Source organism: Dendrobates tinctorius, unplaced genomic scaffold (assembly GCF_039654945.1).
Source record: "Dendrobates tinctorius isolate UK_male_01 unplaced genomic scaffold, ASM3965494v1 ptg000010l, whole genome shotgun sequence".
Lineage (NCBI taxonomy): Eukaryota > Metazoa > Chordata > Amphibia > Anura > Dendrobatidae > Dendrobates > Dendrobates tinctorius.
Genome location: NW_027361678.1, coordinates 866403 through 1154760, shown reverse-complemented (window position 1 = coordinate 1154760; position 288358 = coordinate 866403). Strand labels below are relative to the sequence as shown.

General features: G+C 44.7%; 1 protein-coding gene across 2 annotated transcripts; it reads right to left on the bottom strand.

Annotated features, from left to right (window-relative positions):
- Positions 1-160860: 160860 nt before the first annotated feature.
- LOC141098015 (potassium channel, subfamily K, member 16-like) lies at positions 160861-287725 on the bottom strand. 2 transcript variants are annotated; one of them, XM_073585618.1, is made up of 6 exons: positions 287676-287725; positions 170744-171206; positions 165405-165525; positions 164520-164686; positions 163434-163608; positions 160861-163263 (listed from the first exon to the last, which is right to left on the bottom strand). In XM_073585618.1, exons 2-6 carry the CDS (start codon positions 170945-170947, stop codon positions 162953-162955), a joined length of 978 nt encoding a protein of 325 aa, XP_073441719.1. In that variant the 5' UTR covers positions 170948-171206; positions 287676-287725; the 3' UTR covers positions 160861-162952. The 2 variants fall into 2 exon arrangements, with proteins under 2 accessions (XP_073441719.1, XP_073441711.1); XM_073585610.1 differs by lacking the exon at positions 287676-287725 and adding an exon at positions 219793-219834.
- Positions 287726-288358: the final 633 nt, after the last annotated feature.

The window sequence follows — 288358 nt, the reverse complement described above, 5'->3', positions numbered from 1 at the left end:
GAACCTTCTCATATCATCGACCCATCCTAGATAATTATCATGGTTCCTGTCAAGTTGACCACGTTACCTCCAGGAAGAATCTTTGTGGCTGAGAACAACCGAAAATGAGTGTTAAACTGGGGACATTCATCCAAGATTGCCGGCCACGTTGGTGTCAAGAAGACTCTTTCCCTGATTTCCCGCTACTATTGGTGGCCATCCCTTTTCCAGGATGTCAAAAACTTTGTGGCCTCTTGTCCCTCCTGCGCCCAGAACAAGATACCCAGACAACCACCTTCCAGCCTTCTGCTTCCTCTTCTGGTACCTTCGGCTCCGTGGCAGCACATAGCAATGGATTTTATCACAGATCTGCCTTGTTCCTCCGGTTGTACTGTGATTCTTGTGGTTGTAGACTGATTCTCGAAGATGGCCCACTTCATTCCTCTTCCCGGTCTACCCTCTGCTCCTGAATTGGCAAAGATTTTGATTTCTCCCATCTTCAGAATTCACAGCTTCCCTCTGCACATTGTGTCAGACCGAGGGGTACAATTCACCTCCCGGTTCTGGAGAGCTCTTTGTGGACTCATAAAGGTGACACTGGACTTTCCTTCCACCTATCTCCCCCAAACCAATGGGCAGGTGGAACGTACCAATCAATTTCTTACATCCTATCTCCGGTACTTTTCAAATGCTCATCAGTATGACTGGGTCAGTTTACTTCCTTGGGCTGAGTTTGCCTACAATAATCACACCAGTGAATCATCCACCAAGTCTCCCTTCTTCATCATCTTTGGACAGCATTCCAGTGTGCCTCTACCGGTACTTCCTGTCTCGGGGGTACCTGCAGCTGACTCTCTGTCTGTGGAGTTCTCCAGGGTATGGCAGGAGACCAAAACCGCTCTTGAGAAAGCACGTGACAGGATGAAACAACACGCTCACAAGAGGCGCCTGAATGTTCCTCCTTATCTCCCTGGTGACAAGGTGTGGCTCTCCTCCAGATACATTCACCTTAAGGTACCATCTTACAAACTGGGTCCCCATTACATTGGTCCTTTTGAGGTCCTCAAGAGTATTAATGAGGTAGCGTATAAATTGAAGTTACCTGCTTTGCTCCGTATTACCAATTCCTTCCATGTGTCCCTGCTCAAACTCGTGGTACTTAACCGGTTTCATTCTTCTCCAGGCCACACTCCCCCGCCTGTTGGCATGGGGGATGAGTTTAAGGTGAATGACATTCTGGCCATGAAGAAGGTAAGAGGGAAAACCCTTTTTTTTATTGATTGGAAGGGTTTTGGCCCTGAGGAGAGGTCATGGGAACCCAGGGAAAATATCCACGCACCCCAGATTTTGTCTAAGTTCTTCTCCAGCCTTAGAAAGAGGAGGCATAAAGGTGGGGTACTGGTACACCGACTGTCACACCGCTCTCACCTGGGGCTGGAACCCCACGCCTGGCGTCACCACCTCTGGTGCCGCGGCCTCTCCGGGTATCCCGTCGGGTGTGCATGCGCACCTCTCGCACCTAGTCCCATGGCTGCACAATGTTGCTTGTGTGTATGCGCACTCTTCTTGGCTCTGTCTACAGCCATGTCATCTTTATGGTCCTGGAGGACCTGACCCGGAAGTCCCAGCGCTCTTGCCTTCTATCAGGCTACCTCTTCCTATGGGAGGTTTATGATTATTGCTGTGCTTCCTGACTGGGTCTGTTTGATCCTTGCTTGGCTGCGTGGTGTATTCTGGTCCCCTGCCTTGTGCTCTGTTCCTGTTCTCTGCCTTGTGCTCCGTGCCTTAACTCTGCCTTGCCGTGCTTCCTAGCACATGCTCCATACCTATGCTCTGCTCTTGCACAGTGTTCTGTCGTGCTTCTTAGCACACGTCCAGCTCCTGCCTTGTGTCCTGTCATGCTTCTTGGCACACCTTTTGCCTTGCCTTGCACTCAGGCGTGCTTCCCAGCACGCGCTCTGCCTAACCCTGTACTCTGGTGTGCTTCCAGTATGCGCTCTGTTTAACATGGTGCTCTAGCATGCTCCCTTGTACGCGCCCTGATTTTCCCGCTCCTGGGCGTGCTTGTCAGTGCGTGCCATACGTGCTCCCATGTAGTCGCCTTGCACTATCCAGTATCTAGCGCACTCCCGTGTACACACCTTGTATTGTCCTGAACCCTCCCTGCTTCCGTACACTCACCCCGTACGTCCTGTACCCTGCGTGCCCCTGTGTCCACGCATTGCACACTCCTGTCTTCTGCACACTCCTAGTGGCATCCTGCAGACACACTTACTCGTGTCTCCTGTGAGCAGGCCACCTGGTTCCAGCAGTCATGGTACCTTACCACCTTGGGCTTGCCCCTGGCACTCCCTGTATAGGGGGTGGTCCTTACTAGGTCAGCTCACCCTGGGTGGGTAGATGCCATGACCCAGAGGGTCCACTCCAGGAGTCGTCACATCAATCAGCATGACATCAGTAATGAAGCCTCATCGACAGATCAGAGAGGAAGAGAAGACGTTGCTCTGTTAATGTGAGGTGAAATGGAGCAGAAGAATTGCTGGAAGTAGTGGTCCATTACCACTTTGAGGTTGCAGAGATGGCACTAGGCAGAAAAGGCAGGTAGTTAGCAACTACCTGCCTGTAAGTTCTTTGCCCTATAGAGAAAAATGAGCAAAGTCCCGGATAACTCTTTAATGCTTGCTTTCTACAAGATGTCCACAATTCTGAAGATTTTTCCTTTTGTTTATTTTTATTATTTCATTCCACATAAGAGTACTTGGGAATATAAGTGTTGCTTTATTGACTCTGAGTTAAAAGAGGATAATTGCACCAACTTCCAAAAAGGAATATCACGGTGTTAAAAATGTCTTGCTTCCCTCTCTTTCTTGGTAGTCTCAAGTTGCAAAGATCAGTTCATAGTCAGAACTACACTAGTATTGCTACACATATACAATAAGTTGCTCAGATATATAAAAAACAGTATTTTAACAAAAGATTTTGCACCATGTACTATACATAAAAATGTAGGTAGTGCACTATCAAAGTATCTAATACTCTCTATTCCAGATCTGAGCAAACTGCAGCCCATGGGCCACATCCGGCCCTATGGCTGTTCCAGTTTGGCCCACGAACCGAGATAACCGAAGCACTGAAACAGTGGCTGTTCTGCCTTCAGGAACGCTGACACGTTGTGCACTCCAGCATACAGCATAAACCACAGCTCTGTCTTCCAAAATAAGCAGACTGTTCTCTGTAGTCTAACTTGTTTATTGGTGAAGAGTATAGAACATGCGATAAAACTGTAAAGAATACAAATGACATGCATAAGTATTGGGCAGATGATCACAGCTAACACAAATACAGAAGCATTCAGTGTGATGCAACCTACATAGAAAACACAGGTGTCTAATTACATCTCTGATAAACTCTCTGCACACACTGCATTGTAAGAAAGATTAAGCTTACCAGATATGCTTTAACCGGATAAAGAACTCAAGTTGGAGAGTTAACATAGAGGACAGGTAAACACATGCATCCTATGATATTCACAGAAGCAAAATGGCCCTTCTTTGTCCCAGAATACATTGCTTCCTTCCCACAAGCATTGCTTCAATCCCAAGTGCATTGCTTCTGTTAAAGTCACAGACTGAAAATGTTATCAAAGACACTGCTATAAATTCAGCCACCACTAGATGGTGCTATAACTAACCCAGCATATAATACAAACATTCTTTGCCCTATTCAGAGGGCAGAACAGTGGCCCAGGGGCGGCACCATGCTCTCTCCTGGCTACCGTCCATTCGCCGCCTGCTGTAATCACTATCTACATCCTCAGGATGCAGTCAACAGTGAATACATTAGTAGTTCACAATGTATATATGAAGCCTATGTGGGGGGCTCATACTATATATAGTGATGCTATGTGGGGAACATGCTGTATATAAGAGGCTATGTGGGTCTCATGTTGTACAATGTGAGGCTATATGGGGGGCTTACACTATATATAAGGATGCTATGTGGTGCTCACATTGTATATAGAAGACGATGTATTTAGGGGGCGTTGTGGGACCTCATGCTGTATGTAGGAGGCTATGTGTGGCTCATGCTGCATATAAGAGGCTATGTGGGTCACCTGCTGTATATTAGAGGCTATGTGCAGCACATGTTGTATATAAGAGACTATATGCAGCACATGCTGTATATAAGAGGCTATGTGGGGCACATGCTGTATATAATAAGCTATGTGGGGCTCACTATGTACATGGGAGGCTATGTAGGTCACATGATGTACATGGGAGGCTATGTGGGGCTCATGTTGTGTATAAGAGGCTTTGGGGGCTAAAGCTGCATATATTAAGGGTATGTGGGGCTTACATTGTATATTGGAGGCTCATACTGAATTTAGGAGGCTATGTGGAGGTTCATACTGAATGTAGAAGGTTATGTGGGGGCTCATATTGTATATAGGAGGCTATGTGGGGGCTTAAACTGAATATAGGAGGCTATGTGGGGGCTCATACTGTATATAGGAGGCTATGTGGGGGCTTAAACTGAATATAGGAGGTTATGTGGCGGCTCATACTGAGTATAGGAGACTATATGGGTGCTGATACTGTATATAGGGGGCTATGTTGGGGCTCGTATTGTATATAAGTAATTATAACGAATGTTTATTCATATTGAGCAAAATTAATTTAAGCCTATTGGTTCAGAATTAATTGCCCACCCCTCCTAGTCCATTCTTACCACACAACAAGATCCTTAGGATGCAGATAGTATAGTGGCTCCTGAATAATGGTCTGATACAGACTTCCTGGAGTCATAGAATCAATTTTCTCAGCCTTTTTCACTGGACCACAAATCAAACCTCTCATTTGAAATGTTTTAATTCAGTATTTGGAGGTTACTTCTAATAGTTTCCATAATGAGCTTGAACTATGTAGAATTATGAACCTGGTCATTAGGTCAGATAAAGCGAAAAATGATAGGCCACAGAAACGAAGGATACTCTACGTGCCAACCTAAGTCCTGTGCAGAAAAATGATTATAAAATGTAATATTATTTCTAGTTTGCAAAAGAAGTCACAGCATAGAGGTTCACATAATAACTAGTGATGAGCGAGCATGCTCGCCACTATTTGGTGCTCGCCGAGTATTAAAGGGGTTGATCGACTGGAGCTCGGGTCCCCTCCCTACATGTTTGGTGCTCTTTAGAGAGCCAATGAACATGCAGGAATTGTCTGCCACACACTGTAATGACGCAGCTCACTGTGACCCACAGCGGTGAAGCAGGCTTGACCTGATGAGACTACTGCTACCATTGAGCTATCTCTGGTGTCACTGATAACAGTGACAGCAGGTGCCAATGATGGGACAGTAGTATCATCTGCCGGCACCTGTGCCCACTGTTAAAAAAAAAAAGTAAAATTCCATACATATTCATTATTCACCTAATACATACATATTGATACATAATATATATATATTCACATAGAAATAAAAAACACATTATACTCATCGCACACCAAATCCCCAATGCCCTCGTCTCCTAGAAATAGCGTAAAATAATAAATCAACATTTTGCGTTACCACACTCAGACAACCGCACAGACACAGAGACAGTCGCAGACAGACACACATATTCCCCGCTATATTTCAAAACACTTTCAAAAAAATATTGTTCACAGCAGTAACCTGGGAGTCAGAAATGCTTCCAGGGGTCTTCCCCATGCTGTTCCCATGTCATTTGAACACTATTCCCATAGATTTCTGCAGTTTTTAGACCCTCAAAAGAGGTTGCGTTAAAAAAGCTCGGGTTTCCCATAGACATTCCAATTTGTTCAACCCAAGCAACGAGCACCCAAGCATTTTAGTGCTCGCCCATCACTAATAATATCCTGCTTTTTATAGTGAGGATGGAATGCACATTTTTAACAGGTTACTTTCTTGGACTAGCAAAAATATATGTGTGGGGTGTCTGCAGTGCAGCACAAAGTGGAAAATATTCCTGAACAGATAAAACAATTACAATATTCAAAATAAACATATATAATATAACTGGATATATGTCCTTCTGTGCGAAGCCTCCGGCGCATACGCAGGAGTCAGCACATGCCGGACAATGACGTCATTATCTCCAGGAAGTTGGAGCAGCTTCACCCGTGGAGAGACAGAGAGAGAGACGCAGAGAAAGACAAATTGCCCAAATTGTGCCCCCCAACATCCCATCCCCATAACCCCGATCCTCTACCCTGTCATACTTATTTTTTATTGCTTTAGCAGCACTAATTGTACTTTGGTCCTATTTGAATTTGAGAGACAGAGAGAGAGTGGCTGAGACAAAAACAGAGAGAGACAAAAACATAGAGAGACAGAGAGAGAGACAAAAAGATAAAGCGACACAAAGATAGAAATGTACCAATAAAAATGCTCGTCATTTGGGCATAGAATGGGTTCAATAGCTAGTTGAATAATATATACAGGTGCTTCTCACAAAATTAGAATATCATAGAAAAGTTATTTTTTTCAGTTCTTCAATACAAAAAGTGAAGCGCAAATATTTTATATAGAGTCATTACAAACAGAGTGATCTATTTCAAGTGTTTATTTCTGTTAATGATGATTATTATGGCTTACAGCCATCAAAAACCATCAGTCATTATCTCAGTAAATTAGAATAAATATAAAAAACCTGCAATGGCTTCCTAAGCATTTAAAAAGGTCCCTTAGTCAGTTTCAGTAGCTCTACAATCATGGGGAAGACTGCTGACTTGACAGATGTCCAGAAGGCAGTCATTGACACACTCCTCAAGAAGGGAAAGCCACAAAATGTCATTGCTAAAGAAGCTGTATCCAAGCATATTAATGGAGTTGCTTGGAAGGAAAAAGTGTGGTAGAAAAACGTGTACAAGCAACCAAAATGACCGCAGGCTTGGAAGGATTGTTAATATAAGGCCATTCAAAAATTTGGGGGAGATTCACAAGGAGTGGACTGCTGCTGGAGTCATTGCTTCAAGAGCCACCACACACAGACGTATCCAGGACATGGGCTACAAGTGTCACATTCCTTGTGTCAAGCCACTCATGACCAATAGACAACGCCAGAAGCGTCTTACCTGGGCCAAGGAGAAAAAGAACTGGACTGTTGCTCAGTGGTCCAAAGTGTTGTTTTCAGATGAAAGTACATTTTGCATTTCATTTTGAAATCAAGTACTCAGAGTCAGGAGAAAGAGTGGAGAGGCCACAATCCAAGCTGCTTAAGATTTAGTGTGAAGTTAGCGCAGTCGTCTACTAGGAAATTATCATGCTTCCCTCTGCCGACAAGCTTTTTGGAGATGGAAATTTCATTCTCCAGCAGGACTTGACACCTGTCCACACTGCCAAAAGTACCAATACCTGGTTTAAAAACAACAGTATCACTGTGCTTGATTGACCAGCAAACTCGCCTGACTGTAACTCCATAGAGAATCTATGGGGTATTGTCAAGAGAAGATGAGAGGCACCAGACCCAACAATGCAGACCAGCTGAAGGCTGCTATCAAAACAACCTGGGCTTGCATAAAACCTCAGCAGTGCTACAGGCTGATCGCCTCCATGCCATGTTGCATTGATGCAGTAATTGATGCAAAAGGAGTCCCGACCAAGTTTTGAGTGCATTTACTTAACATGCATTTCAGTAGGCCAACATTTCAGATTTTAAAATCATTTTTCAAGCTGGTGTTATAAAGTTTTCTAATTTACTGAGATAATGACTTTTGGGTTTTCATTGGCTGTAATCCATAATCATTAACATTAACAGAAATAAACACTTGAAATAGATCACTCTGTTTGTAATGACTATATAATATAGGAGTTTCACTTTTTGTATTGAAGAACTTATGGCAAATAATTTAACTTTTTGATGATATTCTAATTTAGTGAGAAGCTCTTGTAGCTCCAGAGCCAAGATCATAACATAAAGATAATATGAGATTAAGCCTTTCTATGTTATCACAGCACCAGAACTAAGATCATACCATAAATAGAGCACCAGAACCAAACTCATAATGTAAATACAGTACTAAAATCAAGCTCATGCTATAAATACAGAGCTAGCCCTAGCCTCAATATATAAATACAGCAGCAGAACGTAGCTCATACCATAAATACAGAACCAAAACTAACCTCAGTACATCAATACAGCACCAGAACTAAGTTTGCACCACTAATGCAGTACAAGAACCAAGCTGATACCATGAATATAGCACAAAAGCAAGAATCATAAGATCAGCGCCATAACTATGCTTATACCATTAATATATTATCAGAAGCAGGCTCATTTCACAAATACAGCACATAAACCAAGTTAATAACATAAATATAGACTATGAACTAACCTCAGAGCATTAAAGGGAATTTGTCACCAGTTTTTTGGCCTATCAAAAAAAAATATAATCTAATAGAGTGTAAGCTATACATTCCCCAACTACTTGTGAAACCCCCTGACTCCCCATGAATCCCCATAGAAACCTTTTATATTGCTCCCGCGCTGTAAGTAAATATCCTCGGTCCATTCCAATGGGTGTTGTTTCTGGTCCCTCCCTCCACCCCAAATCGCCGTGCTGTACGTATTCCATTCTGTAATTAGCGTTGGTCCGAACAGGTATAAATTTGCAGTAATTTACTAGTAAGAGTATAGAGAAACTTACATGTTCATACTTTATTTGTTTGCAGTGTTTTGGCTCCCTCTAGTGGCCAGAGTCATGTTTACGGTCCTATTTTCTGTTTTTTTATTTTCTATGTCTGAATCTCCTCCCCTCTTTTTGCAATGAATTATGGCAGCTCAGCCTCCATCTCCCTCCATTTTCCTCCATTTTCCTTGAGCTTGTATCCAAGAAGGAGTTCATCCATTGCTGTCCCCTTGTGATTGCATTGCCAGTATGTACTTATGCTTTCTATAGTTAATTTCTGTCCTAATGTTAGCCTAGCATAGTCAGTTGTATCCCTGGTCAGTTCTAGCTTGTAACCTTCATGCACTATGTATAACATGTATAATGTGTATATCTGCTGTACCATGCACTGATTGTATGTATATGATTGTTTACAGATTCACCGCATCAATATACTATCACGTTCAATAAAAGCACAGACTCAACCACAGTCTCCTTATTGGACCCCCGGTATAGCTGTTTAGCTGCCTGTATAGCTACATGAGTCTGCTACATTTAGTGAGGACAGAACACTGTGTGACTGCAGATTTTCGAATCTCTCCAGGGCACGCACTGTGTGCTGCGAGGATTTGCCAGTTTCTGAGCGACTGTAGAATAAAAAAATATTCAGGATTGAGAGTCCTCAGTAGTTGATACCTTTTAATGGCTAACTGAAAAGATGGTAATACATTGCAAGCTTTCGAGACTACTCAGGTCTCTTCATCAGGCTAGACTAATACAAAATCTGAAGTCACATATTTATGCACAATACAGCCTAGAAAAAATGCAATAGATAAGACAAGTGACGTGAAGCAGAACTATCAATATGGGAGAGGGAGAAACATAAATATAAACATTGGACCAGTTCATAGATAAGGAGTGTGGATGTTTTATGGTCCTCTGATTGGGGTCTAGTTCTGTGTTGCCCCGCAAGGTTTTAAAAGGAAATTCCTTAATTGATGTAAAAAGACATAAATCCATGCGACACATTCATTCCAGCACTGAGAGTGTCAAAGCTCGTCATAAATTTGTACTCCCAAACTCGTCTCTCTCTCTGAGATGTGAAGTTACCTTTCAATACCAGTAATTTCATATCCATGCTGCTGTGATCAGGGATACAGAAATGTTTTGCCACAGGTAGATCCATTCTTTTTTCTCTTATTGTGTGACGATGAGCATTCATCCTTGTTCTAAGCTTTTTGCTCATCGTCACACAATAAGAGAAAAAAGAATGGATCTACCTGTGGCAAAACATTTCTGTATCCCTGATCACAGCAGCATGGATATGAAATTACTGGTATTGAAAGGTAACTTCACATCTCAGAGAGAGAGACGAGTTTGGGAGTACAAATTTATGACGAACTTTGACACTCTCAGTGCTGGAATGAATGTGTCGCATGGATTTATGTCTTTTTACATCAATTAAGGAATTTCCTTTTAAAACCTTGCGGGGCAACACAGAACTAGACCCCAATCAGAGGACCATAAAACATCCACACTCCTTATCTATGAACTGGTCCAATGTTTATATTTATGTTTCTCCCTCTCCCATATTGATAGTTCTGCTTCACGTCACTTGTCTTATCTATTGCATTTTTTCTAGGCTGTATTGTGCATAAATATGTGACTTCAGATTTTGTATTAGTCTAGCCTGATGAAGAGACCTGAGTAGTCTCGAAAGCTTGCAATGTATTACCATCTTTTCAGTTAGCCATTAAAAGGTATCAACTACTGAGGACTCTCAATCCTGAATATTTTTCTATCCACTGGCTAACACGGTACAAAGATATACATCTTTCATGTAGAATAAAAGGGACCCACTGAGACTCTTTCGCCCGGGGCCCAAGAAAACCTGTAGCCGATCCTGCACACAGTGCTTATTAGAAATAGTTCCATGTGCTTCTAATGAAAGTGACTTTCTTATTGGTTGCAATGAGCCCCAATTTTTGGTGACAAACATCTTATGTTAACAGTTTCACAGACCATGATGTAGTAGTTTTATTTTCATGTTGTTAGACTCCACATTCTGTGCTGACAAAAGTTCTTGATAATTCTGCTAAAATGGTCAGAGCACCATTATTTAAACAGCAATGCAAATTACTCCAACAGAATAGATTTAGCCACCAATAAAAGGTGTTTAGTAACAGGCAAAGTCTATGCAGGCGATTTGGAGCTTTGTATTAGAAAAATGGAGGTCCAGCAGCTTTTAAGATACTGTATTTTAGGAAAGTAATCAGTGCAGAAGTGTTAACCTTTTTAGATTAGAATGAAAAATGTTTTTTAACAATTACTTTGAAGATATTTCAAAACGTGGTAAGATAGTAGTAAGAAAACAAATAAAGGGAGGGTAAGCACTATCACCTGCTGCCTTCCACTTCTCTGGTGTCTGTGTTTTGGCTGCAGCACTGATGTAATGATTACACCGCTGCAAACAATTGGTAAGCTTGGCGGCTTGTGCTGTCAACAACAGCAGAGCTGCTGAGCTGAGTGATTGGCTGCAGCAGTGCAAAAAAGACAAACAGTGCTAATCATTGTTGCATACAATTGCTGAGCTGGGCGGTTTGTGCCAGCAATAAAATACAGACCCACTAAGGCCTGTTTCACACATCCGTCTTTCAGATCAGTTGTTAACCGCCAAAATGGCGGAAAACGGATCCGTCGGCGGACTGACAGGAACGTGTGGCACCGGACCGTTGTTCAGGGCTGAATTTTAAAGGAACCTGTGCCAGGAGAAAGAGAGAGAGAGTTTCTCAGCCGACAGAATTTCTCAGCCGCCAGACCGGGATTTAGAGTTACATTTCCAGCAAAGGAAATTCCCGGGCATGCGCAGTGTGCAAATGCGGATCCGGCCAGCAAAAAAACGTTTCATTGTCCGTCCTGTCATGTCAGCGGACGCCAAAATTTAGGCGGATCCGTAAAAAACGGATCCAACGGATGACCAACCGTCAAGATACGCAGATAATGCAAGTCAATGGGAAAAAAAATGGCGGATCAGTTTTTTTGCAAAACGGCGGATTTTGACTGATGGAGACAAACGGATGTGTGAAACAGGCCTAAGCAGCAGGGGGGAACCGATGCTGCATTGAGGGAGGATGCGTATTACTGTCAATTTGTTTTACTACTTTATGATCGGTTGGGGTCCACTTTTCTAAAAGTAAAAATCCCTTTAAGGCAATTCTATAACAGGAAACACTGTTTTCAGTCTGTGCTGTCCAAGTAACAATTATTCATTAATAACAGTCCATAGAGTGTGCAAAACATAAGTTTATAGGACAGCCCTTTAACACATAAGATCAACAAGCACTGCCTGAAAATGAGTACATTTCAGCAAAAAATAAGTGTTCACAAAGGTCCAAAAAATAATATATCTTTATTAAATAAATATAAAATAACAAAGCATTATAAATGTAACATAGTAACATAGTTAGCAAGGCCGAAAAAAGACATTTGTCCATCCTGTTCAGCCTATATTCAGTCAGAATAAATCCCCAGGTCCACATCCTTCTAAAGAACCTAATACCTGTAAGATACAATATTGTTATGCTCCAGGAAGACATCCAGGCCTCTTGAATCCTTCGACTGAGTTTGCCATCACCACCTCCTCAGGCAGGGAATTCCAGATTCTCACTGCCCTAATAGTAAAGAGTCCTCTTCTATGTTGGTGGAAAAACCTTTTCTCCTCCAGACGCAGAGAATGCCCCCTTGTGACCGTCACCTTCCTCGGTATAAACAGATCCTTGGAGAGATATTTGCATTGTCCCCTTATATACATATACATGGCTATTAGATCGCCCCTCAATCATCTTTTTTCTAAATTAAATAATCCTAATTTTGCTAATCTCTCTGGGTATTATAGTTCCCCTATCCCCTTTATTAATTTAGTTGCCCTCCTTTGTACTCGCTCTAGTTCCATTATATCCTTGCTGAGCACCAGTACCCAAAACTGTACACAATACTCCATGTGCGGTCTAACCAGAGATTTGTACAGAGGCAGTATAATGCTCTCATCATGTGTATCCAGACCTCTTTGAATGCACCCCATGATACTGTTTGCCTTAGCAGCCACTGACTGGCACTGGCTGCCACTTGTAAGTTTATTATTAACTAGGATCCCCAAGTCCTTTTCCATGTCAGATTTATCCAGTGGTTTCCCGTTCAGTGTGTAATGGTGATATTGATTCCTTCTTCCCATGTGTATAACCTTACATTTATCATTGTTAAACTGCATCTGCCACCTTTCGGCTCTTATCAAGATCCATCTGTAGCAGAATACCATCTTCTTTTGTATTGACTGCTTTACATAGTTTTGTATCTTCTGCAAATATCAATATTTTACTGTGTAAACCTTCTACGAGAGCGTTAATAAATATGCATCCGTCTCCAGGTGAAAAATTCTGTAGCTTTATTTTGCCATCATCAGATACAACGTTTCAACCTCTATGAGGCCTTTATCACCACCACTACCACTCTTCTTCGCTTCTTGGCTATACTTTTTATTGTCACTTCTGGGTGTTGCTGTGTGCCCTTTTCCTCTTTGCTTACTGGTAGTGCCTCATCCTTAGGTGTGCTACCTTCGTCCTCCACAAGGCCTTGGTATCGGTTTCTCAGTTGTGTGGTTGGTGACGTCTCCATGGTCTTCTTGCTTCTTTGGTCACATGCTTCCACTCGTCTGCTTTTGGAGGTTCTCTGACACTTTCTTCACCTTCTGTGACCAGTAGAGATGCTTCTGTTCTGTGTAGGAAGGCTTCATTTTCTTTGATGAGCTGCAAAGTTGCAATTCTTTCTTCCAGACCCCGCACCTTTTCTTCTAAAAGGGCCAATAATCTACACTTCTGGCAGGTGAAGTTGTATTCATCTTCTGGTCGATCTGTGGACATGTAGCACATGTTGCAGCTCACCATGTAGGTTGTCACATCTCCCATTTTGCTCTTCTTGCTGAGGGAGACTCTTCGCTTTTCTCAGAAGGCACCTAGAATATGCAAATTGTCCTCTGTAAAAAGGTGCCTCACAGAGGGGACACGGTAATCAGTCTTCTGAACTATATAATAGTAAATACAATCGAAGTAGGAACCATGTCAGCCATACGATAGATAATACAGGCCAGTTTCCCAAATTCTAGTCCTCACGGCCACCAAAACACGTCATGATTTCAGGATTTCCTTAGTATTACACAGGTGATGGAAATTTTATTAAGGCATCAGAAACTGCCATAGTTTCTCTCACCTGTGCAATACTAATAAAATCCTAAAAATATGATGTGTTGGGGGAACATGAGGGCAGGGTTTGGGAAACACTGATCCAGACTAAATGAGTCACTGTACTGCATACGATAGTAGGTTTATGGCAGGCTAAAGTGGCTAGTTAAGATAGAAGGTATTATCTTTAAAAATATGATAGCAGCCACAATAAGATCAGGTACCACATCCCTTCACCCGGACGTGCGTTTCGCCCAGCTTCGTCTGAGGGTGCTGTGCACACTTCTTTTTTTTCCTTAGATTTACTCATTCTCAGGCAGTGGTTGTTACAAGTAGATTTTATTTCTATGTATTCCCTGTGTTGGCCCAAATATTCCTAATATTTTTTTGTCTAATCCATATTTTAATTTATAATTTTTAATTGGTAAAGAAAAGACTCTTCTATCAGCTTTACACACTGTTATTATTACCATATTCCCTTACAGAGAGTTTAATAGGTCTCATGTTACATCTGTTACTCAATTTTAAATTGGAGAGCAATGTAAAGAAAAAAATGAAACAAAAGAAAAGTCTGAATATCCAGGATGTGAATCAGACAACAAACATTCTTCTTCAAATATGTGTTGCTTAAATGTTCCATCTGATTCTTATGTGTGGTTTACAAATCATTGGGATGGCTTTATGGCAGCTTTAATAAAGTGAGGAAGTGAAGATTGATGAAGGTCTTATCATCCAGACCAGGCAAAGTTGCCTCCTGCTACTTTGTCCATAATCAATCTTAAACTTGTGCTCCTCAAGCTTTCTGAAGACACCGTTATAATCTTTGCAGTGTCATGAATCCTGGGTGTTCCACAATGGAATCCAGCTGTGGATTCCTGGGGTTTACCAGGGAGGATCCAACACATGATCTGTTAGTGTTAAAAAAAAGATTAACCCATCCACAGGTTAAGGCTTCCTATGTTACACTTACTGCCAAAATCAAAGACAAGGTGAGGAATGTGATGAAGAATTCAAAGGCAGATCTAGGCCACACACCGGAGATATCTCGTTAAGCACACCTATAATTCTATATATACATTTACATTGACATTAGGCTACTTGTAATTACATTCCTTTCCAACATGAATTTTTTAGATGGTGTTTTTTCACTTCCAAACTCCTACACATGCATTGCTGACTTTTCTAACATAAAATAAAGGCAAGAAAGAAAGTGAAAGGTTCTCAAAGGTTAAAGCTATGTCAGTGACCTGAAACCTCCAGCTGTTCCGAAATTTCAAATATAATTGTCACTGCAGGCAACCGTTTAGATTTGTGACCCATAATTCCTTTTCTATGCAAAGAGCACAACGTATAAAATGGAATAATACTAAAAACCCACTGACCCTCGTTCCCCTTTTTCAACAAAAAACACATTCATACTCAGCATTTTTGTCTATTTTGGAGGACTAGCTGTCGACCAATTAACTGCTGCTACAAGCCTATGCTCAACTTAATACTATGATCGGATATTATCTGAGGGTCTCTGATGTAGGATCTTTAAAAGTTTCAGACAGTATTGACTATTCTTTTGGCCAAAGTGATGGAAATACCATTATAAGTCAACTCCATTATAAGTCAATGGGATTCATCAGTCACAACTTAGATGCATTACAGCATCAAGACTCTCATTTACAGTGGAAGCCATAATGCTTGTGTGACACCCCAGAGTCCGGTTGTCACAGTGACATTGCCTCCCTCTAAGAGGTGAAGTCATGCTTGGAGGCAGAAAGGGGACCCCCATGCCAGGTAACATAGATTAAATCACAATTCCTGCTGCAGGTCAGAAAAGGGAGCTGCCTTATAAATTCTGGCCAGCAGAGGGAGTTGGTGAGTCAGCTCGAAGTGAGCTGAGGGAGTTGTCATGGAAACGAGAGCAGCTGTGAGCAAATGACAAGACAGTTGAACGTGAGGTAAAGATATCTTTCTGGAAGATCCAGTCAGTTCAAGACAGGAAGCTGATCTGTGAGGAGCTGGTGAGGGGAAGCTGATCTGTGAAGGGGGAAAGGACAAGAGCAGAGACAGAGAGGCTCTGGGGAAGCTAAAAGCTGCATGTAGCAGACCCCAGAGCAAAGCGCTAATAGAGAGAAAGAGGACGCCAGAGTCCTTGGTGGCCAGGAGCTGTATGTCCTGATCGCCGAATCTGAAAGTACAGGGGACTGTAAGTTCCTGTGCGACATTGAACACCTGAGGGCACGGCAGCGGATAAGGAGCCCGGGGCTGATGGTGAAAAGGACGGTACCCGTGGAATAGGCTCACGCTGACAGCTGTACAGGTTAGTGAAATCATCACGCAATTGAGGGTCGCAGTTTAGTTATAAACAGCAGAGACCCAAACACAAAGCGCAGAAGGAAGGTCCTAAACCCCCACCTGGCAGGGTGGATCCCCTGAATGCCTTCAGGCAAGCCGGACTCAAGCCATCACCTGTATGTGGTACTCCGGATTGCAACCAATTGCCAGTAAAAGGTAAAGAAACTGCACCTCTCTGGGTCCTCCTCTTATTTCTCTGCACCCCACCGTTCACAGCCGTCTTAACTATTAATCAAACATCTTTGCTCTGGGACTATTGCTCTACCTGTGGAGAGCTATTTTCACCTCAGCTGCGACACTGTTGTGAGTTCATTTTTCCCTTCACCATTGAGGTCTGATGAACTCCCTCCTCTAGTGAAGGAAGGTAGTGAGACTGATTACCAAACACCTGGGCAGCTAGATGATGACTGGGTGGCTGGAATTGAGGACTGGATATAAGGCTGCCGACGCCCTTCTTCCTGGCTGGTGATTTTCCTGCTGGATTCTTGGAGACCAGTCTGATTCCTACATCTCAAAGCTAAGTTTTTCTGCTCTGCTTTGTACTCTTCAGTTTTGTTTTTGTTTTGCCTTGTTTTTTGGAGTTCTGCCATCCCCGGCCGGGGGTGAGCTGAATTCCATTTTTGTCTCTGATCTGTTGATATTTTGCTCTGTCTTCAGAATATACCTGAGTGCTGATATAGTCTTTTGAAGCCTAGCGACTTCAGGGCCTGTTTTTCCTATCAGTCGGTTGGCTCATTTTGATAGGGTTTTGCGGATGGCAGACAGCAGCTTTCTTATCCTGTCCTATGCAGTTAGCTTGGGCCCCATCATTTGCTCAACCTATCTTTCTATCTGTGTTAGTGTTTTCATCTTGCTTCACCGTCATTATATGTTGGGGGCTGCCTATTGCTTTGGGGTCTGCTCTGGGGCAGTTTAGTTTTTTCCCCTTTCTGTCTTTAGGCTATATAGTTCTCTGGCTGTGTTCGAGGGGTCTAGGGCACCGTAGGAACCCCCCACGGCTACTGCTAGTTGTTGTGGATAGGTTCAGGGGTCTGCAATCCGATAGCTGCCAACCTCTCTGGTTTTTCTGGACTTAGGTGGTATTTTGTTTTTTCTTCCTTCGGTGACTCATCATAACAGAATCACCAGCCATACCGCAGATCCTAGGGTACTCAATAGCAGGAGAGAATTGTAAAAAAAAAAAAAAAGTTTCAAAATTTTTTTTTTTGTGTGCATATTTTTTCCTCTATATCTCTGAGGCCGTAGGGGGAATTTTTCTCTCAATGGAGATGAAGCAATTGTCTGATTGTGTGGAGCAGCTCGCTGCTGAAGTGCGGGGAATTTCCGCCTATCTTGCTTATTCACATGCTGCTGAACCAAAGATTCCTACTCCTGATGTATTTTTGGGGGATCGGTCTAGATTCTTGAATTTCAAGAATAATTGTAAATTATTTTTTGCCTTGAAGCCTAACTCATCGGGGAACTCCACGCAGCAGGTTAAAATTGTCATCTCTATATATTTAGCTCTGGCTGGGATAGCACGCGTGCGGGCTTACGCGTGCAACAGATTAAGTGCAACAGGATAAAGTGTTTTGCAGTTAGACAATGCATTGAAGCTGATGTTCCTCTCTTCTCTTCTTCACACAGGTATTTCATTCCATCATCCATGTGTGCTGTCTGACAAGTGTGAACTGCATCATATAGTGCCAGATATTTTTATGGTATTTCATTCCATCATCCATGTGTGCTGTCTGACAAGTGTGAACTGCATCATATAGTGCCAGATATTTTTATGGTATTTCATTCCATCATCCATGTGTGCTGTCTGACAAGTGTGAACTGCATCATATAGTGCCAGATATTTTTATGGTATTTCATTCCATCATCCATGTGTGCTGTCTGACAAGTGTGAACTGCATCATATAGTGCCAGATATTTTTATGGTATTTCATTCCATCATCCATGTGTGCTGTCTGACAAGTGTGAACTGCATCATATAGTGCCAGATATTTTTATGGTATTTCATTCCATCATCCATGTGTGCTGTCTGACAAGTGTGAACTGCATCATATAGTGCCAGATATTTTTATGGTATTTCATTCCATCATCCATGTGTGCTGTCTGACAAGTGTGAACTGCATCATATAGTGCCAGATATTTTTATGGTATTTCATTCCATCATCCATGTGTGCTGTCTGACAAGTGTGAACTGCATCATATAGTGCCAGATATTTTTATGGTATTTCATTCCATCATCCATGTATGCTGTCTGACAAGTGTGAACTGCATCATATAGTGCCAGATATTTTTATGGTATTTCATTCCATCACTCCTGTGGTGGGTCTTTATTTTTTATCTATTTGGTTTCTGCTTTGAAGTGTAGAAAGGTGTGTTGTTTTTTTTTTTTTTTTTTGTTTTTTTTTTTTTCCCTTTCTCAGTTTGATGGCCTTGTCCAGCGTTAGTTATTTACCCTGCATAGTAATGCCTGCTCTGGCCTTGTGCTAATTGGTTAATTACTGATTGTGGCCTTTTGGTGGCTGAAGCTAGCAGACATTTCATTTCATATATATTTAGCTCTGGCTGGGATAGCACGCGTGCGGGCTTACGCGTGCAACAGATTAAGTGCAACAGGATAAAGTGTTTTGCAGTTAGACAATGCAGTTGGACAGGGCAGGAGACGGGTAAGGTGCATAAGTTTTTCATGCACGCTTGCTTCTTGGTCAGTTGTACTAAATATGCATTGATCATATCAACCTGCTGCTTATTTGTCTTCACTTCTGCTTTTTAACAACTCGCCTGCCCTTTTACACATTCTGTGCACTCTCTGCATATCCACCCCTCCCTTTTCCCCTCTCCCATGTTTAACTCTGAGGCTCTATTGACATTTCTTACCCACACCAAACCATCCAAAACCTCCATGCAGCACTCAAAACGTTCATACAAATCATCCCACCACCTGCTTTTTCTGTTTTTTCTCCTTTTAATAGTTGCAGGTGACATCTCCCCCAACCCTGGGCCTCCCTCCACCAGCATACATTACTCTCCTCCAGCTGCATATAGAAACCCTGCTAATCTTATTAACATTCAGTGCATGCCTTCTCCTCTCACTTTCCAATGTGCTCTCTGGAATGCACGGTCTGTGTGTAACAAACTGACTTACATTCACGATCTTTTTCTCTCTAATTCCCTTAACCTTCTGGCTATTACAGAAACCTGGATCCAGCATTCAGACACCACCGCTGCTGCCGCTCTCTCGTTTGGTGGGCTGAAATTTTCACATACCCCCAGACCTGAGAACAGACAGGGTGGAGGTGTTGGTTTGCTCCTTTCATCACAATGTGCTTTCCAGGTCATCCCCCCGGTTCCATCACTTACATTTCCTTCCTTTGAAGTCCACGCCGTCAGACTCTTTAAGCCCTTCTCCTTACGAGTGGCGGTCGTTTATCGCCCTCCAGGCTCCTCCCGCCAGTTTCTAGACCACTTCACCACCTGGCTTACTCACTTTCTGTCCTGTGACATCCCCACCCTCATCATGGGAGACTTTAACATCCCCATCAATGATCCGCTCTCCCAGTCTGCCTCTCATCTTCTTTCTCTAACTTCTTCATTCGGCCTCTCACAGTTTACTAATTCTCCTACACATGAGGACGGGAATACTCTGGACCTGGTTTTCTCCCGTCCCGGCTCGCTGCACAACTTTACTAATTCACCTCTCCCGCTCTCGGACCACAACCTTCTTTCCTTCTCTGTCAAGAATTGTCTCCTCACCCGGGACACCCCCACTTACCACACTTATCGGAATACACGTACCATTAATACCCAACAGCTTAGGGACAATCTCCACACATCTTTAGCCCCCATCTCCACCCTCTCCTGTCCAGACATAGCATTGTCACACTTCAATAATACACTGAAGAATGCCCTAGATGAAGCAGCACCTTCTATACGCAGAAAGACCCGACACAGACAAAAGCAGCCCTGGCACACAACGCAAACACGCTCTCTTCAGCGCTGCTCGAGGTGTGCAGAGCGGCAGTGGAGAAAATCTCTCTTAGCAGAAGACTTCATCCACTATAAGTTCATGCTCAAAACCTATAACTCTGCCCTTCATCTGGCCAAACAATCCTACTTCACCACCCTCATCACCTCACTATCCAACAACCCAAGACGACTTTTTGAAACCTTAAACTCCCTCCTGAAACCTAAAGTACAGGCCCCCATCACCAACCTCAGCGGTGAGGATCTGGCCACTTATTTCCTAGAAAAAATCAACCACATCCATCAGGATATCTCAGCCCTATCTCCTCAGTGCCTGGATCCCCTTCCCTGCCGCACCTCAAGCTCACTAGACATCTTTGAGCCTGTTTCAGAAGAAGAAGTTTCCAAGCTCCTCGCTTCTGCTCGGCCTACAACCTGCAACAGTGACCCTATTCCTTCACAGCTCCTGCAGTCTCTCTCACCAGTGGTCACCACTCACCTGACTAAAATATTTAACCTCTCTCTTTCTTCAGGTATATTTCCCTCCTCATTTAAACATGCCATCATAACCCCTTTACTTAAAAAGCCATCCCTGGACCAGAACTGCACTGCTAACTACAGACCTGTCTCTAACCTTCCCTTCATCTCTAAACTCCTGGAACGCCTGGTCCACTCCCGTCTAATCCGCTATCTCTCGGATAACTCTCTTCTCGACCCCTTACAATCTGGTTTCCGCTCTTTACACTCTACTGAAACTGCCCTCACTAAAGTCTCTAATGATTTAATAACAGCTAAATCGAAAGGTCATTGCTCCCTGCTGATTCTCCTGGATCTCTCTGCCGCATTTGACACTGTGGATCACCAGTTCCTCCTCACTATGCTCCGCTCTATAGGCCTCAAGGACACAGCCCTCTCCTGGTTCTCCTCCTACCTCTCTGACCGCTCCTTCACTGTATCTTTTTCTGGCTCCTCTTCCTCTTCTCGTCCCCTTACTATCGGGGTCCCGCAGGGCTCAGTCCTAGGCCCCCTCCTCTTCTCTTTATACACTGCCCCTATTGGACAAACAATCAGCAGATTTGGGTTCCAGTATCATCTCTATGCTGATGACACCCAATTATACACTTCTTCCCCTGACATCACCCCTACCCTAATTCAAAATACCAAGGATTGTCTGTCTGCTGTCTCTAGCATCATGTCCTCCCTCTATCTGAAACTAAATCTCTCTAAAACTGAACTTCTTGTGTTTCTCCCCTCTACTAACCTCACACTACCTAACATCGAAATAACCCTGGAGGGTTCAACCATAACTCCCAAGCAGCATGCCCGCTGTCTTGGGGTCATATTCGACACTGAACTTTCCTTTACTCCGTACATCCGATCACTCAGTCGCTCTTGTCACCTGCATCTTAAAAACATCTCCAGAATCCGACCTTTTCTCACCTTTGAAACTGCTAAGACTCTTACTGTCGCTCTTATTCATTCTCGTCTGGACTACTGCAACTCTCTTCTGATCGGTCTCCCTCTTACCAAACTTTCTCCTCTCCAATCCATCTTGAATGCGGCAGCCAGGGTCATATTTCTGTCCAGCCGCTTCACCGATGCCTCCATCTTGTGCCAGTCATTACACTGGCTACCTATTCGCTACAGGGTCCAGTATAAACTCATCTCTCTCACCCACAAAGCTCTCCACTGTTCTGCACCGCCTTATATCTCCTCTCTCATCTCTGTCTATCGCCCTACACGTGCCCTCCGTTCTACAAATGACCTAAGACTAACATCCCCCGTAATCCGAACCTCGCACCTCCGTCTCCAAGACTTCTCTCGTGCTGCTCCAGCTCTCTGGAATGCACTTCCCCAGACGATCAGACTGATACCTAGCCCTGACCTATTCAAGCGCGCTTTGAAAACCCATCTCTTCAAAGAAGCCTATCACATCAACTACTCAGCAAGCTAACTTTGCCCTGTTCCCTCCTTCCAAATATTATTCTGAATCTGCACCCTACTATTCATCTGTCTCCACACCCTTCATGCACATGATAACTGCACTTGATACTTGTCTATTGCGCTTAAACACACGGGCTGATGACCGGATCATGCAGCTTTATATGAAAATCCCTATTATAATTGCCAGACCTGAATTAACAAGCATTTCTCACCTACTGTGTCCCCCCATTTCCTTGTAGATTGTAAGCTTGCGAGCAGGGACCTCACTCCTAATGTCATTGTTTGAATTGTCTTAACTTGTATTGAATTTATTGTCTGTACATGTCCCCGCTTAATTGTAAAGTGCTGCGGAATATGTTGGCGCTATATAAATAAAAATTATTATTTATTATTATCTCTTTGAAACCTGATGATCCTATTCTGAATAATGTGAACGCATTTTTTCAAGCCTTGGGGTTGTTGTATGATGAACCTAATGCTATTGATCAGGCTGAAAAGACCCTGTTGGCATTAAGCCAGGGTCGGGATTCTGCAGAGTTGTACTGTCAAAAATTCCGAAAGTGGGCGGTCCTTACTATCTGGAATGATGGTGCCTTGGCAGCCCTCTTTCGGAAGGGTTTGTCAGAAACTGTAAAAGATACTATGGTGGGATTTCCTGTTCCCTCTGGTTTTGACGATTCTATGTCATTAGCCATTCAGGTGGATCGGAGTTTACGTGAACGCAAAACTACACGAGAGATGTTACCACCTGTTGAACAAATGTCTGAACCTATGCAATGTGATATAGTTTTGTCTAGGGCGCAACGTCAGGAGTTCAGAAGGCGTAATAAGCTGTGTTTTTTTTGTGGAGATGCCTCGCATATTATTTCTGTCTGCCCTAAACGAGAGAAACGTTGTGCACACACGTTTTCTGTGGGTGGTGTTCAACCTAAGTTTCTTCTGGCAATTACTCTGATCTGCTCCCTGTCCACATTTTCCGCCAAGGCTTTTGTGGATTCAGAAGCAGCTCTGAACCTGATGGACTTGGATTTTGCTAGACGTTGTGGATTTCCTATGACACCTCTGCGGACGCCTATCCCTTTGAGGGGTATTGATGCTACTCCTTTGGCGAAGAATAAACCTCAGTTTTGGACCCAGGTGGTAATGCGGGTCGCCCCAGACCATCAAGAAAATTGCAGATTTTTGGTGTTGCATAATTTGCATGATACCATTGTTCTGGGGTTTCCCTGGTTGCAAATCCATAGTCCAGTTCTTGATTGGAAATCTTTGTCTGTGGTGAGTTGGGGTTGTCGGTGTGCCCTTAGTGATGCTCCTGTTTTCTCCACCTCTCCCCAGTCACATGATGTTCCTGACTATTTGGCTGACTTTTATGATGTATTTAGTGAGAATGAGTCTGCGTCTTTGCATCCTCATAGGAGTTATGACTGTGCTATTGAGCTGAACCCGGGGTGTAAATTCCCCAAGGGTCGGCTTTTCAATTTATCTGTACCCGAGCACGAGGCTATGCGATCCTATATTAAGGAGGCATTGGAGAAGGGTCATATTAGACCATCCTCTTCACCCTTAGGTGCTGGGTTTTTTTTCGTGGCTAAAAAGGATGGTTCATTAAGGCCTTGCATTGACTATCGTGCCCTCAACAAAATTACTGTTAAATATCAGTATCCGTTACCCCTGATTTCTGATATATTCTACAGAGTTAAATGTGCTTGCTGGTTTACCAAGCTTGACCTCAGGGGGCGTATAATCTTATTCGCATTAAGCATGGGGATGAATGGAAGACGGCGTTTAATACTCCGGAGGGACATTTTGAGTACCTGGTGATGCCTTTTGGGCTCACTAATGCCCCTTCTGTCTTCCAGTGCTTCATGAACGATATATTCCAAGACTTTGTGGATAAATTTTTGATTATCTATCTGGATGATATTTTGATCTTCTCCAAGAATTGGGACTCTCATGTGGAACATGTTCGGACTGTGTTCCAGATTTTGAGGGAGAATTCCCTGTATGTCAAGGGATCGAAATGCCTTTTTGGGGTACAGAGGATTTCATTTTTGGGATTTATTTTGTCTCCGTCAACTATTGAAATGGACCCGGCTAAGGTACAGGCCATTTATGATTGGGTTCAGCCCACTTCTTTGAAGGCCCTCCAGAAGTTTTTGGGTTTTGCTAATTTTTATCGGAAATTTATAGTTAATTTTTCTGGTATTGCCAAGCCATTGACGGATTTGACTAGGAAGGGTGCTGATGTGCTGAATTGGTCTCCGGAGGCTGTTTCTTCCTTTCAGGAGCTGAAGCGAAGATTCACTTCTGCTCCGGTTTTGCGGCAACCTGATGTCTCACTCCCGTTTCAGGTGGAGGTGGACGCTTCTGAGATTGGTGCAGGAGCGGTGTTGTCCCAAAAAGATCCTGTGACATCTAAAATGAATCCTTGTGCTTTCTTTTTCCCGAAAGTTCTCCCCATCCGAACGTAACTATGATGTGGGGAATCGGGAACTGTTGGCCATGAAATGGGCATTTGAGGAGTGGAGACATTGGTTGGAGGGAGCCAAACACCAAGTCGTGGTCCTTACTGACCACAAGAATTTGATTTACCTGGAGTCGGCCAAGTGCTTGAATCCTAGACAGGCTAGGTGGGCCTTGTTTTTCACACGTTTTGATTTTGTGGTCTCTTTTCTTCCGGGCACTAAGAATGTCAAGGCAGACGCCCTCTCTAGGAGTTTCCTTGCTGATTCTCCTGTTGTGACTAAGCCTGCTACCATCTTAGGCGAGGGGGTAGTTCTTTCTGCCATCTCGCCCGATTTGAGACGGGCTCTGGAAGAGTTTCAGGAGGACAAACGTGAGCGTTGTCCCAGTGGAAAGTTGTATGTTCCTGACCAGTGGAGGAAGAGAGTGATGTCTGAAGTTCATTGCTCTGCATTGGCTGGTCATCCAGGTATTTTTGGTACTAGAGATCTGGTGAGTCGATCTTTTTGGTGGCCTGTCTTATCTCAGCTAAGACAAAGCTAGATCCTCAGGCTACATTCACACCATGGGCGTAGCCAGGATCAAACCTGGGGGGAGAACCTCATACTGTTCTGCAGAACCTCATACTGCACACCTCAGCTGCTGCAAAACCTCATACTGCACACCCCTACACTTGAAAATAAAGCCTGCACATTAAGAAGATGTGGTAAATGCAGTCTATTTATTCCAACTATCAATTGATGTTGATGTGTTACTGAAGACGAGCAATGCCTGTCCTGGGCGTCCTTTTGGGCAGCTATGAGGTGTACCTGACTGGTGCTAAAAAAAAAGGAGTGTTAGTCTGTGTGCTACCCGGCTTTCATTCTTTTTGGTGCAGATAAGATATGGATAGACAGATATGGATAAATGGATGGATAGATAGAACAGATTTCTAATCTGCTTTTGCTATTGAAAACATCATCTATGAATTCAAAAACCTTTCAGGTGATGCGGTTTTTTAAAAAGCTGATCTGCTTTTGCAGCTGAAAACCGTATCCTCAAAAAACGCAGCAAAAATGCTGTGTGTGAATGTAACATTAGATCAGGAATAGAACAGCCATTTATAGGACATTTCATAACTTTCCCAAATTCCTATGAAAAAATATTCAGCACATTCTGCATTGAACTACTGTACCCAATTTATTATATATTTTAGGAGTCGAAGTCAGTCCATTTTTATACTTTTTACTTCGACTCCGACTCCACCAAAATGAGCACCGACTCATGACTCTGACTCTGACTCTACAGCCCTGGTACCTGTCCTGGAACCTGTCCTCCTGTGCTCTCCAGTGTGCCAAGTCCTTGATCCACACGTTCCTTCCTGTCTGTTGCACCAACACCTGAAGCCCATCTGCCCACCCGGACATGGGGTATAGTGGCTTGATCTCACCAAGCGAGCCTAGCAAAAGCACTGTGGAATTGATGGCACTATATAAGGGCGCAGTAAGACAACTGTATAAAATGGACCGAGATTGGAACGCACCGCACAGACTGGTTGGCGGCCATCCTGATCTGACCATGACATCTGCATAGAAATACATGTAGCTGTTACGCTCGGGTCAGGAGATCCGCCGGCCAGTCGGTGCACTGCGTTGCGATCTCGGTCCGATTTATAGGGCCATCTAACTGCACCTTAGTATAAGAAAATATAAATTAAATTACCACATATCATAAACTACATATTTGGGCCTATTAAGACTATTCAATTATATATACCTTGTGTATTTCCTACTCCTCGATGCATCGGTGGTTAGTAACTTATTAAGCATTTTGTCTTTGTCGTCAGCCTGCCACATTGTTTTGATGCGTATAATAATCAGGGCTGATCGTGATAATTTAAATGCAAACTAAATGCATACATAGACGGCAATTTGCATTTTTTCTCTATTTAGTGAACAGATGCCATGCAAGGAGACTGTCAAATACCAGACAAGAAGCGTAGCTCCCTGACAGACGTATGAATGCTAGCAATGGTCGAGCATTTTCTGCAGGAAGAACCATCTCTCAAGGTCAAACAAGACAGGGCTGTGTTCTATCAAGAATTCTTCACCTGATTAGAAGTGACCTGGACGGCTCATTACAACTCATCACTTAATGACATTATTTTGACTATTCCATTTAAGAACATGGAGGAGAGCACCAGTAATCTGAGCCTTTGGCCCGTATTTACAATTTACTGAATGCTTCATCCGTCTTTTCCCCACATATTATTAAGATTCTGCTGTCTGGTCAAAATCTCAAGGAAATTCTTTTCGGTTCCCATACATTTCCCTTCCTGAATTATTTCTTATTATTATTCATTCTTCATGTGTCTGAATCTGTTAAAATGAATTTATAATCAGGAAATACATACTATTTTAAATCAGGTTTTGTTCTAAACATAATAAAACTATGTTTTTATGTCAATTCTTGAAAATACAGCTTTCATAGAGTATACTACGTAGGCTGATATTTCCTTCTATTAGCAGATCACTTTTCAGCTTTGCCCTGTAGACTGGGACAGTATCTGCAGAGTTTTATCAATATCATCAAAGGGCAGTAGATGAATATTATTTGTCTTGAACTACTAGAAAAGGCAGAAAAATAATATTATTTCACACTGTGTATGCAGACGAGATTCTGTAGCTCCATGAGCACTATCTTTGGAAAATGGGCATAACGCTTTCTTTTCCTATATTAATTTATGGATACTTTTGTTCCATTTACTCCGTACACCTTTCTATTCTGTCTAAACAGATAATGTAAGACTATAAACCTACTTCCAATATGGTCATCCCCTGCCAAGTTCTTTTCAATAAATAAATACCGTGTTTCCCCGAAAGTAGGACCCCCCTGAAAGTAAGACAGGGTGGGGGTTACGGGGGGGTCCTTCAATGTAAGGCCTCCCCCGAATGTAAGGCAGGGTTGGGGGACGCTGTGAAATGTAAGGCCCTTACCTTTGGGCCGCCGCTGTCCCCCATTGGGTCCCCAGGCTCCAGAGGTGTCCTCAGGTGCAGCTGGGCGGGTCCAGCGCTCATGGGGTTAACTCACCGTGTTAACCCCGCAATCCGCCCAGCTCAACAGCTCATTGGCTGCCCCTGTTCCCCACGTCACCGCCGGCCCCCGGCTCGAGCACTGATTGGTCCAGCAGCTTGGGCTGTAATTGGCCGCCCCAGCCCCACGTCACCGCTGTTTCCCTGCTGATTGGCACAGCGTTCCCTGCAGCACAGGCCTTCCGCACCCACAGCCGCACCGCAGAGGAAAACGTCCAGCATTTAAAAACCAAGTAGGGAAACATGTACTGTATAGGGTATGGGGCTGTGTGCAGTGGGATACGGCACTGTTATGGGGTGTGGGGCTGTGTGCAGTGGGATACGGCACTGTTATGGGGTATAACAGCATGTTAATAAATGTTAATTTATTGGTTAAAAAGAAATTGTCATTTTTTTTCGGCTAATGTAAGACCTCCCCCGAAAGTAAGACAGGGTGGGACTTTTTGGGGTAAAATTAATGTAAGACAGGGTCTTACTTTCGGGGAAACACGGTAGCTATGTGGTTAAAAAAATAGCAATAAAAACATATTTTTGCTTCTACAGACTTGCATCAAATTTTAACTTTTTTAAATTATTTTTTGCATGATGTACCTTTTAGGGAAAGAAAAATACAAGACTAGGGAACACACATTACAACAATGTGGTAATCCCCTAATTCATCTTTCTCCAACTCCTTCGCGTCCCAAAAAAGTATAAAAACGGCGTCTGACGGTCCCATAGCAATTAAGTAGATTATGTTTTTAATTTTAAAATAAGATGTGTTGAGATGAAAATTAAAATCTGATTTCTTTTTCTGTTCATTTTATTTATTTTTTTTTTACTTTTAGGGAAAATAAGTATGAGATCTTCCATGGTGACATTTTTGTATCTAAACAAGGTAAACACACAAGAAAATAAATTAGTAAATCTGTATACATTTTTATGCGTCTAGCTTCCCTATTGGTGGCTGCATGTAGCCAGAATTTTAAAATTTATCTGAAAAACTTATAGTGGGAGTTGAGTTCTCAGTCTGGCTTGGGGCCCATTCAGAATTGTTTTTATAGGACCCTATGATTTTAATTATAATTTTATTTAGGACACCTAATTTTTGTAAAAATCGTATCCTAGACATATCATCAAAATTTCCTACACAAATAAAAAAACAAATCAATGCACGTTGGACAGTGTTTAGAAGATGGCGGCATTTGAAAGAATAACTACAAGTAGGACAAAAAATATACAAATCTCTCAATGTGTCTGAAATCAAAGCCAGAACGAGATTGATGGTGCCTGAATTACAGTGGAATCTTTTATGTAACCAGCTGAGGAGGAAATGTATTTTATACAAATCTACGCTCTTCAGTATTACCGAGAGAAAGCTGGAGATTATCAAGACGTCTTCCCTCTGTGTTTATAGAGCAGCATCTTTGGGGTTGGGATTAAGTGCTTTTACAGTAACAAGAATAGGATACAAATGTAGGATAGAATGTCCGGTAACAGCCATGTATATGGCTAGCGCTAAGCTTGGAAATAATTTTTCATCTCTTGGGTGGGTTTTTTTTTCCATGTGAAGCGTGCCAAAGTCAAGATGATCTGTTTGTCCATGGTTGCAGGTGTTGTTTTTTTATTTAGGAGGAATGAATTCTGCAGCCACCCAGACCGTGAAGAGCTTCTACTAAGATAAACAGCGAACATTGAGCAGTCAGGTGGCAGGTCTCCAGAGAATTCGTCACACCGAGGTTGGAGGTTTTGGTCCCTCATCATACAGAACTTGCCATGAAATGGTATGCATATGTAATAATTCATCATAATGACGAGTGCCGATATGCCATGCTTAGTATATGTGCGTGGTTATATAATGAGTGTCACTGTGGCAATCCTGCCCATATGGATAGGACAGGAGATACAGTAAATGTCAACTTTTCCAGGCATAACAGAAAGATAATAATAATAATAATAATAATAATAATAATAATAAATTTTATTTCTATAGCGCCAACATATTCCGCAGCACTTTACATTTCAGAGGGGACTTGTACAGACAATATACATTACAGCATAACAATAAGCACATAGATCATAACAGATACCAAGAGGAATGAGGGCCCTGCTCGCAAGCTTACAATCTATGAGGAAAAAAGGGAAGACACGAAAGGTAGGTGGTAACAGTTGCCCTGATTGTATGGACCAGCAATAATGTTAAGTGTGTAACAGTACAGATGCAGAGGGCTAATGGATGCATAAAGCATGTGGGAACATGATGCGGGGAACCTGGTTATGGTAAAAAACTTTTGGCTGTGCCACATAGGGATAGATTAGGTTAATGTGTTGAGGCGGTAGGCCAGTCTGAATAAATGCGTTTTCAGGGCACACTTAAAATTGGGGGGATTGGGGACTAATCGTATTGACCTGGGAAGTGCATTCCAAAGAATTGGCGCAGCACGTGTATAGTCTTGAAGACGGGAGTGGGAGGTTCTGATTATTGAGGATGCTAACCTCAGGTCATCAGCAGAACGGAGGGCGCGGGTAGGATGGTATACTGAAACAAGGGAGGAGATGTAGAGTGGTGCTGAGCCATGAAGAGCTTTGTGGGTGAGGGTAATAAGTTTGTACTGGATTCTGGAGTGGATGGGTAGCCAGTGTAATGACTGGCACAAGGTAGAGGCATCGGTGTAACAATTGGCGAGGAATATGATCCAGACAGCAGCATTCAAGACAGATTGGAGGGGGGAGAGTTTGGTAAGAGGGAGACCGATTAGAAGGGAGTTACAATAGTTGAGACGAGAATGAATAAGAGAAACAGTCAGAGTTTTTGCAGAGTCAAAAGTAAGTAAAGGTCGAATTCTAGAAATGTTTTTGAGGTACAGATAACAAGAGCGAGCCAGTGATCGGATGTGGGGGACAAAGGAAAGCTCGGAGTCAAGTATGACCCCAAGACAGTGGGCATGTTGCTGGGGAGTAATAGTAGAACCACACACGGAAATGGCAATGTCGGGTATAGGTACATTAGTAGCGGGAGGAAACACAAGGAGTTCAGTCTTTGACAGGTTCAGTTTCAGATATAGTGAGGACATGATGTTAGACACAGCATTTAGACAATTGCCGGTGTTTTCTGGAAAGGCTGGCGTGATGTCAGGAGAAGAAGCGTATAATTGGGTGTCGTCAGCATAGAGATGGTACTGGAAACCAAATCTACTGATTGTTTGACCAATAGGGGCAGTATACAAAGAGAAGAGGAGGGGGCCTAGGACTGAACCTTGAGGAACCCCAACAGTAAGGGGAAGATGAGAGGAGGAGGAGCCAGAAAAAGATACAGTAAAGGAGCGGTCAGAGAGATAGGAGGAGAACCAGGAGAGAACGGTGTCCTTGAGGCCAATGGAACGGAGCATAGTGAGGAGGAGCTGATGATCCACAGTGTTGAATGCTGCAGAGAGATCAAAGAGAATTAGCATGGAGTAATGACCATTTGATTTAGCTGTTAGTAGATCATTAGAGACTTTAGTGAGGGCAGTTTCAGTAGAATGTAAAGAGCGGAAACCGGATTGAAGAGGGTCGAGAAGAGAGTTTTCTGAGAGACAGCGGATAAGACGGGAGTGGACCAGGCGTTCCAGGAGTTTAGAGATGAAGGGAAGATTAGAAACAGGTCTATAGTTAGCGGCACAATTTTGGTCGAGGGATGGTTTTTTAAGTAGTGGATGTATGATGGCATGCTTAAATGAGGAGGGAAAGATACCAGAAGAGAGAGAGAGGTTAAATATTTTAGTTAGGTGAGGGGTGACAGCAGGGGAAAGGGGCTGGAGTAGATGTGACGGAAATGGGTCACTGGTGCAAGTGGTTGGGCGAGAAGATGCAAGGAGCCTGCTTACTTCCTCTTCTGTGACTGGTTCAAAATCAGAGAGTGAGCTAGATGCAGTGGGGGAGGGAGGACAGTGCATGGTATGAGGTGATTGGGAGATAATTTCCTGTCGGATCTGGTCAATTTTTTCTTTGAAGCAATTGGCCAGATCGTCAGCTCGAAGCTCCATGGTTGGGGCCTGTACTCTTGGGTTGAGTAGAGAATGAAAAGTGTCAAAGAGACGTTTAGGGTTATTGGACAATGAAGTGATGAGGGTGTTGAAATAGGTTTGTTTTGAGAGGTGAAGGGCAGTGTTGTATGTTCAAAGCATAAACTTATAATGGATGAAATCTTCGGGTAGGTTGGATTTTCTCCACAGACGTTCGGCGCACCGGGAGCAGCCCTGCAGGAAACATGTTTGCAAGGTGTGCCAGGGTTGTCGCCATCTGCATTTTGGTGTTCTATGTATAGGAGGAGCAAATTCATCCAGGGCACTTTGAAGTGTTTCATTGTAATGCTTCAATACAGAATCAGGACATGAAAGGGAGGAGATAGGGGCCAATGAAGACTGCAAGTTCTTCATAAGTTTCTGGGTGTTAATGGCCTGTATGTTTCTATAAATATGGACAGTGGGGGTGACCTGAGCAGCCTGGCAGTTCTTGATAGAGAATGAAAGAAGGTAGTGGTCAGAGAGCGGGAGAGGGGAGTTTGCAAAATCATCCACTGCACAAAGCCGAGAAAAGACCAAGTTGAGGGAGCTTCCATCTTCATGCGTTGGAGAATTAGTAAGCTGCAAAAGGCCAAATGAGGAGGTTAGAGATAAAAGGTGAGTAGCAGATGGGGAGAGGGGAAGAGCAATGGGGATGTTGAAATCGCCCATGATGAGGGTAGGGATGTCACAGGAGAGAAAATGTGGAAGCCAAGTGGCAAAATGATCCAGGAACTGATGGGAGGGGCCGGGAGGACGATATACCACCGCCACTCGCATGGAGAAGGGGGTGTAGAGTCTGACGGCATGGACCTCTAACGAAGGAAAGACAAGTGAGGGTACTTGAGGGATAACCTGAAAGGTACATTTTGATGATAGGAGCAGACTTTTCTGTCTGTGGCCGCCATCGAGCAGCAACCCGGAGCCGGCGGTCAGCATGGCCTGCACTCGTCCTTTGATATCGGTGCACTCCAAAAAAGGAGAAGTATCTGGCATGTGACTATGCCCGCTGTGTTCAAGGCTCCTATACGCCCAGATATTGTCAACTTTGTCCACACCAACGTGCGCAAGAACAGCAGGCAGCCATATGCAGTCAGTGAACGTGCCGGTCACCAGACCAGTGCCGAATCATGGGGAACAGGTAGGGCCATCGCCCGTATTCCCCGTGTCCGTGATGGTGGAACACACCGCTCCGGTCAGGGTGCATTTGGAAACATGTGCCATGGAGGGCATATGTTTGCCCCTACCAAGACCTGGAGGCGCTGGCATCGAAGATTCAATGTAACTCAGAAGAGATATGCAGTGTGCTCTGCATTGGCTGCTTCAGCCCTCCCTGCACTTGTCATGTCTAAAGGCCATCGTATTGAGGAAATCCCAGAAGTCCCACTGGTTGTAGAAGGCCACCATGCTGCCCAATATGTGACGAACGGGGGTCCCGCTGCCACCAAAACATGACGAACAGTGGACCCTGTTATGATTGAGTCACCGTAGGAGGCAGACACAAAAATAGAAGCTACGTCCAGAAAACCAGAGAAGTTGGCAACTATCAGATTGCAGACCCCTGAACCTATCAACACAACTAGCAGTAGCCGTGGGGGTTCCTACGATGCCATAGACCCCTCAATCACAGCCGGAGAGATAAATAGCCTAAAGACAGAAAAGGAAATCTAAACTGCCCCAGAGCAGACCCCAAAGTAAAAGGCAGCCCCCAACATATAATGACGGTGAAGCAAGATGAAAAAACACTCACACAGATAGAAAGATAGGCAGAGCAAACGATGGGGCCCAAGCTAACTAAACAGAACAGGAAAGGAAGGTTGCTGTCTGCAATCTGCCAAAACCCTATCAAAGACATAAGCCAACAAGCTGTTATGGAAAAAGACCCTGAAGCAGCTAGGCTTCAAAAACTAAATCAGCACTCAGGTATTTTCAGAAGACAGAGCTAAAGGAATTCAGCACACCCCAGCAGGGAATGGCAGAAATCCAGAAAAACAAAGCAAAACAAAGTCAAAGCACAAATGCAAAAAGCCGAGCAGAAAACTTAGCTTTAGAAGAGCAGGAATTCAGATTGGTCTCCAAGGATCCCACAGAGAAATCACCCGCAGGGCAGAAGGGCGTCGGCAGCCTTATATCCAGTCAGTAACTCCACTCAGCCAGTCATCATCATCAGGTTCAGGTGTTTGATAATCAGGCTCACTACCTTTCTTTACCAAAAGAGGGAGTTCCTCGGGCCTCAGTAGTGAAGGGGAAAATGAACTCACAACAGGACCCTGTGTCACCAATATGTCACAATCCCACCACTGACACGGGTGTATGAGCGGACGGAGGGACGCGACACACTGCCGTCACATGGCTATCACAGGCACAGTGGGGGCTTATCTTAGTTATCCCACCACTGGCATCATGTGACAAAAATGCAGCAAGCTAACCTTGCTCTAACAATTTACCGCAGGGGGGTTATTTTGGATGCCCCACCACTGCTAACAACCTTCCAAGAACTGCGGGGATTTATGTATATCCCAATTTCTCAGTTCCACTTTGGAACTCGCAGCTCTCCGGCGCCCCCTTACCCTCAGGTCAGTCAGGGAACTGCACCTAGGATAGTTAGTCGCCGGACGGGCTGCTTGTTGTGCACGGACAATTAGGCTACTGCAGTAAGGGAATTATCAATGCCGTGGCCGCAGCCCCCCTTTTGCAATATAAGACCCTTCTGTCCTGCCAACTAGCCTAATCAATCGCACACACCACGCTGCCACCATCCACGCTTTTCTTAATTCACAGAGTTAAATTAAGAGGGTCCGTGGCAAACCCCTTAAATCAGTAGCGATTATCTAAAAGAGGCGCATAGTTCATTTCTTAGAGCATGGAGACAAATTGATAATTTTACGATTTATTCCCAAAAGGGCAGTGATTATACAGATAAAAGTTGCTATAAAGTTGAGACATTAAATATGTACAATAACAAATATAAAACAAAGGGGATGAAAGAGCATAAAGTAACACTCACATGTGTGTAGTTGGTATCAGGCAAAGATCCAATAACTTATAAGGTGGTCTGGTGCTATATGATTCATTTGTTGGCATGGCTGTAACTGCCAAGGAAGCAGCTGCAGAGGAGTTCAGATTTAGTAGTCACACTTGGGCACTAGTTCTTAAAAATGCACTCTTCTCATTAAAGATTTTATCCTCTTCATATATTGCAGTCATCATATTATACATCATTGTGTGCTTACAATTGCTCATTTGGCCTTTCTACCTAGTTGATGTTTCTTTTTTACCATTAGGTCTATGACCTCAGTTGATTAAAAATAGACTAGCTGAATCCTTCTAAACTCTATGTAGAAACAGGACGTCGCTTTTTCCTGCATGAGTCATCATCAGAACTACAATTCTACATCACTGCAAAGTCCCTGGCAGCCCAGCTACACCTTCTCTCTATCTCCTGCCCTACCTGCTCCGCTCTCCCCTCGCCAAGCAATTTGTAGAACTGTAGTTCTAATGATGACTCATGCAGGGAAAAGAGACTTCCTGTTTCTACATAGAGCTTAAAAGCATTCATCTGGTCTGTTTTTAACCACGTGATGTCATAGACCTAAAGAAAATTAGAAGAATTAACTCCCGGCCACGGATAGAAAGGCAAAATGAGTAGCTATGTAATATGATAATTGAAATATATTAGGAGGATAAAAACTTTATTTGCAGTGCTTCTTTAAAGGTGTCCATAAATCATAAATAACTGGCGTCCAGGAAACCATTATCAACTTTACCATACACATAAACACTTAGCTTAGCCGAGCGTCTATGTGTTTTCTATCGGATAGTGTAGAAAGTCAAATATCTCTGGTTCTCAGAGGTTTATCTACCTGTGGAACAAAAGGATCAAGTTTAAATTTAAACTCAACTTTAATATAGCTGACATATCTGTTGGGGGAGAGTCTGAAAGTCCAATGGTCGGTTGGTACATCTGGTTCAGTCAGCTTTTATGTAATATGTATGGTGGCCGTTCGAATGCTCAAATAACCCTTTGCCACATACGAAGACACTAGTAGATTAAATTACATATAATAAGTGGGAACCCTATTAGATATTGTGACCTGGGGCCCAGGAGCTTTAAAGAGTAATCAAACTTCTGTCTTTTTAATTATCATCCAGGAAGTGCAAAGTTATGATTTTTATAACATACTTTATTACATTAAATTACCTACTTCTCTCTCAAACATTATGCTGCAGTGCTGCTTCATGTGCTCAATTCATGCTCCTTTAGAATCTGCTTTCAGTTGCTGCTCATCCAAGATCTGTACCCTATTTACAAATAAATAGAGCAGTGGAATTATCCTCTCCAAGCCTCTTTGCTCTCTACTCCTGTACTCAGACAGAGGAATTCTGCTGTAAATAGAGCATGGATCTTGGCTAAGGAGCAGGTGAAAGCAACTTCTAAAGGAGCATGAGCTGGGTACTGTAGCATCACTGCAGCATGGTATTTAAGAAAGAAGAAATAAATATAAGATAACTGAGTTTAGTACAAAAAATATATTTTTTTTATAAAGCCTGCAGGATAATTAAATGGAATCTGTCAATATGATAACCCTCCCAACCCAAACTGCATATATAGGTATGCAAGTGTTTGAAATGTAAAGCAATCAACACCTTTACATCTTTTATCTGTTGCTGCATTCTGCAGAAATAAGCCTTTAATTCACATGCCCATCAGGCGTTAAGTGCTCTATGTGTAATAGAGTACTTCCCGAACCTTTGCCTCCCGAGACTGTTTCCCTGCCCAGCATCATCCTCAAGCTTGATTGATAGCTCACTATCTGATATCCTTGCCTGCTATCACACAGACAAATATTTGGGGAGGATATGAGGGGGAGAGTTGATCTTAATGATTCTCTTTAAATTAAAAAAGGTTTTGTTACTCTTTAAGAGATGCCTCTGGAGTTCCATTAATAAAGGAGACTTTAAGGGGAACAGCATGAGAGGGAGAGTAGGAGAAGTGAGTAGGGAAATAATAAAGGGGTTGTCAGGGACTTAAACACTGATGACCTATCTGTAAGATAGGTCATGAAATATCTAATTGGTGGGGGTGCAAATAGTGTACACAGCCAGTACCGCACATTGATTTAAATAGGGGAGACTGTGCAGTACCCGGCCATGGCCTCTATACAGTCGACAGAACTGTGCTGTACAGCTCCGTAACTGAGCAATTCTGGCTGCTGTCGACACTGGGAATAGCTGATCGGTAGGGATGCCAGGTGCCACACTCCTACCGATCAAATATTTCATGACCTTTCCTAAAGATAGGCCATTGATGTTAAAGTCCCGGACAAGCCCTTTAAAGGGCCACAGAAGAAAGAAAGAAATGCCAGGACAGATTAAGGACTACACACGTGGTCAAAATTGTTGGTACCCCCCGTTTAGTGAGAGAAGAACCCACAATGGTCACAAAAATAACGAAAGTAATAATAAATAAAAATCTGTGAAAATGAACAAATGAAAGTCAGACATTGCTATTCAACCATGCTTCCACAGAATTAAAAAAAAAAAAAAAACTCATGAAATAGGCCTGGACAGAAATGATGGTACCCCTAACTTAATATTTTGTTGCACAACCTTTTGAGGCAATCACTGCAATCAAACAATTCCTGTAACTGTCAATGAGACGTCTGCACCTCTCGACAGATATTTTGGCCCACTCCTCAAGAACAAACTGCTCCAGTTGTCTCGTGTTTGAAGGTTGCCTTTTTCAGATGGCATGTTTCAGCTCTTTCCAAAGATGCTCAATAGGATTTAGGTCAGGGCTCATAGAAGGCCAGTTCAGAATAGTCCAATGTTTTCCTCTTAGCCATTCTTGGGTGGTTTTAGCTGTGTGTTTTAGGTCATTATATTGTTGCAAGGCCCATGAACTGCGACTGAGACCAAGCTTTCTGACACTGGGCAGCGCATTTCTCTCAAGAATCCCTTGATAGTCTTGAGATTTCATTGTACCCTGTACAGATTGTAGATACCCTGTGCCACATGCAGCAAAGCAGCCTCAGAACATAACAAAGCCTCCTCCATGTTTCACAGTAGGGTCAGTGTTCTTTTCTTGATATGATTCATTTTTCCATCTGTGAACATAGAGCTGATGTGCCTTGCCAAAAAGTTTGATTTTTGTCTCATCTGTCCCTAGGACATTCTCCCAGAAGCTTGTGGCTTGTCAACATGTAGTTTGCGAAATTCCGGTCTGGCTTTTTTATGATTTTTTTTCAACAATGGTGTCCTCCTTGGTCGTCTCCCATGAATTCACCTTTAATGAGTTAGCAAGTTTTTCTGGGCTCTTTTGTTACCATTCGTATTATCCATCTCTTTGATTTGTCATCAATTTTCTTCCTGCGGCCACGTCCAGGGAGGTTGGCTACAGTCCCATGGAGCTTAAATTTCTGAATAATATGTGCAACTGTAGTCACAGGAACATCAAGATGCTTGGAGATGGTCTTATAACTTTTACCTTTAACATGTTTGTGTATATTCTTTCTAATCTGAGACAACTCTTTCCTTCGCTTCCTCTGGTCCATGTTGAGTGTGATACACACCATGTCACCAAACAGTACAGTGAGTATCTGTATCCCTCTATACAGGCTCACTCACTGATTCCAAGATTGTAGACACCTGTGATACTAATTAGTGGACACACTTTGATTTAACATGTCCCTTTTGTCACATTATTTTCAGGGGTACCATTATTTCTGTCCAGGCTTAGTTCATGAGTTATTTTTTTTTTAATTCTGTAGAAGCATGGTTGAAAAGCAATGTCTGACATTCATTTGTTCATTTTCATAGATTTTATAATTATTATAACTTTTGTCAGATTCAAGTTATTACTGTGACCATTATGGGTTTTTCTGTCATTAAACAAATGGTACCAACAATTTTGACCATGTGTTTATGGTCACCAATTTGTGTCCCCATCCAAATTTTGCCATACGGCCGTAGGACTCCATGGACATCACCTATCATACAACTTTAATATCATTTGACATAATTTATTAATCAACTTCCTGGAATACAATAAATGAGTATATATGCAAGTTTGGAGCATAGGAACATGGCATGGGTGCACATGGGGTAGGAAAATGGGGGACAATGGGCAATTATTCTGTCATGTGATTAATGTAGTTTTGTTTGTGTGGTCTCATGCTTTACAGCAGCCATCTAACAATGCCTTACAACCTATTAGTATTCTCTCATAATGATATCAGTCTAAGAAGACTTATCGCCTGCATATATAGCCACCAGGGATCTACTTAGTGCATCTATCACAGTACTGGGTGCTTGTATAGCCAGCCCTGCAGGGACTTGTGGGGGTCTATTTTATTTTGCTATATTACAACTAAACAAATTGCCCCAACAGAAACATTCAGAGTCTTTGTCACTGTAATTAGCAGATAACTGTATTATTTTTGTCTATTTATTACCTTGTATAAGCTTTTATAATACTACAACCATTTTTTCTTTTATGTATATCCACCGTAGACCTTGGAGCTTGTATTTCAAATTGTGAATCGATTGTAGGGAATATTTGTATTTTTATTATATATTTTCTTATTATTATTTATAGGCTTATATGAGCTTTTATAATGTTATTCATTTTTGTTTGCGGCATTTAGTGTCATCACTGGGATAAACGTGTTTAAATAAAAGTGATTGTGACCTATTACATAATACCGCTGTGCCATATCCCAAGACAAAGAAATACACAACTCCTATACCTACAGGACGTGACAGCTGGAAAATAGACTAAAAGCCCCTTAGGTCAAAGCTACATACATAGGTAGGCAATCTCTTCTAGTCACTACACATATCATGTGAGGCATTGGTCTCCAACCTGTTGCAAAACTACAATGTCCAGCAAGTCCGAACAGCCTTCAGGTGACTCCCTAAAGGGGTTATCAAGGACTGTTTAATTTTTTTTTTAGTACCAACCTAAGAACTAATAGGCAGGTTGTTGCTAAGCTGCTGCCGATCTTTGCTCGCGCAGAGTGGTCACAGACCGCACCTGCCAGCAATTCTGCGGCTTCTTCTGACATCATATCAACAGAGCAGCGGTTTCTCTTCCTCTCTGCTGTGATGATGAGGCGTAGCTGTCAATGTAAGCTGATTGACAGCTAGCTCCCCACTGCCTAACTGCGGGGAGCCGACTGTCAATCAACATGAAGTCAGGAGTGACACCCTGTCAACAGTGAAGCCTGGAAGAAGAGCTTCTTTGTTGATGTGTAGCAGCTGAATTGCAGGCAAGAGCGGTCGGTGACCGATCTAAGCCAGCGCCGAGTAGAACAGGCAGATAGTTCCCTCTGTTACCAACTATGTGCCTGTTAGTTTTTAGACCCATAGTAAAAAAAAAATAGTCCTGGATAAACCTTTAATAATAATGACAAAAGCTTGAAAAATGTGGTCTGGACAACTTGGTGACGTCAATGCAATTTTTTCTGGACCTGCATCAGCAATGTCATTACAAATGTGCCAGACATTATTTCAGTATGTAATAAAGTACCATTAAAGATTATTTCTATACTCTTTCACACAGATTATTTTATTTGTATTGCTCATCTGCATCTTAAATCTAAAGTAAGGCAACTTTCTAAATAATTTTCATTAGAAATTTTCTACAATTTTGCTCCTGCTGCAGTGTGATCTGCAAAAATGTTCCAAATCCACCAGCACTTATGTTCCTGCGCCTGGTGGCTCTTTCTTCTCTCTTCCCCCTTCTCTCAGTGTTAGAGATAGCAGCTAGGAGAGTTTTGTACTTGAATTTTCACAGCTTGGATGGGAGAAAGTATCTCAAGGGTGACAAAAATTAGTGTGCAGAGAAGGACACTAAACAGGAGATTGCAGTGATGACATTTTAGTTACTAAAATCCTCAGCACCCTGGAAACAAACAGAGCTCACATCCAACCTGTATTACTAGGAGAGACACTCCCACGAGAGGAAGATCTGAAACGTGGATCAGAATGCAAACTGTATATGAGTTGATCTGAACCTGACTGAAAGAAATTAATTTTGCAGACTAAAACTTACTGCAATTATGTTAACCAAAGATAACGCACTAACATATGTAAAAATAATCTTTTCTATGTCATGGCGTCCATAGTCTTGCATAGTAACATATTCAACAAGGCTGAAAAAAGACATATGTCCAACAAATTCAACCGTGGGATGGAAAACAATAAAAGGAAATAGGGTATACAGTGCTTTGAAAAAGTATTCATATACAGTGAACTTTTCCATTTTTCCATTTTTTTCAAGCTACACCCACAAACTTAAATGTATTTTATTGGGATTTTATCTGATATACCAACACAAAATAGCAAGGATTTGGTAGGTGTAAAGGAAATGATACATGGTTTTTTAAATATTTTAAAAATATAAATTTGAAAATTGTGACAGAAGAATATTTAGAATTGAGAGTCCTCAGTGGTTGATACCTTTTAATGGCTAACTGAAAAGATGGTAACACATTGCAAGCTTTCTGTCACGCGGCGGCTGCCGCGCACTCCTTCCCTTACCTCCCTCCGGCCCCGGCTCACCCGCTCTCCGGTGGTCTCCTCGCTTCCGCACCGGCTGCTGCGGGCCTCGGCGCGGTCCCCCCTGGTCTTCCTTCCTCGGCCGGCGACCGCCTCTGTTCGGCCCCCTGGATCGCGCCTGGTGCGCGCCCCCGCTCCTCCTCCTCGGCGGGCGCGTCTCCACGCTATGGCCGGGCGCGCGCTCTCCTCCACCTGAGGACGCGCGCCTCCTCCTCCAGCTGGAGGTCATGACCCGGAAGCCCTTCTCTCTTCCAATATCAGGCCGCCTCCTCCTGAAGGCGATGCCTGACTATCACTAGATCCTGCTAGTGACTCTGGCCGCTCTCCTTGTGCTCCCCAGCTCTCTTTCCGTGCATTTACTCATTCCCTCTTGTGCGCTCTCCTAGGTTCTGTGTCTTCAGTCCTTGTCCGTCTCCCCTGTGTCTCCAGTCCTTGCACATCACTCCTGTGCCGCCAAGCCGTGCCGTCACTCCTGTGTCTCCAAGCCGTGCCGTCTCTCCTGTGTCTCCGAGCCATGTCGTCTGTCCAGTGCCTCCTATCCGGATCTACCTGTCTGTCCGCTTATACGTTCCCGGGTACCAGCTGCCGTGGTGATAGTTACCCGCGGGCTTGCCCCATACACTCCCTGTATAGGGGGTGGTCCACCTGGTCAGCTCGCCCTTGGGAGGTTCGTTGCCACGGTCTAGTGGGTCCACCCCAGGAGTACCTTACAGGATAGTCAGGCCATGGATCCCGCTGGTACCTCGACCCCGACCCAAAAGGAACTTTTGTTCCTTCGTGAGAACCAGGCGAGGATCATGTCGTTCCTCAAATCGATGGAGTCCCGACTTTCGTCTTTGCAGACCTCCGATCCGGGAATTGCCTCCCAAATCTCCGGCTTGCAGCAGGAACTGGTTCAGCAGCGCGACACCCAGGCCCATATTTTGAATTATATTGCCTCTGTAGATAACCGCTTACTAGCTCTACAGACGGCAGCCGCTGTCCCGGCGCCTGTGGCTGTTCCACACTCCTCCCCCCCCGGTTGGCCAAACCCCCACGCTATAGCGGAGATCCCAAACTCTGTCGGGGGTTCATTAACCAGTGCCAGTTGCATTTTGAGTTGGCACCCCTACAGTATCCCTCCGACCGGGCCAAGGTGGCCTTTATGATTTCCCACTTTGAGGGTGAGGCACTGGCCTGGGTGAATCCCTTGTGGGAACGCGATGACCCGATAGTCTCCCAGCTCGCGACCTTCTTGGAGACCTTTCGTAAGGTCTTCGATGAGCCCGGTCGCCTGGTCTCCGCCACCTAGTCTTTATTTTGCCTTCGCCAGGGTACTCTCTCGGTGGGACAGTACGCCATCCAGTTCCGTACGTTATCCTCTGAGCTGGGGTGGAACAATGAGGCCCTGGTAGGGGCTTTTTGGCGTGGCTTGTCGTCCCGAATCAAGGACGAGCTGGCAGGCAGGGATACACCCACGTCTTTGGAGGATCTCATCTCGCTGGCAACACGAGTTGATCTACGTTTCCGGGAGCGTTCCCGCGAGGTCGCCAGGGAGAGAAGGCCCAATCGTTTTTCTCCTCCGACACACAGCCCACCACGCCGCGGTCCTCTGCCTCGGCCGCAGCTCCCGAACCCATGCAAGTGGACCGACTCAGGCCCGCGGAGCTACGCCGCCAGGACAGACTCGCTCATGGCCTTTGTCTTTATTGTGGCAGCGCCTCCCATCTCCTGCGTTCCTGTCCTGTGAGGCCGGGAAACTCCTCCGCCTAGGACAGGTAAGAGAGGCCTCCCTAGGTGTCGTTGACACCTCTCTACCCTTGACCCTTTCTGTTGTGTTTCTCCTGGGCTCCAAACGTTTTTCGGAGATAGCCTATATTGACTCAGGGGCTGCAGGAAACTTCATCCAACTCGAGGCGGTGAAGAGATTAGGGATACCTGTCAGGTCCTTGGAGGTTCCCCGGCAGTTAGCCTCTGTCGACGGCGCTCCCTTGCGCGAGGCCATTACACTGGTCACTGAAGAGCTGGAGTTACAGATCGGGGTTCGGCACCGTGAAAGGATAACCTTCTTCGTGCTGCCGTCTTTGTCCCACACCGTGCTCCTGGGCCTTCCGTGGTTGCGGATGCATGAACCTGTCCTGGATTGGCGGTCCGGAGACATTCTTCGCTGGGGCCGCTTCTGCCAAACTAGATGTCTCCGCCCAGTACGACCCCTCAAATGCTCTTCTCCTGTCTCGGGCCCTGCGGAGTTGCCTTCGGCTTACTGGGCCTTTGCGGACGTCTTCGATAAAAAGGAAGCGGAGGTCCTTCCACCGCACCGGCAATATGATTGTCCTATCGAGCTTGTTCCTGGCTCGACTCTGCCCCGGGGGCGGATCTATCCGTTGAGTCCACTCGAGTCCCAGGCCATGACCGAATATGTACAGGAGAATTTGGCCAGGGGCTTCATCCGAAAGTCTTCTTCCCCTGCTGGAGCTGGCTTCTTTTTTGTCAAGAAGAAAGACGGGTCTCTGCGCCCCTGTATTGACTATCGTGGTCTCAACGAGATTACCGTTAAGAATAGATATCCTCTACCTCTCATCCCCGAGTTGTTCGACCGGCTACGTGGGGCACGAATCTTTTCTAAATTGGATCTCCGTGGAGCCTACAATCTCATCCGTATTCGCTCCGGAGATGAGTGGAAGACCGCCTTCAACACCAGGGATTGACAGTATGAGTATCTCGTCATGCCCTTTGGGTTATGCAACGCTCCCGCAGTCTTTCAGGAATTTGTGAACGACGTTTTCCGAGACCTTCTGTATTCCTGTGTGGTTGTGTACCTCGACGATATCCTTGTCTTCTCTCCTGATCTGTCCACCCATAGAAGAGATGTCCGCCGAGTACTGTTCCGTTTGAGGGAGAATCGTCTGTACGCCAAATTGGAGAAGTGCGCCTTTGAACAGTCCTCTCTTCCATTTCTGGGCTATATCATCTCCGACTCTGGCCTGCGTATGGATCCTGAGAAGGTTTCGGCCGTGCTTAACTGGCCACGTCCTCAAGGGGTGAAAGCCATTCAGCGCTTTCTTGGCTTCGCAAACTACTACCGGCAGTTCATCCCCCATTTCTCCTCTTTGACTGGCGCTATCTCGTCTTTGATCCGTAAAGGAGCCAACCCACACGTCTGGACCCCTGAAGCAGAGGTAGCCTTTCTATCTCTGAAACGTGCATTTGCCACGGCTCCCGTACTCCATCGCCCTGAGGTCAACAAACCATTCGTCCTCGAGTTAGATGCATCCGCAACTGGAGCTGGAGCTGTTTTGTCTCAGAAGTCTTCCTCTGGTAGGCTCGTTACGTGCGGTTTCTTTTCCAAATCATTCTACACCCCAGAGCGGAATTATTCCATCGGAGACTGAGAACTGCTTGCCATCAAGTTAGCCCTAGAGGAGTGGAGGTACTTATTGGAGGGCGCCGCACATCCCTTCACAATCTTCACAGACCATAAGAATCTAGCTTACCTGCGGTCTGCACAAAGACTCAACCCTCGGCAGGCCAGGTGGTCTCTGTTCTTCGGCCGATTCGATTTTGACCTGCATTTTCGTCCAGGTAACAAGAACCTCAAAGCCGACGCCTTGTCCAGGTCCTCTCTTTCCACGAATGTCGAGGAGGAACCCGCGCATATCTTGGACCCGTCCAGGTTCATCACCGTGGCACCGCTTTCTCTCCTCGCAACCCCACCTGGCAAGACTTTTGTTTCAGAGAAGGACCGAAGACGAATCCTCCACTGGGGCCATGCTTCTAAGCTGGCTGGTCATCTCGGCCATAAAAAGACACTTCTCCTGGTGTCCCGCTATTACTGGTGGCCGACTCTTTCCCAGGATGTCCGGGATTTCGTCGCCTCCTGTCTCTCGTGTGCCAAGATCAAGGTGCCTAGGCAGCTGCCTTCTGGTCTTCTACATCCGCTTCCAGTACCCTCGTCTCCTTGGCAACACATTGCCATGGACTTTATTAAGGACCTAGCCTCCTCTGCCAATTGTACTGTCGTCTTAGTGGTAGTAGATACAGTCATGGCCAAAAGTATTGACACCCCTGCAATTCTGTCAGATAATACTCAGTTTCTTCCTGAAAATGATTGCAAACACAAATTCTTTGGTATTATTATCTTCATTTAATTTGTCTTAAATGAAAAAACACAAAAAGAATTGTCCTAAAGCCAAATTGGATATAATTCCACACCAAACATAACAAAGAGGGTGGACAAAAGTATTGGCACTGTTCGAAAAATCATGTGATGCTTCTCTAATTTGTGTAATTAACAGCACCTGTAACTTACCTGTGGCACCTAACAGGTGTTGGCAATAACTAAATCACACTTGCAGCCAGTTGACATGGATTAAAGTTGACTCAACCTCTGTCCTGTGTCCTTGTGTGTACCACATTGAGCATGGAGAAAAGAAAGAAGACCAAAGAACTGTCTGAGGACTTGAGAAACCAAATTGTGAGGAAGCATGAGAAATATCAAGGCTACAAGTCCATCTCCAAAGACCTGAATGTTCCTGTGTCTACCGTGCGCAGTGTCATCAAGAAGTTTGAAGCCCATGGCACTGTGGCTAACCTCTCTAGATGTGGCCGGAAAAGAAAAATTGACAAGAGATTTCAATGCAAGATTGTGCGGATGTTGGATAAAGAACCTCCACTAACATCCAAACAAGTTCAAGCTGCCCTGCAGTCCAAGGGTACAACGGTGTCAACCCGTACTATCCGTCGGCATCTGAATGAAAAGGGACTGTATGGTAGGAGACCCAGGAAGACTCCACTTCTTACCCCGAGACATAAAAAAGCCAGGCTGGAGTTTGCTAAAACTTACCTGAAAAAGCCTAAAACATTTTGGAAGAATGTTCTCTGGTCAGATGAGACAAAAGTAGAGCTTTTAGGGCAAAAGCATCAACATAGAGTTTACAGGAGAAAAGAGAGGCATTCAAAGAAAAGTACATGGTCCCTAGAGTCAAACATGGCGGAGGTTCCCTGATGTTTTGGGGTTGCTTTGCTGCCTCTGGCACTGGACTGCTTGACCGTGTGCTTAGCATTATGAAGTCAGAAGACTACCAACAAATTTTGCAGCATAATATAGGGCCCAGTGTGAGAAAGCTGGGTCTACCTCAGAGGTCATGGGTCTTCCAGCAGGACAATAACCCAAAACACACTTCAAAAAGCACTAGAAAATGGTTTGAGAGAAAGCACTGGAGACTTCTAAGGTGGCCAGCAATGAGTCCAGACCTGAATCCCATAGAACACCTGTGGAGAGATCTAAAAATGGCAGTTTGGAGAAGGCACCCTTCAAATATCAGGGACCTGGAGTAGTTTGCCAAAGAAGAATGGTCTAAAATTCCAGCAGAGCATTGTAAGAAGCTCATTGATGGTTACCGGAAGTGGTTGGTCGCAGTTATTTTGGATAAAGGTTGTGCAACCAAGTATTAGGCTGAGGGTGCCAATACTTTTGTCCGGCCCATTTTTGAAGTTTTGTGTGAAATGATCAATGTTTTGCTTTTTGCTTCATTCTCTTTTGTGTTTTTTCATTTAAGACAAATTAAATGAAGATAATAATACCAAAGAATTTGTGTTTGCAATCATTTTCAGGAAGAAACTGAATATTATCTGACAGAATTGCAGGGGTGTCAATACTTTTGGCCATGACTGTAGGTTCTCTAAAATGGCACACTTCATCCCTTTACCCGGCTTGCCATCGGCCCCCGCCTTGGCGAAGATTTTCGTCCAGCACATCTTTCGTCTCCATGGACTGCCCCAACATATTGTTTCGGACAGAGGAGTCCAATTCACCTCTCGCTTCTGGAGAGCCCTATGCAAATCGATGGATGTCACTCTTGACTTCTCCTCATCTTACCATCCACAGTCCAACGGTCAGGCAGAACGGACGAATCAGAGTTTGGTGAACTACCTCCGGCACTTTTCTAATATCCACCAGAACGACTGGTCTGAATTACTCCCATGGGCTGAGTTTGCCTATAATAACCACGTCAGTGAATCTTCTGGCAAATCCCCATTCTTTGTCGTCTACGGTCAACATCCTGGTGTACCTCTACCGGTTCCTCCCGCCTCGGGTGTACCGGCGGCTGATCTTCTGTCCGGTGAATTCTCCAGGATCTGGCAGGAGACCAAGACCGCTCTCGAGTTGGTACGTAACAGGGTTAAGAGATACGCAGACAAGAGGCGCCTGGATGTCCCGCCATATCACCCAGGTGATAAAGTTTGGCTAGCCTCCAAGTTTATTCGCCTCAAAGTCCCGTCCCACAAGCTGGGTCCCCGCTATATTGGACCTTTTGAGGTCTTGTCCCGTATTAATGATGTCTCCTACAAATTGCGGCTTCCCGCCTCTCTCCGCATCCCTAATGCTTTTCATGTGTCTTTGCTTAAGCCAGTCATTTTCAATCGTTTCCTTTCTAAAGCTCCTCACTCACCTCCGCCTGCTGCCGCAGACGATGTATTTGAGGTTAGAGATATTTTGGCCATGAGAAAGCAAAAAGGGAAAACCTTTTTTTTGGTTGATTGGAAGGGCTTTGGCCCTGAGGAGAGATCCTGGGAGCCCCAGGAGAATATCCAAGCTCCTCGAATCTTGGCTAAATTTTTGTCCGGTCTGCGGAGGGGGGCGCGTAAGGGGGGGGGTACTGTCACGCGGCGGCTGCCGCGCACTCCTTCCCTTACCTCCCTCCGGCCCCGGCTCACCCGCTCTCCGGTGGTCTCCTCGCTTCCGCACCGGCTGCTGCGGGCCTCGGCGCGGTCCCCCCTGGTCTTCCTTCCTCGGCCGGCGACCGCCTCTGTTCGGCCCCCTGGATCGTGCCTGGTGCGCGCCCCCGCTCCTCCTCCTCGGCGGGCGCATCTCCATGCTATTGCCGGGCGCGCGCTCTCCTCCACCTGAGGACGCGCGCCTCCTCCTCCAGCTGGAGGTCATGACCCGGAAGCCCTTCTCTCTTCCTATATCAGGCCGCCTCCTCCTGAAGGCGATGCCTGACTATCACTAGATCCTGCTAGTGACTCTGGCCGCTCTCCTTGTGCTCCCCAGCTCTCTTCCCGTGCATTTACTCATTCCCTCTTGTGCTCTCTCCTAGGTTCTGTGTCTTCAGTCCTCGTCCGTCTCCCCTGTGTCTCCAGTCCTTGCACATCACTCCTGTGCCGCCAAGCCGTGCCGTCACTCCTGTGTCTCCAAGCCGTGCCATCTCTCCTGTGTCTCCGAGCCGTGTCGTCTGTCCAGTGCCTCCTATCCGGATCTACCTGTCTGTCCGCTTATACGTTCCCGGGTACCAGCTGCCGTGGTGATAGTTACCCGCGGGCTTGCCCCATACACTCCCTGTATAGGGGGTGGTCCACCTGGTCAGCTCGCCCTCGGGAGGTTCGTTGCCACGGTCTAGTGGGTCCACCCCAGGAGTACCTTACACTTTCAAGACTACTCAGTTCTCTTCATCAGGCAAAGACTAATACAAAATCTGAAGAATCACATATTTATACACAATAACCAATCACATGCTATGCATAAGTGTGATTCTTCAGATGTTGTATTAGTCTTTGCCTGATGAAGAGACTTGCGTAGTCTCGAAAGCTTGCAATGTGTTACCATCTTTTCAGCTAGCCATTAAAAGGTATCAACTACTGAGGACTCTCAATTCTAAATATTCTTCTATCTACTGGCTAACACGGTACAAAGATATATATCTTTCCTGTATCAAAATTGTGACATGCATTTGCATTCAGCCCCCTCAGTCAATACTTTGTAGGACCACTTCTCTATTCAATTACTGCTGGAAGTATGTTGGGGCCTGACTCTACCAGCTTTGCACATCTAGAGGCTGAAATTTTTTGCCCATTCTTCCTTGCAAACTAGCTCCAGCTCAGTGAGATTGGACGGAGGTGTCTGTGAACAGAAATTTTCAAGTTTTCTTGCAGATTCTCAATGGGATTTAGGTCTGGACTGTTACTGGGCTGTTCACACACACAAATATATTTTGCTCTAAATCATCCCATTGTAGCTCTTGAAGTATCTGGATGCTCCCACCACCATGTTTGACAGTTGGGATGGTGTTTTCAGGGTGATGTGCTGTGTTAATTTTCCACAACACATAGTGTTTTGTCTTTTGTTTAGCAAAAAAGTTCTACTTTGGTCTCATCTGACCAGAGCACCTTCTTCCACATGCTAACTGTGTCTTCTACATAGCATGTGAAAAAAGGAGATCTAGTCAGATAATACCAAAAGTAGAACTTTTTGACTAAATGCAAAACACTATGTGTGGCACAAAACTAACATTGCACAAAATCAGAGTTGTGTTCCTTTGTCTTCATGATGCTCTCTGTGCATCAACCAGAACCCTGAGACTATCACAGAGCAGGTGCATTTATACGGAGACTAGATTACACACAGGTGGATTATATTTATCATCATTAATCATTTAGGACAACATTGGATCATTCAGAGATCCACAATGAACTTCTGGAGAGAGTTTGCTGCACTTAAAGTAAAGGGGCTGAATAATATTGCACGCCCCACTTTTCGAATTTCCACAAAAATGTTAAATAACCAATAAATTTTGTTCAACTTCACAATTGTGTCCCACTTGTTGTTGATTCTTCAAAAATTTACATTTGGTATCTTAATGTTTGAAGCATGATATGTGGGAAAAAGTTGAAAAGTTCCATGGGGCCGAAAACTTTCGCAAGGTACTGTATCTGCCGTATTATATTTACTTCGGAGACATGAAAATAATTATACTTTATTATTTGCAGAAGTAACCAGCTGCAAGACAGAAATCCCAAAATAAAATGCTAATACATAGTATATTACATCGCTGAATCAGAGGTGTCTCCTCTAATTGGTTCTCTCTGATTGATTATTTGCCAATAAATGGTACTGTTAAAAGTGCACCATACCTTGCAGCACTTCTATGCATACACTGTATGACAGCTACTGCACAGGGGACCGTTCATGTACAATACTTATGGGTCCAGTAATTTTTTTCCATGACCTGCTTTTCTTTTTCAATAAAGTTCGAGATAAGTAAAGGTGTCAGCACATCTTATTTCTGGTTTTCATCAGACAGACTGTATGTGTAATATATAGCACAGAGGGGAGATTAAAGGTGCAGCGATCCTTATAGTATCACCATGCGGGGATCCACTGAAATGCAGAGACTTTCTAGGGCGAGCGTTGTATGTAAAAATCATCTGAAGGTAATTGGACTTCTTTTTCCTCTCGCTTAAACACAAACACTGGGGATTTGACCAAAGAATAAAGCAATTATACAATCGCGTAATTAAACGTCTTCAGTTTTCTCCTGGGTACTTATCAGACAAAATGCAGCTTTCGCCAGCAAGATAGCTTGGCATGAAGAAAGAACACAGATGCTCCATGCTTCCTACATCAATGCCCCATAGAGCTAAAGGTTGTCACATAGTCTATGGCAAATGTTTACTTGACGTTTTTTGTCTTTTTTTTTGCCTGTGGTTCTTCAACACACAAATATTTAGGATATAATAAATGAGAAAGTATATAGTGTATAAAGCTGAATACAAATAATCGGTGCAATTATAATGAAGGGGATTCAGGCATTGTACACTAGCACTGATCTGCTGCTGCAAATGCAGTCTAGAGCGAAGACCAGAACAGTGCTAAAATATATAAATATATATATTTATAATATATATGCATCCATTACTTGTATTAATTGCACCTGTTTGAACTCATTACCTGTAAAAAAAAAACCTGTCCTCACAATCAATCACATTCCAACCTCTCCACCATGGCCAAGACCAAAGAGCTATCTAAGGACACCATGGTCATTTTTGCGACCCACACATAAAATTAAAAAAAAAATGGCCAAAAGGTTGTATAAACCATAAAATGTTACCAATAAAAAATACAACTTGTTTCACAAATAAAGAAGCCCTCATAAAGCACTGTACTCAAAGAAATGAAAAAGTTAAGCAAAAAATAAATTTTTAAAAAAACTAATTTTCTTGTAAAACATTTAAAAAGAATGTTAAAAATTGGGGGAAAAACAATGCCAGAATTGCTGTTTTTTTCATCTCTATCTTACCAAAAATGGAATCAAAAGTGATCATGTACTGAAAAATTGTCTGTAAAAACTATAGCTTATCCCACTAACATGCTCTAATACAGCTCATTTGACAGAAAAATGTTGAACTTCTAACTCTCAGAATATGGCGACACAAAATAAATATTTTTCCAACTGTGTATTTTTTTCTACAGAAATAATACAACAGAAATAAAACTACACAAATTCATAGCCTCCTAAGATGACAATGGAGGCAGCCTGTATACCTTGTTATGATGCCCAATATGTGCTAGTAGGTCCCCTGAAGAGTCAACAAGTGATGCGTCGGGATGCACAGGGATTTTGTAGGGCTATTATTGCGAGGGTTAGATGTGGACTGCCCTTGTTAGGGCGGGAGTCATGGGTGTTAGAATTATTAGCTCCTTTAGGGCTTGAAAAGGGCGAATGCCTTTTTTCCTGACCTGACATGACTCAGATGGGACATCTGACTTTGGACATCCTCCATCTGCATGTGGTGAGATCTTTCCTTTTCACATAATGTTTATGGATTTTATTTTGATGTCTTCTCTATACGCATGAATAGGCATATTCCTTGATAACCTGAACAAGGTAGAGGTTTTTCTTGTTTATTCCTCTGATAAGGAAACTGTTCATTGTTTGTACTTGGTCTTTATTCACATTGATTTAGACCAAGTATTTTTTAGTCCAATCTTTTCAAAATTTTGGACTTGGAATAGCCACATGTATAGTATATACTGTGGGTGACCAGTTGTTGAGATTTATACAGACACTCTCTGTTATAGTCTGTGGTATTTGATTCAGTGTGTTTTTATCTGCACTTTAATCTTCAGTAGCTTTAATTATTCTCATACAGTTAATAAAATTTAGGTAATATATTATATATAGCGTGAAGAATAAGTATTTGATACACTGCCGATTTTGCAAGTTTTCTCACCTCCAAAAATGGAGAGGTCTGTAATTTTTATCATAGGTATATTTCAACTGTGAGGCCGGGGTCACACTAATCGACGCAAAATACGGTTCGTATTTTACATGCGTAATACGGATGAATGACCCCTAAATAGTGCTCCGTATGTCATCTGTAAGCAAGGTGTGGTCGCGTATTTTGCGCATGTAAGCATCCGTATGTGATCCGTATGTAATCCGTATGTAATCTGTATGGCGAGATTTTCTCGCAGGCTTGCAAAATGGACATTTAACGGTTTTGAGGCCTGCAAACTATTTAAATCATTAGCCTGCACCCTATTTATTGGCTCAGGAACAGGTGGCTGCCTCCATGTGTGATCTTGCCTTGACTAGTTGTGTTTTTTGCTGTATGTGCAACATGGCAGACAGTCTGAGTTTCAACACAACTGAGCAGATTCTCTACAACTGGCTTTTGTCACGCCTCTTTGGTCAACCATACCCAGTGACAGTGGATCCGCGGAGGGAGAGACACATGTGGGTCCATCCACTTTTGAGGCAACGACTCACAAGAGGTCATTTTCACCGCCTCTCTTCTTCTCTGCGGGAGCATCCGGAAAAATTTTACCAATACTGTCGCATGAGCATTGCAACATTTGATCTACTCTTGGAGACAGTGCGCCCTGGGATAACCTTTCAGGACACAAGGATGCGCAAAGCTATATCTGCAGAGGAGCGACTTCTCACATTACGGTGTGTATTACAAAACCACATTCTCTATGTTCATGATTTGTTGCCCAAAAGTATGTATTTTTTGCTTTTTGGATTAAGTTTAATGCCCTCATCTTATTCCAGATATGTTTAAACTTACAGACCAGAATGTTATGTGCAATATGTACTGAATATCACTTAGTCATTGTGCGACCCAATATATGTGTGTTAGTAGATCTGAATCACTAACAAGTTTGGCATGTATGTACCTGGTCTTTTGTTAATTTGTGCATTCTAAAATGTTCCATTTCTGTTGTTCTTCAGCTTCCTGTCCACTGGCCTGTCTTATGCCGCCCTCCACCATGAGTTTCTCATTGGAAGATCTACCATTTCTGGCATAGTCAGGTCGACATGTAGTGAAATATGGTCAAGACTACATCAACTCCTCATGCCCGAGCCCAGGATGGAAGACTGGTTGAGGATATCAAGGGACATTGAGGAGGAATGCCAGTTTCCTAATTATATTGGGGCCATTGATGGCAAACATATCCGGGTGCGTAAGCCGCCAAACTCTGGCTCCCAATTCTTCATTTATAAACAATACTTTTCTGTTGTATTGTTGGCTCTGGCCGACCCTCAATACAAGTTTATAATTGCTGACATTGGGGCCTATGGAAGGACGGGAGACTCTAGTGTCTTCAATGCTTCCATTATGTGTCGGCGGCTACGCACCAACCAGTTGGATCTACCACCACCACGCCAGCTACCAGGCTCCACTCAAGAATCAGTCCCTTATGTCCTTGTGGCAGATGAGGTGTTTCAGTTAACGCGCAATGAGGCCATATCCCCGGCGCAACCTGAACCACCGTTGCCGAATTTTTAACATGCGCCTATCACGTGCTCGGCGACTGGTGGAGTGTTCCTTTGGCATTCTTTGTGCCAAATGGTGGGTACTCCAGTCTGCCATTCAGCTGAAAAAATGTTAATGAAGTTGTTAAAGCCTGTGGTTCTTCATAACTTCACCAGGATACATGATTGTTCCTCCTCTGCTGGTGTTGTGCGTGGGTCGGACAATATGCGTAGGGCGAGACCACCTATCAACCCTCAACGTAGACCGCTCTCTGGGCTCAAAGTGTGTGATATTTTACAAATTACTTTATGTCACCTGAGGGGGAAACTTCTTGGCAAGAGCATGCTGTGTCTATGTTATAATTTTTTGGTTTATGCCTGTCTAAATATATATATTTAAATCCCTTATGATTCTATGACTGTTTAATTGCATTGGTACTCGTATGTTAGTATGCTGACACCTTTTTTTTTAGAATTGAGACAGAAATGTAAAATGTAGTAGACAAATGTTTACTTTTGCCTTATTTGTTTTTTTTAGAAAAACATATTATTGCCGTATGATCAATGTGGCAATGGGCCAAATTGGCCTTTGTGCAGATGTGAAAATTGGGAAACAAATAACATTTTCTCACAAACAAAACAACCACAAAACCATTAGCCAATACCAAAATGGCAACATTATAAATTTTGGGAGGTCGGGGGAGGAGAAGGCAGAAGACCAGCCTGTGTTTGCTGCTGGCTACTTTGCCCAACTTGGCCATCACCCTGTGTGGGGGCATACTGTTGCCGACGATGTAGGTAGTGTACTGCCTCCTGGGATTGTGGTTGGTACTGGCCAGACTGATACTGGAGAGGGGTCACCAAAATAGCCATGTCGTCCTCAACCAGGTTGGGACCAGCCTCCAACACTGGGTGGCAACAAGTGGCCATATTGGTGAGGTTGGCTGGAGCCAGACATATGTGGTTGCTGTAGTAAAGGTTGGGTAGGGGGAGGAAGGGGGTGAGGTGTAGGCCCACGTATTTGAGGATCCTCAGAGCCTGCTTGAGCAAGCAGGTGTGTGGGGTGTCTAAGGCGCATCAGATTCCTGGGGAAAGCTGCCACCTCTCCAGATATTCAAATAACTCATATGGGGTATTGGGGTGTGTGCTTGCATCAAGCAGGATCTGAAAACATCCTCAAATACGTAGCTTCACCTCACGGGAAAGGGCACGAAGATAAAGGGCCAGGCTGCGTGAGTATGCCTCCTCGTCATCATCATTATTGACTCTGAACAGATAGTTCAGTACCCCAGTGTCAACATTGGTTACATTGGTACGGGTATCTTGGGCAGGGATCTGGCGCCTTCTTCTTCCGCGCCGGGATGGTCCAGCAGGCTTTGGAGAGCCCCAGATCTGGGCAGTTGGGCTGCTGCTGATGTTGCCCTGCTCCTCCTACATGGCTGATGGTGCAGCAGCAGACGGTCCTGCTTGTGGATGTGGTCCTGGTGGTGGGGTATGTGGTGCAGGCACTGGGTTTTCCTGAGAGGAATCTTCACCCATGCTTCTTGGAGGGGGAGAAGATGGGCCAGCCACCTCTTCCCCTATAGACCCAGGATCTATGATGGGCTCGGTATCTGAGCCAGTTTCTCTCTCCGTAAGGCTAGACTGAGTTCTGTTATGAAATAGAACAGAGTCAAAAATAAATCCATTTTTTGGCCCTGTAAAGTATCTGTGTAATGTGATGTGAGGTATTTACTTGCGGTCTCAGATCCAGAATTGGAGCGAGGAAGGAGAGGCGGTCATAATAGATATATTTCCTCTTTATGTGTCCCGCATCACCACTCCTGGACCGCTGCTGACGTTTCCGCCTGTATTGGTCGCGGATGCTGCGCCAGCGTCTCATCACATCTTCCACTGCAATGTGACAGGAAATATTCTCAATTTCACATATTTGCTACGTCAAATTTGCTACCAGTAGCCTAGGCATGTGGCTTTCTAGGGTGTGCTTTCTACCCAGGGTGGCATGTATAATTGGGGCAACCAGGCCAGATACACAGGGTCACAATAGTTCAGGTATCAAGTAACTACACTTAATAACTTGGTTGGCTAGGAGGATGAGGGGCTTGTGGCCTGGGCCAAATTATGGCAGTGTAAAACCATGGGTCACATAAAAATCTACCCGCCTCATGAGGCAAAAAGTCCAAGCACAGGAAGGGGGGGCCTGATTCTAAATGCCTTTTTTGATGTGAGGTAATTTTAAACAGTTTTTGGGTTGTACTTACTCAGTTGCTGCTGCTCCTCACGTGGCCGATCAGCAAAATTGTGGAACATCTGGCAACATATGCGCCTCCATGAGGCCTCCTTTCTTTCCCGGTTGGCATAATGGGCATCACGTTGGTCCCAGATTTCCTGGCGCTCCTGCACTAGTACAATCAGCATCTCCACATTGAGGAAATATGGCACCATGACGCTGCAGTACTCCGTGGAGGCGTACTTCCTGGATGTCTGGAGCGCTTTTTGAGCTAATTAGCATGTCTAAGCTTCCTGATGATGGATTGGCCCATTTCCTGTCACCTGCCAAAAGACCTGGGTATTTCTCGCAAGTCACACCTGTGGTTCGTGTGTAATCCTTATCTTTTGCGCATCCATAGACTTGCATTGGCGTACTACGGGAATAGTACGCTGACAATCGCAGCATGCTGCGATTGGCACAGACCGTAGAATACGGACGAGAATTATGCGGCTGTTGGGAGCTGCCCCATAGAGAATCATTTGTCCGTGTGTAATGCGTGCTTTTAACACCTCTCACTCGTCCGTATTCCTCTCTAGTGTGACCCCGGCCTCAGAGATATAATCTTAACCCCATCGCGACATGTGCCGTACTAGTACGGCGCACCCAAATTGAGTACTTGGGACATGTTGTTTCAGCTAAAGGGGTGAGACCGTTCCAAGAAAAAATGGCTGCAGTACAGGACTGGCCTACTCTGAAGACCGTGAAGGATGTCTGGACTTTCTTAGGGCTTACCGGATATTATCGGCGATTCGTGAAGTACTTTACCCGCATAGTAAATCCGCTGTTAGAACTTTTGAAGAGGGTTGGCATTAGTGTGGGCCACAACAGAGAAGTTTGCCAAATACTTCTCTGGCTCTGAATTTCTGGTACGCACTGACAATAACCCTTTAGCCCATCTGGAAAATGCGAAGCTAGGGGCCCTGGAGCAGCGCTGGGTGGCTCGGATGGCAAAATATCAATATAAAATCGTCTATAATAGAGGAGCTGAGAACACTCACTCCGACACCTTATCCAGAGTGACACATGGGAAACCTGGGCCCAACCGAAATGAAGATCTGTAAGCTGAAGAGGTCCCTGAGTTCCAGGATTCTGTCAGGACGTTGGCAGCTACGCAGGAGCAAGTGCATGTAGTGTTCCGAGAATGCATACTGGGACGGTCCAGTGATGACTGGGTCAGGTTACAGGAAGGAGATGGGGAACGCACTCAAATGAGACAGTGGGTGACGTTAAAGCAACTTCCCAGTCAGAGAGAGAGAGACGCCCTGTCCCCGCGGACTCTGCAGATCCTTCGGCAGTGCGAAAGGCTTCAACTAAGAAATGGATTGCTGTATCGGAAGATCCAACTTCAGCGAGAGCTGGGTGTCACCTTGCAGGTGTTAATACCTGAGGCATTGCTGTTCAAAGTGGCCACCGAAGCACACGAGAGAGGAGCTCACTTTGGTCAGGAGAATACCTTTCAGTGGCTACAATGATTAGTTTATCATCACCGGCTGAAGGCGGTGGTGGGAAAGACCTGTCGGCTATGTAGAAGCTGTAAATTAGCGAAACCTCCAGAGCAGAGAGCTCCCACACAGACCATCGTGACCTCAGCTCCTCTGCAAGTACTGATGATAGACTATCTGACAATAGGCCCAATAACGGTATGAACTTTGTCTAGTGATGACGGTGACGGATCACTTCACGACACGTGATCAGACTGCTGTATCCACTGTATATGCCATCAGCAAGAATTTCATTCAGGTGTACAGCTGCCCGAAGTGCATCCACTGCTGCTGGTTCCTGCATCTGAAAATGCCAGACTGGGCTGGTTTTTGCTGCGTGCGTGCCGCCTGAGACAGACCAGGTGACTTGCACAGAACTGTGTCCTATGTCACCCACAGTTTTCTGCCACGCTGAATTACTCTTGCGCAGTGTCACAGACTACTCTTCATTTCATTCAATGAATCCAGACCCAGGACACCGCACAAGACAGCGAGGACTCGTCGCCACTGTTGGGAACCGGATCTTCAACTTCTTCAGAACGACCCCAGGATCATCACGTGTCAGTTGCGAAAGCACCACCATTGAAACTTAGATAAAAGGGGCTTCTTCAGCTTCTTCAGGACGACTCCAGGATCATCATGCGCCGGTTGCGAAGGCCCCACCATTGAAACTTAATAAAAGGGGCTGTGCGCGGGAAGGGAAGAGGGAAGGTGGAAGAGGCTGTGCTTGGGCAGCGTCACAGACTACTCTTCACTTCTCTCGACGAATCCAGATCCAAGACCCTTCACAAGACAGAGACTGTGAGCAGAGACCTGCTGTGTACCCGCTGGTTCCTGCATCCGAAAGCGCAAGACACTCTGGGCCGGTATTTGCTGCGCACGTGCCACCTGAGACAGACCGGGTGACTTGCATAGAACTGTGTCCTATGACACCCGCAGTTTTCTGCCAAGCTGAATTACGCTCGTGCAGCATCACAGACTACTCTTCACTCCACTCGACAAATCCAGACCTAGAACCCCACACAAGACAGCGAGGACTCATTGCCACCATTGGGAACCGGATCTTCAACTTCTTCAGGACCACCCCAGGATCATCATGCGCTGGTTGCGAAGGCACCATCATTGAAACTTAGGACTCTGCAGTTAAGAAGTAGTTGGACTGATAAGTTTAACCCCTCATGAACAGTAGCTTTATCTATTGCCATTGTGACATTGTTACCTTATCTCACCCTAATACTGGGCCTTTTCCTCTTGCCATGCCCCTGTTTATCCATCACCTCCCTGCGTGGAGTAACCCCTTTGTTAATAAACCTGTTAACTCTTGTTCTGCCTCCTGTTGGTCACTGCATCCCACAACCTGCTCACATATATGCTGATAACTTCCACTGTATGGTCATTATATGGAGGTAAACACTGTGATTTTTGTTAATGATCAGATGATATACTTATTCGATTACTATCTGGTGATAATCTGTAGTCTGGTCATAGTGTGGCGGCATTATTTGTTTCTTGTATGTGACATTGATCTTGGAATAGTGGGTTTGGCTCAGCAGCAGCATGGTGGTTATATTCATACTATGTGGTGTAGTGCACCGGTAGCACTGTATGCAGTGATGAGGCAGTGACCCACAAAGTTCAAACACAAAGTCTCTTTAATGTGTTTCTTCACAGAATTAAAGCCCAATTCATAAAATTGCATATAAACTCAGTGTCCACTTCACACAAGTGCATAGAATATTGGTGGAGAGTATCAGTGTCCATTTCACCGCACTACATGAGGCCATGAGAGGGCATTGCGTATCCTGGGGAGAACACACAGTGACCACTACCTGTGACATCGGTATGTAGGGAAGGTGACCTGACGGACGGACGGACTAGTCAGAGTGAAGAAAGATAGGTTTGCACAGTGTAGGTAGGAGTCAGTGATTACAGTGGGGAAACAACTAGGAAAGTGTAGTGGACGTGCAGTACCTTGGGATGACCATTAGATGGCAGGGTGGAGTGTGAGCAAAGGACTTTACAGCAGCTTAGGGCTTTAGAAACCATTGGTCATGGGGGGCGTGGTGACAGTTAGTGACAGTTTCAAGGAACCGGGGGAGTTATAAATACTGAGGGAGGGTTCCAGAAGGTTCCAGTCCCCAGGGGGAGCCCAGGTGACAGGAGGACTACGCCAGTCTGTGTGCCCTGAGGAGAATCCGACCAAGGGGACTGAGGAGAGGAAACGTCAGGGGGTGGTCCTGACAGGGAAGGACCGCAGCAGAGACAAGGCTCTGGGTGGAAGACACCGTATGTATAACGACGAAACTGACCAGTAAAGTGCTGTTGGTGTACGGGCCTAAGGCGGCCACAGTAACCGAGCTGTCAGGATTGTCACAGTGTGAGACGGGACGTTGCGTATAAATACGTCCCTAGTGTGACATACGGTGTTGAAGCGGCCCTGGACACGGAGGGTAGAGCGAGAGATATCGCGGTGTACCGCGAGGACCGTCAGTCGGACGGTGAGCAATAAACTTGGACCTGTTGCACCCAGAATCTGCCTCATCGTGTCTCTGTTATCATCTCTGCGCGGTATAAAAGTAGGACCACCCCCCCAGCTCGGCACCCCACCACCGACACTACATTTGGCGTAGTCGGCAGGATCACCGCCGCTAATACATCATCTTCTGCAGCAGACCTGCCTCAAAGAATGGAAAAGGACTCAGTCTACTCAGTTTGGATTACAATTACCGGTGGATTGCAATTGGCTTACCAGTGGATTACAAATGAGGAGCGCAGTGATGAATCTGTGTGGCCAGTAGAGGATCCGGGGCGGTACCAGAGACAGTGCAGTATGGCAGCGCTCCTTCAACGCAGAGGCGAGGTCCGGGTGTTCGCAGTAGTTCAGAATGGACTGGGACCCCCTCCAACGTTCCCCCGTGGACAGCAGTATGTGCCCGGAGGCCGACGTTTCCAAAAATTGGACCCTGACAGGTGGGTGGAGAGGCCTGCCAACGCCCCACCCCACAGAGGGAGTGACGCCGAAGAAAAGCCTGGGAGCGACTGTTTGGCGCCATTCGATTGCTGCCCACCGGACGGTATGAGACGCTGCGGAAGTCGGGGTATTGGCCGCCTAGAATGGCAGTGGCGGCAGGAGAACGAACTGAGACAGAAGACGTCATCTTCGGGTCCATGGGCAAGAAGAGAAATCTGTGCGGAGCCCCTGCGGAACCAGAAGGAGCGGCCGCCATTGATACCGGCGGAGAGTCTCCCCGCGGAGCCCCTGAGCTTGGAAGCTGGGCCCGCTGTGCAGCGAGTTGGAGAGCGGAGGCTGCGGGATGAGCCGTGCGGTGGTGTGACGGAGGCCGTGGCGCCGGGGAAGGTGAGAGTTCCCCCGGCCCTGCCGGCGGCTTCACAAGCGGCCCCTATCATTTTGCCACAACACGCAGTCTCCAGTGTACCGGAAGGCCCGGCTGCGGAGGGCCCTATGCTATACGTAGAATTGAGCAAGGCCCTAGCTTCCGTTCCCGAATCTCCCCGCCCGGAGTCACCAGGGCGGAGCTTATTTACAGAAGGCGCGGTTGCGCTCCCTCGGCCGGTGTCAGTCTCATCACCCGAACCGGCCGTTACTCCGGCTTTGCTGGGAGTTGTGGATGCGGCCTACCCTGTGGCCGCGGTGAAGCCAGTATTGGAACCGGCTGGGGTCTGTTTATCGGTCCCTGTGGACCAGCCCTCCGGAGTCACGGCTGCTCTCATCCGCTACCCGGCCCCAGCGGCTGCTGGGCCACAGATATCATCGGCCGCCTCTACCCCACGCCCTTTCTCGGCAAGGTCCCGCCCACCGGACTCTGGGACTGGCGCGGTACCCTCTGTTTGGGTTGCGGAGGTGGTAAAACAAAAGAAGGTTCGAGAGAAGGAGGTATGGAGCCTGCTTCATTCAAAAGGGGAGGCTGGCATGGCGGTGGAAAGATCCCGGGGGCGGCTGGTGTACACTAATGTGGCCCGGGGGTATGGCTTCATACGTGATCAGACTGGCCAGAAGGTATACGTGAACGTAGCCTCCATACGCCACGGCCGTGCCCTGGAAATAGGGGACTATGTCTCTTATTATAATGAATACTGCCCCCGCGGGTATTATGCGGTGGCGGTACTGGCGGTACCCGAGGAACGTGAACCCCCGTAAAGAGGACTGTATTGGACACTCCCTTCACCCCAGGAGTTCCACGGCTGTGGGCCCCTTGCTACCGGCCATCAGGAGATGGCCTGGACTGTCAGAATTTCGGTGCACCGTTGTGCAGGTTAAAAAGGACAGTTGTGTTTAAAAAAAAAATGTGTTTTGTAGTTATCTGATGCAATTATTTTCTGTTTCTCTCTTTTCTTATGTTCCATGTATGGAAAGCAAACGTAAAGTTGATTGCCTGACAGAGCAGGGATATGTAGAAGAGAGGGAGTGTCCATGTCCAAGGAAGGGGGAGGGAAAAGGAGTACCGGTGATGTTTACTGTGGGATGTTGAGTTTTAAAGCAAAAGAAAATGAAAAAAAATAATATAAAAATGGGTATTTGTGCTATTATAAAGTTGTTTATTGTATAATATGCCAAAGTAAAATGCAACAGGTCCGGGTAAGGGAAGGTCTGCGGGACCAAAGGAAAGTGTGAGATCCGGTAGGGATCTAAGAGTTGAGGTCTGGGAGACCGGGACGCCGACTATGACATGTAATTGAAAGAAGGAAAATGAATGGGAAGACGTGAGAAAGACAGCCGTCCTAGGTCAGGTCCCCAACACCACGGACACCCCTGAAGAAGGAAAGGCGGGCGCCGGCAATGATCTGGTAGGTGAGTGGCCTCGATCATGGCGTACCAGATAGTGAAAGGTAACAGTAGGGGAGAGTAGGGGAAAGATACACGCCGTAGAGAGAATACGGGTGTACCTTGCCCAATTTGAAAGACGTTGTCATGTGGCGTGCGCGCTGGTGAGTAGCAGTAGGCTGCTCAGAGCATAGTGCTCCCAGTATAGTTCGGCCCCCGCAGATAGTGGGCTTGGCTCAACTTCTGGTCCGACAACAGAATGTAGGTGTAGATTCAGAACGACGAAGGCAGGGATGACGATTGTCGAGGACGACAATGGACAAAGGAAGGGAGAGTGTAGGGAAGGTGACCTGACGGACGGACGGACTAGTCAGAGTGAAGAAAGATAGGTATGCACAGTGTAGGTAGGAGTCAGTGATTACAGTGGGGAAACAACTAGGAAAGTGTAGTGGACGTGCAGTACCTTGGGATGACCATTAGATGGCAGGGTGGAGTGTGAGCAAAGGACTTTACAGCAGCTTAGGGCTTTAGAAACCATTGGTCATGGGGGGCGTGGTGACAGTTAGTGACAGTTTCAAGGAACCGGGGGAGTTATAAATACTGAGGGAGGGTTCCAGAAGGTTCCAGTCCCCAGGGGGAGCCCAGGTGACAGGAGGACTACGCCAGTCTGTGTGCCCTGAGGAGAATCCGACCAAGGGGACTGAGGAGAGGAAACGTCAGGGGGTGGTCCTGACAGGGAAGGACCGCAGCAGAGACAAGGCTCTGGGTGGAAGACACCGTATGTATAACGACGAAACTGACCAGTAAAGTGCTGTTGGTGTACGGGCCTAAGGCGGCCACAGTAACCGAGCTGTCAGGATTGTCACAGTGTGAGACGGGACGTTGCGTATAAATACGTCCCTAGTGTGACATACGGTGTTGAAGCGGCCCTGGACACGGAGGGTAGAGCGAGAGATATCGCGGTGTACCGCGAGGACCGTCAGTCGGACGGTGAGCAATAAACTTGGACCTGTTGCACCCAGAATCTGCCTCATCGTGTCTCTGTTATCATCTCTGCGCGGTATAAAAGTAGGACCACCCCCCCCAGCTCGGCACCCCACCACCGACACTACAGGTACCTGCTTCACCATTACAATCATAGCCAGGCCTGCGACTGCAATGCCCCCTCATGGCCTCAATATGCCTCCATGCGTATCCTGGGGAGAACACACAGGTACCCCTACCTGTGACATGGCTCATTGCCTCACAGTGGTAGTATTTTATGGTCATGATGTGGCGGCATTATTTGCTTCTTGCATGTGTTATATTGGTCTTGGAATAGTGGGTTTGGCTCAGTAGCAGGAATGTGGTTATATTCAGACACTATGTTGTAGTAATATGGGTGAATGATGTGGCAGCATTATTTGTTTCTTGTGTTATATTGGTCTTAGACTAGTAGGTTTAACTCAGTAACAAGGTGGTGGTTATATTCAGACACTTTGTGGTAGTAATATATGGTTGTGGTGTGGCGGCATTATTTTTTTTTGCGTTTTGGTATTATTGGTACATTGATTTTGATATAGTGGGTTATGTGTGGATCATATTCATAATTTAATAACTATATGACAGTACTACTTAGAAAATTATCTTATTGTGTTTTTCTGTTACTTTTATATATTATATTATTATCAATGCTACTTGGGTCCATGCAACTGAGTGTTTGTGTGTGGATGATCCCTGGTCCATATTTTGCCATGGGGCCAATAATACAGTACTGTAGTTACGCCACTGGACAGAAGGTCACCTCACTGCAAAGCTCATGAAGTGCTGACCATGAAATTCTCCATTTATAGATACAGTATATGAAGACTAAAATATCCTCTCTCCCTCTGATAGTTTTTAAAGCTGCAATAAATCTGTTGTGTTTCCCTTGGCCCTGCTCACTGCTGATAAGGCCGCCATGCATTTCTAATATCTGATAAGCAGCCACTGTAAGCTTTTAGAGATGACAGGGTTGCATTCAGGTCATGGGTAATGCACAAAATATATATTATTTCTCCAGCTTTAGAATGTTTGGAGAACCTTTTATTTCTATAAAGAAAACATAGGGACGGGAAGATATTAAAAACAAACACAAGATATTCTTTGATTTTGTCAAACCCAATTGTGCCTCGTTACAAAAGCTCCACTTCATTCTAGACTTCATTACTGGGCATACTGAGTCTCTACACTGTCAAAGGAAAGCCCCAACGAAATCGTATAAGGGGTTATCCAGGATTAAGAGAAAGAGTCTGCTTCTTTTCCAGAAATGGCGCCACTCTTGTCCATGGGCACAGTCAGAGCCCTGTTCACTTGAGCCTATAGACTAAAGGGGCACTGTTTGTGGAAGGTAGGCAGACCCATTTATTTTATCATGCCAGAAGACCCCTTTAAATAATGTTTATGAAATAGTTCTGATCTATTTAAAGAACACCTGTTATTTGCCCAAAATATGCGTTGTTTGGTTTGGCCTAAATCCCATTTGTCCTCCTGAATCTGGTGCTGTTTTTCTTTTGTTCCTGCGCCTTTCCGTTCCTGAGATATGGCCCATTTCTCCCTACATGTTAATAGTCTTGCTAGCATGTGGGCGTGGTCCTAAACTCTTCTCTATGGGCGTCCTCTTGAGGACAATGCCCAGTTGGCTAGGAAGATTAAATGTACCTACAGAGAAGAGGAGGCCATATCTTCGGAACGGAGAGACACAGGAACAAAATAAAAATAATGCCAGATTCATGAGAACAGCGGCTACAAAACTACAAATATATGGCAAATGACAGGTCCTCTTTAATATATTTATTAGATATGAATGATTTCAGATGCAAACCAGTGAGACTGGACTTACAAGGGCCTGTCCATCACCATTAATGCCCAAAATGGGCACATGAGCATCAGCACTATACCATAGAACAATGGGAAAAGCAGACCTGGTTTGATCAACCTCCTTGTGTAGACAGCTATGTTTGTACCACCTACCTAAATATTATTCCTGACCAAGTACATCCTTTCATTGCAACTGCATTTCCAAATGTCCATGGCCTCTTTCAGTCACGGTGTTGACTTGATCACCAAATTCTCCATTTACCAATCCCATTAAGCCTTGTGAGATGTTCTGGAAAAGACCTAAAGCTAAGTTCTTTGTGCCAGATTCTCCAGGACATTACCTATGGTAAAATGTAATTATGGCAATGTTCTCTTAGTGTGTGGCATAGTAACAGTGTTGGCTCAGGAGTTGCCCTAGCACCATCATCCGTATCTGTCCAACACGCCACGTCAACAGCCATGATCAGAAATAACTCTGATAGAAATCATTTAGGTCCTTGATAGAACACCAAACAATCTTGGCATTAAAGGTTTTGGAAAAGGTAGAAGACTTACCTGTGCAGACATTTCCTGACTGCTTATGTGAAGATTCTCTTGAGTTTCCCAATTGGTAGAAAGCAGGAAAGAATAACACTGGTCAACAGCATTTTTGGTGCCAAAGATATTTCATCGAATTTAGGGTATTTTTGGGGTGCTGATTCTGAATATGTCATCAGTTTTGCCAGATTGGCTCAAGTTTTTGAGATTTTTGGTATCTTATTTATAGCACTTGTTGGTAAATGCGACGCATCATCTCATTAATTTCTTTGGATTAGTACTTGAACTGAGCAGTTCTCAATATAGTTTTGTGTTAATTAGTGTTCTAAAAGTTTGTTCATAGCTTGATTTTTGCACTAACTTTATGTTGTTGTCTGTTTTCCAGTGAAAAGCATGAACTCATCATGAAGAAGTTGTCTTAACGATCCAGACTCATTCTGTTACATTTGTGGTGAATACACACTGCCAAAACATAGAAGAAACATAACAGACTTCGTAAAAAAAGTGTATTTTGCCTATTTTGGGGTTATGCTTGGGGACCAAGACAAGTTTTGGGCACCACACATAGTGTGCAAAGCATGTATCGAATTATTACGAAAATGGAGCAAAGGACAAAGAAAAAGCTTCAAATTTGGTGTTCCAATGGTGTGGAGAGAGCCAAAAAATCATCATGATGACTGTTATTTATGGTAAACACAGGTACAGGCACATCTTCACAATGAGGGACAGGCCTTCTTGCAGATTCCATGTTACTCCCATTTTCGTTTCTTATGCTTATTGAATCCTTGCACTTGCACTGCACAGAAATAACAGTCATCATGATGATTTTTTGGCTCTCTCCACACCATTGGAACACCAAATTTGAAGCTTTTTCTTTGTCCTTTGCTCCATTTTCGTAATAATTCGATACATGCTTTGCACACTATGTGTGGTGCCCAAAACTTGTCTTGGTCCCCAAGCATAACCCCAAAATAGGCAAAATACACTTTTTTTACGAAGTGTGTTATGTTTCTTCTATGTTTTGGCAGTGTATATTCACCACAAATGTAACAGAATGAGTCTGGATCGTTAAGACAACTTCTTCATGATGAGTTCATGCTTTTCACTGGAAAACAGACAACAACATAAAGTTAGTGCAAAAATCAAGCTATGAACAAACTTTTAGAACACTAATTAACACAAAACTATATTGAGAACTGCTCAGTTCAAGTACTAATCCAAAGAAATTAATGAGATGATGCGTCGCATTTACCAACAAGTGCTATAAATAAGATACCAAAAATCTCAAAAACTTGAGCCAATCTGGCAAAACTGATGACATATTCAGAATCAGCACCCCAAAAATACCCCAAATTCATTAAAATATTTTGGACACCAGAAAAAAAAATTTTTTTCGTTGACCTGTGTAATAAGTGGGCCTGGCGCAGTTCCAATTTTTTTTCCAGAGTCACTTGAGTGCTTTTCATGAGGTCCTCTGGTCAAGGGAGCACAGTCTTAGCTAATCCTGTCCCCTTTTCTAATAGTTGATAAGAACCTGGGGAAAATCGTTATTTTACTCTTTGAGTGGGTTAGGAAATGGGCATAACATGGGGCAGAGGGGAAAACAAATGCAAGGCTCTTATTTAGGAGTGTAATTGCACTGAGTGCTGTAGTTGCTGGTCCCTTTAGCCACATGAGAAGACCAATACTATTAAGGACCTGTGATTGTTGGGGTAGCAGTTGGACATTTTGCTTTAGGACCCATGAGATTGAAGTTATGCCAATGCCCTTTTGCACAAAACCCAGCACCATAATTGGGGGCTCTGTTTGATTCATCTTTGCACAAATGTCATCTATATTTTCGTTAGTATTATAGAGACATCCATTAAATTTTTAAGAGCCATTGGCTGGAATCAGAGATATTATTGAATTCATGATGAAAGCAAAGGAACTTAATGGAAGAGCGTACAGTGATCACGCATGATGCCCCCATATATTGCTTTATATCTAGAGATGAACAAAGGTAGCGCTGTTATGGTATAAATAATGAGGGTATCATGGAGGACGCCAATATTCTTCTCACCTGATACTGTCGGCCTTCCAAAATTTCATTATGGGCTGAGGATGGGAAGAGTGATATCAGGGAAGGATGACAAAAGTTAAAATTAACTCGACAGAAAATATTAATGGCTTTCATAGATTCTTCTTCCAGACCCCATCTTAGGGTGGGTGCGTAGCTGCTGTTGAGGACGAAATGCCAAAGATCAGACGTCGCTGTGCCCGCTTTTATGCTGACACCTAACAGCTTAGAACTCTGCATTAAAGAGCCATAAAATTATATATCCCTAAATAAGGAAAATGACGGCCCCATCCGATTCATCCAGTTGTGTTTCCTCATAAAAGACGACTGTGGCAACCTTGGGGATCCAATAAATGCAATAAATGTACAATGTACACAGCGTCGTGTATAAACAAACTGCTGCTTTGCATTGCCAAAAAGCTCTATTTTTGTTTCATCTGTCCACAGAACATTTTTCCAGAAGGATTGTGGCTTGTCATGGCACCTTTTGGCAGAGATCAGTTGTTCCTTTTTAGGTCTTTTCTTCAGGAATGGTTTCTTCCTTGGCCTTCACCCATATAGCTCTGCTTACTTTAGCGTGTGGCATATGGTACTAGTGGAAACCATAAGTTTTACAGGTTGGTCTACTCTGGTCTTATTCTTTTATGTGCAGCCTTTTCACGTTCAATTAGAGACTCAAAATGATATTGCGCCTGGACCAACTGTACATATAGTATTTATAGATTTAAAGGGATATTGCACATAGCCCTTAGTCATATTGAAAAGGGATAATCCCCCATAGATTTCTTATGATGTTAAAAAGATACTACGCATACCCGTTAGTCAAAAGGAAAAATTCACCTACTGCTGCATACATTGCCATCATATTCACCAATCAACCAATCATTAACTAAATAAGGTAGGTATATTTTAATGATTGTGCCCTCATATCTCGGTGTAAGTCCTTGAGCTCTAAAAGGGGATCACTCAGGATATTCTATATATTGGTGGATATGGTAAAACTCAACGTTGCTTTAGGTGGGGCCCAACACCAAAGTAGTGATTCAGATAATGCGAATCTACAGTGGGAAAAACAGAATGAACAAAGTAGCTGCTATCTAAAATATATCTCTCTATCTTTCTCATATCCTGGAGGTCCTAAAGACTAAACCCCCATTGATCTTAGAGCAATGGTATATCATAACTAAATATCATCACTTTAAAAAAAAGGACATAATTCAGCCTTTAATGTTATACCTAAAATTGACATGAGGATACAGACAGACAAGAGTTAATGAGCCCCTTTTGCTTTAGTAATCTTTTTATTGGCTGGCCCCTGCATGGCAATCTGTGCTGTTTTCTATCAGTGTCCCCCTTTCTCTCCTTCAGTCTTACTTCCCCATCCCTCCCGCCATTCTACTTGATAAAAGAATTCACATGAGAATAGTGTAATGTACATTCCTTTAAATCTAACGTAAAAAGCTTATGTTTTCCATTAACTAAAAAGCCCCCCAACCCCCTATGTGACTTGTGATATGCTGCATTTCCCTGGCTGGCAATCTTGTTGTACCTCCATGTTAAGTGTGTTTAGCTGAACATATGTCATCTGGATATGCAAAATAAACAAAACTTCTCATCAGGGGCTTCCAGATGAATGGACACATACAAGGTTCTCACAAACGTATTTATATACTGTAGAATCATGAATATAAGTTATTCACGTGTATGAAGCCAACATACTACCAAGAGGAGAGACTCAATTCTGTTATGTGTTATCTAGATATCCTAAACAAAGATAGTGTTTTTATAGAGGCCATTCAGTTTTTTTTTTATAGAAGTACTTCTTTGAATAGGCTGCCTTTTTACAAAGGTTCTTGTGCATCAGGTTCTGATGAGAGACCAAAAGAAGTTAGTCTCCAATTATTTCACCTTTAAGATGCTTCAGAGGGAAAATATACCTCAACTCCATCTCTCCCTTGCAAAAAAATCTTCATTATTTTAAATTGATTAAAAAAAATTCAGGAGCCGACTGGGGGGTGATCCTTCTACCGCCGCAAACAGTCTCAAGACAGACACCGATGTGCGTTCAACAGGTCCTCTTTATTGGCCATCCTCTCGACGACCCGCAGCACCACACAGCAGCTGCTCGACTCCGCACACAAGTCCGGGTACCTTCACTTCCTTCCTTTTCCTAATTGACGTCCCTCTCGGCTCTTTCACTGTGGCTGACCTAGGCCTACCACCACAGCGCTTCACCCGTCCGAGTCCATTCGTCTGGTATCCCCGGCCTTCTCTGTCCTGCGGCTCTCCTGTCAGGGCCACCCCCCTGACTGTCTTCCTCCTCAGTCCCTTCTGGAGCTTCTTCTCTGTCTGTCTCTCCCTTCAGTTTTCTCCTCTCCTGAGCTCCTCTCCCTGGACTGGCTCCTTCTGGAAATCTCTACTCCTTCTTATATTCCCTCTCTCTCGGAATTCCCCTCTAGAGCTCCTGTATCTCCGCCCCCATGACTTTGCAGTTTCATAGCCTTAAGCTGATGTAAAGCCCTTTTCTCACTGCTCTCTGCTGCCATCTTGTGGCCAAATTACAGTATTACACCTCCTGTTTCTGCTGTCTTTTGTCTCTCCCTAGTGGCCAAACCCAGTACCTCACCATCCTTCTCCTATTTCTAGCTGTCTCCCACCTTCGAACCCAGCAGTCCACGTCAAGCACACTGTACATTACCCTCCTGCTGCAGACAGGTCCACTTCCCCTACACCCACACCTGCTTACATTTGGCATAGTCAGCAGGATGCAGTCTATGAGCGTAGAGGCAGCAGAACAATCTGCCATGGGTGCCCCCGCAGTCCAGCTTGCCGCTGGGGGCCATGCAATCTCCCTAAATTTATGGGGGATAATCTATTGTTGTGGGACAGGAACGAGCGGGTTGAAAGCATGTTGAGGATGTATCCTATGACTCCTGCTATGCAAGTGGAGATTGCTCTGATGACCATGGACGGTGAAGCTAGATGTTTTGTAATGTTTCGCTCATGAACAGGACACTTTGACCAAGGTGTTACAGATTCTGGAAGAGATGCATGAAGACCCCACCAATGTTGTGGGATTGTGGATGTGCTTGTTCAGCCATGTCCAAATACTTTAATGCGCTACAAGAGGTGCATGTGCATATCGCCCGATGGGATGATGTGGGGATAATATGAGTGGGGCCCCCTGACGTGATATTGAGGGACCAGTTTGTGGCGGGCCTCAGGGACGCGTCGCATAAACAAGCTCTGCGGAAGCGCCTGCGTGCCAAACCACGTATGACCCTCCTTGAAATTGGGGCAGAAGTGCGCATAAGAGAGCAGGAGCAGGGGACAGCAGGCTTGGCAGGGATGGTCCGAAGCAATGAGGTACCGCCTCGCCTGAGGCTGAACCAGAGTGGGCCCGAGAAATCCGGAAGGAAATACGGGAAATGCGGGAAGAGTGGTCCAGCCTCAGAAGAGCCCCCACTGCAGCTTCAAATATATCGAGAGACAGGAGTGTCTCCGAGTCCCGCTTGCCCATTGAACATTGCCAAGGAATGAGACAACCCCATGCGGATTGGGATCCGACTTGTTTCAAGTATGGAAATGCTGGACTCTTTGCCCAAGGGTGTGGGAGAAGGGGGCGGTCCCAACCTCGGCAGCCGTTAAAACTAGTGGGCTCCGTGGATAGATGTCATGATCTGCTGAGTTCGTGGGATCAGGTAGTTTAGAGGTTAATCTGACAGCCTCACTCTGAGATTCTGGGAGGTTTTTTAAAGCCTCATTGTGGGCTCACTCCTTGTCGCTTATACTCAGACCCTTGGCCGAGTGTGTGACCCTGGTGTGCTTTGTGACTGTGATACTTTATGCTTACTTGGTTTTGATCCGGTTCTGTCCCTGTTACGAGTTCTGTCTGTTCCTTTTGTACTGCTCTGCTATTCCCGTGTATGCCTTGGACCTGACTACTCTCTGACTGCCTCCCTTGTACTGCGTTGCTATCTCTGTGTATGATTCATTGCTTACGTTTTAACTATTCTCTGCTTGTCCCTCTGGTACCGCACCGTCCTCCCCGTGTATGACCCCCGCTTGTCTGACCTGAGTTTCCCTAGCCTTTGCTCCAGGATTCCTGTAATAGAACCCTATCCTGCAGCAGGACGCTAAGCCACGCCCCCTGTGGTCACATGATCGTAGGTCCTTGTACTGCTAACTACTTTCAGTGTCGCAGGTCCTGTTGTCTGAACTTTCCCTGCAGTATAGGACCCTGGGTCCTCCCGTAGTCTGGGTGAGTTACCCTGTTCAGCCGCGGCAGCCCGCCGACGCAGACAGGATCCTGATAAGAGAGGGCCGCACTGAGCCTGAGAGGCCAAGGAGGAGAGAAGGGAGTCCCGAAAGCTTAATTTCTATGAGTCCCCTCGTATGGGCTGAGAAGAATGGGCAAGCTGTTTGTATCTAGTAGATACCGGATCACAGGTAACCACCATGCCGGAAGCATATTTCAGATGTTATTTTCCTGAGGTGATGCGGCTAGAATGGGGCCCAGTAATCAAGCTGATGGCAGCCAATCAGTCGCCCATCCCGGTCGCAGGGGTGGTCTGGATGCAAATCCAGTGTGTGGCAAGGATGTGGGCTGGAAAAGAGTCGTGTTGACAGCTGGAGACCCTGGCAATGACCCTGCAGTGACTTTTGGGATGAATGTGCTGAAAGAACTCGGGACTCTCTTGATCATCGAGTCACCAGACGCTTTTCTGGACCAATGGAGCCCATGAACCCCCCAGAGGAAGGTGTTTCAACAATTGATATGGGTTGCCCAGGCCCAAGAAACGTCGAGTGAGGGGAAAGTTTTAGGAAAGGTGATAGTTCCTGCCGCTACTAAACTCGTTCTGCGACCTGGTCAGACTGTGCTCACGCTGCCCGTACGAGCTTGTACACCCCTCGAAGGGGTGGAAGTCCAGATAGAGCCAACCTTAATGGATAAAATACCCTCGGGACTCCTCATTGCTCAGACATTAGCCATCGTCCATGACAGTAACATAGTGGCGCGGTGTGTCAACCTGGGGAAGGACAATCTTATGCTCTCGCCCAAGAGTGAAGTCGCACAGGTGCTGGGCATGGCGGAAGAAGTGATGCAACCGGAGTCCGTCCAGCTAGCCGTAAAACAAGGAGACCCTTGGACTGTAGCTGTTACCTTGTCCCCAGAGCATCCATCTGGAAGCATTAAGGAAGGGTGATGAATCTTGGAGCAGATGCGGACTGAAATGATGGGACTCTCCCCGCAACAGGTGGAGGCTGTGCTGGAGCATTATCAGGATGTCTTTGCCCATCATGAAGATGACTTCGGGTGCACAACAGCCATAACCCACGAGATACCCACAGGAAATGCCGCACCGATCCGGGAGAGATACCGGCAGATCCTGCCGCAGATGTACAAGGAAGTGAAAGAAATGTTAGCACACATGCTGCAGAGTGGAGTCAGAGCCCGTGGGCAGCTCCCATCATTCTAGTTCGGAAGAAGGACAGGACCTTGTGTTTCTGTGTTGACTATAGGCAACTGAACACCTGTACAGTGCAGGACTCTTACCCCCTACCTAGAATTGAGGAGTCGTTGTCCGCATTGGGGAAGGCAAAGTATTTTTTGTGTCTAGATCTGGCCAGTGGATATTGGCAGGTGCCCATGGCTGAGCAAGATCAGACGAAGACAGCGTTCATACTGCACATGGGATTATTTGAATTCAATTGGATGTGCTTCGGCCTTACTAACACTCCTGGGACATTTCAGCGATTGATGGTGAGATGTTTGGGAGGTCTGAACTTTGAGGCTACCCTCATCTACCTGGATGATATCATCGTCTATGCAGCCACCTTTAAAGAACATCTCTGGCGGTTGGAGCAAGTGTTGAGTCGACTACAGAAGCACGGCCTGAAAGTGAAGCCCCAAAAATGTCACCTTTTCCGCCAGCAAATTGAGTACCTGGGACACACTGAGAAGGTGAGAGCAGAATACTGCAGGATACGGCGCCTGCGCACTGCAGGACTCTGTTGTGCACCAAAACTTCGGACCCTGACAAGTATTCAGCGTATTTCTCTGTCATCGCCCACACTAACGCCTGCAATTCCAGGTTGAAGGAACTGTAATTGTCTGTGTTCCTTTCCGAGTCGTGGAGGGACTGGCTCACGTAGGCAATCACTCATTCCTTCCATCCTGCATTTGGGACAGCACAGCCCCAGACCATGTAGGCTTCCATCGGTGTGAAGGATGAAGGGCTGGGAGAAGTCTGCATAGGTGAGTATTTGGGGTTTCAATCAAGGCCATCTTTAAGGCTCCGAAGGTTTCTTCCAGGCTATTTCCCCACTGAATGGTCTGGTTCTTTGCACCAGATGGCACTCCTTTTAATTGTTCCAGCAGCGGATTAGCGATGCGAGTGAAATACTTCACGAACCTTCGGTAGTACCTAGTAAGCCCCAGAAAGGCCCAAACGTCCTTCACTGTCTTCGGGGTGGGCCAGTCCTGCACTGCTGCTATCTTCTCATGGACAGGTCTCACGGCAGCTGATACTCAAAAAATGGGGTGACAGATTCCCTTCAAACAACCTTGTTATACAGCCTTGTTCTGCAATCCCTGCGTTACTGCATTCCTGCATCTGCTTACACCATAATCAAAACAACTCAGAGATTAATGATAACACACAGCAAGCAATGAACAATAGTTCAAAAATAATTGCAAGATTCCTATTGTTTTCTTTAACTTCTCAAACTCTAAAAAAGTACATTCATATATATTTAAACAGTATATAAAATATATATATTCCTCAACATTGAAACTGGAAAACCAAGAAGGAATAGTCATGGAATTATGGTAAGATCAGGATCGTTAAAAATATTAGTGATATGCAAATGATGACAAAAAAAAATGGAAAAAAAAATATAAAAAACATCTTGATTTATTCAGTATCAAATATGAGCGCCACACACAACCGTTGCTACTGTGACTGAGGGTATTACTGGTCGTCTGAGGACGGTTCTGCCATGCTGAATGCACTTGGGCAAATCTTCAAGATCCGCTGCTGACAGCTCTCTGTATAATTGCCAAACAATGATGTCACAGATGTGCTCTATGCTAGATAAATCCGGAGATGCTGCAGGCCAAATTAATAGGTTTAGGCCATGTAGGCTGCTCACAGTACTACAAGCAACATGCACCTTTGCACTATCGTCTTAAAAAATGGTTAATGGGACACTTTGGAGAAATGGCCACACCACTAGTTTCACCACTGATCCATTCTGTACTGCAAGTGAAGTTCAACTTCACATACTAATCCTAAGCCTAATTGCATTCACGCAAACCTTCAGAAGGCCTTTGTACGACATTGGTCTACAAGCCAGATATCAAGCTACACGTGTTCCTTTGACTTCACACCACCGTTCTCAAAAGCTATTTTGGTGGAGAACAGTAGTGGAGGCTGAGTTCTGCTTTTGACTTGGATGCAATGATAGTCAGAGACTGGTCTAGACTAGAGACCACAAGGGCAACATCATGATAAGGCCTTCGCAAGGGGACCACAGCACAGACCAGAAGCAAAGATGGAGTGGAGCTGGACTTGCTGGATGACCAGCACGGTTGGATATATAGAACACCAGAACACCAGGTGGATGAGAACAGCTGGAAGCACTAGATACAGCAAACTCAAATGTACGGACAGTACAGAACAGAAAAAATTTGTAGGCAATCTGGTACATTGTTGTACGATTGTGGTAGCAGACAGAAAAAGCAGTGTTGTGGCGATAACATGATATATCAGACTGAGCTAACGGTGTGGCAGCACTAAGAATAGCAGAGAAGAGTTTGTTATTAAGTACCTTGATTCAGAAAAGTTGAGTATGTGTTAGCACAAAGAATAGCAGATATGACTTCATTATCAAGTACTTTGATTCGGCAGAGTTGGGATTGCAACAGCACTAAGAATAGCAGAGAGGAGTTCATTACCAAGTACCTTGATTGAGTAAAGTTGAGGATGTGGCAGCACAAAGAATAGCAGAGATGAGTACATTATTAAGTACACTGATTCAAATGAGATGAGGATGCGGCAGGACAAGGAGTAACAATATTATATATGGAAATGGTAGCTGGTTGCTGGATAGGAGCAGTACAATAGTCATATGCTTGCCTTGAGCAGAATCCAGTGGGACAAGTGGCTGGACTCCAGTAAAGCACGTCATAGCAGAGTGCACTATTACCTGAATACTCAGGCAGTGTACAACGACCTGAGCCAAACTTAAAAGCCCTTCAATAATGACATCGGAGATGCTTTCTGTGTAACCAGTGGACGATTCCCTATTACTACAGACCCTTTCATCGCCTGGCATCACAGACTTGGCCCTATCTTGGATCTCATCATACCTAATAGACCGAATATTCAGCGTCTCCCACTCGCACACCACCTCCTCACCTCGTCCCCCTATCTGTCGGGGTCCCGCAAGGTTCAGTCCGAGAGCCCCTGCTACACCTTTGGCCTGGGACAGCTCATAGAAACTCACGCCTTTCAGTATCACCTCTACGCTGATGACACACAGATCTACATCTCTGGACCAGATATCACCTCTCTACTAACCAGAATCCCACAATGTCTGTCCGCTATTTCATCCTTCTTCTCCGCTAGATTTCTAAAACTTAATATGGACAAAACGGAATTCCCCATCTCACTCGACCCCCCTAATGGACCTATCCATTAAAATAAATGGCTGCTCACTCTCCCCAGTCCCACAAGCTCGCTGCCTTGAGGCGATCCTTCACACTGATCTCTCGTTCAAAACACATATCCAAGCCCTTTCCACTTCCTGCCAACTTCAACTCAGAAATATTTCACGAATCTGTACATTCCTCAACCAAAAATCTTCAAAAATCCTAGTTCATGTGTGGCGCCCCTGATTCTCAGTCACCACAGAGGTATTGCACCTTCTCCTAAGGTGTGGTGCTCCACCATCCAGGTAAGTTGGGAGCTCCTGACCACGCTCCAACACTCGCACCCCACACAATAGAGTAGTTCAGCATAACCACATTGCGGCTCCTTGCTTAGAGAGAAGCAGAGCACCTTTGGTGGTTCCCTGCTTGGAACACTAGACGTGCTGGGAGGTGGGTGGAGTTTGGACTAGATATAAAAGAACGGGACAGTTCCAGGATTGAGGTTCAGTCGGGATTCAGTCTGACAGGAGGTTCAGAGGCCACTCGGGAGGAGTGGGGATCCCTGGAAGAAGGTATGGAGGAAGGAGTGCTGCAGCTGCCTCAGTGACCTGAGCCAGCTGGCACGGGAAAGGAAAGGAAAAGAAGGAGAAGGACATTGAACCGGACATTGAACCGAAGCCTGAGCTTCCATAGAAGGGAAAAGACAAGTACGGAACGTAGGAGTAAAAGGGAACACAGAGGACGTGGGTTAGAGGAAGAACCCTGCCTAGAAGTTCTAAGCACAAGGCCGGGGCCCAGTCCCCGAGGTTGTATGAACGCTAATGGTTCTGCAGCAGACACCGGTGGAGTAGTGGGCTGTAAATGCACTGCTCCCATCTAAGACTTGAGGGCACAACAGCAACACAGATAGAGAGCCGGGATTCAGGAGTAGAGAGTCCCCGAAGCAGGCTACAGCTGTCTGCCGTGCAAGTAGAGTTCTTGGGAACATCTGTCAGGAGGAACGCCAGTGTAACACAGTACTAGGAGATCTTCACACTTAAAGGCGCTATAGAGGAGACGTTCAGAAAAGGCACATAAGTTGGCGGAGTGTGGAGGGGAGCTTTCCATCTTGCCTGGAGGTTGACTGAGTCCCTGACCCGGAGGACACGGCACAGAAGCGGGCACTTCAGACTGTGAGTAAAGCTTTGGAACTACATGCCCTGGTGTCCTCCATTCCTTCCTGCGTCCGTCCGCCTAACACTGCTACATCCCCTGCGCCGGACACTACACCCTCTAAGTGTCTCCACATCTACACTGCCCTGGGACAACAGTCCTTCCTGTGGAGGGCTATACCATCACTGCTGCACCACACCATCTGTCCCAGAGGATCTGTCTGCAGCGTTGGTTTAACACCTCCCTTGCCGAACACCACAGGTGGCGTCACAAACTATTCATCTAACTACATTCCACCATTCACAACATCTCCCGCCATTGCTTGAGTGCCCAGGGCCATGGTCCGGGTCACCGCTGCTGTGACACGTCCCCCTGATACCAGCCCGGTACCGAGTACCCCGCAGCCCTGGGAGGGCGACCTACATGCCCTCATCATCTCCTGCCTTGACTACTGCAACCTCCTGCTCTGTAGGCTCTCCTCTAAAACTCTCGCACCCACCAATCTATTCTAAACTCTGCTGCCCAACTAATCCACCTGTCCCCCCACTATTCCCCGGCCTCTCCCCTCTGTCAATCCCTGCACTGGCTCCCCATTACCCAAAGACTCCAGTTCAAAACCCTAACCATGACATACAAAGCCATCCACAACCTGTGTCCTCCATACATCTGTGACCTCGTCTCCCGGTACATACCTGCATGCAACCTCCGATCCTCACAAGTTCTCCTTATCTCCTCTTCTCACAATCGCATACAAGATTTCTCCCTCTCATCAACCCTACTCTGGAACTCTCTACCCCAACATATCAGACTCTCGCCTACTATGGAAACTTCCAAAAAAGAACCTGAAGACCTACCTTTTCTGACAAGCCTACAACCTGCAGTAACCATCGATCGACCAAGCCACTGCACGACCACCTCCTCCTTCGCCTACTGTATCCTCATCCATACCTTGTAGATTGTGAGCCCTCGAGGGCAGGGTCCTCTCTTCTCCAGTTGTGACTTGTATTGTTTAAGATTACAGTACTTGTTTTTATTATGTATACCCCTCCTCACATGTAAAGCGTCATGAAATAAATGGCGCTATAATGAGAAATAATAATAATAATAATAATAATAATAATAATAATAACCACAGTAATTTTCCTGGGTCCAGCACAGATTCATAGGGGGAGGGAGCAAGGCCCGGCATTCGAGTCGGGACAGGTGAATAATACCATGATTTATTAGAGCTCTATAAGTGTGTTATTCATACAGTGGGTACAGAAAGTATTCAGACTCCTTTAAATTTTTCACTCTTTGTTTCATTGCAGCCATTTGGTAAATTTAAAAAAGTTAATTTTTTTTCTCATTAATGTACACTGTTCACCCCATCTTGACTGAAAAAAAACAGAAATGTAGAAATTTTTGCAAATGTATTAAAAAAGAATAGCTGAAATATCACATGATAATACGTATTCAGACCCTTTGCTCAGTATTGAGTAGAAGCATCCTTTTGAGCTAGTACAGCCATGAGTCTTCTTGGGAATGATGCAACTGGCCCAGCCAGAGCCCTGACCTAAACCTAATTGAGCAGCTCTGGAGAGATCTGAAAATGGCTGTCCACCAACGTTCACCATCCAACCTGACGGAACTGGAGAGGATCTGCAAGGAAGATTGGCAGAGGATCCCCAAATCCAGGTGTGAAAAACTTGTTGCATCATTCCCAAGAAGACTCATGGCTGTACTAGCGCAAAAGGGTGTTTCTACTCAAAATTGAGCAAAGGGTCTGAATACTTATGACCATGTGATGTTTCAGTTTTTCTTTTTTAATAAATTTGCAAAAATGTCTACATTTTTGTTTTTTTCAGTCAAGATTGTGAGTGTACATTAATTAGAAAAAAATGAACTTTTTTGAATTTACCCAATGGCTGCAATGAAACAAAGAGTGAAAAATTTAAAGGGGTCTGAATACTTTCCATACCCACTATATATTACAAATGAAAAATATATGGCTCACTACAGAGAAATTGCCCCTTAACTGATTAACGCTCACAGGCTCTGTACATGCAGGTGTCAAATATGTTATACAGGTTACACCTGGCTGCATCTACTGCCATAGGATCAAATTCTAATCAGTATGGTTTAACAGGTCAACAGCATTTAAGTAGTTAGAGAGATGGAGACACGCCAATGTCTTTCCTTTCTGCAATGCAATCACGGGAAGCTAATGGGCTGTCAAGCATCCTTGTGCCGAATGAATGAAGGCCTCACTGAGGTTGGCCATACATGTATGTACACTTATTTATCCCTGCAACAGGCAAAGCTTAAGGAAACCAATGGCAGAACAATCCATTGAAAGTATCAACTATTGTAGTGTATTACATCAGTGATTAAACAGTCACTGTGTCATGTCCCTTAGTAGAACTAAAAAAACCTCAAAAGAAATTAAAAAAAAATATACAATGCCCTTTTTGCTCTGAAATACAAGTACTTGCAAAGGTATATTGATATCAGAAAAATTTCATAAGCTGGTAGTACATCTCACATGAATCCAGAAAACCAAATAAATGGGTCGTAGCATAACTTGGTATATGTGCAATGTGTTGGAGCACGTTCATACTTTGTCCATTTCACAGACAAAATCTAAGAAAAAAATAAAATGATCATACACAATGTAGTAAGTTTTGGGGTCATACTTGATTCCGAGCTTTCATTCACCCCCCCCCCCCCCCCACATAAGATCACTGGCTCGATCTTGTTATCTGCACCTCAAAAGCATTTCTAGAATTCAACCCTTTCTTACTTTCGACTCTGCAAAAACTCTTACTGTTTCTCTTATTCATTCTTATCTGGACTATTGTAACTCTCTACTAATCGGTTTCCCTCTTAGGCCTGTTTCACACATCCGTTTTTTGGCGTCAGTCAAAATCCGCCAATTTCCGAAAAAAACGGATCCGCCAAAAAAGGGGCAGATCCGTTTTTTTCCCCCATAGACTTACATTAGTGCCGGCCGTCCGTCACACCAGTTTTTTGACGGATCCGCCAAAATTTTTCGGTCTCCCGGGCAGATGGGACGGACACTGCAGCGATTTTTTTACTTGACGGTCCGCTATTTTTAACTGCACCTGCGTGGAAGCTTTGCTCCAGGAACACTTTTAACCCTCAAATGCCGTTCTGGGACCAGAAAAAAAATATCTCTCTCTCTCTCTTTTCCAGGCAGCGGTTCCTTTAAAGTTCAGCCGTCACCGGATCCATCAAAACAACGGTCCGGTGGCACACGTTGGTGTGATAACGGAGACGGATCCGTTTTCCTCCATTTTAACGGATTGCAACTGACATCAAAAACGGATGTGTGAAACAGGCCTTACCAAACTCTCCCCTCTCCAATCTGCCTTGAATGTTTTAGCCAGGATCATATTCCTCACCAATACCTATGCCTCTACCTTGTGTCAGTCATTACACTGGTTACCCATCCACTCCAGGATTGAGTACAAACCTATTACCCTCACCCACAAAGCTTTCCATGGCTCAGCACCACCCTACATATCCTCCCTCGTCTCAGTCTACCACCCTTCCCATGCCCTCCATTCTGCTAATGACCTGATGTTAACATACTCAATAATCAGATCCTCCCACTCCCGTCTCCAAGACTTTTCACGTGCAGCACCAATCCTTTGGAATACACTACTCAGGTTAATACGATTAATCCCCAATCCCCACAGTTTTAAGTGTGCCCTGAAATCACATTTGTTCAAACTGGCCTACCGCCTCAACACATTAACCTAACTATCCCTGTGTTGCCCATTCAAAATTTTTACCATAACCAAATTCCTTGTATCATGTTCTCAAAAGCTTTATGCATTTAATAGCCCTCTGTGTCTGTACTGTTACATATTTAGGCTGATAACTGGTTCATGCAGCATTACAGGAACACCCGATTCTTACACTGTGGCTACTCTGAACAACGAAAGCAATTGTTACCACCCACCTTTCGTGTCTCCCCTTTTTTCCTCATAGACTGTAAGGTTGCGAGCAGGGCCCTCATTCCTCTTGGTATCTGTTTTGAGCTACGTGTTATTGTTATGCTGTAATGTCTATTGTCTGTACAAGTCCCCTCTAAAATGTAAAGTGCTGTGGAACATGCTGGCGCTATAGAAATAAAATAATTATTATTAGTAGTAGCAGTAGTAAGTAAATAGTAATAGTGTGTGTAAATAACATAGGGGACTTAGTTAACATTATCTTGATCAAAAAAGCGTAAAAGCCGTCCCACCACGACAAGGTGTCCCATCGGGACAATCCTGTCTCCAGTATTAAAATCTCATCTTGTGTCAGACAATCTAAATGTAGATAAGGACACTTACTACAGGGCATATGCTCACTTAGTTTATTTTCTTGGAGGTTTCAAAACAATAGAAGTTTCATTGCTCTTACTGTTTAACAGGAACAGCGCTGTGTAAACAGTTCTGGTTCTGTCTGGTTTTGCACATCCATCCCATTAACTTGAATAAGTCTAAGGCTGGGATCACACATGCTAATACCCGGCACTGCCGCCGGCACTCAGGAGCAGAGCGTGCGGCTGCATGTATTGCACGATGAGAGACTACTGTAATCGTGTTTATCACATGTGTGAGCCTAAGGCCGGGGTCACACTTGCGAGTGTGTTGCGAGTCTATCGCTTCAATACCTGGGACTGCTGCCGCCACTCAGGACTAGAGTGTGCGGCTGCATAGAAATATATGCAGCCGCACACTCCTGTCTGAGTGCCGGCGGCAGTGCTGTGTATTGATGCGCGAGTCTCGTAAGTGTGACCCCGGACAAAATTGTAAGGTCTTGCCGTAGCAGTCACAAGATACACCTGTAAGTATAGCATCAAGTAAGTAATAAGCAACTTAGACCCCTATTAATTAAAAGCTCATTCAGACGCCCGCGCCAGTCGATCAGAGTACAGACTGCAACAGAATGGACTGACAGAGGCAGCTTCATATATTTCTATAAAGGTCTGACGCTAGGGTTGGGAGACCAGTGGCCAGTAAGTGCTTTGCTGTCCGAAATAAGACCAAAAATCCAGGGATGTCTGAATGACTGTAGGTATTTTCGGGTTTGCGTTTTTGCTTTTTGCTCCCCTTCTTCCCAGAGCCGTAACTTTTTTATTTTTCCATCAATTTGGTCATGTGAGTGCTTTGTTTTTGTGGGACGAGTTGTACTTTTGACCAACACCATTGGTTTTACCATGTCGGGTACTAGAAAACAGAAAAAAAAAATTCCAAGTGCAGTGAAATTGCAAAAAAGTGAAATCCCACACTGTTTTTTTGTTTTGATTTTTTACTAGGTTCACTAAATGCTAAAACTGACCTGCCACTATGATACTCCAGGTCATTACAAGTTCATAGACAAGAAACATGTATAGGTTCTTTTTATCTAAATGGTGGAAAAAAAATTCAAACTTTGTTAAGAAAAAAAAAAAAAGTGCCATTTTCCGTGATCTCGTAGCATCTCCATTTTTTGTGATCTCAGGTTGGGTGAGGGCTTATTTTTTCCAAGCTGAGCTGATACCATTTTGGTGCAGATATGATCTTTTAATCGCCCTTTATTGCATTTTAATGCAGTCGCGGCAACCAAAAAAACGTAATTCTGGCTTTTTATCGCTACGCCATTTAGCAATCAGGTTAATCCTTTTTTTTATTAATACATCGGGCGATTCTGAATGCAGCGATACCAAATATTGTGTATGTTTGATTTTTTTATTGTTTTATTTTGAATGGGGCGAAAGGGGGGTGATTTGAACTTTTATATATTTTTTTTATAGTTTAAAAGCATTTTTTTTAACTTTTGGCATGCTTCAATAGTCTCCATGGTAGACTAGAAGCTGTCATATCCCAATCGGCTCTGCTACATACAGGCGATGATCAGATCGCCTCTATGAAGCAGAATTACTCACTTGCTGTGAGCGCCGACCACTGGGTGGCGTTCACAGCAAGCCAGCAGTGACAACCATAGAGGTCTCCAGGAGACCTCTGGTTGTCATGCCAACCCACCAGTGACCCACGATTACATGACTGGGGTCACCAGTGGGCAGATTTCCGGCACAATTGCCGGAAGCGCATGTTAAATGCCGCTGTTATAGTTTGACAGCGGCATTTAACGGATTAATAGCCGTGGGTGAATCACGATTCCACCTCCAGCTATTCCGGGCACATGTCAGCTGTTCATAACAGTTGATATGTGCCGTTGTAACATGCCAGATTAACCCCCCGCCCAGAATATACCCAGAGCTAAAGTGGCCTAGGCCAGATTATACCCCGGGTATATTCTGGCCTAGGCCAAACTATACAAGGGGTATAAATTGGCCTAGGTCAGTTTATACCCCTCTGGGCCAGAATATACCCTGGGTATATTATGGCCAAGGCCAAACTATACCCCGTGGTATAGTTTACCTTGGCCAGATTATACCCCTCTGGGTCTGTGTGCTGTCTGGGGCCCCGTGCGCTGTCTCTGCCCCCCTGTGCACTGCCTGGGGCCCATGTTTGCTGCCTGGAGCCCCTGTGCACTGACTGGGACCCTGTTATTAAGTATATCACTCAATGGATCTCAAAAACCAGAAAAATCTGATCTACAGCAGCTGGGGTATGTTCTGTCCCAGAGGGGTATAAACTGGCCTAGACCAATTTTTACCCCAGGTATAATCTGGCCTAGGCCACTTTATCCCCAGGTATATTCTGGGCGGGGGGTTAATCTGGACTGTTACACCGGGAAAGATGTGGGCTCACCTCCGGAGTCCGACATCAGCGTATATGTACGCCCGATGTCGGAAAGGGGTTAAAGGGGGTTTCCCACAAGCAAAGATAATTGTAATCATTATTTTAATTAATAGAGATTTGAATAATAATAATTTCCAGACTTGGATGTGTTTAAAAAAATGTTCCTGTGCTGAGATAATCTTACAAATCTGCCCCTGCTGTGTACTGTGTAATGGCTGTGTCTGACCGTACAGGAGCATGGTCTGATCATACCACATCTCCCGGGGAGGAGAGGAAGCAAAAGAGTTTTTAAACATAACATTACAGCGCAGGATTGCAAATGATTCTTTCTTTGAGGTAAAATATTGCTTAAAAACAGGCAGGGAAATGTTTTTCCTCACCACTTTACACACACATCCTCAGTGTTTTGAAGAATAAAATAAAAATGGCCCATTTGTCAAGAAGACACTATTCATCTAGTCAGGAGGGACCTCCAGCAAGGCACCCTAAAACTCAGGTAACACTTACAGCAATCAATCCCATATGGACTCCACCCCCCGAAAATTATCAGCTCGTCATTCCTGAATCCATGGGCAGCTCAGGGATCCAATATGATGTGACAGGCCTCACTGAAATTGACGTTTTCTAATTCTTTTTCAGCAAGGAAATAATAAATGCTATTGTGGCCCAGACAAATTTGTATACACATCAATTTTTCAACCAAAATCCCACATCATCATACGCCAGATAAACCCCTGTAAATGCAGCAGAAAATATGACATTTTGGGGCATTATGCTGTACGTGGGTATTTTCATAAAACCAGAGATTCGGCAATACTGGAGTACTGACATGCTCTTCAGCACACCAGTATTCTGTATGGCCATGAAAAGGACACAATTTTTGCATTATAGTGATAATGCGTAGAGTCCTCCCCGAGACGATCCTAACTTTGATTGTCTATATAAAATTCGTCCAGTAATTGCAGAAAATTTGCTGAGGCATACAAACTCCAAATGGACATCTGCTGAATCTCTGGTTCATTTCAAGGGAAGGCTAAAATTCCGACAATACCTGCCGAGCAAGGGGGCCAGGTACAGAATTCATGCTGCCTCAGGATACACTCACAAATTTAGGGTCTACGAAGGGAAATACACCCAGATAGGTCCACCTGTGTGCCCCCCTGTCCTGGGGGGCGGTGAGAAAATTGTGTGTGATTTGCTCGACCCACTGCTGGATAAGGGTTATCACCTCTACATAGATAACTTTTACCCCATCATCCCCCACTTCAAGACCCTCTGTTAGAAGTACAGTTGCATGCGGCACCATGTGAAAAAATCAAAGAGGCCTCCCTACGCCGCTAATTAGAAACTGCTGAGAAAGGGCGACAACAGAGCCTAATGCAGTGACAACATGCTGGTAGTCAAGTATAAGGCCAAAATGGATGACCTTATCTTGACTACCATCTCGCTTGTCACTGTCTGAAGCACCACAACACAAGTCCCAAAGCCAGATTGCATCTTGGGTTATAATAAGTACATAGGGGGTGTTCTGCCCTCTGAATATAGGGCAAATATGTTTGCATCATGTGCTGGTTTTGTTAGCACCATCTAGTGGTGGCTGAATTTATAGCTGTGTCTTAAATAGCTTTACAGCCTGTGTCTTTAACAGAGTGATGCATTGTGAGATTGAAGCAATGCATTCTGGGATGAGGGAGATGCCATTTTCTTCTGTGTATATCATGGGACGCACGTTGTTTACTTGTCCTCCTGTAACTCCCCTACTTGAGTTCGTTATCCAGGTAAAGCATATCTGGTAAGATTAATGTCTTTTCTTATAATGCAGTATTATACAGAGATGTTATTAACTGCATGGCAGCCAGTGCACAGCAGATGTAATTAAACACCTGTGTGTTTCTATGTAAAGTTTGTATCACACTGTATACTTCCTGTAATTGTGTTAGCTGTGTGATCATCTGCCCAATACTTACCCATGTCGTTTGTATTCTTTATAGTTTTACCACATGTTCTATACTCTTCACCAATAAACAAGTTAGACTACAGAGAACAGTCTGCTTATTTTGGAAGATAGAAGGTGGTTTATGCTGTATGCTAGAGTGCACACCGTGTCAACGTGTATGAAGGCAGAACAGGGGGTGTACAGGTGCATCTCACAAAATTAGAATATCATCAAAAAGTTAATTTATTTCAGTTCTTCAATGCAAAAAGTGAAACTCATATTATATAGAGTTATTACACCCAGAGTGATCTATTTCAAGTGTTTATTTCTGTTAATTGGATACTTCACACTAGACCTTGGAAATCAAGGTCCCAGGGTCTGGAGGAAGAGTGGAGAGACAGACAATCCAAGCTGCTTGAGGTCTAGTGTGAAGTATCCACAATCAATGATGGTTTTTGGAGCCATGTCATCTGCTGGTATAGGTCCACTGTGTTTTATCAAGACCAAAGTCAGCGCAGCTGTCTACCAGGAAATTTTAGAGCACTTCATGCTTCCCTCTGCCGACAAGCTTTTTGAAGATGTAAATTTCATTCTCCAGCAGGACTTGGCACCTGTCCACACTGCCAAAAGTACCAATTCCTGGTTTAAAAACAACAGTATTGCTGTGCTTGATTGGCCAGCAAACTTGCCTGACCTTAACCCCATAGACTCTATGGGGTATTTGGAGCACCCCGCGGGGCCTGGGGATACTCGGTACCAGGCCCGTCAACTTCCATGGGGGACGGTCTCACGGCGGCGGTGACCCGGTCCGTGGCCCAGAGGCATCCAGTAATAAAATAGGGGAAAGTTGTGTGGTATTTATGTGGTAAAAATGAAAATAAAGTTATTAGATGGTGAAATACGTGACGCCACCTGTGGTATTCTAGTCAGAGGTGACCAGCGCTGCGGTGTTATTTCTCTGGGATGGATGTTGGGCGCAGCTATGATGTTGTAGTCCCAGGTAGGGCTGTAGTCCCAGGGCAAAGATGTTAAATAAATAGTAAAAATGGCTGTGAACGTTGGGGTGCAGAGAAATGAGAGAAAGACACAGAGAGGTGCAGTTTCTTTACCTTTTACTTGAAAGTGGTTGTAATCCAGAGTACCACACACAGGTGATGGAATGAGTCCGGCTCGCCTGCAGGCATTCAGGGGATCCACCATGCCAGGTGGGGATTTAGGACCTTCCTTCTGCGTTTTTTGTGTTTGGTCTCCACTGTTTATAACTATGCTGTGACCCTCTATTCGTGATGATTTCACTAACCTGTACGGCTGTCAGCGTGAGCCTATTCCACGGGTACCGTTCTCTTCACCGTCGGCACCCGGCTCCTTATCCGCTGCCGTGCCCTCAGGTGATCAATGTGCACAGGAATTTACAATCCCCTGTACTTTCAGATTCGGCTATCAGGGCGTACAGCTCCTGTCAGCCTAGGACTCTGATGTCCCATTTCTCTTTATTAGTGTCATGATCCAGGTTGGATCTGACAGATTAAATGCACAAAGTAACCTTTTTTTTTCCTTTGGCTTTGTGCCAAAGGTGGTTTTGCCCCCGGTGGCCATTAGGGTCATTGCACTCTGGTCATCTTAGTTTGTGCACGTGATTATGTAACAGGTGTGGTTGCTCTATAAAAGAGTGTCAGGTGTGTCAATCACTGTTGGTGATAAGTTCCTCATTTGCAAGCAAGCCTGGGTGAAGAATGGAGCTGAAGGAGAGTCACGGGCAGCTCAGTGAGAGTCCTGGAGTAGCAGCTATGGTGTCTGCAAGGAGGGCTGGCATGGCTTGGTGGAGTGTTAGCTATGGTGTCTGCAAGGAGGGCTGGCATTGCTTGGTTGAGTGGCGGCTATGGTGTAGAGCTGCACTCAGGATGCTGGACTCGGTTGCTGGAAATCTGGACTCAAAATGTTGGACTGTTTGGCAGAAAAGCTGGACTCATTTGCTGGACTCTGTTTCTGGACAGCTGCACGCAGGTGGTGGACTCTGTTTGCTCCAATGCTGCACTATGGTGTTGGATCCGGTCGGAGGAAAAGATGCACGCAGGTGGTGGGCTCTGTTGCTGGGAGCGTAAGCAACAGAGCAAAACTAAGTGGTGTTCCCCTGTTTTGTCATTTTTCCTTATGTGTGTTTAGTGCAGTGGTGGGATTAGTTTTCACACCGACCATTTCCCTAGTGAGGGTTTAGGTGCAGGGCGAGCTAGGGATATTAGGTATCCTGATCAGCGCCCGGTGCGGAACCGGCCTAGGGAACGTTAGGAGTGTAGAGACACTGACTCAGGGGTGTGCAGGAGGTCTCCACTTCCCCATTCCCTATCGCAGGGCCACCATTGTTATTGCTACCCAGGTTTTCTCTATCCCCTTTGTCTGGTTGTATTAGTTACCGCAAGCTTATATCTGGTAACCAGCTTTTCCAATCTCTGCTCTGAATCCACTCCTGTGTCTCCATTCAATGTCAGCAAGCAGTTAATCCTGAATGCTATCTATGTGTTTTCAACTCTGCAAGCTTATATCTGGTAACCAGCTTTTCCAATCTCTGCTCTGAATCCACTCCTGTGTCTCCATTCAATGTCAGCAAGCAGTTAATCCTGAATGCTATCTATGTGTTTTCAACTCTGCAAGCTTATATCTGGTAACCAGCTTTTCCAATCTCTGCTCTGAATCCACTCCTGTGTCTCCATTCAATGTCAGCAAGCAGTTAATCCTGAATGCTATCTATGTGTTTTCAACTCTGCAAGCTTATATCTGGTATATAGTTTTTTTCAACTTACTCTGCTTGTCCCCTTATGTTGTGAGGTCAAGAAACTTTTCAAAGTGCTTTATGATCCATGTAGTGCTGGACATGTGTTTATTTGACCACAACATTTTATTGGGTCCTGGTGTCTCAATTTAGTGTGATTGATTAACGAGAAGAGAGAGCCAAAAAAAAAAAACTTAGCCTTAACCTCCTATATATTCAGACCTAGCTAGGGGGAGCATTTATGCAGGGGTGGCATTTATGCACATGTAATCTAAGTACATGTATCAAAGTACTTCTGGCAGTTATAACATGGCATGTATCAAAGTACTTCTGGCAGTTATAACATGGCAGTTAGACAGGGCAGGAGACAGGTAAGACATTTATATACATCTACTCCCTGTACATTTGGAGTACAACAAATATATACCATATGCATTTGTGTAATTTATATCCTGGCCGCTGCATTCACACACATCCACCGCCCTGGCATTAACTCTCCACACTCCATCCATATTGGCCCCTCGCTTCTTTCCTCTCCTATGTATAGCACTCATGCTCTTTTCACATTGTTAAATTGCACAGATCCAGGCAGTCCCACCATTCAACACCAGAGACGCTCTCACAAATCACTTAACCATCTGCTCACTCTTTCTATCCTCCTTCTCCTAGTTGCAGGAGACATTGCTCCCAACCCTGGTCCCCCATGTTATAGAAAGTCAAACCCCCCCCACTGCTACACTCAGAAACCCCTCTAATCTTATTAATATTCCCTGCATGCTATCTGTCTCTCTTAATTGTGCACTTTGGAATTCTCGCTCAGTGTGTAACAAACTCTCCTTCATTCATGACTTCTTCCTTTCTAATTCTCTTAACCTCCTGGCTCTTACTGAAACCTGGATCCAGCAGTCAGATACTACCGCTGCTGCTGCTCTTTCATACGGGGGGCTACACTTCTCTCATACCCCAAGATCAGACAATAGAGCTGGTGGAGGCGTTGGTCTGCTCCTATCACCAAAATGTACCTTTCAGGTTATCCCTCAAGTACCCTCACTTGTCTTCACTTCTTTTGAGGTCCATGCCGTCAGACTCTACACCCCCTTCTCCATGCGAGTGGCGGTGGTGTATCGTCCTCCCGGCCCCTCCCATCAGTTCCTGGATCATTTTGCCACTTGGCTTCCACATTTTCTCTCCTGTGACATCCCTACCCTCATCATGGGAGATTTCAACATCCCCATTGCTCTTCCCCTCTCCCCATCTGCTACTCACCTTTTATCTCTAACTTCCTCATTTGGCCTTTCGCAGCTTACTAATTCTCCAACGCATGAAGACGGAAACTCCCTCGACTTGGTCTTCTCTCGGCTTTGTGCAGTGGATGATTTTGCAAACTCCCCTCTCCCGCTCTCTGACCACAATCTTCTTTCATTCTCTATAAAGAACTGCCAGGCTGCTCAGGTCACCCCCACTGTCCAGACTTATAGAAACATACAGGCCATTAACACCCAGAAACTTCTGAAGAACTTGCAGTCTTCATTGGCCCCTATCTCCTCCCTCTCATGTCCTGATTCTGCATTGAACAAAAAAAACGACCAAAAAGTCCCAGAAAGATAATATATTTATTGAGTCATTATAAAAAATATTTAAAAAACATACAGTTAAAATGTATAATACATATACTGAACAAAAAAGAGGGGTTATGCTACCCAGATATGAGGCATAAAGTATATACGACAAAATTGTGTGAACAAAAATAGTGATTAAACAAAATAGGTATTGATATTTATAAAAAATAATAATAGATAGTAAACAATATAAAGTGCACAGACACCAAAGAGTATATACTAGAAACCATAAACATAAGTGTAAACCACTACCACCGTAAACCTATATATATCAATATACCAATATAGTGCATCTGTGTGGTAGGCTGAAAAAGGACACAATGTGTGTCACAATACTACAATGTCTGCCGACCAGGAAAGGGAAAAATGGTGTAAAAATAATAAAAATATGTGAAAATACATACAACCTCTCCTGGTCTCCTGGGAAAGCAACCCGGTCCCGACGCGCGTTTCGGCGCTAAGCCTTCACCCCCTGATGAAGGCTTAGCGCCGAAATGCGCGTCGGGACCGGGTTGCTTTCCCAGGAGACCAGGAGAGGTTGTATGTATTTTCACATATTTTTATTATTTTTACACCATTTTTCCCTTTCCTGGTCGGCAGACATTGTAGTATTGTGACACACATTGTGTCCTTTTTCAGCCTACCACACAGATGCACTATATTGGTATATTGATATATATAGGTTTACGGTGGTAGTGGTTTACACTTATGCTTATGGTTTCTAGTATATACTCTTTGGTGTCTGTGCACTTTATATTGTTTACTATCTATTATTATTTTTTATAAATATCAATACCTATTTTGTTTAATCACTATTTTTGTTCACACAATTTTGTCGTATATACTTTATGCCTCATATCTGGGTAGCATAACCCCTCTTTTTTGTTCAGTATATGTATTATACATTTTAACTGTATGTTTTTTAAATATTTTTTATAATGACTCAATAAATATATTATCTTTCTGGGACTTTTTGGTCGTTTTTTTCTGTAAGTTTGGTGTTTGTAACACGACTGTCCTACTAACTGTCCAACACTTTCCAGCGATATATTATTGTTTATTCACATTACTATTTTAATATAGTGTAATTTCGCTGTTTCTCCTTACTTTGTTCTTTTTCTTATATCTGATTCTGCATTGAAGCATTACAATGAAACACTTCAAAGTGCCCTGGATGAATTTGCACCCCCTATAAATAGAACACCACAACACAGACGGTGACAACCCTGGCACACGGTGCAAACACGTTTCCTGCAGCGGTGCTCCAGGTGCGCCGAACGTCTGTGGAGAAAATCCAATCTACGCGAAGATTTCATCCATTTTAAGTTTATGCTTAGAACATACAACACTGCCCTTCACCTCTCCAAACAAACCTATTTCAACACCCTCATCACCTCACTGTCCAATAACCCGAAACGTCTCTTTGACACTTTTCATTCTCTACTCAATCCAAGAGTACAGGCCCCAACCACGGAGCTCCGAGCTGACGATCTGGCCAATTACTTCAAAGAAAAAATTGACCAGATCCGACAGGAAATTATCTCCAAATCCCCTCATACCATGCACTGTCCTCCCTCCCCCACTGCATCTAACTCACTCTCTGATTTTGAACCAGTCACAGAAGAAGAAGTAAGCAGGCTCCTTGCATCTTCTCGCCCAACTACTTGCACCAGTGACCCATTTCCGTCACATCTCCTCCAGTCCCTTTCCCCTGCTGTCACCCCTCACCTAACTAAAATATTTAACCTCTCTCTCTCTTCTGGTATTTTTCCCTCCTCATTTAAGCATGCCATCATACATCCACTACTTAAAAAACCATCCCTCGACCAAAACTGTGCCGCTAACTATAGACCTGTCTCTAATCTTCCCTTCATCTCTAAACTCCTGGAACGCCTGGTCCACTCCCGTCTTATCCGCTATCTCTCAGAAAACTCTGTTCTCGACCCTCTCCAATCCGGTTTCCGCTCTTTACACTCCACTGAAACTGCCCTCACTAAAGTCTCTAATGATCTGCTAACAGCTAAATCAAATGGTCATTACTCCATGCTAATTCTCTTGGATCTCTCTGCAGCATTCGACACTGTGGATCATCAGCTCCTCCTCACTATGCTCCATTCCATTGGCCTCAAGGACACCGTTCTCTCCTGGTTCTCCTCCTATCTCTCCGACCGCTCCTTTACTGTTTCTTTTGCCGGTTCCTCCTCCTCTCACCTTCCCCTTACTGTTGGGGTTCCTCAAGGATCGGTTCTAGGCCCCCTCCTCTTCTCCTTGTACACTGCCCCTATTGGTCAAACAATCAGTAGATTTGGTTTCCAGTACCATCTCTATGCTGATGACACCCAATTATACGCTTCTTCTCCTGACATCACGCCAGCCTTTCTAGAAAACACTGGCGATTGTCTAAACGCTGTGTCTAATATCATGTCCTCACTATATCTGAAACTGAACCTGTCAAAGACTGAACTCCTGGTGTTTCCTCCCGCTACTAATGTACCTACACCCGACATTGCCATTTCCGTGTGTGGTTCCACTATTACTCCCCAGCAACATGCCCGCTGTCTTGGGGTCATACTTGATTCCGAGCTTTCCTTTGCCCCCCACATTCGATCACTGGCTCGCTCTTGTCATCTGCACCTCAAAAACATTTCTAGAATTCGACCTTTTCTTACTTTTGACTCTGCAAAAACTCTTACTGTTTCTCTTATTCATTCTCGTCTCGACTATTGTAACTCTCTTCTAATCGGTCTCCCTCTTACCAAACTCTCCCCTCTCCAATCTGTCTTGAATGCTGCAGCCAGGATCATATTCCTCACCAATCGTTACACCGATGCCTCTACCTTGTGCCAGTCATTACACTGGCTACCCATCCACTCCAGAATTCAGTATAAACTTATTACCCTCACTCACAAAGCCCTCCATGGCTCAGCACCACCCTACATCTCCTCCCTTGTTTCAGTATACCACCCTACCTGCGCCCTCCGTTCTGCTGATGACCTGAGGTTAGTATCCTCAATAGTCAGAACCTCCCACTCCCGTCTCCAAGACTTTACACGTGCCGCGCCAATTCTTTGGAATGCACTTCCTAGGTCAATACGATTAGTCCCCAATCCCCACAATTTTAAGCGTGTCCTGAAAACGCATTTATTCAGACTGGCCTATCGCCTCAACACATTAACCTAACCTATCCCTGTGTGGCAGAGCCAAAAGTTTTACCATAACCAGGTTCCCAGCATCATGTTCCCACATGCTTTATGCATCCATTAGCCCTCTGTGTCTGTACTGTTACACACTTAACATTATGGCTGGTCCATACAATCAGAGCAACTATTACCACCCACCTTTCGTGTCTCCCTCTTTCCTCATAGACTGTAAGCTTGCGAGCAGGGCCCTCACTCCTCTTGGTATTTGTTATAATCTACTGTATGTGATTATTGTTATGCTGTAATGTCTATTGTCTGTACAAATCCCCTCTGAAATGTAAAGTGCTGCGGAATATGTCGGCGCTATAAAAATAAAATTTATTATTATTATTATTACCGGCCTGCGGGCCGCGTCCTGTTGTATCAGTTACCGGCCTGCTGGCCGTGTCACTCAGGACGGGGCTTGTGACAATTAGCGCTTCACTCAGGGGTCTGCTATATGCAGTATTTTAGCTTCCCTAGAGTCTCTCAGTCTCTGCTCTTGTCCTTTCCCTCTTCACAGATCAGCTGCCTGTCTTCATCTGACAGAATCTTCCAGAAAGATCTCTTTACCTCACGTCCTCACGTTTAACTGGCAGAATTTTTCCTCACAGCTCACAGCTGTTTTGTTTCCATGACAACTCCCTCAGCTGATTTCTAGCTGACTCACCAAACCCTCTGCTGGCCAGAATTTATAAGGCATCTCCCTTTTCTGACTTGCAGCAGGAAATTGTGATTAAATCTATGCTGCCTGGAATGGGGGGCCCTTTCTGCCTCCAAGCATGACTTTACCCATTAGAGGGAGGCGATGTCACTGTGACAACCGGACTCTGGGGTGTCACATATTGTCAAAAGGAAGATGAGAGACACCAGACCCAACAATGCAGACGAGCTGATGGCTTCTACCAAAACAACATGGGCTTCCATAACACCTCAGCAGTGCCACAGGCTGATCGCCTCCATTCCATGCCGCATTGATGCAGTTATTGATGCCAAAGGAGTTCCTGACCTAGTATTGAGTGCACTTACTGAATATACATTTCAGTAGGCCAACATTTCAGATTTTAAAATCATTTTTTCAAGCTGGTGTTATAAAGTATTCTAATTTACTGAGATGTCTTTGTGGTTTTTATTGGCTGTAAGCCATAATCATCAAAATTAACAGAAATACACACTTGAAATAGATCACTCTGTTTGTAATGACTCTATATAATATATGAGTTTCACTTTTTGTATTGAAGAACTGAAATAAATTAATTTTTGATGATATTCTAATTTTGTGAGATGCACCTGTATATATCTCAGATCAGGTGCTCAAACCATAGAGTGCCATGTGAAAAAGCTAAAGTATGGTACAAAAAATTGGCTGTGCACATTGTACAGATGGCACTGTACAATGCTTTTGTACTGTTTCGATCTGCAGGTAATATGGGGACCTTCCTTCAGTTTCAGGAGGTAGTCAAGGCCCTAATGTTTGGCACTCAGGAAATTGAGGGTTCCAATACTTCTGAAACTGATAGTGCCTCTATTGTCCCAGGTCAACATTTTCCAGCATAGGTTCCCCAAACAGCAAAGAAGGGAAGATCACAAAAAAGGTGCAGAGTATGCTCCAAGACGGGAATCCGAAAAGTCACAATTTACCATTGTGAAACCTTCCATGAGAAACCTAAGTTAGGATTGGCGGATTGCACCAAATAAAAATTAATAATAAAGTGCAATCACAACCCGGGGTCCACCATGCAGAGATGTTAAACTGCTGCTAGAAAGCAATGACGGAACAAACAGCGAGCGATTGCTTGTTCACACAGAATTAACGCCACTCAGTGTGAACAGGGAGCGGAGTTCCAAGCTCTGTTACTCTACAGAGCGGAACTACAAACAGTAAGCAAGTACTAAACCCTATTAAACATCACAAGGGTAAAAGCTAACAGGATACTTGGTGTGGAACCCTTTCGCTCTCCCAGGGAAGTCTAGGCTGAAGGTTGGGCTTGCTTTGTAACTCAGTTGTGCTAACAGCACACACGACGGAAACAAATGCTAAGCCAAGCGGGGTTTCCCATCCCACACTACCTGCTTAGACACACAGTCCATGGTATGAGAGCACCACACACACTAGTAAACAGAGTGGTAGCGTATCCGCTCACACTAACGATCACAAAATGATACTAGCGCACCCACAGGCATCGCTGGGAGCCTTTAATACCCAAAGCTCCACCCCAAGCACTCACACTGACATCACCCACGGGCCAATCCGGAGCTGCCACATCACCAGAGCAGCTGACGTCCGACCACCATTAGGAAGACACCATATCACGGACATGCCCAGTACGGTGATCTCAGGACTTAGCCTCCAGAGTGCCAATATGCACCTGACTATCACTGGTTACTAAGGACTTGACTGGAGAGCCAGCAGTAACCAACTGCATAGCACGGGCCTAAGCAAGATGTTGGGACTGACATCTATGTTGAGCAGCACCCGAACCAGAATGAGAGACCACAGAGGCAGACAAGGCTTGTGATCTATCCTGTGCAGCTGAAGAATCCCGACGCCTAACAACCTGGTCTTTGCATTAAAGATTGCTTCAAAGAATACCACACGTCCACAAATTCATAAACTTTGTTTTTATCCTGTTGACACAACACACTTTAATAATCTAATGCACTCTGCACAACTTACACATAACATCACGTTATAAATTTATACACCAGTAAAACCAAAGCTTTATTATCATTACTATAACTTAGCCTCTAGATAAATTTCATGAAGTGTGTAGTTTCCAAAATGCTGTCACTCTTGGAGGATTTCTACTGTTTAGGGCTCTCCAAATGCAATATGTCGCTCCAAGACTAGTCCATCAAAGTCTTCATTCCAAATCATCACTCCTTTCCTTCCGTGACCTGCCATGCACTCAAACAGTAGTTTTCCCCCACATATGGGGTATTGGCGTACTAAGGAGAAATTGCGCAACAAATTTTGGGGTCCATTTTTTCTGTTATTCTTGTGAAAATAAAAAATTTGGGCTAAAACACATTTTGTGGAAAACATTTGATTTTCTTTTTTAATTTCACGTCTCAACATTATACATTTCTGTGAAGCACCTGGAGGTTCAAGGTGCTCACCACACATAGATAATTTACTTAGGGAGTCTAGTTTTCAAAATAGGGTCATATGTATGGGGATTCCACTGTTTAAGCACAGCAGGGACTCTCCAAACGCGATATTGACTGAGCACACAATTCTATCAAAGTCTGCGCTCCAAACTGTCAGTCCTATCCTTCCGATATCTGCTGTGTGCTCAAACAGTAGTTTTTCCCAACATATGGGATATCGGTGTACTCAGGAGAAATTGCTCAACAAATTTATGGCTCCATTTTTCCTGTTATCATTGTGAAAATAAAAAAATGTGGCTAAAAGATCATTTTTGTGGAAAAAAATGTGTTTTTTTTTCTTTTTCTTTTTACGTCTCAACATTTTACATTTCTGTGAAGCACTTGGGCGTTCAAGGTGCTCATCACACATAGATAAGTTCCTTGTGGGGTCTAGTTTCCAAAATGGGGTTACTTGAGGGGGTTTCCACTGTTTAGGCACATCAGGGGCTCTCCAAACGCGACATGGCGTTCACTCTCGATTCCAGTCAATTTTGTGCTCAATAAGTCAAACTGTGCTCCTTTCCTTCTGAGTCCTGCCGTGTGCCCAAACAGTGGTTTTACCCCACATGTGGGGTATCAGCATACTCAGGAGAAATTGCAAAACAAATTTTGGGGTGTATTTTTTCTTGTTACCCTTGTGAAAATAAAAAAAATTGGAGCTAAAAGAATGTTTTTGTGGAAAAAAATGTTTTTTTATTTTTACCACTCAACGTTATATATTTCTGTGAGGCACCTGGGGGATCAAAGTGCTCATCACACATCTAGATAAGTTCATTGAGGGTGTAGTTTCTAAAATAGGGTCACTTGTGGGGGTTTTCACTTTTTAGACACATCAGGGACTCTCCAAATGCAACAAGGCGTCCGCTATTGATTCCAGCCAATGGGGTATGTGAACTAAAATAGGGTCACTTGTGGGGGTTTTCACTTTTTAGACACATCAGGGACTCTCCAAACGCAACATGGTGTCCGCTCTTGATTCCAGCCAATTTAGTGTTCAAGAAGTCAAATAGTGCTCCTTCCATTCTGAGCCCTGCCATGTGCCCAAAAAGTGGTTATCCCTTGCATATGGGGAATATGCATACTCAGGAGACATTGCACAACATATTTTGAGGGCCATTTTCTCCTGATAGCTTTATGAAAATAAAAAAAATTGGGTCTAAAGTAATATTTTTGTGAAAAAAAGTTAAATGTTCATTTTTTCCTTCCACATTGCTTCAATTCCTGTGAAGCACCTGAAAGGTTAATAAACTTTTTTGAATGTGGTTTTGTCAGCTTGAGTGGTGCAGGTTTTAGAATGGTGTAACTTTTGGGTGTTTTATTTCATATACAGTTGTGCTCAAAAGTTTACATACCCCAGCAGAATTTTGGCTTTCTTGGCCTTTTTTCAGAGAATATAAATGATAACACCAAAACTTTTTCTCCACTCATGGTTAGTGGTTGGGTGAAGCCATTTACTGTCAAACTACTGTGTTTTCTCTTTTTAAATCATAATGACAACCCAAAACATCCAAATGACCCTTATCAAAAGTTCACATACCCCATTTCTCAATTCCGTGTATTGCCCCCTCTAACATCAATGACAGCTTGAAGTCTTTTGTGGTAGTTGTGGATGAAGCTCTTTATTTTTTCAGATGGCAAAGCTGCCCACTCTTCTCGGCAAAAAGCATCCAGTTCCTGTAAATCCCTGGACTGTCTAGCATGAACTGCATTCCTGAGATCTTCCCAGAGTGGCTCAATGATATTGAGGTCAGGGGACTGAGATTGCCACTCCAGAACCTTCACTTTGTTCTGCTGTAGCCAATGACAGATCGACTTGGCCTTGTGTTTTGGATCGTTGTCATGTTGGAAGGTCCAAGTACGTCCCATGCGCAGCTTCCAGGCTGATGATTGCAAATTTGCCTCCATTATTTGCTGATAATGCGCTGCATTCATCTTTCCTTCAACTTTGACCAAGTTTCCTGTGCTTTTGAAGCTCACACATCCCCAATAAATCAGCGATCCACCTCCATGCTTTACAGTAGGAATGGTGTTCCTTTCATCATAGGCCTTGTTGACCTCTCTCCAAATGTAACGTTTACGGTTGTGGCTAAAAAGTTCAATTTTGGTCTCATCACTCCAAATTACCTTGTTCCAGATGTTTTGAGGCTTGTCTCTGTGCTGTTTTGCGCATTGAAGGCAAGATATTTTGTGGCGTTTGCGTAGTAATGGCTTTCTTCTGGTGACTCGGCCATGCAGCCTATTTTTCTTCAAGTGTTTCCTTTTTGTGCATCTTGACACAGCCACACCCCTAGTTTTCAGAGAGTCCAGTAATTCAGCTGATGTTGTTTGTGGTTTTTCTTTGCATCCCGAACAATTTTCCTGGCAGTTGTGAGCAAAATTTTTGGTGGTCTACCTGACCATGGTTTTTTTTTTTACATAGCACCTGATTTTCCATATGTTAATCACAGTTTGAAAGCTGCTGACGGGCATTATCAACTCCTTGGATATCTTTTTGTATCCCTTTCCTGTTTTATACAGTTCAACTACCTTTTCCCGCAGATCCATTGACAATTATTTTGCTTTCCCCATGACTCACAATTCAGAAACTTCATTGGCTTAATGTAAGATGCAAGAGTCTGTCTGGATCCCCGAAACTCGCTCAGATTTTATACACACACACTAATTACAAACAAACAGGTCACAGATGAGGATGTTACCTTTAGTAGCCATTCGAGCCCATTTGTGTCCACTTCTGTGCATGTTATCATGCCAAAATCACCAGGGAATGTGAACTTTTGATCAGGGTCATTTGGATGTTTTGGGCTTTCATTATGATTTAAAAAGAGAAAATACAGTAGTTTGACAATAAATGGCTTCACCCAACCATTAACCTTGATGGAGAAAAAGTTTTTGTGTTATCATTCATATTCTTTCCAAGAAAGCAAAAATTCTGCCAGGGTATGTAAACTTTTGAGCACAAGCGTAGGCCCCTAAAAGTCACTTCATATATGAGATGGTCCCTAAAAAATGGTTTTGTAAATTTTGTTGGACAAATTAGAAATTACTGGTCAACTTTTAACCCTTATAAGTTCCTAATAAAAAAGAATTATGTTTCAAAAATTGTGCTGATGTAAAGTAGACATGTGGGAAATGTTATTGATTAACTATTTTGTGTTACATAACTCTCTGATTTAAGGGTATAACAATTAAAGTTTGAAAATTGCTAAATTTTCACCAAATCTCCAGTTTTTTCACAAATAAAGGCAAGTCATATAGAATAAATTTTACCACTATCCTGAAGTACAATATGTCAGGAAAAAATATGCTTGGAATCAGTGGGTTCCATTGAAGCATTGCAGAGTTATGAACTCATAAAGCGACACTGGTCAAAATTGAAAAAAATTGGTCAGGAAGGTGAAAACAGGCTTCTGGGTGAAGAGGTTAAAAGTGTGATATAAAATATTAAACAAGTTACATGGCTGACGTATATATTCTTAAACATACCATGGTGCTGAAAAGTCATAAATATGAGAAAATGTAGCACATAGTCAGTTTTCTATAAAAATATTTCATGGAGCCAATGTCAAGCGGGAACCTGAAGTGCATTACCTTTAATTAAGTGTTACAATAAATGTTATTAATACAAAATCCCCCTTCTAGCAGCGACCTTTTACCCTATGTTAGGGCAGTTTCACACGTCAGTGTCTCCGGTACGTGTAGTGACAGTTTTCTCACGTACCGGAGACACTGACACACGTAGACACATTCTCATGAATGTGTCTATGCAGATGTCAGCGTGTTTTCACAGACCGTGTGTCCGTGTGCAAAACACGCTGACATGTCCATTTTTGTGCAACAGCACGGATCACACGGACCCATACAAGTCAATGGGTCCGTGTAAACGCGTACCGCACACGGATGCTGTCTGTGTGCTGAACGTGTGCGATCCGTGTGCGTTTTTAAAAGTCAAAGGGTTAACATTAAAAATAATTTTTGAAAAACACGGACACACGGACAGAATACGGACAGCACACGGATGGTACACACAGACATACGGATAGCACACGGATGTCACACGGATGACCTCCGTATGCACACGGACACGGATAGCTCCGGTACTGGTTTTTCCGGTACCGGAATTATCTGGACGTGTGAAACTGCCCTTACACGCAGCTATTGGTGAGAAAAGTAATTTTTTGCTACAATTTTATTTTCCCAAATGACTTTCCCAAATTGCAAAAAAAAAAAATTTGGAGACACAAAGATCACACATATTTCTGGAACATTTCACTGCATCTTTCTAATCTGAAGAAGTCATTAAGCGGAGCTATAATATGTAATTTGTAGATTCATAATCCAAATATTAGTGAAGCCTGATTTCGCGACTTAATACTTCCAAATTGTGTCTGAAGAGTTTAGCTAAATATGCAGAAACATTCAACACCAAATAAAACCCAGGGATATAGAAGGAGTGAGAGCCGCTCGGTGCCATTTCTACAAATGGAAAAAAATCTTAACCTGGGATAACATTTCCTGGACCCTCTGCCGGAAAACAAGGCCCCTATTGAGCTGCGCGGTTTTATAAATAAAGAGTCAGAGCGGCAGCATTGGCTGTTCAGGAACGTGAAATGAAACTGTGAATATTTTTTTTTATATATATTTCCTCCAGAGACACTTTATGGAAAAAGCAATTTTTGTTTCGCTTGGGCCAAAAACTTTTTTTTTTTCGTGGCTGCAAAACAAAGATGTATTTCTTACTTGCCAGTCAGACGTAAGAATTTATGTACCCACAGTGGTCTGTGTTCATGTGCCCAGACGTGTGCTGGATGAAATCAAAGGCTTGCTTTGATAAGATTTTGTAATATTTGATATGCCTGATTTGCACTGTTTTCACCGAAGTCTTAATATCTAGCATGAAAGTTGAAGATAAAATAACTTCTTGTTCATTCCTTTTACTCAAGCTTTGCTTGATAAAGTGTTTTTTTTTTAATGTAGATAAAGCCACTTGGTTTCTGCAGACAAATACGAATGCAAAATACTGACCGATAGACTGCGAAAGGTGCAAATTTGCTTCTTTTCTGAGGGCTCGTTTGGACTTCAGTGATTTTTCTTGTAAGCAAAATATTGAGTGATTTTCTTCAGTATTTTGGATCGGATTTTCATCAGTGTGCTCACTTTTATTATCAGAGGTTCATCAAATTACTCGATGAATAGGCAGCATTTTGTTTGTTTGGTATAATACACTCCATAGTCCTCCACATAGTATAATGCACCACATAGTCCTCCATATTGTATAATGCACCTCAAGGTCCTCCATATAGTAATGTATAATGTGCCCCATAGCTCTCCATATAGTATAATAGCCTCCTCATATTCCCACATATAGTATACTACACTCTCCATAGCCCTCAGTATAGTATAATGCATGAAATAGTCCCCATATTGTATAATAATAATAATAAATTTTATTTTTATAGCGCCGACATATTCCGCAGCACTTTACATTTCAGAGGGGATTTGTACAGACAATAGACATTACAGCATAACAATAATCACATACAGTAGATTATAGCAAATACCAAGAGGAAAGAGGGCCCTGCTCGCAAGCTTACAGTCTATGAGGAAAGAGGTAGACACGAAAGGTGGGTGGTAACAGTTGCCCTGATTGTATGGACCAGCCATAATGTTAGGTGTGTGACAGTACGGACACAGAGGGCTAATGGATGCATAAAGCATGTGGGAGAATGATGCGGGGAACCTGGTTATGGTAAGACTTTTGGCTCTGCCACACAGGGATAGATTAGGTTAATGTGTTGAGGCGATAGGCCAGTCTGAATAAATGCGTTTTCAGGACACGCTTAAAATTGTGGGGATTGGGGACTAATCGTATTGACCTGGGAAGTGCATTCCAAAGAATTGGCGCGGCACGTGTAAAGTCTTGGAGACGGGAGTGGGAGGTTCTGACTATTGAGGATACTAACCTCAGGTCATCAGCAGAACGGAGGGCGCGGGTAGGGTGGTATGCTGAAACAAGGGAGGAGATGTAGGGTGGTGCTGAGCCATGGAGGGCTTTGTGAGTGAGGGTAATAAGTTTATACTGAATTCTGGAGTGGATGGGTAGCCAGTGTAATGACTGGCACAAGGTAGAGGCATCGGTGTAACGATTGGTGAGGAATATGATCCTGGCTGCAGCATTCAAGACAGATTGGAGAGGGGAGAGTTTGGTAAGAGGGAGACCGATTAGAAGAGAGTTACAATAGTCGAGACGAGAATGAATAAGAGAAACAGTAAGAGTTTTTGCAGAGTCAAAGGTAAGAAAAGGTCGAATTCTAGAAATGTTTTTGAGGTGCAGATGACAAGAGCGAGCCAGTGATCGAATGTGGGGGGCAAAGGAAAGCTCGGAATCAAGTATGACCCCAAGACAGCGGGCCTGTTGCTGGGGAGTAATAGTGGAACCACACACAGAAATGGCAATGTCGGGTATAGGTACATTAGTAGAGGGAGGAAACACCAGGAGTTCAGTCTTTGACAGGTTCAGTTTCAGATATAGTGAGGACATGATATTAGACACAGCGTTTAGACAATCGCCGGTGTTTTCTAGAAAGGCTGGCGTGATGTCAGGAGAAGAAGCGTATAATTGGGTGTCATCAGCATAGAGATGGTACTGGAAACCAAATCTACTGATTGTTTGACCAATAGGGGCAGTGTACAAGGAGAAGAGGAGGGGGCCTAGAACCGATCCTTGGGGGACCCCAACAGTAAGGGGAAGATGAGAGGAGGAGGAACTGGCAAAAGATACAGTAAAGGAGCGGTCGGAGAGATAGGAGGAGAACCAGGAGAGAACGGTATCCTTGAGGCCAATGGAACGGAGCATAGTGAGGAGGAGCTGATGATCCACAGTGTCGAATGCTGCAGAGAGATCCAAGAGAATTAGCATGGAGTAGTGACCATTTGATTTAGCTGTTAGCAGATCATTAGAGACTTTAGTGAGGGCAGTTTCAGTGGAGTGTAAAGAGCGGAAACCGGATTGGAGAGGGTCGAGAAGAGAGTTTTCTGAGAGATAGCGGATAAGACGGGAGTGGACCAGGCGTTCCAGGAGTTTAGAGATGAAGGGAAGATTAGAGACAGGTCTATAGTTAGCGGCACAGTTTTGGTCGAGGGATGGTTTTTTAAGTAGTGGATGTATGATGGCATGCTTAAATGAGGAGGGAAAAATACCAGAAGAGAGAGAGAGGTTAAATATTTTAGTTAGGTGAGGGGTGACAGCAGGGGAAAGGGACTGGAGGAGCTGTGACGGAAATGGGTCACTGGTGCAAGTAGTTGGGCGAGAAGATGCAAGGAGCCTGCTTACTTCTTCTTCTGTGACTGGTTCAAAATCAGAGAGTGAGTTAGATGCAGTGGGGGAGGGAGGACAGTGCATGGTATGAGGTGATTGGGAGATAATTTCTTGTCGGATCTGGTCAATTTTTTCTTTGAAGTAATTGGCCAGATCGTCAGCTCGGAGCTCCGTGGTTGGGGCCTGTACTCTTGGATTGAGTAGAGAATGAAAAGTGTCAAAGAGACGTTTCGGGTTATTGGACAGTGAGGTGATGAGGGTGTTGAAATAGGTTTGTTTGGAGAGGTGAAGGGCAGTGTTGTATGTTCTAAGCATAAACTTAAAATGGATGAAATCTTCGGGTAGATTGGATTTTCTCCACAGACGTTCGGCGCACCTGGAGCACCGCTGCAGGAAACGTGTTTGCACCGTGTGCCAGGGTTGTCGCCGTCTGCGTTGTGGTGTTCTATTTATAGGGGGTGCAAATTCATCCAGGGCAGTTTGAAGTGTTTCATTGTAATGCTTCAATGCAGAATCAGGACCCTCCAAAGTTCTCCATATAGTAAAATGCACTCCCCATAGTATAATGAACCCCATATTCCTTAATATGGTGTAATGCATTCCCCATAGTCCTCGATACAGTAAAATGCAGCCCCCCTCATAGAGTATAATCCAGCCACCCCAGAGGAGTATAATGCAGCCCCACAGTCCTGCACTATTATGGCCACCACGTACTCACAGATATTAAAAAAATAATACAATATTTGCCTCTCCCCGTTTCCCCACTGATCCGGTGTCTGCACTGCATCTGAGCAGCTCCACCGACCTGCACAACATGGTGTGTGATGATATGAGGTCATCGCACGCCCGCTGTGTTAGAGGCAGAGGAAAAATGATGGGAGAAGGAGCGTCATCTGACATTCTCTTCTCCATAATTTGTTTCAACTGTATCGGCATCTATGATGCTCATGCAATTGAATATGGGTGAAGGGGGGCGGCGCTGGCGCCTGGCACCCCTCACTCTCATGACCCATAGCAGCAGTGTGGTGTGCCACTATTAGCAGCATGCCAATGGAATGGGCAACTGAGGGAGCAGGGAGGCCTAGGCAAATGCCTAGTCTGCCTTCCCCTAATGCCATTGCTGCTCAATATGTGCCCCCAAATTAAGAAATGCTCCATAGTAAAAGTAAGTGCAACAATGGCCTCCTAAATACAAATATGCCCCCACTATACCCCATACAATTGTTCCCCACACTATGCCTCCTAGTTAAAAAAAAAATGTCCACACTATGCCATCACATTATATATAGCAAAAAGCCCACACTTTGCATCCCTGGGTAAAAATAGTATACACACTTTGACCCCTAATTAAAAAACTACAAATAGTCCCCACAGTACTGAAGAATAGGATTATGTCCCAAACTGTGCTCCCAGATTGAGGAAGTGTCTAGTAGAAAGGGATACGCTAGATCAGCAGAGAATAAGATACTACAGACAGGCACCTTGGAATAGCAGAGCAGAGTGTGCAGAGAGCACCTTAGAACAGGAAAGATGTATATAGACAGGAACAATGGTGCAGCAGAACTGAGTGTGCGATAGCACCTTGGAAAAGTAGAGTACAGTTGGCAGTCATGCACATAAATGCGACACAGCTGAATTTGTGGACAGGAATTTGTAAAAGTAGAAATGAGATGGTTATCAGGCAGAGTCAAATGTGTGGACAGCACCTTGGATGAGCATAGCTGGGTATTTGTTAGGTATCATAATTGGTATAACTGTAGCAGAGCCCAGTGATAGCAGAGATAGGCTAGACAAGTGGTGAAATACTATGACAGCATGCCATAGCAGCATGCATAAATACTAAGGCTGCATGCAATTACCTGAGTCAAAGGATGACATCAGGGGTGTATGCTGAGTTACCATAGTAAGCTGTGCATGTTAGTACAGAGGAAACCTGCCACTGTGAAAGGAGAAAGCAGAGCCCGGTTCTGGAGCCAGGACAGGTAACAACCACACTGATCCCAAATGCAACAGTCCGCCACAATTTAACAATTCAATAAGCACCAAACTATGCCCCATGAATAAATGTGTAAACTGTGCTTTCACCCTACCTCGCCAACTAGGGGACTAAATTTGTCTGTTCAAGTAAATTGGTCTGCAAAATAAAAATGGACAGCATAGGGATGCCATCTGTGTTGCATCCATGTGCTGTCCGTTCTTCAATGACTAGTTGATAGGAGAAACTTAGGAAACCTCCATCAATTTTTTTCCTCTTCCAAGAATAATAAATTAAATTACACACAGATCAATAATGTCTTAAAACCGGAACAAGCTCATTGATGGAAATCTTACATGCAAGAAAAAAAACTGATGTCTTCCTCCTCCTGGACCTGTCCTCTGTCTTTGACACAGTGGTCCATTCCCTCTTACTACAGATTCTGTTATCTATTGGCATCACAGACTTGGCCCTGTCTTGGATCTCATCTTACTTAAAAAACATACATTCAGCATCTCCCACTCACACCATCTCCTCACCTCGCCTCCTATCTGTTGGTGTCCCCGAAGTTTTCGTTCTATGATCCCTGCTCTTCTCCATCTACACCTTCGGCTTGGAGCAGCTCATAGAGTCCAATGGCTTTCAGTATCACCTCTATGCTGATGACACATAGGTCTACCTCTCTGGACCTGATATCACCATCCTACTTACCAGAATCCCACAATGTCTGTCCACTAGTTCATCCTTCTTCTCTGCTGGATTTCTAAAACTTAACATGGACAAAACAGAATTCATCATCTTTTCCCCATCTCACTTGACCCCCATTCATCAAAGACAATGGATGCTCACTCTCCTCAGTCTCACAAGCTCGCTGCCTCGGGATAATCCTTGACTCTGATCTCTCTTTCAAACCACATAGAGGTGCATCTCACAAAATTAGAATATCATCAAAAGGTTAATTTATTTCAATTCTTCAATTCAAAAAGTGAAACTCATATATTACATAGAGTCATTACAGAGTGATCTATTTCAAGCGTTTATTTCTGTTAATGCTGATGATTATGACTTACAGCCAATGAAAACCCAAAAGTTATTATCTCAGTAAATTATAATAATTAGCAAAAAACACCTGCAAAGGCTTCCTAAGCATTTAAAAAGGTCCCTTAGTAGGCTCCACAATCATGGAGAAGACTGCTGACTTGACAGATGTACAGAAGGCCATCACTAACACACTCCACAAGGAGAGTAAGCCACAAAAGGTGATTGCTAAAGAAGCTGGCTGTTCGCATATTAATAGAAAGTTGAGTGGAAGGAAAAAATGTGGAAGAAAAAGGTGCACAAGCACTCTGTTTGTAATGACTCTATATAATATAGGAGCTTCACTTTTTGTATTGAAGAACTGAAAAAAATTAACTTTTTTGATATTCTAAGTTTGTGAGAAGCACCTGTATCCAAGCCCTCTCCACTTCCTGCTGACTTCAACTCAAAAATATTTCCCGGTTCCATACATTCCTTAATCAAGAATCTGCAAAAACACTAGTGCATTCCCTCATCATCTCCTGCCTTGACTACTGCAACTTCCTACTTTATGGCCTCCCCTCTAACACTCTCGCACCACTCCAATCTATTCTAAACTCTTGCTGCCCAACCTTCCACTTATCCCCCCCGCTATTCCTATGCCTCTCCTCTCTGTCAATCCCATCACTGGCTCCCCATTACCCAGAGACTCCAGAGCAAAGCCCTAACCATGGCATACATAGCCATCCACAACCTGTCTCCTCCATAAACCTGTGACCTATTCTCCCGGTTCTTACCTGCACACATCCTCCAATCCTCACAAGATCTCCTTCTCTACTCCCCTCTTATTTCCTCTTCCCACAATCGCATACAAGATTTTTCTCGTACATCCCCTCTACACTGGAACTCTCTACCCAACATATCAGACTCTCTCCTACCATGGAAACCTTCAAAAGTAACCTGAAGACCTACCTCCTACAACCTGCAGTAACCCTCGATCCACCAAACAGCTGCATGACCAGCTCTACCCTCGCCTACTGTATCCTCAACCATCCCTTGTAGATTGTGAGCCCTCACGGGCAGGGTCCTCTCTCCTCCTGTACCAGTCAGTGATTCATTTTGTTCAAGATTATTGTATTTGTTTTTATTATGTACACCCCTTTTCACATGTAAAGCGCCATATTATAAATGGTGCTATAATAAAAAACAATAAAAATAATAATAATAAAAATGTGTGAATTCGGCCTAGTATTGTATATTGAAAAAACATAAAAATTGAGCTTGGTTTGAGTTGGTACACATGCAGCATATAAATGCATGTTAACATGGCCAAAAAGCCTTTAAATACAATGGCTGGAAATTGTATTTAAAGGCTTCACCTGACTGGTGTCCAGTGGTTGGGACTCGGTCCTTGTCTGCCCTTATTCACATAGAAGTCAACTTTGACACATGATATGGTTTTTAATATTAGACAGTGTAGGACCGCCCCAACCACAGAGTCACCTTGTCGATGGTGGGACGGCTTTTATGCTATGCTTGATCAAATACAGTATTACTAAGAACTCTGTATGATTTAAATGCACTTTTGCTTTTTACTTTTTTAATTACAGCAGGGGTTTTTTCATTTTGTCTTTTGTAGGTTTTGTACTAGTATTGTATATTGTAGGCTGCTTTTCCAATCTATTTAAAAAAATATTAATTCTGATTCTGGAGATCCAGCTCATAGTGAATCATCAGAGCAAAGCTCCATGGTAAAAAAGAAAGCATTCAAAATACCTGGCTTTCTAGCGTCCCTTTTAGGGGGTTATCCTTTCCACATCTTTAATAACTGTAAAATATTAATTAACAATATACTTAGTTGAGATTTCACTGGAGGTGAAAAAAAATCTTCAAAACCTTACGTGCATTTATAACGTATAAAGACTAAACCCTGCATCACTGAAACTGTTAAAATGCTAATGGAAATCTGCAATATGGGAAATGATTGACACTTAGAGGTCGCACACCCATCTGCTCCTCCTGCTCTGATAATGAACATATTTCTCATCGTATCTACAACCCCTGAAGGGCTTACAGGATTTTTCATTTTTCCGATCACATTTTCTCATGCTGCAGGTGTGATCGTATGATGTCTATTATGTGAGTCGACAACATGAGCACTGGGTTATTCTTAACCCCTTTACCCCCAAGGGTGGTTTGCACGTTAATGATCGGGCCAATTTTTACAATTCTGACCACTGTCCTTTTATGAGGTAATAACTCTGGAACTCTTCCATGGATCCCAGTGATTCTGACATTGTTTTCTTGTGACATAATGTACTTCATGATAGTGGTAAAATTTCTTTGATATGACTTGCGTTTATTTGTGAAAAAAATGAAAATTTGGTGAAAATTTTGCAATTTTCCAACTTTGAATTTTCATGCCCTTAAATCACTGAGATATGTCACACAAAATATTTAATAAGTAACATTTCCCACATGTTTACTTTACATCAGCACAATTTTGGAACCAAAATTTTTTTTGTTAGGAAGTTATAAGGAAAAGTTAACCAGCGATTTCTCATTTTCACACCATTTTGTTTTTAGGGACCACATCACATTTGAAGTCACTTTAAGGGGTCTATGTGACAAAAAATACCCAAAAGTGACACCATTATAAAAACTGCACCCCTCAAGGTGCTCAAAAGTATATTAACCCTTCAGGTGCTCCACAGGAATTTTTTGAATGTTTAAAAAAAAATGAACATTTAACTTTTTTTCACAAAAAAATTACTTCAGGTCCAATTTTTTTTTATTTTGCCAAGGGTAACAGGAGAAATTAGACCCCAAAAGTTATGTATTGTGCAATTTGTACTGAGTACGTTGATACCCCATATGAGGGGGAAAACCACTGTTTGGACGCAGAGTTTGGAAGGGAAAGAGCGCCTCCCCTCAGAAAACACCACAAGTGACCCCATTTTGGAAACTACACCCCCCAAGGAACTTATCTAGAAGTGTGGTGAGAACTTTAAACCCCCAAGGGATTCACAGAAGTTTATAACGTACAGCCGTAAAACTTAAAAAATCATATTTTTCTACAAAAATAATCTTTTCACCCCCAATTTTTATTTTCCCAAAGATAATAAGACCCAAAAAGTTATTGTGCAATTTGTCTTGAGTACGCTGATACCCATATGTGGGGGTAAACCGCTGTTTGGGCGCATGGCAGAGCTTGGAAGGGAAGGAGCGCCGTTTGACTTTTTCAGCGCAAAATTGGCTGGAATTGAGATCAAACGCCATGTCGCGTTTGGAGAGCCCCTGATGTGCCTAAACAGTGGAAACCAACCAATTCTAACTCCAACCCTAACCCTTTCCCAACCCTAACCATAACCCTAACCAAAAACCTAACCCTAACACATCCCTAACTCTAATCCTAACCCTAACCCTAACTTTAGCCCCAACCCCAACCATAACTTTAGCCCCAACCCTATCCCAAACTTTAGCCCTAACTCTAATGGGAAAATGGAAATGAATACATTTTTTATTTTATTATTTTTCCCTAACTAAGGTGATAAAGGGGGGTATGATTTACTATTTATAGCGGGTTTTTATGTTTGTCAGCTGTCACACGCTAAAAGACGCTTTTTATTGCAAAAAATAGTTTTGCATCATCACATTTTGAGAGCTATAATTTTTTCCATATTTTGCTGAACAGAGTCATGTGAGGTCTTATTTTTTGCGGGACAAGTTGACGTTTTTATTGGTACCATTTTCGAGCACATGACATTTTCTGATTGCTTTTCATTACGATTTTTTGGGAGGCAGAATGAACAAAAAACAATAATTCATTTTTTTTTTTTTGGGGGGGGGGGCGTTTATACCGTTCCGATTGTGGTAAAATTGATAAGACTGTTTTATTCTTTGGGTTAGTATGATGACAGCGATACCTCATTTATATTTTTTTATGTTTTGGCTCTTTTATACAATGAAACCAATTTAATATAAAAAATAATTATTTTTGCATCGGTTTATTCTGTGAGCTATAACTTTTTTATTTTTTTGTTGATGATACTGTATGGTGGCTCTTTTTTTGCAGGACAAGATGAAGTTTTCAGCAGTACCATGTTTATTTATATCTGTCTTTTTTATTGCGTGTTATTCCACTTTTTGTTCGGCGGTATGATGATAAAGCATTTTTTTGCCTTTTTTTTAAGGGGTTCACTAAAGGGGTTAACTTGTGGGACAGTTTTATAGGGCGGGTTGTTACGGACACAGCGATACTAAATATGTGTACAGGCTGTTTCCTGTCGATGTTATGAAGCTATTTCTAACATATAAAACTCTGCCTTACTGAATTAGTCTTGAGTTTGCGCAATGCTTGTGACATGCATGCTGCTGCATAGGCACAGTCTCTAGTCTCTCATGTGCCTTTTCCTCAAACTACACATACAAATTACATAAAAGTAAAAAATCCATCAATTTTGCTGAGATCCCTTGATCATCCAATGTGTATGGAGGCCTCCTGACTCTCTCCTGACCGATTATGTCAGAAGACAGAAGGATCACACTGTTGGAGTTCCTCCGCCTAATCCTTTTGTTCTGCAGTGAGCTAATTCGCTGTTCTCTCCCCATAGAGAATACAGGAATCTCCAGCAATATATAGGTCATAAATGTGGAAAATCTGTAATCTAATATTTGTGATGTCTATGATATAGTTATTCTGTGTGATTTAAATTTTCATGTGTAAAATCCATTAAAAATCTTGCTTTATTAAATGCTAAGGATATAATGGAATCAGGTTTCATCAATTAGCGGAACACAGGTATTTTCTTGTAGCCTGTTATTTACTGCCATCTAGTGGTAGAAAAATATATAAAGTGCTCTCAGTGAGAGAAACAAAATAGGAATCTTGTGGGTATGATACCTTTTAATGGCTAACAAATAATAGTGAATGTTGTAAATCATACCCACAAGATTCCTATTTTGTTTCTCTCACTGAGAGCACTTTATATATTTTTTTCTACTGGCTAACACGGTACCAAACCACTTTTTTCGTTTTACTAGTGGTAGAAGTGATGATGTGCTACTGGTTCAGCTCAAAGTATTTTACTATACAGTGTCAGACAACGCATCTTTCATAACATAGTTTCTGTATTCTTGTTGTCCTGAACTGATGATATCACACTAAATGCTAACCATACAACTTTGGCTTGGCGCAACTTAAAGCTTAGGGGCCACAACGCATAATATTCTACAGAGCTTCCAACTTTATTGTCTCACCATTACAACTTGCTGTCCTTGTGTCTATTTCTACTGTTAGTGCGGCATGCATTTTTCTTGTTTTTAAAAAGAAAATTCAGGCTTTTCTTACCTATTAAACAGTAAAAAACAATAACAGTTAATAGGTTTGTGAATAAACAATGAAAATTTGTCATGTATATCAATTCAAAAATGTGCACGTTACTTCCAGGACTTCTTGGTGAGAGTGCGACAGCTGGGACCCCTGCCATTAAGCTGTTCACAGTGCAAATCACAGCTCTAGGCTCCGCCCACACACATAGTCTCCGCCCACACACTCTTCCTCCTCCCTACTGCAGCGTTTTCCGCACGTGCATATGCAGCAAAACCGCAAATCTTTTTACACCTGCATTTTTGCTGCGGATTTGACTGACTCAATGGAAGTCAATGGGTGCAAAAAGGATTGACATGCTGCGGAAAATAATACGCTGTTGTCTGCCAGGCACCGGCAATGGTAATTGTATGCGCCATGTGATGTCTTGGACTAAGCTCACATTTCTGTTTGATAGCTGCGCGTTTTTCAGATGATCGGTATGTAGCTCTTCATAGCACTATGTGGCAGCATTATGGGCGGTCTTTAGCACACATGTGAGGCAATTGGTGAGGAGGCTTGGGGCTACTTAAGGACACAAGCTCTTGATAACCACATACTTTACCCCCTTGGATGAAGCTGTGGCGAAACGCGCATCAGGGATAAGGCCTGACAAGGTTGTATACTTCTTTTCGCATTGTGCATGTCTGCTGCTATAGATGTAAGCTCCCATTTATTTGTGCATTTATTAGATGCCTTGTGTACACTCACATGATTGGCTTTGTCATTTCATGCATTAGATCAGCCCATATATAGGGATACTTTGGGTGTGGATGCCACACTCGATAGTTTGCACTATACACTGTGCACTTTTGTCATGGGGTCAGGTTTCTACCTATAACATACACAGGGGTAGATGACTCCATATGTATGCGTGTTACCATGATTGCATTTGGCATAATTATTATGGATTTAATATATATACATGGGGACAATTTGGGTGGACATTAGTTATATGACAGCTTTTATATGAAGACAGTGTGTGGGCTACTCATATGCATTTTACATATGTAGCAATGCTTGACTTTATTTTTTTGTGATACAGGGGAGACCATATATTTAGTATAACAACATTATACAATCTTTATTTGTACTGATGTACCACTTGGGTGATACTGCAGGATGATCAATATGCTGGGTGGTAACTTAGCATGCTCTACTTTCTTTTCAGTACATCATAATCTATGTAACAAGAGTATAACTACTGTGTAGGGAGACATTTACTAGCTTATGATGCTATATGAGACATAATGTGATTCCCCATTGGCACAATATGGTTGTCATATACTTTGTTTCCTATATTAACTGTGATTGATTTGTATACTCACCTTGCCTGGCCGTTTTTTATTGTGTTTTTAACGTTTGGCCAATGTGCCTTAATAAAATTTCATACTTTTATGGCATTACTTCTTTCTCTGTTTTGATATTTATGTCTTGAAGTGCCATTTTTGGTAGACCTATTATTTAGGATACATTGCTATTACATAAAGACATGCTTCCTGGTAGGAAGTGTTATTCTGTGGAGTTTCATTATTCAATTTTCTCCTAAAATACTAAAAATGGTCAAAAAGTAAATGAGGTTCTATAGTTCTTGTCAGGAACTATAACTTATAAGTTCTTAACAAAAAAAAAATATGTTTCAAAAATTGTGTTGATGTAAAGTAGACATGTGGGAAAAGTTATTTATTAACTATTTTGTGTGACATATCTCTCTGCTTTAAGGGCACAAAAATTAAAAGTTTGAAAATTGCAAAATTTAAACATAAGTCATATCAAACAAATTTTGCCACTATCATAAAGTACAATATGTCACAAAAAACAATCTCAGAATCAGTGGGATCCACTGAAGCATTCCAGAGTTACCGTATATACTCGTGTATAAGCTGACCCCCCCCCCCTAATTTTGCCACAAAAAAATGGGAAAACTTATGGACTCAAGTATAAGCCGAGAGTGGTGCTGCACAAGGGTTAATGGTGGTCCAAGAAGATGCTCCAGAGATAAAAAAAAAAAACATATATTGCTGCACAAGGGTTAATGGTGGCCCAACAAGATGCTCCATAGATAAACCCCCCCATATGCTGCTGCACAAGGGTTAATGGTGGCCCAAGAAGATGCTTCATAAATACCCCCCATATGCTGCTGCCGCTGCTGCAAATAAAAAAAAAAATGACATACTCACCTCTCGTCGCTGGGGGCCAGATGCCGGTGTCCAGAGCAGGCGGTGACACTGGCGTACTATGTGGGCCAGGTGCCAATGTCACCACTTGCTCAGGCCCCCGGCACTGGTGATATTTAATGGTCCCCGCTCCATCGCCACTCTGTCTCCTGGGTCTCTGCAGTGATGTCCAGCAGAGGGTGCGCACTGACTACGTCATCGCACCCTCTGCTGAACGTCACAGCCAGAGGACCCGGGAGACACAGCGATGCACGGCGATGGAATGGGGACAGGTGAATATTGCTCTGCCCCCCGTGATACTCACCCCCTCCTGACGCACGGTCTTCTCTGCAGCCCCTGCTTCTACCTCGGTTGTCTTCCTGCGTTCACCAGTCACGTGGTACCGTTCATTAAAGTCATGAATATGCGGATATTCATGGATTTAATGAGCGGTACCACGTAACCCTGAACACAGGCGCAGGAGACCTACGGAAAAGCAGGGGCTGCAGAGACGGACCAGGAGGGGGTGAGTATGGTCTCTGACACCCCCGCTCCCCCTCCCCCGCTGACCCCCGGTATATGACTCATGTATAAGCCAAGAGGGGGACTTTCAGCCTTAAAAAATGGGCTGAAAATCTCGGCTTATACACAAGTATATATGTTAAGTACCAGGCGGCAGGCAGTGGCAGCACATAGTCACTTCATGTAAGTGTTACGTTACTCTATTTCTTAATTGTTATCCGGTTCAACTTGCATTAATAGGTCTTTTTCTCTGCCTAGTAGAGAATACTTTGCTTTGGCCTTAGTTTGGTCATTTGTATGGGCTTATCTGCGCCAATATTTGCTGAGGTTATTATTTGCATTTTCTTTTCAATTTGCGCCCAGTTTTATTCACATTAATATGTGGTTTATTCTGCTGAGCAACTAATTGTTTATTTATGTTGCTTTTCGTGAATAGGCCGGCTCACATTGTGGCAATTACTTGTATTTATTTGTAACTTTTGCCACTTTATGTGAGCTCATATGTTTGGTGCAGCTTTTTGTAACCTATTTAATCTATTCTCCGTGTGGTGGTTACTGCTCACGGCGTCATGTACATTACACTATATTAGTCCTATTTTTTTCTCAGCTGAGAATTAACATTCTAGTGAATTTATTAAAATAAATTCTTTGGCAAAAGATATACTCTCTATTACCTCTACTATATAAAATATGGCAGATTCATGAATAAGGCACTCTAGATTATATTTACACTACATGGATGTGATTTATCATTGAGTACTTTGAGGGAGTAATGCCCTTTCCACTTGGATTCTTTTCTAGATATCATCTACCATTTATGTCTACCACTGCCTGTTTTAGCATTGTTGCTCTGCTGTTGTTTTTAATTATTATGCAATAAAATTTATATTTTTTTATGCTAAAACTCTTTTGGTCCCTAATTTTCACTTAATAGTTGAGATATGGCTCTTCGTTGATATACAAGTATATATGGTATGTACTCTTAAAGTGACAGTGGTCAGAATTGAAAAAATTGGTTTGATTAGGAAGGTGAAAACAGGCTCGGGGTGAAGGGGTTAATTAAATTAAGCAATTAATAAAATACTTAAAAAGATGCCAGGGTGTCTTTCTGGCATTTTTTTGCATTTCCATTGATTTCTATTGTAAAGTATATAGTGTGTTCGAAGTGGAAAACACCTGAAGAATGGTCATGTCACTTGGTGATTTTGGTCTAAGAGGTAAGGTTTCTCCTTGCGGAGAGTGACATGCCAGCTGTGGCTTGTCAAGGTAAGGAGGCTTATTCGCCGTGCAATGCTCCTCTGGGAAAATAATATGCAAATTGCCTCTTCAGAAAGAAAGAGGACTTTTACTCTACAGCGCCACCTATTGGTAGTAGCGATCCTACAAGTCTTGGTGATTTTGGAAACCTGAAGAGGTTAACGATGCTCAAAAACTGAATATATAAACAACATCTTCATAGAGGTTAATAGGATCATTCTTTAGAGAATTTTAGAGTGCTTTTCCTGGTGCTTTTTGAGACAGACCTCTTATCTCTGAAAACTGACACCAGTACGCCTCACACAATTTGAGAGGTAATCAGTCAGCTATAGATTTCCCATAATTTTAGAAAAGTCCTGACAAGCAGCAGTGGATGTTGCCAAGTGCAAATTGCAAACTGCAGTTGTAGTGATCAGTACGTTATGGCCAGCTCATGCTTCAGGAGACATGTACCCGTAAACTAGGCAAGCTCTCATCACTACAGAAATGCCAAACATATGGGTGCTATATGTGGTTTAGACACACTGAAGCTCAGAAGGGAGAGGGGCATTTGAATTTGGCAGCTCAGAATTTGCTGAATTTCTTTTGAGGGGCAAGGAGCCATTTTGCTTTTCCAGTGCCTTTGTACTACCAGTAACATGGAAGCCCCCTATATTTCCATTAACAGATCATGGGCCTGGTGGGGACTTGCTTTTTTGTGGACTGAATTGGAGCTTTTATTGGGAACATTTTACATAACATTTGGGATCACATTTATCCTGCGGTCTACCCTGTGTACTTACTTTGGGGTTTCCATCTAAATCTCCGAGTGACATGATTGGGATGAAACCCCCATGTAATCCGCTCACTATGATGAGGCAGTTGTCATGATCCAGGTTGGATTTGACAGATAAATGCACAAAGTAACCTATTTTTCCTTTGGCTGTTGTGCCAAGGTTTGGTTTTTGCACCCGGTGGCCATTAGGATTATTGCACTGTGGCGTCTTTTGTTCTAAATTTGCCCCCCGGTGGTGGTGAGCGTCATTGCACTTGGTTACTTTAGTTTGTGCACGTAATTATGTAACAGGTGTGATTGCTCTATAAGAGAGTGTCAGGTGTGTCAATCAGTGTGTGTGATTAGTCCTCAGTTACATGCAATCCTGGGTGAAGGATGGAGCTGAAGGAGAGTCCTGGGCAGCTCAGTGAGAGTCCTGGAGAGTCCTATGGTGTCTGCGAGGAGGGCTGGCATGGCTTGGTGGAGTTGCAGCTATGGTGTCAGCAAGGAGTTCTTGCATGGCTTGGTGGAGTGGCTGCTATGGTGTAGAGCTGCACTCATGATGCTGGATTCGGTTGCTGAAAAGCTGGACTCAACATGCTGGACTCTTGTGCGGGAAAGATGGACTCATATGCTGGACTCTGTTTTCTGGACAGCTGCACGCAGGTGGTGGGCTCTGTTTGCTCCAAGGCTGCACTATGGTGTTGGACCCGGTCGGAGGAAAAGATGCATGCAGGTGGTGGGCTCTGTTGCTGGGAGCGTAAGCAACAGAGCAAAGCTAAGTGGTGTTCCCCTGTTTTGTCTCTTTTCCTTGTGTGTGTTTAGTGCAGTGGTGGGATTAGTTTCCGCACCGGCCATTTCACTAGAAAAGGTGAGGTGGAGGGCGAGCTAGGGTTTAAAGGTATTCTGAGCGGCGCCCGGTGCGGAACCGGCCTAGGGAACGTTAGGAGTGTAGAGACACTGACTCAGGGGAGTGCAGGAGGTCTCCATTTCCAGGTTTCCCTATCACAGGGCCACAATTGTTATTCTTACCCAGGTTTCCCCTTTATTGTTTAAATTTGCCTTACTGGAGGCGGGGTTTCCAGACTTACGTGTATTTCCAAAATTCGCCTGTTGGAGGCGGCGTATCCAGCTGCACGTTTTATTATTATTTAAATTCGCCCCACTGGAGGTGGTGTATCCAGGGTCACGCGTGTCATCTAAATCCGCCCTGCTGGAGGCGCTGTGTCCAGCCACGTGTGACCGTGACAGCAGTAGAGTTACTGTGGACTCCGCCTGGCCTCTGTTCAGCGGTCTCCTTTTCAGAAGTACATAAAACTGTGGTCGACCTAAGCAGTCATAAAAAGATGGACACTGCCGGATCACAGATCACACAGTGTCCACAATGCCTCCATCTGCCTCATAATAGGGAAACTTCTGCCAGAGGTTCCAACTGAAATACGTATTTCAGAGATTTACACGGAAACCCTGGTGTAAGCGCTCAGTGCGGAGCGCAGGATATATGTGCGCCGAGCCTTACTGCGATTTTTGGGAGGCAGAATGGAAAAATCAACAGCAGGTGAAGAATTGGTTTTATTTATTTTTAACGTCATTCCTCATGCATTTATGTGATTAGATGGCTTTATTCTTCGGGTCAATACGATTACAGCGATACCAGATTTATATAGGTTTTTTTTATGTTTGGCTGCTGTCACACACTAAAATACAATTTTTATTGCAAAAACTAGTTTTCGCTTCCCCATATTTAGAGAGCTATAATTTCTCCATATGTCATTAGACAGAGTCATGTGATAACTTGTTTTTTGCAGGACGAGTTGACATTTTTATTGGTAGCATTTTCAGACACATTACATTTTTTGATCGCTTTCTACTCCGATTTTTGGGAGGTACATTGCTGTGCAAATTAACTGGGACAAAGCATTTTTTTAAGTAAAATCGTAAGTTGGTTACCAGTCAGTGATTCAAACCAGTTTTAACTGCTTTGAACAGGTGTGAGTGCCTGTTCAAAGCAGTTAAAACTGGTTTGAATCACTGACTGGAAACCAACTTACGATTTTACTTAAAAAATTGCTTTGTCCCAATTAATTTGCACAGCACTGTAGAATGAACAAAAACCAGCAATTCAGGAACTGTTTTTTGTTTATTTATACCGTTCTGGTTGTGGCAAAATTGATAAGGCAGCTTTATTCTTTGGGTCAGTACAATTACAGTGATACCCCATTTATATTTTTTTTAATGTTTTGGCGCTTTATCATAATAAAGACTATTTTATAGAAAAAAATATTATTTTTATCTTTACTCTGAGAGCTATAACTTTTTTATTTTTCTGCTGGTGGAGCTGTATGTCAGCTTGTTTTTTTGTGGAACAAGATGATGTTTTCAGCTGTACAATTTTTATTAACATTCGTCTATTTGATCGCAGTTATTGCACTTTTTGTTTGGTGGTATGATGATAAAGCATTGTTTTTTGCCTCGTTTTTTTACGGTGTTCACAGAGGGGGTTAATTAGTGGGACAGTTTTATAGAACGGGTAGCTATGGACGTGGTGATACCAAATATGTGTACTTTTTTTATTTACATAAATGTATTTATTGGAATTTTATTTGCTTATATTTTGCTCTTTATTTGAGGATTTTTTTAAAATATTTTTTAACTTTATTATTACTTTTTTTAACTTTTTTAAATTGTTTAAGGATGAGACATCAATGTACAGTTTCAGATCGCCGGGAAGGAGACATGTTAGCATTGCATTGTTCTGATGGGAGCACACAGGGAGCCCCCTCCCTGCACAATGCTCCTCAATGTCGCTGTCACTAGCACCGATTGTGGGCGTTGCTGCATGGTGTCAGCTCTCACCTATAGCTGACACCCATACCTGATCATCAAGGCGCTCAGGGTGAGGACACATGATCACTGTGGTGTACATATACTGCTGTTTGCGGGAATGCAGCTACCGCAGAGCAGTATATGTGTCACATGTCAGGAAGTGGTTAATAAAGCATAAGAACAATTCTGTCCCATAGAATGGATAAAAATGTGCAAAAATACACAGGTGAAACAAGACATTGGCAAAAAACATTCCAGGAGCAGTGTCTCTAATGTATACTATGTGATGTATACTAAAGTCTCAGAGTATCCTATGCGATCTATAGACAGCAGCCTGTGTCTCCTATGTTATGTAAATACAGCAGTCTCAGTGTCTCCTATGTGATGTAAACACAGCAGTCTCAGTGTCTCTTATGTGATGTATACAGCAGTCTTAGGGTCTCCTATGTGAAGTATACAGCAATCTCAGTGTTTCCTATGTGAAGTATACCGCAATCTCAGTGTCTCCTATGTGATGTATATACAACAGTCTTAATGTATTCTATGTGAAGTCTATGCAGGAGTCTCAGAGTATTCTATATCATCATATAAACAGCAGTTTCAGTGTTTCCTATGTGATGTCTAAACAGCAGTCTCAGTATATCCTATGTTATTTTATGCAGCAGTTTCAAAGTATTCTATGTGATGTATATGTGGCGCCCCCAGGAGTATGGTCGCCACAGTGGCATTACCTTCCTCCTAGGAAGGGTGATGTCATTCTTGGAAGCAATGAAGGGTCTCTCTATCAGGTAAATGCAACAGACAGCAAAGTTCCCATTCCAGGCCAGCAGAGGGAGCTCTGAACCAAACTAGGGGAGGAGCTACTCTCTGGGGGCCAGGAAGGGGAAGTTAGTCAGTTCTGTGAGGAGGGCAAAGTGAGTGGATGTGGAAAAGAGGAGCTGGAGGATTGAGGGGAATTCAGGCCCACTTTTGGCTTCAAGCGCATGGTTCAGAGTCCGGTATCCGAAGTTGTATGGATGCTGATGGTCCTGCAGCAGAAACCGGAGGAACAGAAGGCCGTAAATGCTCTGTTTCCAACTAAGACTCAGAGGCACAGCGGTAACGTGTGTGAGCCAGAAGAGATAGAAGGCTACGGCTGCCTGCCATACGAGGGGCGTTCTAAAGAGAGCAAGCAAGGGGGACTTCAGTGTAACTCAGTACTGCAAGTACCTCAGATAAGCGCTAGGAAGGAGACTACACAACCCATCTGCATAGAGAGATTTCTAAGTTGCTTCCAGGCTAATCAACTCCTGTTCCATCTGTGATCTGGATCCTGGACTGCACTGACAAAGCACAGTAAAGGTAAAGGAAACTGGACCCTGTTGTGTCATTGCCTTCTGTCAAGATCCATGCTGGATCATGTCAGATGAGAGCACTGGTAACCTTTTCTTTTTCTCTCTCTAAGCTTTGAGCTTAGAGATAGTTTTGCCCCCGGTGGCCAGTATGGTCATTGCACTGGTGTTTTTAGAGATAGTTTTGCCCCCGGTGGTGGTTAGTGTAATTGCACGGGAATCACTAACAGGTGTGTTTACTCAATAAAGGTGTGTCAGTTGTGCTCACTCACGTTGATGATATTGTTGGTCTTTTTCAACCATCCTGGGTGAAGGAAGGAGCTGAGTCCTGGAGTGGCAGCTATGGTGTCAGCGAGGAGTTCGTGTAAAGCATGGTGGAGTGGCAGCTATGGTGTCAGTGAAGAATTCTTGAAAAGCTTGGTGGAGTGGCAGCTATGGTGTAGAGCTGCACTCAGTTGCTGGACTCTATTGCTGGAAGCTGCACTCAGGTGCTGGACTCCATTGCTGGACAGTTGCACTCAGGTGCTGGACACTGTTGCTGGACAGCTGCACTCAGGTGCTAGACTCTGTTGCTCCAAGGCGGCACTCGGGTGCTGGACGCTGTTGCTGTAAAGCTGCACCCAGGTGTTGGACACAGTGGGAGGAAGATGCACTCAGGTGTTGGACTCTTTTGCCAGGAGCAAGTGCATCAGAGCAAAGCTAAGTGTTTCCCTGTCTGTCACTTTTCCTCATGTTGGTGTTAGTACAGCGGTGGGGCCAGTGCCTGCACCACCCAGCTCCCTAGAAAGGAATAGGTGTAGGGTGTGCTAGGGTGACAGGTATCCTGATCGGCGACAGGTGAGGAGCCTGTATAGGGAACGTTAGGAGTGTTAGGGACACTGACTCAGGGGAGTGCAGCAGGTCTCCACGTCCCCCGTTCCATATCGCAGGGCCCACCATTGTAAAAGTTTCCCTATCCCCTGTGTCTTGTTGTATTAGTTACCGGCCTGCGGGCTGTGTCACACTGGACAATTACACGTGCCGTGTCCTGTTGTATTAGTTACCGGCCTGCTGGCCGCGTCACACAGGACGGGGCACGTGACACATTCTTCCTGCAACCCCTTCAGTACTGCTACATCTCTGTGCCTAACACTGCACCGTCTCCCTCAACATCTATTACTACTACCCTGGGACTAGAGCTCCACCTGTGGGGAGCTCCAACATCATTGCTGCAGCACACCATCTGTCCTAGAGAAGCTACCCTGCAGCGCTGGTCAGACTGACCAGAAACCACAGGTGGCGTCATGAATCATCTCAATAACTTTATCCCCTTCACTCTACCCCTTTTACATTGACTGCCTGAGGCCACGGACCGGGTCACTGCCACTGTGACATCTCCCATTGAAATCAACGGGCCCGGCATCGAGTACCTACTGCCTCCGGGGCGGGTCATATATACAGCTGTCTTAATGTCTCCTATGTGATGCATATACAACAGTCTCAGTGTATTTTATGTGATGTCTATGCAGCAGTCTCATAGTATTCTATGTCATGAGTACACAGCAGTTTCAGTGTTTCCTATGTGATGTCTAAACAGATGTCTCAGTGTATCTAATGTTATGCATTCTGCCACCTTAGTGTATCTTAGGCAGCAGTTTCAGAGTCTCCTTTGTGATGTATATACAGCAGTCATGGAATCTCCATTGTGATGTTATACAGTAGTCTCGATGTCTCCTTTGTGATGAATAAACAGAAGTCTGTGTCTACTATGTAATATATACAACAGTCCCAATGTCTCCTTTGTAATGTTTATACAGCAGTCGGTGTCTCCTATTTAATGAATACAGCAGACGTCCCACTGGTTAAAGGGAATCTGTCACCTATTTTTTCGAGTATCAGCTGACGGCACCGCCATCAGGGGCTTATCTACAGCATTCTGTAATGCTGTAGATAAGCCCCCGATGTAGCCTGAAAAATGAATTATATTATACTCACCCAGGGGCGGTCCGGGTCCGGTTTTGGTCCGATGGGTGTCTCGGTCTGGTCCGGTGCCTCCCATCTTCTAATGGTGATGTCCTCTTCTTTGCTTCCCATCGCGGCTCCTGCGCAGGTGTACTGCTCTGCCCTGTTGAAGAGGGGCCATGCAGATGGTGGGTGGGAAATAAACTGACAGGCTTTGCAAATGCTGAGGGGTTGTGCAGATGGGGGATAAAATTAGGGGCTGTGCAGATGGAAGGAATAAGCTAAGGAGCTGGGTAGAGATGGGATAAAAAGAGGGGCTGTGCAGATAGAGGGGTATAAGCTGAGGGGAGGTACAGATAGGGTAATAAACAGAGGGGCTGTGCAGATGGGGATTAAGCTGAGAGGCAGTGCAGAGGGGAAAATAAGATGAGGGGCTGTGCAGATCAAAGGAATAAAATGGGGCTGTGCAGATGGGGTAAATAAACAGAGTGGCTGTGCAGATGGGGAATAAGCTGACGGGCTTTGCAGAAGAGAGGAAATAAACTGACGGACTGTGCAGATGGGTGAATAAAATGACAGGCTGTGCAGATGGGGGAAATAAAATGAGCGGCTGTGCAGATGGGGGAATAAGCTGAGGGGCAATGAAGAGGGAGGGGTAAAAAGGGGTTGTGCAGATGGGGGAATAAACAGGGGCTGTGCAGATGGGGGAATAAACAAGGGATGTACAGATGGGTGAATAAACAGGGGATGTACAGATGGGGAGAATAAACCGAGGGGCTGTGCAGATGGGGGAATAAATTGAAGTGCTGTGAAGGGGGGACAGCAAAGTAAGTGAGGGAGCTGTGGTGACCATACTGTACATGGCACAGTGGAGGTCATTATACTGGGGGCTGTGGTGGCCAGGGTCACCATCAGAGCATTATTGCCCTTACTGGCGTATGGGGCCCTCTCTGTTCTGCTCACCGGATCCTGCCGCTTCAGTAACTGACCTGACCGCGCGTCCTCCGACGCATGATCAGTTAAAATCTGTTGCCGTGCAGGAGATTCCTCCCACACGGTAACAGTTAACAGCCACCAGCCCAGGGGCGGACATACCGCCTGTGTAGCTGCACAGGGGCCCAGGAGGATTGGGGGCCCGATCAGCTCCTGAATTAAAAGGAGAGGAAGGGGGTCCGTACCTGAGTCTTTTGCTGTCAGAGAGGGGCGTGCACTCCGCAGAATATGTTAGAAGGGGCCCCTTCCTCTCCTCTGAGTGGATGCTGCCGCTCGCTCTATGATGCAGCAGCCTGGGATTCCTGTACACGCCCCCTGGGATTCCTGTATACGCCCCCTGGGATTCCTGTACACGCCCCTGACTTCTCTGCGTTGTGCAGGCAGGAACAGCCCTGGTAAGTATGGCTGATCTTAGTCAATCCTGTTTCCTGCCTCCTCATTGCCTCTGACTGCTGCTGGGAACAGCCTCTAAACAGTCAGTACATCTGACACCTCTCCTGCCTCCTGAGCAGTTCTGACAACTGAATTGTCAGATCAATGTTCACATGAGCTATCACATAAATCCCCACTGCCCCTGTAGCTACCTTCATCCCCTGTACTGAGGGGGCTTTATTGGAAAACCACTGCACTGGCCCATTCAGAAGCAGTAGCTGCAGTGTGAATGCTGCCTGAGTGGACAAGTGCAGCCATTCCCCAATAAAGACTCAGTACAGGTGGTGGTAAGTGGCTACAGGGGGGGAGGTGAGGTTGATGTGATGGCCGATGTTCACATGGGTCAGGCAGCTGCCAGAACTTCTCAGAAGGAGAAATGTCAGAATCACTGACTGCTCAGAGGCTGTTCTCTACAGCTGTCAGAGGTAGTGAAGAGGCAGGAGACAGGGACAGCTGAAGATCTGACCAGTAAGTGCTGATGGATCAACTGAAGACCCCCAGGATGCAGCTGCTGGAGATGGAAGAATGCACCTGCCAGAGGGACATCATATGTAAGTAGTAAAATGTGTACATGCGATATATATATAATATATATACTTTATAGTGAGGTAGCGCTGTCATTCGGGTAGGGGATACTCGCTTGGCAGCCAATAAATCACATCCGGCACAGGTTTTCCATAAAACAATCACGGTCCAAGCGTTTTTTTTACGCATCATAAACCATGACCAGCAACATATAGTTCATATCAAACAGCATAGCGTCCATGACAGAGCTCCACTCTGATTATCCTGTACTCACACAGGTTATGCAATGTCCATTGTGCAGGCTTTCTAGCCTCACCGTTCTCACCCCGTCAGGGTTTTACCTCATGGCTGCTTCTCCATGCTGCAGACGTCCATTCCCTCCTCTGGGAATTCTCAGACACGTGCAGCCATTACACACAGGCACTTTAGGGAGGCAGGCACATCTCCCAGTGAGACCATCCAAACGGACCAACCGGGTCCCTGCATTCACCCATGTGACCTACCCTGGCCACCTTATATGGCCCGTAGCCACGCCCACCGGGTCACATGGCTATGACCTCATCACAGGTCCTTAAACCATTCTCACACTCTTTACACTATCATTCTTAACCACACCCCTGGGTGGATATGTAGGTAACTAGTCGCGCATGTCTCCCCAGCTACCTGGAGACTTCTCCTGGACACATTGAAACAGCACCTCAGCAGTATCACTGCTGATCAACACACACATAAATCTCCATCTCAAGGCCACCCACCTTGAGATACACAAGTCATTCAGTACTCTGCCATTCATTCTCTCTCCTAGGACATCCACACAGCGCCCCCTAGCAGACACAGTAGTCACTACACCACAATATATATACCGTACATACTCAAGTATGAGTGACCCGAAAACTGGGTAAGCTTATTGACTCGAGTATAAGCCGGCTATGCATTGTCCCCTCATCCCTGTCCTGGTATGTGTGGCTCCCCCTGCTGTATGTGTAAGGGGTTGAGAGTCTTACCCTTTAATACCTCCATGTTGTTATTGTGTATGTATATATGTATTTGTATATATTTAATTCTGTTGTTGCATATTATCATATATCTTATGATGTATTATCTATATTTCATATGCTGCTATGTTTCTGCACAATGTAGATAATAGGGACAGTGCAGTGTACAGTATGCCCACCCGATGGGGCACAGAGCTCAGTAGGTTAAGTCACACTGTAAATAGTTAACTATTGGAGAGGTCAGCTGGGGAGTAAGATAGCAGGACTTCCTAGTTTGAGTCAGTCGGGCTAGGGAGCTGAGAGAGCCCAGTAAGGGGCCTGACCCCGTAGTGCTTGGGTGGGCTATATGCCGGAGCTGCCTATCTACCCCGTAACGTTTAAGGGTATTCCCAGCCATCAACTGGGGGGACTTAGAGAAGAGCCAGATACAGCAGAACCAACAGTAGAGATGAAAAGAAGGAAGTAGAGAAAGATGGAAGGTCAACGTAAAAGTGTATGGGCTGGTCACTCCAGTATGTGGTGGATAGCCTCGTGGGCTGGATCTCTGTTGTCTGAGGCGGAGCGGATGGGAGAATGCTCTACCGTGGTGACGTTCCACCGAGAGGACACTGAGGGGTTGTCTGAGACACCCCATCCCATGGAAGCACTTCGTGACGCAAAGAACAGTGAAGGGAAAGATGAAGTAATGTGCCGTCTTTACTGTGATGGAAACTCTGGATACTATGTGGATGTGCTGTGCTCTGAAGTAAATAAATATTGTTGTGAGTTCATTTTCCCCTTCACTACTGAGGCCCGAGGAACTCCCTCTTCTGGTGAAGAAAGGTAGTGAGCCTGATTGTCAAACACCTGGGGCTGAGGATGATGATTGGCTGAGTGGAGTTAATGACTGGATATAAGGCTGCCGACGCCCTTCTGGCCTGCGGGTGATTTCTCTGTGGACTTCTAGGAGACCAGTCTGATTCCTGCTCATCTAAAGCTAAGATTTCTGCTTTGCCTTTTTGCATTAGTGTTTTGTTTTCCTTGCTTTTCTGGATTCTGCCATTCCCTGCTGGGGTGAGCTGAATCTCCTTTTGCCTGTTGCTCTGTCTTCAAAATATTCCTGAGTACTGACATAGCTTTTTTGAAGCCTAGCGTCTTCAGGGCCTTTTTTCTGTCAGTTTGTTGGCTCTTATTTTCATAGGGTTTTTCACGGATTGCAGACAGCAGCCTTACTGTCCTTTCCTATCTAAGCTAGCGTGGGCCCCATCTTTGCTCAGTCTATCTTTCTGTCTGTGTTTTGTTCTTTCTTCTTGCTTCACCGTCATTATATGTGGGGGGCTGCCTTTTACTTTGGGGTCTGCTCTGGGGCAGTTTAGATTTCCCTTTCTGTCTTTAGGCTATGTAGTCCTCCGGCTGTGATCGAGGGGCCTAGGGCATCGTAGGAGCCCCCCACGGCTACTGCTAGTTGTGTTGATAGGTTCAGGGGTCTGCAATCCGATAGCTGCCAACTTCTCTGGTTTTCTGGACTTAGCTAGCATTTCTATTTTTGCCTCCTACGGTGACTCAATCATAACAAAATATGTTCAGTTAAGAGTTGCCCTGGACTGTGTCTCTATTCTTTGGGATTCAGGACCAACTTCAAGTCAGCGCAGCCAAGAAGACGCTGACAGCCCTGTGAGTACCGATTGTAACATGCAAGAGAAAAGGTACCATTTTCCTGTAGAGGGAGGCCAGGGTGTACACTGCCCAACAACCTCAGCCAAAACTACCACCCTGGCCGACCTTTACATATGCATGGCTCCCCTGTCCTCCCCCTGCTGTATACATGGTTTCTCCATCCTCCCCCTGCTGTATGCATGACTCCTCCATCCTCCCCTGCTGTATGCATGGCTCCTCCATCCTCCCCCTGCTGTATGCATGGCTCCCCCGTCCTCCCCCATGTATGCATGGCTCTCCTGTCCTCCCCCTGTATGCATGGCTCCCCCGTCCTCCCCCAGTATGCATGGCTCCTCTGTCCTCCCCCTGCTGTATGCATGGTTCCTCCATCCTCCCCCTGCTGTATGCATGGCACGGTGTCCTCCCCTGTGTATGCATGGCTCCCCAGTCCTCCCCCTGTATGCATGGCTCCTCCGTCCTCCCCCTGCTGTATGCATGGCTCGGCGTCCACCCCATCCTCCCTCATGTATACATGATTATGCCGTCCTCCCCGTCATACTCACCCCCTCCTGGCGTGATCTCTGCACTCCCCTGCTTCTCCAATGGTCTCCGGCGCAAGCAGCTTCTTCCTGTGTTCAGCGGTTACCTGGTACTGCTCATTAAAGTAATGAATATGCACTCCACGCCTATGGGAGTGGAGACACGTGCATATTAATTACCTTAATGAGCGGAACCATGTGACCGCTGAACACAGGATGAAGCTGCTGGTGCCGGAGACCATCGGAGAGGCAGGGAAGTACAGAGACCGTGCCAGGAGGGGGTGAGTATGATGTGACAGCCGCAGGCTCCTGTCGCTCCCCCTCCCCCACTGACCCCCTGGGACAATGACTCGAGTGTAAAGGCCCTTTTACATTTAGCGATGCACCAGCGATCCGACCCGGTCAGGACCTTCGGGGGCCTTCGGGGGCCTGTAGGGAGCTGACTTCCTCACTGCTTGCAAAGCGCAGGCGTGAGGAAGTCTACAGCACTGCCTGTGACAAATCGCTGATCTGTCACAGTGATCCGTGGTGTGACAGATCAGCGATCTGTCACAGGACAGTGATGTCCCACCTGGGACAATATAACAAAGTTAAAAAAAAAAAAAAAAAAAAGTGTAAAAATAATTTTTAAAAAATCGCTAAATAAATTAGTAAAAAAAAAAATATATATTCTCCAATAAATTCATTTTTTGAAAAAAAAACAATAAAAGTACACATATTTGGTATTGCCGCGTCCATAACGACCCGCCCTATAAAACTGTCCCATTAGTTAACCCCTTTAGCGAACTCCTTAAAAAATAAAAAACGAAGCAGAAAATAATGATTTATTATCATACTGCCGAACAAAAAGTGCAGTAACGCGCGATCAAAAAGATGCATATAAATATCCAAGGTACCACTGAAAACGTCAGCTTGTCCCGCAAAAACGAGCCGCCATACAGCATCATCCGCAAAAAAATAAAAAAGTTATAGCTCGCAGAATAAAGCGATGCAAAATAATTATTTTTTATATAAAATAGTTTTCATTGCAGAAAACCGACAAAACATTAAAAAAAATGACCTAAATGAGGTATCGCTGTAACCATACTGACCCGAAGAATAAAACCGCTTTATCAATTTTACCGCACGGGGAACGGTGTAAACGCACCCCCCAAAAGAAATTCATGAAACGCTGGTTATTGTTCATTCTGCGTCCCAAAAATCGGCATAAAAAGCGATCAAAAAATGTCACGTGCCCGAAAATGGTACCAATAAAAACGTCAACTCGTCCCGCAAAGAATAAGACCTCATATGACTCGGTGGGTCAAAATACGGAAAAATTATAGCTCTCAATATGTGGTGATGCAAAAACTATTTTACAATAAAAAGCGTCTTTTAGCATGTGACAGCTGCCAAACATAAAAACCGCCATAAATAGTAAATCAAACCTCCCGTTATCACCCCCTTAGTTAGGGAAAAATAATAAAACTAAAAGAAAATGTATTTATTTCCATTTTCCCATTAGGGTTAGGGCTGAGATTAGGGTTAGGGGTGTGTTGGGGTTAGGGTTGGAGATAGAATTGGGGGTTTCCACTGTTTGGGCACATCAGGTGCTCTCCAAATGCAACATGGTGTCTGATCTCAATTCCAGCCAATTCTGCGTTGAAAAAGTCAAATGGTGCTCCTTCCCTTCCAAGCTCTGCCATGCGCCCAAACAGTGTTTTACCCCCACATATAGGGTATCATCCTACTCAGGACAAATTGCAAAACAACTTTTGGGGTCCAATTTCTCATGTTAACCTTAGGAAAATAAAAAATTGGGGAAAAAATATCATTTTTGTGGAAAAAAATGATTTTTTTTATTTTCACGCCCAGGCGTTATAAACTTCTGTGAAGCACTTGGGGGTTCAAAGTGCTCACCACACATCTAGATAAGTTCCATGGGGGGTCTAGTTTCCAAAATGGGGTCACTTGTGGGGAGTTTCAATAGTTTAGGTACATTGGGGGCTCTCCAAATGCACATGACACCCGCAGACCATTCCATCAAAGTCTGCATTCCAAAACGTCACTACTTCCTGTCATGATCCAGGACGGGGTTTCGCTTTGGCCCGTCCTGGTCTGATTGGGGGTTAATTGTTCCGTCTCTCCCTGGCAGAGGGCGGCTATTTAATGCTCACTGGACCTAGGTCAGGTGTCAGTTATACTCCTGCCCTCGGCTGAGTTAGTTGACCATGTGCGTATGTGTGCCTTGTGCCTGATATCTAGCTTGCTTGTTTGCTTTTGATTCGGTTCTGTCTCTGTTATGAGTTCTGCCTGTCCCTCTTGTACTGCGCTACCTCTCGTGTATGACTCTCTGCTTGTGACCCGACTTCTCTCTGCTCGTCCCCTTGGTACCGCGTCGCCCTCTTGTGTATGACCTTTAGCTTTGTCTGATCTCCCGTCTGTTTACCCCTCCTGTACCTCGCTGTCCGTACTGTGAATGACCTCCGTTTTGCCTGACTCTGAGATTGCTGTCTTCTCTGAAAGCAGGACGCTAAGCCCCGCCCCCTTGCAGTCACATGACCGTAGGTCCCGTGCCGGCTTGCTAAACTTCATCACTAAGGTCCTGTGCACCTATAATTTCCGGCTATTCTGGTTCCCAGGGGTCCCTACAGTGCGGGTGAGTCCCTGCTCAGCGGAGGCTGTACGCCGGCGCTGTCAGGATCCTGATACTTCCCTTCCGAGCCCCGACGTGTTCCCATACAGTAGTTTTCTCCCACATATGAGGTATCAGCGTACTCAGGACAAATTGGACAACTTTTGGGGTCCAATTTCTCCTTGTACCCTTGGGAAAATAAAAAAATTGGTGACTAAATGATCATGTTTGTGGAAAAAATATGATTTTTTTATTTTCACGCCCGGGCGTTATAAACTTCTGTGAAGCACTGGGGGGTTCAAAGTGCTCACCACACATCTAAATAAGTTCCTTGGGGGGTCTAGTTTCCAAAATGGTGTCATTTGTGGGGGGTTTCTACTGTTTTGGTACATCAGGGGCTTTCCAAACGCGACATGGTGTCCGATCTCAATTCCAGCCAAAAACGTCAAATGGCGCTACTTCCCTTTCGAGCTCTGCCATGCGCCCAAATAGTGGTTTACCCCCACATATGGGGTATCAGCGCACTCAGGACAAATTGCACAATAACTTTTAGGGTCCTGTTACCCTTGGAAAAATAAGAATTGAGGGTGAAAAGATCATTTTTTTGGAAAAAAATATGATTTTTTAATTGTACGGCTGTATATCATAAACTTCTGTGAAGCCCTTGTGGGTTCAAAGTTCTCACCACATATCTAGATAAGTTCCTTGGGGGGTCTAGTTTCCAAAATGGGGTCACTTGTGTGGGGTTTCCACTGTTTAGGTACAATAGGGGCTCTCCAAACGCGACATGGCGTCCGATCTGAGTTCCAGCCAATTTTGCATTGAAAAAGTCAAACGGCGCTCCTTCCCTTCTGAGGTCTGCCATGCCCCGAAACAGTGGTTCCCCCCCACATATCAGGTATCAGCGTACTCAGGACAAATTGCACAATAACTTTTGCAGTCCAATTTCTCCTGTTACCCTTGGTAAAATAAAAAAAATTGAACCTGAAGTATTTTTTTTGTGAAAAAAAGTTAAATGTTCATTTTTTTTTAAAATATTCAAAAAATTCCTGTGACGCACCTAAAGGGTTACTAAACTTCTTGAATGTGGTTTTGAGCACCTTAAGGGGTGCAGTTTTTAGAATGGTGTCACTTTTGGGTATTTTCTATCATATAGACCCCGCAAAGTGGCTTCAAATGTGATGTGGTCCGTAAAAATAAAATAGTGTTCAATTTTTAACCCTTATAACTTCCTAAGAAAAAAAAAGTTTGGTTCCAAAATTGTGCTGATGTAAAGTAAACATGTGGGAAATGTTACTTATCAAGTTTTTTGTGTGCCGTATCTCTGTGATTTAAGGGCATAAAAATTCATAGTTGGAAAATTGCAAAATTTTCAAAATTTTTGCCAAATTTCCGTTTTTTTCACAAATAAACTCAAGTTATATGAATGAAATTATACCACTAACATAAAGTACAATATGTCACGAGAAAACGTTGTCAGAATCACCGGGATCCATGGAAGCGTTTCAGAGTTATTACCTCATAAAGGGACAGTGGTCAGAATTGTAAAAATTGGCCCGGTCATGAGCGTGCAAACCACCCTTGGGACTTAAGGAGTTAATATTGATATCCTATCCTTATAATAGGCTATCAATATTGACACCAGCACTGATCAGTTGACTGAAGGAGTTGTAGCGTTTCATGGAATGATGACTATTTTACCATACTTATACACTATGTTCCAATGGTCATTTGTTGATTTTGCAGCATTAAGGCTGGAAACACGGACCGAGAGGCGTACGAGATACTCACATGACTCACCCGGGACAGCGGCAGGCTCGCTGGACGTGAGTGCATCAGCTGCATAGAAACATACAGCTGACATCATGCTCCCTCCTGCCACCGTCCCAGGTGAGTCATGTAAGACTCGTACAAGTATCTCGCATGCATCTCACAGCTTGTGTATCCAGTCTAAGGCCTCTTTCACACATCAGGTTTTCGCCGTCAGGCGCGATCCGGCGCTTTTGACAGAAACCGGATCCGGCGAAATGCAATGCCGGATCCGGTTTCCCCCCCATTGACTTGCATTTGCGCCGGATCGCGCCGGATGGCCATGCGTTTCATCCGGTTTTCGCCGGATCCGGCAATGTGTCGCAATGTGTCGCGATCCGGCGTCTGGAAAAACGTCTACTGTAACGTTTTTTGTCTCCGGCGAAAAAGCCGGACACGCCGGATCCGGCGCGTCCGGCTTTTTCACACAATGAAAGCCTATGAGCGCCGCAATGCGCCGGATCCGGTTTTTTGGTCTGAGCATGCTCAGTAGCTCTGCCCACAAGACATATATAAAAGCAAGACAGTGGGACCCACAGCCACACCCAACATGCCACCCAAGAAAGCAACCAAGCGAAGCAGGAGAAGGCAGGAGACCACTGCAGCACCATCAGCACCACCACCACCCCAAATGGAGCAGCAAATAGAACATGCTGAGGAGGGGAGGCCAGCAGCAGATGAGAGACGGTAATTATCAAATCCCCCATTCCTCCAAACTAGGGCCATGGAATATCAAGATATTCATTGGCCCTTTGTTTCTCTTTATTCAACAGCCGCCAAAGAGATGCAGCAGCAGCAGCAGAAATGGCATCACTGGCAGCAGCAATACCCACAGCCATGGAGTCTGGCCATCAACAGGACAGCACATCTTCTTCTGGGAGCCCTCCCTCGCATCGTCAGCGTTTGACGGTAAGTTTTTATTTCCAAAATCCATCATCTCTGTAATATATGTCTATTCATTGCCTTTTATTTCAAAACAGGAATCACAAGATGAAGAGGAGCTCCCAGAAGAAGAAGGAAGGGGTGGACAGACACCTGGAGTGGGCTCACAATTGGTAAGTTTTTTGCATCAAACGCAGAAACACAACATCACACTACACACAACACATAGAAAACAATGTTCTGCAGACTACACACAGCAAACAAATGCCTACATCCAAAGACATAACATTTTTTGTTTTCTTCTCTAGTCTTCCCAATCTGGTGCTCGGCCAAGAGGTCCTCGCAGTGCCTCCCAGGGTCGTCGGCGACAGCAACGCGGCGGTCACCAGCGTGTAAGTATAAATATTTTTGCTTTGTTTTTTTTGCACTTTTTATTTCATTTCTTTTGTGGAGGCTAATTATGTTATTTTTGTCTTTTTCTTTAACAGCCTTCACAGCGTGCTCCCGACTCTGACGGTGAGGATGGAGGACTCGATGTGGACCACCTCATCGATCTCGTCAGAGAAAGGGAGCCGCTCTGGAATATGGCTGACCGCCGCCACGCTGACCTTATCGTTACCCGACGACTCTGGGAGGAAATCTGTTCTCTCCTTGTGGGCCGCTGGGAGGACCTCGAAGCTCGGGCCCAGATTAAAGAGCGTAAGTATATACAGTACCGGTTGCTTGATGTAAACCAGTGTTTCCCGAACTCCAGTCCTCGTGGTCCCCACGGATCATGTGTTCAGGATTTCTATTTACTATGGAAATCCTGAAAACATGACCCCTGGGGACCATGAGGACTGGAGTTTGTGAGACACTGATGTTGTATACTAACCACTCCTTTCTCGTTTCAGGGAACAGAATTGTGAATCGGTGGCGGTCTGTGAGGGATCGTTTCAAGAAGGAGTTCAATAAAGAGATGCGGGCCCCGAGTGGATCTGGAGGACGCAGGAGCAAGTACAAGTACGCAGAAGCCCTGTCGTTCCTCCGGGAAACAATGCTCACCAGAAGGTAAATATTACACACCACATGTGAAAAAAATGTTAGATGTAACTTTTTTTTTTCAGCCAGGGCCATACCATGTCAGTATTTTAATTGTTTTTTTTTCTCTTTATTCCACAGCACGGTGAGCAGCACTCGGGAGCCTGCACGATTGGACCCTTCTGAGGCGATCCCTGAGGAGACCGGCACCGAGGGACACTTCAACCGCCCCGGTACATCTGCACCTTCCCAGCCTTCCCACACATTCGACCCATCTGTCCCATCCACCAGCACAGGAGCATCGTGGCCGCCTACATTACATGAAGCTGCTGGTGAGGAGATCGATTTCCCTTTACCCCACCCTTCTGCCCCTGCCACCTCTAGTACACCTGCGGGTACTAGGCGGCAGCGGCAGAGGGGTCAGGAAAAGAGTTATGCGCAAGAGTTCTTGCATCTGAATGCATCTTTCCAGAACTGTCTCAAAGTCTTGTCAGAGCAAATCTCCGCAGGCTTTCAGCAGATCAACTCCAGCATTCTGGAGGTGAAGACACTTCTGCAAACCATGCATTCAGAAGCAAGATCTTCGCCAAACCACACCTTTTTCAGGTCTGTTGTGGAGCGCATGGCAACACTATCTCCTACCCAGCAGATGCATGTAATGCATTCGTGCCACGGTGCTCTACAGCAGGTTACCTCCCAACCTCCACCTCCCACCACTGTAGTTCCTCCACCTGCACCCCCTCCAGCCACTTTCCATCCTCCCCCTCCTATTACATCTGCACCCCCTCCAGCCACTTTCCATCCTCCCCTCCTATTACATCTGCACCCCCTCCAGCCACTTTCCATCCTCCCCCTCCTATTACATACCAGCAACCTCACCAGTACCAGACATCTCCCCACTTCCAGCAACCTGCCCCGTACCAAACTCCTTCCCCGTACCAAACTCCTTCCCCATACAACTTTCCATCAACATCATCTGCTCCTACAGTCCCTGCCCAACCCTCCACTCCACCGCCCACCACCTCTTCTGCCTCCCACATGTCCACCCATTCTGTAGCTTTTTCCACACCTTCACCTCTAACTGTTCCTTCCCCACCACGATCCCAGTCCTCTCTCCACACACCCAGTGTCGAAGTGTCCCGCAGCCCCTCCAGCAGTATTTCCACCCCACAGTACACAGAGTTGTAATGTTTTTTTTTTGTAATAAAAATGCCCATTGGGTTTAAAACCTTTATTAAAAAAGTTTTTTGCACTTTAAAAACATAAAAAAAAAAAAATTTAAATAAAAGTTAAATTATCGTTTCACAATGGTTGTCTGTCATTTCTTTCTGCGGCGAACTATGTTTTAAAAAAAGGTTAAATACAGGGTATTTCAAAGGTAAAAAGGTATTCAAAACCAGGTATATAACTGTGGGTAAATTTTAGCTTTGTGCCACAGTTGTGTTCCTGGTTGTGTTTGAAGCAAAGTATTTCACCTAAAAAGTTGTGTTTATTGTTGGTGATTTCCTACCAATGTACACAACTTTTGTTAAAAGGTGAAATACTTTGCATAAAACACAACCAGGTACACACCTGTGGCCTAAAGGTAAAAATAGTAAGACCATGACAAGATAGCCAACTTTGGTTGGCAAAGGTATATACTGTTGGTCCAGAAGGTACACAAGTTTAGGGCACAAATCTTTCACACTCTGTCATCCCAGTGTACTCTGCCTTGAGGTGACATAAAGTATAGTGGAAAATTGTCCCTGAAACCGTCACAGAACTTCTAGTGGTAATATTTCCAATGACAACATCCATCTTCGCCAGTAACTTGCTCTTCTCTCCAACCTGCACTTTCTTCTCTACAACCTGTCAAAGAAGGGCTGTAGGAACATGCTATATCTAGTTTTCCAGTAGCCAATCCCGTTCGGAAGGCCACAAGGGTCAATTTTAAAAACCGGATCCGGCGTAATCCGTCGAAAAACGGATAGAAAAACGGATAGAAAAACGGATGAACCGGATGAGACGGATCCGGTTTTGTCTGTCAAGAACAAGACGGATCCGGCAGAAAACCGGATCCGGCACTTCAGGTTTTACAAAACATTTGCCGGATCCAGCATTCCGGCACGACGCCGGATCGCGCCTGACGCCGAAAGCCTGATGTGTGAAAGTAGCCTAAGAGGCCACATTTACTGAATTCAAATGCTTTTTCAATCAAAAACTTCTTAGGTGCTTTCACACTGCTACATTTCGGATCTATATCTATTCGTTGTTATTCGTTTTATTCTATTCGTTTTGTCACTGATCCATTTGTGTCAGTTTTTTTCATGCACTCAGAATCGGAGACTGCTCTGGTTTTGGGCTGCCTTGAAAACCGCCGACACAAATGGACAGACGTGGATCCGTAGCTTTCTGAGTCAAATAACATGGATGTCTATGGAGACGGATCTGTACAGATCCGTGGAAAAAAAACAGATCTTTGAAACAGATCCATTTTGCTGTACTGAGAAATCAGCATTTCAATTGATATATAAATAATGCCTAACGACTATGGTGGATCTTAACCCTCTATCACTCCAGCTCTATTTCTCACAGAGTGCCACCAGCTTTTGCTTCACTGACAGCCTCTATGATGTGTTTCCTTCTGGAAAAAAGGGCTGTAAGTCGATCAGGAAGAGGTGGCACCGAGCGGGTATAGAGCTGGAGTATAATAATAAGAAGAAGTCTACTTTGCACTATTTTCTGTGATACCTGAAAGCTGCCTTAGGCTGTAGTTTATTGATTTTGTGACTTCTGTCCCCCCTTTTTTCCCAACAGCAAATTACAATTGATTAATTTTGTTGATGGAATTCAACCTTCTTTGTTAGGCTAGTTTCACATTAGCGCTTTTGAGCGCAGCGACGGCCTGCGCACGGCCGCTGCTAAGCCCCGCCCCCTGCCGCGCCTCCGCCGGTAGCTCCGCCTACCGGCGCATGACGCTGCATGCATCCTGCGTCCCCTATCTTTATCACTGGGGGCGCAGGCCGTGCGCAGTATGCGTTTGGCGGCGCATGCGCCTTTTTGACGGTGCGCCGAGCGCAACCAAACTGCAGCAGGTTGCATTTGGCGCAGGTCGGCGCACCGTCAAAAGGACGCATGAGCCGCCAAACGCATACTGCACACGGCCTGCGCCCCCAGTGATAAAGATAGGGGACGCAGGATGCATGCAGCGTCATGCGCCGGTAGGCGGAGCTACCGGCAGAGGCGCGGCAGGGGGCGGGGCTTAGCGGTGGCCGTGCGCAGGCCATCGCTGCGCTCAAAACCGCTAATGTGAAACTAGCCTTACATCTGAATTTGTGATTTACATTGATTTGATGTCTTTCTACATATATTTTTTATATTAATTTGCTGTCTTTTGTATGATATGTCAGTCATTGACTCTATGGTTTTTTTGTGTATTTAGTTTGACTCCTAGTGAGAATTTCTAAATTTGATATTATTGTTATGTTTTGTTTAGATAACACCCTCGATAAAGGCCTGCTCGGCCGAAACATTGGGCATTGTGTGAGTGAGTATATAAAAATAAACTTGCAGATACTAAAATATTTTCTGTAGCCTCAGGTTTAATGTTACTATAGAGCTGGAGTAACAGATCTACTCCCCCATCTGAATATGCATGCAAACCGATTTCAGATGAATGGACTGAACATGTAAAAATATTGCTGGAATTGTCTTTGAAAGAGCTACATGGGCATACACATAGATTCGGACCCCTTACCCATTCTCTATAGAACTTGCAAACATGTTCGGCACTTGTGGTTTTGCACTTGCGGTGAGACCAAAAAAACACAGCTAGCAACGTTTTTTTCCATTGCTGCAAGTACCGCATTTGCGGGATCGCGGCACATGTCCACAAGTGCCATAGGGAATGATTGAGGCCGAATGTAGTGTTGCCATAAGTGATACATTACATGGCAGATGCGGAAAAACTGTCGGATCTGCCGCGAATGGCAAAAATCGCTGATGTGAAAGTAGCCCAAGTCACTGCCGACAGTGTCTGCATTAGTCATACTCGCCAATGGGCGGCAGCACGAAAAGTGCCTAGGGCAGCACAAACTCTAAATACGGCCCCGAGCATATATACTGTGTGTGTGTATGTATATATATATATATATATATATATATATATACTGTATATATATAAATACTTGACTATACACTGTGTATATATATATATATATATATATATATATATATATATATATATATATTAGTACCTGAGACACAGTAGACAGTATGTGTAAAGGTAAATATCACTTAACGTGGGTTTCTCCTTGGGGTCAGACAAATTGTCAGCTGCATCGGACCAAGAGGTGGAGTGAGGCTGCTGACACCAGCTAATATTTCAGCTAGATCTGCATCCTCAGACGCACATTCAGCTGAAATATATTGCAATGCATGGGATCCGCCAGCTCCCTGCACTTGAATACACGCCACTGACCACTTTGCTTGCATCCAGCAGGTGACCTCTGTGTGTCCATGACTGGGGGGCATATGGCAGTGACATCATGTGCGATGGTGGGGACGCCGAAGTCAGCTGGCGGCTCCTGCATCGGTTGCAGAAGAGGACCCTGCGTGGCGTGGGAGCGGAGAAAGGTGAGTAAAATTGGGATTTTTCCTGTGTTTCAGAAAAACAAGACAAATTATTAGAGAAAGGGGCATGTAGCGCTATGCCTGACATGGTGTCCCCTCCTCCCTCCATGCAGGGATGCCAGCTTGCTCACCAGCCCATGGGCGCTGTCCCCAGCATGCTCCTGCCTTCTCCCTCCACTAAGAACACTGCACTGTGTTCTGACTGCATGCATAGGGTGCATGTGCGCATGCTCCCCTGTTCTAAAAGGGGCAGCACATGCACATGGTACAGCTGTTACACAGTATCATCTTTTGTCATCTACAGCACCATCCGTTACATTGAGTATTCTCATTATTTTTTTTTATTCACAGCGCCCTCGCTTTATTACATAGTGTCCTCTCCTGTAAATTGTAAAATGACAGCTGACCAGAAGACTAGTCCATCAGCCGAATCCATCACAAAAGAAGCTTTCCCATGCTCCAATAGCTGTCATTTCAGTTTATATCTAACAAGAGCGGACAATATGTAAAAAAGAACAGGGAGCTGTAAATACCAAAAATAATGAGAATCTGATATGTAAGGGATGGTACTGTATATAACAAGAGATAACTATGTGATAAGGGACAGTGCTATACATAAAGAGAGAGCACTGTGTAATAAGGGGCTGTAATATATATAATGAGAGGAGACAGTAAAAAAATATGTATATCTGTGGCTTGGTCGCCATAAAAAGGAGTGGAGCCCAGATACATTTCTTGCACAGGGGCTCCAAACTGTCTGTGTCTGCCCCTTCGCCAGCCAATCACAGGCCGACAGCTGACGTCAGCACACATGTCGCCGATGTATGACATCACTGTCATATGCCGTAATGATGCTACGCGCCGCCTCAGCCGAATCTTAGGTGAGGACGTCGCTGGGGCTCGGCCAGGTAAGGAAAAACTTTTTTTTTGTAAAGCCGCGGTATGGGGCATATTATACCAGTATGGGGGTGCATTATGATACTATGGGAGGGAAGGGAAAGGTGATGCATTATACTATGGGGCTGCTGCATTATACTACTATGGGGGTGCATTATACTATGGGGTGCATTATACTGCTATGGGGCTGCATTATTCTGTGGGGTGCATTATACTATGGGGTGCATTATACTGCTATGGGGGTGCATTATACTGTGGGGTGCATTATACTGCTATGGGGCTGCTGCATTATTCTCTGGGGTGAATTATACTATGGGGTGCATTATACTGCTATGGGGCTGCGGAGAATGACATAGACTTTTAGGATTGCTACTTCTTCCTCTCTGAAGAGACAATTTGCATAATTAGCATATTTCCCAGAGGAGCATTGTGGCTTTAAGTCTCCTCATCTCAACATGCTTAGCATGTCATTCTCTGCAAGGAGAATGATACTTCTTGGATATCGGTCAGACGCCTCTCTCACAGCCAAACCAGATCTCACACTTTGCACTGACGAGGGGCAGTACCACGAAACACAGTGTCTGCAAATTGAGATTCTGGCTTGGCTTTTATCCTAAGTCATGTAACAAGGCTCGTTAAAGGGTCGACATTGACTTTTAGGATTGCTACTTCCAATAGGTGGCACTAGAGTTCTAGTCCTCTTCCTCTCTGAAGAGACAATTTGCATAACTAGATAATTGTGTTATTTTCAGCAGAGATGAGTCCTGGCTGGAAGAAGTGATGGTGGTGTGTGCTGGATGATGATGAAAAGCGAAGATGAAGGACTTCAACTAGCAAAGTCACTGGTGAGTCAGTGTGTTACCTGTACACTGACACTATACACTATATACAGAGCTTCTGTGTATAATGTCACTGGTGATCATTGTATTACCTGTACACTGACACTATAGACAGATCTACTGTGTATAATGTCACTGGTGATCACTGTATTACCTGTACACTGACACTATATACAGAGCTCTTGTATATAATGTCACCGGTGATTACTGTTTTACCTGGACACGTACACTGTATACAAAGTACAGATCTCCTGTGTATAATGAAACTTATGGTGATATTAGTATTGTGGTTTTTTATTAATGATCAGCATTGTTGTATTCGGTCACTATATTGTGGTAATATGTGGTCTGGTCATGGTGTGGCGGTATTTGTTTCTTGTATGTGCTATTATTTGGTCACTGTGGTGGTAATATGTGGTCTGGACATGGTGTGGTGGTATTTGTTCCTTGTATGTAGAAGTATTTTTCAGTCACCATGTGTTTGTTAGGGTTGCGGATCGCACTAAATATAAAATGTAAGAAAGTGCGATCGCAACCCAGGGTCCACCATGCAGATATGGTAACCTGCTGCTCGGTAATGGTGGAGCACTACCTGAACACCGGTGCGTTACCAACTGACCCGGTGTGTACAGGAGCGAATTCTGTTACTTCACAGAGCCGCTGGAACAAATGCCAGAGTCTGTTAACCTTCACAGGACTCAGCAGGGGAAGCGTTACTAAAAGGTCACAGGACCCAGCCCCAGACATGAAGGATAGGGTCCCTCTAGACCATCAGTGCTCTGTGCCGCGGCTGCGGTGCCAGCAGAAAAGAAATACAAAGATACAGATAGTGCACAAGTATGCACAGCGCCACTCAAGCATGCGCCACTAATCGCCCAGGGTTGGGCTAAACAAGGCACAACTTGCGTGTGGCACTGCACTGGCAGGTGCTACGTCTTGGCGCAGTACGGTAGTGCCACGTACAGGAGGACGCCACCAGACGCTAGTGTATGCTGATACTAGAAGCATGATGGCGAGAGCATGGCCACCCGTTGGCGCTGACTCTAACTCTAAACCCTACGACAAGCACAACTAGAGGGAGGGAGTCATAAGGAGTCAGTCACCAGTCTCATGCATCCATCATCACATATACCACTGACAATATAGGTCTATATTAGTGCATGGCTGAGCGGCCATGCAAGTCTTTTATAGTGGCGACCTTCCGGGACCTTCCCCGTGGTCCAATCGGAACAGGCACAGGACCTGAGCATGTGACCTTCAAATAAAAAAAAAGGCCACATGACCAGGGAAGAAATATCAAAAGTGCAATCCTATAATTCCTTTAAAAATATGAAACTTCAATAAATTGAGGTAAAAAAACACCCCCCTAGTGCAATAACACAATTAACAAACTCTATACCATAATAACCTACGATAGTCCTACACTAGCCTGCTATCCCTTCCTGACAGTGGAGGTTGGCACCCTAAAAGATACGATTTGGCGCCCCCACTCCGCTGTGACTGTCCCAGACTCGCCCTAAATGACCCTTATAAACTACAGGTGGGAAAACAATAAGCAAATAAAAGAGATGAAAGAGAGTGCTTAATACAATACACAGACTATTAATGTACAATATATAAAAGACAGGCTATTACATGTAAACACAAAGAAACCTCTTGTATAACCAATAGATAGTAACAAGTCTTGTCCTTTTGGGTATTAATAGACCACAGAAAATATAGCTTCCATAAGCTACCAGTAGATAGTGGCAGTCTTGTCTTTTTGGGTATTAATAGACTACAGAAAACATAGATTCCATATGCATTATCAAATAAAGCCAAAAAAACTCTCTGCAGTAAAATCAGACAAGCACAGACAAGAGGTAAAAAATAGCGTGGTTCAATAAAGGAACATCAGAATTATATCCATATTGGTTCCCATAGAAGGCAATGGATGATACCTATTGCCCAAACTTAGCTTCCAGCCTCGATGCATTTCCCCGTCCACACGGTTCATCAGGAGGCACAATAAGGAACCAGGAAGTTTTGCCTCTCTATCTGGACACCTCACATCCATGAATTGGCTGGTTTTCTGTAGTCTATTAATACACAAAAAGACAAGACTGCCACTCTCTACTGGTAGCTTATGGAATCTATATTTTCTGTGGTCTTTTTGTGGCGCCCCTGAGGCTCAGTCACCACAGAGGTACTGCATCTTCTCCTAAGGTATAGCGCCCCACCAACTAGGTAAGTTGGGAACTCCTTTCCACACTCCAACACCTGCATCCCTCACACAGGATAGTTCAGTAGGTTCGCCTAGCAGCATCAGGCTGGGGGTAGCAGAGCACCCTTTGTGGAACCCTGCTTCATAACACGAGATGTGCTGGGAGGTGGGTGGAGTTAATATAAAGGAGGGGGAAAGGTTAGATTTGGAGTTCAGTTCAGTCAGTCTGACAGAAGGTCAGTCTGGGGTGAGTCCCAGAGAAGTTCAGTTCTGAAGTTCAGTTTTGAGTTCAGTTTAGAAAGAGAGTGCTGCAGCTGCCTCAGTGATCTGAGCCAGCTGGCACAGGAAAGAGAAGAGAAAGAGAAAGACGTAGACCTGCAACCTAAGCTTCTATAAGAGAGAGAAGGAACAGCGCAGAACGAAGGAGTAAGAGAACAGAGAGGAGTTGTGGGTCGGAAGAGGAACCTGTTATGAATGGGTCACCGAGGAGGAAAAAATAAACAACAAGCTAAGTCTCAGAAAACCAGAGAAGTTGGTAACTATGCAGATTGCAGATCCCTGAACTTAACCGCACAACTAGCAGCAGTCATGGAGTGTTCCTACGTTGGTCCTAGACGCCTCGTTACAACCGGAGAACTACATAAGCCTAAAGCAGGAAAAGAGGAAAACTAACTGCCCCAGAGCAGACCCTAAAGGAAAGACAGCCCCCCACATGTATTGACGGTGAAACAAGATGAAATTACAAACAAAGGCAGGGAAATAGGCTGAACAAACGATGGGGCCCGGCTAACTAAAAAGGACAGGAAAGAAAAGACACTGTCTGCAATCTGCCCAAAAAACCTACAAAAATATTGTCCAACACTTCTGATAGCAAAATTAACCCTGAAGTTACTAGACTTCTAAACCTATATCAGCACTCTGAAATATTCTGAGACAGAGCAAAAAAGAGGCCAATCTAATAAGGAACAAAAAGCAGATTGGCAAATACTGATTAATAGGAGTGGAAATTCAGCATAGCCCCAGCAGGGGCAAGCTGATTACACAAAAAGCTGAATTGACCAACAAGCGCAAGTGTGAACATTAGCAAAAAACAAACTTAACTTGAGAAGACTGGAAGAGAGCTGAAGTCCAGGACCTGAGAAGCAGACTGAATCACCAGCACCCGGATAGGGCGTCGGCTGTCTTATATCCAGTCTGATACTCCAGAGATCCAATCGTTATCTTCCTCATCTGGTGGCAGATCATTACCACTTAAACCAACAGCACTACCTCCTGTCACCACCAGAGGGAGAACGGAAGGGGAACTCTCAACTGGTGGAGCAGAAAATGAGTTCATGACAGTACCCCCCCCTTGAGGAGGGGTCACCGAACCCTCATCCATGCCACCAGGCCGATCAGGATGGGCCCGATGAAAAGCACGAACCAATTTATTGGCATGATTATCAGAGGCAGAGACCCAAGAATTACCCTCCTGGCCATAACCCTTCCATTTGACCAAATACTGGAGTCTCCGTCTAACCAAACGAGAATCCAATATTTTCTCTACCTCATATTCCACATTGCCTTTAACCAATACAGGATCAGGAGGTGCCGCCACAGGAACTGCTGGCTCAACAAACCTCTTCAACAGTGACTTGTGAAATACGTTATGGATTTTGAACGTAACTGGAAGAGCCAATCGAAAAGAAACAGGATTAAGAATCTCCAAAATCTTATAAGGTCCAATAAATCTTGGCTTAAGTTTTGGAGATGCAACCTTCATAGGAATATTCTTAGACGACAACCAAACCATATCACCCACTTTAAACCGGGGACCAATGGTCCTACGCTGGTTGGAAAAACGCTGGGACTTTTCCTGAGAGAGTGACAACTTATCCACCACTTGGTCCCATATGTGCTGCATTCTCACAACCATAGTGTCAACACCTGGGCAGGATGAAGATTCTACTTGCCCTGAAGAGAATCGAGGATGAAACCCAAAATTACAGAAAAAGGGTGACATCAGAGTGGCAGAACTAGCTCTATTGTTCAGCGCAAATTCGGCCAAGGGCAAAAATGAGACCCAATCATCTTGATCAGCAGATAGAAAACATCTTAAATAAGACTCCAGGGTCTGGTTTGTTCTCTCAGTCTGCCCATTGGTCTGGGGATGAAACGCGGAGGAGAAGGATAACTGAATTCCCAGATTGGAACAAAAGGCTTTCCAGAATCTGGAAACAAACTGGACCCCTCTATTGGACACAATGTTCTCAGGAATCCCGTGTAACCGAACCACCTGTTGTAAAAACAAAGGCACCAACTCAGCGGAAGATGGCAACTTTGGGAGTGGTACAAGATGGACCATCTTCGAAAATCTATCACAAATCACCCAGATAACAGTCATTCTCTGAGAGACAGGAAGATCAGAAATAAAATCCATTGAGATATGGGTCCATGGCCTCTTGGGCACCGGCAGGGGCATCAGCAACCCACTAGAGCGAGAACAGGGTTTAAACCGAGAACAAGTCACACAGGACTGTACAAAATTCCTGACATCACGAGATAAGGCAGGCCACCAAAACGACCGACTCACCAAATCTCTGGTACCAAAAATACCCAGATGACCAGCCAATGCGGAGCAATGGACTTCAGACATCACTCTCTTTCTCCACTGGTTAGGAACATACAATCTTCCCATAGGGCAACGCTCAGGTTTATCCTCCTGAAATTCCTCCAGGGCGCGTCTCAAATCGGGCGAAATGGTAGAAAGAACTACCCCCTCACCTAGGATAGTAGTAGGCTCGGTCACATTAAGAGAATCAGCAAAGAAACTCCTAGAAAGGGCGTCTGTCTTAACATTCTTAGTGCCCGGAAGAAAGGAGACCACAGAATTAAAACGCGTGAAAAACAAGGCCCATCTAGCCTGTCTAGGATTCAAGCGTTTGGCCAACTCCAGATAAATCAAATTCTTGTGATCGGTGAGGACCACAACTTGATGTCTAGCTCCCTCCAACCAATGTCTCCACTCTTCAAATGCCCATTTCATGGCCAACAATTCCCGATTCCCCACGTCATAGTTGCGTTCAGATGGGGAGAACTTTAGAGAAAAGAAGGCACGGGGATTCATCTTAGAAGTCATAGGGTCTTTTTCGGACAACACAGCTCCTGCACCAATCTCAGAAGCATCTACCTCCACCTGAAATGGAAGTGATACATCAGGTTGCCGTAAAACTGGAGCTTAAGTAAATCTCCGCTTAAGCTCCTGAAATGCTGAGACAGCCTCAGGAGACCAATTCAGCACATCAGCTCCCTTCTTGGACAGATCAGTCAGTGGTTTGACAATACTAGAAAAATTACCTATAAATTTACGATAGAAATTAGAAAAACCCAAAAATTTCTGGAGAGCCTTCAAAGAAGTAGGCTGAACCCAATCATAAATGGCCTGTACCTTGGCCGGGTCCATTTCAATAGTCGATGGAGACAAGATAAATCCCAAAAATGAAATCCTCTGTACACCAAAGAGGCACTTCGATCCCTTAACAAACAGGGAATTCTCCCTCAAAATCCGGAGCACAGTCCGGACATGTTCCACATGGGAATCCCAATCACTAGGAAAGATCAAAATATCATCCAGATAGATGATCAAAAACTTATCCACAAAGTCTCTGTAAATATCATTCATAAAGGACTGGAAGACAGAAGGGGCATTAGGAGAGCCCAAAGGGCATCACCAGGTGCTCAAAATGTCCCTCCGGAGTATTAAACGCCATCTTCCATTCATCCCCGTGCTTGATGCGAATAAGATTATACGCCACCCTGAGGTCAAGCTTAGTAAACCACAGACACAGATTTCCAATCCAAAACTGGGTTATGAGTTTGCAGCCAGGGGAACCCCAGAACAATAGTATCATGCAAATTATGCAGCACCAAAAATTTACACTTTTCTTGGTGGGCTGGGGCAACTCGCATTATCACCTGGGTCCAAAACTGAGGTTTATTCTCCGCCAAATGAGTGGCATGAATACCCCTCAATGGAATAGGCATCTGCAGAGGCGTCATGGACAGACCACAACGTTTAGCAAAGTCCAAATCCACCAGATTCAGAGCTGCTCCTGAATCCACAAAAGCCTTAGTGGAAAATGTGGACAAGGAGCAGATCAGAGTAATTGCCAAAAGGAACTTAGGTTGTATACTGCCCACAGCAAATGTATTTGCAAGACGTTTCTCTCGTTTAGGGCAGACAGAAATAGTATGAGAGGCGTCTCCACAGAAAAAACACAGCTTATTACGCCTTCTAAACTCCCGACGCTGCGCCCTAGACAAAACCCCATCACATTGCATAGGTTCAGACATTTGTTCAAAAGGTGGCAGTGCCTCCCATGTAGTTTTACGTTCACGTAAATGCCAATCAACTTAATGGCTAATGACATAGAGCCATCCAGACCAGAGGGAACAGGAAATCCCACCATAACATCTTTTACGGTCTCTGACAAACCTTTCCAAAAGAGAGCTGCCAATGCACTATCATTCCATGTAGTAAGGACCGCCCACTTTCAGAATTTTTGACAGTACAACTCTGCCGGATCTTGACCCTGGTTTAATACCAACAGGGTTCTCTCAGCTTCATTAACGGCATTAGGTTTATCATACAACAACCCCAAGGCCTGAAAAAATGCATCCACATTAGTCAGAATAGGATTTTCAGGTGTCAGAGAAAAAGCCCAATCTTGGGGCTCGCCGCACAGCAAGGAGATGACAATTTTAACCTGCTGCACAGAGCTCCCCGATGAGTTAGGCTTCAAAGCAAGAAATAATTTACAATTATTCTTAAAATTCAGAAATTTAGACCGATCCCCAGAAAACACATCAGGAGTAGGAATCTTGGGTTTAGCAGCATGTGACTGAATAAGGTAGGTGGAAATTCCCTGTACTTCAGCAGCAAGCTGCTCCACACGATCAGACAGTTGCTTAATCTCCATTAGGAAAAAAATCCTCCTACGGCCCCAGAGAAAAAGAGGAAAAAATGCGTAATAATAAAAAAAAAAAATTCTGACATTTTTTTTTCTCTTTTTTTTTCTCTAACAATTCTTTCCTGCTTTTGAGTACCCTAGAATCTGCGGTATGGCTTGTGATTCTGTTATGAATGGGTCACCGAGGAGGAAAAAATAAACAACAAGCTAAGTCTCAGAAAACCAGAGAAGTTGGTAACTATGCAGATTGCAGATCCCTGAACTTAACCGCAAAACTAGCAGCAGTCGTGGAGCGTTCCTACGTTGGTCCTAGATGCCTCGTCACAACCAGAGAACTACATAAGCCTAAAGCAGGAAAAGAGGAAAACTAACTGCCCCAGAGCAGACCCTAAAGGAAAGACAGCCCCCCACATGTATTGACGGTACAAGATGAAATTACAAACAAAGGCAGGGAAATAGGCTGAGCAAACGATGGGGCCCGGCTAACTAAAAAGGACAGGAAAGAAAAGACACTGTCTGCAATCTGCCCAAAAAAACCTACAAAAATATTGTCCAACACTTCTGATAGCAAAATTAACCCTGAAGTCGCTAGACTTCTAAACCTATATCAGCACTCTGAAATATTCTGAGACAGAGCAAAAAAGAGGCCAATCTAATAAGGAACAAAAAGCAGATTGGCAAATACTGATTAATAGGAGTGGAAATTCAGCATAGCCCCAGCAGGGGCAAGCTGATTACACAAAAAACTGAATTGACCAACAAGCGCAAGTGTGAACATTAGCAAAAAAACAAACTTAACTTGAGAAGACTGGAAGAGAGCTGAAGTCCAGGACCTGAGAAGCAGACTGAATCACCAGCACCCGGATAGGGCGTCGGCTGTCTTATATCCAGTCTGATATTCCAGAGATCCAATCGTTATTTTCCTCATCAGGTGGCAGATCACTACCACTTAAACCAACAGCACTACCTCCTGTCACCACCAGAGGGAGAACGGAAGGGGAACTCTCAACTGGTGGAGCAGAAAATGAGTTCATGACAGGAACCCTGCCTATAGGTTCTCAGCACAAGGCCGGGGCCCGGTCCCCGAGGTTGTATGGACACTTATGGTTCTTCAGCAGACACCGGTGGAGTAGTTGGCTGTAAATGCCCTACTCCCATCTAAGACTTGGGACACAACAGCAACCGATTTGCAAGCCAGGACTCTGAGAGGAGTCCCCGATAGAGGCTACAGCTGTCTGTCATACAAGTGAGGTTCTAGGAACATCTGACAGGAGGAATTACAGAGAACTACGGTACTGGAGCTCTTCACATTAAAAGGCGCAATAGAGGAGTCGTTCAAGCAAGGCACATGTTGGCGGAGTGTTGGAGAGGAGAACCCTGACTTGCCCGGGAGGTTGATTGAGTCTCTACCCCGGAGGACACAGCACGGAGGCAGGCACCAGTGGGTACCACAAACTGTGAGTAAAGCTTTGAAACTGCAAGCCCTGGTGTCCTCCATTCATTCGCCACTAACACCTTCAGCACCGCTACATCTTGGTACTAGCATCTGTACCATTCCGCGCCTCTCCTCATCCATTACACCTACACTGCCCTGGGACTACAGCTCCACCTGTGGGGAGCTACACCATCTTTGCTGCACCACACCATCAGTCCCAGCGGATCTGCATGCAGCGTTGGCTTACCATCTCCCTTGCCAAACACCACGGGTGGCGTCACGAACTATTCAAATAAACTTTAACACCATTAACATCACCGCCATTGATATTGGGTGCCCAGGGCCACGGACCGGGTCACTGCTGCTGTGACACATTCCCCCTTGACACCGGGCCAGTACCGAGTACCCCGCTGCCCTGGGTGTGAGGGGCGACCCATATTAATACCCAAAAAGACAAGACTTGTTACTATTTATTGGTTATACAAGAGGTTTCTCTATGTTTACATGTAATAGCCTGTCTTTTATATATTGTACATTAATAGCTGTGTATTATATTAAGCACTCTCTTTCATCTCTTTTATTTGCTTATTGTTTTCCCACTTGTAGTTTATAAGGGTCATTTACGGCGAGTGTGGGACAGCCGCCGCGGAGTGGGGGAGCCAAATCGTATCTTTTAGGGTGCAAACCTCCACTGTCAGGAAGGGATAGCAGGCTAGGGTAGGGCTATCATAGGTTATTATGGTATAGAGTTTGTTAATTGTGTTACTGCACTAGGGGGGTGTTTTTTACCTCAATTTATTGAAGTTTCATATTTTTAAAGGGATTATATGATTGCACATGTGACCTCCGAACTCCAATGGGAGGTTGAGCCACGGGCATGCTCAGTGGAACGAAAAAGGGACTTAGTCCCAGGAGCCGCTCGCCGCTGACTAGTGCAGGCTGCTATAGCTGAACCAGGGATGGCAGCAGCAACCAACCTGACAACACTAGCTTGAGCAAGGCACCGAGAATGACGTCTTTGCTGAGCAGCCTCCTCTGCAGCCGGGACTGAATGGGAGACCGCAGAAGGCAAGGCTCGGGATTCCTCCTGTGCAGAGGGAGAAACCCAATGCCTAACAGTGTTGGTAATATGTGGTCTGGTCATGGTGTGATGGTATTTGTATCTTGTTTGTGATATTATTGGTCATTTTAAAAATTGAAAAATAAATAAAAATATACCGAAATTGTATTGGATATTTTGACAAATGTTTAGTAAGCTACAGTAGAGTACAACCCAGCCAAAAAAGTCTACCTTGTTATGGTAGATTAAAACATCTTTTGGCCAAAACAAAAACTGCTGGCTATGTATGTGGTGATGGGAACTGTAAATGTGAGATTGGTAAGGAATTGATGTGGTGCAGAATTGGAGTTTTTCCAAGAGAGGGCGGTGGGACTGTGCACGGTTCGAAGGGTGGAAGCAGAGTTGGGGTGGGGCCTTGGCGTACTCTGAAGAGGACCCCGAAAATGTTGCCAGTATGGGGCCCCGAAATACTAGTGGCAGCCGTGGTGGTGGCCATACTGGACAGGAGGCTGTGATGCATATCATACTGTTTGGGGTGTTGTTTGTCGGCCATAATACTATATAGGGTGTTGTGTGGATCATCATACTATACATGGAGGCTGTTTTGAACATCATACTATTTATAGGGAACTGTGGTGAACATCATACTATATATGGGGGGCTGTGGTGGTGACCATACTATATATTGGGAGGTTGCTGTGGATATCATACCGGGAGGCGGTGGTGACCCTCATACTGTGTAGGTGAGCAGTGTGAGGAGTGGTTACAATTTGAAGAGGGCAGGGTGGTGGGGGGCACAATGGATGAGGGCATAGTGTGAAAAGGGGCACAATGGATATGGAGAGGAGACCGTTTTTAAATAGAGACACAATATGGAGAGGGGTTAGTATGGTGGGGGACAGTGTGAAGATATGGAAAGTGTAATTGAAATTTAGAGAGGGTACAGCCATGGAATAGGCTGTGGTTCATAAGGGCAGATGGTTTGATGGTTAGAGCTGATAATGGTACACAGTGTGGAGGCCATATACCATAGGAGGATTATTTGGGACATAGTATGGACAGATATTTTTATGCAGAGGGTATATTAATAACACTCTTATTTTTAAGGGTACTGTGTCAGGATGTGCTGCAAAAGACCAGAGAACAACTGTATCTGTGAAAAGTCATCATGGCATCTAGACAAGATGGAGATGAAAAGAATTATTATTATTATAGAGCCATTTATTTCATGGCACTTTACATGTGAGGAGGGGTATACATAATAAAAAACAAGTACAGTAATCTTAAACAATACAAGTTATGACTGGTAGAGGAGGAGAGAGGACTCTGCCCGCGAGGGCTCACAATCTACAAGAATAAGACAATGTAATCTATAAGGTAACTGGATGTAATTGTTTGTGATACTGACTAATTCTCATCAGAACTGTGGTTCCTGATGAGCAGCCTCTGATGGGCCAGGATTGGGGGGATACATAGAGGTCCAGGATAGTTGGGATATGTAGATGCCCCAGATGGAGGGGATATATAGAGGTCCAGGATGGAGAGAATACATAGAGGCCCAGGATGGGAGCAAATACATAAAGGCCCAGGATGGGGAGGGAATACTGTACATAGTGGACCAGGATTGGGGGGATACATATAGTCCCGGGATAGGGGGTACATATGGACCCAGGATGGGGGTGATGCATAGGGGCCCAGGACAGGGCAACAGAGGGGCCTAGGATGGGAGACATTAAAGGGGGCAAGGATGAGTGACAATTACTGTATGAGGGCCAGAATAAGGAATGTACATTGTTTATGGTGGGAACTGGGGACATAATAACTGAAGAGACCTATTAGGGGACATTACTGCTGGTATTTGTCCCTTGTATGTGGTATTATTTAGTCACTAAGTGGTGATAATATGTGATCTAGTCATGGTGTAGCGATATTTGTTTCTTGTAGGTGGTATTATTCGGTCACTACGTGTTGATAATATGTGGTCTGACCATTGTGTAACGGTATTTATCCCTTGTATGTGGTATTATTTGGTCACTGTTTGGTGATAATATGTGGTCTGGTCAAGATGTGGAGGTTTTTCTCCCTTGTATGTGGTATTACTCAGTCACTATGTGATGGTAATATGTGGTCTGGTCATGGTGTGACGGTATTTTTTCCCTGTATGTGGTATTACTCAGTCACTATGTGGTGGTAATATGTCATCTGGTCATGGTGTGGATGCATTTGTCCCTTGTATGTGGTATTATTTGGTCACTATGTGGTGGTAATATGTGGTCTGGTGATGGTGTGGCAGTTTTTGTCCCTTGTAGGTACTATTATTTGTCTTGGTATAGGGGATTATGTTGTGTTTGGAGGTCACATGTTCTCTCTGATACCAATAAGGGAAAGATTCTTTATTTCCAATAGAGATTAATTACTTGGACGCTTAACCCCTGCCTGTCATGTGTCTATTACACAGTAGTAAATATGCATTTAGAGAGATTCTCTAACGAAAACAAGTAATTGTCTATCCTAAGGCCACGTTCACACGTTCAGTTTTTGCTCAGTAATTTACATACGGTATTTGTAAGCCAAAATCAGTATTGTGTGGAAAGAGGGAGACACAAGCGCAATATAGGGTCTTATCCCACAAATAAATTAAGTGGTTTGACAAAAAACTGCTCACCTGGTAGTAGGTATTCAAAGCATGTATAGATAAGGGCTGCTGCAGATCCACAAGTCGGTCACTGACTATCTGAAACAGAACTCTGCAAAGGAATACATGGATTTCGTCCGCGCTGCCCAAATGATGAAATTCCAGAAGGTTAATAAAGTTTGACAGTGGTTTATTCTACACGTTTCAAGGTTCTTTGCAACCTATTCTTCAGGAAATACCACATGAAGCATACATAGGTGGTGCTAATACTAGAGAAGAGAGAGAGAGGATTCAAAAAGATTTAAATAAACTGGAGAAGTGGGCAGCAACTAACAAAATGGTTTTTAACAGGGAGAAATGCAAAGTACTACATCTGGGCAATAAAAATGAAAAAAGCATATATAGAATGGGAGGAATAGGGCTAAGTGACAGCACATGTGAAAAAGACTTGGGTATATTAATAGATCACAGACTGAATATGAGTCAACAGTGTGATGCAGCAGCAAAAAAGGCAAATGCAATTCTAGGATGTATTAACAGAAGCATACAGTCTAGATCACGTGAAGTCATTATTTCCCTCTACTCCTCTTTGGTCAGACCTCATCTGGAATATTGTGTCCAGTTTTGGGCACCACATTTTAAAAAAGACATCAACAAACTGGAGCAAGTTCAGAAAAGAGCGACCAGAATGGTGACCGGTCTGCAAACCCTGTCTTATGAGGAAAGGTTGCAGGATTTGGGAATGTTTAGTTTGCAAAAGAGAAGACTGAGAGGAGACTTAATAGCTGTCTACAAATATCTAAAGGGCTGTCACATTGTAGAAGGATCAACTTTATTCTCATTTGCACATGGAAAGACTAGAAGCAATGGGATGAAACTGAATGGGAGGAGACACAGATTAGATATTAGAAAAAACTTTTTGACAGTTAGAGTGATCAATGAGTGGAACAGGCTGCCACAAGAAGTGGTGAGTTCTCCTTCAGTGGAAGTCTTCAAACAGAGGCTGGACAGACATCTGACTGGGATGATTTAGCGAATCCTGCTTTGAGCAGGGGGTTGGACCAGATGGCCCAGGAGGTCCCTTCCAACTCTACGATTCTATGATTCTATGATTCTATGATTCATTAAGTACACACAGACTTCAAAAAAATGAGCTCCAAACAGTCAGATGACACATGTCAAAGTTCATAGTTAGCAGACAGTATAAAAATTCATAGTAATAGTTAGAAGCTGTTCTTATATTGACATGTCTATTTTAATTTCACAGGTTGTTGAACAAAAGGAAAAAAAAAATATAAGGAAAATTAAAAAACACATACAGTATATACTGAGCAAGAAAAGCAAATCTCGGACACAAACTCCTTATATTTTTTTTCTTTTTTCCTTTTGTTCAACAACCTGTGAAATTTAAATAGACATGTCAATATAAGAACAGCTTCTAACTATTACTATGAATTTTTATACTGTCTGCTAACTATGAACTTTGACATGTGTCATCTGACTTTCATCTGACTGTTTGGAGCTCATTTTTTTTAAATCTGTGTGTACAATTAATGCACCACCTAAGTATGCTTCATGTGGTATTTCCTGAAGAAGAGGTTGCAAAAAACCTTGAAACACGTAGAATAAACCACTGTCAAACTTTATTAACCTTCTGGAATTTCATCATTTTGGGCAGCGCGGACGAAATCCACGTATTCCTTTGCAGAGTTCTAAGTCAAAATCAGGAATGGGTAAATAATGCAGAAGTGGTGACGTGTTTCTATTATACTTCTCCTCTAATTGTTCCTCTCCTGATTTTGACATACAAATAAGTGATGTAAAATACTGATCGTGGCCTAAGGTACTGATAAGTTATTGATTGGAGGGGGTCTGACTGCTGGTCAGAATGTGGAACTTTTATTCCCATTAGAATAGAGCGGCATGTGCGACTTAACCACTGATCCATTCATTCATTCACTAGCTGTGAGTACTGCACTTAGCTTTTTCTGGAAGCCCCAAAGAGAATGAATGGAGGTGTGGTCAGACATCCCATCTTCCGATCCTTTTTAAAATGGGTATAAAAGTTCCTCTTTCTTCCAATCGGTGCGAATTTCAATGGTCGGATGCCATCGATCAATAAGTTATCACCTACCTAACCTGTGGATTATTGATAACTTTTTTGCACCAAAGAATTCCTTTAATGTAAATTACCATAAATGTAGATTCCAGTTATGGTGGTGCACAGTAGATGTGCAGGAGCCACCTGTGTTTTACAGTCGACGCTCTACTATATCGAGGATACTATATCGGGGATAACGGCTAAGTTATTTACACATAGCTGTAGGGTGGGCCCTAGGGTCAATTCCTTCTGTGGCCCTCAGACACCCCAGTCCAACCATGATAGCACCTACCATCAAGCAACTCTCCAAAGAGAAGCATTTCCGGCCATCACATTAGGGGTGAGTTATTTAAACGTTTGACCAAATATAGCAAGATAATTTTTAAATTGATAATTTTGTATTGTCCACGAATGAAGTTATAAATATCTAAATGGCCCCTGGCACAAAAAAAAGGTTCCCCATCCGTTTAGACAAATTCATGAAATGCAACTTTTCAGAGAACTACTTTTGGTCAATATATGATGATGTGATTCTAGAACCTCACCAATTGGCCTCTGTGACCATGCAAGATTTCTTGGGAAAAAAAAAGGTCCAGAGTGGCATTGGCATTGTATATATAAACCTTTTATAAATAGCTAAAAAGGGATGCTCTCATAAGCACTTTAGTTTTGTAAATGCTAGAGATGAACAAATCAATTTGAGGCAAATCAAATTTATCATAAATTTTCTAAACAAAAAAAAATGTGGATTCGACAATTTTAATTATTTGTGATTTACTCCAAAAATCCAGAAAGATGGAGGCCAAAAAGCTGCCATTTTGCTGGATTTTAGAAGACTGGTACATTGTTAAAAAAAATCTCATACTCACCTTTCCTCGGCCCTCCCTGCCACCACCGGTCTTCCAATTTGCTCTTCTGTCTTCAATCCTCACTCCGAGCCTCTGGCCGTTTTCAGCAAGATCTTTCATTCACTAGGCCCCACGTCATCACGAGGGGCACGATTTGAATCGCACCCCACTGGATGACTTGCCTAATGAAATAAATGCCCACTTGGAAGTGGCCAAGCGAAGATAGAGAAAAGAGAATAGAAGAAAGAAAAGCCAATCAGAAGATTAGCGGTGGCGAAGGGGACGGTTGAGGAAAGTTGAGCATGAAGGGGGGTAGGGACTAAATGTGCAAATCATATTTCCCCATGAGTCGAGCAAATCTTGTTAGATTCACTCAACTCTAGCAAGTGCTTCTTGAGGAAGATTGGAGACATTTTTCAGGAAATCTAGCATGTGAACATGTCACCTGTCAGTAGGTACATGAAAAATATAAAAAAAAAAAAAAGTTGGACTCTGATGTAACTTTTTTAACATATAAGTTATCCTGATAGTCTTTTCCAATCATTATGTCTCTTAAAAGACCAAATGTCCAAAGAACAAACTGTATCTTGACTATTTTTACCATTGTATTTTAATCCAAACACAGCTTGCATTTCCTTTGGACAAATATATACAGGATAGAATGACCATGACATAATGTTTAAACAGTGAATAATGAAAGAAACAAGGACTTCACCAAAACCAAAACATTGGCCTTTGATACCCACATAAAAGAACATGTATTATTATCCTCGCCTTTGTAAATAGTTCTGAAAGAGAAGCCTTGCTTATATTTCAGATTAAATTGGCTGTCCAGCCCTTTCAATTATTTTTTTTTTCAAAAGCTTTGGTTGGGTTTCCATAGATCAGTTGTGTTCAATTAGTTATTCTTATTCTCAGCCAGACGCAGCGGATGTAAAAGGGGTTTAACAGTAGTGCGTCCAAAGCAGAATCAAAAAACACTGCTAGATGAATTAGATACAACGAATAACGCTTTGGATGACTGGGAACACTCATTTTTACCAACCTCACTCTGAAGAGAAATGCAGAAAACCAGCTTTGTTTCTGATACTTCCCAATATGGAAAGAGTAAAAGGTGATGTCCAGCTCGTCGATTTGTTTCCAAAAACTTAGCATTGTAGAAAATAACAAAATACTTGCCTTAAAACCTTCCAGGACCCAAACCGGTCTCTGCATTGTGACCTCCAGCAAAGACGTTTCCATCCAAACATGCTACTTGTGACCTCACTGGTGTCTACTACACACAGAGATTGGCTGCAGTGGTCTTGATTCTGCATCAAAACATCACTTGAAGCCAAGACTCAAAGACCGGTGGGTGTCTTAGAAGCTCTTAAAAAAGCACTCCTCCTCCCATCCAAATTTTTTATATTCTTAATATAGTCCAGTTATCATATTATATAGAACTGTGTACTTACACTTGCTCATTTTACCTTTCTACCCAGTTAATTCTTCTCTTTTCCATTGATGTCACATGATTAATAACAGACTAGCTGAATCCTTCTAAGCTCTATGTAGAAAGAGGAGGTCAATTTTCCCTGCATGAGTCATCACTACAAAAGTTCCTGGCAGAGGGAAGGAGGGAGGGGCTGGGTCAGGAGTTGCAGAGGGAGATGACTCACACAGGGACCAGAGACTTCCTGTTTCTATTTAGAGCAGAGGAAAGAGAAGAATGAACTGGGTAGAAAGGCAAAATGAGCAATTGTAAGTACAGCGTACTATATGATATGACTGCACTATATTAAGAGGATAAAAACTTTGATGAGAGGAGTGCTTCTTTAAGGTAAGTAGTAATCAGTTTCTGCTAGTGTTTTGAAGAAAAAAAAAAAACAAATAAATGGACAACACCTTTAACACCTTCACATAGTTGGAAGCATCACATCCAAAGCTAGGTTACTGTGGCTTCTTACAGCTACTATCTCATATATTTTCTCCAGTATTAAAAGAATTAAAAAAAATCTAAAGATGCACTTTACATGTATTTCTATTACACAGTGAAAAAGCACCTATAAGACAATTGATGAGAGCCCACCGACTTCTTCCTTTTTTATCTTTCCTGAGCCACTCGTACACAGTGACCCCATAGCATTTTTCACATAACCTCCCAAAAGTATTTTTTCTCTATTTAAGTCCATGGGGAAAAAAGACTACAAAACTAGCTAAAATCACAAACACAAAACATCTGGCCACTGTAAAAAAAAAAAAAAATACATGCAGCCAAACTGCTCAGATGCAAAGTCTGAGGATATATACAAACGATGTGGAAGTCTGTGAAAAAGTCATATCCTCATGTGTCTGCATTTACATGTGGATCGAGATGGAGATTTTCCATTGCAATGGCTGAAATTTGCAAACTATTCTCACAAAATCAATAATGGATAAGTGTATATGCTGTAGACATCTTAAACAGATTTTTTTTTCCAGTAAAGTCCAATTTAGTTAAAGGAGTTTTCACCAAATCCATAGTATAAGGGATAACTTGGTGATTACTGGGACACTTAGCAATCTCGTGTACAGGCAGTCCAGGTCCCATCTTGAATCAAGTGGTGGCGGACACTCTCTCGAGATCTGCTCCATTTTTTGCCAGATTGGCAGACATATTGGAGCTTTGTTCTTGACTTTCTCTGCCAGTCCTGTAGACCATAAATGAAGCTGAGGTCAAGCATGTACACCTCTGCACCATTCAAGACGGGGCTCCACAGTCCCTGTACACAAGATTTCTAAGGGTCTCTGTGGCGCCCCCAGGAGTATGGTCGCCACAGTGGCATTACCTTCCTCCTAGGGAGTGTGATGTCTTGCTTGGAAGCAACGAAGGATCTCTCTGTCAGTTAAATCAACACACAGCATGGTTCCCACTCCAGGCCAGCAGAGGGAGCTCTGAACCAAAACTGGGGGAGGAGCTGCTGTCTGGGGGCCAGGAAGGGGAAGTTTAGTTAGTTCGTGTGAGGAGGGCGAAGTGTGTGGACAAGAGAAGAAGAGCTGGAGGATTGAGCAGAGTTCTGGCTCACTTCTAGCTTGGTGCATGGTTCCGGGGTCCGGTCCCCGAGGCTGTTTGTGAAACTAATGTTCCTGCAGCAGAAATCGGAGGAATAGGAAGCTGTAAATGCTCTGTTCCCACATAAGATTCGGAGGCACAACAGCAACGTGTGAGCCAGAAGAAGGAGGCTACAGCTGTCTGCCATACAAGGGGGTTCTAAAGGAGAGCAAGCAAGAGGAACTTCAGTGTAACTCAGTACTGCATGTAGCTCAGATAAGCGCTAGAAAGGAGACTACACAACCCATCAGCATAGAGAGATTCCAGAGTTGCTTCCAGGCTGGCCAACTCCTGTTCCATCTGTAATCTGGAACCTGGACTGCACTTGCAAAGCAAGGTAAAGGTAAAGGAAACTGCACCCTGTTGTGTCATTGCTTCTTCCTGCAATCCCTTCAGCACAGCTACATCTCTGTGCCTAACACTGCACCCTCTTCCTCAACACCTATTCTCACCGGCCTGGGACTACAGCTCTACCTGTGGTGAGCTATTACATCTTGCTGCCTTATACCATCTGTCCCAGAGGATCTGCCTGCAGCGTCGGCTTAACCCTTCATTGCTGAGCACCACAGGTGGCGTCACGTATCATCCACTTATAAACTTTAACTAGCCATGCTTAACCCCCCTTTTACATGGACGCCCAGGGCCACGGACCGGGTCACTGCTACTGTGACACTTCCCTCTGAGATACCGGCCCGGTACCGAGTACCCCACTGCCCTGGTGAGCGATCCATCTCCGCATCCCTTGTCCTATGGATGGGGGTAACTTGCAATTTTTAGAAAACTCTTTTACATAAAAGGTATTATCAGTGTGGATATTTTACACAGCTATCCCACAATGTGCTAATTCTACTTTAAAAATGACCTGTGGCCAGATGAAAAGTGGCAGTCTTTACTTCTATTTTTATTCCTGCAGCTCTCTGAGTATTCTAAGCTTTTTTTTTATTGTTGTTTGCTTGTTTTTTTAAATCCATCATATGGTTCTAGAAATATGGGCTTTAATTTAGTGTTTATTTTTGTGGTCTTTACTAGGGCAGAATAACTTATAGGCTCCTCAGGGGCGTGTCTTTAGGATGCTCTGCATTATTACTCTGTGAGTCACGCCCCCGTGGAAAATACCAAAAAAATTAGCATCACATAAAATGGTCCTTATCTCTGGAGATGTATGATAAAAAATGACAAAAACCTGAATCGGGAGCAGCAAGAAAAACGATCACTTTTGAGCAGATGACCGGTCCTCTTTATGGAGATACTCATTGGTAACCATGTTGGTTCTCTTTCACTTACTATTACTAACATCAGAAAGTAAAATATGAGATATTTAATTAGGACTATTTTTTCATTTTTCATTTTGGATGAACTGGAACAATAAAAATGACACTACCTCCAGTCACAATGAAATATGACATTCTAAATGAAGTGAATATATTCTTTTATTTCTTTTTTCTATTTATAAAAAAGTAGTAATTGAGAAGTCACACTGACATGTTGCACTATATGTAAAGAAAAGATTTCATTATTAATGGATTTTTCCCATCTCATAAAGTGATGTCATATTTTGCATGTATGGGCTATTACGTTCTGATCGTGCAGGTATGCATGTCAAAAATCCCGCCTCTACGTTCTCAGAATGAATTCTCCAAACAGTATGGCATCCCTTTCTGTAGTAGAAAACCCCTTCAAAAAATATGGAAACTTTGAAGAAATATTTTTAATTGAAATACAAGCATATTTGGCTATAAAGCATTTTGCAAACAGGTTAGATTAAAAATTCAGCACTTTTTGGTTTCTACAGCCTCTATGTATCAGAGTCCATATAAGTACAGACTACAGAATGAGGTAGCAATCATCTCTGAGCTTGTCTGATGACAGGGTTTGTAACCAATATTCTCCAGAACCATCATTTCAGCTGCTCATAAATCAGCTTAGAAGATTATTCATAAGAGAGATAAATGTTACCAATCCAGCCATTAGATGAGTTTACTGATGTGTTTGACAATTATAATTAGTCTGTTATGTACTATGATACACTGTGGCTGTAGAAACAAAATAATCCAGACTTTTTAATTAAGCCCTACTGCAAAAATGCTTTTAAACCTAAACTACGTGCATTTAAGTTAAAAAAAAGTCTCCGAAGTTGATTATATCCTTTAAAACAAGGACACAGTCCAGAGGATCACTTATACTGAAGGCTTTATTATTATTACTGAAAGGGAACCTGTCAGTAACACTAACCAATGCAAACAGAAATGGTGCAGAATACAGAAGTGTAAAACATTTTAAAAGATACCTAATATGGCACTATCCACTTTGCCATTGCACCGAAATTCAGCTTTTACTGATATGCAAGTTATGTGGGCATATCGGTGCACTTGCAGGCTATGGCTCCTCTTTCCTTCTCCTCGCTGCCACTGCTCTGATTCTTGATTGACAGTGGAGAGCAGAAGAGACGTTATGCATCAGATCCGTTTACTTCATTGTTAATCATGAAAAGGTGTTGGTGGGGAGAAGCGAAGAAGACCCATAGACTGCAAGTGCACAAATGTGCACAGTAGTGCATTTGAAGACCTAATTTGCATATCCTTCATCGTGTCTTACGCTCCCCTATCCTGCACTGTCTCTGTTTGCACAGGGTTAGGGTTACTCACAGGATCCCTTTAACATATAGCAATAATCACATTTAAAAATACTATGACCACAAGTACATGCAAATTAGCAAGCAAGTATAAAAAAATCCATAAAAAATATAAAAAATATTGATGATGTACTTTCATTTAAATAAATTAGAAAAGCATAATAACATTCAGCTGCTATTTAGAATGGAGAAATGTAAACTCAGTCTATAAATATTTTGGGGAGTTTTCTGGAGTGCTGATTCTTTTTGTTTTCTGGTTGTCAAGATTCCCCAATAGACATAGATACAAAGGAGGAAATGCTGAGTTTTAGGCTCTGATCACTTTATCATCCTTGCTCCACTTATGGCTGTTATGATGGATCCATAATGTAATGGATCCAGATGGATCTCATACACTTACCACGTTATAAGGGTTCTATTTTTTGGTGCTTTTTGAGCAAGAGAATATTTTTGGTCATTGAGTTATTTTGGTAGTCAAAAGGAAACCAAAAAATCCAAGGTATAGATGCATTAAAAATTGATTGTTGGGGGGACTCGGGTTGCGCTGTAGATGATGACTGTTTTGCGTTGCACCAATGCTTCAACGGGTCCTGATCAAGTGTTGGTGGAATGCGAAACCACAGTGCAACCCAAGTCCCCCTACAATCAGGCTTTAATGCATCTATTAAAAAAAACTGTTTTGCGGAATGGTGAGTGCCACTTTTTCCTATTTCATCGAAGACCTCTACACTTACTCTCTTTTTGAAGTTGAGCACCACGATATCCCAATGGTCACAAGGTGCGTTCAGACTATTTGATAGTGAGGTTTTTTGATAGTGCCGAATCAGTCCTGCCTTATTTATTTAAAAAAAAAAAAACAAATTGGGATTTTTCTATTGATCACTTTTCCCTACCGCAGCCAATGAGTTTCTAACATTAGAAGGAGCCAAGGAGTTAACATTAGAAGGAGGTTTCTCTGTACTTGTTCCTTCTTCATGGGAGGTCAATGGTTTCATGGCCATTTCTTGCTTATATTGTTCTTTTTTCTGTTTTCTTTTCTGAAAATCTTTTTCTATTTTTTTTTCTGTATCTTTCAGAAGTGAAGTCAATAGGTTTAACAGTAGTGAAAGCCATGCAAGGCCAAAAATGATCCAAAAGTACACCAAAGCCCGGTATCCTTCAAATGGGTGAGTGCCTTTGGGTCCTAAAATAAAAATATTGACTTGGTAAATAATTTGCTACAGTAAATTGTGTCTATAACTCAGCGCACTTGTAATGTAAGCTAAGAATCTGTTTTCTCAAAATGTATCAACATGTAAGGTAATAAAAATCATGTATAAAAAAAAAGCAAACAAAGACATTCATAACACATACCGGATCCTACTACATAATCACCAAAGCCAATAGTGCTCAGTGAGATGAAAGCGTAGTACACTCCTTCTCTGTACGTCCATTTTTCAGTCGCTGTAAAAACCAATGGTGGTATTCCCAAAAACACAAGCACTCCAGCCAGCATGAAAAATATTATTGTTAGGATTTTTGCTTTTTTCTAAAAAAAAAAAAAAATATACATATATACATTTATATGAGCTGAACTGCTGATAGAGTTACAAAAAGTGGTCAGCGCACACTGTCAAATAGATTACAAGGAAATTAATTTATTACCTATTGTTAATGATTGTGATAAAAAAGCAGCAACATCGTCAATAAGTAATTAATTTACACACTTTGCTCATTAGTCATTTGATAGTCACCTCGATGTATGATAGCTGACCGCTAAGTGTGACTTTACACGTAGCAAAACTAAAGTATTTTAAAGAAGTTGTCGTTTCACCTTAAAGAAGCACTCCAACCAAGATTTGTATCCTCTTAATATATTGCAGTCATCCTATTACAATTGCTCATTTTGCCTTTCCACCCAATTAATTCTTCTCTTTAGGTCTATGACATCACATGATTAAAACTGACTAGTTGAATCCTTCTAAGCTCTATGTAGAAACAGGAGGTCAATTTTCCCTGCATGAGTCATCATTGCAAAAGCCTCTGACAGGGGCAAGGGTTAATGAGGGGGATGACTCACGCAGGTAAAAGAGACTTCCTGTTTCTACATCGAGCTTAGAAGGAATCAGCTAGTCTGTTTTTAATCACATGATGTCATAAACCTAAAGAGAAGAATTAATTGGGTAGAAAGGCAAAATGAGAAATTGTAATTACACAGTGCTATATATTATGATGACTGCAATATATTAAGAGAATTTGATTACCTAAAGAAGGCTTCACAGCCGAAACATGTTGTGTATATAGTTTTAATTGTTTTATATTAGTGTGAATAAATTTTACTTCCAAGCAATCTGAAGTTCCTAAACCTTGATCTCACTTGGTGGCAAAGACAGCGCCATCCCTGGATCTCCTTTCTGGCAAATTAACTAGGCTGAAAGCTAAAGGGATTGTTAGTTTTACCTTTTTCATTCCTTTTCTAAGCAGACATTTTCCAAGTCTAATACACCAGTGGGATAGAGCATTGCCAACACGACCAAGAATAATGACATTCAGAGGGATTCCAAATAAAGCATAAATTACACAGAAGATCTGGCCACCTGCTGTTTTTGGTGCAATTGTTCCATATCCTAAAATTATAAAACAGGATTATTGAGAAAAATTATGAATATCGTATATAAACTTATATAACCTTAGAAACAGTTTCACACAGCGGTATATCTGACCCATTTTTTCATCTGCATTACTGTAACAATTATTCTGACTCCATAACTAGTGTAGGACGCTCTTGAGACACCATCTCTTGTCTGTCTCTGTGTACTAGTACTCACACAAAGAGATTTCATCAGAGAGCTTGACTTGATTGCAGAGGCACGTATGAAGATTCCAGTAGAAGGTTTATTTTCCAGCTGAATTCTTGTAGTTATGCCCAATTACATTAGCAGTAGGTGTGACAGCTGCAGTTGGTAAAAAAGACTATTCTGAACCAGAGCTGCAAGACATGTGGTTCTTAAGATGGCTGCTATACTCACAATGAGGAAGAAGAAGGGAGGAGCTAGGGAGGAAGCCATGAAGAGAGAGAGAGAGGACAAACTTCTAGAATGCAAACCTTATTGCATGGCAACAATAAAGTACAATACTGTATGATTCCCAAGTCGAGGGACATGACAACAACACAGACATGTAATGGCAGACAGCCACACATCTAGTACTTTCCAGGAACTTTTAATGTCCGTTTTCAATCAAAGCCCTTTGGGGGGGAGGCAGAATTGCCTCCATAAGTTTAGAAAATGAATAAAACATTACAATGGCGATAGCAAATAAATACTGTATAGGAACTGTACTTACCAATGGTGGTTACAACAGTGCCAGCAAAAAAGAAGGAGCTGCTGAAGTCCCAGTTCGTTTGCTTCTCTGAAGTGTTATTTAGTAAAGGATTCACTCCGTGCTTAACTGCATCTGTGATAGCCTGTTCTTAAAATAAAGCTCCATTTTAGCAAAAAATGGAACCAGTTATTTGTTCCTTTCATAGTAGGGAAGGCAAAGTCGCAATAATGCCCCCAAAAGGAGTGGCCATGCTACGAACTCGAAGGGGACCTGTCAAGATGATTTTCTACCCCTAAATAATGACCTGTTTGTACATGCGTATTGGGGCTGATTAAATACATACCTTCATTTTAGAAATCTGCTTTGGCGTTTCTCAGCAATCCAGCTTTAAAATCTATTGCAAATGAGCCGCCAGTGATTAGTGGGGGGGACAGTACACTCGTAGCTCTCCTGTCCTCCTTCCATTTTCCCCATCTGCCTCCAGTATCTGACTGACAGATCACTCTTGTTTCAGTGACCTGTATCATCTGATTGAGATCTCTCACAAGTGCTATCAGTGGCTGATGCAGCTGTAGGAGGAAGAGTCCCCACTGTGTAACCGGACAGGAACAAAGGAGACTGTCACCAAAGACATATTTAGACATAATTAAGACATAATTAGAGGACAGACCAGAGACAGTTCTAGAAGAAGTGGGGGCGAAGCAGGAATAAAAGGAGCTGAGAATGCCAGCAGGGGATACTCGACAGAATGGGAGAGAAGGAGCAGGAAGCCTAGGTGGCCCAAGTGAGACAGAGCCAGAAGGAGTGAGCGACAGCCCCGAGCAGCCCAACAGAGGGACGCCGACCGCATGACTGCGCTCCCACTCCCGTCACTTCAGCCCGTGGTTGCGGCCTGCCCACTGCCACCCGCGGCGGCCGCTGCCCGACTACAGCCCGCGACTGCGGCCTGCCCGCTGTTGCCCACGGCCACCACTGCCCGAGTCCAGTCCGCGGCTGTGGCCGGCCCGCTGCCACCCGCGGCCGCCACCGCCCAACTTCAGCCCGTGGTGGCGGCCTGCCCACTGCCACCCGCGGCTGCCACTGCCCGAGTCCAGCCCATGGCTGTGGCCTGTTCCCTGCCACCCGCGGCCACCTCTGCCTGACTTCAACCCACGGTCGCGGCCTGTCTGCCGCCGTCTGCAGCCGTCACTGCCCGACTTTAGCCTGCAGTTGCGGCCTGCCTGCTGCCACCCACGGCCTCCACCGCCCAACTTCAGCCCGTGGTTGCAGCCTGCCGCCACCCGCTGCCGCCGCTGCCCGACTCCAGCCCGCGGCTGCGGCCTGCCTGCCACCACCCGCGGCCACCGCTGCCTGACTCCAGCCTGCGACTGCAGCCTACACGTCCAAGGCCCCAGCCACCGCCATCCCATCTCCGCCGGGAGGCGCAACGCAGAGGAACTCTTCAGGGGCCTGTTGTGCCCTCGCTCCACCTGGGCATAAGAACGCCAGAAGCTTACGTCAACTCCTCACCGGCTGGGCCCAGCGGCTGAGACACTGAACAGACACCGACCACCACGCTGCCGGACGTCAGAGAAGGATAAGTGACACGTAGTCGATCAATCGTAGTTCCTGGACCCGTAATTGGCTATACCGCGGCCTCATAGTTACTGGTTCTCACCGGGTAGTCATTATTATGTTATCTGTGTATTATTGTTCTGATCCCTGCAAGGATAACTGTTGTTAACTTGTTGGTTACTCGAGATAGCCCCTATAGATATATATATATATGTTACATTCTAAGTTCTGTCCGGCTCCCATATCGTCACTGCATCCAGCGTACCTGCGATTACTACACGGCACATGTGCAGATGGACGCAGTGGATCTAGCAATGTCATGAGAACCTTACTGCCCATGTGCTGCCCCATGTACTAATGGCGCTTGAGATCAGGTCCCTGAAACAAGAGTAACTTGTTAGTCAGACACATGAGGCAGGCGGGCAGTGATGAGGAAGGGCAGGAGAGCTGCAAGTTCAATGTCCAGCTCCGGGATCAATACCTTCACCCACCCCAGTCAATGTCAACACTGGATTGCTGAGAAACTCCAAATCGGATTTCTAAATTCAAGGTATGGATTTAATCAGCCTGAAAATACCTGTACATACTGTACATGTCATTTAATTCTCATGACCATTCTCATGACCACTTTTTGCTGCAGTAACTGCTGCTGTCTTCTGGGGTGTGTCTCTACCAGCTTTGCACATCTAGAGGCTGAGATTGGATGGAGGCGTCTGTGAACAGCAATTTTCAAGTTTTGGAATACATTCTCAATGGGATTTAGGTCTGGACTGTGACTGCTCCATTCACACACATGAATATGTTTTGATCTGAACCCATTCACTGTAGCTCTGGCAGGATGTTTAGGGTCATTGTCCTGCTGGATAGTGAACCTACGCCCCAGTCTCAAGGCTCTAACAAGTTTTGCAGCCGCTAGCAAGTTTTTCCCCAGGATTGTCTTGTATTTAGCTCTATCCATCTTTCCATCAACTCTGACCAGCTTCCCAATCTCTGCTGAAGAAAAGCATCCCCACAGGATGATGATCCCACCACCATGTTTGCCCCAGTCTCATGTCTTTTGCAGCCACTAGCAGGTTTTCCCACAGGATTTCCCTGTATTTAGCTCCATCCTTCTTCCCATGAACCCTGACTAGTTACCCTGTTCCTGCTGAAGAAAAGCCTCCCCACAGCATAATGCCGCAACCACCATGTATGATGGTGGGGATGGTGTTTCCAAGGTGATGTGCAGTGTTTTCCGCCACGCATAGCACTTTGCGTTTAGCCGAAAAAGTCTAACCAGAGCACTTTGTTCTACATGCTAGCTGTGTCTCCTATATGGCATGTGAAAGAGGGTGCTCTGGTCAGATAAGACCAAAGGAGAACTTTTTTGGCTAAATGCAAAACGTGTGGGACAGAAAATGAATACTGCACATCACCCTGAAAACACCATCCTCATCATCAAACATGGTGAGGACAGCATCATGTTGTGGGGAGACTTTTCTTCAGCAATGACAGGGAAGCTGGTCAGAGTTGATGGGAAGAACAATGGAGCTAAATACAGGCAATCCTGGAGGAAAACCAGTCAGAGGCTGCAGAAGATATGAGACTAAGGCAAAGGTTAATCTTCCAGCAGGATAGCTACCCTAAACATACTGCCATAACTAAAGCTAGTTTGCAAAGAAGAATGGTCACAAATTTCAGCCTCTAGATGTACAATTCAGGTAGGGACATCCAATTTTCTTCTATTAGATCATTTCTGTAAACTGACACATTAGTTGTAGCAATAAAATCTGTTCTAGGAGGTTGAATTAAAGAAAATAAAAACATGAGTTTTTGTATCCAACCCCAACCAGTGCCCAACTTATTTTTAGTTATTTTATGCCTGAGCCGGACACATATGCTGATATATCTGAATCCAAGGTTATGTGAAACTTTATCTGCCTTTTACTATTTTGTAGATATATCATATTTAAAAAAAATACTACAATCCCTTGTTCTTCATTTACTAAGTTCCAACTATTGGTAATCCTCTCTTTTTTAGAAAGTTGATCACCAACCATCAGCATCAGTCTTATGTAGACTTAATTGTCAATGTCTGCTAAAGCCATAGTTCGCAATTACTCCAATTATATTCCATAATTAAAGTTAGAAGAATATAGTTACTGGACATTTAGCAATCAGCTGTAAGAAATCTACGAAAGTGTAAATGGTGAAGATACTAAAGGTAACCTGCAACTTATGGTAATGGAAATACATGACCATCGTTTCACTTCTACAGCGGACGCTTCTCATATGAGTGCAACATCCAACTGCGGAGACGTTTCTAAAAAGTTACACTTCCCACTGTGCTGGAAGGAGATGGAGTGAAAAATAGAAAAACATCTATATATAGAAGTGTTGTATGTAAAAATAAATCAAATTTCACAAATTTTGATAAATTTGATGCAAATAAAGGCAACCCAGCCACAAGCAAAAGTGACTTTAAAAATTGCCCTCATGATAAATTTCCTCCCATCCTGTCTGGGGGAAATACCATAATACTGTAGCTCCAAAGTAAGAAAAGGACCTCACAGATCAAAAATACTAGTGGTGCATCCAACGAAAGTTAGTATTCCAAGTCACTACGCCAAGGAGGCGTAATAGAGGTCAGAGCAGGTCATGCTTCAGAATTAGAAGCTAAGCTTGAACGGTTCCCCTAATATGGCTGACAATAAGGTACCTTATGAGGCTGGTTTCGTATTAGCGTTTGATCCGCATAGATCCGCATGCGTCATGCATACATATATTTAACATGGTGTACGCAGGGACATGCGTTCACATGCTTTTGCTTGTGCATGCTTTTGCGTACGCATGCGTCGTTTTGCAGTGTCCGGCGAAAGCAACATATTGCTTTTCTTGAGGCGTAAAAAATCTGTCACATATGCGCAGGCATGCGCATGCGGATGAGTGCTTAAAAAAATGCATTACTGTCTATGGGAACGCATTGGTACGCAAGGACATGCATACGCATGCGTTCGATACGCATGCATTCTTCAAAATATATATAGAAATCCCATGAGACACGCCCATTTTAGTCTGGTGTTATATGGAATGCATGCGCATAAACAATGCAAACGCAAGCAAAAACGCATACAAACGCATGATACGCTGCGGACTCAAACGCTAATGTGAACCTAGCATTAGTTTTTGGTGGGAGAGCATCCCCATGTATACAAGCCAGTAGATACAAGATTGTTATCTTAGTGGAGGACATATCCAGGGCCGGCCCGAACATATAGGCGAACTAGGCGGCCGCCTAGGGCGCCGACCCAAATGGGGCGCCAGAGAAAAGATAGAAAAAATGATAAAAAATCTTTTCAAAAGGCAAAAAGTTTTAGGGATGGAAAGAAAAGTGTACATATTTAAGGGCAAATATGACGCAAGAGAGGTTGGTTGGGTTGGCAACAATTTCGATAGAATCTGAAGTTGCTAAACAAATTAATCTCGGTGACTTAGTGTCATCCTTTTAAAAAAAAAAAGCCAAGGAAACAAAAATTTTAATTACCTATGGTCGTTTTTGTTTTGTGTTATTGATTACTTTGTATATATTTGCCCTATACAACTTCTCAGAAGATTAAAGAGTTAAGAGAGAGTTAATTAATCATTGTTGTTGTGGTTTATTTTGCTCCTAAATTTATATCCCAAGTTTTCATCTACTGCCAAGAATAGTAGGGGCGCAACAAAATAGTTTCGCCTAGGGCGCCGTAATCTCTCGGGCCAGCCCTGGACATATCCTAAACGAGGCAGAACTTGGCATCGAAATAATGTCTACTGTAAAATGTACTTACATTAATGAGACGTTCCAGGGCATCCTGTGTAAGACAAGTATGGTTCTTCAAGAAGTCCAACCTGTGTTGCTCTGTCTTTATCTTTACGTCTGTCTCCGCATCTTGTTCCAAAATCTGAAACACCATGGCACCAGCCAACAGGTAGAGGAAAAATCCACCAGCTAACATGACACTTTTAACATGCTCAGAAAGCATGGTGGTCATATGCCGTTTCTTAGTTTTCTTCTCATCAGTTCAGTTCACTTCTGTCTTCACTTCACATCTGACTGTGAAAAACAGGAAATCCAGTTCTTATTTCTGTACTGCAGTCTTGGGAGTTCGAGTATATATATATGAAGGAATCTGCAAATCACAAGGGATGTCCAAGGGACGAGCATAACGACTTGCCATCAGTCAGGGTGGAGTTACATACGGCTCGTCCCTCAACCTTTGTACTTTGGTTTCTGACACAGTTTGCATTTTTCTGTAAGCAAATATACAGGACAGACGATCATTACATAATATGAATAAACAGCGTCTGATAAAGGAAACAAGGGACTTATCTGTAATCATATGAATCACTTCCATTGTCCTTAGAAATGGACATGGTGACATTTAATTAGTATAGCATTTGTGTACTTCTATGATGCACTAGAAAAGGCACCATTCACTATATTAAAGATTACCTATTATAGGAACCGTCCAGGCTTGTGTAAATAAAATAGTGACATCTAGTACCAGAAAATGCCCTATTGTTACTCCCCTGTGGTGGCTCCAAAGCTAGTCCTCACATCTTCCTTCCCTGGTGGCCAAGTCTCTCTGTTGCCCTACACATCGTCTTACTATAGTAACCTTGTGCGCACTTCTCATATCATGACCCTTAGGGTCCCGTTTCACTTAGCGACGCATCAGCGATCCCGACAGCGATATGACCTGGTAAGGATCTCTGGTGTGTTGCTAAATGGTCGCTAGTAAGCTGCCAAATGGGCAGATCTCTTCAGCGATGCAGCAACGATCCGGCGACCCTTGTAACGACCTCGTTGGTACCTTGTCACACAGCAGCTTTTCATACGATTCCCGCCTGCATCCCTCTTTGGCGTCAAACGCAGCAATGCGCGTTGGCCAGAGGGACGCCGAAGACAAAAAAATGGCCCAGGACATTCCAGCACGATCAGCGATATCCAGTGGGGGGCCGGTCGCTGCTGCGTGTCACATGTAGCGAGATCGCTTTTGAGATTACTGTTGCGTCACAAAATCGGGGATCAAGTGCCTTCACTTCAACTTATCTTAAAAGTATTCAAGTAATAGCCAACGCTGCTACCTTGTGCAGCCTAGCCACAAGACTAACCCAGCCCTGCTGCAATCTGCTCTAAGGGTGCCTCCTGACAAACCCAAGTCTGATGTTCTAAGGTTCTGCTTGCACTCTCAGCTCTGCTGCAATCTGCTCTAAGGATGCCTCCTGACAAGTCCATCTCTGATGTTCCAAGGTTCTGCTTGCACTCTCAGATCTGCTACATCAAGATTACCTTTTTTCCAATCTAATTCTGCTGTTTATAATTGCTGTGTCATGCGTACCTCAACAGAGATGGGCCAGAAGATTGCAGAGTCTGGTCACGTGAAATTCTGCACTAATTAGAACTGCTTCACCATCCTATTAAAAAGTGCAGGCTTTTCCTTTGCTCTGTCATGGAAAGGGTTGATCAGTTCAGTTGATCTCCTGGATTCTGAATTGCCTCAACTGTTCTGTGTTTTTCACTCCACTCTGGTATATACAGTTAGGTCCATATATATTTGGACAGAGACAACATTTTTCTAATTTTGGTTCTAGACATTACCACAATTAATTTTAAACAAAACAATTCAGATGCAGTTGAAGTTCAGACTTTCAGCTTTCACTTGAGGGTATCCACATTAAAATTGGATGAAGGGTTTAGGAGTTTCAGATCCTTAACATGTGCCACCCTGTTTTAAAGGGAGCAAAAGTAATTGGACAATTAACTCTAAGGCTATTTCATGGACAGGTGTGGGCAATCCCTTCCTTATGTCATTCTCAATTAAGCAGATAAAAGGCCTGCAGTTGATTTCAGGTGTGGTACTTGCATTTGGATGGTTTTGCTGTGAAGGAAACATGCGGTCAAAGGAGCTCTCCATGCAGGTGAAACAAGCCATCCTTAAGCTGCAAAAACAGAAAAAACCCATCCGAGAAATTGCTACAACATTAGGAGTGGCAAAATCTACAGTTTGGTACATCCTGAGAAAGAAAGCACTGGTGAACTCATCAATGCAAAAAGACCTGGGCGCCCACGGAAGACAACAGTGGTGGATGATCGCAGAATAATCTCCATGGTGAAGAGAAACCCCTTCACAACAGGCAACCAAGTGAACAACACTCTCCAGGAGGTAGGCGTATCAATATCGAAATCTACCATAAAGAGAAGACTGCATACAGAGGGTTCACTGCACGGTGCAAGCCACTCATAAGCATCAAGAATAAAAAGGCTAGACTGGACTTTGCTAAAAAAACATCTAAAAAAACCAGCACAGTTCTGGAAGAATATTTTTTGGACAGATGAAACCAAGATCAACCTCTACCAGAATGATGGAAAGAGAAAAGTATGGCGAAGGCGTGGTACAGATCATGATCCAAAGCATACCACCATCATCTGTAAAACACGGCAGAGGCAGTGTGATGGCTTGGGCATGCATGGCTGCCAGTGGCACTGGGTCACTAGTGTTTATTGATGATGTGACACAGGACAGAAGCAGCCGAATGAATTCTGAGGTATTCAGAGCCATACTGTGTGCTCAGATCCAGCCAAATGCAGCCAAACTGATTGGTCGTCGTTTCATACTACAGATGAACAATGACCCAAAACATAAAGCCAAAGCAACCCAGGAGTTTATTAAAGCAAAGAAGTGGAATATTCTTGAATGGCCAAGTCAGTCACCTGATCTCAACCCAATTGAGCATGCATTTCACTTGTTAAAGACTAAACTTCAGGCAGAAAGACCCACAAACAAACAGCAACTGAAAACCACTGCAGTGAAGGCCTGGAGAGCATCAAAAAAGGAGGAAACACAGTGTCTGGTGATGTCCATGAGTTCAAGACTTCATGCAGTCATTGCCAACAAAGGGTTTTCAACCAAGTACTAGAAATGAACATTTTATTTACAATTATTTAATCTGTCCAATTACTTATGGTCCCTTTAAAAACAGTGTGGCACATGTTAAGGAGCTGAAACTCCTAAACCCTTCATCCAATTTTAATGTGGATACCCTCAAATGAAAGCTGAAAGTCTGAACGTCAACTGCATCTGAATTGTTTTCTTTAAAATTCCATGTGGTAATGTCTAGAACCAAAATTAGAAAAATGTTGTCTCTGTCTAAATATATATGGTCCTAACTGTATGCTCACCACTGGCACTTGGGAGTAGCCCGTGATAGTTCTACTTCTTAGTTAGGTGTTGGAGTAGATATTCTGTGTTTGGAGTAGGCAGTTGGAGATATTTCTGCGTGGAGTTGGTTTGCATGCTCATCCTCGTCCTTTCATATTTGGTTTCTCCTACCTACACCTCCCCTGTGTTACACTCTGTTGATTTGTGAGTGTATTTGTATGATAGTAGTTTTCTTTTATCCCTGTCTGTCTATCCTTGTCTGTCTGGTTAGTGTAATCCTATATACTTCAGCCTCACACCTCCCTGGGAAGGAACAGATAAGGGTTACGGTAAGAGCATAACAATGTATATGACCCCAGCGTCTTCACCTTCTGAGGTATTTCGGGGGAAAAGGATAGATTAGGGTGCCCCCTAGTTCAAGGGATCAGGAAGGTGCCCGCCATTCCTAGTCACTACGTTACATGCTATCTGCACGCTTGGCTTTGCTACATCAAGGTGCCTGTTTGCCAATCCGATTCTGCTTTCTGCAAACTGGGCTCTGCTACACTAAAGTTCCTGTCTGACAACTCTGCCGTGCTGTGGGTGCTGTCCCACATTCAGCTATGCTGCATGAAAGTATCTTTCTGTCTAGAAGGCTCTGCTGTATCAAGGTGCCTGACTAGATACACTGCTCAAATGCGTTAAGGTGCTGTCCACACATTCACATTTGCTATAGCAAGGTTAATGTTTGCCAATCCTTATCTGATATTCCAAGGTGCTCTCTGCACACTTGGCTCTTCTACACTAAAATGCCCATTTGACAACTCTATTCTGCTATTCCAGTGTGCTGTCTCACATTCAGCTTTCTGCATCAAGGCCATGCTTGTCTTCTTGGCTCTACTGAGACAAGGGGCTTTCATTCATTTTGATTCCTCTGTATCAAATATGATTGACTACGTATGCTACCAAGCTGCTCCAATGTGCTGTCTACACTCAGCGGATATTTTTCCTGTATGCGTCTTCACTATACATCATGCAACCTGCAAACATTCTTGTGGCTTTTCTATTTATTGATATTGTGCACTTACGCATATTAAATATATGATTTGAGTGAGAGGGCGCAAGTGTATGTCATGATGGATTACTAGTATTTATGCGCTGCACGTGTAAGAAAGAGAGCCCCGGCTGTGTAACCGGGCCGGAACCAAGGGGGCTGTCACCAAGGTTCCCAGGGGGTCTGTTTCCGGGGGACATGATTAGAGGACGACTAGAGACTCTTCTAGAAAGTGTGGGGGCGGAACGGTTATAAAAGGAGCACAGGGTACCAGCAGGGGGCACTCGACGGAGAGAGAGAAGGAGCAGGAAGCAGGAACCTAGGTGGCGCTGGAGAGCTGGAGCAAGTCAGCGCCTTCCAGCGAGACAGAACGGGGGCTCACCTGATCCAAGGAGAGGAAGGCACCGAGCAGCGTGAGGGAGTGACACAGACCTGACACCCGCGGCTGTTCCCCAGACAGAGAGACCCGCGACCGCCATAGCCCCGCTCCATCCCACGGCTGCAGCCTGTACGTTGCCACCCGCGGCCGGCACTGCCCGACTCCAGCCCGCGGCTGCGGCCTGCATGCTGCCACCCGTGGCCACCACTGCCCGACTCCAGCCCGCGGCTGCGGCCCGCCCGCTGCCACCCGCGGATGCCACTGCCCCACGGCTGCGGCCTGTATGCTGCCACCCACGACCACCACTGCTTCACTCCATCCCGCGGCTGCGGCCTGTATGCTGACACCTGTGGCCGCCACTGTACCGATCCACACTGCCGCTGCGGCCTATACGTCCAGGCCCACGGCTGCTTCAACCTTGCCTCCACGAGGAACCCCAACGCTGAGGTACCCTCCTGGGGCCTGTTGTGCCCCTTCTACACCTGGGCGTCATAACGCCAGAAGCCTGCGACAACTCCTTGTCGGTTGGGCCCAGCGGCTGAGGCGCCGAACGGACACCTCCCAGACAACAACTCTGCAAGACGTCAGAGAAGGATAAGCGACACTCCGTTGGTAGTTAATAGTAATTCTGGGACTCGTAGTTGGCCTTATCGCGGTCATATAGATTCTGGCTCCGACCGGGTAGTTGATATTGGGTTGTATGTGTATTATTGTCTAACTCCTTGTGTGGCACCCCCAGGAGTATGGTCGCCACACTGGCTTTGCCTTCCTCCAGGGGAGGGTAATGCCAGGCTTGGAAGCAGTGATGGGTCTCTTCAGCAGTTAACCTAATGCATGCAACACAGTTCCACTCCGGGCCAGCAGGGGGAACTCTGAACCAGGATTCTGGAGAGGAGTGTCCTCTGAGGGCCAGGAGGAAGAAGGATGAGATAGTCTGCGGAGGGTGAAGTGTGCGGACGGGAGGTGCGAAGCTGAGAGGTTGAGCTGCAGAAGGCGAGCTCCCTCAGCTTGAGAGCGCACAGAACTGGAGCCTGGTCTCCACGGTGGTACGGATACTGACGGTCCTGCCACAGATACCAGAGGAGTAGGAGGCTGTAAATGCCCTGCTCCCAGCAAAGACTTGGGACACAACAGCAATTGACTAGTGAGCCAGGACTCAGGAGAGGAGTCCCCGAGAGAGGCTGCAGCTGTCTGTCGTACAAGTAAAGTTCTAGGAACATCTGAAGAGAGGCATTTCAGAGTAACTAAGTACTGGAGTGCTTCACACTACAAAGCGCTAGGAAGGAGACTGCGCAGCCCTTCTGCTGAGAGAGAATCCTGATCTGCTTCCAGGCTAACCTGCTCCAATACCATCTGTAATCAGGACTCTGGACTGCATATACTCAGTAAAGGTGCAGAAACTACAACCGCTGTGTCTTGTCTGTTCCCTACGCTTTCGGCACTGCTACATCCCCGTGCCAGCTACATCTACACTGCCCTGGGACTACAGCTCCACCTGTGGGGAGCTTTACCATCTAAGCTGCACATACCATCAGTCCCAGCGGATCTGTATGCAGCGTTGGCCTAACACCATATTTGCCAAACACCACGGGTGGCGTCACGAACTATCCTACCATTAACTACATCTCCCCATTACTTGGGCGCCCAGGGCCACGGACCGGGTCACCGCTGCTGTGACACATCCCCCTGACACCGGCCCGGTACCGAGTACCCCGCTGCCCTGGGTGTGCGAGGGCGTCCCACTTGCGAGGAAAACTATTGTCAGCTTGCCAGTTATTCCTATAACTGATATGTAAAGGTTGAATTTAAGCTTGCTCCGCCTCTGTCTCCTCACTGCATCCTGCGTACCTGCGAGTACCACACACGTTGTTGATTTTTTACACCAGTGCACTGCAAACTATTTAGCCTTCATGTGTCTTTTTATGTTTTTTTGTATGATTGACATATATCCGTCTCACTTATTGTGATTACATATTGACGACTCTATTCTTTTGATCACCTTTGTGTGTCTAAAATTTAAATGACAAGGTCCAGTGCGAAGTGATATGATCTCCCTGGTTCATTATTATTGTGCACTTCTATGTCTACAATGTATGCATACCTTGCCCACATATTGTGGGTTAATGGCGCATGCGCCGCCTTTCTTGTACCTAAAGCGCCTTGTTTTACCTTTGACGCATGACTGTTTTTGCCTTGATACTTTGGTACCTCGATGCATGTGCCGTTTATTCTTATTGTGTTGCCTAAGCGTTTTTTTTCACCATGGCTACCTTCGCACCGGCGCATTGTGTACTTTGCGGTGCTGTCTCGGTGGCCCTGTCTGAATAATACACGCACATGCGTATGACAAGCATGGGGTATACCGGAATCGGAAGTTTTGACTTACACACGCGCCGTAGAGACCTTACACGCCGTTCTAACCTCACAACTGGTAATTATTTTTCTTATTATGTTGGTATAAATAGGGCATGGTTTGACCGTGATCAAGACTCTTTTCTAGTGTCGATACGTGTGGGGCCTCAATCTCCCCATGGACTGCACTTAGCACTTTATCACCTCATTATTTCATGACCACCTGGACATCTTTGGCTCTTATTGCCTGATTAATTCTTATGAGTAACAAACCTAGATCTCTCTAGCATTCAGTGGCTTTATATTGTGGTGCATCTTTATTCTTGTGCATCTCTTTTCTCTTATGCTATACTAGATGGAGGCCCGATGTCATCGCATCGGGAGGGCACAGTGCTCTGCACGCAGGATTTCCGTTACAAACAGAGAGATATACTCACCTTCCGACGGCCCCCGATCTCCTCTCCACGCTCCCGGCATCGTCCGGTCCCAGTAATGCTTAGCGTAAAGGACCGGAGATGACGTCCCTCTCGCGAGGGCGCGACGTCATCAGCAGTCTTTCGCGCAAAGCATTACTGGGACCGGAAGATGCTGGGAGCGTAGTGAGAGGAGGAAAAGAGTCCGGGTAACGTCGGAAGGTGATTACTGTATATCACTATTTTTTATTTTAATGCTATTTTTTACAGATTTATGGTACCCAGGGCTCGCAGGAGAGTCTACTCCAGACCCTGGGTACCATCCACACATTGAGCGCTGCGCCGTTCATCTCCCAGCTACGTCGCCACTGACCTCCGTGTGGCAGGAGATGACCCGCGGCAACCGTCGGGAGATCAGCAGCTAGCGCCGCAGATCTCCCGGCGGTAGCGGTGGCGTGAGTCGTTCGAATGCCGCACCAATTCACGGCCGGATTGCGCCTGTCGCTGATTGGTTGTGCCCGGCCGGCCGTGACCAATCAGCAACGCGGGATTTCCGTTACAGACAGACAGACAGAATTAGACGATTATATAATAGATTGAACAGCGAACCTGATGTATTTTGTGTCTGCCTTATTGGTCTCGTGCATTTTCCACATCCTTAGGCATAGCTAGCAGTATACCCTATTCTAAATCACTATCTATATAAAGCCGACTTTGCTTTTGAGTGTTATATTGCACTTTATTATTGAGATTAGTACATTTTATGTCTGTACCCATTACTTTGGTCACCTGTGTGCTGTAAGGTGCAAGATTTATTTTCATTTATTCATGTCCTGGGGAGGACCATGTTTGGTCCGTTTTTCTTCTTGCCATGTGGGCTTTTTTAGATGTTTTTAAATATAGTGTTCTTCTATGCCTTTTTGTATCTATCTATTTAATAAAGATTATTTGTCAAGGTTGAGCCTGTGTTATGCATATCTTTTTCCTTGTTTTCTTTTGCGAGTTCGTAGACACCCAACATGTCTAGGTTCTTTTATATTTAAGTTGTGAAAAAAATGTTTCAAAATTTGTAAAAAAAAAAAAAAATGGCAACATTTTCCGAGACCTGTAGCGTCTCCATTTTTCATGATCTGGGTTTGGGTGAGGACTTATTTATTGTGCGCAGAGCTGTCATTTTCATGTTGGTGTAGATACGATCTTTTGATCGTCCGTTATTGCATTTTATAGTAATGTAGCATCGACCAAAAAAACGTAATTCTGGCGTATTGAATTTTTTTCTTGTTACACTATTGAGCGATCTGGTTAATTATTTTTTTTATATTGATAGATCAAGTGATTCTGAACACGGCGATACCAAATATGTATATATTTGCTTTTTTTATTGTTTTATCCTTCAATATTTTTAAAAATGTTTTTTTTTACCTTTTTGCATGCTTCAATAGTCTCCATGGGAGACTAGAAGCTGCAATACTTTGATCGCCTCTGCTACACACAGGTGATGATCAGATCGCCTGTATGTAGCAGAAATCCTCACTTCCTATGAACGCCAATCACGGGGCGGCGCTCCTAGCAATCTGGCAATTACAACCATAGAGGTCTGCTGCAGACCTCTGGTTGTCATGCCAACCCATGGGCAGGATTAGCGGCATGCTTCCTGTAAGTGCGAGTTAAATGCCTCTGTCCGAGATTGACAACGGCATTTAACTAGTTAACAGCTGTGGGTGGATCGCGATTCCACCCACGGCTGTTGCGGGCACATGTCAGCTCTATAGATTAGCTGTCATGTGCCCAGAAAGGTGTGGGCTCCGATGCAGGGGGAATCTGACATTGGTGTACTGTTACACCACATGTCGTAAAAGAGGTTAAAGGAGTTGTTCCATTTTGGACATTTATAAGATATTTTGGCTCCCATTCATATCCATAGGCATACCAAAAATTGCAGTTTCCATAGAAATGAACACAGCCACCCAACCATTCATGAACCTAAATTTATTAGACATGTATGTCATATCTTGTCTTTATACCATAAATGCCAAGATGGTAATACTCCTTTAAGAGATAAAGAGAGATAATATACTATAGTATCTATATAGTCTTCAGCTCCCAAGTACAGCAAAGAGAAGCTAGTTTCAAAGCCCGGACTCCTAATCAAGTCTCCATGAAATATCAGAAGTTTTCTGTAATTAGACATTTGATTAAATTAACGTCTTAAAGTTAGGAAATTTCCGAATATACTTTGTGGTTCAATTATTAACCGTTCTCACAAGACCTTTACCCAGTGACAGTGAATAGATACATTCCATCATAGGACGAGAATGAAATTATCGGCAGTGTCAAATTCTTCACATGACAGACACCAACAACACCCGGCAGACCCCCTATTGGCTATAATAGGGTCTGTAATTTTACCAGATTCAGCATGCTGCCACTTTCCCATGTGAATATGCTGGTCTGTATTTTGAATCAGTGTATGTAAGAATAAGTTCACACTTGTGTTTGGGATCCATCTGTAAGGGGGAAAGATTTGATGTCTTTCTTGCTTCCCTTCCCTGAAGCATCGCTTGGAAAGTGATTGACAGGTTGGTCACACTCGTCAAACATAGTGTTTGACAAGTGTGACCAGCTTTTTACTATTGAGGCCGCCTATGCGGCATCATTAGTAAAAGATAAAATGTTAAAAATTATAAAAAAATAAAAAATCGGGGTATATTTACCTTCCGACATCCCGCGCAGTCTCAGCAACGCTCCCGTTCCCAGCAATGCCTTGCGAGACCTGTGATGACGTTGGTCTCGCGTTGCTATAGTGATCTCACGAGACCGCTAGAGCAACGTGAGACTACGTCATCATAGGTCCTTGCCGCAAGGCATTACTGGGAACGCTGAGACCGGGAATGCAGCGCTTGACGCCGGAAGGTAAATATACCCCGATTTTTTATTTTTTATTCTTTTTTTTACAGAGGTATGGAACCCAGGGCCTGGAGGACAGTCTCCTCTCCTCCACACCGTGGGTACCAACCGCACATAGAATCATAGAATCGTAGAGTTGGAAGGGACCTCCTGGGCCATCCCACATGCGGGAAGTAAGCGGTTCTCATTCAATTCTTTGAGATTCCGCAAAAAGAATGAGCATGCTGCATTTTTTTCCGCGATACGATTCCGCCGCGGAAAAAAGCGCAGCATTAGCACAGCATGTGTGGAATGCATGGGGTGCGTTCTGTACAAGTTTTTTAAACGTTTTCGCAGTGTTTTCGCACTGAAAATCGCGGCAAAATGCTTAAAAATCGCATTGTGGGCACACAGCCTTAGACAAGCGATTCTGCTGCAGAAACGCTTAAGAAAAGCATCCAATTGATTTTTAATGAAAAACGCACATCTTGTGAAAATGGTGCGTTTTTAACCGCTGCGGAAACGCTTAGCGATTAAAAACGCAGCATGTTCATTAATTTTGCGGAATCACACGCAATTCCGCATACCATCAATTCCATCAGTTATACTGGCAAAAACGCTTAGGCAAACGCATGCAAAAACGCTTGACAAACGCTTACAAAAGCACGTCAAAAAACGCATGCATTTTCCCGGGAGCAGGGTGTGCGATTCTGCTCAGGTTTATTCTGCTTCAGAAATCGTTACGTGGGCACTTGGCCTCAATGTTTACAAATATGTCTGATAAATGCCTGCGGTACTGCTACATATAAAATATGTATTATCGCTCATCTTTAATGGTCTTGCAACATGTATGTGTTACCATTTTGTAGAAAGCTGTAATATATTGTCTTGTGTCCTTGTATTATAGTACTGCATAATATAATGTGTCTGTTGTGCATGTACAGTTAGGGTAAGTTAGTGCATCTTTTTGGGGACATTAACCCCTTCATGAACCAGCCTATTTTGACCTTAATGACCAGGCCATTTTTTGCAATTCTGACCAGTGTCCCTTTATGAGGTAATAACTCAGGAACGCTTCAACGCATCCTAGCGATTCTGAGACTGTTTTTTCGTGACATATTGGGCTTCACGTTAGTGGTAAATTTAGGTCGATAATTTTTGCGTTTATTTGTGAAAAAATCTGAAAATTTTGAAAATTTCGCAATTTTCAAATTTGGAATTTTTATTCTGTTAAACCAGAGAGTTATGTGACACAAAATAGTTACTAAATAACATTTCCTACATGTCTACTTTACATCAACACAATTTTGGAAACAATTTTTTTTTTGCTAGGAAGTTATACGGGTTAAAAGTTGACCAGTGATTTCTCATTTTTACAACAAAATTTACAAAACCATTTTTTTAGGGACCACCTGACATTTGAAGTCACTTTGAGGGGTCTATATGGCAGAAAATACCCAAAAGTGACACCATTCTAAAAACTGCACCCCTCAAGCTACTCAGAACTACATTCCAGAAGATTATTAACCCTTCAGGTGTTTCACAGGAACTAAAGCAACGTGGAAGGAAAAAATGGACATTTTAATTTTTCCAACAAAAATTTTCTTTTAGCATTAATTTTTTTCATTTTCACATGGGCAACAGGATAAAATGGATCCTAAAATTTGTTGGGCAATTTCTCCTGAGTACACCGATACATCATCTGTGGTCATAAACCACTGTTTGGGCGCACGGCAGGGCCTGGAAGGGAAGGAGCACCATTTGACTTCTTGAATGAAAAATTAGCTCCAATCGTTATCGGACACCATGTTGCGTTTGGAGAGCCCCTGTGTGCCTAAATAGTGAAAACCCCCTACAAGTGACACCATTTTGGAAATTAGACCCCTTATGGAACTTATATAGATGTGTAGTGAGCACTTTGAACCCCCAAGTGCTTCACAAAAGTTTATAACGCAGAGCAGTATAATTTTAAAAATTATAATAATAATTATAATAATAAAAAATATTTTTTTTCCTCAAAAATGATTTTTTAGCACGCTATTTTTTATTTTCACATGGCTAACAGGAGAAATTGGACCACAAAAGTTGTTGTCCAGTTTGTCCTGAGTACGCTGGTACACCATATGTGGGGGGAACCACTGTTTGGGCACACGGCAGGGCTCAGAAGGGAAGGAGTGCCATTTGACTTTTTGAAATGAAAAGTAGCTCTAATCGTTAGCGGACACCATGTCGTGTTTTGAGAGCCCCTGTGTGCCTAAACTTTGGAGCTCCCCCACAAATGACCCCATTTTGGAAACTAGACCCCCTAAGAAACTTATCTAGATGCATAGTGAGCACTTTGAACCCCCAAGTGATTCACAGAAGTTTATAACGCATAGCCTTGAAAATAAAAAATATTTTTTTTCCTAACTAAAATATTTTTTAGTCCGCAGTTTTTTATTTTCACAAGGGTACCAGGAGAAATTGGACCCCAAAAGTTGTTGTACAGTTTGTCCTGAGTACGCTGGTACCCCATATGTGAGGGGGAAACCACTGTATGGGCACACGTCGGGGCTCAGAAGGGAAGTAGTGACATTTTGAAATGCTGACTTTGATGGCATGGTCTGCGGGCGTCATGTTACATTTGCAGAGCCTCTGGTGTGCCTAAACAGTAGAAACCCCCCACATGTGACCTCATTTTGGAAACTAGACCCTCCAAAGAACTTATCTAGATGTGTGGTGAGCACCTTGAACCCCCAAGTGCTTCACAGAAGTTTATAACGCAGAGCCGTGAAAATAAAAAATATTTTTTTTCCTCAAAAAATGATTTTTAGCCCGCAATTTTTTTTTCACAAGGGTAACAGGACAAATTGGACCCCAAAAGTTGTTGTCCAGTTTGTCCTGAGTACTCTGGTACCCCATATGTGGGGGGGAACCATTGTTTGGGCACACGTCAGGACTCGGAATGGAAGTAGTGACATTTTGAAATGCAGACTTTGATGGAATGGTCTGCGGTCGTCGTTACATTTGCAGAGCCCCTGATGTGCCTAAACAGTAGAAATCCCCCACAAGTGACCCCATTTTGGAAACTAGACCTTCCAAGGAAATCATCTAGATGTCTGGTGAGCACTTTGAACCCCCAAGTGCTTCACAGAAGTTTAGAATGCAGAGACGTGAAAATGAAAAAATCATTTTTAAGCCCCCATTTTTTGTTTTCCCAAGGGTAACTGGAGAAATTAGTCCCCAAAAGTTGTTGTGCAATTTTTCCTGAGTACACTGATACCCCATATGTTGGGGTAAATCACTGTTTGGGCACATGTCGGGGCTTGGAAGGGAGGGAGCACCGTTTGACTTTTTGAAAGCAAAATTGGCTGGAATCAATGGTGGCACCATGTCGCGTTTGGAGACCCCCTGATGTGCCTAAACAGTGGAAACCCCTCAATTCTATCTCCAACCCTAACCCCAACACACCCCTAACCACAACTCTAACCCCAACACATCCCTAACCCTAATCCCAACCCTAACCATAACCCTAACCCCAACACACCCCTAACCGTAATCCCAACCCTAACTACAAGCCTAACCCTAATCCCAACTCTAACCCCAACACACCCCTAACCCTAATCTTAACCCTAATCCCAACCCTAACCCTAATTCCAACCCTAACCCTAATTCCAACCCTAACCCTTATCCTAACCCTAACCCTATATGTAACCCTAACCCTAATTCCAACCCTAACCCTAATTCTAACCCAAACCCTAATTCCACCCTAAGTCTAATTCCAACCCTAACTCTAATTCCACCCTAACCCTAATTGCAACCCTAACCCTAATTCCAACCCTATCCCTAATTCTAACCCTAACCCTAATTCTAACCCTAATGGAAAAATAAAAATATTTTCTTTATTTTATTAGTTGTGCCTACCTATGGGGTGATAAACGGGGGGTTTATTTACTTTTTATTTCATTTTAATCACTGTGAGAGTGATCAAAATGAATGAATTGAATATGCAGCTGCAGATTCAAGTGGGCGCTCTGCGCATGCGCCCGCCATTTTCCAAGATGGCGGCACCCATGATCCGGGACCGCAGGACCTCGGGAGCGACAGCGGCACTCGGAAGGTCCTGGGGGGGTGAGGGGGATCAGAAGCTGGCTGAGGGAAGGAGAAGCTGGCTGAGGGAAGGGGAGGGGGGCAGATGATGACAGCGGTGGCACATCGCTGCTGTCACTCAGTGGCGGGGAGGCAGATCGCCGATGGGGGGGTCAGATAACTGTCTCCAGCCATGTCTGACGCTACTGCAGCATCGACCATGGCTGGTTTGTAATATTTCATCAAATTTCATTGATGAAATATTACTATCGCTCTGATTGGCTGTTTCATTTTTAACAGCCAATCAGAGCGATCGTAGCCACGTGGGGGTGAAGCCACACCCCCTGTGGTGACGTACAAAGCCCCCTGTATCTGCGGGTCGGGTGACCTTTCATTGACCCCGGTCACCCGACCCGCAGGAGGGCTTTGAAGTCATGACACAGCATATGCGTCATGGGTCGGATTGGCACCAACTTTTATGACGCATATGTGGCGCCAGTGAGGCTCAGTCACCACAGAGGTGATAAGTTGGAGGCTCCTGACCACGCTCCAACACTCGCACCCCACACAAAAGAGTAGTTCAGCAAAGCCACATTGCGGCTCTTTGCCTAGAGAGAGGCAGAGCACCTTTGGTGGTTCCCTGCTTGGAACACTAAACGTGCTGGGAGGTGGGTGGAGTTCAGAATATATATATAAGAGCGGGACAGTTCCAGGATAGAGTTCAGTCGAGTTCAGAGGTGGAGTTGGAGAGAGGAAGCAACTCGGGAGGAGTTGGGATCCCTGGAAGAAGGATGGAGGAAGGAGTGCTGCAGCTGCCTCAGTGATCTGAGCCAGCTGGCATGGGTAAGGAAAGAAGGAGAAGGACATTGAACTGAAGCCTGAGCTTCCATACAAGGGAAAAGACAAGTACGGAACGTAGGAGTAAAAGGGAACACAGAGGACGTGGGTTAGAGGAAGAACCCTGCCTAGAAGTTCTAAGCGCAAGGCCGGGGCCCGGTCCCCGAGATTGTATGGACACTAATGGTTCTGCAGCAGACACCGGTGGAGTAGTGGGCTGTAAATGCACTACTCCCATCTAAGACTTGAGGGCACAACAGCAACACGGATAGAGAGCCGGGACTTAGGAGTAGAGAGTCCCCGAAGCAGGCTACAGCTGTCTGCCGTGCAAGTGAGGTTCTTGGGAACATCTGTCAGGAGGAACTCCAGTGTAATACAGTACTAGGAGATCTTCACACTTAAGGCGCTATAGAGGAGACGTTCAGGAAAGGCACATAACTTGGCGGAGTGTGGAAGGGAGCATTCCATCTTGCCTGGAGGTTGACTGAGTCCCTGACCCGGAGGACACGGCAAAGAAGCGGGCACTACAGACTGTGAGTAAAGCTTTGGAACTACATGCCCTGGGGTCCTCCATTCCTTCCAGCGTCCGTCCGCCTGGCACTGCTACATCCCCTGCACCGGACACTACACCACCAAAGTGTCTCCACATCTACACTGCCTTGGGACAACAGCCCTGCCTGTGGAGGGCTACACCATCTTTGCTGCACCACACCATCTGTCCCAGAGGATCTGTCTGCAGCGTTGGCTTAACACCTCCCTTGCCGAACACCACAGGTGGCGTCACGAACTATTCATCTAACTACATTCCATCATACATCTTCCTATTACTTGGGCGCCCAGGGTCACGGTCTGGGTCACCGCTGCTGTGACACATCCCACTGATACCGGCCCAGTACCGAGTACCCCACGGCCCTGGGAGGGCGACCCAACTACGCTGTGTCATAGGTCGGGAAGGGGTTAGAGGAGGGCAATTTTAGTAGATAGTTCCTATAGACACAGGTAGGTATAGTTCTGTTGAGGACTACTAGATGGGGGCATACTAGTGGGCCTGTTAGGTATAGCTAATAGGATGGTTATAGAGGGTTAATTGTAGGAGGGGCTGCCGGTTAGGAAGTTAGGTCAGACAGGGCCAGGGTGCCCTAGCATTCACTTGGGCTACAGGCCCAGACAGCTTGGCAGTCCCGTAACGTTTAAGAGCTGCAACCCACGTTACCCACAGCCACTGTGTGTCATAGCAGTGGGCCAGTGCAGGAAAGGAAGAATGTGGTGACTTATCGCCTGGGTCGATGCTTTTAGGGCAGGAATCGGTTGGACAACTGAGATTAAAAAAGTTGGTGCTTTGACGAGATCGGTACAGACGGGCCGGATGCTTTACCAGAGGCAACCAAATTTGATGACTGATGATTTTGAGTCTGGGGTGAAGCAGGCAGAAGGAATTGTCATGATGGTGAGGTTAGGCCAGGAAGGGACTGGGGAGTGGTCTAGGACAGTTCTGTCCGGGCGTTTACTGCACAGAAGCGACAGCCAGAAAGGGAAAGATGAGGAAACAGGTAAATGCTTTGATGTACCAACTGTGGATGTAACGTGTGAAGTACTCTGTAAAGAAAGTGTTAAAGTTAACTGGGACTGTGTCTCCATTGCTGGGGGTCGCCTGGAAGAGGGACCGTTATCACCAGGGAAGGGCCCAAAGGAAGCTGAATCTGGAGATACAGGTATGCAGAAGAGAAGAGTGCATTTTTCTGTAAGGGAAGGATTGGACATGGATATAGCAGTTATTCAGGCCACGACTACAGTCCTGTCCCTCCCTTACACTTCTCTAACAGATACAGTAAAGAATACTAACAGAAAGTAATTGAAGCCAAAGTCTTCGTATTTAAAAGAAAGCGTTGCATTCATTCGGCAATCATTTGCATCCGTTCTGCTTTTATCTGTGTCTCTGAATACCGCTAGTCTTCTGCACATGATTAAAAACAAATACTTTAAAACACTACCCTAGTGGTACTTCCAATGTAAGGTCCCTGACCCTGGTCTTATACTCACCCTCTGGCATCTTCACCTTTTTACAGCGCTGCTCCGGTTCCGCGGTGCCATTTTGTGACTGCAACTTCTGACTGGTCATAAGTAACTGTCATAAGCTCTCAATGGAAGTGTATGAGAACCAGAAATACAGTAAACTCTCATCGACTTGCATTGAAAAGTGACCTCCTGCTCGCTCCATGAAACACTCCAGGTCATAAACTGTGGGAGATCGACAGGAGTAGTGGTGATAAAAGGTGAAGAGATGGCTGGTGAGTATAAGAGTAAGGTCAGGTACCTAAAAAAATGCTGGAGTGGTGCTTTAAACTAAACAAAAATGGTAGTAAAAAAACAGATTTGATTGCACAAATACAAAGTAAAATTCTGATGATACAGGGAGGTGCTGTTTTGTGAATTCACTTTCTGGCCTACCTCTGGTTACTGGTGAAGGTAGTGGAGATGGTTATATTGACAGAGAGGTCGCGAGTTCTCTTTCCGGGCTCCCTCTGAATGGTTACAGAAGGTAATGGAGCTGATCTAATTAACAGAGGTCTGCCACCTGATAATGAGGAGGACGATTGGACATTGGGAGTTTCTGACTGGATTTAAGACAGCCGACTCCCTCTATCCCTGCTGGTGATTTTTTCCTGCCTCCTGAGGTCTTAGTTTCCAGCTCAGTCCCTGCATGCTCAAGCTAAGTGTTCTTTTGCTATTGTTCACATTTGATTTGGTTTTGTCTATTTCAGTTTTGTATGGTCAGCCAGCTCCGGCTGGGGCTGTGCTGAATTTCCATCCTTATGTTACTGTTTGTGCCAGTTTGTTTTTGCCCCTTATTAGATTGGCCTCTTTTTGCTCTACTTTCAGAATATACCAGTGTGCTGATATAGTGGGCAAAGTCTAGTGACTTCAGTATTTTTTCTATCAGACGTGTTGGGCATTTTTTGCAGGGTTTTTTGCGTGATTGCAGACATTGTCTTTCCTTTCCTGTCCTGTCTAGTTAGTGTGGGTCCCATCGTTTGCTCAGCCTATTTTCCTATCTGTGTTTGTGTTTTCATCTTGTCTCACCGACAATATATGTTTGGGGGCTATCTATTCCTTTGGGGTCTGCTCTGGGGCAGTTTAGATTTCCCCTTTCTTGCTTTAGGCTTATTTAGTTCTCCGGCTGTGTCAAGGCATCTAGAATCATCGTAGGTACGCTCCACGGCTACTGCTAGTTGTGTGGTTAGGATCAGGGGTCTGCAATCCGCGTAGTTACCAACCTCTCTGGTTTTCTGTGGCTTAGCTTGGTCTTGCTTTCCTCCACGGTGACCCAATCATAACAGTGCTGAAGCTTCGGAAAGTCCAAACTAGTTCTGAATGCCGGAAGGTTCACATAAACCGTGCACATTGAAGCCTGCTTGGAACTCTGGCTAGATAAGAATGTGTGTTAGGCTGTGTGCACACGATGCGTTTTTTTAAGCGTTTCCGCAGCGTTTGAGCCGGCTCAGACGCTGCAGAAACGCTTAAAAGATGCATCAAATTAATTAGCATGCGTTTTTGGCTTTCTGTGCTAATCCATGCGTTTTTAACCGCTCAGGAATCGCTTAGCGGCTAAAAACGCAGCATGCTCATTAATTTCCGCATTGCTGAGCGTTTTTAGCCATCCCCAATGATCCCAGAAATCGCGTGTCAAAAAACGCGTCAAAAACGCGTCAAAATCGCGTCAAAAATCGCGCACAAAACGCGCTGAAAAAGACGCGCGATTTCTGGGAAGGGGATCCTTTTCCTGAGCGTTTAAAAACGCTAGCGTGTGCACATAGCCTTAAATTGTATCATTTCCATAAATGTATTCATCAGATTGATATGTAATTGCCAGTAAGTTGCAGTATGAAGTTCTATTACTTTTTATGACTTTATTACAGTTGTGCATGGTTTCTTATCTAGGTCTACATCGTGTTTTATATAGTCAGCCAGCAATAAAAACAATATCGTTGCTAAAGGAAAATCTTCAAATGACTAAAAAAGTTTCTCAAGTTTTGAGGCCAGAGTTTCCAAAGGAGGAAGTCTCCTATGTGTTTAACAATGGCTAGGAGTAGACATTTGGGAGGTGCCCAGATTTTTGATAAGACACCCAACCACTACTTTTATGCCGTGAGGACATTAAAGGAAGTTTCTTGCTATTGAATGGATGGTGAATGATTGTTTATATACTTCCAGAATAAGAACACAACAAGTATTAATTATATTCTGTATGGTCCCCAAGTGAAAACAACCCTGTCCTGTTATTCACTGTACAGAAACAGTACCTTAAAATAGAAAAAGCAGGTGTGAATGTGGGTTATAGCCTGAGAATGCTTCATGCAGAGCTGTTCAGTCTTACAGTAAATATATATTTTTTATTTTCTATTGTTTCTTTTTAATAAGATGATTTAATTTAAACTTCTGTACCAATAATTCTTCATCGCTCCAGAAAAAGTGTAATAATTGATCTTGAACACTAGATGGCAACATTACATTAGATGACAATTCACACTAGAGAACACAAAAAAAATGTAAATTATAAGTATTCATTATTCTTTTTGTGCCTTTTTTAAAATCTAAATTTTTCGGCATCCTTATTTCTATACCTAATTCAGTGTGGTTTTTACACCATTTTTCCGTCACATTTTTTCAGTCCTCGTCATTTTTGAGGGATAATATGGGTTTTTAATTATCTATATTTGGTTAATTCATTTGCTACTTTTAAAATGGAGCAAATTTTTACACAATTCTAGTGGAGTATAAAATCAATACAATTTTGTTTATTGGAAATTTGAAGATTAAGGCTGGTTTCACATTTTCGACTGTGTGCGCAGCGTTTGATCCGCATAGATCCGTATGCGTCATGCGTACATATATTTAACATTGTGTACGCAGGGACATACGTTTGCATGTGTTTGCATGCTTTTGCGTACACGTCTCGTGGTGTGCGGCGGGCCGCGGTGAACACATGTTGCATTTTTTATGGCGTCAAAAATCTGTCAAATATGCGCAGGCATGCGGATGATTGCGTAAAAAATGCATTACTGTCTATGGTAACGGATTGGCACATGCGTACGCATGCACTCGATATGCATGCGTACTTTAGAATGAGCAGGTCCAAGAAATGGTATCATTCACCCCCAAAACAAAGCTATATATAAAAGGAAGTGTGAAAACTGCAAAGCCATTACTTTCAAGACTCTGGATCTGACAACAACACTGGCTATGTAAGTATAGAACCTTTGAAAATGTCTCTCACTGCAGTCTGTACTTTGTACTATTTTTTTTCTGTTCCTTTTAGACTGGTTGTCTCCTGGTGCTGCCGTCTGTCCTGGTGCTGCCGTCTGTCCCTGTCCTGTGCTGACTGCTGTGTTGTTGGACTACTGCCTGTAATGTAAGTATTGGTGTCCTTTTTTTTCTTTGCTACATTGTTTTTGGCTCTTAACAAGTTTAATTTATGTCCTCAAGTGAAGAACTGACTGCTTCCCAGGGTGGACATAACAACGATTATATAATCACATTTGCTATACTGATAGGTATAGTATTGCCAGTCAATACATACCAATGTTAAATCATATAATTTCTTTACAGGTACAGTACCTTCCACTGATGAAGAGCAGAAGCAGTCAAGTGGAAATTATTCTTCCCAGGGTCGTCTGGCTCATGTGTCTCAGGAGGAAAGACGGGGTGTAAGTATTCTTTTTATCAGAGTTGTAATTCATTTTTTTTTCAGTTTTAGTTAAAATTGTTTTATTTGATCTATAGGTTCCACAATGGGAAGAAGCCAAACAGGACAATGACAACGATCAACTAATTAACCTTGTGCAAGAGCGAGTACCGTTGTGGGACACCCATGATTGTCAGCACTCCGACATTGTTGTGAATCGACGACTCTGGGAAGAAGTGGCCAGATTGCTGTTGCATGATTGGGAACATGCCACGCCACGTACCAGAAATGATTTGGTAAGTATTGCAATGTGGTGTGACGAGCCAGTGAAAATGTAAATGTAGATGCATTGTTTTACAATTAATATTTTACTTTTTTTCACTCTTCACAGTGAAGAGAATAAGAGTCCGTTGGCGCTCGATGAAGGATCGCTTCAACAAGGACATGAGACAGGAGAAACAGGTTAAAAGTGGTGCTGCTCAAAGGATAAGAAAATACAAATACCACCGTAACCTTGCTTTTCTGAGGCCTGCGCTTGCTCAGCAAACGTGAGTATCTTTTGTGTTGTCTTACTATTACTTAACCTTTTTTTTTTACTAATGTCTTTCATTTATTTTCACCACAGATCCTGGTGCAGCACAACACAACCTGGATCATCCTCTGTTGACGCTGCCCCTCATCAACCAGACAACGAACAGACGCAGTCCCATTCATCTACCAGTGATGTAGCAACCTGTCAGGCGTCACAGGCTGAGGAACAGGCAGCCGCTGGTCCATCAGGTTTTTCCCTTTCCCAGCCCTCTGCCGCTGCTTTTGTTGGGTCTTCTTGTCAGCGGCAGGGGGCCTGGGAGAGGTCTCTCATGCCCAAGTTTATGCAATTAAGTTTGGTCTTCCAGGATGGGATTAAGGTGCTTGGTGACAGACAGAAGAGTGGGTTCAACCATGTGAACACACTTATACAGGATGTCAACAAACGCCTTGTCCGCCTGGAAGCCGACCTTGAGTGACCGACGCAACATTTTTTTTCAGCAATAGAGCAGGAAGTGTCAGAAAACCTTACACCTCAATTCCAGCTCAATGTCATGCAGGCCTGTCAGGCTGCTTACAGGCATGCATTGCAGCAGCAATCCTAAAGCTACAATCCACAGGCTGGAGTATATTACCAGCAGCCGAACATATACTATACAACTCCCACAGCACCGAATTATCCTCCTCCACCACGGCCTCCAGTTCACAGATCCACCACGCTGCCGACTTCATCATCCCTTCAGCCAGCAGCATCCACCATGCTCCCAAGTTCATCATCCCTGCAGCCAGCAGCATCCACCACACTCCCAGGTTCAGCACCCTTGCATTCAGCAGCATCCACCATGCTCCCAAGTTCAGCACGCCTGCAGCCAGCAGCATCCACTATGCTTCCCAGTCCAGCACCATGCCAGAAGACTGCTACAAAGGCCACCACTCCCACTTGGCCAACAAAACAAAGGACAAAAAAAAAACAGATTCCCACCAGGACGAAGACTCGGAGGCAAAAAACCCTGCCAAAATTGGACCCACCACTTCCACCCTCACCTACCAATGTGTCTCTGTTGTCAAATGTGTCACTACCTTCCCTTGTGTCTGTCCCTTCCAGTTTGTCTATCCATTCCCATGATTCCATCCATGATCCAATCCTTCATTTTGTTGCCCCTTCCCCTGCAACCCCTTCCTCATCAACTACCACCCAATCCTCACAGCTGCACACCCCCAAGGTCCACCCCATTTCACCCTCACATAGACCCCGACCCTAAATCCAATTATTTTTTTGTTAATTAAAATTATTATTTTCTTTGCACAATATCTGTGTTTTCTTTGTCTCTTTAAGCGCCGCCGGCGCAAACACACACGTGTGTGTATTGTTGAGAGAACTTGTAACGGGTGTTTTACAACAGGTATTTTATTTTTTAATTCAGCAAACATTACAGGTACATTTTAACATTACAGGTACATTTTACTTAGCGGCTTAAACCATTCCATCTTGCCATGCCACACGTCCATTATCAGAAACAAAGTATGCAGCAAACTTATCCCTCATCTGAGCAACTTCCACTGTAGTTCTCAGAGGGTGATCTTCGTAATCATGAAATGTAACCATTTCCTCAGGTTCTAAGTTGGGTAGCTCTTTTGCCAGGATAAAATTGTGCATAAGAACACATGCTTTCACAACCTCATCAATTGTCTCAATTTTTAGATTTATGGCTGTTCCCAAAATGCGCCATTTAGATACCAGCAAGCCAAAGGCACACTCCATAGTTCTTCATGCCCTTGTCAGACGGTAGTTCAAAATCCATTTGGTGTGATTCAAGGCCCTACTTCAGTAATGTTTTATGAGGTTGGCACACATTTGAAAGACCTCATCCACAACCACAACAAACAGCATTGATGGTCCTTCAGTGTTGGGAAGAGATCGTGGCTGTGGAAAATTGAAATTATTATGATACAAACGTTGGCCCATGTCAGATTTCTTGAAATTCTCAGAGTCATTTCCTCATCCAAATGAGGAAAATGTCCTCAGTGACAAATCGACATTCAGTATCTGCAATTGCCATGAGAACAATCGAAAAGTATTTTTTGTAATTAAAATACTCGGTTCCACTTCCAGCAGGTTTCATAATCCGAATGTGTTTGCTGTCCACAGCTCCCACATAGTTAGGAAAATTACAAATGTCCTGGAATTTTTCAGCATTTTCCAGCCAGAGTTCAGTTGGGGGGAGGAATTCTTGACACAGAACGTCATATAAAGCCCTGCAGGTGTCTCCAACAATCCCAGAAAGGGTGGACACTCCAATCCGGAACTGGAAATGGAGAGATAATAAGGTCTCTCCGGTAGCCAGGAATTTGATGAACAGAAAATGGAAAAAAAAATTAATACATGGGTTTTCTAACAATAATACTATGAACATTGGTTTGTTTTTCACAATTACGTACCTCATGGTCTCCAACAGACGTTTCTTAGCAGGAATTGCTCGACTGAGTTGTGTGTCCTGCCTTGGATCCTGGGACACATTGCAACAAGTCATCGAAACTCCGTTTAGACATCCTCGTGTAGTCAAAAAACTTCTGAGGGTTTGCACGCAGCTCGGTGTACAACGAGTGGTAGGCTCCACGGCTCTCTCGGAGTTCAAGGATGGGGTGTTGCCAGTAGCAACGATAACGTCTTCTCAATCTTTGCTTCTTCTTGACAAGCAAAAGCAAAGGCAACAGCCAGTTTCAATTGTAAATATAGATTATCATAGAAGCTCTCCATGTCGAGATCCATCTTGCAGCTAGATACAGCAGCCAAAGACGAGGATTTCCTCAGTGCAGTGTGTCTATATAATATATATATATATATATATATATATATATATATATACAGTCATATGTTAAAGTTTGGGCACCCCTATTAATGTTAACCTTTTTTCTTTATAACAATTTTGGTTTTTGCAACAGCTATTTCAGTTTCATATATCTAATAACTGATGGACTCAGTTATATTTCTGGATTCAAATGAGGTTTAATTGTACTAACAGAAAATGTGCAATCTGCATTTTAACAAAATTTGACCGGTGCAAAAGTATGGGCACCTCAACATAAAAGTGACATTAATATTTCGTAGATCCTCCTTTTGCAAAAATAACAGCCTCTAGTCGCTTCCTGTAGCTATTAATGAGTTCCTGGATCCTGGATGAAGGTATTTGTGACCATTCCTGTTTACAAAACAATTCCAGTTTAGTTAAGTTTGATGGTCGCCGAGCATGGACAGCCCGCTTCAAATCATCCCACAGATGTTCAATGATATTCAGGTCTGGGGACTGGGATGGCCATTCCAGAACATTGTAATTGTTCCTCTGCATGAGTGCCTGAGTAGATTTGGAGCGGTGTTTTGGATCATTGTCTTGCTGAAATATCCATCCCCTGCGTAACTTCAACTTCGTCACTGAGTCTTGCACATTATTGTCAAGAATCTGCTGATACTGAGTTGAATCCATGCGACCCTCAACTTTAACAAGATTCCAGGTGCCGGCATTGGCCACACAGCCCCAAAGCATGATGGAACCTCCACCTAATTTTACTGTGGGTAGCAAGTGTTTTTCTTGGAATGCTGTGTTTTTTAGCCTCCATGCATAACGCCTTTTTGTATGACCAAACAACTCAATCTTTGTTTCATCAGTCCACAGGACCTTCTTCCAAAATGTAACTGGATTGTCCAAATGTGCTTTTGCATACCTCAGGCGACTATGTTTGTGGCGTGCTTGCAGAAACGGCTTCTTTCGCATCACTCTCCCATACAGCTTCTCCTTGTGCAAAGTGCGCTGTATTGTTGACCGATCCACAGTGACACCATCTGCAGCAAGATGATGCTGCAGGTCTTTGGAGGTGGTCTGTGGATTGTCCTTGACTGTTCTCACCATTCTTCTCTGCCTTTCTGATATTTTTCTTGGCCTGCCACTTCTGGGCTTAACAAGAACAGTACCTGTGTTCTTCCATTTCCTTACTATGTTCCTCACAGTGGAAACTGACTGGTTAAATCTCTGAGACAACTTTTTGTATCCTTCCCCTGAAAAGCTATGTTGAATAATCTTTGTTTTCAGATCATTTGAGAGTTGTTTTGAGGAGCCCATGATGCCACTCTTCATAGGAGAATCAAATAGGAGAACTACTTGCAAGTGGCCACCTTAAATACCTTTTCTCATGATTTGATACACCTGGCTATGAAGTTCAAAGCTCAATGAGGTTACAAAACCAATTTAGTGCTTCAGGAAGTCAGTAAAAAGTAGTAGGGGGGGTTCAAATCAAGAAAATGATAAGGGTGCCCATACTTTTGCACCGGTCAAATTTTGCTTAAATGCAGATTGCACATTTTCTGTTAGTACAATAAACCTCATTTGAATCCAGAAATATATCTGAGTCCATCAGTTATTAGATATATGAAACTGAAATAGCTGTTGCAAAAACCTAAATTGTTATAAAGAAAAAAGGTTAACATTAATAGGGGGTGCCCAAACTTTAACATATGACTGTATATATATATATATATATATATATATATATATATATATATATACACTCACTGGCCACTTTATTAGGTACACCTGTCCAACTGTGTGTTAAGACTTAATTTCTAATCAGCCAATCACATGGCGGCAACTCAGTGCATTTAGGCATGTAGACATGGTCAAGACAATCTCCTGCAGTTCAAACTGAGCATCAGTATGGGGAAGAAAGGTGATTTGAGTGCCTTTGAACGTGGCATGATTGTTGGTGCCAGAAGGGCTGGTCTGAGTATTTCAGAAACTGCTGATCTACTGGGATTTTCACGCACAACCATCTCTAGGGTTTACAGAGAATGGTCCGAAAAAGAAAAAAAATCCAGTGAGCGGCAGTTCTGTGGCCGGAAATGCCTTGTTGATGCCAGAGGTCAGAGGAGAATGGGCAGACTGGTTCGAGCTGATAGAAAGGCAACAGTGACTCAAATTGCCACCCGTTACAACCAAGGTAGGCAGAAGAGCATCTCTGAACGCACAGTGCGTCGAACTTTGAGGCAGATGGGCTACAGCAGCAGAAGACCACACCGGGTACCACTCCTCTCAGCTAAGAACAGGAAACTGAGGCTACAATTTGCACAAGCTCATCGAAATTGGACAGTAGAAGATTGGAAAAACGTTGCCTGGTCTGATGAGTCTCGATTTCTGCTGCGACATTCGGATGGTAGGGTCAGAATTTGGCGTAAACAACATGAAAGCATGGATCCATCCTGCCTTGTATCAACGGTTCAGGCTGGTGGTGGTGGTGTCATGGTGTGGGGAATTTTTTCTTGGCACTCTTTGGGCCCCTTGGTACCAATTGAGCATCGTTGCAACGCCACAGCCTACCTGAGTATTGTTGCTGACCATGTCCATCCCTTTATGACCACAATGTACCCAACATCTGATGGCTACTTTCAGCAGGATAATGCGCCATGTCATAAAGCTCGAATCATCTCAGATTGGTTTCTTGAACATGACAATGAGTTCACTGTACTCAAATGGCCTCCTCAGTCACCAGATCTCAATCCAATAGAGCATCTTTGGGATGTGGTGGAACGGGAGATTCGCATCAGGGATGTGCAGCCGACAAATCTGCGCCAACTGTGTGATGCCATCATGTCAATATGGTCCAAAATCTCTGAGGAATGCTTCCAGCACCTTGTTGAATCTCTGCCACGAAGAATTGAGGCAGTTCTGAAGGCAAAAGGGGGTCCAACCCGTTACTAGCATGGTGTACCTAATAAAGTGGCCAGTGAGTGTATATATATATATATAAATAAATCCCATGAGACACGCCCTTTGGGTGTCTGATGTCAAGGAAACGCTACTGGAAAACATTGGAAATATTGAACGCATGCGCATAAACAACGTTAGCTCATGGCAAAATGCATGCAAATGCAGCTTTTTTTGCCGTCATTCGTTAGATGATGCAGATAAAAAATGCTGCGTTTGCATGCGTTTGCGCATGCAAATGATACACTGCAGACTCAAACGCAAATGTGAACCTAGCCTAACTACAATAGCGGAGAGCAGTGGTGCTGCTAACCACTGAGCCACTAAAGGAAGAGCTTAATCGTGAGGATTGGGACAATCTCATAGTAACTGGGGTTACCGACCACAAATGGGGCATGTTTAAGGATACACTACAAAAATCCTGTAGAAAACTTATACCGTTTATAAATAAACCATACCCTTTCCACAAAGAAACCATTATGAATAAATAAGACAGTACAAACTTTAATAAGACAAAAACAAAGGGCATTCAAAATCCTCAAGGCCAAGAATACAGAAATAGCATTTCAGGAGTAGAAAGACCTAAGTAAGAAATGTAAAAAAGAAATCAAGCTAGCAAAGTTATCTACAGAAAAACAAACTGCCAGTGACATTAAAATAATCCACCAAAAAATGTATAAATGTATCAGTGTCAAAAAGGAAAAACAAAAAAGATGGTATCGGCCCCTTGAGGCTGTGTGCCCACGTTGCGTTTTTTTAAGCGTTTCCGCAGCGTTTGTGCCGGCTCAGACGCTGCAGAAACACTTAAAAGAAGCTTCAAATTAAATTGCATGCGTTTTTGGCTTTTTGTGCCAGTGCATGCGTTTTTAAACGCTCAGGAATCACTTAGCGGCTAAAAATGCAGCATGCTCATTAATTTCCGCATAGCTGAGCGTTTTTAGCCATTTCCAATGTTCCCAGAAAACGCGCGGAAAAAAATGCGTCAAAAACGCGCAAGAAACAGTTGGACCTACCACCACCATGTCAGCTTCCAGGCTCAAATCAAGAAGGGGTGCCTTATGTCCTAGTGGGGGATGAAGCCTTCCAATTGACCAGGCATGAAATGAGCCTATACCCGCGCAGAAACCTTGACCACGGGCGCAGGATTTTTAGTTTGCGCCTTTCACGTGCCCGAAGACTGGTGGAGTTTGCCTTCGGCATTCTTTGTGCCAAATGGCGTGTCCTCTAGTCTGTCATTCAGCTGAGTGAAGCCAACGTCAATGAGGTCATCAAAGCTTGTCTGGTCCTACATAACTTCACTAGACTGCATGATTGCCCCTCATCTGATGTGGCTGAAGGTGTGTTGGACAATGGGGATAGGCCTAGCCCACATGTGCTCCCTTTACGTCGTCCTCTCTCAGGAATCAAAGTACATGATGTGTTGACCTGATATTTTGTTTCACCTCAGGGTGCTACTACCTGGCAAGATCAGGCTGTATCTATGTTGTGATGTTCTTATGTGTGTGTATATAAATATGATTTTTTACTGTCCTATGATTTGTGTGTTCTGTTTATATGGCCTAAAGTTGTCTTACTTATTAGAATGCTTAAAATAATGAAAGAAGAGGCTCAAAGTTGCATTTTCACATTTTTTATAAATGCAAAAAATAACTTTTGATACTGTTTACCATATTTTTGTTATATGGCAGATATTGCCCTGCCCATTGGGGCTTTTCTGTTTTGCACATTATTATTTGGACACCCAAATAGGTAACAAGAAAGAAACATTTGCTAACGCAAAAACATAAACAACTTTTTTTTTTATAACTGCTGGTAGCTTGGCAGAGGTGATGGCGGGAAGCCTTCATCTCTTTGTTGGGGGTTGGGGTGCCCAGCTTGACCATCACTCTGTTGGGGTGGATGTTCTTGGCCCTGTGGTAATATATAACCATGGTCATGTAGCTGCGCGCCAAAGAGACCATAAGTATAATTGCGATTATACTCCTGTGGCTGATTGTAGCCACGTCCATCATACTCCCCAATATGACCATGTCGTCCAAACCCAGATTGGGGCCAGCCTCCAACACCGGGTTTGTACAAGTGGCCATATAGGGCAGGTTGGTTATAGGCTGCCATTTGGCCCTGTTGTGGCCAAGGTTGGTTTGGGGGGGAATGGGTGGAGGTGTAGGCACACGTGCAGGCAGAACTTCAGATCCTAATTGAGCATGCACATCTGGTTGTCGGGCAAGGCGGAGACGGTTACGGGGTGAGAGCTGCCACCTCTCAAGATAATCAAACAGCATCTATTAGGATCTGAATGGATCCTCGCACACGTAGCCTCACCTCACGGGGTAGGGGATAGAGGTACCGGGCCAGGCTTCGGGAATATACCTCTTCACCATCATCCTGGGCAGCCCTGGACAGGTAATTGAGGACACCTGTGTCTACATGCCTCCAGTATCAGAGGCAGTGTTGTCTCTTCTCCGTCTCCAATGGCGGCCTACGGCTGCAGGCTGAGGGGACCCCTCGAGATGGCCAGTAGGGCTGCTGCTGTTGCCGGGGTCTTCGACGATGCTGGGTGCTGGTGGCTCTGCTGGTTCTGGATCAGGTCCAGAACCTGATGCTGTATATATCAAACACTGGGCACACTCATAAAGTTGTGATGTGGGAAAATAATTTTAATACATACAGTAGCCACTAGTAACAAACGTTTCGGTCAACTTAGACCTACATCAGTGTATTAGGGTACAATGGAAGTTCATGTGAAATCTCACATATGGCATCACAGTAGAGGCTAGTATTGACCACCATTGCGGTCACTGACCTACAATACCTCTATTAAATCAAGCACTAAGATTACTAGCCTCTACTTTGATACCATATGTGAGATTTCACATGAACTTCCATTGTACCCTAGTATACTGATGTAGGTCTAAGTTGACCGAAACGTTTGTTACTAGTGGCTACAGTATAAACCAGACAGGCCTAAATGCATCTGCACTTGTGGCCTCTGTTCACACGGGATGCATTCTAGTTGGCACTGGGCAGCCCCCCTATATGGTGTTACTAAGTGGTTGTGAACCAGAAGCCCTGCATTCCCTGTGTGAACACTGCCACATGCGGATTATTTCTTCTGCACTGGAGTACCACACGGCCAATCCCTGATTGTAGGCTGGCTGTTTCATTTGGTATTTATGCACCTGTGCAGCTGCCATTTTACTTGGGTCTGCTGCACCTTGTATTAGTGCAGATGCATTTAGGCCTGTCTGGTTTGTATCTGAATTTTTTGGAGGATTTTTTCCTCTTTTTGAGGTTTTCATAGTGGCTACAGTATGTATTAAAATTATTTTCTCACATCCTTGTCCTGAGTACGCTGGTACCCCATATATGGGGGGGAACCATTGCTTGGGCACACGTAAGGGCTCGGAATGGAAGTAGTGACGTTTTGAAATGCAGACTTTGATGGAATGGTCTGCGGTCGTCGTTACGTTTGCAGAGCCCCTGATGTGCCTAAACAATAGAAACCCCCACACGTGACCCCATTTTGGAAACTAGACCCCCCAAGGAACTTATCTAGATGCCTGGTGAGCACTTTGAACCCCCAAGTGCTTCACAGAAGTTTATAACGCAGAGACGTGAAAATTTAGTAAAAAAAAAATTTTCCACAAAAATAATATTTTAGCCCCCAATTTTTTATTTTCCCAAGGGTACCAGGAGAAATTAGACCCCCAGGGTTGTTGTGCAATTTTTCCTGAGTACGCGGATACCCCATATGTTGGGGTAAACCACTGTTTGGGCACACGTCAGGGCTTGGAAGGGAGGAAGCACCGTTTGACTTTTTGAACGCAAAATTGGCTGGAATCAATGGTTGCACCATGTCGCGTCTGGAGACCCCCGTGATGTGCCTAAACAGTGGAAACCCTCAATTCTAACTTCAACCCTAACCCCAACACATCCCTAACCACAGCCCTAACCCCAACACATCCCTAACCCTAATCCCAACCCTAACCATAACCCTAACCCCAACACACCCCTAACCCTAATCCCATCCCTAACCATAACCCTAACCACAAGCCTAACCCTAATTCCAACCCTAACCCTAATTTTAACTCTAATTCTAATGCTAACCCTATTTCCAACCCTAACCCTATTTCCAACCCTAACCCTATTTCCTACCCTAACCCTATTTCCCACCCTAACCCTAACCCTCTTTCCAACCCTAACCCTCATTCCAACCCTAACCCTAACCCACTTTCCAACCCTAACCCTAACCCTAATGGAAATATAAAAATAATTTCTTTATTTTATTAGTTGATCCTGCCTATGGGGGTGATAATCGGGGGGGTTTATTTACTTTTCATTCTATTTTGATCACTGTGAGAGTTTCACAGTGATCAAAATGAATGAAAGGAAATTGCAGCAGGCGGGCGCACTGCGCATGCGCCCGCCATTTTCCAATATGGCGGCGCCCATGGTCCGGGACCGCGGGACACCGGGAGCCATAGTGGCACTCAGTGAGTACCGGGGGGCGATCGGAAGGCAGGGGAGTGGAGGGAAGGCGGGAGGGGGCAGATGATGACAGCGGCAGCACATTGCCGCTGTCATTCAGTGGCGGGTGGCAGATCGCCCCCGTTAACCGGTGGGGGGGTCGGATTGGTGTCACCAGCCATGTCCGATGCTACAGCAGTGTCGGACATGGCTGGATTGTAATATTTCATCAATTTTCATTGATGAAATATTACTATCGCTCTGATTGGCTGTTTCACTTTTAACAGCCAATCAGAGCGATCGTAGCCACGTGGGGGCGAAGCCACGCCCCCCGTGGTGAAATACAAAGCCCCTGTATCTGCGGGTCGGGTGACCTTTCCGTGACCTAGGTCACCCGACCCGCAGGGGGGCTTTGAAGTCATGACACAGAGTATGCGTCATTGGTCGGAATGGCACCGACTTTCATGACACATACGCTGTGTCACTGGTCGTGAAGGGGTTAAAATTCTTCCTTCAACGGATCCGTTAAAACACCGGTCCGGTGCCAAACGCTGTGTTCAGTTCAAGAACGGATCCGTTGTCCGCCATTTTAGCGGATTGTAACTGACGACAAAAACTGATGTGTGAAACAGGCCTTAGCGTATGACAGCTGCCAAAAATAAAAACCCGCTATAAATAGTAAATCAACCCCCCCCCGTTATCACCCCCTTAGTTAGGGAAAAATAATAAAATTTTACAAAATGTATTTATTTCCATTTTCCCGTTAGGGCTAGGGTTAGGGGTGTGTTGGGGTTAGGGTTGGAGTTAGAATTGGGCGGTTTCCACTGTTTAGGCACATAAGGTGCTCTCCAAACGCAGCATAGCGTCTGATCTCAATTCCAGCCAATTCTGTGTTGAAAAAGTCAAATGGTGCTCCTTCCCTTCCAAGCTCTGCCATGCACCCAAACAGTGTTTTACCCCCACATATGGGGTATCAGCCTACTCAGGACAAATTGCAGAACAACTTTTGGGGTCCAATTTCTCCTGTTACCCTTAGGAAAATAAAAAATTGGGGGCAAAAATATCATTTTTGTGGAAAAAAAATATGATTTTTTTATTTTCACACCTGGGGGTTATTAACTTCTGTGAAGCACTTTGGGGTTCAAAATGCTCACCACTCATCTAGATAAGTTCCTTGGGGGGTCTAGTTTCCAAAATGGGGTCACTTGTGGGGAGTTTCAACAGCTTAGGCACATCAGAGGCTCTCCAAACGCGACATGACACCTGCAGACCATTCCATCAAAATCTGCATTCCAAGACGTCACTACTTCCCTTCCAAGCCCCGACATGTGCCCATACAGTAGTTTTCTCCCACATATGGGGTATCAGTGTACTCAGGATAAATTGGACAACAACTTTTGGGGTACAATTTCTTGTGTTACCATTGGCAAAAAAAAAAATTGGGGACTAAAAGATCATGTTTGTGGAAAAAATATGATTTTTTTCATTTCATGCCTGGGCGTTATAAACTGCTGTGAAGCACTGGGGGGTTCAAAGTGCGCACCACACATCTAGATAAGTTCCTTGGGGGGTCTAGTTTCCAGAATGGGGTCACTTGGGGGGGGTTTCCACAGTTTAGGTACATCAGGGGCTCTTCAAAGGCAACATGACACCCGCAGACCATTCCATCAGAGTCTGCATTCCAAAACCTCACTACTTCCCTTCTGAGCCCCGACGTGTACCCATACAGTAGTTTTCTCCCACATATGGGGTACCGTGTACTCAGGACAAATTGGACAACAACTTTTGTGGTCCATTTTCTCCTGTTACCCTTGGCAAAATAAAAAAATTGGGGACTAAAAGATCATGTTTGCGGAAAAAATATGATTTTTTTATTTTCACGCCCGGGCGTTATAAACTTCTGTGAAGCACTGGGGGGTTCAAAGTGCTCACCACACATCTAGATAAGTTCCTTGGGGGGTCTAGTTTCCACTGTTTAGGCACATCAGGGGCTTTCCAAACATGACATGGCGTCCGATCTCAATTGCAGCCATAAAAGTCAAATGGCGCTGCTTCCCTTCCGTGCTCCGCCATGCACCCAAATAGTGGTTTACCCCCACATATAGGGTATCAGCGTACTCAGGACAAATTACACAATAACTTTTGGTGTCATGTTACCCTTGGAAAAATAAAAATTGAGGGTGAAAAGATCATTTTTGTGGAAAAAATATGATTTTTTAATTGTACGGCTATACGTTATAAACTTCTGTGAAGCCCTTGGGGGATCAAAGTTCTCACCACATATCTAGATAAGTTCCTTGGGGGATCTAGTTTCCAAAATGGAGTCACTTGTGGGGAGTTACCACTGTTTAGGCACATCAGGAGCTCTCCAAATGTGACATGGTGTCCGATCTCAATTCCAGCCTTTTGCACTGAAAAAGTCAAACGGCGCTCCTTCCTTTCTGAGCTCTGCCATGCGCCGAAACAGTGGTTCCCCCCCACATATCAGGTATCAGCGTACTCAGGACAAATTGCACAATAACTTTTGCAGTCCAATTTCTCCTGTTACCCTTGGTAAAATAAAAAAAATTGGACCTGAAATAATTTTTGTGTGAAAAAAAGTTAAATGATCTTATTTTTTTTTTTAAACATTCAAAAAATTCCTGTGATGTACCTGAAGGGTTAATAAATTTCTTGAATGTGGTTTTGAGCACCTTGAGGGGTGCAGTTTTTAGAATGGTATCACTTTTGGATATTTTCTATCATATAGACCCCCTCAAAGTCACTTCAAATGTGATGTGGTCCCTAAAAATAAAATGGTGTTGTAAAAATGAGAAATCGCTGGTCAAATTTTTAACAAATTTTAATATTGGTTCCAAAATTGTGCTGATGTAAAGTAAACATATGGGAAATGTTATTTATTAAGTTTTTTTGTGTGCCATATCTCTGTGATTTAAGGGCATAAAAGTTCAAAGTTGGAAAATACATGTAGATTATATTGCATTATATATATATTATATTGCATATATATATTGCTAAATAAATATAAAGCTTCACAGGAGCACAAAGATGGCAGCGGTGAGGCCTTCAGCAAGCGACACATCAGCACTCCATGATCCACCAGGACTGCACTGATTAAATGCCATCATAGATTGACAGCAGTATTCAGGCAGTTACAATGCATTGATAGGAAGCAGGTGCTGGCTGTACAACACAGCCGACATAAGCTTTCCCAAGCTACGTACACCTGCATCGTCCCAATGGCTTGGTATTATGTCCTTGAGAGGGAAAGTGTTAAACTATACGCAAGCATACCATGGTATAATCCAAACTTCCCAATAGCACCGCTATTTCCATCTATCCACTATGATATTAATCAGGGAACATTTGGCATTCAATTTATAATTAACTATCAGCAGTGAAAGATTTATCTTCATGGAGCCGTTGGGGCCGTGGCTGCATTTTTTCCTTAGTAATCACTCAGACGTCTGACTAATAGATCTGTATTTATGGATCTACATCATGTATTACTATGACAGAGGAGTCCGGGAAATCTGCAGGAAACTGCAATGCACATTCAGCTGAGCCATCTCAATAAAAGAAATAGACATTCTAATTACAATCAAGGGAAATGGACTCAACAACAGATTAAAGAGTAAAAATATCTGACACACAGACAGTTATTATAGTAGTCAGTGCCATCATGGAGAATAAAAGGTTGTCCACAAAGTTCAAGCAGTGAAATACATTTTCTGAATGAAAAATCTTTAAAAATCAGACCAATAATGTACTACTGTAATATAAAGCATAGCTCCCAACAGTCCCGGACTCAGCAAGACTTTCCCAATTTGAGGGCCTAGTCCCGCAACCCAGCACATCAAAGCTTTTGTTCTGGCTTCTATACTCCTCTCTCTTCTCACTGACATCTTCATCATTCCGTAGCTCCTCCTCATTGACGGGGCAGCTTTCTGAATAAATTAAGTTATATATTCAATGCTTCTCCCTCCTGTGTTTGGGTATCATCAGGACTCACACTCACATCTCTATGTTTGCAGGCTTTTGCTCTATCTAGGAGAAAAAGTCCAAAATTATGTAGATAGGAGAATTTTATCATCTTGACGTCTATTGCTTGTAGTGAACCCAGAAACAGGTTATTCATGTCCATAGAGATACATTGTGTTATAACAGTGTATTTCTATGTTCCCTGTATACTGTGGTGAAGGAACCGATTTTATTTGTTTCTATAAAAGTAGTAAAAATAATAATAAGTAATCACACAAAAATACCATTTTTTCTCTTGTGAGTCACCCCAGTATTTGAACCCACAACCGCAACATTACTGGCTGGAGCTTAGGCTACTGAGTCACAAGCTCTGGAGATGTAATAGGGAGAATTTTGTGTACTCAATCTTTATTGCAGGCTCTGACTCAACAGGCAGAATACATCTTTAGGCCTCATTCACAAGTCAGTATTTAGTCAGTATTTTTCATCAGTGTTTGTATGCCAAAACCAGGAATGTCTCCAAAACATAAAACAGGTGTCTGTCTTTCAATTATAGTTTGTCTCTGTAAGGTCCACTCCTGGTTTTGGAATACAAATACTGATAAACTGCTGATCAGAAATACTGATGTGTGAATGAGGTCTTAGAGGATATTTCACGGAATCACATCCACCTTGCTTGGAAATGTAGACCTTGTTCACATGTAGGATAAATACTGCTTATTTTCTGCTGTTTAAAATTTGCATTTCATTTGGAAATCAAGGTCCCAGAGTCTGAAGGAAGAGTGGAGAGGCCACAATCCGAGCTGCTTGAGGTCTAGTGTGAAGTTTCCACAATCAGTGATTATTTGGGGAGCCATGCCGTCTGCTGGTGTAGGTTCCCGGCGTTTTATCAAGACCAAAGTCAGTGCAGCCGTCTACCAGGAAATTTTAGAGCAAATCATGCTTCCCTCTGCCGACAAGCTTTTTGGAGATGGAAATTTCATTCTCCAGCAGGACTTGGCACCTGTCCACACTGCCAAAAGTACGATTACCTGGTTTAAAAACAACAGTATCACTGTGTTCAATTGGCCTGCAAACTCACCTGACCTTAACCCCATAGAGAATCTATGGGGTTTTGTCAAGAGGAAGATGAGAGACATTAGACCCAACAACGCAGACGAGCTGAAGGCTGCTATCAAAGCAACCTGGGCTTCCATTGCTGCTCAGCAGTGCCACAGGCTGATCGCCTCCATGCCACGTCGCATTGATGCAGTAATTAATGTAAAAGAAGCCCCGACCAAGTATTGAGTGCATTTACTGAACATACATTTCAGTAGGCCAACATTTCGGATTTTAAAATAATTTTGGGTTTTCATTGGCTGTAAGCCATAATCATCAACATTAACAGAAATATACACTTGAAATAGATCACTCTGTTTGTAATGACGCTATATAATATATGAGTTTCACTTTTTGTATTGAAGAACTGAAATACATTAACTTTTTGATGATATTTTAATTTTGTGAGAAGCACCTGTATGTGCAGCCTAAAAACACATGTAAAAACTACAGATACTTTTTTGAAAGGGAATTTGTCACCCTTTTTTTGGCCTTTCAGCTGCCGGCATAGACATTGGGGGCTTATCTACAGCATTCTGTAATGCTGTAGATAAGCCTCCGATGTAACCTGAAAGAGAAGATAAACACATTATATTATACTTACGGAGGTGGGCGGTCCGTCCCGCTCGGCGCCTCCCTTCTTCATGTGATGACGTCCTCTTCTCCCGTCCTGTAATGGCTCCGTCGCAAGCGCACTGCTCTTCCCTATTGAGGGCAGAGCAGAGTCCTGCAGTGCGCAGGCGTCAGGAGAGGTCTGGCTCCTGCGCACTGCAGAATTCTGCTCTGCCCTCAACAGGGCAGAGCAATGCGCCGGAGCCATTTCAGGATGGGAGAAGAGGACGTCATCGCATGAAGAAGGGAGGCGTCGGACTGGACTGCAACACCCATTGGACCGGACCGCCCACCTCGGTGAGTATAATATAACGTGTTTTTCTTCTCTTTCAGGTTACATCGGGGGCTTATCTCCAGCATTACAGAATGCTGTAGATAAGCCCCTGATGTCTATGCCGGCAGCTAATAGGGCAAAAAAAGGGTGACAGATTCCCTTTAAGTGCAGGTGTAGGTACAGCAGGTACGCGGGATCCAGTGACGAGACACGAGACGGATGCAAGTTTTGGTGGTGGCTTTTATATACTTTATATGGATGCCAACGGGGCTATCCTGAGCAACCGAACAAGATAACAACAATTGTCCTCGCAAACACAAGGAAACACGAGTAATGAGAACACGACTAACCCGGCGAAGGCCGGTCACTATAGGGCTGCGGTATGGCCGACTACGGGTCCTTAGTTACTATGCTGAGGATCTGGCAAAGGCTTCGGGCGTTCCTACGCCCAGGCAAGGCAGGGGCACAACAGGCCCTAGGAGAGTCCTTTGGCGGGGTAACCCTCCGCGGAGACAGCGGAATACTGCCTGTTAGCGGGAGGATGAAGGCCGCAGCTCCCGGGCAGGGACGAGCCGCAGTGATGCAGATTGGCGGCTGGTAGGCCACTAGCACAGCCTGGGGCTGTGCCGGGAGTCCCACAAATGGCAAGGGGCAGGCCCCAGCTGCGGGCTGGAGTGGGGCGGTGGCGGCTGTGGACAGCAACGGGCAGGCCGCAGCCGCGAGCTGGGATGAGGCGACCACGGGCGGCAGCGAGCAGGCTGCAGCCGCGGGCTGGAGTGAAGCGGCAATGGCCGCGGGAGGCAGCGGGCAGGCCGCAGCCGTGAGCTGGAGTGGAGCGGCAATGGCCGCGGGCGGCAGCGGACTGGCCACAGCCGCGGACTGGAATGAAGTGGAGTTCCTTGGTCGGCTGCTGGAGGCTCTTGCTCTCTGGCGCGCTTGAGGTTTCCTGCTCCTACTCTGCCGATCTGCTGACTCACCCTCTCTAGCGTCCTCCGCCCCTTTTATATTAGCTCCTCCCCCAACCATTCTGGAAGTCTCTGCCGTCCGTCCTCTAATTCTGTCCCCCAGAAACAGACCCCCTAGGAACCTTAGTGACGGTCCCCTTGGTTCCGGCCCGAACACGCGGTGGGGGCCTTTCCTCCTACACAGGATCAAAGTTTTTCTGTACTATAAAAAACTTTAAAAACACAGCTTCACATCTGCACCAGAAATGCGTGAAATAAGGGGAGTAAGATTGTTATTGTGTAATCTGGTGCAAATCCTGCACAAAAAACACAGTATTTTTGCAATTGCGTGAACATAGCCTTACAGACACAAAAAAGCCAGATGTCATGTAGCGAAGCTACATAAAGATCAGAAAGTTCTGGCGGCTCCAACTGTGAATGAAGGAGCAAAAATAACGTCAATCCACCCTTGACTAATCAAAAGCTGAGCCAGGAAAGTCAGAAGGTTAGAGATTTGTGGCCTCCGGTTCAGCTGCCAGGTAGCACTGACCTGTACTCCGGACCAGAGACCCCCATTAATCCATCCGCTCATATGTAGTCCTAACTGTCCCAGATACAGCAGACAGTCCTGGACTTGGGTCTACGTCCTGTATTCTAGGGCATCTGCTGAATGTTCCTCACTACCCCCACCCTTCTGACATCTCCTACTACCAGGGAAGAAATAAATGGTAAATGGGCATGGATTTGGGTGTGGCCAGTGGTGTGGCTGTGCATAATCATGAGCTGTCCCTCTTTCTGTTCTTCAAAAGTTGAGTGGCATCTATAAAAGTCTGGGCTTTGGAGTTCAGTGGGCGGTCCAAATCATTTATTGACATCACATTTCTACAGGAAAGCCTGTCAATCACTGACAAAACCGCCTACTGAACTCTTAACTCGCTCTTTCTGTCTAACAACCCTGATGCTGTGGTCACTATCGTCCGCAATTGGGAAAGCTCTGATCCCGACCATTATACCAATGTGTATGTGTGTACATATATATATTGTACTATATATTATATATATTATACTCAGTTGCGGTTGAGGTAGGTGTAAAAAAGCGACCGGGTTGTAATCTTGTCAGCACAATCCATACTCCAAAGCAACTTTAAACATAACAAATTTATTCTCTTCAGGATACAGCACATCCATAACACTTCTAGCACACTTGTCACAGTACCAGCAATGCATATTCTTCATCTTTCCCTAACTTCTTCTGCTTCACAGGATTAGGCCACAAAGATATAAAGGGATGAGGAGCCCGGTGAAAACTCCACTTGTATTTATCTCCCTGGAAACGACTTCAGCCCAGACACAGAAATAATATCTACTGGGTCGTCCACCCCCTTATGTTTATCCTGCCCGCGCACTTTCATGGTGGCCCACTCTACTTCTTCTGTACCCAAACGTCTTCTGTACCCAAACATCTTCTGTACCCAATCTTCTTCTGTAACTACTTCAATACGTTGCTGTGGGTACCGTGCTCTTAACACTTCCCTTCTTCCTTAATACTTACACTCTTCCCTTGGATGGCTGGGCTTCTACTTCAGAACGTTGCATGGTAGCTAAGCAGCTCAGACCAGAGGCCACCTGAGCTGCACCGAGGGGTCTGCCCCGACTGACTATAACAAGGAAATTTGTCAAATTATTCCCCAGCTATCCCTCCTAGAATTAATGTCTAAGTGTCCTACAACTAACCTTCCTATGCAGTGTACTCAGTACCCACATTTAGTGGCCCTTTTCCTAACTGCACTGTCCCTAGCTTACATATAGTACAAAAATACGAAAATACGGCACAATTAAACATATAGCAATTATATACACAACTCATACAAATATGGCAATTATGTTATAGAATCATAGAATCATAGAATCATAGAATTGTAGAGTTGGAAGGGACCTCCTGGGCCATCTGGTCCAACCCCCTGCTCAAAGCAGGATTCGCTAAATCATCCCAGTCAGATGTCTGTCCAGCCTCTGTTTGAAGACTTCCATTGAAGGAGAACTCACCACTTCTCGTGGCAGCCTGTTCCACTCATTGATCACTCTAACTGTCAAAAAGTTTTTTCTAATATCTAATCTGTGTCTCCTCCCATTCAGTTTCATCCCATTGCTTCTAGTCTTTCCTTGTGCAAATGAGAATAAAGTTGATCCTTCTACAATGTGACAGCCCTTTAGATATTTGTAGACAGCTATTAAGTCTCCTCTCAGTCTTCTCATTTGCAAACTAAACATTCCCAAATCCTGCAACCTTTCCTTATAAGACAGGGTTTGCAGACCGGTCACCATTCTGGTCGCTCTTTTCTGAACTTGCTCCAGTTTGTTGATGTCTTTTTTAAAATGTGGTGCCCAAAACTGGACACAATATTCCAGATGAGGTCTGACCAAAGAGGAGTAGAGGGAAATAATGACTTCACGTGATCTAGACTGTATGCTTCTGTTAATACATCCTAGAATTGCATTTGCCTTTTTTGCTGCTGCATCACACTGTTGACTCATATTCAGTTTGTGATCTACTAGTATACCCAAGTCTTTTTCACATGTGCTGTCACTTAGCCCTATTCCTCCCATTCTGTATATGCTTTTTTCATTTTTATTGCCCAGATGTAGTACTTTGCATTTCTCCCTGTTAAAAACCATTTTGTTAGTTGCTGCCCACTTCTCCAGTTTATTTATATCTTTTTGAATCCTCTCTCTCTCTTCTCTAGTATTAGCTATCCCTCCTAGCTTTGTATCATCAGCAAATTTAATCAGTTTACCCTCAATTCCTTCATCTAAATCGTTGATAAAGATGTTGAACAATACAGGGCCCAGGACAGAGCCCTGTGGTACCCCACTTGAGACATTCTTCCAACTGGATGTGCAGCCATTTACGACCACTCTTTGGGTCCGATCACTAAGCCAGTTATGAATCCACCTAACAGTTGCCTTGTCCATTCCATACTTAGTCATTTTTTCAATAAGGATTGTATGAGATACTTTGTCAAATGCTTTGCTGAAGTCAAGATATACTATATCTACAGCATTTCCTTGATCCACCCAATCAGTGATTCCGTCATAGCAGGAAATTAAGTTAGTCTGACATGACTTATTAGTTACAAACCCATGCTGACTCTGTTTAATCACTTCATTCTTATCCAGGTACTGACATACATGTTGTTTAATAATTTGTTCAAAGATCTTTCCTGGTATAGAAGTCAGACTCACCGGCCTATAGTTGCCTGGGTCCACCTTCTTCCCCTTTTTGAAGATAGGAACAACATTTGCTCTTCTCCAGTCTTCTGGCACTTCTCCTGTTCTCCAAGAATTTTCAAAGATTATGGAGAGGGGTTCAAAAATTTCTTCTGCTATCTCCTTCAGTACTCTGGGGTGTAATTCATCTGGACCTGGAGACTTGAATTCATTCATGTTCATGTAAACAGTAGCATCAACATTTAAAGGGGCTAAGCCCTGACCCCCTTACATAGGCACAGGAAGCACTATTGATTAAATGTCTGAGCACGTTTATTAAAACGGCATGAACTGCTCTGGACAGGAAAAAAACAAATGAACAGCCTTTTCTGGCACAAAGTACGGTAACAGAAAAATAACCAGTCTATATAGTAATGCTGGTCCGCCCGCTCAGGTCAGTTTCTTCAGCAACACACACATGGAGGTCTCCACACCTCCTGCCACAGACATTGAATGAGGTAACTAGCCTTCATTTTATAAGCCAATGAACACCCCTGGGGTGGGGATATGTGAGTGGTCATTCCCACCCATCTTTTATGACCGCTTGTTAGTCTGTGCACCCACGTAAGCAGTTTTTTCGCATTTTTTAAGCGTTTTTCCCAGCAAAGACGCTTCAAAAACGCATACAAGAAGCATCCTATTCTTTTTAATGAATTCCACAACTTTTGTCCACATGATGCGTTTTTTTAGTGAAAAAAACGCAACGCAGAAAAAAACGCAGCATGTTCATTAACGTTGCGGAAAAAACGCATTTGCAACTATACTCTATGAGCATGTGGATGGTCTGTAAAAAAAGGCAAAAAAAACCGCGAAAAAAATGCGCAAAAACGCATGTTTTTCCTGGAAAGGAGTCTGTTTTTTCTGCATACGTGGGTACATAGCCTAAAACCCGGCCCTATAATTGCCACATAACCCTCAGCACTATATATGCTGGAGCATGCTTCTGAGTTCACATCACCACAGCTATTAACCGTGATGACACATGTTTCCCCTCAAGGACTTGTACGGTGGCATATTATATATATGTATATATATATATATATAACTTGTGATAAAACACTCCGGGATCGCCTTTTCTGGGGTCAAGGTGACATTGGTTTTGCATAAAACTCAGGTGCACATTCGGACATAACTGACGCTGGGTCCGGTTTATTTTAGGTGAAAGCAAAACATAAAACAAATCCTTGCCTGTCCGGCACTAACTAAACAGTGGTCGATAGTCGGGTCGGTATTCCAAAACAGATACTTACCGATCAGGGGACTTCCTTCATGTCAGGGGTAATGAGGGAGCTCTGCAGGTTGCTACAAATCGAACCGTTACGCACGTCCGTGCATCACCCTCAAATAGACGGGCTGGTCGAACAGTTCAATAAAACTTTGAAGCAGATGCTGAGAAAGGCGATAGACAAGGATGGGAAAAACTGGGATTATGTACTTCCATATTTTCTTTTTGCCATCAGGCAAGTGCCCCAGTCTTCCACTGGGTTCTCGCCTTTCGAGTTATTGTACGCCCGACGTCCCCGCGGACTGTTAGACGTCGCAAAAGAAACCTGGTAGGGTCAGGTCACTCCATTTAAAACGGTGATAGATCATGTAACACAAATGCAGGACCATATTGCAGCCATTATGCCCATCATCAAGGAGCACATGATGCAGGCTCAGGGAGCCCAGAAAAGAATCTATGACAGGGGCGCCAAGGTCCGTACGTTTGCACCCGGAGATAGGGTGTTGATCCTGGTCCCCACGGCTGACAGTAAGTTCCTGGCAAAGTGGCAGGGCCCCTTTGAGATTAAGGAAAGAGTTGGTGAAGTAAACTACAAAGTGTATCAGGCAGGTAAAAGGAAACCTGAACAGATCTATCATGTGAATCTGATAAAACCCTGGAAAGATCGGTCTGCCTTATCAGCGGATCTGGCCCGGCCCGTCTGCTCGCACACCGTACCGGCGGTACGGATTGCAGAGACTCTCTCGGAGTGGCAAAAGACTGAGGTCAGGCAGTTTCTACTTCATAACCAACAGTTTTTCTCGGAAAAACCCGGGCAGACTAGGCTAATGAAACATGATATCATAACGGAACCTGGGGTCACTGTCCAAAAAGCAGATGCAAGCCTTTCTGGGGATCGCCGGCTATTATCGCCGGTTCATCCCCAATTTTGCGGCCATCGCTACCCCCCTGACGGATCTTACCAAAGGGAAAGATTCCGTCATGGTTAAATGGAATTTAGCGGCTGAAGAAGCCTTCCATAGCCTAAAACGAGCACTTTACTCTCAACCCGTTCTGGTGACTCCAGATTTCCACAGCGAGTTTGTGGTACAAACTGATGCCTCTGAGACCGGTATCGGGGCCGTGTTGTCACAAGCGAGGGACGGAGTGGAACACCCGGTCCTCTATCTCAGCAGGAAGCTGAATAAGCATGAGCAAAAGTATGCGGTAGTGGAAAAAGAGTGCCTAGCCATTAAGTGGGCTATAGAGTCCCTCAAATATTACCTGGTGGGCAGAAAGTTCAGGCTGATCACTGACCATGCCCCTCTCAAGTGGATGCACTTGCACAAGGAACGGAATAGCCGAGTGACCCGGTGGTTCCTTGCCCTGCAGGCCTACACTTTTATGGTGGCGCACAATCCAGGGGTGCAGATGGGGAGTGCAGATGCCCTGTCCCGAGTGCACTGTTTGGCGGGTGTCATTGCTCGACCGGAGTGGTCTAAGCAGAAGGTGGGGATATGTGAGAAGCATGGGGGAATCGTGGATGAGGGCAGGTATATCTCACCCAGATACCTTTCCTATGTGCAGGGGCTGGCTGGCACTTTTCAGCCTGGGGGGCAATCACAAGGCAGTGGCCCTCGAATTGTGGTGGCCCACCTCTGCCCTGCTTATCTCTGGCCGCTGCATTAAAGCAGCAGCAATGACAAGCTTTAAAGACAGGCTGGTACATAGATATGCGAACAGAACAAAGCTTGCTGCATAGATATGGGAGTAGAACCAAGCTTACTGCCTACATAGATACAGTAACAGAAGCAAGCTAACTACATAGACACAAGAACGGAGCCAAGAATACTACTTAGATAAGGGAACTGAAACAAGCTTACTACAGCGATAAGGGAGCAGAGCCAAGCTTACTACAGAGATATGGGAGCAGAACCGAGCATACTACAGAGATAAGCGAGTAGAACTGAGCTTACTACAGAGCTATGGGAGCAGATCCGAGCTTACTAGAGAGATATGGGAGCAGAAATGAGCTTACTACAGAGATATGGGAGCAGAACAGAGTTTACTACAGAGATATGGGAGCAGAACAGAGCTTACTCCAGAGATATGGGAGCTGAACCGAGATTACTAAGTCTACTACATAAATACGGGAACAATACCAAGCTTATGGCATACATATGGTACCAGAATCTAGATTACTACATCGATACAGTACCAGAACCAAGCTTACTGCTTGGTCCATTCTCCTACTGCGAGCCCTAGGTCCTTGCTTGACATATCTTTTGCCATGATGCAGGTATGGCCATTGTAGGAATGTCTTGCAAACTAGTAAATCTGCCTTCAACGAATGAGTGAGCCTAATTCTATAAAAAGGGAGAAGCCAGTGCTGCCTATGGTCAGAACGCAATACACAAAGTGCATATGCACATATTGATTTCTAACTGTACTTTAAAATGAGACATTTAGCAAACAATTGATCAAATCTTTGAGCCACCCCGCCACACCAAGGCATTCTCATATGGGGCAGTCCTACTCTATGTTTTTTATATTTGCTGTGCCATTACGGCCTCCTAAATGTATTAAAAGCAAGACTATACTAAATGCAAAATGTACCTGAAACGTTTCTGAATTACTCCCATGGTGCAAGAAAGGGCGAGCGCAGATAAAGGCTGACCAGGTCCAGACATGGACATTTCAGATCTAACCTCCACACTGCCAAACCAGCAACCACAGATGAAGGGTGAAACAGGCCCAGACACAGGTGCATAATTAAATAGAGCCTGGGGCAGGGTAGGGCTGCTGTATGTGTGTACAGCAGCCTAGATCAATCACAATAAAGACAGAAAGAATGGCGTGCATAACTCAGTGTGCATGGCAAACAGTGGTGGTCAGCCACAAACCAATATCAAATAAAAAAGGGGAGAAACCAGTGCTGCCTATGGTCAGAACGCAATACATAAAGTGCATATGCACATATTGATTTCTAACTGTACTTTAAAATGAGACATTTAGCAAACAATTGATCAGTTCTTTGAGCCACCCTGCCATGCCAAGGCATTCTCATATGGTGCAGTCCTACGCTATTTTTTTTATATTCGCTGTGCAATTTACTAAATGTATTAAAAGCAAGACTATATTAAATGTAAAATGTACCTGAAACGTTTCTGAATCACTCCCATGGCGCCAGAAAGGTTGAGCGCAGATAACGGTTGACCAGGTCCGGACATGGACATTTCAGATCTAACCTCCACAATGATGGGGGTGAGGGGAGGCAATGATGCAGGTGATGAAATGGGCAATGATGGGTTTGGGGGAGGCAATGATGGAGGTGTTGAACTGGGCAATGATGGGGGTGGTGTGGGAGAAAGTAATGATGGTTGTGGTGTAAAGGACAATGATATCAGGGCATAATATAAGGTAATAAAAGAATAAACAATAAATGTCTCAGCCACAGCGCTAGCGCTATAGTCTACTCAGCTGCAAAATATTAGGATAATACCACGAAATTCCTCCAGATAAATAAATGATTAAAAATTTTAATATTTGCGCTCAGAGATAGACCTTTAAATACACTGAACTCACTCTTCAAAAAAAGAAGTAGAAGACTAAATGGACAACCTAAGTTGCAACCTCCAAGTAGCGATGAGGGTCAGGCACCGCCTACTTGACTCTTTAAGAAGGACTAATAATAAAAAAGGAAAAAAAGATTTTACACTTCAGATTATGCCACATGTACATCGTTCACCATGGGACTAAGAAGAAAAAATTGTCTATAGAAAGAGGAAAAAATTACCTTGAGGTTTCTTTGAGCTGATAGTGCTTAGCGATCCAGGTCCTGTGTATAAGAGGTCCAGATGAAACGACAACGATGATATTGATAAAATCCAAAGTGCTGGCACCATGTGAGGAGAAGGGTTTTGATGCTGTCAATTGCGGACGCTTGTCCCGGCCGGAGACATTCGTCCTCTCTGCAGTGCGTGCTCCTAGGCTTGAAGCGGTAGCGGCGCACGCCGAGAAAAGCTAACAAGGTCCGCAGGACCTTGTGTGACGTCACAGTCACGTGATCACTCACGTGACTAGCTATGGAGAGCGGTGAAGCTCAAAAACATCCGACGCGTTTCTGAATCAGCGGATTCCTTCCTCAGGGATTCCCTGAGGAAGGAATCCGCTGATTCAGAAACGCGTCGGATGTTTTTGAGCTTCACCGCTCTCCATAGCTAGTCACGTGAGTGATCACGTGACTGTGACGTCACACAAGGTCCTGCGGACCTTGTTAGCTTTTCTCGGCGTGCGCCGCTACCGCTTCAAGCCTAGGAGCACGCACTGCAGAGAGGACGCATGTCTCCGGCCGGGACAAGCGTCCGCAATTGACAGCATCAAAACCCTTCTCCTCACATGGTGCCAGCACTTTGGATTTTATCAATATCATCGTTGTCGTTTCATCTGGACCTCTTATACACAGGACCTGGATCGCTAAGCACTATCAGCTCAAAGAAACCTCAAGGTAATTTTTTCCTCTTTCTATAGACAATTTTTTCTTCTTAGTCCCATGGTGAACGATGTACATGTGGCATAATCTGAAGTGTAAAATCTTTTTTTCCTTTTTTATTATTAGTCCTTCTTAAAGAGTCAAGTAGGCGGTGCCTGACCCTCATCGCTACTTGGAGGTTGCAACTTAGGTTGTCCATTTAGTCTTCTACTTCTTTTTTTGAAGAGTGAGTTCAGTGTATTTAAAGGTCTATCTCTGAGCGCAAATATTAAAATTTTTAATCATAATATAAGGTAGTATAGGTCTTAATTATGTAGCAGAGGTTGGGGTAGCCCCCTCATAGAATATAATGTAGCCTCCCTCATAAAATATAATGTAGCCCCTCAAAGAATACATTGTAGCCTCCCTCATAGAATAATGTAACCCCCCTCATAGAATATAATGCAGCCCCCTCTCTTAGAATATAATGCGGCCCCCTCTCATAGAATAGAATACAGCCCACCTCATAGAATATACTGCAGCACCCCACAAAACATAATGCACCCCCATCATAAGGTATAATGTAGTCCCCACCATAGAATGTAGTGCAGCCCCCCTAATATAGTATAATGCAGCCCCACCACAGAATACAACGCAGCTCCACCATAGAGTATACTGTAGCCCCCTCATAGGGCATAATTTTGCCCTCATCATATAGAATACAATGTAGTCCCCTGAGAGAATAATGCAGCCCCCATACAGTATACTGTAGCCCCCAGAATGTAATGTAGTCCCCTGAGAGAAAAATCCCGTCCTCCCACAGAATATAATGTAGCCCCCTCATAAAGTATAATGCAGCCCCCCTCATAGGGTATAATGCAACCTTTCTCCACCCCCATCATTGTTCTCCCCCTCCACCCCATCATTGTCCTCATCACCACCTCCATCATTGCTTTCTCCCCCACCACCCCATCATTGCCCACTCCACCACCTCAATCATTGCCTCCTCTCCCACCACTATCATTGTCCTTTACACCACAACCATCACTACTTTCTCCCACACCACCCCCATCATTGCCCAGTTCAACACCTCCATCATTGCCTCCCCCAACCCCATCATTGCCCATTTCATCACCTGCATCATTGCCTCCCCCCACCCCATCATTATCCATTTCATCACCTCCATCATTGCCTCCCCCACCACCATCATTGCCCATTTCATCACCTCCATCATTGCCTCCCCCACCACCATCATTGTCCATTTCATTACCTCCATCATTGTCTCCCGTCACCACCATCACTGTCCTTCCACACCACCCCATCACTGCAAACACACACACAGCACTGCACCTCTGTCACACTCACACACAAAGCAATACACCACACACACACACTTACGCACACAGACACACAGCACCACTCACCTCTCGGCAAGTTCCCCACAGCACATCCCAGCAGCCTCTTCCTCGTCGGCAGCTTTCTGTCTGAAACAGCAAGCTGGATGATGATGTCATCCAGCTGGGCTGTCTCAGGCAGGAAGCTGGCATGTGCAGCAGGGAACTTGCGAAGAGGTGAGTGTGCTGTGTGTCTGTATGCATGTGTGTGTGTGATGCAGTGGTGGGGCTTTACATGCTGGCAGTGCTAACTACAGCCTGCGGCTAATGCTGCCCGCTATTAAAGAGAAATCATATTCGCTTCTCTCCATGCCCTTGGGAGTGTGGGGAAACATGAATATTCATTTCTCTTTAGCAGCTGGGACAGGCGTGGCTTCCTGTCACCAGCTGCTACTCCGCTGGCACAGGGCAGGCCCCCTTGACTCATGGGCCCCATAGCCACTGGCTGGGGGCCCCTGTAGCAGTGGGGGCCCTAGGCAGCTGCTGGCCAGTATGCCAACAGGTGTCAGTGCCTGGGCTATCGGAGAATCCTCCTGGTCTCCGGTCGGCCAGTCCGACCCTGGGTTAAATATCTTTACACTTACATCTATACTAATTAGACCATCTAGATGTATTTAAACATTCATAGATCTGCATTTTTTTCGGTTTGGTTGTTCAGACTTGGGAGGATGTCCCATTTGGCCATGTGGACAATTTTATAGGTTTACAAACTAATGAACCTGGCCTGGACAAAAATGATGGTACCCCTAGAAAAGATTGAAAATAATTTGATCATAGAGACTTGTTAAACTATGACGTGTCCTATAATTAGCATCACAAGTGTCTAGAAACTTGTAATCAGCCAGTTTGCCTATTTATAAGATGAAAAGTTGTCACTATGCTGTTTAATATAATGCTGTGTACCTTATTTACAAGGTGAAAAGTAGTCAATGTGCTGTTTGGTATCAAGCTATGTACCACATTGAACATGAACCAAATAAAGCTAAGGAGAGAGTTGTCTCAGGAGATTAAAAAGGAAATTATAGACAAACAAGTAAAAGTTAAAAGCTAAAAACATTTCTCCATCTTGTCGATTCTGTGAGTACATGTTTTCCTGCACTCATTGACTTGCATGGCCGCGTGCATACTGAATTTCAGATTAAACTTGGACTTAGGGCCCCGTCACACAGTGCTGAGTCACTAGTTTTGTGACGCAACAGCGATCTCACCAGCGAGATCGCTGTGTGTGACAGCAATCAGCGACCGGCCCCCCTGCCGGTATCGCTGATGGTTGATGGAAAGCCCTGGACATTTTTGGGGTCGCTGGTCTCCTGCTGGCCAGCACGCATCGCTGCGTGTGACAGGCGGGAGACCATCGACCAGCGAGCAGAAGCTGGTAATTAAGGGTTTCTAACGCACGCCCCTTAGAAAACCGATGTGTACATTAGTTACCAGCTCCCTGCATCAGCGCGCTGGTAGCTAAACTACACAGCGACGCCGCGCGCTCGGTGTCGCTGTGCTGATCACTGGTGAAGCTGCCTGTTTGACAGCTCACCAGCGATCATGTAGCGACTCACTAGCGATCCTGACACTTTGATATCATTGTCGGGATCGCTGGTGAGTCGTTATGTGTGACGGGGCCCTTACAGAGATTTTGTACATGTCCCAGGAACAAATCGGGCGCTTGCTCGGTCCCATTGACTAACAACGGTTTATGTGTGATTTGATACTGTGTCAGATCGCTCTCAGACCCTCAGATGCACACTTGCACCTGACGATTTTACTAAGGAACAATCACATCACATTAATAAATTAATGTCAATCTTTGTACCTGCTGTATGTGCAGTTTACGATCTAGGGATTCACCAAAGTTCAGAAGATGTTAGACATAACCTGGCTGATTAAGTTAATGCTTTACATTTGTTTTACAGCTTTGAGTTAGTCTGGAATATCCTGCTTAACTACTTGAGCCATTTTCCCAGCATGCATGAAAGGATGTGTTTGTGCTACTGAAAAGTGGAGAATAAGGTGCGTCCTAAATAAACTGCAAACTACACCTTGCCTACTAAATGCAACGTTAGCAAAACATACTTCAAAACTTAGATCGTGTTTTTCCATCATCAGACGCCCCACAAAACCTTTTAGGCTGGACTCTTCCTTAAAAGGTCTTTTTCGAACAAAGCTAAGTCAGCATGTAATGGTGTATCATTCATTACAGTATGTCTGTTTATGCTAGGTTATTGAATACTCCTCAGTATGGCTGCCTGCCCGGGATGGTTCTGCAGAATAAGATGGCATACTCCCCCACAAAACCACCAGGGAGAGGTGCTGAGCTCCGAGATATGTAATGCCGGTATGTGTTTGATAAGCAGAATTAATAAACCCGGCGAAACAAAATCCAAGTGAGCGCAAAATGATTAGTCAGCACTGAGAAACAGTAGAGACTTAATAAAATCATGTCTCCATTAGGTGATCAATCATTCCTGGTTGGGTAATCTGTGTAAGGAAATGTGCACGCAGAGTTTTTGAATAGTTATTTTTTTTCTGGGGAGCATATCGTCTCAAAAATCCTCCTCAAAAACTGCTTAAAAATTGTTAGAAAATTCTTCTAATTTATTTCTATATCAAATCCAATTCGCTGTTCATAGGAGGAATTTTTTTAGCTTCATTTTTTTAATCACTGAAGAAGTTTTGAAAAATACACAAAAATTGAGCTTGGTTTGAGTTGGCATCCATGCAGCATATAAACGCATGTTCACATTGGCCATAAGGGCAGACAAAAAGACCAGGTCCCAACCAGTGGACACCAGTTAGGGGAAGGCTTTAAATACAATTTCCAGCTCAGGACAGGGAGGCCACACCCCAGCTTGCACAGAATACAAAAATATAAAGAAACAAACACAAAAATTGAGTTTGCTTGAGTTGGTATACATGCAGCATATAAACGCTTGTTCACATTGGCCATAAAGCATGGTCCACTGGTTGGGACCCGGTCCTTGTCTGCCCTTATTCACACACTGACGTCAACTTTGACACATGATAAGGTTTTAATATTAGACAGTGTAGGACCGCCCCGATCACAGAGTCACCTTGTCGGTGGGACGGCTTTTATGCTATATTTGATCAAATACAGTATTACTAAGAACTCTGAATTATTTAAATGCACTTTTGCTTTTTATTTATTTAATTACAGCAGGGTTTTCCTCATTTTGTCTTTTTTTAGGTTTTGTAAGTTTTGAAAAATGGCATATCACTTCTTTCTAAAGGACATCTCTCCAAAGTAGGCACTGTCCAATCAAAAGACAGCAAAGAAAGCTTCAGGGGGACAAGAAAAAAACTCTTTCAAAAGTCTTTCAAATCCCTTCAAGAAAAGAAAGGCTAAACCAAAACTTCCCAAAAAAGAAGTTTTCTGATGCATTTTTTGCTTGAAAAAAACCTAGAGTTTTTGAATGCCTAAAAAAATGGTGTGCACAGTCCCTTGGACAGTTTTCCATCAGTGTGCCGGTTATGATTTTCATCCGTTTCAGGTCCGTGTGCTTATTTGCAGAATTCATCAGTTTTTCTAGTATGCAAAAAAAAAAAAATGATGGAGGTTTTCCAAGCTTCTCCTAGCAAGCAAGCAGAGAAAATGACAGCGTAAGGCCGGTTTCACATTAGCGCTTTTTAAGCGCACGCACGGCCGGGGGTAGCTCCGCCCCCGAGCCGGCTCTCTGCCCGGCGTGCCCGCCCCTTGCTTGTAGCGCCGCCTACTAGCGGACAGCGGCGCCTGCGATCGGCGCACCCTATCTTTAGCATAGGGTGCGCAGATCGTGCGCAGGCCGTGCGCTAGTTGCGCTTTGACCTGCGCTGCGCACTTTTGACGGTGCGCCGTGCGCGCCAAAATTGAACTTTTCGGATTTTGGCGCGCACGGCGCACCGTCAAAAGTGCGCAGCGCAGGTCAAAGCGCAACTAGCGCACGGCCTGCGCACGATCTGCGCACCCTATGCTAAAGATAGGGTGCGCCGATAGCAGGCGCCGCTGTCCGCTAGTAGGCGGCGCTACAAGCAAGGGGCGGGCACGCCGGGCAGAGAGCCGGCTCGGGGGCGGAGCTACCCCCGGCCGTGCGTGCGCTTAAAAATCGCTAATGTGAAACCGGCCTAAGTACGCCGACCATGTGCCATCGGTTTTTACTTCAACGGGTGTGTTCTGTCTGCAAAACAGACCTGAGTAGGACATTTCCCTTTTTTTTTTAATAAGTAAAAAATAAGTGTCAAGGCAAAAGTTCCATGCAATATAGTGTTAGTTAGAGATGAGAGCTTTTGAAATTCAAATTCACCAATTTCACAAAATTTTACCCTTAAAATGGATTAACTGCGAATATATTCACAAGAATCTCAATGCTCGAAAGCTTGTAATTGCTCATAAAATGCACATAGGGAAGAGTAAAGAGCAATAGAGGACCCTGCTGACCATAAGAGCTTACACTTGTGGGGAGGAGGACCCCCATATAGTGATTGGGCCGGAACCAAGGGGACCGCCATCAGAGTTATTGAAGGAATCACATCAGGAGGATTACAAAGGGAGACATGTGACTGGGGTTGTCAGGGCAACAGGGGGCGGGGCTAGGGTAAAAGGAGCAGGGGACGCGCTGAAGTGGCAGTTGGAGAGGAGCCAGAATGAAGGCAGGGAGGAGAGTGACTTGCAGGGACACCGACAAGAGCCTGTGAGGAGAAAGATGCGCATTTATCGACGAGAGAGACTGTTACCGGAGACTGCTACCCACCCCCGTTCTCAGAGAATCGTCCCCACTGTCCCCTGCCTTGGCGAGAGAGGAACTTTACCTCAGGTTGTGGCCGTGAGTACCTGTAACCAGGCCACAGAGGCCTGGGCACTTCCCCCCAGCCTTCCCCCATCACGCCGACCCGGCCGTCACCAGCCTGAAGGTACGCCACCTCATCACAGGCGAGATTAAAGGCTCGCTACCCTAGCTTTGGGAGAGACTCCTTGATAAAGGACGGCTACAGGTCATATGGGGAACTGCGTCATCACCGCGCGCCACCTCCACCATTTTCTTCAGGGCCTGTTGCACCCCAACGGCATCGCTTCCTTCAGGGCCTGTTGCGCCCCAGCGGCAGCGCTTTCTTCAGGGCCTGTTGCGCCCCAGCGGCAGTGTTTTCTTCAGGGCCTGTTGCGCCCCAGCGGCAGCGTTTTCTTCAGGGCCTGTTGTGCCCCAGCGGCAGCGCTTTCTTCAGGGCCTGTTGCGCCCCAGCGGCAGCGATTCCTTCAGGGCCTGTTGCGCCCCAGCAGCAGCGCTTTCTTCAGGGCCTGTTGCGCCCCAACGGTATTGCTTTCTTCAGGGCCTGTTGCGCCCCACCGTCATCACTTTCTTCAGGACCTGTTGAGCCCCATCCCTCCCAGGAGTAACGAGGCATCAGGACAGCCGCCTCAGCGACCTCTACGCGGCCACGTTCACGAACCTGTCAGCCCCTGGAAGGCTAAGTACCGCAATAGTGTTGTTAAGATTGTTGAGTCCCTGCGTGGACTGTTTGTCCCAGTATATCTTGTTTGTTCAGTTAAGCCCCAGCGGCTAGTTTGATAAAAAGTTATTTCACCAACCACCATCCGTCTAGTGTCTCGTCACTGCATCCTGCGAACCTGCAGAACCCTACACTTGGCGTAGTCGGCAGGATGCAGTCTCCGAGCGTAGACGGTGGTGGCGCAGGTCAGGGGGAAGCTGTAGACTCTGTAAATAATGAGGGCCCCCGTACTAGCATTTCATTGGGGGCCATGCTGAACAACCTGCCTAGATTCTCCGGCTCCAATACTATGCTATGGAGCTGGACAGAGCGAATGCGGGGGCTCTTTTGGATGCACCCAATGACCCCTGACCTGGAAGCTGAAGTGGCACTCATGGCCCTAGATGGGGAGGTGCGGAGGTCAGTGATGTTGAAACCTCCGGGGCACCGCAACACTTTTGAAAAGGTGTTGCAGATAGTGGAACAGACCAACGGGGATCCCACTAATGTGGGAGAGTTAAGGACCCGTCTGTTTAGCCGGATGCAGGCAGAGGGGGAGACGATTACTCAGTATATGAATGTACTCCAAGAGTTGCATACGGCTATTGAAAGAAAAGACTGGGTAGGGGTAGGATCTGTTGACATTACCCTACGTGACCTACTGGTGACTGGACTGCGAGATCCACTGATAAAGCAGGCATTACGGGAACAGATCAGAATGAATCCCCAAATAGACTTTTCAGAAGTGGGAAGTCAGGCACGGGTTCGGGAGCAAGAGCAGGGGATGGCGGTCCCCGTGGGGAAGGTCCGAGGTGTGGAGGCCTCCTCAAACACAGTTGAGGAACCTCAGTGGGTGGAGGAGATGAAGTGAGAATTGAAAAATATTAAGAGCGAGTTGGCTGAAGTAAAGAGAAGAACCGAACCGGAGACTGGGAGACCCAGTGTTAATCCCGGTCCCTGGGGGTCACGCTCTCCGCGGGGTGGTCAATCTCTACCGGCCCGGTATTATGAGTGTGGAGAACCAGGCCACTTCGTCAGAGAGTGTCCGCGGCGTGGGAGATACCCACCCTGGCGGCCATTAAACTAAAGGGCTCCGGGATGGGGGGACGCCGCTCGGAGCCGAAAACCACAACTAGGGGTGGTGGAAGTCCCGAAGATTTGGTAGCAAAGTGTCCGGTAGTTTGGGCAGAAGTAGAGGGCCGGGCCATCCGGTGTCTGGTGGACACGAGGTCACAAGTAACCACTATGCCCGCAGCGTACTTTCAACGAAACTTTCTGGAGGCAGCAAGGCCTCAGTGGGGGCCCATGATTAGACTAGTAGCCGCCAACCAACTGCCGCTCCCAGTTGCCGGGGTAGTGTGGGTGCAGGTGACGTTGTGCGGTAAACCCCTCGGCCGCAGAGGGGTGGTGCTGACTCAAGGAGAAGCTGATCAACGACACCCCATCACCCTAGGCATGAATATTTTAAAAGAGTTTGGTAACCTGTTGCTTAATGATCCCACACAAAGGACACTGAAGCAGTGGGGTTCTCGCACAGCTCAGGGACAGGTATTCCAGCAGCTGGTGCGAGGTGCGCGGGTGCATCGGGACTGCCAGGAGGGTGAGGCTCTGGGCAAGGTCATCGCGTCAGCGGCACCCCTGCTTGTGCTGCCTCCTGGACAGACAGTGGTGGCCCTGCCAATTCGGGCCCCGATACCTTTGGAAGGCGTAGAGGTGCAGGTGGAGCCGTGTCACTTAGAGCACTTACCTCCTGGCATACTGGTGACCCGTTCCCTCGCTACGGTGCGAAAAGGAACCGTCCTGGTCCGCTGCGTTAACCTTGTAGACCGAGATACCATTCTGAAAGCACGGACTGTACTGGCCAAACTAATAAAGCCTTTAGAAGAAGTGCTGCCCGCTCCTGCGGTTCAATTACGAGTACACCCCGAGGATCCTTGGGAGGTAACAATACGAACCTTACAGGCCCACGAAGTCTCGACACAAGAGAAGGGCCGAAATATTTTGGAGCAGATGCGGGCCGAGCTTTCTGGACTAACTGCGGCCCAACTTTCACAAGTAAAAGCATTGCTGGGACAGTACCATGAAGTATTTGCTAGTCATGAGGACGACTTTGGGTGTACCACCGCCATCACTCATGAGATCCCCACAGCAGGAGCGGCCCCTATCCGAGAACGATATCGACAGATTCCGCCACAACTCTATCAAGAGGAGAAAACTTTGCTGGCTCAGATGCTACAAAAAGGGGTGATACGGGAAAGTCAAAGCCCTTGGGCGGCCCCCATCGTGTTGGTCCGGAAGAAAGATGGTACACTACGATTCTGTGTGGATTATCGTAAATTGAATGCTTGCACTATTAAAGACTCATACCCACTGCCCCGCATAGAAGAATCTCTGTCTGCATTGGGCAAAGCAACATATTTTTCGACCCTGGACTTGGCCAGTGGGTACTGGCAGGTGCCCATGTCAGAAGAGGACAGAGCTAAGACGGCTTTCATAATGCCCATGCGACTGTTTGAGTTTAATCGAATGCCATTCGGGCTGGCCAACGCCCCCGGGACATTTCAGCGATTGATGGAGCGATGTCTAGGGGATCTCAATTTTGAGGCCACGCTGATCTACCTGGACGACATCATTGTCTATGCCGCCTCCTTCGAGGACCACCTGAAGAGGTTGGGACAGGTACTCAGCCGGCTGCAAAAGTACGGGTTGAAGGTGAAGCCTCAGAAATGCCACCTATTTCGCTCTCAGATTGAGTATCTGGGTCATGTCATTTCAGCAGAGGGTGTGAGGCCATCCCGGGAGAAGATTGCTGCTATCCAGGAATGGCCTACCCCCGAGACGGTGAAAGACGTGCGGGCTTTTCTGGGGTTAGCTGGATATTACCGTCGTTTCGTAAAGAATTTTGCATGTCGAGCTCGAGCCCTGCATGACCTGCTGAAGGGGGCTCCCGCTGGGGCCAATGGGGCCAATCCAGTGGCAACACCCTCAGGAAGAGGCCTTCCGAGATCTCAAGGCTGCACTCTCGGATGCCCCAGTGTTGGCTTATGCGGATTTCTCTCAGTCATTCATCCTGCACACTGACGGGAGTCTTCACGGGCTAGGGGCTGTGTTGTCACAGGTTCAGGATGGCCGGGAGAGGGTGATCGCATATGGAAGCCGTTCACTCCATGACTCCGAGCGTAACCCTGACAATTACAGCTCTTTTAAGCTCGAGCTCCTCGCAGTGGTGTGGGCTATGACGGAGAGATTCGCAGAGTACCTAGCGGGCTCTGAGGTGATAGTGCGAACTGACAACAACCCACTGGCTCATTTGGAAAACGCCAAGTTGGGGGCTTTGGAGCAGCGATGGGTGGCCCGAATGGCGAAGTACAATTACAAGATTATTTACAAAAGAGGGGCCGAGAATGTTCATGCAGATGCTCTCTCTAGGATTCGACATACAACTCCCGGACAGAATCGAGACAAAGAATTAGAAGGAGAGGAAATACCATTCACTCTTACCGCTGCCGTGCTCACCAATGTTAATGCAAAAGTATCTTCCCCAGAGGCCCACAGGGGCATCCTGGAACAATCTCGTGATAAGTGGATACAACAGCAACAAGAAGATGAAGAAGTTGGACTTCTCCGGACATGGGTCGCCGCTGGTCAATTACCCACTGATACTCAACGACAAGCTTTGACCCAAGACCTGTCGCTGATGCTGCGACAATGGGAGAGACTGATTATCCGAAAGGGACTACTGTACCGTAAAATCACTTCGCAAACAACCTCAACGACTGTTTGGCAGGTGGTTACGCCCGGAGCTCAACTACACGAACTGGCTCGAGAGGCTCACGAAAAAGGGGCCCACTTTGGAGTCAAAAAGACTTTGCAATGGTTACAACAGAAAGTTTATCACCCACGCTTGTCGGCTGTTGTGGACGAAGTTTGCCGTACCTGCCGCTTATGTGAATTGGCCAAACCGCCTGCTCAGAGGGCCGCAGCACAGACGATTGTGACTTCAGAACCCTTTGAGCTCCTGACGGTGGATTATCTGCACATTGGTCCCGCATTCCAGGGATACGAACACTGCCTCGTCATGGTGGATCATTTCACCAAGTTCGCTGTGGTCACCCCTACTTGAGACCAGACCGCGGAGTCAGCCGCCTCCGCAATTTGCAGAAACTTTATACAAGTGTACGGCTGTCCTCAACGTATACATTCCGACCAGGGAGCATGTTTTTTGGGGAAAGTTATGGAGGAACTACATCATCTTTATAGGATTGATAAATCCCGGACCACACCATATCACCCGCAAGGGAATTGGGCTTGTGAGCGATTTAATCGGACATTGATTCAAATGCTACGCACTCTGGAGAGTGACAAGAAAGCTCGTTGGCCTGAATATGTTTCTGAATTAGTGTGGGTTTATAATAATCGGGTACATCGAGTAACGGGCTATACTCCTTATTTCCTGCTGTTCAGACGAGAGGGTAAAGGGATCACGGAGGTAGAGTTGGACCCCGAAGAGCCTCGGCCCTGGACCAGAGTGTCGTCTTGGGTCCGAAATCATCGCCACAGGTTGCAAACTCTTCACCGAATTGTACATACAGTACCAAACTTCAAGACTGGGAACACCCAGGGATGAATACAACCTCCCCTCCCCATCTCCAAAGCGGGGACCGTGTGCTTGTACTAGATCAACGCCCCCAGAATAGACTGGAGTCACGTTGGGAAGAGAGTCCTTATCGGGTACTACGCCGTATCCATCCAGAAGGACCTGTGTACGAAATACGGCCTGAGCAGGATGAAACACTGCCCACCCGCATTGTGCATCGTAATATGTTACGCCCGTGTATTTCCACCGACCCGAAGCAACTGGAACCCGTCCCGAAGACATCCGAACCGGAGTACATATGCTGGGACTCGGACGACGAGGATTTCCCTCCAGTTCCCAAGGGCCCTCCACCCAATAATGAGCCAGTTGACACAATTAACCCACCGGCATCTTGCAGCCCACCGACGTCCACCACCCCAGAAGATTCCACCCCAGTCGAACTTAGACGCTCCGAGCGGTCAACAGCCGGCAAACCCCCCGAACGGTATGAACAAGACCAGTTCGTATGGCAACGAATATTGACACCTTTACAGAGGAACTTTACCTCAGGTTGAGGCCGTGAGTACCCGTAACCAGGCCACAGAGGCCTGGGCATTTCCCCCCAGCCTTCTCCCATCATGCCGACCCGGCCGTCACCAGCCTGAAGGTACGCCACCTCGTCACAGGCGAGATTAAAGGCTCGCTACCCTAGCTTTGGGAGAGACTCCTTGATAAAGGACGGCTACAGGTCATCTGGGTAACTGCGTCATCACCGAGCGCCACCTCCAACATTTTCTTCAGGGCCTGTTACGTCCCAATGGCATCGCTTCCTTCAGGGCCTGTTGCGCCCCAGTGGCAGCGCTTTCTTCAGGGCCTGTTGCACCCCAGCGGCAGCGTTTTCTTCAGGGCCTGTTGCGCCCCAGCTGCAGCGTTTTCTTCAGGGCCTGTTGCGACCCCAGTGGCAGCGCTTTCTTCATGGCCTGTTGCGCCCCAGCGGCAGCGTTTCCTTCAGGGCCTGTTGCGCCCCAGCGGCAGTGCTTTCTACAGGGCCTGTTGCGCCCCAACGGCCTCGTTTTCTTCAGGGCCTGTTGCGCCCCAATGGTATTGCTTTCTTCAGGGCCTGTTGCGCCCCACCGTCATCACTTTCTTCAGGGCCTGTTGAGCCCCATCCCTCCCAGGAGTAACGAGGCTTCAGGACAGCCGCCTCAGCGACCTCTACGCGGCCACGTTCACGAACCTGTCAGCCCCTGGAAGGCTAAGTACCGCAATAGTGTTGTTAAGATTGTTGAGTCCCTGCGTGGACTGTTTGTCCCAGTATATCTTGTTTGTTCAGTTGAGCCCCAGCGGCTAGTTTGATAAAAAGTTATTTCACCAACCACCATCCGTCTAGTGTCGCGTCACTGCATCCTGCGAACCTGCAGAACCCTACACACTCTACAGGTGAGAGAGAGGACCCCACTGAACATTTGAGCTTACACTCAACAGGAGAGAGGACCCCACTAACCCTAAGAGCTTACACTCTACAGGAGAGAGAGACGACCCTGCTGAACATAACAGCTTATACTCTACAGGAGAGAGAGAAGACCCTGCTGAACATAAGAACTTATACTCTACAGAAGAGCGAGAGGACCCCGCTAACCATAAGAGATTATACTCTGCAGGACAGAGAGGATCCCACTGATCATAAGAGCTTACATGCTACAGGAGAGAGAGAACCTTGCTGACCATAAGAGCTTAAGGCCCCGTCTCACTAAGCAATCTCGGTAGCAAGATCGCTGCTGAGTCACAACTTTTGTGACGTAACAGCGATCTCACCAGCGAGATCGCTGTGTGTGACAGCGATCAGCGAGCGGCCCCCCTGCCGGTATCGCTGATCGCTGCAAGAAACCTCTGGACATTTCTTTGGTCGCTGGTCTCCCGCTGGCCAGCATGCATCGCTGTGTGTGACAGCGGGAGACCAGCGATCAGGTGTAAAAAAATAATAAAAAAAAATAAAAAATATAGTTATTCTCACCTTCCGATGTCCCGTTCAGCCATCCCGCCTCTCTCCACGCTCCGGTCCCAGTGATCCTTTGCATGAATGACCGCGAGACTTTGTTATCCCGCGAGACCGTGACATCTCGCGGTCATTCGTGCAAAGGATCACTGGGACCGGAGCGTGGAGAGAGGCGGGATGGCTAAACGGGACGTCGGAAGGTGAGAATAACTATATTTTTTATTTTGATACTATTTTCTACAGCGATAGCCAGCGATGCCGGGCGCTCGGCATCGCTGTGCTGATCGCTGGTGAAGCTGTCTGTGTTACAGCTCACCAGCGATCACATAGCGACTTACCAGCGATCCTGACACCTTCATATCGGTGTCGGGATCGCTGGTGAGTCGCTTAGTGTGACGGGGCCTTTACACTCTACAGAAAAGAGAGAGAGAGGAACCCGATGTCGATAAGAGATTACACTCTACAGGAGAGAGAGAGGACCTCTTTGATGATAAGAGCTTACACTCTACAGGAGAGAGAGAGGACCCCACTGACAATAAGAGATTACACTCTACAGTAGAGAGAGAGGATCTTGCTGATCATAAAAGCTTACACTCTACAGGAGAGAGAGACTTAGGGCTCAGTCACACGGCATTGATTATCTCATACGAGAGAATTGGGACGATTATGCAAATGACACTCGGCTCAAACTGTGTCAGAGCTTGATCCGAGTGTCAGTGCACTGTGCTCTGATCTTCTCTCATAAGAGGATTGCAGCACAGGTGTGGAGGAGACAGAGAAATAAATGTCTCCATCTCCTCCACTGCCAGCGCCCAAGGTAATGACATCCGAGTGCAGTGTGATTTTTCACATGCACCCATAAAGTTGTATGGGTCCGTAATCTGATCATTGAAGCCACTCGCAGCATGCTGTGATTTGTTTTCTAATGCCAAGTCGGCATGAGAAAGTAATTGCTGCTCTGCACTGCCCCATAGTATAACATTGGGCCGAGAACTATCCGATAAAACATTGTATAGCGCTCGGCATATGGCAGAGGGGGGAACCCTTACTCAGTGAGATGGAAAACGACTCTGACTAACACCATACAAACTGTGCTCTACTGGGAATGACTGATCTGTGATGACCACTGACCACCACGACTGTACAAGGTAATCCATAATGTCATAGCTGCAGTGCTTTATGGGGAGGCCACACGGCCATGTAAAAAGACATTCTCCTACTCACTGACGCTTCTGCAGTGTGAGAAATGTTTTTTTGCAACTGGGAATAGAATTTCAAAATGTTTGAATTCACGTGAAAGTGTGAATTTCAGTATATTTGCCTTGAACTCAATCCTCTGTGGATTGATCCACTCATCTCTAGTGCTAGTGTGCTGGCAGTGAAAAAAAACGACAGCTCATGAACAACAGCCCTTGTGTGAATGGAGCCTTATTATTCCACGTGTTCCTGCACCCACTGCACTGATTATATTATTATTATTATTATTATTATTATTATTATTATTATTATTATTATGCATTTATATAGCGCCATTTATTCCATGGCGCTTTACATGTGAAAAGTGGAAATATAGACAAGTATAATAAACATGTGTAAGACAAGGGACACACAAGTACATAATCAATAATCATAATGCCGTGTGACTGAGCCCTAAGTCTCTCTCTCCTGTAGAGTGTAAGCTTGCCCGCGAGGGCTCACAGTCTACAGGGATGGGTGAGGATACAGTAGGAGAGGGTAGAGCAGGTCGTGCGGTGGTTCAGTAGACTGAGGATCATTGCAGGCTGTTGGCTTGTCAGAACCGGTGGGTCTTCTTGAAGGTTTCCGTTGATGGTGAGAGTCTGATGTGTTGCGGCAGAGAGTTCCAGAGTATGGGGGAAGCATGGGAGAAGTCTTGTATGTGGTTGTGGGAAGAAGAGATAAGGGGGGAGTAGAGAAGGAGATCTTGAGATGATCGAAGGTTGCGTGCGGGTAGGTACCTAGAGACCATGTCACAGATGTATGGAGGAGACAGGTTGTGGATGGCTTTGTATGTCATGGTTAGGGTTTTGAATTGGAGCCTCTGGGCCATAGGAAGCCAGTGAAGGGCCTGGCATAGGGGGGAGGCTAGGGAATAGCCGGGAGACAGGTGGATTAGTCGGGCAGCAGAGTGTAGGATGGACTGGAGCGGAGCCAGAGTGCTAGAGGGGAGACCAGAGATTAGTTAGAGCGCCCTCACTCACCAGGGCCGTGGGGTACTCGGTACCGGGCCGGTTGATCTTCTCAACGGGGGGGTTGTCACGAAAGCAGTGACCCAGTCCGTGGCCCTGGGGCTCCATTACAAAGGGGGTTGTTTCAGTGTGCTTATGGTGGTGAAAGTTTATAAGTGATTCGTGACGCCACCTGTGGTTTTCGGCAATAGAGATGTAAGCCGACGCTGCAGACAGATCCTCTGGGACAGATGGTGTGGTGCAGCAGTGATGTTATAGCCCTCCACAGGCAGGGCTGTAGTCCCAGGGCAGTGTAGGTGAAGTGACACTTAGATGGTGTAGTGTCAGGCGCAAGGGATGTGGCAGTGCTGGGCAGGTTGGCGCAGGAATAATTGGAGGACACCAGGGCATGTAGTTCCAAAGTTTTACTCACAGTCTGTTGCAGGTACAGGTGCCCGCATCCGTGCCATGTCCTCCGGGTCAGGAGCTCAGCCAACTTCCAGGCAAGATGAAGTACTCCTTTCCAACACTCCGCCAACATATGTGCCTTTTCTGAACGTCTCCTCTTATAGCGCCTTTGAATGAAGTACTCTTGGTACTGAGTTACACTGGAGTTCCTCCTGTCAGATGTTCCTATGAACTCTACTTGTACGGCAGACAGCTGTAGCCTGCTTCAGGGACTCCTTGCTACTAAGTCCCGGCTCACTAAAATGTTGCTGTTGTGCCCCCAAGTCTTGTGTGGGAATAAAGTGGTCACTACTTCTATTCCTCTGGTGTATGCTGCAGGACCATTAGTATCCATACAACCTCAGGGACCGGACCCCAGCCTTGCGCTTAAAATTTGAAAAGGGTTCTCCTCTAACCCTGGTCCTTGTTCTCTTATTCTCCTCACTTTCCGTGCTAATCCTTCTTCCCAATGGAGAATCAAGCTTCCTTTCTCTGTCTCTTTCCTGTGCCAGCAGACCCAGATCACTGTGGCCTGCTGCAGCACTTCCTTCTTCCATCCCTCTCCCGGGGATCTTCTTTCTCACACTCTGTCCTTCTACATCGTCACTCATTGACTGAATGAAAGACTGACTGACTGACTGAACTCTTCCCGCTCTTTTGTGCAAACTAAACTCCACCCACCTGCCAGCACCTTTCGTGTTCCAAGCAGGGAGCCACCAAGGGGTGCTATGCTACACTCCAAGCAGGGAGCCGCCAAAGGTGCTTTGCTACACTACTTTGTGGTGTGGGGTGCAGGTGTTGTAGCGTGGTCAGGTGTCTCCATCTTACCTGGATGGTGGGGTACCACACCTCAGGAGGAGGTGCAGTACCTCTGTGTCGACTGAATCCTCAGAGGTGCCACATAGGAGGTTGCAGTAGTCGAGGCAGGAGATAAGAGCATGCACTAGTGTTTTTGTGGTTTCGTGGTGGAGGAATGAGCAGATCCGGGAAATATTTTTGAGTTTGAGGTGGCAGGAGGAGGCAAGGGCTTGGATATGTGGTTTGAAAGATAGCGCAGAGTCGAGGATCACCCAAAGGCACCGAGCGTGTGGGACTGGAGAAAGAAAACAGCCATTGACATTGATGGATAGGTCTGGTGGAGGGGTAGAGTGAGATGGGGGAAAGATGATGAATTCTGTTTTGTCCATGTTCAGTTTGAGAAAGCGAGCAGAAGAATAAGGCTGAGGTAGCAGACAGACATTGTGGGATTTCAGTCAGTAAGGAGGCGAGGTTGGGTCCAGATAGGTAGATCTGTGTGTCATCGGCATAGAGGTGATACTGCAAACCGAAGGATTCTATGAGCAGTCCCAAGCCAAAGGTGTAGATGGAGAATAGTAGGGGTCCTAGGACAGAGCCTTGAGGAACACCAACAGACAGGGGTCGAGGTGAGGAGGTGGTGTGTGAGAGGGAGACACTAAATGTTCGGTCAGTTAGGTATGATGAGATCCAGGTTAGGGCCATGTCTGTGATGCCAAGAGATGAGAGAGTCTGTAAGCAGGAGGGAATGGTCTGTGGTGTCGAAGGCAGAGGGCAGGTCCAGGAGAAGGAGGACAGAGTAGTGTCGCTTGCTCTTGGCGGTTAGTAAGTTGTTAGTGACTTTAGTTAGGGCAGTTTCAGTTGAGTGATGCGGTCGGAAGCCAGATTGTAACCGGTCAAAGAGGGAACAGGAGGAGAGGTAGAAGGACAGTTCAAGATATACATGCTGTTCCAGTAGTTTTGAGGTGTAAGGGAGAAGAGATATCGGGCGATAGTTAGACACAGAGGATGGATCAAGGGAGGGCTTTTTGAGGATGGGTGTGATTGAGGCATGTTTGAAGGATGAGGGAAAGACACCATTTGTAAGTGAAAGGTTGAAGAGGTGTGTTAGAGATGGGATGAAGACTGTGGCCAAGTTAGGGATGAGGTGAGACGGGAGTGGGTCGAGGGCACAAGTGGTGAGGTGTGATCTTACAGAAGGGTGGAGAGCTGATCTTCTGTCATGGTGGAGAAGCTGGCTTTTGCAGAACAGGGCTGAGCGGCTAAGACGGGCATTGGGGGCTGCGGGCCAAAGTTTTGTCTGATCTTGTCGATCTCCTGCTTAAAGAAGGAGGCAAAGTCTTCAGCAGAAATGAGAGAAGGGGGAGGAGGTGCTGTGGGACGGAGTAGAGAATTGAAAGTGTTGAAGAGTTGTTTAGGGTTGTGAGACAGGAAGGATATGAGAGATGCGAAGTAAGTTTGTTTAGCGGCAGAGAGCGTGGACTTAAAGCTGGCAAGGGACTGCTTGTATGTGCTGAAGTGCTCAGTAGAATGGGTTCTCTTCCATCTCCGCTCAGCGGCCCTGGAAACCCGTCTCAGTTCTTTGGTCAGGCTGGTCAGCCAGGGCTGCCTGTTGATTGTACGAGTTTTGCTCTGCGTGAGGGGGGCAGCTGAATCAAGTGTTGCTGTTATTGTGGTGTTATAAAAAGTGGCAGCAGCATCTGTGTCATGAAGGGAAGCTATGTCTGTAAGAGGTAGAAGGGACTCAGAGAGTGATTGTAAATTGAGGCGTTTGAGATTCCTGCGAGGGTGAGCGAGTTTATGGAGCGGGGGTTGCGCAGTAGGAGAGGAGAGGGAAGAGAATGTCAGTAGGTTGTGGTCAGACAGGGGGAGGGGTGAGTTATTGAGATTAGTGAGGGAACAGAGACAGGTGAAGATAAGGTCCAGCGTGTGACCATCTTTGTGAGTGGCCGCAGAGGACCATTGAGTGAGTGTTTATATTCTACATAGATTTAATTAAAAATAATAATAAGCAGAAATAGTTATATCATAGAGCATCCTTCATTAAACTCCAAGCTATCCTTACTGTAGTGAAAACTTATTTACACCTTCCTAATATAGATCTGTGCAGGAGGTGATTTTGCAGGAGGTGAAGAGAATGTTGAGCCTGGGCGTCTTTGAGGAGCCAAAGAGCAGCTGGTCCAACCCTATTGCTCTTGTGCCAAAGCCCGATGGAGAATAGTGCTTTTGTAATGAATATAGGAAGCTGAATGAGGTGTCCACATTCGATGCGTATCCATTGCCCCGGGTCGATGAACTCATTGAGATGCTAGGGTCAGCCAGACACATCCCCATCCTTGACCTAATCAAAGGGTACTGGCAAATTCTCCTGTCCCAAAGTACTATGAAGAAGATTGCCTTCTCTACACCTGACTGTTGTTTAAAACACACCAGAATGCCTTTCGGGCTGCAGGGAGTCCCAGTCACCTTCCAGTGGGTTATGGACCCGATCCTAGCACCTCACAAGAAGTACGCCACAAGTTACATGGACAATATTGTGATCTTCAGCCCGAATTGGGGAAGTCATCTGCAGAAGGTCCAGGTGGTACTGGATGTGCTGAGGAAGGCAGGGTTTACCATAAACTCAAAGAAGTGCGCCATTGAGAAGGAGGAGGCCAAATACTTAGGCTATATCATCAAGAGGAGCGAAATAAAGCCACAAGTGAACAAAGTGGAGACTATCTAAAATTTGCCGCATCCGATCTCGAAGAAACAGGTTAAGGCATTTCTGGGAATTGTGGGATTCTATTTGTAGTTTAAACCAAATTTCACCATGATAGCCAGACCCCTGATTGACCTTCTAAAGGGCACAAAGACGTTGATGGTCAAGTGGTCTTCCAAAGCAGAGACGGCATTACAAGTGCTGAAGCTTGCCCTGTGTAAACAGGCAGTCTTGGTCGCACCTGACTTCAATAACCAATTTGTGCTCCAGACAGATGCCTCTGATATCAGGTTGTGAGCAGTGTTGTCCCAGGAAATAAATGATGAGGAACATCCAATCCTATTCCCAAGTAGTAAGGTTTCTCCTTGTGGAGAGTGATATACCAGCTCTGGCTTGTCAAGGAAAGGAGACATATTCGCCGTGCAATGCTCCTCTGGGAAATTTAATATGCAAATTGCCTCTTCACTGAGAAAGAGGACTCAAACTTTATGGCACCACCTGTTGGAAGTAGCGATCCTGCAAACTGAGGTTCTGATTAGACTTTTATCATAAGACTCATTAAGACTCATTAAAAGATTGATTGTGACTTGTAGGATCGCTACTTCCAACAGGTGGTGCTATAAAGTTCAAGTCCTCTTTCTCTGCAAAAAAGGTAATTTGCATATTATATTCCCAAGTAGGAAATGCTCCTCATGTGAAAAAAAAGTATGCTATTGTGGAAAAAGAATGCTTGGCAATCAAATGGGCAATTGACACTACTGACAGTACCCGCAGCAACACAGCCTGTATTGTACGCTATTTTGATTATCCCATTATGACAGAAGGACCGAGTTTATTTACTTAACTTTGCACTGGTTTATGCAGTACCTTATAATAAACCAGTTGAAAACTTAAAGGGGTTTTCCCATTATTGATTAAAATGAACTTTCGTTCGTGGGAAAACCATTTTTAATTGAAAGTGTTCCTGTGACAACCTCTTGAGTCTTTTAGCCTAGCATCCTGGATCTCTGTGGGAACTACATTTTCAATTGTATCTATGCAAATACACTACAAACCTTTGGCTCCTTGTGATGCCGTCCTCAGTGTCACTGACGTGACATCCGATCACTGGTCTTCACTTGGATACTTTCCTTTTTTCTGAGTGTGTATGTAAATCCTGATTTATGGGCAGTTCTGGCCTGTTTGTCACACAACTATGACAGAACAAGCAAGTTATGGCAAATGTGATATATTTACTTACTTACGGATTCAATAACTTAATGCTGTAACATTACAACTCGCCAATGTTGCTGGCAGAGGTAATATTAGCACCAGACGCCGCAAGGAGGACACCCACCGGACCAGACCAGCCTCATATAAATACAGCGCGGGACCAGATTAAATGGTATTTGGTAAAAGGGGGTAGTCAGGAGGCAATGTAATCATTTGTGAAATGAATAACAGCAGAAAAAGGTGATGCCATTTGTTGGGCTACTAAAAAACTGGTGACAGGTTCCCCTTAAAGTAATACATGCCGTCTACCAGATGTTGGAGAAGGATGTCAAGAATTTCAGTATATCTATTTTTTAACTTTATAAAACGGTTGTTGGCTTACATGATTTATTGCGTGGGAGCCACACGTCCCCCACGAAGCACACGCACACTCAGGGGTACCCTAGCAGGGTATTTTGGGAGGCAGAAAATGGTGTCGGACATATCTTACATGTTCATGTAGAACAAAGGTAAAGTGAAGTAAGAAAGGTAAACTAAACAGTTTAAAGGTATCACACAAAAAGCTACTCACAATGGTGGAGAAGATGGCAAGAAGATCCTCAGTAATCATGAGGTCTGGAGACACGTATCGCAGTGATGAGAGGCTGCTGCAGGCACAGGGTATAATCCATGAGTAGATATGACGAGTCAATGATATATGTATAGGTATTAATATATAAAACTATACATTACAATGAAAGCGAAAGCCAGAATCGGAAACTAACTTTAGGTGTGGCCATACTTAAGCCTTGAGGACTTATCAGCTGGCTGCAGGGAACTAGCGGCATCTGTGATATTGGCTAAGGTTGTTATCTGTGCAGCTGCCTAAGGGAATATTTTGCTATATAGAATGCTCTTGTGGCATACCATCTCTGGAAAAATAGTGAACACATTGCCTATAGAGACACATAACGCCCAATCGGCATCATCAGAAAAAGGCCAAATTTGAAACTTATTGACATCAGAAAATTGTTGCAAAAAGCCTTGAAAAATTCTTCCATAGTGCATAGTCCAAATTTGACCCAGATACTGTCATACAATGCCAACAAAGATGCTGTCCAGGCTAATGATATTGATGATCTGTTGTAAACGCTCATAAAACGCACCCCCATGAACCCCCTTGCAATCCTATGGGATTCCGCAGTTGCTGTGCCCAGGCTGCGGATTTTACCGCTGCAGAATCGCATAGTGGTAAAATCCGCAGCATGTTCAATAATTTTGCGGAATCGCTGTGATTCCGCCGCCATAGGACTGCATTGAAACGCTCACTTTACGCATGTGGCTATGCCCACCATGCGTAAAGTGAGCGCTTCATGTGCAGATGGTACCCAGGGTCTGGAGGAAAGGCGACCATATCCCTGTAAAAAATAGAACTAAAATAAAAAATCAGGATATACTTACCCTCTGACAGCCCCTGTAATCCTCCTGCCGCTCAGCCATGCTGCGAGCATCTTCCGGTCCTAGGGATGCAATGCGCGAATCACCCGAGATGATGTCACGGTCGCGTGACCGCTACGTCATCTGAGGTGATTCTCGCAAAGCATCCCTGGCAAAGGAGCTTGCCAGCAGCATCGCTGAGGGCCGGGGGTTGACAGAAGGTGAGTATATCCCTGTTTTTTAACTTTTTTTATTATTTTTACATTCATCTTTTACTACTGATGCTGCATAGTAGTAAAAAGTTGGTCACACTTGTCAAGCACAGTGCTTGACAAGTGAGACCAACCTTGTCAATCACTTTCCAAGCGATGCTACAAATCACTTGGAAAGCGCTAGCGTTCTGCAAGCTAAAAACGCTAGTGTTTTGTGGGAAAACGCATGTAAATTCCGCATGCGTTTTACCTGCGGCAGGGACTTGCGGAAATGCTGCGGACATTTCCATAGTATTTCTGCAACGTGGGCACATAGCCTTAGAGTAGGTCATTAATAACTCAATACTCGGCACCCACACCAATCATCTGTTTTAATATCTAGTGGTGACCAGAGATGAAGCAGAAGCACCCGCGCTCAAATAGACACCCTATAGTCTGGACACATAGGAATTCTCATTAACTATAATTTTTTTTCCTCCACAGACTAAATATGACTTTAGCCCTCTTGACTTATTTTTCTGGGGTATGCTAAAGGAGAAGGTGTACTCAATGAAAATCACAGAAGTAACACACTTGATTTAATGCATAAAGAATGAATGTGCTAAACTTTATGGCAATGTAGATTTATTACATCGAGTTCACATGAACTTTGCAAAGCGCATCAACCTTTGCATCGCAGATATTGGAAATCATATTGAAAAACTTATTTAAAATTCCAATTGAATAAAATATCTAATATATAAAGCTCAATGTGGGTGTGTATGTATGTGGGTCGCCCTCCCAGGGCTGTGGGGTACTCGGTACCGGGCCGGTCTCTCAGAGGGGATTGTCACAGCAGCGGCGACCCGGTCCGTGGCCCTGGGTGCCCATGTAAAAGGGGTTGAGTTGGGAATAAAGTTTATAAGTGATTCGTGACGCCACCTGTGGTGTTCGGCAAGGGAGGTGTTAAGCCAACGCTGCATGCAGATCCTCTGGGACTGATGGTATGGCGCAGCAAAGATGTTATAGCTCCCCACAGGTGAAGCTGTAGTCCCAGGGCAGTGTAGGCAAGCGTTGCAGGAATGATGCAGTGTAGGCACAGGGATGTCGTGGTGCCAGGTGTGTGGCGCAGGAATGAGGGGAGGACACAAGGGCATGTAGTTCCAAAGCTTTACTCACAGTCTGTTGTACAAACAGGTGCCTGCTTCCGTGCCGTGTCCTCCGGGTTAGGGACTCAGTCAACCTCCAGGCCAGATGGAATACTCCTTTCCAACACTCTGCCAACATGTGCCTTTCTGAACGTCTCCTCTTATAGTACCTTTAACCCCTTAAGCCCCAAGGGTGGTTTACACGTTCATGACCGGGCCAATTTTTACAATTCTGACCACTGTCCCTTTATGAGGTTATAACTCTGAAACACTTCCATGGATCCCGGTGATTCTGACAACGTTTTCTCGTGACATATTGTACTTCATGTTAGTGGTAAAATTTCATTCATATAACTTGCGTTTATTTGTGAAAAAAATGGAAATTTGGCAAAAATTATGAAAATTTCGCAATTTTTCAAATTTGAATTTTTATGCCCTTAAATCACAGAGATACAGCACACAAAAAACTTAATAAATAACATTTTCCACATGTTTACTTTACATCAGCACAATTTTGGAACCAAAATTTTTTTTTTGTTAGGAAGTTATAAGGGTTAAAATTTGACCAGCGATTTCTCATTTTTGCAACGCCATTTTATTTTTACGGACCACATCACATTTGAAGCCACTTTGAGGGGTCTATATGATAGAAAATACCCAAAAGTGACACCATTCTAAAAACTGCACCCTTTAAGGTGCTCAAAACCACATTCAAGAAGTTTATTAACCTTTTAGGTGCGTCACAGGAATTTTTTGAATATTTAAAAAAAGTGAACATTTAACTTTTTTTCACAAAAAAATACTTCAGGTTCAATTTTTTTTATTTTACCAAGGGTAACAGGAGAAATTGGACTGCAAAAGTTATTGTGCAATTTGTCCTGAGTACGCTGATACCTGATATGTGGGGGGGAACCACTGTTACGGCGCATTGCAGACCTCAGAAGGGAAGGAGCGCCGTTTGACTTTTTCAATGCAAAATAGGCTGGAATTCAGATCAGACGCCATGTCGCGTTTGGAGAGCCCCTGATGTACCTAAACAGTGGAAACCCCACACAAGTGACCCCGTTTTGGAAGCTAGATCCCCCAAGGAACTTATCTAGATATGTGGTGAGAACTTTGAACCCACAAGGGCTTCACAGAAGTTTATAACGTACAGCGGTACAATTAAAAAATCATATTTTTTCCACAAAAATGATCTTTTCACCCCCAATTTTTATTTTTCCAAGGGTAACAGGACCCTAAAAGTTATTGTGCAATTTGTCCTGAGTAGGCTGATACCCCATATGTGGGTGTAAATGACTATTTGGGTGCATGGCAGAGCTCGGAAGGGAAGCAGCGCCATTTGACGTTTTTGGCTGGAATTGAGATCGGACACCATGTCGTGTTTGGAAAGCCCCTGATGTGCCTAAAAAGTGGAAACCCCTCACAAATGACATCATTTTGGAAACTAGACCCCCCAAGGAACTTATCTAGATGTGTGGTGAGCACTTTGAACCCCCCCAGTGCTTCACAGAAGATTATAACGCCCGGGCGTGAAAATAAAAAAATTGTATTTTTTCCACAAACATGATCTTTTAGTCACCAATTTTTTTATTTTCCCAAGGGTACAAGGAGAAATTGGACCCCAAAAATTGTTGTCCAATTTGTCCTGAGTACGCTGATACCCCATATGTGGGAGAAAACTACTGTATGGGCACACGTCGGGGCTCGGAAGGGAAGTAGTGACGTTTTGGAATGCAGACTTTGATGGAATGGTCTGCAGGTGTCATGTTGCTTTTGGAGAACCCCTGATGTACCTAAACAGTGGAAACCCCACAAGTGACCCCATTTTGGAAACTAGACCCCCTAAGGAACTTATCTAGATGTGTGGTTTGCACTTTGAACCCCCAAAGGCTTCACAGAAGTTTATAATGCCCATGCATGAAAATAAAAAAATCGTATTTTTTCCACAAACATGATAAATTAGTCTCCAATTTTTTTATTTTCCCAAAGGTAACAGGAGAAATTGGACAACAAAAGTTGTTGTCCAATTTGTCCTGAGTACGCTGATACCTCATATGTGGGAGAAAACTACTGTATGGGAACACGTCGGGGCTCGGAAGGGCAGTAGTGACGTTTATGAATGCAGACTTTGATGGATTGGTCTGCGGGTGTCATGTGCGTTTGGAGAGCCACTGATGTACCTAAACTATTGAAACTCCCCACAAGTGACCCCATTTTGGAAACTAGACCCCCCATGAAACTTATCTAGATGTGTGGTGAGCACTTTGAACCCCCAAGTGCTTCACAGAAGTTTATAACGCCTGGGCGTGAAAATAAAAAAATCATTTTTTTCCACAGAAAATTTTCCTAAGGGTAACAGGAGAAATTAGACCCCAAAAGTTGTTTTGCAATTTGTCCTGAGTATGCTGATACCCTATATGTGGGGGTAAAACACTGTTTGGGCGCATGGCAGAGCTTGGAAGGGAAGGAGCACCATTTGACTTTTTCAACGCAGAATTGGCTGGAATTGAGATCAGACGCCATGTTGCATTTGGAGAGCACCTGATGTGCCCAAACAGTGGAAACCCCCCAATTCTAACTCCAACCCTAACCCCAACACACCCCTAATCCTAATCTCAGCTCTAACCCTAACCCTAACCCTAGCCCTAGCCCTAACCCTAACCCTAATGGGAAAATGGAAATAAATACATTTTTTTAATTTTATTATTTTTCCCTAACTAAGGGGGTGATAACGGGGGGTTTGATTTACTATTTGTGGCGGTTTTTATGTTTGGCAGCTGTCGCACGCTAAAAGATGCTTTTTATTGTAAAAATAGTTTTTGCATCACCATATATTGAGAGCTATAATTTTTCCGTATTTTGACCCACTGAGTCATGTGAGGTCTTATTTTTTGCAGGATGAGTTGACGTTTTTATTGCTACCATTTTCGGGCACGTGACATTTTTAATCGCTTTTTATTCCGATTTTTGGGACGCAGAATGAACTAAAACCAGCGTTTCATGAATTTCTTCTGGGGGGGTGCGATTACACCGTTCCGCGTGCGGTAAAATTGATAAAGCGCTTTTATTCTTTGGGTCAGTACGGTTGCAGCGATACCTCATTTAGGTTTTTTTATGTTTTGTCAGTTTTATGCAATGAATACTATTTTATATAAAAAATAATTATTTTTGCATTGCTTTATTCTGCGAGCTATATCTTTTTAATTTTTTTGCGGATGACGCTGTATGGCAGCTCGTTTCTTGCGGGACAAGCTGACGTTTTCAGCGGTACCATGGATATTTATATGCGTCTTTTTGATCGCGCGTTATTGCACTTTTTGTTCGGTGGTATGATAATAAATCATTATTTTTTGCTTCATTTTTTATTTTTTAAGGGGTTCATTAAAGGGGTTAACTAATGGGACAGTTTTATAGGGCGGATCGTTACGGACGCGGCGATACCAAATATGTGTACTTTTATTGTTTTTTTTATTTTCAGAAAAAGAATTTATTGGGGAATATTTTTTTTTTTTTTTTTACTAATTTATTTAGCGATTTTTTTTTTTAAATTATTTTTACACTTTTTTTTTTAACTTTATTACATTGTCCCAGGTGGGACATCACTGTCCTGTGACATTGCGCTGCCGTGGGGGGCTCAGGGAAGCACGGAGGGAGCCCCCTCCCTACCGATGCTTCCCTTTAACCCCCGGTACACCGCAATCGTGTTTGATCGCAGTGTCGGGGTTAACGTGTCGGGGGTGGTACATGACCACCCCTGACACATTGTGTCGGGTGTCAGCTGCGATAATCAGCTGACACACGGCTGCGATCAGTGGCGCTCACCACGTGGGCACCGCTGATCGCTATGACGTATTCTCCCGTCCCTGGGAATTAAGTCCCAGGGCACATGAACGGGATAGTACGTCTGCTGGCAGAAAGGGGTTAATATTAACTGGAGGAAATTGGGTTGATTTGAACTTTTATCTTTTTACATTTTTAAAAACTTTTTTCTTTCATGGGTAGAGATGAGTGGACCCCTAGTTGGTTGGGTCCAGCGGGTTCAGCCGAACTGTTAAAAAACATTCAGGTTTGGGTACCAGAACAGTACCCAGACCCGAACCCGGCCCCCATTCACTTGAATGGGGAGTCCGAATATCCAGTGTCTGCCATGCACTACTACTACAAATGACAGCGTGAACCCACAGCTGTGATCGGCAGTACAAAGTTTACCTCCGTTCACTGGTGTTGGCTGATGAGACATCTGCTCCCATCAACCGACGCCAGCTGCTGCTAATAACATTGAGAGCAGGTGATGACTCATGATCTCTAAATAAATAATTAAAAAACAATGTGTGGGTTCCCCTGTATTTTTGATAACCTGCCAGGCAAAACTGACAGCTTGGGGCCCCAACGCTCAGCTGTCAGCTTCAGCAAGGCTGGGTATCAAGTATAGAGGGGTTCTCAGGGCTGGAAGGAAGACTGAGATCAGCTGCAGCCTCTTCATGTTCAATCTGTACGAAGGCGGGGACAATGATGCCAGCGCTGATTGGGCGCCGAGCACCACGTGTCACAACACGGCACCAGAGCTCTGGGGACCGCAAGTGCTGACACTGCTGGAACAGCACCAGCATGGGAGTCTAAGCTTTATGATTTTATTGGGACCAAACATTTAGTTCAAGAAGGAATTGTCCATGTAGTGGACAGCTCTTTTTAAGAGTTAAATCTGTGTAGCATAATAATAACCTTTACTTATATATAGCGCTAACATATTGTGCAGTGCTTTGCATATATTATCATCGCTGTCCCCAATGGAGCACACAATCTACTTTCCCTATCAGTATGTTTTTGGAGCTTGGGAAGAAACTGGAGAACCCAGAGGAAACCCACGCAAACACGGGGAGAACATACAAACTCCTTGCAGATGTTGTCCTTGGTGGGATTTCGACCCAGGAACCCAGCGCTGCAAGGCTGCAGTGCCATGAAACACACACAACTCTTTGTTACATTAAGGCAGATGTAGTAACGCAGCGATGCCAGTTTACCCCCATTTCTAAACCCAAATAAATATGTACAGAATGGGCGCAGATCCAGAGATTCCTAATACACAACTAATGTATAAATATATTCCACATATCTTATAGTTGTCAGCAGACGCCGCCCTGAGTTGTCAGCAGATGCCGGGTCACATAGCAGGCGTGCTGTTTATGGACTGTATGAATGCTGCATGGGGCACGGACTGGCGCTCTGCTCATAGATTTATTAATACTAGTGCAGTCCATCTTGTGTGATAATGTCACGTTCATTATATACTGTAGTGTAATGGAAGCCTATGAGTATGTGATGTACAGGACAGTGTAAGAAGATGAAAGATTTCATAGACTTTTTACACTTCTCTGTTTTCCTTTTACAGCCTGCAGTGATTGACATCCCATGTAAGTATCACATTCTTCTCACATGCATTTATAGCATTTATGCCTGGCCGTGTCCCCCAGCACCCTGCTCCGGTCTGTGCAGTGTGGGGCTGAGGTTTTCTACAGCAGGCGCGATCTATTGCTGCCTATCGCGCCTGCTGAGCCGAGTCTCAGGCTGAATGGTGGAACAAGAAGCTGATGGTAAAATTATGATGATGGTTGGGTTGCTGGGGAAACAAAGCCAACACTCCGCAGGACTCACGGGTCGTGTGGCCCCCCGCTATTGATGTAACGCCCCTGCACTCCAGTAGGGACTGTATAGCCGAAACCTGGATGCCAGATCAGATCCGATATTGTGTAAGGAAGTCTCTGTACCATCACGTTGTAAAGGAAGGGCTCAGTCACATGTGTGTCTATGTACCAGGGGTGCTGTCAGCATTCTCACTGGCCCTTCTATTCTATGGAGCTGGTAACATGTCAGCTGTGGGGCGAATTGTGGATCACACTCACCCACTGACTACTAGGAGAAACTTGGGAAACTTCCATCAGGTTTTGGTTTTCTTTATGCATACAATAGAAAAGGATGAGATACTGATGGTAACAAAATGGACACACGGACTAAAACTAGATGAAAATTGGAAGCAGCGCACTGATAAAAATTAGTTTGGGTTTGTGCAGATGACAAAAACAATGACGTGTGAATACGACCCAAAAATAACTGTTATTAAATACTTCAATAAATCTAATTGTGAACTGTTGTTTCTTTTTCAGCTGAAGGTGTAAATCGCAGGTAAGAGTCTTTCTCATCATTGTACAGTGTGTGGGGCGCATGCGCCACCTCGGCTCCATCCTACAGGGGCATCTCAGGGCTGGAGGGTCTGGCGGACGGACCCCCAGCAAACAGCAGCTTATTCCCTATACTGTGGATTGGGGATAAATAAGTGGGAACATCTATTTTAACAGTTCCCATCAATTACTAGTGTTACCATACCTTCTAGTTAACCCTTACCTAATCTATGCATTGATGTATTTCCTTGTACTATAGGATGGACTTCACAGGATTCTGTAAAATTATATCACAGAAGATCAAATATATTGAAAAGATCACAATTTTGTAAGTGATAAAAATGTAACGCTCTAATATAAACCAACCTTCTGGATTCCATAATGATGGAGCTGTCTCCTTATCTCTGATGACGGAGTCATTATATTCTGGGAGGGATGTTCCCCTGTAGATCCTGTCTGCACACAATATCTGTCTACACAGAGAGCCGCCATGTATTGGGCACCGCTCATGGATCGTATCTTACAGCACAAAGATGCCACAACACAGGGATTATTATTTCACTTGTTCAATGGTAGGAGGAGAAAACACAGGAGCCATTATGGTAGTATGGCTTCTTAGAAAGGAAGGACGTATACCTTCTCTAGGGATCTGTATACAGAGCTCATCTGACAGTTTTCCCAATGAACAGTCTGCAGTGTAAAGTTAGAAAATCACCACTAAATTAAATTCATTATGTTTGGAATAATCATCTATTGTAAATTTAAAAAAGGAAATAATAAAGACAAGAAAGGCCATGGGATCTTTTTCTGCCAATAATCTTCTAGTCCTCTAGGTATCCCCATACAGAATCATCCTCTATTGGCAGCTGCTGCCAGACACATTCTCTTGAAATCCTCAAATTCTATCACCAGGTTTTTGCTGCCGCATCTAAAAGCAACAATTTCAGCAATGTTTCTCATTACTGGGCTGCTTACAATTTTGATAAAATTATTTTATCTGCTGCAGATCTAGCAGTGCTCTGAATGCTTAGCCCTGTATAACTCCGCCCACACCACTGATCGGCAGCTCAATGTACACTGTGCATAGGCAAAAGACTGCCAATCAGGGGTGGGTGCAGAGCTCATAAATAAGGAGGACTACATGGCAGCAGGTTTACTAGTCCTCTAGTGATAATCTTCTGCTGATAAAAGCGTGATTTTATCAAAGCTACAGCAAACAGCTCCATGATTATGGATGCGCATTCACCAGAAACGTGTCGATGTCACATATCACGTAACTGGCGTCGCTGATTCTGTTTTATCCTCTATTGAGCACTTTTGGTGAATAAAGGAAGAAGTTTGTTCACAAGTTCATTGAGATGGATTTTCTCCTGTTTATGTTACAGCAAACAGCCCAACAAGTGACACATCCCTGGAAGCAAGGTTTCCAGCTCTACGTTATGCTACTCTCAGATTAGGAGGCAAAATCCTGGTGACAAATTCTCTTTAAAGGGAATCTGTAACCAAGTTTTCGCTGCATAATCTGAAAATAGTATGATGTAGGGACAGAGAAAATGATTCCAGCGATGTGCCACTTTAATGGGCTTCTTGGTGCAGTTTTATTAAAATCCCTGTTTTCTCTGGTACAGATCTATCAGTGCTCTGAATGTTGAGCCCTGTATAACCCCTCCCACACTACTGATTGACAGCTTTCTAGGTAAATTATGCTTTGCCAGACAGTTGCTAATCATCGGTGGGGACGGAGTTATACAGAGCAGGAGGACTACATGGCATGAGGCAACTAGTCCTCTAATGATAATATCCTGCTAATAAAACAATAATTTTATTGAAACTACAGCAAGCAGCCCAGTAAGTGACAATTTGCTGGAATCATGATCTTTGCCCCTACACAATGCTGTTCTCAGATTAAATAGCAGAAACCTGCTGACAGATTTTTTGTATCTCTGGAATGTAGTCAATATAAAATGTTGGTAAAGAAAGTACCTAGAATGGAGGGAGGAGGGGAGGAATGAAGCCACATTTGCCATGATCACTAATGCTATTGAACATCCTAACAATTAATGGTATTTGTACCTTTCTATATGAGATATATATGTTCCATGTACCATAGGGAGCAGACCATACAGTGGCCGGAAGAAGAGGTTAGCACAGAGATCATGGAGATGGAGATAATACATTTGACTCTGTAAGTGCTGAGATTTATTGAGCTAATAACAGCAAACCTCACAGATTACACAGTGGTATATAGAATTACTGCCTCCCACTGTGGACTATGACTTACTGGGGGCTTAGTTACACTCTACACTAAGTTACAGGGAAACTATCAGAACTTGACTGGGTAGAACAATAGTGACCAGCAAGATTCAATGAAAACCCCCCTACTATACAGGGGGCTAACCACATCACCATGTAGGTGACTGAGGCAGTGCTGCCCCCAATACAGACATGGCTGAGAGAACTGTGGTACCCGGAATAATAGAGAGGATGCGGCACTGACCAGCACTGTGGACTCTCCACGCTCAGGATCTGTGGGAGGACGAATGGTAGTCGGACCCCCACCGGGTCAGAGAGTGGAGCTGCGCTTGCGCAGTATGTTTCTTACATGCGCTTGCGCATTGTTCATCGGCAATCTACACATGCGCCGTGACGATAGATGTATATACACACACATATACATAGATATACATAATATGAGTGTGTATATGTATATATATATATATATATATATATATATATAGAGAGAGAGAGAGAGAGAGAGAGAGAGATAAATATATATATATCTTATTTTGTATGTATATATTGACAGCTCAATTATTACATATAAATAAATGAGTATACAGTTGAAACCAGAAGTTTACATACACTATATACAAAGGCACATATACATGTTTTTCTCAATATCTAACATGAAATCAGAATAGACTTTTCCTGTTTTAGGTCAATTAGGATTACCATAATTATTAATATTTGCCAAATGTCAGAATAATGAGAGAGAGAGAGAATGCTTTAAAGGGAACCTGTCAGCAGAATTGTGCTGAGTTAGGCTAGTTTCACACTAGCGCTTTTGAGCGCAGCGACGGCCTGTGCACGGCCGCCGCTAAGCCCCGCCCCTGCCACGCCTCCGCCGGTAGCTCCGCCTACCGGCGCATGACGCTGCATGCGTCCTGCGTCCCCTATCTTTATCACTGGGGGCGTAGGCCGTGCGCAGTATGCGTTTGGCGGCGCATGCTCCATTTTGACGGTGCGCCGGCGCAACCAAACTGCAGCAGGTTGCGTTTGGCGCAGGTCAGCGCACCGTCAAAAGGACGCATGCGCCGCCAAACGCATACTGCGCACGACCTGCGCCCCCAGTGATAAAGATAGGGGACGCAGGACGCATGCAGCGTCATGCGCCGGTAGGCGGAGCTACCGGCGGAGGCGCGGCAGGGGGCGGGGCATAGCGGCGGCCGTGCACAGGCCGTCGCTGCGCTCAAAAGCGCTAGTGTGAAACTAGCCTACCCTACACACACTGTCAGGTTGGTGCTGTTACACTTAATAAAATGATACCTTGGGTTGTTGAAATCCGTCTTGTACTCTTTTAATCCTTATTTTTAGTTTTGTGTTTATGATATGCTCCTGCTCTAAGGCGGGGTTGGTGTTTGTGGTGCTCCGATAGGTATTCATAATGCAGACTCCTGACAGGTCACTGATCCCTCACTGACCTGCTCCCTAGTTTGCATAATTAATATACTAATGTGTGTATTTGAAAAAAACATGTTATTTAATCAAAAAGGCGGTGCCTCCAGCGTCTGCACATTATCACTTGTCAGTTAGTGCCTATTATATTGCGGTGTTGAAAAGAAAAAAAAATCACCATCAAAATGGCACTATCGGCTGCACCTGTGCATTAGCATCTATCGCGTACCAATAGCTACTACTGTACAAGAGTCGCCTCCTGCGCCATTTTGTTGTAGTGTAAAATTTTTTGGCTGTAGCAACAAGGGGTGGGCGGAGGCATTTGCGCAGTAGTATCTATCGGTATGCGATAGATGCCAATGTGCAGGCGCAGCCAACGGCGCCATTTTGATGGTGAATTTTTTTCAACACAGCAAAATAATAGGCACTAACTGACAAGTGCACAGGCCCCGTAGACGCCGCCATTTTGATGAAGTGACATGTTTTTTTAAATATACACATTAATATATTCATTATGCAAACTAGATGGCAAAAAGAAGTACAAGACGGATTTCATCAACCAAGGCATTATTTTATTCAGTATAATGGTGCAGACCTGACACTGTCTGTAGGTTACTGTGCACAATCTTGCTGACAGGTTTCCTTTAAGGCATTTTTATTACTTACTGCAAAGTCAAAAGTTTATATACATTTAATTAGTATTTGGTACCATTGCCCTTAAACTGAATGACTTAGGTCAAATATTTGGGATATCGTTCCACAAGCTTCTCACAATAGTTGGTTGGAATTTGGGCTCATTCTTCCTGACAAAACTGGTTTAACTGATCCAGGTTTGTAAGTGGCCTTGCTCGCACAGTGCTATGAATATGTGCACTATTTCCTGCCTGATGTACAGTATATATTCTCCGTACTACTTCCTGCCTAGTGCATATATTCTCTGTACTATTCCCTGCTTAGTGCATATATTCTCCACACTATTGTCTGCCTGGTGCATATATTCTCCACACTATTCGCTGCCTATTGCATTTATTTTCTGCACTATTTCCTGCTTAGTACATATATTCTTATCACTATTCCCTGCCTAGTGCATATTTTATCTGCACTAATCCCTGCCTAGTGCATATATTCTCTGCACTATTACCTGCCAAGTGCATATATTCTCTGCACTAATCCCTGCCTAGAGCATATATTCTCTGCACTATTACCTGCCAAGTGCATATATTCTCTGCACTAATCCCTGCCTAGTGCACATATTCTCTGCACTAATCCCTGCCTAGTGCATATATTCTCTGCACTAATCCCTGCCTAGTGCATATATTCTCTGCACTATTACCTGCCAAGTGCATATATTCTCCACACTATTCCCTGCCTAGAGCATATATTCTCTGCACTCTTTCCTGCCTAGTACACATATTCTCCACACTATTCCCTGCCTAGTGCATATATTCTCTGCACTATTACCTGCCAAGTGCATATATTCTCTGCACTAATCCCTGCCTAGAGTATATATTCTCTGCACTCTTTCCTGCCTAGTGCACATATTCTCCACACTATTCCCTGCCTAGTGCATATATTCTCTGCACTATTACCTGCCAAGTGCATATATTCTCTGCACTAATCCCTGCCTAGAGCATATATTCTCTGCACTCTTTCCTGCCTAGTGCACATTCTCCACACTATTCCCTGCCTAGTGCATATATTCTTTGCACTATTCCCTGCTTAGTACATATATTCTCCTCACTATTCCCTGCCTAGAGCATATTTTCTCTGCACTAATCCCTGCCTAGTGCATATATTCTCTGCACTAATCCCTGCCTAGTGCATATATTCTCTGCACGCTTTCCTGCCTAGTGCACATATTCTCCACACTATTCCCTGCCTAGTGCATATATTCTTTGCACTATTCCCTGCTTAGTGTATATATTCTCCTCACTATTCCCTGCCTAGAGCATATATTCTCTGCACTAATCCCTGCCTAGTGCATATATTCTCTGCACTCTTTCCTGCCTAGTGCACATATTCTCCACACTATTCCCTGCCTAGTGCATATATTCTCTGCACTCTTTCCTGCCTAGTGCACATATTCTCTGCACTAATCCCTGCCTAGTGCATATATTCTTTGCACTATTCCCTGCTTAGTGCATATATTCTCACTATTCCTTGCCTAGAGCATATATTCTCTGCACTATTTCCTGCTTAGTGCATATATTCTCATCACTTTTCCCTGCCTAGTGCATATGTTATCTGCACTAATCCCTGCCAGTCAGGGTACAGCTTGTATAAGAGTGTCAATTTAGTGTGGCCTGTAAATAACTCCACACACAGTCATTAATGTCTAAACCGCTGGTAACAATAGTGAGTACACCTCTAAGTGAAAACGGCCAAATTGTGCCCAAAGTGTCAATATTTTGTGTGGCCACCATTATTTTCAAGCATTGCCTTTACTCTCTTGGGCATGGAGTTCACTAGAGCTTCATAGATTATCACTGGAATCCTTTTCCACTCCTCCATGACAATATAACGGAACTGGTGGATATTGGAGACCTTGCACTCCTCCGCCTTCGTTTGAAGATGCCACACAGAAGTTCAGTAGGGTTTTGGTCTGGTGACATGCTTGGCCACAGGTCCACCTCCTTTACCCTCAGTTTCTTTAGCAAGGCAGCGGTCATGTTAGAGGTGTGTTTGGGGTAATTATCATGTTGAAATACTGCCCTGCGGCCCAGTTTCTGAAGAGAGGGGAACATGTACTGTGAAATACTGAAGTAGACCATGTTGGCATCCATGGTTCCCTCAATGAACTATAGCTGCCTACATATGGCAGCACTCATGCAGCCCCAAACCATGACGTTCCCAACATCATGCTTGACTGTAGGTAAGGCACACTTGTCTTTGTACTCCTCACCTGGTTGCTGCCACACACACTTGACACCATCTGAACCAAATATGTTTATGTTGGTCTCAGCCTGCAGGACTTAATTCCAGTAATCCATGCTCTTAGTCTGCTTGTCTTTAGCAAAGTGTTTGCAGGCTTTCTTGTGCATCATCTTTAGAAGAGGCTTCCTTATGGGATGACAGCCATGCAGACGAATTTGATGCAGTGTGTGTTATATGGTTTGAGCACTGACAGGCTGACCCACCACTCCTGTAACCTCTGCAGTAATGCTGGCAGCACTAATATGTCTATTTTGAAAAGACAACTTCTGGATATGATGTTGAGCACATGTATTCAATTCGTTTGTTCAACTATGGTGAGGACAGTTCTGAGTGGAACCGGTCTTGTTAAACCACTGTATGGTTTTGCCCACGATGCTGCAGCTCAGTTTCAGGTTGTTGGCAATCTTCTTACAGCCTAGGCCATCTTTTAGTAGAGCAACAATTGATTTTTACAGATCCTCAGAGAGTTTCTTTGCCCTGAGGAGCCAGGTTGAACTTCCATTTACCGGTATGAGAGTGTGTGAGTGCAATAACACCAAATTTAACCCACCTGCTCCCCATTCACACCTGAGATCTTGCAATACTAATGAGTTACATGAAACCGGGGAGGGAAAATACTAAACTAGGAACAACTTAGCCATTTCACTTAGGGGCGTACTCAGCTTTGTTGAAAGCGATTTAGATATTAATGGCTGCGTGTTGAGTTATGTAGAGGAAATGCCCCATTTATACAAGCTGTACTACTTTACTTTAAAAATTTGACACCTTGATACATTGTTGTCCCATGAAAACAAAGTATTTACAAAAATGTGAGGAGTGTACTCACTTTTGTGATATACTGTAGGTCCTGAGGATAGCATATCAATATCTTGTAGCTGGAATGAGCTTTAAAATTGTTTGTTATATCCCCACTCTATATAGGAAAACAGAGATATACCAGCAGCCAGAGATAACATACCAGCAGCCAGAGATAACATACCAGCATCCAGAGATAATCTGCCAGCAGCCAGAGATAATATACCAGCAGCCAGAGATGATATACAAGCAGCCAGAGATAATATACCAGCAGCCAGAGATAACATACAAGCAGCCAGAGATGATATACCAGCAGCCAGAGATAATATACCAGCAGCCAGAGATAACATACAAGCAGCCAGAGATGATATACCAGCAGCCAGAGATAATATACCAGCAGCCAGAGATAATATACCAGCAGCCAGGGATAACATACCAGCAGCCAGGGATGATATACCAGCAGCCAGAGATGACAAACCAGCAGCCAGAGATAATATACCAGCAGCCAAAGATAATATACCAGCAGCCAGAGATGATATACCAGCAGCCAGAGATAACATACCAGCTGCCAGAGATGATATACCAGCAGCCAGAGATAATATACCAGCAGCCAGAGATAACATACCAGCTGCCAGAGATAACATACCAGCTGCCAGAGATAACATACCAGCTGCCAGAGATGATATACCAGCAGCCAGAGATGATATACCAGCAGCCAGAGATGATATACCAGCAGCCAGAGATAATATACCAGCTGCCAGAGATGACACACCAGCTGCCAGAGATAATATACCAGCAGCCAGAGATGATATACCAGCTGCCAGAGATAATATACCAGCAGCCAGAGATAGTATATCAGCAGCCAGAGATGACATAACAGCTGCCAGAAATAACATACCAGCTGCCAGAGATAACATACCAGCTGCCAGAGATAATGTACCAGCTGCCAGAGATAATGTACCAGCAGCCAGAGATGATATACCAGCTGCCAGAGATAATATACCAGTTGTCAGAGATGATATACCAGCAGCCAGAGATGATATACCAGCAGCCAGAGATAATATACCAGCAGCCAGAGATGATATACCAGCAGCCAGTGATGATATACCAGCAGCCAGAGATGATATACCAGCAGTGAGAGATATAGATACCGATTAAAAATAACACATTCTAATGTTTTAATAAAGCTAGTTTCACCTCTATTGAATTGATGACACCCTAAATTTCACTTTATTGTCTGCACAGAGTCTTATTGCATGCTGCTCCCCACATTAGGCACAGAGCTGCCACTAGGAATTTCGGGGCCCCATATTGGCAACATTTTCAGGGGCCCCCTTGAGACTCCGCCCAGGCTCCACTCCAGCCTCGCCTCCACCCCTCAAACTGTCCACAGTCCCACCTCTCTCTTGGAAAAACTGCACTTCTCATCAATCACACATTAACAGTTCCCATTACCAGATCACACATCTATGCAAAAAAAACCCTGTTTGGGAGAGAAGAACAGACAATTCGCGGCGCCCTAAGTGCGTAAACACAATATTGTAGTCTTTAAAGGGTGCACAATTTTATGCACTCACCTGATAGAAGACTAATATAGCTTTGGATTATGTATCCTCAAAAATCTTTCCTTTTGGGATACTTCTCAGAAGACAGGGCTTGCAGCTTGCTTCGGGTGGATCCAAGTGAAAGAGCCAGGTTCAAGCTCACACAGGATGAGTAAATCAAGAAAAACACATCCAGCCTATAAACGGCAGCGCTTCCCAGGACTCACATCCAGAGATGATATTCCATATTTTTTTATTTCATAGGTTAAAAAAGCGCTGCCGTTTATGGGCTGGATGTGTTTTTCTTGATTCAGATCACACATCTAGCCAGCAGCTTTGTTTTGGCCAAATGATTTTTTAAATCTGCCACCACGACAAGCTAGACTCTTTTGGTCGGGCCCTACTCTACTCTAACCTATTAAACATTTGCTAAAATATCCAATACAATTTAGGGATAGTTTTTATTTTTCAATTTTTAAAATGACCAATAATATCACATCCAAAGGGACAAATACCACCGCACCATGTCCAGACCACATATTACCACCACATAGTGAGCTATAATACCACATACAAGGAACAAATACAGCCACATCATGACCAGACCACATATTACTACCATAGTGACTGAATAATATCACATACTACAATGAACAAATACCACTGCACCATGACCAGACCACATATTACCACCACATAGTGACCTATAATACCACATACATGGAACAAATACAGCCACACCATGACTAGTCCACATATTACCACCACAGAGACAGAATAATAGCACATACAAGGGACAAATACCACCACACCATGTCCCAAACACATATTACCACCACATGGTGACCAATAATACCACACACAAGTAACAAATACAGCCACACAATGACACGACCACATATTACCACCAGTGGCAGAATAATTGCACATACAAGGAACAAATACCACGGCACCATGCCCAGACCACATATTACCACCACATGGTGACTGAATACTACAATACTGATCATTAGTAAAAAAAACATAATACTGTCACCATAAGTGCTATTATACACAGGAGAGCTGTACTTAGCATGTAGTATCTGTGTACAGGTAATACAGTGATCACCGGTGACATTATGCACAGGACCTCTGTATATAGTGCCAGTGTACAGGTAATACAGTGATCACTGGTGACATTGTACAAAGGCACTGTATATAGTGTATAGTGTACAGGTAATACAGTGACCACTGGTGACATTATACACAGGAGCTCTGTATATAGTGTCAGTGTACAGATAATAAAGTGATCACTGGTGACATTATACACAGGAGCTCTGTATATAGTGTCAGTGAACAGATAAAACAGTGATCACTGGTGACATTATACAAAGGCACTCTGTATATAGTGTCAGTCTACAGGTAACACACTGACTCACCATTGACGTCTCTAGGTGAAGTCCTTCATCTTTGTTTTTCATCGTTCATCCAGCAGACACCGCCATCACGTCTTCCAGCCAGGGCTCGTCTCTGCAGGAAATAACAGATTAATCTAGACCTCCGCTTGCAGAACACATTACTTATTTTTTCCCAACTTCTACACTATACCAGATGAAGAAAAAAAGGCGACAGTGCCGCTCTGCACAGTAACAGGACCGCCACCCCCATTTAAAACAGTATCCTCAAAAAAATAAAATAAATACATCACTGCAGTAATAATATTCCTTAATTAGCCCCTATGATAATAATATCCCCCATCCTGGCCCCCGTGTGTCTCATTCCTGGCTTCAGCCTTATTTTCTCTCATCCTGCCCTCATGAGTATCCATTCTGCCCCCATATGATCTCCCGATCCTGCCCCATCTACATCGTATCCATCCTGCCCCATGATCCTGCACCATGTGTCTCCCATCCTGCCCCGTCCTGTCTCACTTTCACATTCTGCCCCTCCTGTGTCTCACTGTCACATTCTGCCCCCTCCTGTGTCTCACTGTCATATTCTGCCCCCATGTCTCGCATTCTGCCCCCTCCTGTGTCTCACTGTCACATTCTGCCCCCTGCTGTGTCTTACTGTCACATTCTGCCCCCATGTCTCACTTTCTGCCCCCTTCTGTGTCTCACTGTCACATTCTGCCCCATCCTGTCTTACTGGCATATTCTGCCCCCATGTCTTGCATTCTGCCCCCATGTCTTGCATTCTGCCCCCATGTCTCGCATTCTGCCCCCATGTCTCGCATTCTGCCCACATCATATCTGCATTCTGCCCCCATGTCTTGCATTCTGCCCCCATGTCTCCATATTTGCTCCTGTGTGTCTCCAATCCTGCCCTGAGTCTCCTTTCCACCAGGTAAACATATTGCCCCTTTCAATAATAAACTAAAATAAAAACTTTTTTCTTACCTGGCCTCCCTCCTGTGTTAAAGATGGAGCTGCAGCTGTCTGAGCTGAAAGGACCTGTGGTGACGTCATCATCATGTGATCAGGGGTCGGGCTGATCAATGGTGAAGGCCTGTGGTAATGATGACGTCACCACAGGTCCTTCAGCACTTCTGTAGCTCTGATGTCGGCCGCTGTGGGGGCACTGCTGATGTGTGCGCTGCAGGCCCGGCTGCAGTGCACACTTGGGGCCCGCCTGGCGCCCCATGACATGCAGCACTTGGGGCCCGATGACTGGAAGCACAGGAGCGGGGCCCCTGATCTGCGGGGCCCCCTTCTGTACTGCTGTTTATTGGGCCCCATACAGCAGTAAGGGCTGTCATGCCCTGATGGCGGCCCTGACTAGGCAAATTGCTCTGCTTTTTTTCCCTAAATTCTCATCCAGCACTGCCCTCTTCCCACGCACTACAGTATCATTGGCTTTAAAGATTAGTGCTGGGGCAGATACTATCATTCATTCCAGCACTGAAACTGACTGAGTAGTGATCCTGTGCTTCCATCTGTGGCAGTGCAGCACCGATCACTACACCTCACACCACAATGGTGATAGCACTGTCACATGTCCTCTATTACTCATGGGTGTAATGATTGCAATTACAGAGGGTGCAACCGGGTCCATACTGGAGGGGGACCCCCACGTCAGGTGTATGTGCGTCCAAGTGTGTTGCAGCGCGGAGACAGCAGCTGACATCGACGTGCACAGCAGGAACGTTATCCCATAAACTCATGCTGAAGCAAAATGATGTTTAGTTACAACATAGATCAAGCTGCCAAACTTCTCTTCATGCCTCTGATACAGGTGAGGAGGGTCACATTGCGACCCCTGCAGTGGTGCGACAAGTTCTGATTTTTTTTTCAATCTGCTTGTCGTGGTACCCAGGGGATGTATTGTGACCATAATCATTTTATTTCTGCTGCTATGTCATGTAGCAGCAGCTTACAATGATTTTATGCTACACAACCTGTGCCATGGCGAAAATCATTGTGTAATCCAGAATCAGTTTATAATACAGAGTACTGTAAAGCCGAATAAAAAGATTTACAGGACTCCATGGGAATCCAATTAGGGTCATGGAAAGTTACACATTTGGTCAAGAAATAGTACACTCTTGTATTACATGCCACATTCAGCCAGGATGCTTGTGTCAGAATAATCAAGTCTGTGTATTATACACTGATTATATATATATATATATATATATATATATATATATATATATATATACATACACACACACTGTATATATATATATATATATATATATATATATATATATATATATATAGACACATGTATGCAGCTATTGTTTTACAAATACACTGTGTTCCAAATTATTATGCAAATGATATTTTTCTCTGATTTTCCTAAATAGTCGGTACAAATGACAGTCAGTCTAATAAAAGTCATCACCCGTTAGAGTATGCATCGAATTTTATTGAAGAAACCTCCCAATGATAACAGTATAATCTCCAAAATGAATAAAAACTCAAATTGCACTGTTCCAAATTATTATGCACAGTAGAATTTCTAAACATTTGATATGCTTTAAAGAACTGAAAATGCTCATTTGTGGAATTTGCAGCATTAGGAGGTCACATTCACTGAACAAAAAAGCTATTTAACTCCAAAACATCCTAACAGGCCAAGTTACATGTTAACATAGGAACCCTTCTTTGATATCACCTTCACAATTCTTGCATCCATTGAACTTGTGAATTTTTTGGAGAGTTTCTGCTTGTATTTCTTTGCATGAAGTCAGAATAGCCTCCCAGAGCTGCTGTTTTGATGTGAACTGCCTCCCACCCTCATAGATCTTTCGCTTGATGATACTCCAAAGGTTCTCTATAGGGTTGAGGTCAGGGAAAGATGGTGGCCACACCATGAGTTTATCTCCTTTTATGCCCATAGCAGTCAATGACTCAGAGGTATTCTTTGCAGCATGACATGGTGCAGTGTCATGCATGATGAGGATTTTGCTCCTGAAGGCACATTTCTGCTTTTTATACCATGGAAGACAGCGGTCAGTCAGAAACTCTATATACTTTGCAGAGGTCATTGTCACACCTTCAGGAACCTTAAAGAGCCCTACCAACTGTTTCCCCATGATTCTGGCCCAAAACATGACTCCTCCACCTCCTTGCTGACGTCGCAGCCTTGTTGGGACATAGTGGCCATCCACCAACCATCCACTACTCTATCCATCTGGACCATCCAGGGTTGCTCAACACTCATCAGTAAACAAGACTGTTTGAAAATTAGTCTTCATGTATGTCTGGGCCCACTGCAACCATTTCTGCTTGTGAACACTGTTTAGGAGTGGCCGAGTAGTAGGTTTATGCACCATAGCATGCCTTTGAAGGATCCTACACTTTGAGGTTCGAGGGACTCCAGAGGCACCAGCAGCTTTAAATATCTGTTTGCTGGTTTGTATTGGCTTTTTAGCAGCTGCTCTCTTAATCCGATGAACTTGCTTGGCAGAAACCTTCCTCATTCTGCCTTTATCAGCACAAACATGTTTGTGCTCAGAATCAACCACAAATCTCTTAACAGTACGATGATCACGTTTAAGTTTTTGGGAAATATCTAATGTTTTCATCTCATGACCAAGGCATTGCACTATTTGATGCTTTTCAGCAGCAGAGAGATCCGTTTTCTTTCCTAAATTCCTTGAAACCTGTGCCCTACTTAATAATGTGGAACATCATTCTTAAGTAGTTTTCCTTTAATTGGGCTCACCTGGTAAACTAATTATCACAGGCGTTTGAGATTGATTTCAGTGATCCAAAGAGCCCTGATACACAATAGCATCTATGAGTTTATTTGAAAAACAAAAAATTACATCTTTATGACACTTAAATCCAATTTGCATAATAATTTGGAACGCAGTGTAGAAATGTAACCATATGAATATAGATTGATGTAGATACATGGCAAAAAAAAATATAGCAGCACTCCAGGCATGAGATAGTGAAATAAACTGTGGTCTTTATTCACCCAGATATACGCGACATTTCAGCTTTTCAAACTGAACCTTACGCAAGCCATCAACATTCACAGAGTATAAACACAGTACATATAGGTTACACTCTATAATCAGTGGTTAATCAATATACATCAGGAAAGAATAGTTGATATGTACAGGGCCGGCTCCAGGTTTTCGGGGGCCCTGGGTAAATGGTCTCAGTGGGCCCGTTTAAGACATACCACGATACATGATGCACAAATACGGCAGAGAAATATAGGTATATAACAATGCCAAAGATTTCACTTACTTCTTACATTACATGAGTAATAACTAGAGATGAGCGACTGCCTTTTTTCAGGTCGAGTCGGGTTTCATGAAACCCGACTTTCGCAAAAGTTAGGTCGAACAAAATCGGCTGATTTTTGTGAAAAGTTGAAGGCCGACTGAAACACGAAACCCAATGCAAGTCAATGGGGAAGCAAAGTCGGCAGGGAGTGGAGAACAGGAAACACATCTACAGTGCCCTTTTGAATGCCAAACACATCAATTCTTATTCCTGAAGCATTTCAACCTTAATTTACTTCATAATACTAGTTACGCACTGAAAAATGGGGGTTATTTAGCTAAATTTGTGGGAGGGTAGGGCTGGCTCCAGGTTTTCATGTGCTCTGGGCCAAAGAGCGCCCCTTTAACACATACCACAACTCGTGATGCTCCGATACGGCAGAGAAATAGCGGTATAGTACAATGAAAAATACTTCACTTTTTACATCTCATGACTGATATCCATTTTAAATTCTCCAATAGCTCCAAAAACGGACAATATATTACTCCATACGCTATTATGGCCACCGCAAAGTGCGCTATACAGAGTAATGAGGCCCATATATTTCTCCATACAGAATCATTGGTCCCATATAATGGTTGAAACAGTATATGATGAGCTCCACATAATGCTACAGTATATGTTGGTCCCCATGGATGAAGCTGCACTGTCTTTTGGGCCCAAATAATGCTCCATATATAATGGGCCCCATTTCTAATGCTCTAGTGTATAATGGGCCCGGTAAATGCTGCTCCAGTGTCTGATGTACACCTTTGGAATGCTCCAGTGTATGGTGGGCCCCATATATCATTCTCCAGAGTATAGTGCTCCCAAAAAATTGCTGTCCCAACATTGAAAACAATTAAATAAGTCTCCTCAAATGAGTCTCCTCGCTAGGGAATCCCTGTACTAGTCTGGGCGTACAGACGTGATGTCATTGCGCTCTCTGATCAGAATATCACTGTCAGGAAGCGCGGAAGACGTCATGGCGATGGAGCAGGGAGAGGTAAGTATTTCAACTTTGCAAGTGCTGTGATCCTGAGCAAGCAGGGGGGGCCCACTCGTTGGTGATGGCACTGGCACAGGGCCCCTCATAGTACGGCGGTGTGTCTGACGGCGGGTGGGCCGAACCTGCACTTTCATCTGCACCTTCCTCTTTGTCACCGTGTAAGGTGGTACAGTATATGGGAAGGGTAACCTGAGTTTCATCAGGGTCAGATTCTGGATGTGTAGAGTGCGAGGGGAATGTATTGGTCTGGGTCAATGTACCAGCAGAATCATCTAGCAGTGGCTGGGCATAAGTGCACTTGTGGCGCCCCCAGGAGTACGGTCGCCACAGTGGCATTACCTTCCTCCTAGGGAGTGTGATGTCATGCTTGGGAGCAATAAAGGATCTCTCTAGCAGTTAAACCAACACACAACACATTTTCCACTCCAGGCCAGCAGGGAGACCTCTGAATCTGACTGCTGAGGAGCTGCTCTCTGTGGTCGGGAGGAGGTAAGTTAGGGCAGTCTGTGAAGGGAAGGGGAAGTGTGTGGACGTGAGAAGGGGAGCTGGAGGATGAGCAGAGTTAAAGCTCACTCCTAGCTGGGGCGCATGGTCCGGATTCCGGTCAATCTAATCAGAAACCACAGGTGACGTCATGTATCATTCACCTATAAACGTAATTCACCCCTTTGCATGGATGCCCAGGGCCACGGAACGGGTCACCACCACCGTGACACATCCCTGTGAGACCCCGGCCCGGTACCGATTAACCCCACTGCCCTGGCTGGCCACCCACACTCCATGTCAGATTCATCTTGGACTGGGGAATTCACGATTTGACTTGATAACCCAGGCATGGTATGATAGAAAGAGCTCCATGGACTAAAGTGAAGTGTGGCCTGCTGCATCATTCAATTTGGGTGGGGGTGCAAGACACAAGGAAAGGGGTTCTTCCTGACCAGGAGCCAGCACTTGATGACTCAGTGTTTGCATTTTTTGAAACTTCAGAAGAGGAGGGCACATTTGCTGGAGTCTGTTTCGGCAATGTAAGCCAAAACCAGTTCCTCATGTTCCGGCTTTAAAAGCGGTTAACCTACTCCCAGAAAAGGTAGCCTTCCAGGCGTTCCGGAGCCAGACCATGACAAAGCTCAACACCTCCTCATTTAGCTGCTATTGTGCTTTTGCCACTACCAGCAGATGCACCACCACCATCAGCATCAGCTGGCCCCCCCACGCCCACGGCCTCTTCCACCAAACTTCAAAATTTAGCACAAAATAGACACAAAATAACATCAGATATATGGCACTGTATCAGAAGCGTACAGCTCTATTCAGTCAAAGGATAATTGCCAATCTCCATATATATTCCATCAGTCACACAGAGACGCTCACAGGCTCAGTATGGATTAGACAAGAATATAAAAAGTAGACAAAGTGTACAGTATCATCAGATAGCAGGTATATATAGCATAGTTTAAACATTAACAATGTACGTCTATATATCAGGAGTAGTGTTGAGCCACCCTGCTAGTGTTTTGGTTCGTCACACAGGAGGCAAGTTCGTCGAATGTTCGTCGAACCACATTGAAAACAATGGCAGGCAAACACAAACACATACAAACACATAGAAAACAATTACAAAACACCTTAAAAGGTGTCCCAAAGCCGAAAAAATGCTCAGAAGACAAAAATTAACATATGGAAAAGGGCAACTACATTTAGAAAAGAGGTGGAGGAGTAAAAGGAGGAGACACAGATATAGGCTTGTCATGCCCTTATGAAGTCAAGAAAGGCTGGAATAAAAATGTAAAATACAAACCAAAAAAAAAAATTCTGAAATCGAACATGATCATATACCGTCGGACTTCCCACCAATAAATTATGCCAACTGGCAATCGGGCGGCATTATTCCCACGAACCTCCAAACAGCGTCCATGAAGGCAAAGTGTTTGCTTTCCGGGGACAGTATGATTGCAAAGCTGAACCTTAAGGAATGTACAAAAGGGCACCACCTGGAGTGGAGCCTGCGGCTTAATTGGACTCCACCCGGGAAACCACAACCATGCCACCTCAAGAAAAGATGCACACATTGAAAGTTTTGTCGATTCTGTGTGTGGTGTGGTATGTCCGTTTGTAGTTGTGCTAGCGATTTGTCAGTTTTATTCCGTTAACGAACGAGACTCCGGCATGCCCCCGCGGTACGCGTCAAGCTTACTAGAGGGATACGCGAGGCTCTGGCACGCGAGATCGAGCAATAACAGGTCTATCATGGCCTTACATGTTCATTTTTTTTCTCATTAATGTACACTGCACCCCATCTTGACTGAAAAAAACAGAAATGTAGACATTTTTGCAGATTTATTAAAAAAGAAAAGCTGAAATATCACATGGTCATAAGTATTCAGACTCTTTGCTCAGACACTCATATTTAAGTCACATGCTGTCCATTTCCTTGTGATCCTCCTTGAGATTTACCAAATACCTGCAGTGAAAAATTTAAAGGGGTCTGAAAACTTTCCGTACCCACTGTATGTTTTAAGGAGGTATGGGGGCAATCACTTTTTTACACAGGACCCTGTAGGTTTGGATTTCTTTTTCCCTTAATAATAGAGACCTTTAATTAAAAACTGAATTTCGTGTTTACTTGTGTTTTCTTTGTCTAATATGTAATGTATACAATATTTGCTTGGTGATTTGAAACATTTAAGTGTGACAAAAATGCAGAAGAACAAAAAAAAACAGGAAGAGGGCACGCAGTTTTTCACACCACTGTATATATATACAGACTTGTGCAGAAGAAAGAAGAATTGTGTCAGTGTGAGCTTCTTTAAAAAATCTTGTGCCAGGTTGGATGGATCTGTGCAGAGTGAGGCTATCTTTCAGCATAGACACCAAATGTGACAGGTTTCCATATGTTGGGAATAAAATGGATGCATATAGTAAAAAATGTGCAAATAATAAAATATATATATTTCAATTTAATTAATAAACAAGATCATGAAAGTATGATTTAGAAAAGCAAAGAAGGGAAAACTGTAGATCCAGGTTAGAAATGATTGTGTATTGGAAGTGAAAAGAAAAGTCTTAGTTACTCACCGGTTAACGGTATTTTTCGGAGTCCATGACAGCACCACCTGAGAGAGGGGATCCACCCTTCAGGAACAGGAAACCTACAGATACAAAAGGGCGGCACCTCTCCCACGCATCAGTTGAATTACAGAGCACAAGAGGACCTCCAAGGTTAATGCATGATTTATGTACAGTACTATTATTATCTAATTATTTATCACCAGTGGACATATATAAGAGGAAGACGTGCACACTCAAATTAACCAAGGAAGGTAATATACGGGTGCTGTCATGGACTCTGAAAAATACCGTTAACCGGTGAGTAACTAAGACTTTATTCGGTCGTCCATGTCAGCACCACCTGAGAGAATTACAGAGAGTAATAACTACTTTAGGGAGGGACTACAGCCTGCAGTACCCTTATACCAAAAGAGAGGTCTGCGGAAGCACCCAGGTCTAGCCTATAATGACTATAAAAAGTGGTTGGAGAGGACCAAGTAGCCGCCTTACATATCTGGTCAATGGAGACTTCCGATCTCTCAGCCCATGAGGTCGCCATGGCTCTGGTAGAATGCACCCTCAGCTCTCCGGGTGGCGACCTGCCCTTTGAGGTGTATGCTATTGAAATCACCTCTTTAATCCACCTAGCTAGTGTATTTTTTGACGCTCTACAACCTTTCCTAGGGTCTTGATGGGAGACAAATAGGGCATTATCTTTCTTCCAGGGATCGGTAACTGCCAGATATTCTATGAGGCATCTCCTAACATCCAGAGTATGTAGTTTCTCTTCTTTCTCATTAGCTGGATTAGGGAGTAAGGATGGAAGGACTATTTCTTGTGTACTATGAAAGCTAGAAACAACCTTAGGTAAGTATGCTGGATCAGGCCTAAGTATTACCCTATCGTCTTTAAACTGTAAATAAGGAGGGCGTCTAGATAATGCCTGGATGTCGCTTACTCTGCGGGCTGACGTCAGAGCTACCAGGAAGGCTATTTAGAAGGACAGGTTTTTTATGGAAGCTGATGAGATAGGTTCGAATGGAGCTTCCGTCATAGCCGTGAGCACTAGATTCAGGTCCCACGGCATGAATCTATCCTTCACTATTGGCCTGGATCTACCTGCCGCCTTAATGAACCTACTGACCCAGTAATTACCCGCGATGTTGCAGCTAAAGAGAGCCCCCAAGGCTGATACTTGTACTTTAAGGGTACTGGTAGAAAGCCCCATGTCCAGACCTTTCTGTAGAAACTCTAAGATCTGAATTATAGGCGCTGAATCCCCAGCGACTACTCCCGAGTTCTGAAGGAATTTTTTCCAAATTCTGACGTAAATCTTTGTAGTAATAATTTTTCTACTTTTAAGAAGGATGTTAATCAGGTCTGGGGAGAAGCCTTTATCTATTAGCAGTGACCGTTCAAACTCCACGCCGTCAGATGTAGGCCAGCGACCTGAGGATGGAAGACTGGGCCCTGGGATAGGAGATCCGGTATGTCCAGAAGAACCCAAGGATCGGACACCGACATGGTCCTGAGGCACGAGAACCATGCTCTCCTGGGCCAAAATGGAGCAATAACTATCACCCTTGCTCTGTCCTTTTTGATTTTCCTCATCACTAGGGGTAGTAGAGATAGGGGAGGAAAGACGTAGGCTAGCCTGAAGTCCCACTTTATCAGAAAGGCATCTACCGCCAGAGGATTCTCTCTGGGATTTAGGGAGCAGAAATGTCTTAATTTCCTGTTTTCCTTGGTGGCGAAGAGGTCTACCTCCGGATGTCCCCAATTTTGTACAATCAGGTTGAAGATGGAGGTGTTTAGGGACCATTCTCCTTGCTTTAGCGGATTGTGGCTTAAAAAGTCTGCCGTGATGTTTTCTTTCCCTTTTATATGTAGAGCTGTTAAAGATAGAAAATGCTGCTCTGCTAGTTGGAACAACCGTTCTGCTACAATCATCAGGGGTTTGGAACGAGTCCCGCCTTGGTGGTTGATATAAGCCATGGTGACCTGATTGTCGGAGAAAACCCGTACGTGATGGCCCTGTAGATAGACTAGGAGCTTTTTAGCTGCCTGCTCCACTGCTGTCAATTCTTTCAGGTTAGATGACATTTCTATCTGATGGTGCTCCCATAGGCCCTGGACTAGTATTTCACCCATATGGGCCCCCAACCGGAAGGGCTAGCATCCGTGGTGACTATGCGGGTTATGTTTTACTCCAAGGGTACCCCTCTGGATAAATTATCCTTGTCTAGCCACCACTGTAGGGACTCCCTTGTGTTTTGGGACAAGGTTAGCTGGCCTTCCAAATAACCCCCAAGGACTTTTTGATGTAGTAAAACCTCGCCCTGTAGTTTTCTAGCATGAAACTGGGCCCACTGGACTGCAGGGATACAGGACAAGAGAGAACCTAGAAGGGACATGGCTTTCCTGAGGGACATGGTGGGGTTATTGGAAGCGTTCAGGACCTGGTAGTGTAGGCGAACAAGCTTTCAGGAGGCAGACGGCATTCCTGTTTCTCAGAATCTAGGATTAGGCCTAAGAATTGTTGGACTCTCATCGGTTGTAACCGAGATTTTTTGATGTTCAGCAACCATCCTAACTGCTCTAGGGCAGACATTGCCCTTTGTAGCTGTTCCAAACAATGATCTGCCGTTTTGCCTACAATAAGAAAGTCGTCCAGGTAGGGGACCACTAGAATGTCAGATTCACGCAGATGGGCCTTGACCTCCGCTTTAGTAAATACTCGGGGAGCGACAGCCACCCCAAAGGGGAGGGCCGCATATTGGAAATGTCGAACTGACCCATCTAACTGAACTGCCACTCTGAGGAAATGCTGATGAGCTGCATGAATGGTTATATGGTAGTAGGCGTACTTTAAATCTAACACCACCATAAAGCAGTTTTGAAACAGCACTTTTAATGTGGATTTAATTGTCTCCATTTTGAACGGACGTATGACCAGAAACTCGTTGAGGGCCTTAAGGTTTATTATAGTCCTAAAGGAGCTGTCTGGCTTGCGGACCAGGAACAGAGGGGAGTAGAAACCCATCTCCCATTCTCCCTCTGGAACCTCTGTTAGGACCTTCTTGCCGCATAGGTCATGAACCTTGGCCTCCAGGGCAGCTTGTTCTGATGTGGAAGATCTGAGAGGGGTGACTTTAAATCGATCTTGGGGAACCCAGGAGAATTCTAGTCGCAGTCCCACAGCTATCACCCCCAGTATCCAGTTGCTATTGGATATCAGCGACCAGGCTGGGTAGAAGGCAGCTAGTCTCCCTCCTACCGGGGCAACTAGTCATTGGGGAGGCTTTTTAGTGTCGCGAGCTGGACCTTCCTGGCGCCCCCATCCTCCAAACATAAATCCTGTACCTTTCCTTCTTTTCTCATCTCATCTGCCCTGATCTCTGGACGGCCTTCTATGGAAATATCCTTTCCTGGTAAAGGGACGTCTATAAGAAGGGTTCGGCAGACTGGGGAATTTCTTTTTATCATCCCCAGCTTTTTCTAATAGTTCGTCAAGGACGGGGCCGAATAGATATTCCCCCTCACAAGGAATGAAGCAGAGTCGGGACCTGGCCTGAATATCTCCCGGCCAGCACTTTAACCAGAGCGCCCTTCGCGCTGCATTAGACAGTCCCGCGGTTCTAGCCGCCATCCTTGCAGAGTCTGCTGAGGCATCGGCTAAAAACGCAGCAGTATTCTGGATGATCGGCAGATTTTTTCGAATGGAAGCTCTCGAGGTTCCATCTTTTAGCTGGGAATCTAGTTGATCTAGCCAGACCATCATGGATCTGGCTGTGCATGTGGCAGCTATCGCTGGTCTTAGTGCGCCTGCTGACATCTCCCATATTCCCTTTAGAAAAGAATCTGCTTTTTTATCCAGCGGATCTTTCAAGGAGGCCATATCGTCAAAGGGTATGGAGGATTTTTTTGGACACTTTGGCTACTGCCGCGTCCAACTTAGGGGCCTTATCCCATCTGCTTACTACTGGGTCATCAAAGGGGTACCTCCGCTTGAAGGCTGGTGGCATGGTGCCCCTTTTTTCAGGCCTCTTCCATTCTCTATCTATCAGGCTCTGGACTTTATCATTTAATGGAAAAGCCCTGCGTTTTCTGGGGTCTAGACCCCCGAACATTATGTCCTGTGCTGAGAGATCCGGTTTTGTGTCTGCAACCCCCATGGTGGACCTTACTGCTTTAACTAGCCTATCCATTTGGTCTAAGGGGAAGCAGAGCCGGCTAGAATCTTCATCCTAGGAAGACGAAGAGGAGGCCGGGGAGTCTGAGGAGTTATCGTTTTTCCTAGGGGTGACCGAGGACTCCGAGCCTGAGAAACTAGCTTCTCTTCTTCTAGAAGATTCCCCTTGAGATAGGGCCTTCATCTCTGTCCTGATTATCTCCCTCAGGCTTGTAGTGAAGTCAGGTGTCTCTTCCGCTACCTGCATAAATGGGGGGAGAGTGTAAGGACCTGACAATCTACCCATGGACTCTCGTTCCCTATCAACCCCTACTGTCTGTCGCACACATGGCTGACATAACATTTTAGGGTGGCCATCTGGTAAGGGGAAACTACAGAGGGCACATTCCCTGTGCTTCTGTTTTCCCGTAACTTTCCTCCCCTGCGAAAAAACATAAGGGAACACTGCATCAGGGTACATTCACGGAGGTCTCTTACCCATGCAGATGAGGCAGGTACCGGATCACGGAGGGAGGCAGGGGGATCCTTTAGCCTGGAGGAACTTCCGCAGATCTGTCCGCTCGTTCGTCTGTTTCTTTTGCTGGCCACTCGTATGGGGTTTCGTTGTGGCCCGTTTCTGCGGGTGCTCCTGCGCCTTATCCTGCTGGTCTATGGGGGTCTTCCGTTGTATCCATTGTTGGGACTTCGGAAGCACCCCAGCAGCATCCCCGCCTGCCATATATGGCCTCCTGGTGTTCGGGTCAGCAGGGTTCTGGCCGTGGCACCTCCCACCCAGCACCCTCCCGCGACCTCCCCGGCACCCAACTTCCGGTTTCGGCGTTCCCGGCCCCGCCCCTTCCACCGCGTCACCCCCACCGTTCACCAGAGACCACGGGAGCACGCAGGAAGGAGCCGGCACGGCGACCCCGGTCCAGAGAGCCTCCAGCCCCCCGTGCGCCGCCGCATACTCGCCGACCGGGCACCAACACCGACCCGGATGGGAAGAGAACCGGACCCCGGGGGGAAACGCACCAGGAGGGGCCCGGGGCATACATACCTGGGGCTGGCACTCTGGAGGCGGTTGTCCACTGGACCCTATGCTCCACCTGCTCCATCCACTGCAGTGGCGACCTACCCGGCCCCACCGTGGCACTTCCAGGGACCCCGCGCTGACCGAGGTAGAAGATCCCACCGCTACCTGGGTCAGACAGCCGGCCTGGGAATATCCTCGACGACTCCATGATGGACGATCTGTAGGAAGTTCTGTCCTAGGAACAGGAAACCAACTGATGCATGGGAGAGGTGCCGCCCTTTTGTATCTGTAGGTTTCCTGTTCCTGAAGGGCGGATCCCCTCACTCAGGTGGTGCTGTCATGGACGACTGAATAAAATAAGGACTGCATAGTAAGTGAATTAGATGTGTGGATAGTTTAATAGTACAATAAATTATTACTGTGTATATGTCACGGGGTTACCGCGACAGTGTGGAGCCAGAAGATTGCAGCGTCTGATTGCTCCTATTCTGAAACTTAGAAGAAGCACTTATCCTTCATTTGAATGGTGTTAATTCCTTCTGGCAGAACAGCGGTTATTCGGCCAAGTTGCAAATCTCTGTGCTCACAGCTGAGCTCAGGTAGCCACTCCTTTTCCTTTTATAACCTGGGCTCTGTTGCAAACCCTTGTCAGAGCTAGCATTTGCTGCATGGCTAATGGAGGGAGAGGAGTTCATATGAGAAGGAGAGTTGGAAGAGTTATCTGTGACTTTTGCTTGGTTTGTATGTGTGGTAATTCCCTATCCTTCTCTATTTTGGTTTATTACCCTACCTCCAGGCCCCGGTGCATTCCTTTGTTATATGTGAGTGAATATTTTGTATGCCTGGAGTTTTCTGTTAACCCTTGCTTGTGTTGACTTGTTTGTCGGGTTGGTGTACTATGGTGCACAGTAGCGCCCCTCTTCCCAGGGTGGAGGAAGAGAACAGACGGAGGGCTGACTCAGGAGATAAGGCATGGATTGAGGCCCTGGCATCTTCACCTTCATAAGTATCCCAGGGAAGAGTCTGAGTTAGGGCTCTCCCTAGTGTTAGGGAAGGAAAGGAGCCCCTAGTCCCGGGTCCCCGACAGCTGTGTCGTGACAGTATAGTATGTGTGAATGAGGTCCCGGGAAAGAGGATGAGTGGAAAGAGAGGGAGAGCGCTTTCTAAGCATAGTAGATGAGTCAATCTTACTTGGTGAGAAAAGCACAACTTGAATCTTGCTCACCTGGTGTGGTTGTGTAAGGAGGCACAACAATGGAAAAAGTTTGCAAACAAGGGTGATCCTTCCACCGGTTTGCTGTCCGTCTGTAATAACATGTAGATGATTTTCCAGTCCCAGAAGAAAATTTTCCTCCACATGATATTCTGAATAAAGAAGTTCCAGGGCACTTCTTTCAGAGGATCCTTGACCCAATTAGGAATAAGAGGGTTATATAGCCAAAGAAATAAATATCTCTGATGTTGAATCAGATGATATTTTATTGTCTAAGTAAACTGCAAAATTTTATAAAAGACAATAAAAACATTAAAACTTTTTTCATATAAAAAAAAATATGCGTTTCGGCCATGTAGGCCTTCAACAAATGATTTTGCTGTAAGCTATTTATACCCCATTTTCATTGCTAATGGGTGTGGTTGTACTAACTGAGGAAACAATCGCTATCAAACACTAGTTAAAGTACGTATATTATAACTTCATCCCCAAGAAATGAATGTTGCACACACATATTATATAACATCACCCCTCCTTCACTTGTTCCAGGGTTAAAACAGTATATATGTACATTTTAGGCAATCACATATGTCAATGTACATGTTCACAAAAAAAAAAATGCACCTGTACATACAGTATGCCTAATTAAACACCTCACCCCTCTTGGTGCAAGCAGTCAGTCCATCAGGGTACAGACTGCCAAGTCTGTATATTCAATAGGATAAAATGAAAACCTGGCACTCAACTTAATGCTTGGTGAGGCAGTTTATTGTAGTACCAGAAAACGTTTCGGTCGATATAGACCTTCATCAGTTACGTGCTAGTATGTTTGAAAGTAGCTTGAAGGAGGGCGCTTTTTATGTTATTCACTGCTAACGCCAGTAATCAAATGGTCAGAAAGCTGCTGTAACGCAGGATAATCTTAATAGTTGAAAATATCAGCGCAGCCTGTTCCTCCTGGACGTGGTAAACACGTCCAGGAGGAACAGGCTGCGCTGATATTTTCAACTATTAAGATTTTCCCTGCGTTACAGCAGCTTTCTGACCATTTGATTACTGGAAACCAGAGAACCCGGAGGAAACGCACGCAAACACGGGGAGAACATACAAACTCCTTGCAGATGTTGTCCTTGGTGCGATTTTAACCCAGGACCCCAGCTATCCACTGAGCCACCATGTTTCAAAGACCCTATTTTCACAGTATGTCTATGACCATTCATACGATTACGTAGTGACTGTGTAGTACGACCGACATATAAAAGTCCACACTCACAGGTCGCCACATACACAACAAAATCAGAACCACAGGTTAATGCTTGGGTAAAATTGTATGTGGCATTGCTGTTTTTTTATATTTAAATTTTTCTTACCATGATTACATTTTTCTTACCATGATCTATAATTTTACAACAGTCACAACGTTTTTTTCCACATTTAAAAATTGCATTTTTCTATTTTTTGGACAGATGGCACATTTATTGGTGTTGTTTTTTTTGGGGTGGAGTGTAAATAACTTGGTGCTATATCATTTTTAATCGTTCTACCTCTTCTAAATACAATATTAGGTCTTTTTAGAATCAGATCTTTGCGTATTGGGTCTTTCCTCCGTAAGTACCAATATTTTTCAAGAATACAGCGGATGGATTGATGGCCTCTATTGTAGGTGTTAATTAAGCTATATTTCCACTTTGCTGTGCTATCAATAGCATCATGTTTTGAGGATTTTTTTTTACAAGCAATCATCCTGTGGAAGAGTGAGATTGCGTTGATATGCTGCATGTACTAATGATTTTGGATACTTTTTCTTTAAACAAGGAAAGTAAATCCTGTGATTGTTGTACATAATCTGTATTGGACGTACAGTTGCGTCTAATACAACGGAATTGACTAGATGGAATATTTGTCTTCCATTTGGAGTTGTGTGAACTAAAAAAATCCAAATAGCCATTAGTATCGACTGGTTTAAAATGAGTTTGGCTTTTTATGTTATTATCCTCATGGTATAGTTCTCAGTGTGCTTTCCACCTACGATCAATCATATCAATCATCTTCACATACAGTCATTCCTCTTAGCAATTCCATTTCATCTCCCACCTCTGCCTCCTCTGGTTCTCTATCCTCCATTGCCAGCACGGCTTCTCACATTTCTTTTTTAGGACTTGGACCTACACGCCCCTTGCCACCCATGCCATTAGAAATAAATCACAATATTTCACCCTCCCAACTCTCGGTCAAACACCATAACAAATTATTTTCATCCTCTAACAAATACAGTCCTTATAAAAAGAAAAGAACGATTAGAGGAACGCAAGGAATAAGACTACAAAACCAGTCTAAGCCCCTCCAAAAAAATGCCCAGGCCGTAAGAATATTTAACCTATCTGGTCATGTCCTCAACAAAGATGAAACATACGTATTCATTAAAGGTTTAAATTTCTGTCCTTCCCAAAAAACAAGTGAATTCCAACTCTTTTTGGATCTTAATAAATTCATTTGCAAATTAGAAATAACTGTAAACATACATTTTCAAATTCAGAACATTAAGCAAATAATAAAAAAAGAGGATTTCAAAATCACTGAATGTGGCCCATACAAACATCAAGATGTAGCTCCAATATCACAGTTTTATCCACTACATCATAAACGTCACCATCTTGGAACCTTTTATTCTTTAGTGATGGAGGAGTTTGATGATATCAATAAAAATTTTGGTAATTTTAGTAATTTGAAGAGAAAGGAGAGAGTTGCACTCAAACGGTTACAAACTAATAACAAAATTGTTACAAGACAAGCGGAAGAAGGAGGGGGGAGTAATACTGCAGAATGTGGATGATTATATTCAAGAGGCAAAAAATATCCTATCAGACACTAATTAATGCAAAGTGATCTCCAATGATCCCTCAAAAGAATTTCAAAAAGAGTACTCTTTGCTCATCAATGAAGCATATAGAGTCAAAATAATAAATAAAAAAGAAAAGCTTTTTCTCACCAGTACTTGCCCTAATCAAGCCATATTCTATCACCTAAAATCCACAAAAAAACACAAAAAATCCTCCGGCACATCCTATCATCTTCAATAATCTGTACTTACAATGCCATGTTATCGCATTGCCTTCGTATTTGAGAGGTTCAACACAATTGATCCTAGATACCAGAGATAAAGTTGAGAGAAACGGGTTGGTCAAATTCAAAAATAGCCAACTTTAGCTAAAGTCGGGTTTCGACCGCCATCTTACTTCTGCCGATCTTAGAATAGGGAGAGGTGCTGCTGCTGATTCTGAACAGGGAGAGCGTTAGGCAGGGGAGAAGAAAAAAAACTGCTTCTGCTGATAGCGCTTTTCACTGTTCAGTTAGTGTGCAGTGAAAGGGGAGGATTTTTGTTGTGTGCAGCAGCGCTGGTGGTGATTAGGCTACCTTTTAAGGCTACCTGCTAGCTGCATTGCTGTGTGCACACTGCTGTTCAAACTGCTTTTTTCAAAGCACTCCAACTTTTATTATTTTGTCCTGGTGAGTTACTGAGTGTTCATTTTTTCACACACCATATAGCGGTGTACGCTCCTCACACACTACAGTGTACCTACTGGTATCACAGACAAATAGAAGCTATCTGTGTGTGACTCTGGAAGAACAAGCCAAGGAGTTTTTCCATTTTTCCAGACCTACACCTTAGAGTGCTGTCCGCTTTTCAGTTTCGTATATCTGCTGTTTGATTAGGGTCAAAACTAGACAGAGACAGCGTGTGTCAGTCCCTATACAAATAGATGGAGATTGACAATTTTCCATACAGATGGATCGCCCACCAGGGCAGTGGGGTACTCGGTACCGGGCCGGTATCTCAGAGGGAAGTGTCACAGTAGCGGTGACTCGGTCCGTGGCCCTGGGCGTCCATGTAAAAGGGGTTGAGAGTGAATGATTTGTCACGCCACCTGTGGTGTTCGGCAATGAAGGTGTTAAGCCGACGCTGCAGACAGATCCTCTGGGACAGATGGTGTGGTGCAGCAATAATGGAGCCCTCCACAGGCAGGGCTGTAGTCCCAGGGCAGAGTAGATGAAGAGTGTAGGTGTTGAGGAAGAGGGTGTAGTGTTTGGCACAGAGATGTAGCAGTGCTGGAGAGTTTGCAGGAAGAAGGCATGGACACAACAGAGTGCAGTTTCTTTACCTTTACTTTTCTTGGCAAATGCAGTCCAGGGTCCAGATTACAGATGGCACAGGAGCTGGCTAGCCTGGAAGCAACTTAGGAATCTCCCTAGGCAGATGGGTTGTGTAGTCTCCTTCCTAGCGCTTATTTTTAGGTACTTGCAGTACTGTGTTACACTGACGTTCCACTTGCTTTATTCTCTTTAGAACTCCCTCGTATGGCAGACAGCTGTAGCCCTCTTCTTCTGGCTCACACGTAACTGTTGTGCCTCCAAGTCTTATGTGGGAATAGAGCATTTACAGCTTCCTATTCCTCCAGTTTCTGTTGCAGGACCATCAGTGTCCATACAGCCTTGGATACCGGGCTCCAGATCATGCGCTATAGCTGGGAATGAGCCTGAACTCTCTGCTCAATCTCCCAGCTCCTCGCCTCACGTCCACACATGTTGCCCTCCTCACACAAACTCCCAATTTCCCCTTCCTGGCTCTCAGAGAGCAGCTCTTCCCCCAGTTTTGGGTTCAGAGCTCCCTCTGCTGGCCTGGAGTGGGAGCTGTGTTGTGTGTTGTAATTAACTGCCAGAGAGATCCTTAATTGCTTCCAAGCATTACATCACACTCCCTAGGAGGAAGGCAATGCCACTGTGGTGACCATACTACTGGGGGCGCCACATTCCCCCCTAGTGCAATTCAGTACTCCCGGACTGAAGAGAAAACATGTAAACATATAAACAAATGAACAATTATAAATGTAACAGGATTTTAAAAAAATGAAAAATTACAAAAACCAAAGCTCAAAAATAGCCCTGATGACGATTAGTCCATGCGTCAATGTCCATGGTCCAATTCCTGAGCCAGTTGATAAACTATATACAAATTAGTTTTGACCACACATTGTCCTGTGGTCCAGCTGTCCATTGAAACAAAATAAAATATCCAAAAAGTCTTACAGAGTCTCTGTAGGCACAAAACTTGAAACGTTGCATATTTACAGATTAACAATTACAAATCTAATCTATATGCAGAACCTTAAGAGTGGAATACCTTTGGTACTATGGACAGACCTACTGGTGTTGTTGGGGACCTTACTGGATGCCTTGTGTTAACTACTACTGGTGTAGTGTGTGTTGTACTGGCTACATTACTGTTGGTTCTGCATAGCACAGGAATACTAGATTTCCTAGGACCACTTCTACTCACTGTGGGCATGACAGATTCACCACTGGCAGGGTGAGAATACTCTTGTTCCACTGCTGGTGTAGCATCCGCTGCTTGTACTTGCTGGTTTTCAGGGTGGTCTTGAGTCACTTCTTCTTGCACTACCAGTTGAGGAAAGGTCAAAACTGGCACCACTATGGCTTGAATCGCTCTAGTCCAATTTACAGGGAATTCTCCGAGTATAGTGCTGACCTTTTCTTCTTCTTCTTCCTCTATGGGCTAAAGGTTGTTTTGCTCTTCCATTCTGTCCTTTAGTTGGGCAGGGCACAGTTTCAGATGATCCCTCGACACTGCTGATGAGGTTTCTCCTCCATCCTTACTGATAACACGAAACAATCACTGACCTCAGGGAGACCAGTCAATGAAAACACTGCAGCAGCTGGCAAAGGCGCTCAATCAGTGAAATCCTAGGTGCAATGCTCCCTGGGAAATATGAATATGCAAATAAAGTCCGTGGAGCCTCATTTAAGAGTCTCAAACATGGGACTAGCCAGATCTTCCTCCAGGGAAGGACCCAGCCAAGGAGTGGCTCCTTTCGGAAACCACCATTACCACCATATTAAGTGGCCCTTTAAGTCAATATCCAGCTCTTTACGAGTTTACAGATATGACAAGGGAAATACCAAGGCCAGGTATCCATTCACAGACAGCTGTTTCGGGGTGTTGCCCCTCATCAGTGTGGAGTAGGATCCTGGCTGTCAGTGATTGTTTCGTGTTGTTGTTCTACTAGGCATTGCTCCCACCTAGCCAGAATACCTGGATACCTGGCCTTGGTATTTCCCTTGTCATATCTGTAAACTCGTAAAGAGCTGGATATTGACTTAAAGGGCCACTTAATATGGTGGTAATGGTGGTTTCCGAAAGGAGCCACTCCTTGGCTGGGTCCTTCCCTGGAGGAAGATCTGGCTAGTCCCGTGTTTGAGACTCTTAAATGAGGCTTCACAGACTTTATTTGCATATCCTTACTGATAAGGCACACTTTGGTGTTGTCAAAGTTTGATGGTAGCACGGTGTAGGGTTCAGCTTCCCATTGGTCATCCCATTTATGCATACTTCTTTTCCTCTTTAGGTCTTGTTCTCCTGGTGACAAGGGAACTGCAGGTGCATGTTGATTGTAGTTCTTTTCTTGTTTTTGTCTCGCCTGAGCTAGACTCTTTTCTACACACTCTTGTACTCTACCGTACTGCTGCTGCCTCTCTGTATTGACATTCAGCATCTGGTGATGTCACTTCAGGTGTCAGGACTCCCATATCCAAATCAATAGGCAGCTTGCCAGGCCTCGCTCTCTTTAGGTAGGCTAGAGTGCAGTTGGTGGAATTCACAGGAATGTGATTGTAGAGGTCGACCAGATCTGGCAACTTCTCTGGCCACAGATTCCTCTCTTCCAAAGGCAAGGTCTTCAGTAGATCGATCACCACCTGATTCATCTTTTCACACATGCCATTGGTCTGTGGATGGTACGGTGTTGTCCTGATCTTCTTGCAACCGTACAAGTTACAGAATTCCTGGAACACTTCTGCCTCAAAAGCTGGGCCTTGATCTGTAAGCACTCACTCGGGGTATCCATGTGGTCGACAAAAGTGCTGTTGGAATGCTCTGGCTGCTGTCCTGGCTGTTTGATCCTTGACAGGCACGACTACCAGGAATCTCGAGCAGTGGTCAACGATGGTAAGAGCATAAACGTAGCCTGAACGGCTTTGGACCAGCTTCACATGGTCCAGGGCGACCAACTCAAGTGGTTGTTTGGTTATTATTGGTTGCAAAGGAGCTCGCTGGCTCTTATGGTCCTTCCTGCGCAGGTTGCATTGTCCACACTCCCGGCACCAATTCTCAATGGCCTTCCTCATACCAGCCCAGTAGAATCTCTCCCGGAGCAAGGCCTCCAACTTCTTCCATCCGAAGTGTCCAGCTCCATTGTGATATGCTTCCAAGACCATTGATGCCTCCCTCTTTGGGACTACCACTTGCCAGACCAACTCATGAGTGCGGGCATTGATACTCCTCCGGCACAGCTTTCCCTCATAAATGGTAAACTTGGCTGAAGCTAGGTAAAGCTTGAATCATTCCGTCACAGCCCAGACTATGGCAAGGAACTCCAGTTTGAAGGAACTGTAGTTGTCAGCGTTTCTTTCAGTGGGACGAAGCTTCCTGCTGGCATAGGAGATCACTCTTTCTTTGCCATTCTGTACCTGTGACAGTACTGCTCCCAGTCCCACGTTGCTGGAATCAGTATACAAAACAAATGGTTGGTCATAATCTGGGTAGGCCAGAACTTCATCTCCTGTGAGAGCCATCTTCAGTCGAGTGAAGGACCTCTCCAGTTCTTCATTCCATTCAAATATAGGACTCTTCTTCCTGGCCTTCTTGGGCTGGCCCACCAGAAGATTTTGCATAGGCATGGCTATTTCAGTGAAGCCTTTGATGAACCTTCGGTAGTAGCCTACCAACCCAAGGAATTGACGTACCTCATGGAGGTTGCTGGGCTTCTGCCAGTCCCAGATGACAGTGACTTTGTCTGGATCCGGTGCCACACCTTCTGCACTCACTAAATGGCTGAGGTACTGTACCTTGGGCTTCAGGAGGTGGCATTTGGAAGGCTTCACTTTCAGGCCAAAGTTGGACAGGGCTTCAAACACCTCAGCCAGGTGCTTCAGATGGTCTTCATAAGTCTTGGAGAAAACAATGACATCATCAAGGTACAACAGGACTGTCTCAAAGTTCTTGTGTCCAAGACAGCACTCCATTAGCCGTTGAAATGTCCCAGGGGCGGTGCAGACCCCGAACGGCATGTAGTTGAGCTCACAGAGACCCATTGGGGTAGTAAATGCTGTTTTCTCCTTGTCTGCCTCTGCCACGGGAACCTGCCAATACCCACTAGTGAGATCTAAGGTGGAAAAATAGTTAGCAGTTTTAAGTGCGGCTAATGACTCCTCAATTCTGGGTAATGGGTAGGCATCCTTATGTGTAATGCTGTTAATTTTTCTGTAATCAACACACATTCTCATGGTACCATCTTTCTTTTTCCAAAGACTATTGGAGCTGCCCAGGGGCTACAACTGTCTCTGATCACCCCAGCCTCCTTCATTTCCCGCAACATACTTTTGGCACATTGGTATTGTTTTGGGGGTGTAGGCCGGTACCTTTCTTTAATGGGTGGATGATCTCCAGTGGGGATATGGTGTTGAACCCCTTTTGCCTTCCCAAAGTCTAGAGGGTGTTTACTGAATACTCGCTCATACTCCTGAGTCACTTGGAAAACCCCATTCTTTTGGTATGAAGGGGTGGAGTCAGTTCCCACCTGCAGCTGCTGACACCACTCCTCCAGCTGCTTTACAAAGCCATTGTCCTCCACCTGGTCGGATGAGACCAAGGGCTCTGCTGCCCATATTGCATTGTTACTGACAGTAAGCAGCTTAGCAACTTAGGCATACCGAGATATTGTGGCCTCCTCTTCCCCACAATTCAAGAGGCGTACAGGTACTCTCCCTTTGCGGACATCAACTACCCCTCTGGCTGTCAGGACAGTGGGCTGGCTATCAGAGTGCACTGGCTCTACCAATGCTTGGTAATCTTTTCCTCTGAGGCCTATGGCTGCCCAACACCAAATTAACATTTCACATCTGGGGTGTATCGCAATGGGGAAAGAATCACTCACTCTGACGCTGCCAATTTCTCCGCCACAGAGTTCTACCTGCTGTCTTTGCATCAGGGCCTTGATCTCCTTCTGCAGGACTGTTACGATTGCGGACGCAGCGTGGCTTACAGCCAATGCTCCCGTGTCGTCGAGCTATAACGACGACGGGGTATGCGTCCAAGGCGGTCGTGGAATGTGGACCCACTGGACGACAGGGGGGACCCGGACCTACCCGGACTAGGGAAGGGTAGCGACCGGGGTCTGTGGCAGCTGAGCTTGTGGACAAGATGGCCATAAGCAGGACTAAAAGACACCACACAACTTCAGGTATGAAGAAAAAATAAAGTTTACTGAAATAAGGCAAAAACATAGAAACACCAGGTTCCGGAATATGCACATCATGAAGGAAACCCATCTCAGGTTGACAGGCGAAGCAGGAGGTCATCATGGGTTGACGGGGTCCAGGGTTGTCTGGCATGGGCTTACCAGGGGGGACCGCATGTGCGGGTGATCATGCAGCGCAGCAGATCCACGCATGCATGTATGGCAACAGGCATAGCACAGGCACAGCAGGAGAACGTCAGACGCCGACCACAGGCGGACTTCAGATGATGGCAGAGGTCATCACGGGTAAGACCCCAGGGAATCGGCAGGACAACAGAACAGGGCTCGGATAGCGCAGGTCCAGGAGTGGTGGCACTACAGCACCGGGCATAGGCTGGTCAGATCCAGGACTCGCAGGTGGGACCGTCACCAGGGAGCAGAGCTGGAAACTCCCGGAAACCATGGAAGAGGATTCCATCCAGGAAGGAGAACGGGACCGGCTTAAGAGCACAACTTGGACCACGAGAATTACGGACTGGATATCTGGACGCAGGCTGGACATCAGAACTCAGAGAGACATCCGGACTCAGGTCGGACATCAGGATCACGGAGTGGACATCAGGATCACGGAGAGGACATCAGGATCACGGAGAGGACATCAGGAACACGGAGTGGACATGAGGAACACGGAGTGGACATCAGGATCACAGAGCGGACATCAGGAACACGAAGCGGACATCAGGATCATGGAGTGGCCTCAGGATCACGGAGTGGACAACAGGAACATGGAGTGGACATCAGGGCACCAGGCGGGCATCAGGACACCGGGTCAGACATCGGGGCACCAGGTGGACATCAGGAAGACATCAGACATCTGGTGGACATCAGTACATCTGGTGGACATCAGGACATCTGGACGCCGGGTGGACATCAGGACATCAGGTGGACATCAGGACATCTGGCCGCCAGGTGGACATGAGAACTCCGGGTCGGACATCGGGGCACCAGGTGGACATCAGGAAGACATCAGACTTCAGGACATCTGGTGGACATCAGGTAGACATCAGGACATCTGGACGCCAGGTGTACATCAGAACATCTGGTGGACATCTGGAAGGAGTCGTCAGACACCAGACATCAGGCCGTGGACGACAGGCTCCGGATGAGAGACCACGGTCGTCAGGCTCCGGACATCTGGAAGCGACCTAGAAAAGAACCCAAGCGGTCTGGTGCAAACCCTGCCGGGTTGGACCGGAGCCGGCAGGGAATTGCACCGAATCCCCAGCTGAGTACTGAGTAGCATAAACTCAGCGGACACACTGGACTCCTACTTCCTAGATGAACCCAGGTTAGATCATGGAAAGTCACCTAACAAAGATTCTCGGTCACTGGGCACAGGGTCAGGGCCAGCGTTTGGACCAGGCAGATGCCTGGGGCCCCCACCTACAAAGGGGGCCCCCTGCATCTGCAGTCCATTTATGAAGTGCCCAGAGGGTGTACAGCAGTGAATAACACTGTGCATTGCTCTGAAGTCTTGGAGTGTCTCTCGCAAAGCCCCTTGAGCCCCCCTGTCTCTCCCTGCAGTTAGGTTAAAAGTTGAGAGTGAGGGGGAGGGTCCGATTACAGCACAGCAGATGACTGCAGCTCCATGTCTCGTCCTGTGTCATGGCTGCTCCTAGCACTGACCTGAGAATGGATATGCCTAAGTGAAGCCACAGAACCTGGTAAGAGCAGCAATATCAGGTCAAAGTGCAGTGATTTACTCACTGTGGTCCCAGAGCTCTGTGCTGATTGCTGTAGGATCAGGATTCACAGCCACATACAGCAGCGATCAGCATCAGCTCTGACCACAGTCACTTATCACTGCTTGTAATGTGACAGGGCGACCTCCTGTCACTACTGTCTGGATGACATGACAAGGATATTGTCTGCTGAATCAGGGGATTTATGATATAGAAATAAATGACTTCCCATGTGAAATAACAAGGGTAAACCATACATATATATAGTACTAGTACAGGTTTGCATAGGAATCAGCGTTTTTGGTGCCTTTTTTTTTTGCAGCCCAAAAATTATTAATGATCTAGTGGATGGCTTACACAGTAAAATATCAGTATTTGCAGATGATGCAAAACTATGTAAGGTAGTTAACACAAAGGAGGACAGTTTGCAACTACAGACAGATTTGAGTAAATTGGAGAATTGGGCTGAAATATGGCAAATGAGGTTTAACACAGATAAGTGTAAGGTTATGCACATGGGAAGGAGAAACTGATGCTACAATTACTTACTAAATGGGAAACTGCTGGGGAAATCAGACATGGAAAAAGACTTAGGCATCTTAGTCAATAAGAAGCTAAATTGGAGTGCACAGTGTCAGGCAGCTGCCTCCAAAGCAAATAGGGTCATGGGATGCATTAGAAGATGCCTGGGGACACGAGATGAAAACATAATTCTCCCTCTGTACAAATCACTCGTCAGACCACACTTGGAGTATTGTGTGCAATTTTGGACGCCGGTGCTCAAGAAAGACATTACTGAACTTGAAAGGGTTCAAAGGCGGGCTACTAAAATGATAAATGGAGTTGGTTTACTACAATACCCAGAAAGGTTATCAAAATTAGGTCTAATTACTCTATAAAAGAGAAGACTTAGGGGAGACTTAATATATATGCACAAGTATATCAGAGGGCAATACAGAGATCTCTCCAATGAACTGTTTGTACCAAGGACTGTGACAAGAACAATGGGGCATTCTCTTCGTTTGGAGGAAAGACAATTTCTGCACCAGCTTAAAAGAGGGTTCTTCATGGTAAGAGCAGTGAGGCTCTGGAATTCTCTTCCTGAGGAAGTGGTGATGGCCAACTCACTGAATGAATTTAAGAAAGGAATGGATGCTTTTCTTGTGAGCAACAGTATAGAAGGTTACGAATAACATAATATTATAGGTAGATGGTTGACGCAGCTTAGGGGAAGGAATTTTTTTCCCTATGGAGAAAATTGGCTTCTACTCTGTGGGTTTTTTGCCTTCCCCATGATCAACAATGCAGAACAGCTGCACTAAAAATAGGCTGAACTAGATGGACATAAGGTCTTCCTTCAGCCTTCAAAACTATGTTACTATGTTAAAGCTGGCTCTCTTGGCAGTAAAAACACTGCTTTCAAAATGCACATTTTTTAGGGTATGTGCAGACGATCCGGAAATGGCAGCACTTTGAACGTAGCGGACTTATGCTCCGTCTAAACTGCTGCCATCTTTTGAACGCAGGTGATTCCACATGTGGTCACTGAACCGTGCGAAATCACTGCGTCCAGTACATGGTAGGGGTGAGATTTTCTAAAACGTTTTCATTGCTTTCTACGGGTGCAAAAAATTGCTGAAAGAAGTGACACGCTGCAGATTTAAAGAACGCTGCAGTTGTGAAATTCAGTCAGGAGAAAATAAAAGGGTGTGCGGGAGATCTCTGAAAATCTCAGTCTTTGCTTGTGCTGTAAAATGCTGTAAGCTTCTTATTTGCAGAAGAAAAAGCTGCAGAAATTCTGCATATGAACGTGGCCAAGAGCGGCTTTTTAAAGTGCCAGCAAAACATATGAGATTTCCGAAATCTCCTGCATGCGCTTGATTTTTTTCAGACTGAATTTCAGAACTGTAGCACTTTTTAAATCTACAACGTGTCACTTCTTTCAGTGTGTTTTCACCTTTAGAAAGCAATGAAAGAATAAAAAAGAAAGCTGCAGATATTGCATCGGTATTTTTTGCTGCAATTTTTGAAATGGTTTTGGTGAATTAAACTATTAAGTGTCATTCACACGTTCAGTATTTGGTCAGTATTTCACATCAGGATTTGTAATGCAGAAACAGCAGTGGAACAATCAGAGGAAAAGTATAACAGAAACAGGTCACCACTTCTGGATTTCTCACCCTCCTGGTTTTGACTTGCACATACTGATGTGAAATACTGACCGAATACTCAACGTGTGAACGTGGCCTTAAACATACTGTAGACAAAGCAATCATCCTCACTTTAAAAAAAGCTGAGAAAAGTGTAAATAACCCCAGAAAACAAGCTGAAAAACAGGTGTTTTGAACGCAACATTTTTACTGCCAATTGAACAGGTTTTGGCTACTGAAAAAAATGCATGTGAACATAGCCATAGCGTTTCAGAGTAAGACTATCTGTGGTGTTACATAGGACTGCAGGTGACATCTACTACATTATCTGTTCTCCAAGAGTTATTACTGCTATCTCTGGTGTTACATAAGATGAGGTCAGAGTCATGTGACTGGTCACATGAGCCGGGGAGGGCTTCTGTTCTGGAGTGTGCTATGCATAGAGGGAATTGTATGGCGATCGGTACACAGCCCCTTCTGAAATGACAGGTGGGCGTGGTGGCTGATTCGCAGTGCGGGAAAACTGCAATCCCGGCCTGGATATCGGGTGGGAGTGTCAAAATCAGGACTGTTCCGCTGGATCCAGGACAGTTGGGAGCCCTGCTGTGTTATCTGCAGTGTTAAAAAAAAATTAAGAGGGGGTTGGGGGACAACTCTTTGTCTTGGGGCCTGGCCCTCCAATCTTTTCTGATCCTAGCCACGCTCCTGTGTAATGCTAATAGTGGCAGACCCATTGACCGATATAAGGCCCCTGAATATGGGGGCCACAGTGCCAGCACTGGCTCCAGGCCCCTCTGCCACCTGTATCCACTTCCTGCTCATGTATTGTAACCTAAATGTGTGGTTTTACAATGTTAACATTTGGGGCCCCACTTTAAACTTTTGCCTAGGGCCCCACTTTGTCTAAAACCGGCCCTGCACAGGGTTCAAGGCACGAAAGGACCTCAGGAACATCACACAGTAAGCTCAGTTCAGACAGGGTCAGGTGAAGGAGCCAGGATCCAGGAAACAACACATAACATACACGGGGCCTGGATATGCAGCCTCCAGGAAGGGCGATCTGGGTATTACTGCCCCCAGAGCAGGCGGAGAAACAAGACACAAATCAGACAGGCCTGGATATGCAGCCTCCAGGAAAGGCGATCTGGGTATTATGCCCCCAGAGCAGGCCAAGATACAAGACACAGTTCACAGAGGGATAAAGAGCAACAGCTCCACCAGAACTGAACAGAATCAGAGCAGGAGTAGAACACAGACTCACATGGCAAGGTTCAGGAACTCAATGCGAAGCTCTGGCAATGCCCCAAAGGGGGAGGGACCTTTATATAGGAGCTGCCACACAGCCATAGGCTGGAGCAGCAATTGTAGCACATACCCTTTCCAGATAAAAGGAAGGGAGGTGTGGCCGCGCGTGCCCTAAGCAAGACGGAACATAATCAGCAATGCAAAGAACACCTGGTAGAAGCTGAAGCCTGAACACACGTGGTAAGACATGCAATGTGTAGCAGACCTATTAACCCACGGGTGGCTGCCAGGGACCGCACACACGGGTGGTCATGCAGCACAGAGGAACCACGCACGCATGTACGGCTATGCAGCGGTGCCGGACACTGGGCAGCATCCACACAGATAACTGACAACAGCATTCCAGCACATTAGAGGGAAAAAGAGCAAAGGGTTAAAGCAGAGCTGCAGAGTAACGCCGTGAATCAAGGTCCAAACACAGCGGAGTTACAAGGACTCGTTGTTCACTGGAACCAGCAGTCTCAGTCACCTGTTGCAACAAAACAATAACCTCGGCAAGACAATTTTCAATCACATTAGTACCTATGATCAGCATTGGGTTACATTCTCGTCAATCAATGTCTACAACTATCAGACCTTGAGATTTTAACTCTACTCGCCCCACTTTAATGGTAATGTCATTACATCCTACTTGCGGCA

Bases quoted from the DNA above. Each gene is read 5' to 3' on its own strand.
- LOC141098015 (XM_073585618.1), bottom strand. From the start codon at position 170,947: ATGACCACCATGCTTTCTGAGCATGTTAAAAGTGTCATGTTAGCTGGT. The intron at 165,526-170,743 runs GTAAGTACATTT...TTTTAAGAACAG, and splicing joins CCCTGGAACGTCTCATTAAT to GCTATCACAGATGCAGTTAA. The intron at 163,609-164,519 runs GTAAAACTAACA...TTTTTTTTTTAG, and splicing joins TTAGAAAAGGAATGAAAAAG to AAAAAAGCAAAAATCCTAAC.